At 37.9% G+C, this 288,358-nt stretch overlaps 15 protein-coding genes across 27 annotated transcripts; 9 read left to right on the top strand and 6 right to left on the bottom strand.

Annotated features, from left to right (window-relative positions):
* Window positions 1–92,203: 92,203 nt before the first annotated feature.
* cry2 (cryptochrome circadian regulator 2) lies at window positions 92,204–106,753 on the top strand. The gene is made up of 11 exons (XM_084396595.1): window positions 92,204–92,805; window positions 94,171–94,279; window positions 96,046–96,188; window positions 101,821–102,094; window positions 102,300–102,440; window positions 102,908–103,219; window positions 103,299–103,450; window positions 103,785–103,987; window positions 104,859–104,942; window positions 105,166–105,375; window positions 105,685–106,753. The coding sequence occupies exons 1-10, from the start codon at window positions 92,648–92,650 to the stop codon at window positions 105,354–105,356; spliced, it is 1,767 nt and encodes a 588-aa protein (XP_084252721.1). The 5' UTR covers window positions 92,204–92,647; the 3' UTR covers window positions 105,357–105,375; window positions 105,685–106,753.
* A 3,353-nt stretch (window positions 106,754–110,106) lies between these two features.
* mapk8ip1a (mitogen-activated protein kinase 8 interacting protein 1a) lies at window positions 110,107–128,621 on the top strand. Its single transcript, XM_084396604.1, has 12 exons — window positions 110,107–110,265; window positions 111,374–111,491; window positions 114,735–115,046; window positions 118,946–119,027; window positions 121,137–122,126; window positions 122,812–122,884; window positions 123,501–123,670; window positions 123,754–123,857; window positions 123,983–124,099; window positions 125,139–125,209; window positions 125,951–126,049; window positions 126,471–128,621. The coding sequence occupies exons 1-12, from the start codon at window positions 110,195–110,197 to the stop codon at window positions 126,541–126,543; spliced, it is 2,280 nt and encodes a 759-aa protein (XP_084252730.1). The 5' UTR covers window positions 110,107–110,194; the 3' UTR covers window positions 126,544–128,621.
* Window positions 128,622–130,354: 1,733 nt separating this feature from the next.
* cstpp1 (centriolar satellite-associated tubulin polyglutamylase complex regulator 1) lies at window positions 130,355–134,014 on the bottom strand. 2 transcript variants are annotated; one of them, XM_084396599.1, is made up of 9 exons: window positions 133,883–134,014; window positions 133,610–133,712; window positions 133,352–133,482; window positions 133,160–133,244; window positions 132,981–133,063; window positions 132,370–132,565; window positions 131,110–131,219; window positions 130,930–130,993; window positions 130,355–130,736 (listed from the first exon to the last, which is right to left on the bottom strand). In XM_084396599.1, the coding sequence occupies exons 1-9, from the start codon at window positions 133,929–133,931 to the stop codon at window positions 130,568–130,570; spliced, it is 990 nt and encodes a 329-aa protein (XP_084252725.1). In that variant the 5' UTR covers window positions 133,932–134,014; the 3' UTR covers window positions 130,355–130,567. The 2 variants fall into 2 exon arrangements, with proteins under 2 accessions (XP_084252725.1, XP_084252726.1); XM_084396600.1 differs by having other exon boundaries at window positions 130,363–130,736; window positions 130,903–130,993.
* Window positions 134,015–134,223: 209 nt separating this feature from the next.
* Window positions 134,224–158,992, top strand: ckap5 (cytoskeleton associated protein 5). Of its 7 annotated transcripts, none has more exons than XM_084396586.1 (46): window positions 134,224–135,052; window positions 136,311–136,397; window positions 137,507–137,700; window positions 138,516–138,722; window positions 138,815–138,986; window positions 139,169–139,301; window positions 140,254–140,354; window positions 140,434–140,547; window positions 140,625–140,729; window positions 140,850–140,939; window positions 141,014–141,178; window positions 141,277–141,405; window positions 141,954–142,103; window positions 142,200–142,298; window positions 142,412–142,522; window positions 142,630–142,722; window positions 142,817–143,002; window positions 143,505–143,599; window positions 143,746–143,803; window positions 144,034–144,159; window positions 144,752–144,891; window positions 145,011–145,185; window positions 145,350–145,463; window positions 145,615–145,743; window positions 146,499–146,693; window positions 147,194–147,326; window positions 147,593–147,690; window positions 147,972–148,046; window positions 148,487–148,612; window positions 148,720–148,869; window positions 148,947–149,150; window positions 149,990–150,125; window positions 150,225–150,418; window positions 151,072–151,238; window positions 151,492–151,515; window positions 152,318–152,491; window positions 152,604–152,724; window positions 152,885–153,064; window positions 153,258–153,445; window positions 153,570–153,645; window positions 154,503–154,691; window positions 154,776–154,913; window positions 154,997–155,080; window positions 155,291–155,450; window positions 155,539–155,681; window positions 158,170–158,992. In XM_084396586.1, exons 2-46 carry the CDS (start codon window positions 136,341–136,343, stop codon window positions 158,383–158,385), a joined length of 6,114 nt encoding a protein of 2,037 aa, XP_084252712.1. In that variant the 5' UTR covers window positions 134,224–135,052; window positions 136,311–136,340; the 3' UTR covers window positions 158,386–158,992. The 7 variants fall into 7 exon arrangements, with proteins under 7 accessions (XP_084252712.1, XP_084252715.1, XP_084252716.1 ...); XM_084396587.1 differs by having other exon boundaries at window positions 134,979–135,065; XM_084396584.1 differs by lacking the exon at window positions 134,224–135,052 and adding an exon at window positions 136,117–136,191.
* Window positions 158,993–159,926: 934 nt separating this feature from the next.
* ccdc135 (coiled-coil domain containing 135) lies at window positions 159,927–169,630 on the bottom strand. The gene is made up of 18 exons (XM_084396593.1): window positions 169,522–169,630; window positions 169,278–169,405; window positions 167,685–167,859; window positions 167,455–167,580; window positions 167,138–167,332; window positions 164,780–164,938; window positions 164,489–164,707; window positions 164,283–164,405; window positions 163,855–163,927; window positions 163,626–163,754; window positions 163,128–163,256; window positions 162,621–162,838; window positions 162,228–162,443; window positions 161,138–161,236; window positions 160,952–161,062; window positions 160,715–160,858; window positions 160,363–160,477; window positions 159,927–160,143 (listed from the first exon to the last, which is right to left on the bottom strand). The coding sequence occupies exons 2-17, from the start codon at window positions 169,403–169,405 to the stop codon at window positions 160,373–160,375; spliced, it is 2,349 nt and encodes a 782-aa protein (XP_084252719.1). The 5' UTR covers window positions 169,522–169,630; the 3' UTR covers window positions 159,927–160,143; window positions 160,363–160,372.
* A 412-nt stretch (window positions 169,631–170,042) lies between these two features.
* Window positions 170,043–173,858, top strand: lcat (lecithin-cholesterol acyltransferase). The gene is made up of 6 exons (XM_084396596.1): window positions 170,043–170,313; window positions 170,552–170,708; window positions 171,245–171,360; window positions 171,440–171,535; window positions 172,016–172,240; window positions 172,676–173,858. Exons 1-6 carry the CDS (start codon window positions 170,169–170,171, stop codon window positions 173,245–173,247), a joined length of 1,311 nt encoding a protein of 436 aa, XP_084252722.1. The 5' UTR covers window positions 170,043–170,168; the 3' UTR covers window positions 173,248–173,858.
* A 922-nt stretch (window positions 173,859–174,780) lies between these two features.
* On the top strand, window positions 174,781–180,989 carry pla2g15 (phospholipase A2, group XV). Its single transcript, XM_084396597.1, has 6 exons — window positions 174,781–175,122; window positions 177,256–177,412; window positions 177,771–177,889; window positions 177,960–178,058; window positions 178,170–178,394; window positions 179,770–180,989. The coding sequence occupies exons 1-6, from the start codon at window positions 174,984–174,986 to the stop codon at window positions 180,279–180,281; spliced, it is 1,251 nt and encodes a 416-aa protein (XP_084252723.1). The 5' UTR covers window positions 174,781–174,983; the 3' UTR covers window positions 180,282–180,989.
* Window positions 180,990–183,846: 2,857 nt separating this feature from the next.
* Window positions 183,847–186,030, bottom strand: usb1 (U6 snRNA biogenesis 1). 3 transcript variants are annotated; one of them, XM_084396602.1, is made up of 7 exons: window positions 185,517–186,030; window positions 185,225–185,433; window positions 184,969–185,152; window positions 184,832–184,885; window positions 184,629–184,734; window positions 184,454–184,537; window positions 183,847–184,323 (listed from the first exon to the last, which is right to left on the bottom strand). In XM_084396602.1, exons 1-7 carry the CDS (start codon window positions 185,621–185,623, stop codon window positions 184,219–184,221), a joined length of 849 nt encoding a protein of 282 aa, XP_084252728.1. In that variant the 5' UTR covers window positions 185,624–186,030; the 3' UTR covers window positions 183,847–184,218. The 3 variants fall into 3 exon arrangements, with proteins under 3 accessions (XP_084252728.1, XP_084252729.1, XP_084252727.1); XM_084396603.1 differs by having other exon boundaries at window positions 185,225–185,462; window positions 185,671–185,754; XM_084396601.1 differs by having other exon boundaries at window positions 184,629–184,743; window positions 185,517–185,746.
* A 464-nt stretch (window positions 186,031–186,494) lies between these two features.
* On the top strand, window positions 186,495–191,048 carry znf319b (zinc finger protein 319b). The gene is made up of 2 exons (XM_084396594.1): window positions 186,495–186,828; window positions 188,436–191,048. Exon 2 carries the CDS (start codon window positions 188,657–188,659, stop codon window positions 190,463–190,465), a length of 1,809 nt encoding a protein of 602 aa, XP_084252720.1. The 5' UTR covers window positions 186,495–186,828; window positions 188,436–188,656; the 3' UTR covers window positions 190,466–191,048.
* Window positions 191,049–192,880: 1,832 nt separating this feature from the next.
* Window positions 192,881–196,526, bottom strand: cfap263 (cilia and flagella associated protein 263). Its single transcript, XM_084396598.1, has 8 exons — window positions 196,382–196,526; window positions 196,038–196,131; window positions 194,728–194,883; window positions 194,486–194,641; window positions 194,170–194,406; window positions 193,616–193,723; window positions 193,244–193,399; window positions 192,881–193,118 (listed from the first exon to the last, which is right to left on the bottom strand). Exons 1-8 carry the CDS (start codon window positions 196,453–196,455, stop codon window positions 192,984–192,986), a joined length of 1,116 nt encoding a protein of 371 aa, XP_084252724.1. The 5' UTR covers window positions 196,456–196,526; the 3' UTR covers window positions 192,881–192,983.
* A 982-nt stretch (window positions 196,527–197,508) lies between these two features.
* csnk2a2b (casein kinase 2, alpha prime polypeptide b) lies at window positions 197,509–208,994 on the top strand. Of its 2 annotated transcripts, XM_084398076.1 has the most exons (12): window positions 197,509–198,464; window positions 201,014–201,125; window positions 202,373–202,474; window positions 203,084–203,134; window positions 204,635–204,694; window positions 204,778–204,861; window positions 205,089–205,199; window positions 205,401–205,502; window positions 205,624–205,724; window positions 207,445–207,593; window positions 207,668–207,750; window positions 208,495–208,994. In XM_084398076.1, exons 1-11 carry the CDS (start codon window positions 198,361–198,363, stop codon window positions 207,742–207,744), a joined length of 1,053 nt encoding a protein of 350 aa, XP_084254202.1. In that variant the 5' UTR covers window positions 197,509–198,360; the 3' UTR covers window positions 207,745–207,750; window positions 208,495–208,994. The 2 variants fall into 2 exon arrangements, with proteins under 2 accessions (XP_084254202.1, XP_084254203.1); XM_084398077.1 differs by lacking the exon at window positions 203,084–203,134 and having other exon boundaries at window positions 198,223–198,464.
* A 4,775-nt stretch (window positions 208,995–213,769) lies between these two features.
* Window positions 213,770–220,370, bottom strand: LOC311282570 (uncharacterized protein). 2 transcript variants are annotated; one of them, XM_084396391.1, is made up of 3 exons: window positions 219,811–220,370; window positions 218,844–219,061; window positions 213,770–216,341 (listed from the first exon to the last, which is right to left on the bottom strand). In XM_084396391.1, the coding sequence occupies exons 1-3, from the start codon at window positions 219,826–219,828 to the stop codon at window positions 216,281–216,283; spliced, it is 297 nt and encodes a 98-aa protein (XP_084252517.1). In that variant the 5' UTR covers window positions 219,829–220,370; the 3' UTR covers window positions 213,770–216,280. The 2 variants fall into 2 exon arrangements, with proteins under 2 accessions (XP_084252517.1, XP_084252516.1); XM_084396390.1 differs by having other exon boundaries at window positions 213,770–214,939.
* Window positions 220,371–223,130: 2,760 nt separating this feature from the next.
* Window positions 223,131–249,239, top strand: fa2h (fatty acid 2-hydroxylase). The gene is made up of 7 exons (XM_084397424.1): window positions 223,131–223,552; window positions 240,340–240,435; window positions 244,650–244,792; window positions 244,941–245,041; window positions 245,676–245,848; window positions 246,529–246,781; window positions 247,430–249,239. The coding sequence occupies exons 1-7, from the start codon at window positions 223,259–223,261 to the stop codon at window positions 247,495–247,497; spliced, it is 1,128 nt and encodes a 375-aa protein (XP_084253550.1). The 5' UTR covers window positions 223,131–223,258; the 3' UTR covers window positions 247,498–249,239.
* Window positions 249,240–253,088: 3,849 nt separating this feature from the next.
* Window positions 253,089–264,357, top strand: ano10b (anoctamin 10b). Of its 2 annotated transcripts, XM_084396724.1 has the most exons (14): window positions 253,089–253,208; window positions 253,284–253,353; window positions 254,568–254,784; window positions 255,957–256,130; window positions 256,381–256,521; window positions 257,461–257,580; window positions 259,633–260,271; window positions 260,355–260,410; window positions 260,593–260,667; window positions 261,773–261,937; window positions 262,020–262,211; window positions 262,298–262,435; window positions 263,227–263,343; window positions 263,696–264,357. In XM_084396724.1, exons 3-14 carry the CDS (start codon window positions 254,583–254,585, stop codon window positions 263,753–263,755), a joined length of 2,079 nt encoding a protein of 692 aa, XP_084252850.1. In that variant the 5' UTR covers window positions 253,089–253,208; window positions 253,284–253,353; window positions 254,568–254,582; the 3' UTR covers window positions 263,756–264,357. The 2 variants fall into 2 exon arrangements, with proteins under 2 accessions (XP_084252850.1, XP_084252849.1); XM_084396723.1 differs by lacking the exon at window positions 253,089–253,208 and having other exon boundaries at window positions 253,213–253,353.
* A 1,460-nt stretch (window positions 264,358–265,817) lies between these two features.
* Window positions 265,818–288,059, bottom strand: snrkb (SNF related kinase b). Its single transcript, XM_084396722.1, has 6 exons — window positions 287,800–288,059; window positions 278,709–279,386; window positions 270,642–270,783; window positions 268,199–268,411; window positions 267,992–268,108; window positions 265,818–267,837 (listed from the first exon to the last, which is right to left on the bottom strand). The coding sequence occupies exons 2-6, from the start codon at window positions 279,295–279,297 to the stop codon at window positions 266,655–266,657; spliced, it is 2,244 nt and encodes a 747-aa protein (XP_084252848.1). The 5' UTR covers window positions 279,298–279,386; window positions 287,800–288,059; the 3' UTR covers window positions 265,818–266,654.
* Between the last annotated feature and the right edge of the window lie 299 nt (window positions 288,060–288,358).

Genomic DNA, 288,358 nt, shown 5'->3' with positions numbered 1-288,358 from the left:
GAATTTCTCTGTGCTATTGATTGTATTCAGAGTAAATTGCATGATGTGCCATGTTATCAAAGTGCATCTGTTTTCATCTCTGCAGACATATAATGCAAGATCTGCTGTAAGAACTTAGTGACCTAATCAGATCTCTATCCTTAAATGGCTGCAAAAGAAGAACCAAGAATATTAATAGGTATACTTTCCCTATAGTCCCTTCCTGTTATGTAAGCATAGCATAATGTTTATTTTCAGAAGACTCTGGGCTTCTTTCTTGTCTCTCTTTAAATTCTGCTAATATCTTACTTCTTTTGGGCCATTCTTTCTCTATACTCTGATCTTCTCACAATATTCATCTGTTAGATACAGTACAATACTTTGGATTTTATTATAAACTATTGAATAAGATATAACTTATTTTTGTTTAAACGTATTTTCTATTACAATTTTCAAATTGACTAATTCATTTGTTTTCTTTATAATTTTACATTTTTACTTAATAAATGTGTTATTCCTTTTATAAGGAATATGCAAGGACAGACATGGTCAGCTGGTGGATTTCAGTACTGACTGACTGAATGGCCCAAAGTAATTATAGTGTAGAAAAATAGTGTTTTCCTCATTTTGAGGGTGTGTAACTTCTTCACACCTCAGTTTATACACATAATTAAGTTTGATTTTTCACCATATGATCTTATGTTAGTTTTAACTATTAGTATATTTTTGTTTGAATAAGACTTTCAATGATAGTTATATGTAGGGCAGTATACCTCAAAAATAAATTACTTTGCTCACCCTTATTGTTCCAAAATTTAGGTTGTTACATGCTGAAACTCTTGCTCTTCTGCTGTAGTTCTAAATTTAAATTTTGTGTGGTGTCATTAATGGCAAATCTGCTGCACGTTTGAGTGTATGGGAACTCAATTCAGTTGTGAAGTCATTTCATTTATGATCACGTGATATGGTGTGTATTTTTTTCTGTATATTGAAATTTCCGAATTTTGTCCAATCCCTGACTTCAAAAGACTTAGAATGTAGACTTCAAAAGACTTAGAATGTAATGCACTTAATATAACTTCATAGGCATATCATAATTGTCATTGTTTGGCACTTTCATTTTGATTTTAGCTGCAGGATGCAATTAACAAAGTGCGATGAATGATCATTTCATGTCTACATACAATCTAAAAATTTAGTTCATTTGGACCACAAATCTGCACTCCTTCCAACTCCAATTCTTCCTTTCATCTGCTGTGTTTTTCCCTTTTTATCCTTTCACCTGAAGCCAGACATTGGCATTTGAAATGGGGCTTTTCCCCCAGTTCAGTGTCTTGCAATCTCAGAAGCTGCCAAATGTGAGATTATGGTTGGCTTTTTGCGAAATCAGTTTTATCTTTGTGTGCTCAATGCAACCCCAATTTCAATCAGTGTGTGTACTCAACCATTTGAAAACGTCGGCCTGCATATTGGCGACGGCAGTACTGGGGTGAAGATGGGTGTGTGTCCCCTTTATCCACCCTGCTGAGAGCTGGTAATAAGCTTTCAAACGCAAATGATCTTCCCTGCTCTGTCCACCGAACACTGCACTGCATCAACGATTCGGCAGTTATTTTCTAGTGCTCTGAATTTACGGATCCTCTGTGACAACCGTGTCCAGAGAAATGAGGAAACCCAAAGCATGAAACGTGATTTCAATATGCGATTGTACTGTGCAAGAGGCAGAAGAAGCGAAACAAGAATAGACTTATGACAAACTCTGAAAGACCTCTTAAACTCTGGCTTGGTTTAATGGACTAGCAGAAAGGCCCAGAATTAAATGTTTTATTTGTTCACAATTTCTTTTCACATTCTACACTTTTACAAAAATAAAGGGTCCGCAATGATGCCATTTTGGGCTGCACCTTTCAGTTAACAGATCTTAAAGGATCTATTTTTGTCTTAGTTTGAAGAACATTCCAATTATCTAAAGAACCCTTTTCCACTAAAGAACCTTTTGTTCAACCTTTTGTTCTATGAATTTTAAAGTTTTTTAATGGAATCATCATGGAACCATAAATGCAAATTCTTCATGGAACTATGAATGTCAATAAAGAACCTTTATGACCTTAAGTGGTCATGAACTGCATTGTTATATAATGTTTCATGGGGAGCTTATAATGTTAGTATGATTTTTACTTACATTTTTGTCATAATTTAGAAATAAAAGGCATTTTTCCTAATTGATTTGATCAAAATGGCATTTTTCCATTCCCTGATTTTAGCCCTTTGATTTGAACGATCTGTTTGAAGGGCCGAGTCTGCTGTGAGACTTCAGTGTAAACGCCCACTGCTGTGATTGGCTAACATGTGGAACTCTCTCGAAAACTTTTAGCACGTTTTTACTATTAAGCTCTCAAAGTTAATCAATTGTGAAAAGTGTATATTAGCATTATATTTAGATCTATTGCATTATATTTAGATTGTGGCATGAAAGGTTGCAGTGATGAGCACTGAAGCCGATTATAGACATGTTGAGTGCATGAATGCAGTGATCTCGTCTCTCCAACTCCATTTCTGCACACTAACGAATGCTTTCATCATAACTAACAGTGCAAACACAATGTAAATAAGAGATTCGTTGATTATAACAGGAGTTTTGTCGCGAGTCTAGAACTCAGTCACTGATAAACTCGCGCTGTTTGATTGACGGCTCCAGCGATTGTAAAGGGAGCGTTCTTTGATGCTTTCTATGTATAATTGATTCACAGTTTAAATAACAGATTATTTTCATCCCACTAAGAGAAACAATGTGAAGTTGACCATTTAGTCACTGGTTTGATTTACTGGCACATAGACAAAGAACATCTGACAGTACATGACTGTACATATAAGAAATCACTGATCTCAGATCAGGCATTAGAATTAACACGTTACTTACATGTTGTCGCATTACTGTAGAGTCCATATCGTAAAAGTCTGTTTGCAAAGCATGCGCCGAAATTGCGACTGATTTACCAAAAAATCTACAGTGAAATGTACAGAACAAACAAATAATGCTCAACTGAGACATTCACATTGTTGAAAATAAATAACCACATTCCTAGCATTAGGATCCTTTGGAAGGTAATGTTATTTTTGGTCCAGTGATCCTGTATCGCTCTTCTCTCCATGCCAGTGGGCAGGGCCAAAGTTTCAATGATTAAGTAGGCATTGATCTTCTTCTACAGATGCGGTCTTTCACCTAGGCTATTATGTGTGGCACATTCCACAACGAGACGGAAGAAGTTTTCAGTTCTGAAACTTATATTCTTACTGTATGATGACCTCTTATATCAAAAGCTCAGCCCTTTAAGATCTTATGAAGTATAGCAAAATATTATGCTTTCCAGGCAGCCAACATGTTATATTATTGACCAGTAAAAGCTTTTCAGGCTTTCAGACAAATTTCCCCAGCTTTAAAGCCCAAACTTCACCTACACAGGCTTGTGTAGGCTACAACTGTCTCTGATGGTTCGTACGTGAGACAGGAACATTTGGGTCTCGGCCGGTCAAGGTTGTTCCTCACCCGGATTTGGATCAGTGCCTCAAGACGAGACAGCTGACTTTATTTTGTGTAATTGAAAAGAGTTTGTGGGGGAGAGAAAGGGCTGGAAAACAGTGTGCCGTCAAGTCCAACTCTAATTAAGACAGGAGCTGCCATGGTGCTTTCCATTACACCAAACGGCTCCCTGGATCTGAAAACAGAAGCTGCATATAGCAGATTAGCTGACTTAAGAACAAGCCACGATGAGAATAAACAGCGCTGACGGTCTGTCAGTAGGTGTCTTTGATTTTAGTTTTTATTTTCATTGTTTCATTGTTCATTGATTTTATTGGACAGGTGTGGAAGCGAATATGACAGTTGTTGAAAATATGTTGAAAGCACTGTGGGTAGTGTTGCATATAATTGTGTTGTTCTCTGGTAAGATTTGCAGCACAGAGCTCTGTGCTTGAGCATTTGAAAATTTGGCCTGCATGTTATTGGCAAAACAAAAAAGTAGTCATGATTAGATACTGTATTTTTCCAGACCACAAGAGGGTGTCATTTCTCCTATATGCCCTAAAGGTCAACAACAACAAAAAATCATTTTCCCAATCCATGTGTTGTCACATCCAGCAAGTTTGGATAAACAAACTTCTGTGTCTTTGCTTACGTTGTACAATCTTTACTCTTGAATAGTTTTTTTTTTTTTTTTTGGTTCTTTATGGTGCTATTTACTCTTGTGTGGATTCTATTTTTGTAATTACTTAAAACTTATGCTTACACGTTACACGCTCCCTTTGAAACTATAAAATGTGTTCTTTCATCATTTCAAAATATTCACATTCACTGTTGTCGAAGCAATGACTAACATACCTGAATATCTTTGTCATAAGTGTAGTGCTCTGTTTATTATTCAAATGATGAATAGATATCTATGCCCATGATTGCTTTTATTACAAAAAAAACGTATGAAGGTTTTGTCCTCTCAAGAGAAAGCAATGTTTTTCATCTCCTCAGGGGAGTTGACAGCTTTGTAGGCGAGCTCATCTAAAAATTGCTGACAAAACAGTTTGTGTGTAATCAACTATGTCATGAGACAATTTCAGCGTCCAGCTTGCATTGGCTGCTGAGTCCCTTTAGGTGCTGTACTTGTGCATTTTTGAACACAATCCCTTTCTCCCATATTGCCTTTGCAAAAACTGAAATGCCGTCCCCTTAATTATAACATGTCTCCTCCAGGCCTGAAGGGGATTGGCAGAAATAAAGGGCCAAGGGTCTGTGTGGCCGTCGATGCAGATGACATTTGTTGCTTATGGCACTGACCATTTCTTCCACTCGCTCAAGTCTCGAGACTGGAATATCATCCTCTTCCTACTTGAAGATTTTGGACCCTGTTGGTGAGTGGGTAAAAGTTGGACATTTTTAATGGGCTCTTGTAATATATATTGCCCTTCTTCTAGCACAGTGTGTCATGGTTTTGCTGTGCACAGAGAGCATTTTAAACAGCCCTAAGCTCTTGACGAGGGAGTAATTGCCCGATCGTGTTTTGATATGTATGTGTGGAGATTTTTGGCAGCAATAAATGACTGCACAATTTTGTAATAGGTCACCGAAAAGTACAGGGTCAAGAGCGCAGTTATGAATAATTCAGAATGTCCTTTTCAAATCCTGCTGTTGTGATGCCCCCATGTAACATTGCAAATCCCATAAAAAAATCCTAGGCTGAATAAATTCCCTTTAAATACAGTATGTCTAGACATTCTTTTTGCAACTTCATATGCCTCTTTGGTTTAAAAGCGTCTAGGTTAAAAGTATTTGTAAAAAATTATTTCATTTTGGTTAAAAAGGAGATTGAATAGTCGTTTGCACTTAAACGAGAAACCTAATTACACATCCTAGATGAGCGTAGTTGAAGGCTCTACCCTGTTGATAATTAACCCCACACAACCATCATGGCACCCAGATCACATAAATCATTGCCATTGGAAATATTATTTTTGTTCAGACGTGACCGTGATTTCAATCTGTATGACATTTATGGACCGCAAACAATGATGTATGCCAAGCAAATCGCTTTTAAGTGAGAGCAATCACTTTTTCAGCCCACTGCTCTTGTGCTTTGTTTAATTGAAAGAGAGTCATTACGAAAGCCATATCCGCCCCAATGCTACAAGAACAAGAACCGTATAATTTCACATTACATTGAAAGCATCAAGTAAACAGCCGCATGAGAAAAAGTCTTACTCAAATGCCATATTTTTTTTATTATTGGTATCAATCTGAATGTATTTTTACATGTACTTGTACAAGATTCATTTGATTTACACATATTTTAACTAAACAAAGGGGTTCACTTTGGTGGTTGTTGTTATTGAACTAAGAATCTTAACGTAATTAAAGGGATAGCCTAGTTCACCCAAAAATGAAAATTCTGTCATCATTTACTCTCCCTCAAGTTGTTCCAAACCTGTATGACTTTCTTTCTTCTGCTGAACACAAAAGAAGATATTTTGAAGAAAGTCGGTAACCAAACGACTGATGGACCCCATTGACTTCCATAGTAGGAAAAAAAAAATACTATGGATGTCAATGGGGACCAGCAACTGTTTAATTACCAACCTTCTTTAAAATATCTTCTTTTGTGTTTAGCAGAAGAAAGGAAATCATACAGGTTTGGAACAACTTGAGGGAGAGTAAATGATGACAGAATGTTCATTTTTGGGTGAACTATCCCTTTAACTTTCATTGCAGTGTCATATGTTTCAATACAACTTTAATGTTCATGACAACATTTATAAATACTGGCAAAAGTTGTTTAATTCCCATCCAAATTCCTGTTTTGGCAAGCACAGAAGCCAAACGTAAAGACAAGTTAAGCATGAATTTGTTTAAAAAAAAACATGAAGAACATGCCAGGGATGTGGGCAGGTTCAAAGTAATGAGTCGCAGGGAGTTAAGAAAACTTGAAGAGATGGGTTTTTGTAAGAAAAATTTCTACAATTTAAAACTTAAACTATAAACTATAATCACTGGCTTCTGGCAATGGCCGTACGCGCATTCACGAGAGAGCCCAGTTCTGGAAGAGTGCCCTCTGATACTATGTATTCAACTAACTTCGCTCTGTCTCGCTCACTTTGATGTACATAATTGCTTAGGAGTGCCCACTACTGGCGGAACCCTTGCAATGTGTTTAAACGGAACGCCATAAGCCTTTGATCACTGGAATCCGCAATGGAGCTGATTTATTGAATTTGTTTTACGCATAATTCTATAGGGCTGTATGTATACATGCCATGGGCTGTATGGAGAAAATATAAAAAAATACACAATACAATTGACTATAAGTCATCTTAAAGGGTCATTTCACCCATTTGAACATTGTTTTTTATTTAAAGTGGGTCATATATGTAGTCGAAATGTAAAAGAAATTTTGAATTTGGTGCCTTTGTGACCGAGAAAAGACAAAAAATAACTTCAGGACGCATTTGTATGAAAGACAACAACTCCCACAATGCACCACATTGCACAGCTCCGCAAGCCACTCCCACTAATCCAGAAAGCGCATATCTGCCTATAAGAGAAATCACTCTTCCGTCTACAAGGCTAGCTACCACCAGAGCTTGAAATTAATTTCACATTCACACAAAATGTCTAGTTAGTTGGCGAACTCATTAGTGCATTACTCCTCGTTTGTATTTCTTTCGAAAGGGTGAATTATTGCATGGTACCTGGATGTTCAGTCAGAACATATGCGGTGCGAAACTAGGATAGTTCACAACACAAACGTCCGTGTCCTCGTCTGATTCAGAGATTTCGTCCAGGAGAAATTGTCATCGTTGAAAATCTTTGCCACAGACGGACTCTATCTCTGTGTTCGTAGCGGTTCGTAGTTGCATAGTGAGATCACCGGCGCCACCAATCCGCCCTAACCCGAGCCAGTCCGGGCTCCTCGTCCGCGGCAGGCAGGTCTTCTGCCTCGGCGGCTCTTCGCTATAATGCGGCTTGTAAAGGTAGCCACAAACACCTGATTCAAGCATCAGACTTCCGAAATCCTCTTCCTCTAGTCTATATCATATTGAGTACTCTCCTCCGCTATTGTCATAACTTTACATCTGTCTCCACAGCGCCTGTTAGCTTAGCTTCAAACAAGATGGAGGATATTGCTTTCAGTTTCAGAGAGTAAAGTCCCACCCACTGATCTGTAATAGGTCTGTAGCGTGAGCGGGTCCCGCCCCCTGGGAAAGATGAGGAACTAGTGCTTGTAGTCTCAACAGAAATCCCCCCCTCTTACACTTCCTCCTACAATGACGCAAAATGACGATTTTTGCGTCATTGTAGGAGGAAGTGTAAAAGGTAAATAACGGATTTCTCCCATCTCAGGGGAAAATGAGAGAGTGTTGCACGACCATTCAATAGTATGACTGGGTTTCTAACAATGCAAAGCTTAATGCAAATGGGTGAAGTGTACCTTTAAGGTAACTACAAATATTATGCGGTTAAATGTCAAAATAACTATAACATCATGCACTAGAGTTGTGTGGGATGGGGGTAAATTAAGCTCGATTCTTGGTTTTTTCACTGCTGAGAATTGATTGGCTCTAGAAAAGTGTGCATTCCTTTCAGCCAATAATAACCAACTGAGGAACCGCAGAGCCATGCGTCACAACAGTGCCAGGCCAGCAGTCTCAGACCAGTGTTGGGGTGGAGCTAATTGCATCATTAAGGGTAGATTTAGTGGTTTGGTGAGGTTTGGCGTTCGTTAAAGGGATAGTTCACCCAAAAATGAAAATTCTGTCATTAATTACTCACCCTCATGTCTTTCCAAACCCGTAAGACCTACGTTCATCTCCGGAGCACAAATTAAGATATTTTTGATGAAATCCGAGAGCTTTCTGAACCCCCATAGACTGCAACGTTATTACTACTTTAAAGGCCCAGAAAGGTAGTAAAGACATCATTAAAATAGTCCATTTGACTACAGTTGTTCAACCTTAATGTTTTGAAGCGATGAGAATACTTTTTGTGCGCAAAATCCCACCCCCTACAAAATAACAACTTTATTCAGCAATTTCTTCTCTTCCGTGTCAGTCTCTGACGCTGTTCGCATGAGCACCACGGCGCATGCGTGTGATGCTGACGCAGGAGTCGGCCAATACTGAATAAAATTGTTATTTTTGGGGGGGTCAGAAAGCTCTTGGATGTCATGAAAAATATCTTCATTTGTGTTCCAAAGAAAGATCTCACAGGTTTGCATAAATCCATAAATAATGCTCCAATAATGACAGAAATTTAATTTTTGGGTGAACTAAGGGAGAGCTTATAGTGGCCACAGGTTTATTAGGGGTTCAAGCATGAAATGCTGAAACCCTATTGTAATTGTAAGGATTCGTAAAACGCATCGTGCAGGCCAAACCGTAAGGCCTAGAGACGTGAAACCTGGCCAGATGGTAGGCCTCAATTTGGGGACAACCTATCAGAGTATGACCCCGATTGGCCCATAGGTGGCTCTACAGCAACCAAAAGTTCAAAATCGCTCATAACTCTTAGACCGTTTGTCCCAGGATCAAGTGTTTTATATCGTTGGAATCCTTGGCTCAAGGTGGACAAAATGGTTATCTCCGATTTTGATTTAGGCAGGGAAAAATTTCTGCTATGTCGAATTTTGTCCAAAACCTACTTTTGCGAACTAGTCCCTGGTTTTTCGCCCGATCGGAACCAAACCAGTCTAGGACAATTCTCTGGACTCTCTAGATCAATAATTATCGAAAAAAAGTTGAACTTTTGCATTTGGGTGGCTGTAACAGGGTCATTTAGAAAAGGGGCGTGGCAAAATACACTCAAAAGCCTATAAATCCCAACTGAAATACCAGAACTTCACCAAAATTGATGAGCATATGTGTTAGAACATGGTGAGGAAGCATGCAGAGTTTGATGGAGATCGGACCATAGGTGGCGCTATAACTGGCAAAAAGCCCTCATTCTTATTAGGGGTTCAAGCATGAAATGCTGAAACCCTATTGTAATTGTAAGGATTCGTAAAACGCATCGTGCAGGCCAAACCGTAAGGCCTAGAGACGTGAAACCTGGCCAGATGGTAGGCCTCAATTTGGGGACAACCTATCAGAGTATGACCCCGAATGGCCCATAGGTGGCGCTACAGCAAACAAAAGTTCAAAATTGCTCATAACTCTTGGACCGTTTGTCCCAGGATCAAGTGTCTTATATCGTTGGAATCCTTGGCTCAAGGCGGACAAAATGGCTTTCTCCGATTTTGATTTAGGCAGGGAAAAATTTTTGCTATGTCGAATTTTGTCCAAAACCTACTTTTGCGAACTAGTCCCTGGTTTTTCGCCCGATCGGAACCAAACCAGTCTAGGACAATTCTCTGGACTCTCTAGATCAATAATTATCGAAAAAAAGTTAAACTTTTGCATTTGGGTGGCTGTAACAGGGTCATTTAGAAAAGGGGCGTGGCAAAATACACTAAAAAGCCTATAAATCCCAAATGAAAACTCAGAACTTCACCAAAATTGATGAGCATATGTGTTAGAACATGGTGAGGAAGCATGCAGAGTTTGATGGAGATCGGACCATAGGTGGCGCTATAACTGGCAAAAAGCCTTCATTCTTATTAGGGGTTCAAGCATGAAATGCTGAAACCCTTGTAATTGTAAGGATTCGTAAAACGCATCGTGCAGGACAAACCGTAAGGCCTAGAGACGTGAAACCTGGCCAGATGGTAGGCCTCAATTTGGGGACAACCTATCAGAGTATGACCCAGATTGGCCCATTGGTGGCGCTACAGCAAGCAAAAGTTCAAAATCGCTCATAACTCTTAGACCGTTTGTCCCAGGATCAAGTGTCTTATATCGTTGGAATCCTTGGCTCAAGGCGGACAAATGGCTATCTCCGATTTGGATGTAGGCAGGGAAAATTTTCTGCTATGTCGAATTTTGTCCAAAACCTACTTTTGCGAACTAGTCCCTGGTTTTTGGCCCGATCGGAACCAAACCAGTCTAGGACAATTCTCTGGACTCTCTAGATCAATAATTATCAAAAAAGAGTTGAACTTTGGCATTTGGGTGGCTGTAACAGGGTCATTTAGAAAAGGGGCGTGGCAAAATACACTCAAAAGCCTATAAATCCCAAAGGAAAACTCAGAACTTCACAAAAATTGATGAGCATATGTGTCAGAACATGGTGAGGAAGCATGCAGAGTTTCATGGAGATCGGACCATAGGTGGCGCTATAACTGGCAAAAAGCCTTCATTCTTATTAGGGGTTCAAGCATGAAATGCTGAAACCCTATTGTAATTGTAAGGATTCGTAAAACGCATCGTGCAGGACAAACTGTAAGGCCTAGAGACGTGAAACCTGGCCAGATGGTAGGCCTCAATTTGGGGACAACCTATCAGAGTATGACCCAGATTGGCCCATAGGTGGCGCTACAGCAAGCAAAAGTTCAAAATCGCTCATAACTCTTAGACCGTTTGTCCCAGGATCAAGTGTCTTATATCGTTGGAATCCTTGGCTCAAGGCAGACAAAATGGCTATCTCCGATTTGGATGTAGGCAGGGAAAATTTTCTGCTATGTCGAATTTTGTCCAAAACCTACTTTTGCGAACTAGTCCCTGGTTTTTGGCCCGATCGGAACCAAACCAGTCTAGGACAATTCTCTGGACTCTCTAGATCAATAATTATCAAAAAAGAGTTGAACTTTGGCATTTGGGTGGCTGTAACAGGGTCATTTAGAAAAGGGGCGTGGCAAAATACACTCAAAAGCCTATAAATCCCAAAGGAAAACTCAGAACTTCACAAAAATTGATGAGCATATGTGTCAGAACATGGTGAGGAAGCATGCAGAGTTTGATGGAGATCGGACCATAGGTGGCGCTATAACTGGCAAAAAGCCTTCATTCTTATTAGGGGTTCAAGCATGAAATGCTGAAACCCTATTGTAATTGTAAGGATTCGTAAAACGCATTGTGCAGGCCAAACCGTAAGGCCTAGAGACGTGAAACCTGGCCAGATGGTAGGCCTCAATTTGGGGACAACCTATCAGAGTATGACCCCGAATGGCCCATAGGTGGCGCTACAGCAAAAAAAAGTTCAAAATTGCTCATAACTCTTAGACCGTTTGTCCCAGGATCAAGTGTCTTATATCGTTGGAATCCTTGGCTCAAGGCGGACAAAATGGCTATCTCCGATTTTGATTTAGGCAGGGGAAAATTTCTGCTATGTCGAATTTTGTCCAAAACCTACTTTTGCGAACTAGTCCCTGGTTTTTCGCCCGATCGGAACCAAACCAGTCTAGGACAATTCTCTGGACTCTCTAGATCAATAATTATCGAAAAAAAGTCATTTAGAAAAGGGGCGTGGCAAAATACACTCAAAAGCCTATAAATCCCAAAGGAAAACTCAGAACTTCACAAAAATTGATGAGCATATGTGTCAGAACATGGTGAGGAAGCATGCAGAGTTTCATGGAGATCGGAGTATGACCCCGATTGGCCCATAGGTGGCGCTACAGCACGCAAAAGTTCAAAATCGCTCATAACTCTTAGACCGTTGGTCCCAGGATCAAGTGTCTTATATCGTTGGAATCCTTGGCTCAAGGCGGACAAAATGGCTATCTCCAATTTGCTCGCCTTTTGGCGCCAATTTCGAGTAAATTGCATTTTTTTGAAAAACTTATTTTTGCAAACTTCTCCGAGGTTTTTGGCCCGATCAGAACCAAACCACTGCAAGAATATTCTCTGGAGTCTGACAATCAATAATCATCCAAAAAATTCAAAATTTCTATTAACGGTTGATAAGGGGAACCAAAATCTTTGATGGCACCAGGGCCACTTTTACTAAAACGGTTATAAATTGTGAACGGAAAGAGATTTTTTTGTTAAACTTGGGACACATCTTCCTGAGCTCAATCTGAGATCACTTGAAAAAAATCGCAACAATTGGCCACTTGGTGGCACTATAAAACTGTTATAACTTGTGAACGGAAAGAGATATTTTCGCAAAACTTGGGACACATGTTCATGAGCTCATTCTGAGGTCACGTGAATAAAATCATGACAATTGGCCACTTGGTGGCGCTATAAAATGGTTATAACTTGTGAGCGGAAAGAGATATTTTCGCTAAACTTGGGACACATGTTCATAAGCTCAATCTGAGTTGACATGAAAAAAATCGTCACAATTGGCCACTTGGTGGCGCTATAACAGTGAAAAAATCATGAAAATAGCTATAAGCGCACCCAACCGTTAGTCTACTGAAAATTGGCACGCAGTGTCTTTGTCCAGGGTGCCATGATAGTCTATGAGAACATTGGTGTATCTAAAAAAACTCAGTATACGTCATTGGCACAATGCCTTGAAGGAGCCTTAGAAATTTCAAGCCAGTGTTTTTTCACAGGAGTGACCTCCTAAGACTCCTGAATCCTTGCTGAGTCCAACAATACCAAACATGCCAGGTTTCGCCTTATGGTTTTTGTAAGTGTCATTTAGAGCTTTAAAAAATTGTGGTTATCTTCAAAGCCGTTAGTCCGATCGAGACAACAACAAAAAAACAAAGGAAATTTGAAAACATAAGTAAATAGCTAAACAATAATGCCAAAATGTTAAAATTCTGATAGGAACTGACAAAAATAAATAAACAAATAAAAATTTAAATCATTGTCACCCATGGATCATTTTTATTCTCTCATAAACAGAAGTGTCTAAACTTCAAAACAAAATGAGATATTTACAACAAATTTGACAGACATGCATGGGCACACTTTGAGGACACTTAATAAAAGTGATGGAGATCAGGCAAGATGTGGTGCTATAACTGTCAAAAAAAAACTTTCCTCAGTAAATTGCCTGTATTGGCTGTAAATGGTATTTTCCATCAATGATCTAAGTTTATTTGTTTATTTGGATCCCCATTAGCCACTACCTAGGCAGTGGCTACTCTTCCTGGGGTCCCAACAAGTAAAACATACAAAACTACATTTAATCAACAACAATAAAAGTCACTGAAACATATTAACGCAACATTCATTCCAAATATCAAAATCAACAATTTACTATATATTTTGCCATTAAATGTTCCTTTAAATATTTTTTTTAAACTAATTTTTCTTTGTAAAAATGTGATATCAATGGTAAATGATTCCATATTTTCATTCCTCTATACATTACAGTCCGTTGTTTTCCAGTGGTTTTCGAAACAGGAAATAAAAAACATTCCTTTTATTCATGCCTGGTGTAAAAAATTATGACTAGTACTACACAAAAGTTGAGAGTACAGCACATTAGGAACTCTAGACACAGAAATATTTCTTTCTTTCTTTTTTCTTTACTTGATGCACTGGTTGCCACACCACTGGCACTGGGCGATAACACGCGATTCATCCAATCACTGATTGATTGTGCTGCAGTGACTGACACCCCTGAGAGCCAACAGTAGCGGCATATTCATAAGGCCCGCCCACTGTTCGCGCTGGCGCTGCCAGCATGATGAGAGAACAGATCAGATGAGACAGCAGCACGGAACATTTATCCAGAAACTCCTTGTACTAAATGATCATCATAATCTATCGGAAACTTTGGATGCATCAACTAGAGTGTTGTCGTCAGAGAAAGGTGAAGTGGAAATCGGAGTAAAGATTTAGTGGATCCCAGTGTGATAATCTTTATTGAATAATCTTCTTTAATTGAATATCTGATGCAATCTCGTTTTGGTGAGTGACTTTTTTTTTATCATATGTTATCTTATGCCAGATATGTCAATTTCAGAAATTATTTGATATGAGCTGAGTTGTGTAACGTTAGGCCGCAGTCACAGCGCAAGCTGAACTAGTTAGCCGTGGGCTAAAGCTACCGCGTGTAACAATGATCTTTGTATCATGAGTTGAGACAAAGAGTGATTAATGAGTGTCGATGTGTTAAATAACTTTCGTAAAGTTGGATTAATGTGTCATTTGAGCTGCGCATGTCATTTGTTACTGAAATGTTGAGTCAGAAATTAATTATTGTACGTTTTCCAAGGCTGCGTTTTCTGTGAACGTGATCGGCAAGTGTATCCTGTTTTGTGCCATAAATAATCCCGTGAAGGTGAATCGTCTGCCTAGTGGATGCAATTACATATGCACAAATGCTGACCAGTGCCCATGGACCTGTTTCCCCTTTGAACTGTAATTTGAAACCATCAACTGGTAGGATAATTACAATTTTCTTTTGTTTTTTTGGACTCAAAGGACTTTTTTTTTTTTTTTTTTTTTTTACTTCTGAAATGGAGAGACTTTGTTTTTTTGTACTTTAACTGATCGAGAGAAGTTTGAACAACTCTTTAAACTGAATCATTTGATTCACGAACTCTGATCAGCTGAGTTGTTTGATTCATGAACTTTGTTCAACTTAATCAATTCATCTCTCCAGCATTTCCAATTCATATTGTTGAACATACTATTTTTCTATAGAAAGATAAGGTGGTTTATTGGAAGGAATTATGAATCACATTGTGTTTTCAGTCAAAACCAATACTAGTGTTACTTTCGTCTACAAAAATTGACTAAATATCGTCGTCAACGAACCACGTGACGAAAACGAGACAAGACGCAATGTAAATGCTGCTCATGTGATTATAACTATAATTAAATGTATAATGCAATATTGTTGACGAATAAAAACGAGATTAAATGTGGTTAACAAAATAAAAACTATGCTAAAATGTCTGTTCATTTTCGTTGACCAAAACGAGACGAAATGTTAGGACATTATTTCGTCTCGTTTAGTCGCATTATTATTATTATTATTATTATTATTATTATTATTATTATTTTGCAGTATTTCTATTTCCCTTGTCTCACTTCAGGGGCTGCATCAGGTCTCACTGCGCAGACGCAGGCGACGTCACTTCCTCAAGCCCCACTCGTGGCATTATTTAGAAGATGCAGCTGCAGTGAGTTAGCATAAACGACAACAAACAAAGTTAAGTATGACGCCCGTTTCACACACACTCCGTGTGTATGCGGTGCAGGAACAGCACGTGCTATAGTGCTTTCACATATGCTGCGTTTGCAGTGCGTAACTGATCCACGGCTTTACCACAAACTCTCTCTGTTTATTTCAAATCCAGAAGTTATCAGCTACTTTTTTTTTTTTTTTAAGTTTGTCAGCATTGCAATTCGCTTTGTACACACATACTCTTTAATAGACGTAATTCACTGTTACGTCCCAGTTGCATCCAAAGGATGTGGGACCAACAATTAATTTATTTTCCGGGGTGGAAAGTCAAGCAAGCGACACATGAATTCAAATTTTAACAGATATTTATTATAGATCTACAGCAAACGGAGAAACGGTCTCCACCGGAGACAGTCAGAAGACAGCTAAACAACTTGCAGGAAAAATAGATAATGAAGAATAAGTGAAAACAGTAGTCAGTGAAATAACAACGAGGGACAAACTTAATACACACTAACAGGGACATGCAATAATTAGTTATCTAAGGCACACCGTCTTTCCCCGACACCCGCGGCTTCCACAGTAGATCGCGGCAGCACCACCCAGCACACACGGTGACACGCCGCCAACACGACCCGACAGTCGATCACAGCACAGCACACACTGACACGACGCCAACACGATCAGACTCCTCTCCCCCTCACTCCAGCCCTGAGGGCTTTATCACTGCAGCTGATTAGCAACAACCAGCCGCAGCTGCACGATTGATACCTGCAGCTGATTAACAATAACCAGCAGCAGCTGAGAGACTTGCTTAACGTCACAGCACCAGCACATACCTAGAGAGAGAGAGAGAGAGAGAGAGAGAGAGAGAGAAAGAAAAACAAAAAAAAACAGGGACTACAAATAATAACCCCAATACAGAACCTTACGGGACGTAACATTCACTTTTAAGCACAATTTAAACAACGTATTATTCAATGCACTACTTCTATATAGATTTATAAGCAAGTGGTAAAATATTTAGCTGTGTAGTTATATTAAAATCGCAAACATTTTAAATTAAAACTTAAAATTGACAAAAACAGCCCACAGCCGACTCTCATGCCTTTTCTTTTGCATTTAAATTTTAATACAATAAATCTTGGATGTCACAAAGAACTTGTTTTTCAACCTCCACGAATGAGACGAGTGTTAAATAGAATTACATTACTAAAAAGAGACTAAAATACAATTTTCATTGACTAAAACTAGACTAAATGTCATCAGTTTTCGTCGACTAAAACTAGACGAAAATAGTCATGGATAATTCTGATTTAAGACTAAAATGCTCAGACTTTTAGTCCACTGAAACTTAACTAGACTAAAAAGAGTATGAACGTGACTAAAACTAATAAAAACTAAAATGACAGCTTGACAGAAAGACTACACTAAAACTAAAAATAAAACAGGCAGCCAAAAACAACACTACTGATTACATTTCTTTTTGTACATTTGGGTTATAGAATGTAGGGTTGTCTCGTGAAGGAGTTTCCCATGCGGTAATGTTGAGTGGCTCAATAGCACGACATGCAGTATTATCACCATTTATATATTTGTCGTTTATTTATATTTATGTGTTGCTATATAAATAAATGTTAAGATGTGTATAGCATGCACAAAAATCAAGGACATTTTCTGTAACGAATGTAGCCGAAACTAAACAGCATCTTTGCGCATTGAAAGGCTGTCACTCAGTGCGCAGTCACATTGTTACAGCAACGGATTGTCTTTGAGTCATTAAACCGTACATGTACAAACACATTCAAAAACACTGATTCATTAAAAAGATAGATGTGATGAAACTAGGTGTTAATTATTTTTAACTTTAAGCTCCACTTTTCAAGGCTCAGCTGACCAGCAATGCGTCGCATGGGTAACGCTGAAGCTTCATAGCTTAATAGAGACATTGACAGTGGCATTGATTCACTGCATGACTCGCCGATTTATTTTCCAGCTGCTTCCTCGCACTGTGAAATGCCATTTATGGTAAATACCCTTAAACATTAAAAGGGCGATACAATATTTCACTTTCCTTGGACACAACAACCTTTTTAACATATATATGACTTGACCTCAAAGACAGACGCAGGTAATCACACATGCTCAGTCGATCTCTCGTTCTCATTCACTGTCTGATTCAAGAACTGTCTGTCTGTTACAAATCACCATGATAAACAGTCTTGTTATCATTATTAACGTATTTAACATTCAATACACACAAAGTTCAAAACAAAAACGGTACAGCCTTATGAAAACAAAACATGCGTATATCGCAGTTGCTGCAGTTACTTGCATTCCTCTGCGGTTGGCTTGTCAGTAGCGCAGTACTGCAATATTGCGGTTATCGCGATAGCCCTAATAGAATGTATTATTTTGTTTTATTATTGTAAGTTATTTGGTTCAAGGTGAAAGAAACAGATGTAGTATTGTTTTTTTTTTTTTTTTTTACACATTGTATGAAAACTGCGGAACTTCACCTAATTTAATCGAAGCTTTTAGGCTGTTGAATCATTCAAAAGAAACGAGTCGGTGATGTCTGTTTTCATTTACTAACTATCTATTGTTCTTATTTGTCACTCATCTTTCTGAAACAAACTACGAAGAGAACTTTTTAAAGAATAATTTTTCAAAGAGAATAATTTTCTCTTTGAATCACAACAAAATTGTCAACTATTTGCTCACCTGTTGCACCATTTCCTCCCTCCAGTAGATGATCCTTGCTTCTGATTTAATTAGGCCCTACCAAATACTATAACTGGGTGTAGCATGTCAAGTCAAGTTGCGCGCTACATGCTACACAGTGTTGTGGTAAAACCAACCACCGACAAGGGTGGGTGTTGTGAGGTTTTCGCGTGCAGCCGTCATAGGCAGCCATGCACGAGCGCAAAAACCTCACAACATCCACCCCTGTCGGTGATTGGTTGAAACACTATTTATTTTGGTCTTAAGTGGTGGTGAGCGCAGTTGTTTTTGTGTGCAGATCTCAGAGCCTAGGCTGCTTACAGAGACACGTTTTTTTTGACGGCCTGCTTATGGGGCGGACAGCAAGCGGATCGTTAGAAAAGATTAGATGAATGTAATAATTTATGTTTGGACCTGAAATCGCTGATACAACCTTTAATTGATGTTGCAGGTAAATATGTTTTATCATCTGTATACATGACTGTCCACACACTTTAAAACAAGAGGAAGATCATTGGTCTTAAACAACTTCCTTGAGGCACACCACATTGCAACTCTTTCACATCTGAATAACTTCCATTATAAATGCACATTGTCCCATGATACAGTTAACTTTTAAACCAATGTAGAGTATGAGAAGTAAATTTGTAAAATTTCAGTTTATCCAGCAACAATTTATAATCCAGTACATCAAAAGATGAGCTAAAATCTAACAATACTGCTCCTACGTTATTGTCATCAATCTATGCTCTCTCAATATCAATGCTAAAAATGAGAGAAAAATGTTAATTTCCGCCATGATAAATTTTCCACCATTTTGAATTTTGTCAACAACCTACTTTTACTAACTAGTCCTAGATTTTTCGCCCGATCGGAACCAAACCAGTGCAGAAATGTATAGAAAATCCTATAAATCTTAAGCAAAAATTAGTGGGCATATGTAATATAACATAGTAAAAAAGCATGCAACATTTTATGAAGATCGGAACATAGGTATTACTGTCAAAAAGCTTTGAAAACCATTTATTTCCTATGGTAAATCGCCAGTATTGGCTTTTAATGGACTTTTCCAATCATGATGTCAGTGGTTAAAAGCTTGCTAAATAAAGCTTAATGTCTTTTGATGCTTATGTGCTTAATGGCCTTAAATGCTTGAACCCCGCTAAATGCTGCTTGCAGCTTTAATTATATTAACAACAGCATTATATTAATGATTGTAACTGAAAAAAAACCTGCATTTTGGTAAAAAGTGCAGTCACATTAGTGAAATTTTGTGGGCAAAAAGGTCCTTTGTTGACTGTCAATACTAGTGTAGTGATGAAGTACAGCTCACACAGAAGTCACTTTCAAACTAAACAGCAAATAACAAATAAATTGCATGCTACAGTATGTGCGTTTGATGTCCTACACTCAGGAAAAACTGAAAACCGTTCCCCTGAATTGTAGCATTTCTCCTCCACCTGATGGAACAGGTCTGAAGGGGACCCTTTTGATTGGCAGAAATGAAGGGCCAAGGGTCTGTGTGGGTGTTGATCCAGATGGTATTCTGTTGCTTTGTGCACAGAGCATGTCAAGTCCAGTCTACCTGGAGGACAAGCTCAGGGCTCAGGACAGGAATATCATCCTGTCCCTACTAAAAGATTTTGGATCTGTCCTTGCTGTGCAGGATAAAGGAGGAACCAGACATATTTAATGGCCTCTTGTAATACATTCTGCCCTTCTTCCAGCACAGTGTGTTTTTGGGGTGCACAGAGAGCATTTTAAACAGCCCGAAGCCCTTGACGAGGGAGTAATTGCCCAATCGTGTTTGGATATGTATGTGTGGAGATTTTTGGCAGCAATAAATGACTGCACAATTTTGTAATGGGTCACTGAAAAAGTACAGGGTCAAGAGCGCAGTTATGAATAATTCAGAATGTCCTCTTCAAGATGAGGCCTGCTATTGTGATGTCTCTATGTAACATTGCAAACCCCATAAAAAATACGGGATGAATAAATTTCCCATAAATATGTCTGAGTATGTACATGCTTTTTGCAACTTCATGTGCCTCTTAGGTCCAAGAGCATCTAGGTTTAAAGTATTCATTAAATATGATTTAATTTTGGTCATGCAGAATCACTGAATATGAGATTGAAGTTTAAAAGGAGATTGAATAGTCGTTTGCACTTAAACGAAAGACTTAATTACACATCCTAGATGAGCGTAGTTGAAGGCTCATCCCTGTTGCTAATTAACCCCACACAACCATCATGACACCCAGATCACATAAATCATTGCCATTGGAAATATTATTTTTGTTCAGACGTGACCGTGATTTCAATCTCTATGACTTTTATGGACCACTAATAATGATGTATGCCAAGCAAATCGCTTTTAAGTGAGAGCAATCACTTTTTCAGCCCACTGCTCTTGTGCTTTGTTTAATTGAAAGAGAGTCATTACAAAAGCCATATCAGCCCTAATGCTACAAGAACAAGAACCGTAATGACTTCACGGCAGATAAGTGTACTGAATATAAGATCTGAGGGCGTTCAGTGGTGTTTGATCCATGGGCGGTTGAGCCATTAATGGAGATTTTGTGTTAAAAAATGAGTTTTTCTGGTGTCAGGTCATACAAGGTCATTTTTAACAATGGCATATATGAATCACGTAATTTTTTCTCATTGTTCAGTTATACTGAAAGTGACAATAAACATTACATTTCCATTAACAAAAGGAAAGGGTGTTACTGAAATGCCATAATGACTCTTGACAGTTATAGCATAATTATATTAATAAGTAAGGAAAAGGGATTTCCCAAAAACAAATTTCCTAGCCATTTTTTCAGGATCTGACTTTGCTTCAAAAACGTCACTTTAGAACTAGCAACGAAACTATTTCCAGGCGGTGCAACACACAGTAATGGTGTTCTGTTCCTGAATGATTCAGTGTTTTTAAAAGGATTGAGTAAATGATTCAATGACACAGTTTATAAAGACAGTTGTTCAGTGTTTTGAATGAATGATTCAAATAACTCACTATACTGACAAGTCACTTGTCACTACTGGCATAACGTAACCTATGGAAAGAGTGATTGCTATGTGGTTACTGGTTGTTCTTTATGGTTGCTATAGACCTTATTCACAGCAGTGCCATCTTGGATTTTTAACCTGAATGAAAGCGAGGCAGAGATAGACATATATCTCTTTAGTGGGTCGTACTGTGTTTTTGGATTGTTCTGCTGATGAAACAATGCAAAGACATCTTTCCAAGAAACTTCAGTAGACATAATAACACCATAAAATATGAACTGTGGAAAATTATAAGTGGAATAGGAGCTTTATACAGCTTTTACAGCGGATGCCATTGAAAACACGGTAAGTCTATCCCTCACAGCCTCGCTTTCTAACCTGTCATGGCGCTGCTTTGAATAAGGCATATTCTTGCAAGGATGTAATCTTCAATTCTTCAATATAAATCGGAGACTTTTATTACCAGTATTTTCCGCCAAGGAAAAGTTGTATGTATAATCATATCATAACTTTACAATGCTAATTCCACCAGGAATACATTTTCTAAGGCAATGTAGTTTAACTGTTTGGGGGTGGTTGTTATTTAATCTGGAATCTAATCTAAGATTAATTAAAATTCACTAAAACATTTGCAGCATCACTTTGTGCTATTATACTGATATTATAAAAAATTTCCCTGCACTTCAAAGCTCATGTCACCATATGATAAATACTGTCCAAGGTTGTTTCCTCATTCACTACAATTAGTCTTTATAGTGACTTTAATAAGTGAGCAATTCAACAAAGGTGCTCTAAGCGATGCTGGGTGACGTCACTTCTTGTTGACGTTCAAAGTATTGTCAAACAAAACGGAGGCTAGCTTGACCCTCCCTCATCCTCATCCCATCCCCTCCCCCTCCCTTCCGTGCTTCCTAAAACAGTCATGAACAATTTAGAAAAAACAAACTGGATTTACCCACCTGTCCAGCAAAAACAGCCCCACCTGAATGTCGGATTGGAAGCCCTTCTGCTGGTGGAGTTCTCGCCACCTTTTAAAAGCTTTACATCGGAACTTCGCGCTCCTCCTTTTCCCTATTCTTTGTTATTTGTTCATCGGAACGTCGTCTCTTTGGTCGTGTGTCGGCCATATCAAAATTCTCAAGAATATACAAATTTAACGTTAGTCGTTGTTAGGACATCTCTCCTCTAGCTAACTTCCCTCTTCATGCTTCTCTCTCCTCCCCTCCCCACACCCCCCTTCATGTGCACACGCACTAACCCCCCAACCCCCACCCCTAAATCTTTCTTGTCGGTTATTGGCTGGAACCCTGTTTGTTATGTTTCGTGGCCAAGGCTGGGCCAGTTTGTTTTTCTTGCCGTTTGTGGAGCCTGGGCTGTCTACAGAGACCACAGTTTTTTACAGTGTGTTCAGGGGACAGGCAGCTAGCGGATATGAGGAGATGTTTGCTGGATGTGACAAAAAAAAGTTTTGGCCTAAAAAATGTGTGACATCGCTTAGAGCACCTTTAATCTAACATTAATTTGCATATCACTTTAATACATGGCCATCATCATCTGTTAAAACAAATTCTTTTTTCATTATAGTGAAAAGCTAGATTTTGTTTAAAATGGACTTATGATGGAATTAAAGCTCAATTCAAACACTATATTGGATTTCCATATATACATATATATATATACCAAGAAGGCAAAGCCATGATGGTGTTTTGCGCTCCCAGAATAATGATCTTCTCTCATTTGCAGTGCCCTCACCTCTGTCTCTGTCTCTTGAGAGAGACTCTTGCATTACTCTTTCCCCCTAAAAAGCTTAACCTGCTTTACCTGCTGCTCCAAGCACCTCAGCCGCATAACAAAAATAACATTTAGAGCCACCTTAAACATTCAGGACATTTGGGGCCGAGCACATTTCCTTTCATAATGCACTTTTGAGAAACCAATGTCTTTGTGTCTTGCCGTAGCTAACTTAATTCCAGCTTTATACATGCAGGTTTTTCGGGTCTGAAAAGAAACTTGATTTTCCTTGTATGAGTCACAGTATGAACATAAAAAACCCATTTCTGACACATAATTCAAAGGCTACTGTATAGTCTAATATAAAACACAGGTTTCAAATCATATATCAGCACCTTCACGTCCACATAGCCATCATTCAATATTTCAAGCATTATTAAAATTACCTTTTTTTTCACCCCACAAAACCTCACCACTCCCATTGCTTCACATTAGAAGGATCGTTTGGTGAAAATACATCACCTTCCTCTAATTACTTTGCCCTCTATTGGAATGAACTCTTTCCATCCATTTATTAAGTGCTACAGTTTACTTAAATTACTGCCATCATTTTCTCTTTTCCTGCTCTTCCTCTATTCTCTCTTGTTCCCTAAATAGATGCATTTCTAGCTGTTAGCATAGTTTGTGGGACAGACTGAATTATGGAATCATTCGAGCTTTGGGTGCTTTAATGGTTTTTCGAAGATTACAGAAACAACACAAAAAGCCTATACTGGATTAGGGCAGATGTATTACATTGTGATGGATCGCAGAGCCAGGATTTGGCAGTCAAACCGAGCATAAAAGACGTCCATTTTTAGAAACATCCTATCAAAGCCATCCCACCTGAGAACCATCAAATTTTCTTTTAATTGGAAATCTTTCATACAGGCTCTGATGGAGTGTTTCTGACATGGCCACTGAGGATGGCTCAGTTTGAAATGTATATATTTTTTTTACTTTGAAGACAATGTGCAGGTTTCAACTGTTTTTGTATATACAATGAAAGTCAGTGGGGTCCAAAATAACTTTGTTTAATCTATCTATACCTTTCAAACTTTCATATCTTTTTTGTTTTACAAAATATTTTCTTTAGTGTTCCACAGAAGAAAATAGTCACACAGGTTTCAACATTAGGTGAGTAAATGATTACAGAATGTTCATGGGTGAGCCATCCCTTTAAAATAAAACAAATCAACTTATCTAATTCAAGTAAGTGCTATATTTTGTTGGAGCCGATAGCCTCGTGGGCAGCGCCTCCAGCGACCCAAATTCGATTTCTGGCTCAAGGTCCTTTGCCGATCCTGTTCCCCTCTCTCCACCCGTGCTTTCCTGTCTGTTCTCTGTACTATCCTATCCAATAATGGCATATAAATTGCCACAAATAAAACTTAAAAAAAAGTATGTGCTGTATTTCAGCACATAAACCTTTTAGTGGTTTAGAACTAAAAATAGCATAGGCTATATGAATTAAGTCACTGTCATTCTTCTCAGCACAAACACGCCTCCTTTATATGCAAATGAGTCTTAGAATGTGCCGCAAAAAATTGGCACTATTTGCCTGGCCAAAATAACCTTGAGCTAAAAGCACTAAGTAACATAAATTTTGTTTTAAATATGTACTTTATTATACACAGTTGTGAACTGCATTAGCTGAATGAAATGTTCAAAGCTGAAAATCACCCTCACTTTCTCCTCAGGAAAGCAAGTGACGAGTTAAACCGCCGCTCAGGAGGCCGTGAAGAGCCTAGAACAGGATGATCCCTGCTCTTGAGTGAGATGCTAATGATGATAAATGGTGTATGTGTGGATTAATGAGAACAGAGGACCAGACGGAGGGAACCGGGAGTTCCAGGAGAAAATCTCGGTGTCGTCTCGCTCTAGACGCATAGAACTCAATCGCCGGTGACAGTACTTCACTGTTTGCCCTTGAAAAGCAGGTCCAGTAATTATCTCTCCCCTGTGCTGGAAAAAGGGGGAAGGGACAGACCTGCCTGGAAGCTTCCTCATAATTACATGCTGCCTCTCCAGTAGGATCAGATGAGATGATTTTACCTGTGAACCATCTGTGTTATACTCCACAGTTATTGGTGAGAGAGGATATTAAGCAGACTCTGGATTTTTTTAGTAACAGGAACAGTCTCATGGGTGTGTGGCATCATCTCAAGGACAAGAAATAAAAGAAGAATGACTTATGAAGGCGTTTGTAAAATTCATGATTTTTCCGTGACTTTTCCAGTTGCACATGACAAGGCCCAGGTGGAATCTACTTTTTTCAGAATTTTCTTTAGGACAATTAACTTTAGGACAAAGTCTGCAGAATTTATGTTTTAAACAGGACAAAGTTATGATCTTGTGGGTCTTCAGTTTTGCTTTGTTGCTAAGTTGCGAATCTTCACCCTTGAAAAGAAGAGACTGGCTATCGGTCAGTGCTGTGAATTGGTGTCAAAGTTCTCAAAACTTTGCATTCTTTTACGAAATTCTTACTTCTTATTGCAACAGTAAACGCACATTAAGAGTTCTAGACACTTAAGCCGGGTGCGGACTGTGGAATTAATAATAGTCCTTTATGATTGTTACTTGTCAGACTGTACAAACATGATCATCGCTGTAAGTCAAGACACATTAAAAACGGACGCAAGCAAGAAAACTTGTCCGGAGTTTTCCATCATCAATCAATGATGCGTTCGGTGACAGTGAGCATTAGCCTACACGCGGGATTGAAATGGGGGCTACAAAGTTAATTTTGGTCATGGCTTGTCTTGAAAAACGAAGACAATTTGACGGTCGTCGTAGGAGAGTCACACTGCAGGAGTCAAATCTTCTGACACTGCCAGAATTTCGTCTGAGGTCAAATTTGATCGCAACGGTCATTAATCGGCTGTCGATGAACATGTCAAACTAACGATCAAAGACTTCAGATTTTAGCCTAGGATCAGAGGAATCTTTTAGGATTTGCTAAATTTGTCTCAGACGGCCAAATCGTGGCCAAAATGTGGTTAATGAGGTGATAATAGCCTCTTTCCGACCAAGTAGTTACAGGAACTTAGTTCTAGGAACTGTCCACTTCTAAACAGTTCTAAGAACTACTCTCCCCCAAACTCAGTTTTGCTGTTTGCGTTCGCACTGGCCAAGTGGCCATAGGAACTAGTAGGAGGGGTAAGGGAGTGACGCAAGCACGGTGACTTTTATTTTGACGGCGCAACGGACCTTTATTTTGGCGGCGTTGAGAACGCCAGAGCAAACAATGCTCGCATTCTCTGTTTATTAGTTAGCGATCTGTCTAACAGTACTGTTTAATATGTTATTAGATAGAACTGTTATAGAAAGTAGACAGTATATGAAAAAAAGGTTATTAGCCTACGCCGTGTGGTTGATGTCCAGTGTTGCTAGCTGGGCAGATAAACATAATCATGTTTGGCTTGCCCTCAAAAGTTGCGTTGGATTTTCTCTTCAGCATAAAGGTTTAGAGACCCATCTATCACTGTTTTCCATGTTCGTATAGATAGTTTCTGGAGTAAATATAGGCTATAATCTGTGTGTTTACATTATAGCTGTTTTAAAAATGGCGGGTGCTGGTGTTCCGCGTGCGTTCGGTCAATCAGCGTACACTAACGTCACGGGTAGTTCCTATAGTGCTGGTTTAGACCCTACTCTGAAGTAGGACCTAAATTAGTTCCTCCAAATGGAGTTCCTAGAACTAAAATCGTTCCTAGTTCCTGCGGTGCGAACACGCCAACATCCGGGTACTTTAGCCAATAGTTCTAGGAACTTTGAAAAGGTTCCTCCGGTCGGAAAGCGGCTAATAACTCTGCTGTTAACAAGCTTCACTATTACATTCAGACGCACGCAGGTAATCCCCATTTACAATCTCAGGTCGAATTCAGGTCGAATGTCTAATTGTTATTTATCTCCTCAACTCCTTCGATGGCAAAGTCATCCCTTCCATTACAAAAAAACAAAAACAGTTTTCATGAATAGCTCCCAAGTCCAAGTAACTATTACAAATCTAACAAGAGTAAGGGGTTATAGCGATCACTAAAAGGGGAACCATAGGAAAACCATATATTAGGAGTATGTTATCTCACTTTTCGGACACACTTTGGGAGCCAATTCTTGAAACTTCTTGGTGGAGTAGGTTTAGACATTCCAGGCTTATAAATAATATTAATAATCCAAATAAACAAACAAGCGAAGATGACACATGTGTATTTTCAAGCAAAAGACAGCATATTTTAGTTCTGTGAAACACAGCAAAACAAACGTTACTCAAGAAGAAATAAAGCAACCTCAGCATCTGTTTTCAGGCCTCCCGCTCCCTAAGTTCTCTGCTGCACTGGACAGCTTTTCCGGTATTAACACGGGTCTTACCTTTTGCCTGATCATAACCTTTATTTTTAAAGTTGTATTCCTAGGGCCTTTTCTTCTTTTGTATTTTCTCTGCCATCTCTCTCTTTCAATAGTCGTCTGCTAATGTCTGTCTTGTGCACTGAGCTTTCTCTCCTCCCCCCCAACATGAGTGTACACGCCCCTAACTGCTGATTGGCTACAAGTGTGTTTTGGTGCTCGGTTCTATTCACTTTCAAAAATCACTTACTGCACCATTAACTCCTTTAATTCATTCAAACAAATGAAATCATACCACGCTAATAAATTAGCAAACGAAAAATTTTGCGCTACAAACATTCATGACAGCTTTTAAATTATCCATCCTGGTAAATAATCATGGCCACTCAACGTAAATTGTAAAATAATTTGGTTACACTTTATTTGGTAACACTTTATTTTACAGTGTCCTTGTTACATACAGTATGTTACATGTACTTACCATTATAATAACAGTAAATTATGCATAATTACATGCAACTAACCCTTAACCAAATCCTAATCCTACCCTAACCCTATAGTAAGTAAGTACATGTAGTTGCTTAATATTACTCAGCTCTTAAATATATAATTACACTGTAACAATGACACCTTAAAATAAAGTGTAACCCTTTATTTTAAGGTAACGTAGTTACATTGTACTTACTCAAATAAGTACCGAGTAATATTAATTAACCACATGTACTTACTATAGAGTTATGGGTAGGGTATGGTTTAGGGTTAGTTACTTGTAATTATGCATAATTTACTGTTATTACTATAGTAAGTACATGTAGTAACGTGTACGTGACCTTAAAATAAAGTGTTACGAATAATTTTAGTACGGCTATTCAAAACTCGAGGGCCAACCATGTTGCATAGTAAAGCAATCACCAACAGAATAATTTTGGGTGGGGATTAATATAAACACAGATATCGGATACCAGTCGTGTCTAAATATACAGGTAGGACAAAAAAACAGATATGGTCAAAAGATCAGATCTGTGCATTAAGACTCTCAGTGTAAATGCAGCCTTATTGGTAGCTAAAAGCATCTTTAACAAGCCCAATTTTTTTTTTAAATAAGTAAACCAGATTCCACAATGGAAGCTTTATCCATTATAATAACCCTGAAGAGGTCATAAAAAGCTCTGTTGACACATAACGCACAAAATTATGATAAATTGTAATCATACAGATGGATTTCAGAGAGCTTCAGACTCAAATTAAAAGAAGATCAAATAAAAAAAACACAACTCTATGCAAACAGATAATCCAAACACGAGCAGCACAGTCCAATTTCGCTTCAATTAACACTTTGATAGGCCACATTAATCACGAACTGCAACAATTCAGGCCGTATCTCTTCAGCGTGTCCCTAAACAAAACACTGCAAAAGAGGAGAACAAATGAGCAGATAAAGCAAATTGGATTGGAAATTTAGTCCCCCAAATGACCACGTAAATGATTGCCCATGCACATCGCCCCACTGTTAAGCATCATAAAAGAAAGAGGATATGCTCGCCAGTCGCTATCCACCAAGGATAATTAAGTTCCAGAGTAGCCGGAGTCAATGCGGCAAATGGACAATGCAGAGCTTGCACATGCATTACTTTGAAGACGCAACAGCGACGCACGGCTGTTTATTGTTGTTGATGCGTGCCTCCAGCTCGAATACCATTTCTTGGTGTATGAACATGAAGTGAAATTCAGTAAAATCCCTCAGAGACTGGCCACGAGCCAGCGCAGCACTTTTATTGTAAACATGGCCGCAGGAGAAATGAATGGAAATGTGTTCCTAAGGCGTTTTTGAATTTGCAGTCCTGAATAAGATATAAGCAATGTGAAGTTGCAAGTAGCCTATCTCAAGAGACTCATCTTCTCTAAGCATTGAAATTGCATTCAACATTTCTATAACCACCAGGAATCTCTACTTTACTCGACCATGTGGAGGCCACTAAATGTGTTTGCTTCATTTAGAAACAGATGGGTTTTCTTTTCACTGGGCTAAATTATTATTGATTTAGAAGCCGAATCCTTTTTCACTTGAAAGGTAAAAACATACAAGAGGGAATAATTTGAGTCATTTGCAGTGCACAGTTGCACCACGTAAAAAAAAAAGAAAAAAAAAAAAGCGATACCTGATAATTGTGCTGGAGCTTTGTTGGAAGCTTTTTCAAAAGATTTTCATACATTTGCTGCACTTGAAACATGCATTTTATGAAAATGACATGCAGTCATCACATGCACTTTTTTCATTCAAATGAATCTAGTTGTGCTACTATAATACAGCTTGAAATATTTTCTATTTTTCAATGTGGACCATTTCCCCTAGTACAACGCTAATTGTAAACACTGAATCATCGAGAGAGAACTTCAGTCGTTCTGATAAAAGGTGACATTTTCCCAATATTTTTTATTTTCTCAACTCTTCCTTTTACTCAGATCGATGGCTGCAAACCTCCCATTTCCATCGTTTTCGCCGCCCCTGATGTTCAGAGTTGCTCGAGACTCATTTGAATTTCAACAAGAAGCCAGTTGATGCTTATGTCAGTCTACACAGATTAATGGAGTGGAACTTTCCTCACAGTGTGCGAGCAAACACAAGGCCTTGAATGTGTAAACAAGCGGCACAGACTCAGTACATCAGCCCAGATAAAGGTCTTCCACACAGAGAGCCAGTGTACTAAGGGATACAATCCGTGCGGCTGCCTCAGAAAATAATCATGAGGGTTGCATTTCAAGAAGCTGACTGGCTTGTCCTCGATTTCTCCTCTAGCCCTTCACATCAGAACCCTTCTAGTTCATATTCAAGTTTTGCCTTACTCTTTCCAGGAAAGGAAAGACACAACTGCAATATTAACTAGAGCTTGGGCAACTTAAGGCGAATCTCAGATTGATCATAATTTTGCTTCGCGAGCGACCTTGTTGATTTAAAATATCTTGCTCTTTGGCATGGCAAAGATCTAAGCGGCCCTGATTTTTAAATATTCTGGATCAATGAACAGTTTTAGTTCCTCTTCCTCTTATTCAACGGCTACGGGTTAGACGAGAGGAGCCTTTTTGCACCCTGTGGTTTTTCAAAGATCCGATGTCATAGAATACTGTAATCTTAAAGGGAAGTCGATGTGAGCGGAGAATGCTAAGTGCCTCTGTAGCGATTTGCCATCTGTGGAATTAATTGTCTGTAAAAAGTTGAATGCTGGGGAAAGGAGGGGTTGAATTGATTCTCATTGATTTGCTCCGAGGCTTTGATCCACGAGAAAATGCCTTGTAATCATGCTTCAGGAGCCATAAACGAGACTAAGAGCTAAGTCATTAATAGCGATGATTTTTAGAAATTGCGTTCTATAAAACCCCCCTTGGGGTGATAAAGCAGTAGCATAGCTGTACGTTTAAGCACCGTATCCCTTTACAGGGTTCTGTTTTCATAAGCCCTCAAAAATATCTTCATTTAGGAAACGGGTCCAAAATAATGCCTTATGGGATTTTGAAGGTGATACCCTTCACAGGTAATTATTTACTTAACATTTCAAATGCATTGTTATTTTTTTCATGAAACATTAATGCACTTTTTATATCACTTGTTTGTGATATTGCTTTTATACAACTATAAACAATTATAATTATTCTTAAGAAACCTATATACTTTGTCTATGTTCTCTCCGCCAAACGAACGAGATGTTTTGCATCTCCAAGCAACACAAAATGGCTGCATCCGAAATCGCATACAACAGTATGTGACAAAAGAAGTCCGAATTCACAGTACTCATAAAAGAATAGGCTAAATGTACCCCGGATGACCTACAACCTCCGGTGAAATTCTTAAGTGCACATATGATGGACACTTTACTATCCCATGAGGCCATGGGAGAGGATTTGTGAATGACAGATTTGCTTACACAACTGACGCTGGTAGGTCACATGATAATGACGGTATGTCAAATGTAGTACGTCTGTAGTAATTACATTCATACTACACACATTCATACTATATAGAACATCATTTTTTAGCGGTCGTGAAGTAATTACTTATTCAAAATAAGTACCTGCTCAAGAGAGAATGGGATTTCGGACATTCTTGCCAATCAGTGATTTTGAATGCATCATTTGAGTAAATAATTTAATGACTCACTTGTAAAAACTGTCACTTGTTTAGTTCCAGAATGAATCACCTACTTGTGTAATGATGTAACCTCGAGAAAGAGTTATTGATAAATCCACAACACTAATGCGCTATTTTTAACTGCAAGCTTGAAACAACATGTGGGTGAGTAAATACAATTTTTTATTTATTTTCACTATTCCTTAAGATGTTCAGACTTATTTATATGAAGAGTTATATAAATGTTACAAAATTATGTGTGCGCATGTTGATGAGTAGAAGCCGACAGATCCGACAGCTGGATTTGAGACATGGCGTTCATGTTTTGCTGCTTGACCTCATTCTCTAAACACTTTGCACTTGAGATTGAGATTGATGCCAGCCCTAACACAGGCTTCGAGATGTGAGGTCAGAGCTGGCAAAGGAGTGGAGAGGACGTTGTTTGTCCCAGTCGCCATTGCTTGTCTGTCTGTCAGGCACAGCTGTTTGTGTTTGCATTCGGCCAAGTGTATGCATGGCAAAGACACCTAAACAGTCCTAGCGCTGCAGAGCTGTCACTGTTTGTCACATTACCGCGGAGCGGGACTGTTTTTGAAAGGGTGCCAGGCCGGAGGACATGAGCTGGAGCAGAGGTTAAAATAACCCCCTGAAACTGACGCACGGAACAGGATGGCAGCCTGGCGGTAATTGGAGGATCGTGGCGGCTTTCTCTGCTGCTCTTTTGATGGGGAGGAAGTTGATCCACTTAATGTCAAAGCCCATGTGAACGTGCCACTGGATCCGTTACGAGTGATTAGAGAGTGATTGACAACCGCAGTTCCTGCAGACTCTAAAACAACATGTCTTGATTTTTCTAGTCTTGCATTAATTGTGTTTTACTTTCATGATGTACACATAAAATGTGTATTCAGAACATACTGGGTTTCTTTTATAAGCAATTACATGTCCAGCCAGGGTCAAATCACACGTAGCGGCATGTCAGGGCCCACGGAAACAATTTGATTGTGTTTTTTTTACAGCTGTTTTGTCAGCTCTGAACGAAAAGAAGAGAGGCCACTTAAGACCATTTTCTAAGCCTAGCCATGTAGCTGTCGGATTACAGTGATTTTCTGTCATTCTCAGTCTGGGCTGGATTATGGGTAAATCCCATGAGTGACCCAACACTGCTTTAATACAGACCCTCAACCAGCCACTATGTTTGATATTTATGTCATAACAGCCTATCCGGTCCTTGAAATAGTGTACTCTTGAGGGTTTTATCCAGAAAATAGTTGGGACAATCGGAATTGTCACAGACGAGAACCCCTTTGAGAATGATGGCCTGGTTATGGCAAGATATTGTTGAAAAAATGTATGCACACATACACAATATTGGGCGATATTGGGAACTGGGATGAGACTGGGAAGAGGCCCAAGCTGAATTTTGCAGGTGTGACACCTATTCATGTCTCCAGCCATATGTGACATCTGGATGTGGTATTTGCCATGGTTCATTAATGAGTAATGATTATTTCTCCTATTTTTGCATTTACATTGCCTTTGGGTACAGTACGTTTACACAACAATGGTATAGTAAAAACGGACTTTGCATTTTTCACATACTTTGTAAATAAACACTACACGCCTATAGACTGAACATGTAATTCGCAAGCGCATGACGTCACCATTTTCACAAATTTGTGTTTTTGTAGTTTACACAGAGACGATATCTGTAAAGTTAGCATTTTCAGGCAAAATTTGTACATTTTAAGTTGAAAATGGTGTCGTGTAAACGGCCCCTGACACTGACTAGAAGTGGATCTTTTAAAACAGGAATCATTTAATAACTAATCTCAAAATTAATATCCATTTTTCTAACTGTACATTATAATGTTGTGATGCCTACAAACTCGCTTGTATCAAATGATAAGAATGTAAATGTGTACCTTGAAATGCAATGTAAGTCGCTCTGGATAAAAGCGTCTGCCAAATGTATACATGTAAATGTAAATGTAAATGATTGATTTACTTTTAATTTATTTAGAATTTTAGTTTCTGCCATTTATCAGTTATCAGACATTTTAAGCAGATTTTCACAATTCTGTGATCGTGAAGGCCTCTTAAATAGGCTCTAGGAATAAACATAGGTAAATATTTAAATGTGCAGTATGTAAAGTGCTAACGCAGCACCACAAGGAAGTAGATTTACGTTTGGAAAAACTGCTGCTTGGGACTTCAGTGCGTTAATAGGCTAGCAGTTTAGCTTAGGATTACTGCAAGTCAATTGATTGCATAAATTCAAATCGTGTTTTCAAGCAGCAGAGAGACATCGGGACTCATGGGGTTCACCATACCCTTAAAAACTAACGAATATAAAATAGCAAGCCGCACGTTTCATTTTCGACTGTTTTCTCTTATTTCTCCTTTTAACAAGGTTCATTAGCCTCAGCATTATGCTCATTCCACACTCTCTAAAGGCCATTTATCTATTCCTGTTTTGAAATATCTTACTGTTGTTCAACATTAAACAAGCCTGCAGAGATAATTTGATAAGTAATGAGTTGTTCTCTTCACTTCTCATGTAGGGTGGTTGGACTCTTTCTGATCCTCTAACCTACATTTCTTTGTGATATGTTATCATTAACATTAACCCAGAAATGTTGCTGTATTCCTAGTTTACGGTTCTGCACTCTAAGCAGATTCTGCACTTTAAATGCTCTGTGAAGACTCATTTAGAGACATAAATCTGTATTATAAATACTATAATTAGATCATTTTAAAAATAATTCATGTGTTTCTGTTCCACCAGATGTTCTCCAGTTTGGTCACCAAAATAGCACATTATCTTTAAAGACAAGGGATATAATTTAAAATGTGTGTCTAGAATATCTGCATACTATCCAACAAAAAGCTATGTGTACCATGTAAAACATCTCTATGACAACAGCTCATCAAATCTACAGACAAAAAGCCTTGTTTTTCCAGCATTGTTCATTATTTTGATTCAAAGTTAAGTCAAAGTCATTCAAAACAATGTTTGATTATATACAGGTTTTTGTGAGGCGTTTCCCATAAAAGAGGGTTCTGAGCTCTGAATTAAGTACATAATGTGCTGTTCATACATGAAAATTCTCATCTTCAAGAACTTTTTATAGTATTAAGAATGTGTAAGAATGGCACGAAAAGACATTCTGTCTCACTAGCCACGTTTCCATTACAGACTTTGAACTTTTTGGGCCCTATCTTGCACCCAGCGCAATTGACTTTGTACACCGACGCATGTATCATTCCTATTTTGCACCCGCGCACAGCGGACTTTTCCCTCCACAGACGCACGTCGGTTAACTAAGGCTACGTTTACACGGAAACGATCTGAAGAGAAAACGCAAAAGTGATCACTTTTTATTCTGCGTTTAGACGAGCGTTATGGGGAGGAAATCTGCGTGCATATGGTGACGCAAAAGTGTGTGAAATTCAATGTAGTATGCACTCCAGGCGGCTAGGTGGCAATGTGAAGCACTGATCGGTGCCTTCACTGTCTAGCAGACTTTTGCGTTTTTACCGTTTAGACGGAAACGCGACGGTGGAGCGTTTTTAAGATGCGTGGTTTCACTTTTTTGCGTTTTTAAGCCCCAAAAACGCCGTCGCCGTCTAAACGAAAGGCACATCTGATAAAATATTTTTACGTTTTCACCCGCGAGCGTTCTCGTGTAAACAGGGCCTCAGAAATACACTTGTGCTCCCCGGGGCGCTTCAGCGCAAAGAGGAGGCGTGTTCCGGCGCAAACGTTCCCTCATGCTATTTTACAGGTTTAGAAAACAATTGCGCCACTGACCGAAAAAAAAGAGTTTAAAGTCAGTGGCGCGTTGCGCATGTTATTCATATGCTATTTTAAGGGCGCATGCTTGGCCTTAATCAATGTAGCGTGTGTTGATGACACTTGCGTTTCAGATCGTTAAAATAGGGCCCTTTAACTTTTAACCGATGCTATGCGACTAAAACGTAATTTTTTCCTATCGCGATAAGTCATTCCAAACATCATAGCAACGGATGTTGGTAAGTTTATGTAAATCCCTGCTACCGCACTAGACATTATTTTTAATCAAAGGAGACCCATTTTTAATCAAAGGGACGTGTTATCCAAGCATTAATGGCAAGGAAAGCCCCTTATACTTGGGAGTGGCACACATGAAGTGTTTTTCCTTCCTATCTGCTTCAAGGTCGTGATCAATTGTGGCATTTTTGTTGTTGTTTAGAATCCGGTATTCCCGTGATACTTTTGTCTTTTATGAGTTTAATAAAGAACTCGGTCTCGTCTTCTGTCCAAGCATGCCGCATCTTCTTTAAAACATGATCAACTTTTACGTAAGCCAGGTGATTTATGCGAAAAAAATGTTTCCATTGCAGTTTTGCGAAATATTCCTTTTTCAAATTGCCTGAAAAACCACCTCATATGGGCGTAAAAACGTTTTTGCGATATATGGGAGTTTTTGCAAGATTGACGTGTTTCCATTGGGCGTATTTTCAATTAGCAATTTTTAATTTGCGCAATTCGAAGGGTAATGGAAGTGCGGCTACTATAGTGTTCCTCAACTCACTTAGCGGCCATCTTGGTAATGCCTCCAGGCATCTATTTTCTATAGCATTTATCAAACTTTAATAAGAAAACACTCTAAAATAGTTTGTCAAGATTACATTCCCGTAACATATGTCTAATCGGAATTAGAATCAAAAAATTGTATTGACCAGAATTTTTTTATCTCAAATTGTGCTAAAATGTAACTAACATTTTAGAAAAAAGCAGGTGATCTAGCATCTATAGCAGGCATCTATAAAAAGATGATTTGCTCTTTTAAGATGAGACTTTCATTCTTATAGCAGCCATATTGAGACAATTCTCCCATTCATTTATGTATGGTCCATCTTCTGCTCCTTATACACTCTCTGGTATAGTGTGAAAGCATTTGATGGTGTATAAAAGATTTAGCTTGTTTCATAAGATAGAAAACGGCCCAGATGTCTCAGTAAGCTGGGGTATATAATTTATTTATTCAATACATTTTCTTTCTGTGCTTCAGACTTATTGGACCGTGTAAAGTGCGAGCTAAAGCTTAAGGCGAAATAAATCCACAAAAAAACGAATAGAAACATCTATGCTACGGTATATGAAATCCAAATGATTTTGATTGGCTGGTGACAAAAGAAAGTTCCAATTTGCTTTATAGGTCTTGTTGTTATTCAAGTCATTCTCGACCTTATACAGTGCAATCTTAATGCAAAAATGTAAAGTATTCAATTAATTGCTGTTCCTTTCCATTCCCCGCTCTCTCTCTCTCTGTGCCTCTCTTTTTTCTCTCTCTCTATTTAGGTCATCAGCACTGCAGAGTCTCTGTAGCGGCAGCTTATTCCCTCTCTTCAAAAAACAGGTTTGTTTCGCCAGACACGCTTCATCAACGGGATAAAGATGAGGCCATTATCGAGAAAAATAATTGAAGCGTTAAAGTTCCATAAAGGGCGATCATAGATGTCATCCGTCATTTCATCTGTCCCTAGATGCAAGTCAACACGATTGCAGTGAAACATCAGATGGCTCTAATTTAAAAAAAATAAAATAATAATAATATTTTGTTGATTGCCGAGACCAGGCCGACAGGTTGCCCACTGGGATTTTAAAGATACATAACCAAATCTCCCACAAGTGCCGGCATTAAAAAGCCCCCTCTGTTGGTTTTGCATGAATACAGTTGATTATTCACAGAGCGCCAAACCATGATTACAATCAGGATGTATTACTGTGATCAACACGGTATGACATTCAATCAGGGGTTTTAATCGAGAGAATGAATGATAGCAATCAGGTTGTTAGAGCCAAATAGTCTATTCTTGCCAGAAATCCACATTATATTTACCACAAGCTATGATAAGGAATAAAATATGACTTAATTATGGTCTGTTTCGAAAATAGCTCATTGTCCAAAAGTCAGAATTAATTAATGTCAAAAAGATTCAATATTTTTAATTGAAAGGAATTTATGACACCATCCTTGTTAAGTCCTAGAAAGCCAACAAAGTCTGATAATCTGAGGACGAAATGTGAGGATGAGAACATTTTTAGAGACCATAATGTGATTTTTTTTTTTTTTCTTAGAGGACACTAGAAAAGGTCAAATGAAATCTATTCACATACTTCCATTCACTCTATTGTCTGACCACCCCATTTACTGTACGTGTTTTTGTCTTCATCCTGGAAACACTTCTGCACTGTGAGACTCAATATGTCCCCAAGATTTAGCATTATTTTGTTATTTGCATACTGAGACCTGTCTCCCTCACTTGCCTTTTATCAAAAGTCTTCCTATGAAAAACTAATTATTTGAATGATCTTATGTGGACTCTCTTGGCAAATTTTGTAAGCTGTAATGGGCCAAGCTCTGCCTGCATTAGAAGCTAAATAACATGCCCGTAGAATGGTGACTCCACTGCATTTTAAAGCCGAGCGGTTCAAATGTTATGTTTTTTATACATTGTGACCAGTAGGTGGTGCTTTGCAAATGGATTTTTCATGACATTTTATCTGTTTGCTACGGAAGCCTATCCTGGTAATCCAGAGTTCTCGCAAGAGCACAAGTTGAATTTGCTCAGCAAGTAACGCCTGATTCACACTGGACACCGAAGCGACGCGGAAGCGGCGCGGAACGGAGGCCGCTTCCTTTCGGCGCCCATGTTAACCTATGGTGTCGTTCACACCAGACGCGGAGCGCCGGCCCGCGCCGTGAAGCGCCAGTTTCGGCGTCTGGTCTATTTTTTGCGCGACCGGGAGTGATCTGCGTCCATTCCGGCAGGAAGTCACACCAAGAAACACGAGACATCCGGTCAATTGTCAAAATATAAGCAATTTTCAAATTAAAATACCGCGAGCGACAAATGCGATCATATTTGTGTATCTAAACAGACTAGAAAGATGAAAACAAACAAAGAAAAAAACTGTCTACCATATTCTCTCTCTGGCTGCGTGTGTGTCTCGCGACAACGGATTAATAAAAGAAGTGTACAAACTTCTTGGTTACAGAAACATGCTGTATTCATTTTATGAGGTTATTTACTTACCCATGATGTAAAAAATAGCTCTGAATAAACAACAACTGAGCAGAAGCGCTTGTCGACCGCCGCGGAGAATACGCGTCTGGTGTGAACAGGCAGGCGCCGGACTGCGCGTGATTTTCCGTTCCGTGCCGCTTCGGCGTCCGGTGTGAACCAGGCGTTACTCTGGTGTCGAATAATGATGCTCATTAAATATGCCCCTCTATCTGAGCTGCACCAATCACATCGGGTTATCTGATATAGGCGGGTCAGAGGCGAGATGACGACAGCGCTGCGATGTCAAAGTCATTAGTAAACATTGTAAGATGGCTATGGATGAACACCTGTAACGTCTCAGGGTAGAAGAACATGAAGCGCCAGGCAGAGATCCAAAACACTCAATATTTATTTATTTAAACTGAAGAATTCACGGAACAGTGTGCTAACACAAACATTGACCGACAATTAAAGAGAGAGAAGGGAGAACTTAAATACACAGATGATGAGAACAGAACAGGTGATGACGATGATTACGAATGAACTGATTATATTAGACAGGTGCAGATACTGAACTGATGATGATATTGATAATTAACTAAACAGTTGAAGACAGTGATGAAGGTGAAAACAAACTGAAAATCCATGAAAAGGTGACAACACCATTTGTTTGAAACGGCTTTGGCCGCTACAATGAAATATTTAGACTTTTTCTCTAAAAGAGGAACAGAAGACGGAAAAGAAAAATCTTTTAGATTTACCCCTCTTTCACACCGCAAGCGTGAGCGGCGCATCCGCGCAACTACATCATCACTGCAGCAGCAGACTCCCGCTAGTTTTCACACTGGAAGTACAGCGTCACAGCAGCGGCTGCAAACCGTGTTTGGCAGACAATATAACCATTTCAAACAATGGGTCAGTTCTTTCAACATTTTTGTTTTTATATAATACACCTTATTTTCACCCAAAATGAATAATTAGAAAGTTTAAATGGGTAAATACATATTTGTTATACTTAATTTTCTTTTCTGGCATAATTGTTAAAACACTAGACATTGGCATTGTTGGTAAAACTCTTGACATGCTTATTCTGTGCATTTTGAGCACGTTTTGTGTTAAATCACATTTATTTTGTCCATCAAAAGCATCAAAAGTGTTCTTTCACTTTAATTGAGCGTGAGCAGCACAGCAAAAAATAGACCGGACGCCGAAACCCCCGCTGCACTGCTGTTCACGCGACACTCCTGCTTGACGCTCACGCGCTGCTCCTGCTCCCGGTGTGAATGCACTCATTGATTAACATGGACGCCGAAAAAAATACGCGCTGCTCACGCGCCGCTGACGCTTGCGGTGTGAAACCGGGGTTAAGGTCTGGATTTCCAGGCTAACGGAAGCCCTGAACCACAACGTAAAAAAAAAAAAGAAAAGAAAAAAAGAAAAAAACAATTGTAGCATTTCGAGATTAAAGTCGAAATACTTCAAGATTAAAGTTGAAACATTACGAGAATAAAGTCGTAATATTTTGAGAATAAAGTCAAAATTACTAGAATACAGTCTTCCGTAGAAGTTATTTGTGTGTGTGTGTAGGGGAGAGAGGGCACAACCTAACGCAGGGCTAGTTGTAACACCCTTGTTTTAAATAAAAAATAAATAATTAATTAAATGTCTTACTTATGTTAATTTTTCAGACAAATCTGATATTATTTTAATCTCCAATATGTTATTTAAACGTTGATATGGTTCTTAAATGCTTCGCTAACTAGCAGAAGACACTAGCAGGGTTTAAATCCCAGTTGTACAGGTGGGGCATGTTGTCACACTGCATTATATGCTATTCTATTCTAGACCTTATGTAGCCCCGCCCCTTTTTAGCGCTGCGCTCGTTGTCTTTTGACTTCCGGTCTGTATTTTCACAGCAATTTTGCATGTTTATTAATGAATGGCTCGTTTTAAAATATTCCCGGTCGACTGACATTTAAGTCATCTGCTTTAAACATTACAGTCCTCATGATAACTTTCGTTAACTTTACATTAAGTAAATCCACTTCAAAAGCTAATTACTCCTAATTACTCCTGGACAGCAGCGCCATAGAAATATACAGAGCGACCGCAAAAACGGAAGTTAAAAGACCATGTTCTAAAGATGGCGGCGCCCTCGTTTCTCTGGTGCATAAGGTCTCGAACTATGTTGTATAGCTGTGTTTTCCGGTGTGTTCGTTGTCAAACTAAAAAAAAAAATTATTTTGAATTATTAAAAAATGCCATTATTTTATATGAAAAAGTTAATAATTGTATTTTATTGTGAAAATATTTTAGTTTGTCTTGTATATATGTTTTTATTAGATCAGATAGAATTTTAAGCTGTCATTTGGTCATGTTACAATGTGCCTCTCACAAGTTACAATGTACCCCATGGGGCATGTTGTCACATTTCACTTCCATTCTTCTTCTTTCGGGCTATATCAAGAAAAAAGTACACTTTATTAATAAAAAACAAAACACATATTTGTACTAGACAAGTGGGAAATTAATGTGGGAAAAAACAAATACTCTGAACCCTAAGTAGATTTACACAAACTGAGAATGTCAAAAAGCATTAGGTTGTGCCCCGCTCTCCCCTGTCTGTCTGTGTGTGTGTGTGTGTGTGTGTGTGTGTGCGTGCGTGCGTGCGTAAAGAAATGCGTTCGTGAAGTCGAACTGCCTCGGACATGGATCTAAACACAATAGTAGCTTTTTACTTTTATCTGGGCTTTCAACAAAAGGAAATTCTACAGGTGCTAATCTACCAACATGGCATTACCATGGCATTGCCTATAGACAAGCACGAGGACTCCGCCGGAGTAGTCACCACAATCCTGGTCCACACTTTATGTGGCACGTTGACCCGAAGCCTATATGTGTCTTCGTGCTCGTCTATAGGCAACCAACGGCATCTGGGTCGAAAACACTTTACAGTAGCCGTACTGTCTCCCTCTTCACCATAAGTAGGCTACTTTCTGGATACATTTTAAGTGCATCAATGTATCCAATCATTTGGCCGGATCCCTTGATTTCCTCAGATATAAAGCCGGATAACTCCTTCCAGTCTGAAAAGTGTTTTCGCCTGTGAAGTATACAGGCGTTATTTAAAAGGTTAACTCTATTTTGATAGCTACCACATCCCTGTCTGAACTATAAACTTTCATCCCAGTACTTTTGTGATCACTTAAATGATTGTAACAGTAATATTGATACTAAAGTGTTTGAAAAGACTGTTTGTGAAGCTGTTTCGTGACAACTGCGGCAGCGCCAACGCAGATTTGAACGTTCGCTGTGATCGTATACTTGCCAGTTAAATAGACACAGACGAATCATTGTCATTTGATCACGCGAGTGTTTGAATCGAGTTCGCGATCTTTTACCGATTAATCGTGTAGCTCTATCCACCTTATTCCTACAACCCCATGACGCTTTGAGCGAATTATGGGTGTAACTTCCATTAAGCTGTAAACAATCAGTGAAACGCTCGCTCTATGAACGCAATACGTAAAAAAGAAAAGTGTCACAATGAGATGACGTTAATCTATTCTTCATCATCCATCGAACATTAAAAGGAAATGTAAAAGTGTACATGCATCAACAAGGTACTTTGAACAGATCAAATAACCCCCAAAACGCGAGTCTTTGGTTAATCACTGTAGTATGTATTATGTAACTTATGTTGCCTCAAAATCAAAAATGTTCATCAACTTCAGCATTACGTGATACTATTTCAAAGTGATTTCCGTCATTCTGACTGATAATAAATTGCATTTACCTGTGAAAACAAACCTGGAAATAGACGTGAGGATTTGAGGAGAATAACGAAAGATTCTTCATGCATTACAGTGAATTATTAATGGAATATACTGTATATCCTAAATTAAATTCGGGAGAACAGACCACAAATGTGCAGTATATGTTGTCCTTTTTCATACTTTTACAGCGGATTGCAAAGGGGGAAAAGAAAATAATCATGAGGAAAAGAAAGCAGCGACTGAAAAGAGCTCATGCCATAGATATTCTTGTTATAACATGTCACGTTAAAATACCAAGTATAACGTTATTCTCATGATGTCTGAAAATAAATCATGAAGGAAAATTGACAGCTCATCCAGTCAAACTGACGGATCAGCTTTATTTGTAGGGCAACCTTATGATTTGAAATGATTCGTTTCAGCCTTTTTGAAAGGAAGTTCCCCAAACCGCAAGTGCCACCCATAATTCAAAACGCAGTAAGGTCGTCAGGAATAAGGTGGATAATACACCAACTGTTACCAGAAGCATTACTTCCTGTTTGGAATCCGCACCATCATATTTATGAAGCCATTTGTCTAGAATGGAACCAAACATCTAATCGAAAACTTTCATGAGGATTGGTCTGAAGATCATCTAAGCCAAATTTGGTGAAGATCATTTAAAAAAATTGTGGGAGGACATACAAAAACAAAATGGTGGACAATTTGGCCAGGTGGAAACTGAAACCAGCTGGTGTGTTGAATGAATCATTAAACCATAATGAATTGCATTTGTAGACCACATGGTTAAAAAGTTACAAGCACTATCACAAGTGTAATTTTGAGCATGTTTCTCTGTAGTTCTCTGTTGATGCCTGAGGGCTTGAGATGGCCTACAAAACTTCTAATCCCCCATTCAGAGTTGGACGTCTCAAGACAAAAAGAAGAGGACTACCTGGAGACACAGGCCTACATTAAAGCCAGTCGGATTCCAGTTACGAAACCTGTTCATACCATTTGTTAATGCCTACGGGTAGGTAAAAGATTCAGTGAAGTGCCTTGAGAAAGAATCTGATTAAAAGTTATTATATGTATCTATAAAGACAACATTACATAGTGATTAGTGAGTTCCACATTAACCCACCGACCAAAACTAGCACCGGCTTCTCTGTTGGGAGCTTGCTGGTCAGACTCACCTCACTCTGAGCAGTCCTGTTTTCATTTGTGTTGTGCATTGTCTAAATTGCTGTTCTTGCAGGCCAGGTCACGCTTCCGTTCACCGGAATAGGACCGTGATCCGTGTGCCTCGCACCGGCTCAATCCGCTACTTTCTCGCCATCGTGAAGGGGCGCTCGGCAAAAAGAGAATGATGAATGGGTGTGGTGTAAGCGCGCATGTACGTGTGTGTGTGTGTGTGTGATGATGAGTCTGCAGCAGAGGACACCCTGTCCATTCCACCACACACACACCAACCCAAACAAGACTCAGGGGTCAGTCGCTCGTCCCAGCGGTGCAATCTGTCCCACCAAATTGGGTTTGATAACGGATCGACTACAGCAGCAGCGGGCATAATAGCTTCCTCATGCCCGGCGCTATTACCTGTGCCCGTCCACAGCCAGATGTCTCCCTTAAAATTTGATATATAACCGTCTCTGCTTAAGGCTGAGTCAAAAAAAGCAGATTTAAAACGCAACGTTCTTTCGGTTATTGTGGCAAAACATATGCATTATTTATTAATGTTATCGTTCAATGGCAAATATTAAGCTAGAGATTTTATGAATCAGTCTGACACTTTAATAGCGGTTTTGTAGAATTTTAATAGGATGAAAGATATTATAAGCCATATCTGTCAGCCCACACGGAAAATCTCCCACAAAAACCCACCCAGCAATGACAATCGAAGACATTATCATGGAGAAATTTGCTCCGTGAAGAGTTTTATCTCCATCAAAAGGGGTCATTAAAACTTCTTAAACTAAACGCTCTTGAATAAAACTTTCACAGAGAACAAGGTAATCCAAGTTTGATAGTACCAGTGCTTTCTCCCTATTAAATAAAGCAATGAGGGCCAGTAATAGGCCTACTTCTCTTTCTCATTTAAACACCAATCTATCATTTTGAGATTTCATGACTATTCCTCACATGCATTTTTAATTGCTTTGTATATTTATTTTTAATCTCAATACAGATCTGATCTGATTCTTTCTTTCTTTTTCTACTATATAACTATGGAACTTTCTTCTATAAGCTTGACTTGCACAACTCAACTTTGACAGATTATGATTTTTTTTATTATGCATTGCATTTTTCTTCTGAAACATAACTATTTCTTTTGGATTAAGGTTTTGTTTGATAGTATTTGCCCGTACGATTAAAGTCATTGGGGTCCAAAACAACATTGACAAAAAACACTGAGATATTTTTCAAATGTATTCTTTTGTGTTGCACAGAAGAAAGAAATGCATGTATAAAGGTTGGGTGTAAAGGTTAAAACAGGCAAACCTGGAGGAAAATTACATGGGAGACTAAAAGTTTACCTGGGGTTTTATATTGCTGGAGTTGGGCTACTTCAGCTCTGTTTGTGGAAACTTCGAATAAGCAGACATCATAATTTCACTGCATTATAAATTACAGACGCCTTTTGTTGACTGATTCAGTTAATCAATGCTCCCCTAAGATGACCACTTTAAAGAAATCAAAAGCTCATAGAAAAGAAAAAGGGCCATTAGTTGAGGTCAAGGCTCAGTCTTACAGTGCTCGCGAAATAACACACAATTTCACGATAAATTATTTGTAGATATTTTCTGAAAAAGTTCTGCAGATCAATTTGAGACGGCTTAGCTTTGCAAAGCGTCAATCTGTCCCTCAGCATCTTAAAACACTAATGCATCTATTTTGGATGAAGCACTTCTTACCCTTTGGCTGTTGATGGGCTTCAGATAAATGAGTGAGAAAGCAATCTTATTTTCTCTAAGAGAGGCTGAGAGAGGGAGGATGAAAATCGTATATACTGCAATGGGATGATGGAACCAAAAAGCTGAGGTTTGCATATTAAGGTTTTGAAAGGAATCACAGCTGTACATCATTCCTAACCTGTTTTTTTGTTGTTGTCACCCCCATAAACCATTTATATTTAATGAATTATCAGTCTTTTAACCAAACTAAAGTTAAAACTAAAACAATGCATGCAGCATGTCCAAACAAACAATGCAATCATTGTTTTTTGCTGGTACTTTCTAGAATGTTCCACCAGGGAATTATACAAGTTATATTTCATGTCTATTTAAACAGGGAGCAAAGCAACTAGAGATGTTTGAACAGCTGAAAACAGCTTTGAGTACCCCTCTACAGTCTTATTTCTAGTACAGTTTACTCTACAGTAATATTTTCAGAGAAATGAATGCGTGATACTGCTTTCTGAAATTGTTTAGTGTTCATAGTGAATTGCCCATCTGTCAGATTAAGACAAATCCTCCATTAACAAATGAAATGAAATGTCCAGATGGCATGGAAATAACACTTCAGTATGTTACCAAATGTCACAGGAGAGTGGTTAATGCTATTTAATTTTTTACTGAATTTGGATATATGATATTGTTTTTTAATAATCGTGATTTGTTTAATTCTGTTGAATCAAGGGCAACTTGTACATCTTCACGCATCAATGTTTTATTATTCATAGACTGTTTTTATGTCTTATACTCTCAAGTATCATACACTGATATGATTTAAGACTTTAAGACTATGATTTGGAACAGTAGAAGTCCTCAGAGATCAGATTTAATCCTCAGTCTTTCTTACATCAGTGTGTGCCTTCCTACAAAAGTCATAATAAAACTAATAAGAGAAAAAAATCAATGAAAGCTCTGGGGGTCTAAGTTATCGGTTTTCAGATATTAGTTCTGAAAGTTCTCCGAATGTCCATTAATAGAAGCTTGAAAGTATTTCTTCCACCCCACCCCCCTTTTTTTATTTTAGTATGTAATGAACAGCCATGGGGAAACTATTTTAAGAATACAACATATAAGTACATCTCTTTTGTAATTTAACTTAGTCATTTTATTTAATAATTATATGTAAATGTCTGTAGGCCTATAGCACTTAAAATTGACACACAAAAAAAGCCAAATTAGTTAAATATTCATTTTTAATTTTCCAAGGTTGGACATGCTTGTTGAATTTAACATGAAACAAAATTAGGTCATGTGACTATTATTTGTGGAATGATGTCTATTCACTTCACCATTGTTATCCTTGGATTTGCTTCTCAGTTCCATGCAATTTAGCGATTTTCTTGGTTCATTCCATGTTTTATAGGCAACCTCTGTCATGCTAATTCAGATTAGCACAGTTGGTTTTAATTTAATCTGGATTATTTTAGTTCAGGACTCCGTAGTCCAGGTGTAATTAATCTGTACTTAATCTGTGTCACAGAAAGACATTTTTTAACTATTCTAGATAAAGGCCTACTCCAGGCTTAATTTAAACCCTGTCCGGGAAACCGCCCCTTAAACATCCAAGTTGACATTCCTTAAAAATGTAATGCAGCAACATTTTTAGCCTAATATTTGTATGTTTAATTGTGACTGGCTTTATTCATTTAAACAGGTAATGCATAATATTTGTGTTTACAACTTGTCTACAACTTGTAACACTTTAGCACCGGTATTTCCTTCAGGAAATGCAAATTTAGTTTGTTTGGATTTTTGCATCTCTCCTACCAGACACCACAGGCAATTTTGCACCTATCCCATGCAGAAATAGACAAAGACTTTAATGTTTACAACCACCGCTCCGTTGACCGACACAAACCAGTGAACAAACATTGATATCGTTTCCTCTCCAGAGCCCTGGAGTCACACACCCTGTGCTTCAAATGGGTCATGGTCCATCGCAGCAAGCGTATAATCTGCACCCTCCGACAAAAACAAAGCCCTAGAGCCCTTCAGGATGGAGAACAATATTCCCCCTGACTCGCTACAGCTGCGAAATGAATGGTTCGCTGAAAAACAAAATCACCACCGGGGGTCTGGCGACTTATTACTGCTGACACGAGGATCAGCGATTTTCAAGACTCCAGTAATTAGCGCCTCAAAGACGGAAAGTTACCGGGAGAGGAGCTCCACATCACTGTGTGTTTTCCACTATCCTCAGCGCACACATCGTCGCCTTCGTGAACTTCTAATAGTCTGGATGTTTATTTGTACATTAAGACTCGAGAAGCCTTTTTTCAACACTCATAGCTTTTGGTTTTTCCTTTTGAAGAAACTTTGAACTTTTAAGTATGCAATAACTATATATTAGAGTGGTGGTCAGATTGCAGTAGACCTAACACATGATGCAATTCAGGCCTTAAAACTCCTGTTCAATAATAAACACCAGATATATTCGAAGCTATTTCTCAATGTACGGAAACATTGTAGGCTTATGCATTTTATGGAGAAATTATGGGCGGGGCTTACCGTACAAAACTCTCCAATGTGATGCAACAGTGGTTGTCAAGGCTTTGCTATGTGGTTGCTAAGGTGCTATGTGGCTAGCAGCCACCCAAAAAGAAAATTACTTTTATCTTTATGGGAGCATTTTTAACTATTTTAAACAGTATGCTGCCCATTTATGTAAAGTATATGAATTAGGCCTAACATTAAATCAACATCAAAAAGCTTTAGTCAAATAGCAAGTACATTACCTGGAAATAATTCACAAGATTTGGAGCTTTTGGGAGCGTTTTCTTCAAGTTCAGTTCATTCAGTCAGCAACACTCTCTAAGGCGCACTAAACTAGCCTTGAATAAAATAACAAAAAGTTTGATATAAAAAAAAAAAATCACTATGTCCCAACATTTTAGATCTGTGGTACTTTTGGCAGATTAGTTTCTGACCCTGGTTGCTAAGTTATTATTGATGTTTGCATACTGGCCCAAGTAAAAAGTGCCCAATCCCAAATCCAAAGTATTTAGGTCCCTAAATAAGCCAATCCTTATCCTTAAGTATGAGCAATAGTAATAGTGATGCTTGCCTTAAACATTCTGAAAATAAATCTTTCAGTGATCTGGTGAATTATTGATGCCTCTCGCAACATGCTCATAGCACATGTTGTGCAAGCCTGACCAGAAATGAACTGAAATCTGAATCATTAACTTGCTGGATGTTACCAGCTTTCTTTATACACCCTAGAAAACCCTGGATCATCCTGTGAGAATACTCACCGATTAATGAACACACACCATCTTCACTTTCTGGGTCATCTGCCTAACCAAGCATCATTTTTAGACACTTAGTCTGGTTTTAAATGCCTCCGCTTTTGTTTATTTTATTTGGTTCCTTATCCTGAGGAATCAATAGGATGTGGGGAGAAATAAACATGTATCGATCAGAGAAGGGAAGTTAGATGCAAGGGTGGGATTAGAGCAGACCCCATCTCTATCAGCCTGAAAATGTACCTCTAAACTGATACACACACGCACACACACACACACACACACACTGATGGCAATGCCAGAGCCGCTTATTCCATCCGATTCCACATCAGATTTGAAGATTAAAGACTCATCTGGGATTTATCCTCACAGATGCTCCTACCAGTTTTAACAAAAGTTGGAGCAGAGTGCAGGCACAGCCCAGTTAAAGGTCATGACAGGTCAACAGACAGCTGTTGGATTTTCAAGAGCCAATCACGACAGTCTGAGCCTTATAATTGTTTTCCAATTAAAAAATGACTGAAATAGACAAACATACAAACAAAACAGTCCAGTTTGATTCATATGAACTAATAGGGGTTATGCGCAACATACTTCCGGGTTCTACAAAACAGATATAACTACTTCCGGTCGTCAGCTACTGAGGTAAACACAGCGTAGGAATGGCGACCTTTTATAGCCGGTGTTTACAGGAGCTACCCATTCTATCCATTTCAGATGTACATCGTATTGCCAAACGGACGTCCAGAGCCCCGAGTACTCCGTTAGATAAAGGATTTAAGTTAAGTTTTTACGCCTCCTCATTTATTCATGATTATGAAGGTATGCAAGTTAGTATATGTAGCTTTTGCTAATGGCACCCGATGTAGAGTTAGCTAACTATCAGTAAGTTAGTTTAGACTTGTATGCTATCAGTTTAACCTTTTATATTTGCTTGCAGACAATTAAAACAATCAAATGAAGACTGCATTTTATTTTTTTATGATACTTAAGCATTCGTGACATTTTAATTAAAACAGAAATAAGAATTGTATTCTTAAAAAAGCGCAAAATAAGTTACCTCAGAGATCATCTACCGCTGCAGATGCGTACGGTAATGCAAACCGGAAATGTTTATACCTGTTTTCCGGTTCGAACGTTGGGCGTTCCGCATAACCCCTATTGGCTGGATTCAACTGAGTCATTAAAAAAAACTGATTCGAAATAGGTAGGCCTAACTGTCGTTATAATTGAGTCACTGAATTATTCAATTAACTGTTTTGTTAAAAATACAGATTAATTCAGGAACAAAACAAGCGAAAGGCTGCTCAAATTCACATGCTGAGTGAGTACTTCTTCTGAAGAAGTAACTGAACTTTGAATTGATTCATTCAAAAACACTAATTCGTTCAGAAACAAAACAAGTGACAGTTTTTGGAGTCACTGAATCTTTCAATCAAACAATTTGCTCAAAAACAATGATTGATTCAGAAACAAAACAGGTGACTCGTAATCATTCACCAAACTGTTTCATTATAAACACTCAGTGAGAAACAAAGCAAGTGACCGTCTTTATTGGTGAGTCACTCAAAAAATGCAAATTCATTCAGGAACAAAAAAGGTGACCATCTTTATGAATGACTCATTCATCAGCAGTGCTGATAGAAATATTAAAATGAATTAATATCCTAAGCTAACGATATGAGGATGAGTTAAATGATGACTGAATTTCAATTTTTGGGTGAACTATTCCTTCAGTACTCGAATCATTTGCACTTAGCTTTATAGCAAAATGAAAATGTGATATTTCGCTCATCCCTACACAACCCCACAGCATGAGGTACGGCTAATATCCAGCAGGGCTCCCTCCCCTCTCTTCTTTCCCACCAGCCACGTCCCAATCAGCCCAGCCAAGCGATTTATCATCCTCACCTGCGGCCGCTCCATTTATCATCCTTAGATCGCATCTCCAACGGACAGGAAATGTTTATTTTCGCTCATTACAGTCACCACCATTCCCCTTCCACCAACGCTAACTCAACCCCCCCAACCCTTATGTGATACTGGGCCCGTCTGATCTCATTGCATGTACCCCTGTCTCATGCAGACCATGCACCGCTGCCCTCAGCCATCAACCCCTCACAGCCTCCAGTACCACTCCATTTGCATTTAAATGGCCAAAAATACACATTTCACAGCCTGTTATTGGATTACACTCCCCCTACCCCTGATATCTCCTATTAGCAACCGGAAAGGTTAAATGGCTAATATTGTCGAGCCACACCAGGACTCGTAATAAAATTGATGTGATGCTGCACAAACTCATATGGAGGGGGTTCGAGGGAATTACCTTCCATTTTATACACCAGCGGAATCCCAATTATTCTGTCAGACCTGCGGTGATAGCATATAACATCCACTTTTCATACAAGTTAACTCACCCGGGCGAGACTGCATTAGAGCTGAATTATGAGGATCCAATAGGGATTTGTTTGCAATCTTGAATAAAACCCTTCATCCTGGAAAATATGATTAAGAGCAGAGTATTATTACAGTGACTGCTACAATCTACCCTTGATTGCACACCATGTAGTGCAGATGGTAAACAACCTTCTCCAACCACCGATAAGGGCACTTGAACCTCTTTCACACTTTGCTTCATTCAAGATAAATCATTACAATCCTCAGTGCAGGGAAAGGACCGTTTGGCGGCAGCAAGCATCCCACTTTTCCTCACAGTCTGTGCAGCATTGAAACTCTCATCTGGAAGCAAATCCCTTCAAAATCCTCCTTAACGTCAATGTATGCGAGTCTGCAAGAGTATTCTTGTCTGACGCAAATAAACAGCTCGATAACTTAGTGGTTGTACATTTTCACTGCTTGCACGTCGGTCCTCTGTGTTTTTCTGGCCTCTAATTACTAGACTTGGTTCGGCTGGTATGAACCAAAGCTCCTTTTAAAGTCAGTCTCCCTGTATTTCGCTGAAAACTGAACCTCTGCCTCCGCTCTCCCTGCTGACAGATCAATCCAGCACTTTTCTTTATGGCAGCAGGCCTGAGAGGAGAAATTACGGCATCATGTGGTTTAGTGGATTGTAATGTACTTCAGTAGTAGGGAATACAACATGTACAATACAGTAAAAACCTTCATGTCACTTGGTAAGTTACCATGCAGGCATATTTTTAGGACTTAATGGGACAATTTATGTAATTTTACTGTAAAATGCATAAAAAAATCTAAGTAGTATGAATTTTATTGTTTATTATCTATTTATTATATTAAGCTATGCAAGATATTTATTAGAGTGTTTTATGTTAAAGGGTTAGTTAGTTCACCCAAAAATTATCCCATAATTTACTCACCCTCAAGCCATAGGTGTATATGACTTTCTTCTTTCAGCCGAACACAGTCAGAGTTATTAAAAAATATCCCGGCTCTTCCAAGCTTGATAATGGAAGTGAATGGTTAATTCTCCTTAAATATTCTCCTTTTAGACTTCTAATTCATGACCGGTGTTTTGTTTTGCTCTATCCTCTGCGCTTCCGAGTTCGTCAATCCATTAAAAGTTGGGTCAGAGTCAGGGCCGGAGTGGGGCCACTTTTCAGCCCGGGAGTTTCAGGCCCAAGACCGGCCCACTTTTTCCATGGTGGAATTCCAAATTAGCACTTTTTCTAAATTGGATAAATGAAGCAACAGTTCAGCTCTTACTATTGTGTAGTTTGTATTAATACCATGGGTTAACAAATAATGTAAAGGTTAAATAATAATTCACTTAGACTTTATAAGAAGCAATTGCGACTTTATTTCACACAATTCTGACTTTATATTTCGCAATTCTGACTTTATAACGTGACTTTATATCACACAATTCTGACTCTATATCTTGCAGTTCTGACTTTATAAGCAATTGCGACTTTATTTCATGCAGTTCTGACTTTATATCTGGCAATTCTGACTTTATAAGATGCAATTGCGCCTTTATTTCACACAATTCTGAATTTATATCTCGCAATTCTCCCTGACGCGTACTGTTACGGTAGGGCCGGCCCAGCTATGGGTAGGCGCCGGCGGTGCCGCGGTAGCCTACCTGAGAAAACGTTTTGGAAAAGACGGGCTATGGACCCAACCAACTCTATAAGAGGGGAGGGGAGAACTCCCTCACATGGTACAACCCATGCAGAGGCTGCGCGCTGCGGTGTCAGAATGCAGAACGTGTGTAGCCTAATGCAACTAACGTGACATTGAAATGTGAAAAAAAGAAAAGAAAAAAAAATCCTCGACCGGCCCAAAAGTGAAGCGGCCGACCGGGAATTCGCCCGATTCTCCCGATTACCCACTCCGGGCCTGGTCAGAGTTCACTCTTCCGCCAGAACTAGACTCGCTTATGGTCATTACCGGAAGCCAGTCATTATAGTTTATAAAGTTATAAATATGGATATTTTTCTTTACAAAAACGCATTATTTCACTCCAGACTGCTTTAATAATCCCCCTGGAGTCGTATGGATTACTTTTATAATGGATGGATGCGCTTTTTTGGGCTTCAAAAAACAAGGTAGCATTCACTCCCATTATAAAGCTTGGAAGAGCCAGGATATTATTTAATATAACTCTGATTGTGTTTGGCTGAAAGAAGAAAGTGATATACACCTAGGATGACTTGATGGTGAGTAAATCATAAAAATAAAAAAAAGCATGTGTTAGTTTAAGCAATGTTTACAGTGAACCAGTTTTAACATTAGGCCTATTTTTGTGGGTGGAAAGGCTACTGAAATTACATTTAGTCAATTCAGATTTAGTCAAATCCTTGTACATTTGACTTTAATTTAATGTTCTGCTCATTTATATATATATTTTTGCAAGAAAAATAAATCTCTACCCAAAAGTCATGTATCAATGATAATGTAAAATGTGGCCTTATTTGAATCTAATTTCTCATATGAAGCGTTGAGTGGCTGGTAATTTGCAGGATACACACACAAACGATGTGTGTACGCGCATGCGTGCGAGTGCGTGTCCGTTCCCACTGGAATATATCTATCTGATGAGATTGTGTGAGATTAAATTGTCTGAAGCCTCTGCACCTGAACTAAAGTGATTCACTCTACATGCCCAAGAGACAGTTAGATTTATTTGACAATAAAACAAAAAGCAAGCACTCAACTCCTCTTGCATAAACACAGGAACAGAAGCACGGAAGGTGGAAACACAAAAAGATGTAGGCTAGTTATCATGGGCTACAAGTCCTGCAGTTTTACCTTCAATGCAAAGATCTCTCATGTATCAGAGAACTGATAATTAGATATGCTGAATGGCAGATGAATTCTCAGTAGTCCTAAAAAAGTCTGTAAGGCCATTATCTATTCAACCGTACATTAATATGAATAATGAATTTTCAAGGCCCTGCTCGAAGATAGTAATTTATGTAAAATTTGAAACCTTGAAATGTCAGGCAATGTCACCAATCCTTAAAAAAAATGTATTTGATTAATTCAAACAGTTTGCAATTGTTTTTGACACACTATGCTTTTGGCTCAATTACTTGCTCCAAAATGACAACGTGACAATTTCTATTTCCGTCCTTTTGCAATTTCTTTAGATGCAGACAGACAATATCATCTTGAGTAATGTATTCAATTAAACTCAGTTGGTCCTGAAAACGTTGAATATTTTATGCATTTGTTACATTCACGTTCGTTACCATGACAGAATACGCAATAGGCGTATGTTACAAGATAGGCTATTGTATAACCAATTTGATAGCTGACGTTAGCTCGTATTGTGCAAGAGTGCTCTTTATTAAACATTCATGATTACACATCAATCTCAAAGGTAGAGTGAAACCCTTTTATTTTGCGTGAGCAAGAAAAGAAACACATTAAATAAATTGCTACAGGAAACATCTGAGCACAAAAGAAAACAACTTGACATTATAGCAGATGAAAACCGACAGCCTAAAAACGCTGACGTAGAGCGAACGGACCTAGCGAAGCTGACCCTTTCTATGGCTAGGCCTACCACTGAATTTAATTTGATATTTCTACTCAGGAGAGAGCTTTGACTGGCAGATAAATTAAACAAAATGACATGTGTTACCCAACCGTTGTAGCATTTTACGCAAGCTATCGTGAACAACTCATTTCTGTTTGCCTCAGGTAAGAGTTCAGAGCGCGCGTGCGTTTAAAATGACAGTTTCTAAACTTCAACTTGAATACTTTGTATCCTATGTTTGCATAAGCGTTCATTCCGTTTGATATTTTGATATCTTAGCCAAAGCTGGTTAGGTAAAGAATGCTATTTTTGCATAATTGCCTCTATTGAGTGGCCAGGCGTGCTGTATACGGCTGATGAAGGGGGTGAGAACCAGCTGCCAGCTGTGGCGTAATAAAACCCTTTTATGCCTCACGCTGATTGCTGCGCTATGGAGGTAGAGATTATGACCACAGAGCTGATTTCCACCACCAGAATAGCTTTTTCGCCGAGATCTTGGCTGTGTTTGAACACTGAAAAAGTGTATATGAGAGGGATCAAGGTGCTTTCAGATTCAGTGTTTGTGCAATGTTTTGTAAATCTGGTCGGTTTAAAGGGAGAGTAGGCGATTTGTAGTTGTGCTGTTCTTTTGTTATGCTGGTTGAGAGTCTCTTCACATCGTGATAACAGTCACTGTTACCCCTTTTCCACCAAAAAAGAACTGGTTCGGAACTGGTGCTGGTTCAAAGTTGGTTCAACTTGCGAACCTTCTCAGAACCTGTTTGTTTGTCCACTGACTAGAGCCCAGCAAATGACGTCGTTACGTCACTGTGTACGTTGCCATACGTCTTAGCTTTCCCAGAAACGCTTGCGCCAACTTCAAGCATAACAATTACAATGGCGGACTACATCGTCTTTCTGCAAATGTTTCTCCTGGCTTTGCGATCCTATATCGGGGTCAGAAGAAGACGTTTAGAACACATTTGTGCTGCTCGTCTGGATTACTATAGACGGAGGTTACGAGAAGAAGTTCGACAATAACCCCGCCCCCAGCCCCCGACGTAAGCATGACGTGGTAAAAGAACGGTTCTAGTCCAGCAAAGAGTTGGTGCCGCTTTGGAACCAATTTTCCTGGCTGAGAAACGGTTCTTTAGCTGTCGAAACAAAGAACTGGTTCGCGAGTAGGCACCGGCTCCGAACCGGCACCAGCACTGCCTTGGTGGAAAAGGGGTATAAGTGGTCTAAATTAGGGCTGCAGGACATGGAAAAAAAACTGACATTGCAATATTTTTTTTTTTTTTTTCTGTGATGTAGCCTATATTGCAATATGGAAACAATTTCAACTGATTTTTTTTTTATAGCTCTGTTTGTAAAGAATGAATGATTCTAGAATGATTGGGGTAATTTTGTAGGGTAGTGCATCTGCATATAAAATAATAAACAAATTACAAGCATAGATGATACAATAGAACAAAGACACAGATGAAATAAGCAGTGCTTTGTTTTTCAGGAAAATTAACTGTAGGTACAGACCAAGGTTATTATAGTTTTGCACTTTTAAATTAGTTTTTTTTATATAATTTTTAAATTCCCTATGCATTTCAGTTTAGCTTTAGGTATAGGCTAGTTTCATTAATGGTTTTGTTAACACATTTCAATTTTTTTATATATATATATAGTTTCAGTGTTAGTTTTAGTAATTATAGTTTAGCAGAGTTAACAGAACACTTCCAGTTAAAGACATTTAATGTCAGCTAAGTTTAATGTTTGCAGTTTACAGTTAACTCTTGTGCAAATCTCTTAATAATAAAAATAAAATAACTGTTTGAGATTGAACAAAGAACCGAACAAATGCAACTTAAAGGTAAGAATGAGTCATTCATACTCATTCATATTAAAGACGAAATCTTGTTAAACTTGGCATATAAGAAAAATAAAAAAATATGGGTATGATTAATCTTTTATGGTTATTTATGATTAGCCTAATCCTTTCTAACATTATTCTTGCATTGATCCATTTATGCTTTTTGTCTATTGCATCTTTTAATATCACTCATAATCATACTCATATTCATGTATTCTATTCAGACCAGACATTTAGTTAGGCTACTTCTACTCAGACAGAAACGTCTATTTGTGGGCTACATGCTATATTTGTTTTTTCCGTTTTCTGCTCAGTGTGGTATATTGTCTAATATGTGTGGTATTTTGTTTAGTTTCACATGAGATGGTTATCTAAGGTACAGCTCTATTTGCATACGGTCTAGACATGATGGAAATATTTATTTGGCCATTTCTGCTTCTTAGGGCTGGTTCACACAGAAAGCGGTTTTGCTTTGAAAGGTCTCGAGACGCGTCTTTTAAAAGTTTAACTTATTTTAAATTTAGAGCCGCATTTTTAGAATGTCATGTCATGCACAAGACCAAGATGTGATAGGCCTACAGATGAGAGCTTATAAATTACGAAAACGATTACTTATTTTTGCTAAATTATTATTTTATTTCAGTTAGTTTTTCAGTAACTGGTTTTTTTTTTTTTTTTTTACCAATAGTTTTAGTCTTAGTTTCAGTTTTCATTTACGAAAATAACCTTGGTACAGACATTGAATTATAAAATCTAAAACTGCATAGTCTTCAATGTAAATTAAATATGATTCATATAATTAATACAGTTTATCTCGGTTAAAGCTACAAAAGTGATTTCTCTTTCTCATTTGTTGTTTGATTGACTTTGGTGACTCAAACAGTTGCGGGTTTATTGGGCTGCTGTCCCTTTAAGACGAACGCAAGTATCCAATCCCGGTAATTACAAGCATCCGTTTTCTTTCTCTGTTTACAACTCATTATCGACTGCGTTTACGAGAAAACTCGTAGAGATGGGCATTTTTTATTAATTTTCCATGCACATGTCCGAATTTGGTGTTTGTTCGAACTTCACGTGCTGCCTGCATGGCTCTGCATGTGTGTGCCTATGTGGACAAAAATAATTGCGCACATTGCGCTATCGATGCTAAAATGATACATCGTGCAGCCTTAGTCTAAATGTATTTATGTTTAAATATATTGTCTTTGGAAGGCGTAGGACCATAAAATGTTCGTCCAATCATTGCATTCGGTCCGAGTGCAATGATACAATGTCCTACCTGCCTGTCAACATATGTATTTCCATACCTCCACCCACCCTGCTCGCGCATGATCACATGTAACATATCATCAGTGCATTTCATGCTATGCAGAGTTAGACAGACATCAGTCACTGAGCTCCACAACCGAAACAGCAGCCACCTTTTACAGTTCCTCCTGAACCAAAACAACCAGCTTATGCTGCGCTCACGCCATACTGTAATTTGGAAGAGATGGAAACCCGTGACGTTATAGGCCTACTCGGAGCAGTTCGTGACTCGAATTTATGCATTTCAATGGCAACATTATCAACGCCGAAATGAATCTGCAGCAGTCAGGTGATACAGGTCAGTGCTCTTTAAGTTGTTTATGTTCATTATTATTGTGCTCTGAGACATAAGGTTTATAGTTTACATTACAGAGTTCAAGATTAATATTTTCAATACTGCTGGAGCCGCCAGTTTGCCAAGTTTCAAATAATTATTAAACAGCAAGCAAAAGCAGCAGCCCTTCCGGTGCACTCCGAATTCACGCACTCGTTTTCATTCACTCCTTTAAGTGAACTATATTAGTGGACTAATGTAGGGAATAGTGAATGAGGGTATAGGGGGTGATTTCGAACACAGCCTAGGTCAACTAAGGAAAACAGAAAATAAACACAGGAACTGGGAAACACAAAAAACATACCCAAAACTGAACATAAACCTGACATTTGGCCTGTGTATTTCGATGTATATTATCCCCAAAAATTTGATGAGCATGAATTTGTCTTAATTAGAGGCCTGCATGTTACTGTCACCTTGTTGTCAAAGATGAACTGGGTGCTATATGCTTCTCGTCTCTTACTCAAATAATGCTGATTACTCGCCAAACTTTTTTTTTTTTTTTTTAATGGGGGCATTAAGTACAGTCATGAATCTTGTTCTTTCCCCCAAATGGGAGCAACGTCAGGGGCTGCGCAGGATTAATGGTCATTCCTCCTGCCTTCTCCTTTTTCTTCTGGGCCTGGGTTCCTATTCACCCAAAGGCTAATGCAAATTAATATCCACTCTCCCAGAAAATGAGTCCTGCAGTGCTGGGCTCTCTCAGCCCCGACAGATGCCGAAAGAGAGTTACGGAGCACAAACACTTCATTAACTATTTCTTCCCACATTAATGGAAATAAAAAGCCATGGAACCTTGCCACAGACTGGATGGTGGTAATCAGTTTAATGCTTTATTGTTTGTTTGCAAAAGAGGAAGTCATCCACCCAGGGGTGCTCGCTCTGTTAGTGCCATGCATATAAATACATATTCAGGGGGATTTGAGGACATATAGAAACCCTGTTCGTAGTAATGTTGTCCTTGATAAGATTTGCCTTTATTTCACTCATCCTTTCATTCCAGCTACCAGTGTGTAAAATGACAAATGACTAAGTTTCGGAGCACTTTTGACCCTGACAAGGTGAACCGTTTGCATTATTTGGTAGCTTAGAGGACAGGTTTCATCAATATCAAACTGCACATGTAAAAGAGCCTTCAGAAGACCATTCTCATGCACAGTTTTGCAAGTCCAGATGCGACTCAATAAAGTGGCATGATTAAAGCTGTCTCTTCTATGTAAACCAGTTTTTGTCCTAACCAGCTCAAAAAAGTGACAAGCCACAGGACATTTTGTCAACAGTTCGGTATCTCAACGATTCATTTGCATCATCACTCAAAATATTTGGTTTGAAATTATGGTTCATACATTTTTTTACATAAAAACCCGCATGTTTTGAAATATTAATGATAAATTCAAGATAATTTTGTTGGCAATGTCAGATTTAAGCAACTTTAATTGAGTCGGATGCCTGCAAAACACTTTTATAAAGTGTCTCTGATTTAAACTTAATTAGCAAAATGGTAAGTTTGATTCATTTTTAATCAGTTTAAAATGACTATTGGCTACTGTAGTAAAGTTTTGGGCATGGCTACTGTAACAGAGTTTTGGGCGTGGCTACTGAAGATGAGTTTTGGGCGTGGCTACTGTAGAGTTTGGGGCGTGGCTACTGAAGAAGAGTTTTGGGCGTGGCTAGTGTAGAGTTTGGGACGTGGCTACTGAAGATGAGTTTTGGGCGTGGCTACTGTAGAGTTTGGGGCGTGGCTACTGAAGAAGAGTTTTGGGCGTGGCTACTGTAGAGTTTGGGGCGTGGCTACTGTAGCAGAGTTTGGGGCGTGGCTATTGTAGAGTTTGGCAAAGCCAGGATATACACTCACCTAAAGGATTATTAGGAACACCTGTTCAATTTCTCATTAATGCAGTTATCTAATCAACCAATCACATGGCAGTTGCTTCAATGCATTTAGGGGTGTGGTCCTGGTCAAGACAATCTCCTGAACTCCAAACTGAATGTCAGAATGGGAAAGAAAGGTGATTTAAGCAATTTTGAGCGTGGCATGGTTGTTGGTGCCAGACGGGCCGGTCTGAGTATTTCACAATCTGCTCAGTTACTGGGATTTTCACGCACAACCATTTCTAGGGTTTACAAAGAATGGTGTGAAAAGGGAAAAACATGCGGCAGTCCTGTGGGCGAAAATGCCTTGTTGATGCTAGAGGTCAGAGGAGAATGGGCCGACTGATTCAAGCTGATAGAAGAGCAACTTTGACTGAAATAACCACTCGTTACAACCGAGGTATGCAGCAAAGCATTTGTGAAGCCACAACACGCACAACCTTGAGGCGGATGGGCTACAACAGCAGAAGACCCCACTGGGTACCACTCATCTCCACTACAAATAGGAAAAAGAGGCTACAATTTGCACGAGCTCACCAAAATTGGACAGTTGAAGACTGGAAAAATGTTGCCTGGTCTGATGAGTCTCGATTTCTGTTGAGACATTCAGATGGTAGAGTCAGAATTTGGCGTAAACAGAATGAGAACATGGATCCATCATGCCTTGTTACCACTGTGCAGGCTGGTGGTGGTGGTGTAATGGTGTGGGGGATGTTTTCTTGGCACACTTTAGGCCCCTTAGTGCCAACTGGGCATCGTTTAAATGCCACGGCCTACCTGAGCATTGTTTCTGACCATGTCCATCCCTTTATGACCACCATGTACCCATCCTCTGATGGCTACTTCCAGCAGGATAATGCACCATGTCACAAAGCTCGAATCATTTCAAATTGGATTCTTGAACATGACAATGAGTTCACTGTACTAAAATGGCCCCCACAGTCACCAGATCTCAACCCAATAGAGCATCTTTGGGATGTGGTGGAACGGGAGCTTCGTGCCCTGGATGTGCATCCCACAAATCTCCATCAACTGCAAGATGCTATCCTATCAATATGGGCCAACATTTCTAAAGAATGCTTTCAGCACCTTGTTGAATCAATGCCACGTAGAATTAAGGCAGTTCTGAAGGCGAAAGGGGGTCAAACACAGTATTAGTATGGTGTTCCTAATAATCCTTTAGGTGAGTGTACAGTATATATATATATATATATATATACACATACACGTAACATATACATTATATATATATATATATATATATATATATATACTGTATATCCTGTATATCCTGCTCTTTCCTCTTGATAGGTGTTAATTGACATTTCAGTCTCTTGCATGAAGTGGGCCAGGCTTCCTATGCTCACGGCATTCAGGGTGTTGCACAGATGGAGACTTGCCTCGGGTGTATTTGTCACATTATCTGCAATTAGACATTCTGACCAACATGCTCTGCAGAGTGAGTCCAATGCCCATGATACGGTTTGTTAGCAGTAGTTTTGGGACAAGGAAGGATTTGCACATGATGGTGCTTGTTTGACAAATTAAAAGTGCATTGGTGCAAGCCTGATTTCCATAAATATGATTTTTTTTCAGATGACAGGAGACAGGAACTTCCTCAGAGAACGAAAGCTCTCCAACCTCCCCGTGTGCATGTGTGTCTCAAGAGACTAAAAGACGTAAACACATCACACTTCATGTCTGTCATTTCTTAACCTTGAACCACTTAGATGGTCTCATATGAGGTTTATAAATACAGAACTCTATTTTGATGCTGCTTTCAACAAACTCTGCTGGACCTCTAACGATAGGGGGGTGTGGGGTAAGATGTGCCACTTTTTTCATGTCCTTTTTGAAGTAAAATGAAATGAGAATTATACCACTAAATAAGCCTTATAAAGCTGTGTCATGTCAAGTGGGAAGTTGAATGAGTGCAAATTTACATTTCAAATAAAATATAAGCATAACTGACAAACAACCAACTTGATGCACATTTCATTCCAAATTCATATTTTATGCACATTATTTGCACAAAAAAATAAAACCCATGACTTTGCTACTGCTCTACTGTTAAAATAATAATTTATATATTTAAAAAATTTAAATTAAAATGAATTAAAATGATCTAAATTGAATTACAATATTGAAAACTTTCACATTTATTGTTGTAATTTTATTCAATACTCCTTTAATAACTTAAATAACTCTAAATATTTTTAGAACTGGATGCATTTTGCTTTGACATTTAGTCTCTGTCCAATACGTTTTATCAAGCAATTTCACATTGGCATGATTTATCAAGCATATGACATGGTGGCATATTCGCTTCTCGTTTTAATGACCCCTTTCCTCTTGTCAAACAGGAACGATAGAGACAGCGGCACAATTTCCTGTTGTGAGCGACTAAAAATACCTCTGACTTGCTGATCTAGACTGATTCAGTCCAAAAGAGGATCTGAAAATAACAGCGCAGCTCAAAAGGACAAGGATAGTAGCCGGCAAATGTGCGTTTGCATGAGTTACCCTACATGCATGTGTGTGTTTGCATGAGGATGTGCATATAAATGCGTGTGGCTTTTTTCACAGGTGTGAACGTAATGCAAAAGACCCAGGGAGTCGATGGTGAGCCGTCCGTTCTAATGAAAATACTCTGTTAAAGGCCAGCGTCCCGAAGAGCTGTTTGTTAGACCACTTTCTCCTAGCTTTTCTCATTTGGTGAGCTTCAAATTAGATTCAGTCTGTTACCGCCATCAGTTTTCAGCAGTCCGTCTACCTTCTTTACTCTCTGCATTCTAATTTGATTCTCTTTCATTCGCCATTCATTTTCCTCCCCCTCTCTCTCTTATTCACTCACTCTCTCTTAAACTCCTCGACATCTCTGTCTTAGCAGTCCAATTTCATTCCAATCAGCCTGGTACTGTCCAGCAAAAAAAGAAGAAAGAAAGAACAATGGAAGGCATTGTTAATCCAAGCAAGCCATTGATATTGGTGCCACATTAAAACTGAAATACTTGCTTTAGAAACTTAAGTAAACAGATTGCACTTGATTTTCCTTGTGCTGTTTCACTTGGTTTGAAAAAAGTCCAAATTAAACATTAATTGCAACGAGAGAAAGAGACACAAACAAGCCAGTATTGACCATATCGTTTAATTTACTTGAAAATAAGGGTATTTCTTGCTAGGTCTGCATGATATATTAAACATTAATGGTGTATTCAAGAGGTTTTTTCCTGATATCAAATTAAGTTTCCTGTAGTAGATCACTCCAGCTTCAGAATATGCTTACTTCCCTACTATAAACTATGAAAATGTCATTCATACAGTATGTCACATAAATAAAAGTCTGAATAAACAGTATTAAAGTCTAATAGTATTTATTTATTATAGTTTTGATAGCATCTACAGCAGCAAAAATGCCTTTAGAGATAGCAATTTTTGTTTGTTTCAGTGAATCAAAACTCTGATTCAGTGATTCATTTGAATCATCACTCAATAATTTTGATTTGAAATTATGGTTCATAAAACACAAAACACCCTCTTAGAAAATTGCCTTCATTTTCAATCAGATTCAGGATGAACAGTTATGATTTTGATTCAAAACCATTCTTTTCAGTGTATCAGTTTTAAATGGATTGAAAGATTCATTGTGTCATCACTCAAAAATTCAAAATGCAAAAAAAAAAAAAAAAAAAAACATTTGAATATCCCTATTTCTTACTAAGCTGTATTATATCTAACTATAAGCAGAGATTTTCTGGAACCAAGAGAGAGGAAGGGAGCGATTTTAAAGTGTTTCAACGGCTCATTTGCATATAGAGGAGGTTGCACAATCATGACCAGTGCGAAATGAGTTTGGTCACTGATGAGAAAATAAACAGTATTTGTTTGTTCCTGAAGTGCACTTTCTTCTCCCCGAGTTTGTTTTTGAAGGATAACCACAAAAATATAGCACATCCTGTGAATAGTTGCATGGAAACTGGAAATATAATTGAAAGGACATCCAGTAACGGATAACAATAAGAACAAATTAATCAAAATGTGTTTCTGTCCCATTTACTACTTATCTGTGATGATAGCAAGCAGTTGGGAAATGGGAAAACTCTTATCTTCAGCTTCATTAGCTGGGTTATCTTAATTACAGCCCTTATCTGTTTTAATTATTAATTTAAGTTTTAAATTACTTCTGCATCTGTACTGTTCAAATACAGTTTGGTGCTACTGCTGAAAAATATCTGAACTTGGTGCAAATTTCAATGATGAGACTACAACTACTAGGATTTTCATGCCATGAAACCTGTTAAATTAATATGAAGTTCCCATCTGGTTGACGTCTTATACTGCAAGTCATCCGTCTGAAAAAAACAGGAAAAAGTTTGATTTGAAGCTGAAATCCACATGGTGCACTCGCGTTTCATTTACTAACCCAGTAATAGTTCCAGACTGCAGTCAGATTTCAGCACCATGGAGAGCTCACAAAGCAAGCGGCATGCAGCTGAGCGCTAGTTTCGGCTAGGGAATTTTCCCTATGTGTACGTGTTTTTAGGTCTGTTTTTGGAAAGTGGCATGAAATGTAATTTCCTACCTGACTGGATGGGTTTTGTCACATTGTTACCTTATTTTCCCTCTCTCCAAATTTAAATGAAACATCAAATTGAGGCCATTTCATATCACTAAATCTTTGATTATTCAGTTATTTGTATTAATTGTGCAGCCTTCTTAACTAAAATGCACATCTTATTCATCCTGTCCAATTTTTGTGGTCAAATAATTATATAATCATAAATATCATGTTTCATTTAATATATATTTACTATCATTAATATATAATATAATATAATATATATATATATATATATATATAAATATAAAACTTTAACATTCATAACCATAATCAACAATTATTGTCATGAAGTTAAGGAGGCTGCATATATTCTGCCTTCTTAACTGCATGACAGCCCATCTCATTTTTGCAATAAATAAATAAATCTATATCTTATTTTTTCAAGTTTCATCTATTTTATATATATATAGTAATAATTATGATATAATGAATAAATGATAAATATATACTATATTAATGTATAATAGTATATATATTAATTATGACTATATATATATTAGGGATGCACCGATCCACATTTTTTCACTTCCGATCCGATCCCGATACCTGAATTTGGATATCGGCCGATACCGATACTATTCCGATACCAGAGCTGTGTTTGCTTTAATATTATTATTATCATTATTGTTTATTTTATATGACAGGAAATCCTGTTAATAGGAAAAATCCCATTCTGAAAACAAATGCAACTGTAAGGGTTTCAAATTGATTTTCATGTCAATATTTATTACATTCCCAAAATGTCAAATACTTGAGTCTTGAAATATAAGAAAAGTGCAAGTGTAAACATCTTACACACACACACTATCTGAAGGGTGATCCTCGCTCCGATGCGGCAACTCTCTCTCGATGAATGCTCGATCAACATCAGCATCGTGCAAACAGACAAGCGGATTTTGCCTCAGACGCGCGTCAATTTTGCTTCAAACTTTTACTTTTTACACGCGTCAATTTTTCTCTGGACGCGCGAATGGATTCAAAATATTCAAGCGTCCGGTAGATGCGGTAGACGCGAATTTGACGCGCTATTCGAGTTTGGTGTGAACGCACAGTAACGTGGTGCTTTTTTAAAGGGACACTAGGTAGCTTTTTAACTTTAACTGAACAGCTTCGGAGTCAGTGGAATGGTTATATTACTCATTTCGGGTTGAATGGTGGTGGTTTCGCACCCCCCTGGTGCCCGAGAGCGGAAAAAACTCACTTGCAACTTTGGGACGCGGGTCGGTGTCAGGAAGTATCGCGTGATATCAGGTCTCGCGATGTAACGAATTGCTTGACGGCACTGCACACGTACACGCCCCTATTCAAACACCGGCGGGCTAGCTATAAGCAAAGGGCAACGATAGATTGAGTTATGGCTGAGGCTGAGCCTGTAAAAAAGAAGCAGAAAGCTAGGAAATCTTTGTCGGAGGACCAACGAAAGAGGAAACGGGAGACTGACCGAGCAAGAAGTCAGACTCGAGTAAATATATCGGACCGGCTTTTTCAGAATGGTGAGAACTGAGAGAAACAGAAGCCTGCAAAACGGATGCTGATCCTGCTGTTGCACTTGTAAGTTAAGTATCTTTGGAATAAACTGTGTTTAATATTTAAATTTCAAGTAATTGCGACCTCAGGATGTTTGCTATTGTCTGTAAAGGTTTTTATTATGATCGCTGTCTGTTAGGGGCTTACTAGTAACATTACGCTAGATACTATAACTTTGATGTTAGGCATTGTCATTAGCAAACACGTTTGATTTCTGTAGTTGTGTGGCCGTTCCTCTGTCGGTTTTATTTGTGTAACTTACACTTTTATTTTATGTCACTAAGTCAACGCGTCTGATAGTAGGCAATATCAGACGCGCAAAATGTTGCACATATCATGATCGAGCTAGAAAAAACGTTCTGATGTTTTCTTAGACAAGCAAAGGTAAACCATCATTCTACCAGATGAACTTATAGACCTTGCTAATATAACTTTAGACAAATATTTTTTGATGCTCATGCCCATTCTCCCAAAAACAAACAAACAAACAAACAAACAAACACGAAAGCAGTAGTTCGCCTCGTTCATATCGTTCGTTCCCGGTAAAAATACTAGTATGCATGACAACACAATAAATAAAAAAATCGCCATCAGTTGGAAAGAAAGTATTGCTTTACTTGCCTCGGTAGACATAACTGGTTTTGAAATAGCCGGTTCCTCTGCTCAGCTAGGTTGACAGCTGATCAGCTGGGTTGCTCGTGGCGAGGGGGGAGGGACAAACAGTTCGTTTTTACGACAGAGTGTTTGAAAGCATTATACTACCAGACGCTAGGGGGAGCTCGTAGAGAAAAAACACTCAGACTTGCATAATGCCCCTTTAAATGTTTGATTGCGTTCGTTGTGTTGTACGACGCGAGGGAGCTTCAAGAGCTCTGAATTACGGCTTTACAAACATTGCATTTCGCTGTCTTGCTCTGCGGTGTTTCCAGTGTGAAGTATTTCCACAGTCCACACAGCGGACGTTGTTGGCTAGCCGCAAACTGCGGAATGGATTGCCTGAGCGGGAGCGTGTCTCATAACTCTGTGTCTCATTGATGAGCCGCGCCTCCGTTCAGGAAATCCATTCCACAGTTTGCAGCCAGCAAGCAGACTATCCGGCGGGAATCACTTTTGGAGTCATTTCAGCAGACAACGTTAAAGCGCAGACATGACTCGTGGATATCGGATATCTCGGCAGGTTGGATCGGGAAAATCCGATACGTGAATTACGCTGGTATCGGTCCCGATACCGATACTGGATCGGATCGGCCCCATCCCTAATATATATATATATATATATATATATATATATATATATATATATACAATTATATGTAATTCGATATAGGTAATGTTGAGTCATTGCTCGCGCACAATAGCACAGCTGAACGTTGATTCACAGCGAAGTTTTTTGTTGTTGTTTGTTTTGAAAAGTTTGAAATATCTTTGCAGCGATATTTAGATGAAAAATGTAAAGATGTGCTGCCCGCTTTCCTCTCAACAACAAAATAAACACACAACAAAAATGAAAGCAGCAGTTAAGTAAGCATCTGGGGTCTCATTTATAAAGCGTGCGTACGCACAAAACGGGGCTGGAAACGTACGTACGCCAGTTCCCACGCAAAGGTTGTGATCTATAAAAAACAAACTTGACGGGAGAATGTGCGCACCTTTAAGCAAACTTTGAGCCGTGCGTACGCACATTCTGGAGACAGGGAATTGGCGACACCGATGGTGAGCTGGAGTTAAGTGTCTTTTTGGTCACTTTTAGACAGACAATCTAAAGAAAATTTAACATATACAGAAAGATAATACAGATATAATTTCACTCACCAAGCCTGTCACTTGAAGCAAATATCCATCCCTTCTTAAATGTCCGCGCAAGCGAGCGCGTTGGGCCGTTTAGTGAAACTGACGCAAATAACAGTTTAAATAAATAAAATAATGATTTCAACTAGGTATGTTTTACTTCTGATATAAACATTTAGATTAAATATGCCATTCAAATTAATGGAGTTAAGCACTTAAACATGAAATCATTACTGAGAAGTTACAACATTTTTATATTCAAATTCAATCATTAGAAATATTTGTTGTGGATGCGGTGTTTTTGAACACTTTTCCTCTGGCATGCTGTGTTTTAATGTTTTAACCACAGAGATAATTGCTTATCATGATAATACCAGATTGTCTGAGAAAATAGTTTCGTGCAAATAATGCCCAAGGCCTATCAAAGATTGAGAAAAACTTTCTCTGAAATGTATTTTACACTATTTGATTTATGTATTCAAAAACAAGGCAAGGATAGGCAACTACTTGATTTTTATTAATGTAATGTGTCTTGTACCGTCAAACGTTATCACGTGGATGAATAATCATATGCAAATGATATGCAGATGAGGATATGCATAGTAAAACTAGGCGTTGTAAGCTCCATATATGGTTATTTCGGGGAGGAGACGCATGTGCGCACAATCTTCCGCTGACTGGGATTTATAAAGTGAATTCTGCGCAGGTTCTGGCGTACGAACGGTTTTATAAATCTGAATATTTTTTTGCGTACGCCATTTTTGGCTTTCGGGCGCACGTACACTTTTAATAAGGTTCCTACGCACAGTTTTATAAATGAGACCCCTGGGGTCTCATTTATAAACGTGGCGTACGCACAAAACGGGGCTGAAAATGTGCTTACGCCACTTCCGACGCATAAGTTGTTATTTATAAAAACAAACTTGACGGTAAAATTTGTGCACCTGCACGCAAACTCTGACCCATGCGTACGAACGTTTTGGAGATGGAGCAGTTTGGCGACACCGATGGTGAGCTGGAGTTAAGTGTCTTTTTAGTCACTTTTAGACAGAAAATCTAAAGAAAATTAAACATATACAGAAAGATAATTCAAATATAATTTCACTCACCAAGCCTGTCACTTGAAGCAAATATCCATCCCTTCTTAAATGTCTGCGCCAGCGAGCGCATTGGGCCGTTTAGTGAAACTGACGCAAATAACAGTTTAAATAAAGAAAATAATGATTTAAACTATGTTTTACTCCTGATATAAACATTTAGATTAAATATGCCATTCAGATTATGGAGTTAAACACTTAAACATGAAATCATTACTGAGAAGTTACAACATTTTTTTATATTCAAATTCAATCAATAGAAATATTTGTTGTGGATGCGATGTTTTTGAACACTTCCTGTGGTGTGCTGTGTTTTAATGTTTTAACCACAGAGATAATTGCTTATCATGATAATACCAGACTGTCTGAGAAAATAGTTTCGTGCAAATAATGCCCAAGGCCTATCTGTTTCCATTAAAAAATATAAATCAATTAAAAATACAATTCGGCCAGTGGAAAAGATTGAGAAAACCTTTCTCTGAAATGTATTTTACACTATTTGATTTATGTATTCAAAAACAAGGCAATTGATTTTTATTAATGTAATGTGTCTTGTACCGTTAATAAACGTTATCACGTGGATGAATAATCATATGCAAATGATATGCAGATGAAGATCTGCATAGTACAACTAGGCGTTGTAAGCTCCATATATGGTTATTTCGGGGAGGAGACGCATGTGCGCACTATCTTCCGCTGACTGGGATTTATAAAGTGAATTCTGCGCAGGTTCTGGCGTACGAACGGTTTTATAAGTCTGAATATTTTTTTGCGTACGCCATTTTTGGCTTTCGGGCGCACGTACACTTTTAGTAAGGTTCCTACGCACAGTTTTATAAATGAGACCCCTGATCTGAGCGATGCGTGTCTGCACGGTCTGCACCTATGGCTAAGCCACGCCTCCTCCACTCACTCGGACAAACAGTCAACATTCGGTAACAGGCATATGGCAGCTGTCACAGTAGGAGACATTTCACAGGAGGCAATTGATGATTTTTGGAGACAGAAAGATTATATATCATCTCGAAGTCACCAAAAGGGCCTTAACTATGCATTGGAGGGTTATATTAATCATTTTATTGTTGAGTAGGTCGAAGAAAAGCTTTAGCTCCAGACAAAGATTTACAGGTCACAGTGTAACTTAAACGTTATGGCGTGTTATTTGCGCGAGTAGATTACATACATAATCATAATCATAAACGTTTGGTGTGAACGCAGCAGAACAGGCTGCGATGTCAAGATTGCAGTGCTGGAATGTGTGTGTGTGTGTGTGTGTGTGTGTGTGTGTGTGTGTCAGAAAGAGAGAGAGGCGCGGGCGCGATCGAACAGTGGAAACATAAAAACATACTCCATAATTTTGTTCATACAGGACTGCAAAGTGTTTAGCCTACTTATATTTGTGTAAAACACAACATTGTGCTTTTGTCAAACTAAACTCGTGTCAAACTGCAACACAGCTAGAAGCTATAGGCTAACGTTAGCCTAACGTTACGTTAGAGATGTTAAAGATAACGTTCAAATACGTTGTTGACTTACCTTAGAACAGATGTAACTTAGACATCCTTGTTTAATTTATCCACGTTTAGTTGGTGTTGTGGTCTAACGTTACCGCATAACTTAATCCAGAGCAGACACTTATCTCGGTTGAGATGTGGCTTGAAGGGTAAAAAATACACACCGTCACCCAGCCTCTCAGGATCTCCAGTAGCAGTTTTAACATTAAGTGACATGGCATCTGACGCACAGAAGCCAATGGCACATGTCACTATGCGTATTGGCACATCCGGTGACACATCCGGTATTCACTGGCATATGCCAGTGGATAGTGGCATGTGTCACTGACATTATTGGCATGTGCCAGTGGCGTATTGGCACATCCGGTCTTCACTGGCATATGCCAGTGGATAGTGGCATGTGTCACTGACATTATTGGCATGTGCCAGTGGTGGATAGTGGCATGTGTCACTGACATCGCGACACACTGACACTGACATGACACCTGACTGACACCGAGTCGCGGAACATCCGTGTTGCAACTTGCGAGACACCTCCAGTAGTGATTGACAGATTAATCGTAAACGTAATTGTGGCACAAAATCCTAAATAAATAGCCTAATTTTGTGATATTTAAAATATCGATTAAACGAATTAAAGTGCATTAATATTTTTTCAAACATGTTATTTGTGTCACGTCTGTATTTGATTGGTATACGTGCCACTGAATGTTTTGTAATACCAGTGCGACTTTATGTTGTTTATCTCGCAAAGTCACAAACTGCCCATTCTATCAGATTCCCATCTGTTTCAAGTCCTTCCAAAAAGTGTAAAAAAAATTTTTTTATTAAAAATCATTTGTTTGTTAGGCTATGTATCTGAAAAGGAGTAGGCCTATACCGAGCTACTAGCAATATTCTTTATTTATACAAGTGCAAAAAAGTGCTCAGTGCATTTTAAAAATTCAACAAACGTTCGGTCGCGCAGGACCTTTCTCAGTAGGCTACCTTTAATATTTCAAAAATAATTTTATGGAATTATTCAATAAATAAAATATTTTTTTGTTGTATAAATTAACTATGTGCATATGTTACATAATCTACATTATACTCCGGCAGACAGCTGCAGGTGTCACTACTGATGGTGCCACAACATAAAGAGACATGTCAGTTTTAGTGACACAGGCCAACTGGCATACCAGTGGATATTGGCATGTGTCACTAAAACGTGAGATGTGCCAATGGATTGCGTCATGCCACTTGCATAACAATTTGCTTTATGCTGTCAAAAAATATGATTTTTAAGTTAAGTTAATGTGTAGCCTACAACGTACATAATTCGATACAATTATTTTTGAAATATTTAAGCCACAGATGAGAATCTTGCGCTGGCTTGTGTTACACTCGCTTATTCTGACACCTAGGCCTACTGGCGTGCGACTGTGCAGCATCGCGCAAAAATAAAGGTTTACACAGTAACGGACGCGACTGTTAATACGTTATTCGTAGTGACCCATGATAGATTTATTTCGTGTCTTTCCTAGAATGGGCAGTTTGTGACTTTGCGAGATAAACAACATAAAGTCGCACTGGTATTACAAAACATTCAGTGGCACGCACATACCAATCAAATACAGACGTGACACAAATAACACGTTTGAAAAAAATATTAATGCACTTTAATTCGTTTAATTGATATTTTAAATATCACAAAATTAGGCTATTTATTTAGGATTTTGTGCCACAATTACGTTTACGATTAATCTGTCAATCACTACTGGAGGTGTCGCAACACGGATGTTCCGCGACTCGGTGTCAGTCAGGTGTCATGTCAGTGTGTCAGTGTGTCGCGATGTCAGTGACACATGCCACTATCCACCACTGGCACATGGCGGCGTAACTTTCATCTAAATGTTGGGGGGGACAATTAACATAACTTTCCTCAAGATCAATTTTTGAAGGGGACACCAATAATATAGGCAAAATTTTACTTTCTATGGATATGTGTAGTACACAGAGGAAAGTCTTACTACTATTATTAGTGTAGCTAGCATGGAGACCGTGCCATTATCCTTCTTCTCAAAGTTTCTCTCTGGTTCATTGAAAAAGCTGACTAAATTGACCAAAATATTCTTCATTGGTGTGCGAAATTGACAAAAAAATATTTTTTCAGGGATTTTATCGATAACGATAGGCTAATTAGACAATATTTTGCTGCGTGTGTTATTGTGCTGGTAACTTGGCATGTTTAGGACTGCCGAGGACAGCCGATGATGCATGCATCATCATTGTGACAATTTCATACATTTAATTAAATTGAATTATAATAATAAGACACAATAGGGCTGTTACCAATCAAATTAAATAAGTATCAACAAAATCTTTGCAATGGAGAGGAAACACAGAAGCTGCATTTGAAATGGCATTTAGATGCTTTTGCACATATTAATATTGATACTATATAAAATGATTTAAAACATGAAAAGATCATTTAAATGTGAAATTAAAACCGCCAGTAGGTGGCAGCAATTCATTGTTAATGAGTGAGTCATTGCGATTAAGCTGATTCATAATTCAGTAAGGAAATACCTCGTGTGTTTCTCAGAGACGCAAATACAGTGCTATGGCTTAGTTTTCAACTATTTTCGTGCGAAATAGAGTTAAAACAGGCAATATGGTGTCTAAAAGTAAACTTTTCATTTATCAATTTATTAAATCACATTTATTATCATGTTAATATCTGGAGAAAAACTGCACTCTTTGTGTGATATTATTATTAGATTAACTATATTAAATGATATAAACTGACTAAATCACACAGTGAAAGCGTGAAAATCTAAATGCGCACCCGCACTTGTCTAACAGTTAATCTACAAGACTAACGTTACACATAGTGTATGCGTACACTTTATGGGTGTGTGTGAGGGAACGGTTTTAAACGATCGCGGTAAACGCACAGACTGTATAAATTTAAACAAGGTTATAATCGCCAACATAGCGAGGCGGACTACATCGGTGACAAAAGTAGGCTACATTGGTTATCATAAAAAAATTGTCATGATTTATTAATGACACAGCATAATCTGTATTAAAGAAAAAATAATCACTTCATCCTAGGTTTAAAGTGAATAAAATAACCTTGACTTATGGTGCGTTCAAGTCCTCCTGGGAAGTTCGTACGTACGAGGTAAGTCGTGCTTATAACGGCATGTGCGTTCAAGTCACTTTCGTCGGAGCAAAATGGCGGAGTACTTTCTCTTAATTAATTACACAAAAATACAGTAAGATTCTTAAACTCTTGTTCTAGAAAATGAAGAACAAAGAAATGTGCATCAGGTGTACTTTGTATTTTTATGTTTTTAATTAATTTATGAAGCCACTGCCAACACATCGTTACATGTTGCATTGTTATATTATAATACGATCATATTCTGTGTTGGCGATTAGCTAACTGAGCTGTTAATAGAAAAGCCTGACAATATAACAGCTAAATACCTTTACGTATTGTGTATTCCGCCATGTTAATCACTGACACGCCCCCAACTCGTAAAGATCGGAGCTAAGAGAAAATCCCGAGCTCCCCACTGGTATTTACCACATTGTGGTGGCGTTCAAGTGCGTTCAACTCGTAAATACGATCTATACGAGATGACTTGAACGCACCATTACTGGAGTTTCACAACTGAAAAAACTTGTTCTCTCCCACAGTGGACCAAAGCACTGTGAGGGAAGGGAGGGGGACTCAAAATGTAAAAACGTTTTTTGTTGTTGCCCCGTTTGCATTTTTATTGTTTTTACTACTTGAACAATTATTTTAAGTATATATCATTATATTATTTACAATACACATTTTAATTATATTTTTAGGAGGGGATAACCCTCAGTTAGGGGGGGTCCTGACCCCCCCGACCCCCCCGCGATTTCCGCCTATATCCACTGGCATATGCCAATGAAGACCGGATGTGCCACCGGATGTGCCAATACGCATAGTGACATGTGCCATTGGCTTCTACGCGTCAGATGCCATGTCACTTAATGTTAATACCGCCTCAGTGTTGCCAACTTAGCGCCTTTGTCGCTATTTTTAGCGACTTTTCAGACCCCTTTAGCGACATTTTTTCAAAAAAGCGACTAGCGACAAATCTAGCTACTTTTTGGACAAACCTCAGTAACCTCCAAATGTTGCCATCACAGTCCTGCGAGCGCGAGGTTTGCGTTCTTGCCGTTACACACCTCACTCTGCGTCTACCCTGTTCAGTGAATGGCTGAGAGAGGAGCAGCAGCACGGCAGCTGACAGACGTGAATGAGCAGTGTTGTTTCCACGGACTTATCACTTATCTTTTGTTTTATATTTAAAGAATTTAGTTTGACCATTTTATTTTATTACTTGTGCTTATCACTTGTAATACTCACTATCACAGTGCTTTAGTAGTTCACCCAGTTCCCGAACTCTCTCAATTCAGATAATTTTACACATATAAAAAATAGTCATTCAACAGCTACCCGTTCTATTGTCTGACAAAAAAAATATAGTAAATGAGATACATTTTTATTAGATATTCGGCTATATTATATTATATTAGTATGTTATATTAAAATACAGTATGTGAGCATGATTTTAACGATAAAAAACATTAGGCAAGCAGAACGCAAGTACGCCGCGATGACGTCATGAATATGCTAATTGACGTATGACGTCATCTAGCGACATTTAGCGACTTTTAGGGGAGGCGTTAGCTACTTTCCTTTGAAAATAGTTGGCAACACTGTACCGCCTCTCAGGATACCTAGTGTCGGAGTTGCATGTACCCCATGCACACCGTTTGACCATTTTAAACTTAAAATGACAAGAAAAAACATAAAAACGAATGAAAACTGACTAACTGCAATGCATTTCAATGGACGTGGAAGCAGAGAATGTCCGAGTGTATTGGGTTAGCTATGCGCACTGTGATTGGCTCATCGCGTTTGGGGGCGTGGCTTAGCCATAGGTCAATTCGCGGCATCATTTCGACAGATGAGGTAAATAAAATTATGCTATGATATTTTGATTATTAAAGTATATTTAAGACTAGTCCATTTTCTTTGCATGACACATTTACATTACACAGAACAGCTCTTTCGGCATTATATTGAATAGTTTATAAACTTTCATGTGTGATTGAATGGAAGAAAGGCTCTCGGGAGCGCGCGTAACCGTCACGTCCTTTTGAATTTCCTGGCGAAAATGTTCCGTGTCCTTCACATAAAAATCATAGATAAAAACCAGTCTACAGGCCTTCATTGACCACCTAGATTGTTGGAGAAAGTCTTGTTTTATAAGTTTGATAACAAGCTGTTCACACAGCAATTAACAATTAACATGAAAATTTAATTTTCTTGTCTTGCATTAGTATTGCAGCAAATAATGTAAAACAAATGTGAAATGCTTAATTTCTCTCTCTTTATTTCACCTTTAGTCTTTCTTTGATGCTGTTTCACTCAACCCAAGCCAAAAAAAATCCACACAGAGCTATTTTAACAACACAATGGCTTTTTTTCATACAGCAGCACAACCTTTTGGCACATTATCCACAGGGCCTATATGAGGTAATTCAAATAAGAGCATAAAGAGCAGCAGGCTTTCAAGCACCATAGGAATACATCTTCTGATTTACACAGTTTTGTTTTGTGCATCTGCATATAAATGTTTTTTTTTTTTTAACAAAAAGCATTCACAAGCACAAACCTTTATTACTGTGCCGCAAAAACACCTCCACTGTGGTGTTATTAGTAATTAGTGCCATTACCCAGCATTCTCTCTGGCTGAGCATTGATAATACGACGAATGCAAACGCTGTGTAATTGTATTCGTGGCCCTCGCTTGAAGCGGGTGTCTGCGACACATTAAAAATGAGAACAGCTCACACGCACACATACAGAACTCTGACAAACACTCCACTTGCTAATCTCCTGCCTGAGTTAGCACTTGTTATGTTGAGGGGAGAGTCAAATAGTATGGACCACTGCCTCACAGACAAATGTGCCACATTAGCATTTGAATATGTATTGTATTCTAATCTCCTTTCACTCAAGCATATTTGAATATAAACCAATTTCCTTCCTGCCCATTCAGATTAGTCACTTTACATTGCTCTGAAAGGAGTTTAATATTCAGTATCTGATTTTCATATCTTGTAGGTTCATTGTGTGATATTGATATTTTATGCTATAATACTTTTTTAGCTACTTCGACCCTGCGGTTTTATACTTGGCTTTGTTTGAAGGCCATTTTTTTCCTTCTCTCTGATATTAACCCGTCTTTGAAGCTGTCAAAAACTTAAGCAGGATGTAGAGAAAAGTTTCACTGTGCTATATTAAATCAGGGCTTTGAAGGCAGGTGTTAGCAGGCTTTTTCTGATCAAGAGCCTGGTCTCACTGTCAGTACATATAGGCTATTAATACGTAACGTGCAAAACGTACATTTTGTACATTTAAAAGATGCTAAACCATACAATATGGACGTATTGACAACTTTTAAACATGCATTTTTAATGAATTTACAGCTAAAGAAATCTAAAATATTTATGAATCTTTTATATCCTAAAGATTTTATAAAATTGCCCTTTTAATATTTTATAGATGTATGTTAGATCCGTCAACCCTACCCCAACCCTAAACATAACCATTTTATAGAGGATATGAAAAGAATATGAAACGTAATGGACAGAAATGTGTAGGAAAATTACACTTTTAGTAACAATATAGCATAACAAACTATATTTGGAGCCGATAATCCCACTCCTACCTCTAAACCTACCCATAACCATTCTAAAAATATATAGGCCTACAGTTATGAAGAAAAACATAACCGACAGACACAATAATTTATTTATTGCAAAAAGGTTGCAGTCACAGTACGGAAGCGTATTGCATTCACTTGAGGAAAAATAATCTACTCCGTTTTTCTGAATTAACGAGTTAATTATCTCAGAATTACGAGATAATTTTTCATGAATAAAAAGTTTTTGCTCTGTTTTTCTGAATTAATGACTTAATTATCTCAAAATTATGAGATCATTTTTCATGAATAAAACGTTTTTGCTCTGTTTTTCTGAATTATTGAGGTAATTATCTCAGAATTATGAGATCGTTTTTCATAAAAAAAAATGTTTTGTTCTGTTTTTCTGAATTAACGAGTTAATTATCTCAGAATTACGAGATAATTTTTAATGAATAAAAGTTTTTGCTCTGTTTTTCTGAATTAATGACTTAATTATCTCAGAATTATGAGATAATTAAGTCATTAATTCAGAAAAACAGCAAATATTTTTTATGAAAAATGATCTCATAATTCTGAGATAATTAACTCAATAATTCAGAAAAACAGCGCAAATACATTGTATTTCAAGAAAAATGTATCTCATAATTTTGAGATAATCAAGTCATTAATTCAGAAAAACAGAGCAAAAACTTTTTTTCATGAAAAATTATCTCGTAATTCTGAGATAATTAACTCGTTAATTCATAAAAACAGAGTCGATTATTTTTCCTCAAGTGAATGCAATACGCTTCCGTAGTCACAGTACTCTCTGGTGGTAGGCTAAATAATAATTTCGTATGAGGTACAGAGAAGAATTTAAATTATTAGTTGCTGAAAATCGTAACAAAACCAGCACCCTTAGTGCAATTCCGCGGGAAAACTTCGGACTTGGCAACGCTGATCCCAATCCGCATTTCTCATTCAAACGCACATCACCCGAAATATGTGATGCAGTTGGTGACAGCCAATGAGCGTTTGATATCACTGCCGTAAACATGTCGTGTGAAGCTTCCTTGTTATAGGCTACGAGCGTGGGATTAGACGTTTGCAGTCGCAGAATAAAGTTTCGAATATGGGTCTGATTCTAAATATCTGGATCACAGCGCACAAATTAAATTGATTACTTGTGAATTTATGTGCATTTTTGCCATATTTTATGGTTCTTTTGTCAATCACAGCACAGACATGGCAAACAAAATAAAAATTACATTATAAAAAAATGGTTAAACATTCGAGTTTTATTCAGCATCATTTTTAGTTCCTCCATAATTTACAGCAATATCTAAGAGAGTTTCTCTCATTTATGCAAAATGCATATTATAACCATTTATATACAAAAATTCAATTAGAATCTGAATCAAATCGAATCTAGAAATGTGCCACACAATCCCTTTGCGACTAACGGGCTTTAATAATTAGAGATTTGTCAGTCAAATTGAGAATTTCTAGACTTGTTTTATAACAGGACTGTGTTCAAAGTAAAAAGAACAGCCTCTCTCATCAGTGTCATTCTTTCTAGCAAAGGACCCAAGCAGGTGGAAATCATTAGGCTCTGGGTTTGATGTGGCGTCTGGGAATTGTCTACGTCATGTGTCTTATCAAAGAGAAATTCACAGGCTTCAGATGACCACTGCGGTGCCATTATGGATCTGTTCACCTCTAACATAATTAGAGGTTAAGAGCTTTTAAAATGGCCCTTGACTCATTTGCTTCACCAAAGCTATCATTAAAGGATTGAGTTCTGTACGGGAGAGCCCAATAACTCTCTGTTTCTCACCAAGTCGAAATAGCACAAGTACAGTCTCACACTTCACATTAAAAGACTTCGTCGTGGAACTATTACAATAGCCATTAGCTTACTGAAGCTTGAGGATTCTGGAGGCAAAAAATATAATTAGAAAGAAATTGACTTTTCGGCTGGCTGAGATAATGCTTAACATGACGTTAACATATTCAGAACATGTTCTTAGATCAGCATTCTCTTGAAGCTGGACGTTTCTGTCATCCAGTCATTGCTCTATATGTTTTAGCACTGATATTTGAATTAAGACCCTGATTAGTTGATAATAACTTTGCTTCAGGAAAAACATCAGGAACGTCTTGTTTGAGTAAATTATGTTGCGCTTCAAATATCAGAGGTCCTGCTGCATGATCATAAATGCAAACGCAAATTGTCAAGGAATGTCTATTTTTAACTTAAAAAATATTTTTACCCTTTATATAAAGGTGTCCTTTTTAATTTTACATAGATAAAATGAAACCCATTATTAGGCTTATTATTTTATTTTTACATTATTTTCATGACAATTAAGCATATTTAATCCCGCACCCGCCACTGTCAGTAATGCAAAATAATAATAATTATATATAGGCCCGTATTTCATCATCATTCATTCATTAACCATTTTAGTCGTATATTATTAGATAATTCAAGCCTATATGCTTATTATTTTATCTTTATTATTTTCATGGTAAATAAGCATATTTAAACCCTCATCCCCCAACTGCCAGTACTGTAATAAATAAATAAATTGGCATTAGTAATATTAATAATGATGATGATAATAATTGCCTTGTGATGGACTGCCCACCTGTTCAGCGTGTCCCCTGATTGTGATATGAATAATGGATGGATGAATGGATAGATAGATTTATTATTATTACAACCATTGTTGATGTGATATATAGAGCTGTAATCGAAATGATTCGATCCCCATTTCAAATCAGGTTTATTGGCAAAATTTACAGACTTTCAGCTGTTTGCAATGAACAAATCAAACAAAAGTAATTGAAATAGCTCAACCAACAAATGTTTGGTTTACCCAGATTCAACTGAAAATGCTACTTTTAATGACTTCTGCAGTCTCACAATTATTCAACCCCTTCATGGCAAGCATCTTTAGTACTTTGTAGAACATCCTTTTGCAAACAGCTGAAAGTCTGTAAATTTTGCCAATAAACCTGATTTGCAATGGGGGTTGAATAATTTTGATCACAACTGTGTGTGTGTGGGGGGGGGACCGCCTGCAGTCAGTTGCCAGCAGCAGCCTGTGACAAGTTACGTCCATGATTTGACAAAGCGCATCTTCAAAATGAATGGTGTCAGGTCGTTACAATGACATATTCAATGGGTGGATTATCCTTTGTTTGTTTGATAGGTGGCAAACAAAACAAACTGACCCTTATACATATTAAACAGTTTTATAATGTTCTGTTTGGGACACCAGGGACATCTAATTGCTGTGTTTGTTGTGATGTTGAGGCCTGTGCAAATCTGCTCCGCGCAAAAGGACAGATATCAAAGTGAACATGTGTCCAATGGCATGTGTAAGGGCGATTGTATCGATGTAAGCGCCACGCACTGAATTTCAAAGAGGGATGCGTTGAACCTGACTCCAGTCGCGGCAGGCTGACAGTGAAATGCCTCGGATGGAGAGTGGATACAATGTCAACATTCATTAGGCAAGGCCCTAAATGAAATGGAGTGCTAATGGACTAGAAAATAAATGAAACTCTGCTCTGTGTGTGTGGAAAGCAGGATAAATTCATTCATTCATCTGCTTTTAACGTGCTTTTCTAAGCAAGCTTTGCCCCAAATATTAAAATAAGAATATACGTAATGAAATTTCAAATCAAAATACACTCTAAAAAATGCTGGGTTGTTTTAACCCAATGTTGGGTCAAATATGGACTAACCCAACGTTGGGTTAAAAATGCAATTTAAAAATGGACAAACCCAGCCGTTGGGTTACATTTTTAATGTAACCAATGCAATTTGTCCATTTTTTAATTGCATTTTTGTCCATTTTTGATTTTGTCCAAAAAGCAATTTGTCCATTTTTAAACTGCATTTTTTAACCCAACGTTGGGTTAGTCCATATTTGACCCAACATTGGGTTAAAACAACCCAGCATTTTTTATGGCTCCTCTTTAAATTTCAAGAATATCTAAGCAGTACACAATATCTAAAGCGACTTGCAATGCTGAACATGTTCATGTATCTATTACATAAAGTTTATATACCCAAGAAAATCAGTTTAGTGTAAGGAAGTCATTAGCACTTCTGTGAAGGAATATCAATTGCAGAAATTAGCTTTTATAGACAAATTACCAGAAGTCGGAGAAGAATTAGAGCTCGTTAGAACAAAGAAAGTTCTAGTTATCTAACAGTTAGCCAGGCAGAGTTGGTGAATGGGTAGCCTACAATAGTCTGAACAAACGGTTGATGTTAAGAAAGGTGGAGACGTAAAGATCTTTTACAAAAGAGACTCTTGCGAAAGCCTTTTACACATTTAAAAGTAGCAAACCACAGGTATTCATTTTAAAACATGTACGCTTAATTTTTGATCACATTTTCAAAACCTAATGTTAAATATTGAACTTGTAATCCCTAAAGATAAAACCTGTCTGTGTATATATATCTAGCATTTAAATATTTTGTCTATAATGCACCGACAGGCCAGCAGCAAAAATTCCTATTCCTGAGCCCTGAATGTATATATGTTTATTTAGACAGTAATGCAAACAACACGCATGCCCGAACACACACTCATTGATTTTAGATGGTGGTGAATGAGAGAGTCTGAAAACCCGGGATTTGTATTCAGAATGCTTTGGTCCAGTTGAATAAGCTCATGTTTTGCAATGATGTTAGTAATAAGAGGCTGTGTGTTTCCATAAAGATATCCCTCGGGCCCCATTACGAACATCACACAGCTGCCGCCGCCACCTCTGTCCACCAGTTCCAGCATCTGCTACACACACACACACACCGATGCGAATAGACACCATTCACTCACCTACAAAAGCAGACTTCCTGAGGAGCCAATAGGGGCCTCAAGTTTCACTTCTCACCTTTAAAAGGTGAAACAAACCCATTCGGCCACTGGGACGTTGTACTCTTGTGCCGATAACTGCGCCAAGTGAGGTTGATTAACATTTTTTCTCATTAAAATGATAGGTCACCCAAAAAAATTTATTCTGTCATCATTTATTTACCCTAATGTTGTTTACAACCTGTATGACTTTCTTTCTTTTACAAGATATTTTGACTATATTTTCAACAGTTTTTGCATACAATGAAAGTCAATGGGGTCCAAAACAACTCTCGAACCCATTGACCCATTTTATGTTCTACAGAAATTATACATGTTTGGAATTGCATTAAAGGAAAAATAATGACAGATTTTTGGTTGAAATATTCAGATAATCTTTATTATTTAGATTTCCATTGAAATCCACATTAAAAATTGTTTAAATGGCCGTAAACAAAGAAATGTATCAAGGAAACAGTTATCATTTCAAAAAATCATGCTAACAAGGTTTATTTTACATAGTAATATTTAAATTTCTTTGGAAAACAAGAAAAAACAAACAATGACTTAGGCAATTATGCTATGAGGCTAACGATTTTCTTCCCCAAAATTGCTTACTCGTAGTCTATTTTCCTTAATGAAAAATATCAAGGAATCTGTATTCATGTAAATTCGCCTTAAAGCTCATGCCAGCAAGTTATATTTTGCCATTTTATGTCAATTTTCTAGATTGCTTCTATAAATTTGCTGACTCATTGTCTATTACTTATAATGAAATGCATTTTAAGACATTAAGTCATAGACATTAAGTCTGTTTTTTTGGTCCACAAGAGTAACATAACCACAAAAGTCACCAAAGTGATGTCAGCAAACCCCACCTGACCCAATCCATGGTTGCCAAACATTGTGCTCAGCGTTAGCCGATAGCTTCATGTGTGCCAAACACCAGCAGAAATGGGAGGGAATGTTCTTCCATGTTCACCTAAAACTGACTAATCACGAGAAACCAAGATGACCCAAGCCTGACTTCACCGATCTGTTGGGTTTTTCCTCCGAGGGCTCAAGATTAAGCCGAACAAATGGCGAGATTGTGCAAAAGAAACCCCATCTCCTTTCAAGCCAACTTTATTACATTGTGTTGTCACCTGATACGATGATTAGGACAATGACTCTCACTGTGAGACAGCGTATGGCTATACGAGACAGAAACGAATATCCCTCGTTTCCCACAAAAGCGTCCTTAAATGTTAGCAGACATCCAAACTCGACGACGAGGGACATTTCTGTTTGCCTTTCTTTCCTGATTACTCAGAGTAGATGAACCCCAACAATTTGTCTAGTGTGCAATGATCATCTCTAGTGCCCATTTAGCGAAGGAAAGAAAGAGCAGCTTGTTGATTAAAAAGCTTTTTACTTCAGACATGTCCTCCATTAATTCTATTCAAACGCTCACGTCAAATCGTCTTGTCTGGAGGCTAATCACAATGAATGATCTGCAAACTCAAGCAGCCCAAAGAGAAGCTATTCATAACCGTTAGCAGCTTTAATAATAAAACCTTCTAATGCTTTAATGACTTTAGCTGTTGTGTAGCGGGATTCATTTTCCCTTTTAAAAGCAATTACGTTCACATACTCGAACAAAGGTGCCCAGTCTCTCTCAGAGCTGTTTACCGCAACACCCATGACAATAAATCTTTTTTGGGTGGCGTATACTCATTTAAAAACAGTAGATTGATTCATATGCAAACTTTAGAGCTTTCACAAGTTCTCTGACGGATGCTAGCTCTGCTTTAGCATTACATAACAAGTTGGGGGCTTAAAACTAAGCTACGCTACTCACGAACGAGCCAGTCGAGCTGTTCGGTGGCGCCTCCGTGGTTTTTAACGAGCGCAGCCTCTCATTACTGTCAAGAACTAAGGAACGGACTTCTCTGACCTAAAGGCGCTAATTTTGCAAACAGTGCATTTTTCAACAGTCAAGACCTCGTTCCTTTATCTTTTCTGTGGCGCACAGCAGATTTAAATCCACGCTGCCGGCGCCCCTAATTAAAGGATACAGGTTAGAAACTTCCTCCCTCCCACTAGCCACATCAGCAAAGGCGTACAGTTGATAGCTTGAGTAACACGTTGCAGCAGAAGCTGAAAGTTTCGAAAAATACGTGTATGGCATGTACTGTAAGGCACTTCTAGACTCTATTACTCTTTAGTTTCTGTTACTGTCATTACGCAGCTCCTCCAGACATCTCAGGGGGAAGCATGCAGGTGCAGAGGGTCATTCATGCCAGCAATACATTCTCATCCATTCTGACAGAGAAAACGATCCTTTCTGAGAGAGATCCGGCTGATAGCAGCATCTCAGACTGAGAGGAAATGAGAAAACACTTTAAAGTGCCTTTATTGTGCTACTTTAAATGTTCTTAATGTTGTCTCCTACAATAGATTTACATGCATCAAAGGTCAAAAAACACTAATAATATACACTGCATATTACCTCATTTCTCAAAGAGTCTGAAAACGGTTCATTCGAAGATACAGTCTCTACCCTCTTTTCCGAGAGCTTTCTCTGCTCTGATTGGTCAGACGGCCGAGTCTACCGATTATAGCGGGTCGGAAACTAAACACACATTACCATATCTGAATTTCAGCTCCGAAGGCTTCCTCAGCACTTGATACAGTGACACAAACAATGGCGTAACTTTTTTTCCGTATCAATTCCAGCGCAAGTCCTTATCTGGCATTATTCAAATGTGTTACATTGTTACATAGGTGTGTAACAGGAAGTGAGACTTGCACTTTGATCTTTGAAACTTTGCAGACCTCTTACATCCAGAAACAGCTATATTACACACTGCATGAAGGGTAATATTTTAAAAAGCATAATAGGGGCACTTTAAAGGGATACTCCACCTTTTTTGGAAATAGGCTCATTTTACAACTCCCCCAGAGTTAAACAGTTGAGTTTTACCGTTTTCGAATCCATTCAGCCGAACTCTGGGTCTGGCGGTACCACTTTTAGCATAGCTTAGCATAGATCATTGAATCGGACAAGACCATTAGCATCTCTCTCAAAAAAATTATCAAAGAGTTTTGATATTTTTCCTATTTAAAACTTGACTCTTCTGTAGTTACATCGTGTACTAAGACCGACGGAAAATGAAAAGTTGCGATTTTCTAGGCTGATATGGCTAGGAACTATACTCTCACTCCTGTGTAATAATCAAGAAACTTTGCTGCCATACCATGAGTGCAGCAGGCATAATGATATGACGCAGCGCCTGAAAATAGTGCCCAGCTCGGTAGACTATAGGGTCGACTATTTTCAGGCGCTGCGTCATATCATTTCGTGTCTTAGTACACGATGTAACTACAGAAGAGTCAAGCTTTAAATAGGAAAAATATCTAAACTCTTTGATCATTTTTTTGAGAGAGATGCTAATGGTCCTGTCCGATTCAATGATATATGCTAAGCTATGCTAAATGTGGTACCGCCAGACCCGGAGATCGGCTGAATGGATTCGAAAACGGTAAAACTCAACTGTTTAACTCTGGGGGAGTTGTAAAATGAGCCTATTTCCAAAAAAAGTGGAGTATCCCTTTAACATCATAGAACCGTTATTGGTAATAAAAAAAATGCAGTTCATCATTTACTCACCCTTATGTCATTCCAAACCTGCATGATTTTATTTCTTCCGTCAAACGCAAAAGTAGATGGTTAGATGGATGTTTACGCTGCTCTTTTCCATCAAAGTGAACATGACCATGGCCTGTCATTCTCAAAAAATGACAAAGAAACACCATAAATGCAGCATAAATGTGGTTCATAATCCACTCTAGGTCTTTTCATTTACTCACATTTATGACTTTCTTCTATGGGACTCAGAGGACGTTTAGCAAATGATGACAGAATTTTTGGTTTTTAATAATGTTAATTAGATAAATATATTTTTATATAAAATATTTATTCATTCATTCATTCATCCTCCCTCTTCTCTTCAAGGTCAAACTGTGGTTACATAAATCAAAAACAAATACTACTGCTACTACTACAACAAATAATAATAATAATCATAATTATTATTATATTTTTATAATATATTATTATTACATTAACACAAATTAAAATTGGTTTAAAATAGTTACAAATATAATTTGTTGTATTGACAGTCATAGATTAATATTTTTTTCAGGTTTACACATATAACAGTACTCTTTATAATAGGTCTATATAAATACAATAAATTATGGTTTCCTTAATATTTTTGTAATTAAAAAAACTCCAAGTTAACATATTCCAGCAACTTTTTTTTAGCATTGTGATGGCAGGAAAGCATTGCTCATATCATTTTATTCCTTCATTGTGTTTTTATTTTCATGATAGACATCGAGAAGGTTTTTTTTTTTTTTTTTTGTGACAATAATGATTCAGAGCCAAAGAACAAGGCCAGTGCTTACAGATTGCAGAACGAGTGAGAGGCAAATTATCTAAACATCAGAATCCTACTAGAAGGCCATACAACTCATCGTCTCCGGCGTGTTCATTTCAGTTCATGCCTGTTGACATTTCTCAACAAGCCTTCTTGTTCCGAGGTAGATGGAGGATGAGTCACCCGAAAGCGTTCTTAAGCTCATAAATACACTCTGCTCATCATCTGCGACTGATGAAGTCATAATTACAGAGACAGCATTCAGCATCACCTCCGTTCTCAGATGTCTGCCTAACAGTCGGGCCAATGGAAAGAGATTCTGCGCAGACACAGTTATGAATCCAAGTTCACAGATGGCCACAGCCTTCAAACAGTTTGTGTAACATCAATCTTGTGGATGTGACATTTGCCCCCCTCCCAGCGCCTTACACAAAGGTTGCTTTTGAAAGATTACTTCGGAGAGCGATTTTCGGGAGAACAGAACAACCTGATGGATTTCGGCCCTGGAAAAACCTCAAAAAGATTAAAAGCAGACTGCACCTGCACCTGCTATTGACATATTTTTGTACAGCGTGATAAATGGATATCCTAGTTTTTCAGTTATTACCTGCATTAAATAGTTTCTGTACCACTGAGCAAAGATCTTGCTGCTGGTCATTAGTGGTGCTTGCTAAAGCAAAGCATCGCTATTGCTTTTGCTCATACTTGGGGGATTTGAACAAATCCCTAACACTAAGCATTAAACTTTGGTGCAGAAATTTTCCTGAATACCTAAAATCCAGGAGAAATATGCTTTTGCATTCGTCTTTTACGCTTGGGGGATGATAAAATGGATGAAAACATCCTCAGATTTACATTGAAGAAAAGACACACACATTTATATATATATATAGCCTATATATACACACACACAGTAAAAGAGGATGTAAAAAAAACAAAAAAAACATATACATATATGTCGGAATGGCACAAAAATTCGTAAAGGTTTTGGCATTTGCTATGGAAACACACACACAAAGTAAAAAAAAAATTTTTTTCAAGTCACACTTGTACAACTCCTGGGACAAAAATGACAAATTTTATCAAGTGGAAACGTTTTGTACTGCGGCAAACAAAATTTTACTGAAAGCTCATTTTTTGAGACTTCAACCTCAAATTTGCAACACAACCTGTTTAGATTTATGACTTTGATCATCAGTTTTAGAGTAAAACATGTTTGGGAAAATATAAGTTTTATAAGTATTTTTGTGCATTTTCATAACAAACTTAAAGTCCCCCTCTGGTGAAAATCAATCTTTCAATGTCGTTTATATGTCTATGTGGCGTTTTTAATATGGTTTAAGACAAACCATGTGCAAATTCACAAGTCGACGCCATTGCAGAGTATTTTCTTCTTAAAACTGCAGTGAACCAAAGACAGTCTCAAACACACGGTTTGAAATCGCTGGTGTTTCTGACATCACAAACTACCTTGTAACCAATCACGTCGACGTCTGATCGTCAATGAGTGGATCTCTGAGCTGGTGTGAGTGAGTGGAGGCGGGGCTAATTTGCATATTCATAGAACATCTTATACTAAATGAGGCAAGGGTATAGAGTTACATTCAAGCTATTTTAAGGCGTGAATACTTTTTTTTTTTTTTTTCAAGGAAAAAACTTTTAAATATGTCATTTTGGATGAGTTTTAAGGGATAAAATGATTGACTACATGCAGGGGGAATTTCACCAAATTTTTCTACATTTTATTAATATAATATATAATATTTATACTGACTTATTTTACTTAGGCTACTTACTTTATATTGACTTTTAAAGGTAAATTAAGCAAGACAAGACTGCTTTGCTGTCTTCTCACACCATGCCAGCTCTGTTAGACATCCAATAAATCACCCGTGCGTTAACTGGCATGGACACTCGTGCCTGGCAAGACATGAATTAAACCAAATACAGCATGGATCAGCACCACCTGTTCTCTCAGAACAACAACCCTCAGACCTAAAACTTATCAGTTTTCATTTCAAGAACAGCACATTACATAGAAACCCTCTTAAAAGGACCCTTGGGGACTTATTTGGTTTGCAATGAAAGATACCATTCACTGGTAATATCCGTATCAAATCTATCTTTCAAATGAAGCAATATTCAGAGATTTAACATGGTGACCCTTGCTACTCGTAGTCAAAAGCATACACTGAATATTATATGATATATGTTTTGTATGGCATATTGTAACATATAATATGTTACAATATGCCATATCTCTTTTGTAAATGTTTTATATGGTAGATTTCATACTTTAATTCCTTAAGATATCTGCTAAAACCATTTATGCCTACCATTAAAAGATTAAATATTTTTAATCCTGTACAGCTGGTAAAAAAAAGATAATGTACAGCCATACCTCATAGCTATTGTAATATCTGTAATAATAATAATAATAATAATATGAAACTACACTGTCTTAATCCTGTGTAATGGCAGATTAAGAGACTGTCCCAGCAGGAAACTATTTCTAATGAAGTCTACTTTTATAGCATTACTAAAAGAAATGAGAAGGTCATTGAAAAAGCAGGAACTTATTACTCATTTATAATGTTTACAATGTCTGTGAATATTCTTCTATTGGAAGCAAGGGACAGCTTTTAAAACATTGATGTAGTTTTTAAAAGCATTCAGTTTTATTTGTCCTTGGCTGGTTTTTGGTAATAAAACCGGATTATTCTAAGAGATATTTCTCTGATATCACTACATACACCAGGAGTTTTGAAGGCTTATTGCAGAGCAGGTTTCTGCTTGTCAGCGGCTTTGCCACCGCTTCGTCTGTGATTGAATTTGGAGCCTTTAACACCCAGAATTTTATCAGGCCATTCATAACAAACGTCTGGAATGTCCCCAAGTTCAATCTAGACTTACCATTATTGATCAAAACACATGGCACATCTGAAATTGGATTAGACGTCTCGAAAAATATATAACAAATAAGTGTGAGCCTCAGTTTTATGCGATCTGATCAGTTTTCAAGCAGACGTGAGGTATTTAAAGCCATTGTTTAAAATACAAAAATCGTAATTTTGGCAGACAAAATAATGACTCTTGTTCAGAATTTTAAGCCATATTTTAACTCAAGAAATCCATAGTGACATTGAAGGCAGATTGATGGAAAAATAGAGTGGGAGGTTAGTTTAAAATGTGAGCTTAAAGCGCCCTCTATAGGACAATGCATTATTTTATATTTTAGGAATTTATCTTTTATTGTTATTTCTACTATGATTTTAAAATATGTATATAGCATATATAGAACTAATAGCGTGTATTATCATATTATAAAAAGTTATTTTAATATAATACAAATGATTATATCATTATTTGTATATCCATATATATTATTTTATAAGTCAAAGACATTAAACACCAGAAACCAAGCATTTTTCTGAGAATTAGTTCACCTATTAGGGTGAAGCCATACTACCTTTCATTAGCAGAGACAGACTTTCTTTGTTTTTGGCCACTGTAGGATGGTGGTTCTCAACTGGGTGGCCACTAGGGGGCCTCAGTAAACTTCCAACGGGGCCACGAGATGTCTGAAAAGCATTCAAAATGTTAGATTGGAAATATATACTACAGCAAAGTGCTAAAAACATTATTTTTACAAGAAGAAATTTACAGTGCGAACACAGTAAGTGTGATTATGCAAACACTGTAGCCTGCCAATTAGAAACGCAAATAAAAAGCCCACACAGCAAGAAGTGACAGGAAGTTACGTTTTTATTTACGTTATTAAATCTGCCGTACGTCTAATATTAATTTTTCATATAAAATCAGTAAATTCACATAAACTTTCTATATTATCATAAAGAAATATATTAACTATTGTAAAATATATTTATAACAAATCATATGATGACGATGGTTATTGTATTTTATATCCATAACATACAAATTATATTATAATACTGATACTAATTTACATTATTTGGAGTCTAAAAACTGTAATATAATTTATATATAAATATATGAATTACTATACAATATTATTATGAGTATTTCCAACTATGTATTATATTAGATATTAGATTACATTGTTATACTATTGATGTACATTTATATTATTTGCTAAAAATTGTAATAGGGCTATACATTATAAATATATGAATTACTATACGCAGTGCTGGGTGGTAACTGATTACATGTAAGCTGACTTACCTAATCAGATTCCAAAAAGGTAGTTGTTATTAGATTATATTACGTTTTAATATGCTCATAATAAGATTACAGTTATTTTTTAATGGATTACATGATTATGTATTATTCACACAATGGCAGTAAATTCTTAATCATTGAATTAATCCTAATTCTTTTTACTCTTTTAAAAAATCCTATTGTGTGTCATAATGTTTAGCTTTGACTATATTCACAATATGGCATGGCCATGTAAAAACATTTGTGATGCTTCTCAATTTTGGAACCTCTCAATTACACTGTGTATGAGATGACTAATTAATGTATGCAAGTTACTAAACACAGCTGATACATAGCTGTGAAACACTGTCTTCATCATATCCAGTGACCTTCACTAATTATTGATCTGGACTGGACAAAAATATTTAAAACCTGGAAAACTTTGAATATGTAATGTCATTGCTGTTTTCATGTTTATTATTGTTTGTTTGTTCATGTTATACAGAGATTCCCAGACTTTTCTGTCAGACAAATCCCTTTGACCTAAAATATTTACTTATTTACCCTTGAGATTTTAAACGAGTAAGGTGAAAAGTAGTCAGAATACATGACCTAAAATGAGTAACCTTAGATCACGTTAGATCAATCTGCCCAGCACAGTATTATTTTGATTATTACCAATAATAATAATAATGTGTTTATCCATATTATTTTCAGAAGCACAGACAGACAGGTTAAAACACTGCGGTGATAGATATGTGAGCCAAACTTGACGTGTCTTACAGCCTCAAAATCCTTAAACGGATAGTTCGCCCAAAAATGAAAACTCTGTCATTAATTACTCACCCTCATGTCGTTCCAAACCTGTAAGACTTTCTTTCATCTTCAGAACACAAATGAAGATATTTTTGATGAAATCTGAGAGATTTCTGTCCCTCCATTGACAGCTACGCAACCACTTTGATGCTTCAAAAAGTTCATAAAGAGACCAAATATTCTGAAAAGACTCGATCGCTTTATATGATGAACAGATTAAATTTATTTATTTATTTATTTTGCATATAAACATTGATTAGCGAACAAAAACAGAAGCTCAACTGAATCTGCTTGACTCGCAACTCGCAAGAATGAACCACATTGGTTCTTGCGGAAGCTCAAACGTGCTGCGTATACGAGAATGAACCTCATTGGTTCTTGGCAAACATGTGTGTCCGTTTACCACTGATGTGTGAGTTGATGAATGTTTATGTGAATAAAAGCCTAAATTTAATCTGTTCATCATATAAAGCAATCAATTGTCTTCAGAAAATGTGGACTAAACTGTTTAAATCATATTGATTAGTTTTACGATGGCTTTAAGTTGTTTTTTTTTTTTGCGTTAAAATGGTAGCTACATAGCTGTCTATAAGAGTACAGAAAGCTCTCAGATTTAATTAAAAATAGATTTATTTTTGTTCTGAAGATTAGCGGAAGTCGTACGAGTTTGGAACGACATGGTGGTGAGTAATTAATGACAGAATTTTAACTTTTGGGTGAACTCCCTTTAAATGTTAACTGACCATAATCTGAACCTTGATTTATATAATTTCAGCAATTTGAGGAACTACCACGAGGGGGCGCGAAACACCAGAAAATGCAAACACCTCACCTCACGTGCGCTTCTTCAGCTTATGCTCATGCTTATAAAACACGTAGACAGACTCAACAAGTATCCACAACTGGGATAACTGTGTAAATTATATGTATTTCCCATCCTTGCCAAACTGCTTTCCTCAAAACAGTTTAGTGCGTGTCTTACGTCTTTTACCAGTCGCATGCCATGAGCTGATGTCATAATTTGACGATTATTTCCCAGGAACATTGGGAACAACACACGAGAGAAACGTGACTGGGTTGGATCTCCAACGTGGGGCGGAACCAATAGCCGCTCGGAAGCTCAAGTCACTCATTCTGGGTAATCATGGACACGTGTCGCCCTGTTGCCCAATGGACGCGGGAAGAGGAAAACTCACTGCGTCTACTCTGACTGCTCCTCATCTCAAACTTCACAGAGACGCGTAATGTGGACCCTGAACGACTGAAACCGGGGATTGTTTGCGCTTTTGGACTACCATTAACTTCACTGGACCTTTAGGATGGAATAAAAGTTTAACTATGGTTGTGAATTCCGTGCATTGGTTTCGTAAAGGGCTGCGGCTTCATGATAATCCGGCTTTGCAGGAAGCTCTCAATGGCGCGGATACTGTACGCTGTGTTTATATTTTGGACCCGTGGTTTGCAGGTTCTGCCAATGTGGGAGTCAACAGATGGAGGTCAGTGCCATTTATTTTTCGTGGTTTGTGGTTCTAGACAGACGTACGCTGGGTACTAGTTTTAGTGCTATTGTGAAGGGTAGGTAACTACGCAGCTCTTGTGCACAGCCGCTGTTATGTTTTGGCCCTGACATGCGCCCGTCCGAGTGTAATTGTAGCTGGTGTCTTGAAATGTAATTGTAACGCAGTACTTGTGCTAATATCTTATTTAATAACAAAAACGATCAAATACTGACTTTTTATTACCCACTAAGTTAGGTTGTAAAAAAATGTAAATTATTCACTCGCGTAAAGGGCCCCACTGCTGTTAAGCTCAGGTGAACAAACTTTACAAGTCAGCTGGACACTTCATCTCAACTTATCTTAGTGTGTTATTTCCATTTATAAAATTACGATAAATTAATGAATCTATTATTGCGTGAAAGACAGCGCTGATGCCATTAAGCTAAATGGAAGCTAACGGCTAGTCCTTTTGCTCACGCCCACTTTGGTTTTATATAACGGCTAAAATTACAATTTCATTATGGCGTCATTGAATGTGAGTGTTGGCGAAGTCAAAAGCGCGCGAGTCAGAAATAAGAGCGTGCGCGAGTGTAAAAAATAATATTCTAAATGCATTTGTGCGAGTCACGTGATTTTCACGTGTGTTTCTGACTTGCCACCATACATACATGCATGCTGAGAGATATATTGTTTGAATGAATAACCCAGCAATAAAAATATTATGATACACTGCAAGCCAGGGCGTTGTCGTGAAATATGTAAAAACGCAGACAAACTTTTGATTCCTTATTGAAGTTGGAGTATGCAAACATAAATTTTTGTTTATGTAACAGTTAATAAAAAAAATAATAAACATGCTGCATGCTGAATTAGACAGTAAGAGTTTTATTAAATGTGTGTTTAGTTAAAAGACTGTTGCTGGAAGTATTTGGGCTTTTGATTCATCGCAATGACTTGAATCTATTGAATCCATTCCGATTCCTATTTTAAGCCAGACGAGGCCTTAAATAGGATGTTAGGAGTAGATAGCTTAAATATAGAGTACCATAGATTAGAAGTATTTTGGTGCCCAGATACAATCATCCAATGCAATTTAATTGAGGATTCGTTTGATCATTGCATGATGCTATTAATATTGTAATTTGCAGTAAATGCATTTTTCCTCTAAATTGTTAATTTGTCTCAGATGTTGACTGAAAAAAATATACAGTATGTTTTTTTTTTGTGTGTCTTTGGTGTGACCTCAAGAATGCTTAAAATAACTGTTGACTTACTGGTTGTGTTTAACTTCTGAAACTAGCACTGCTTGCAAGGTCACAGCATATTAATACAAATAATCTTTCACATTTTTCTCTCCTGCAGATTTTTACTGGAATCTTTAGAAGATTTGGACACAAGTTTGAGGAAACTGAATTCAAGGCTTTTTGTGGTGCGGGGACAGCCAACAGACGTCTTTCCAAGAGTCTTCAAGGTCTGTATTTGTCAAGTTATTTGTTTTGAATCTTTTTGTCTCGCTTGGGCTAATATCTAAACATTTATGTCTGATAACTTGAAACATGGAAATAATTGCATAATGTAATTTTTTTGGTTTGTCCATAACAGAATTTTAACATCAGCTAATTTTTTATATATTCACAGTAATGTTAGTGATCGGTTGTCATTAGCACGGTCTTTTGCAAGTGTATTATTAGATAATTATTACATTGTAATATTTTAATATTACAATTACACTACCATTCCAAAGATTTTTTGAAAGAAGTCTCTTCTTCTCACCAAGGCTGCATTTATTTGATATAAACAGTAATATTGTGAAATAGTTATGTTTTCTATTTTTAATATATTTTTAAATGTAATTTATTCCTGTGATGGCAGAGCTGAGTTTTCAGCATCGTTACTCCAGTCTTCAGTGTCACATGATCTTTCAGAAATCATATTAAATTGCTGATTTGTTGCTCAAGAAACATTTCTCATTATTATCAATGTTGATTAATAAACAACAACAGCTGTGCTGCTTAATATTTTTTGTGAAAACTGACCCTTTTTTAGGATTCATTGATGAATAGAAAATATAGTTGAAAAAGAAAGTTCAAAAGAACAGCATTTTGGAAATTGTTTGTATTTAAAATTGGTGTTTGCTGAATAACACACACACACAAAATATATTTCTTTAAGTAATAAACTGTTATAGAACCCAAAACTTTGAACAATAAACATCAATGCTGTACTGTACTGTACTATTTTTTTATGTATTCTGTTTTTTCTTTTTCTTTTCTTTTCTTTGTTTTTCTTTTTCATTTTTTTTTTCAAGTTCTTTCACATAATTTTACACTTTAAAGTCTTGGGAAGTTGATATTATTTTCAGCCAATATAATCAAAGCAGTTGGTGTAAAAATCCAATTTCATGAAAATCTCTATGAAATCATTTTTAAAATCCTAATCCTTATTTTCCTCATCCAGTAATCACGAAATTCATTGCTCAAAAGGTGTGGGAACCATGAGTGAAATAAATGTTTATTAATACCGATGCTTCCTAAGGCAATCATCACTTTACTATTATGCATAGTTGTCTTTAGGGGTCTATTTAAATCCATAACCTTAATTATTAAAGTTAGGTGCTCTCCCACAGCTCCTAAATTTCTCATTTAGACGCTCCAGTAATTCCCTATTCAGCTAAAGATCCGGGTCTTGTCATTCTCATTGATTTACACCAGCACCTTATAGTTTATGAAAGATCTCATTTTCATGCACTCGGGGCAGTCTTCTCTCTCTCGAGCACGGCAGTGCTTCATTCAGACATTGGCAAGTGGGTTGTACGATTCCTTTGGCAGGTTAATCGTGCTGTTTATGCAAGGGGGTGAGGGCACCAGCACATCAGCCATCTAAAGTGAGCTTGTATAACCAAGATGTCACAGAATGAGCTACAGTTTACTTCTTCAGAACTACTGAAGAGCACAGTGTGTGAAGTTTAAATTGACCTTACATTACTGTTAAGGGCTCACCTTTTTAGGCCTTATTTGATTATCAAACACTAAATGATATGTACTCAAAAGAAGCAGCTGGTTAATGTCAACTTGAGGACATCATTGACCTCACCTAACCTTTATGTAAATCTTTTTTTCTATACTGCTTTTTACATGGCTAGAAATAAGGTGTAAAGATACTGCATGTTGATGTTGTAGTTACTTTGACCATTTTTGTCATTCTTTAACATGTATATCTGATATCTGTCTCTTTCAGGAGTGGAATGTCACACGGCTCACGTTTGAATATGATTCTGAGCCTTATGGGAAAGAAAGAGATGCAGCCATCATTAAAATGGCACATGAGTACGGTGTGGAAACCGTGGTACGAAACACTCACACGCTCTACAGTCCAGACAGGTGGGTGATGAACTGCACTCGCACACATTCCTCAGGGAAAACTGACACAAGCTCTTGTTCCTTCACAGGCTTAACAGAGTTTGGTTTTGTAAAGAAATTCATTCATAGGCTTCATTTATATTTGTCTCTAAAATTGTCAGAATATTAAATTCACTCTAGTATGTCCATTTTTGATGGGTAGTGTATTAATATTTTTATGATTATTTTATGAGCCTGTTTTACTATCTTGTATTGTAATATATATTTTTAAATGTAATTTATTCCTGATGGCAAAGCTAAATTTTCATCGTCATTACTCCAGTCTTCAGTGTCACATGATCCTTCTAATATGATTAATCGGCAAAAGCGATGAATTGGTCGACCTCTACTGATTATATCAATCAAAAGAGGGTGGAAAAAACATGTCAGTCCTGTGTTGTGAAGAAAATCTCTTTTGTGTTGAATTTAGAGCTGTTGAAGTGAAAGAGACATTAACGCATTAATGGTTAAAGCAGGCTTTACTTGACCCTATGAATTTCAAGCCAGGGTTGCAAGATCAGCGTTTCCCCCTACACCAAACGTTATTTGTAGCGCCTCTCATCCGATAATTACAGAGAGCTTTGTTACTTCTGATAAGAGGCAAAGTCTTAGTTTTTAAATTCTGTCCATTTTATCATGAAATTCAAACTATACGTGCCATTTAGTGGACAAGTGTGTGTCAATTTGCAGTTGGAATAAAGAGATATTGATATTTTTGACAACAATAGAAAAGGGGTGTGTGTGTAATATTGCATTTATAGTTGTGTAATATGCAGCTCTCATTGCACATTTTGTATGCAGAAAAGCTGAGCGTAAGTGGAAACGAGACAAGCTTTAGGTCTCTTATCTTAATGGAGTGCTTAAACTATCAGAAAGCTGTAAAGGAAGCTAAAGCCAAATTTTGACCAAAAGCTTTGTTCAATACAATTGATTCTGTTTTAAACCCAACCAAAAGTACTGTTCTAGACGTTACCAAAGAAAACTGTGAAACAGTTCCTTTACAGAATTGAGCAGATTAAATGTGGAATTGTTCCTATTCCTTTTGATCAACCATTAATTCCTCCCCTATCCAGCTCTCTGACTCATTTTGAACCAGTTACACCAGAACAACTAGCAGATGTAGTCTCCAAAATAAAGTGCTCCAGCTGTAAGCTGGATATTCTTTCTCCACGCCTTTTTAAATACGTTTTTATGACGACTCAGTTCCAGTGTGACAGCTATAATTAACAGCTCATTAGCAAGTGGAGTTGTTCCAAGCAGATTTAAACACACAATTTTACATCCTTTTTTTTTTTAAAAAGAAGAAACTTTTCTACAGACCGATCTCCAAAACTGCCTTTTATGTCAAAGATCTTGGAGAGAGTTGTTTATTCGCAGCTCTACTCCTATCTAAATACATTTAATATTTTAGATACATTTCAGTCTGGTTTCAAATGTTTGCACAGCCCTGAATCTGCATTATTGAACGTCACCAATGATATTTTACTCTCCATGGACTCACCTGTTGTCCTAGTTTTAGATCCCAGTGCCGCATTTGATACAATTGACCATGATATCCTTCTGAATCATTAAGAATGTATGATGGGCATCCAGGGGACGGCCCTCCAGAGGTTTTCCTCCTTTCAGAAAGAATAACATTCTCTGTTAATTTAGGCAAGTTCTCTTCTACATCAGCTCAGCTACAATGTGGTGTCCCTCAAGGGTCAGTTTTAGGACCCTTGTTATTTTTATTGTACATGTTTCCCCTGAGATTTACTGTTCAGAAATACAGCATATCTTACCACTGTTATGCCGACGATTCCAAATTTTATTTTCCAATGAGTATAGACTAGAATTGATCATTAGAGAATGCCTTAAATTGCTTCAAAGATATTAAACATTGGCTGGCAAATAATTTCTTACAATGAAATGAGAGCAAAACCGAAGTCTTGATCATAGGTTCCTCTTTTGTCTTGCTTACCTGGCCTAGTTGCCATGTTAGGTCCGTTGTTGTCGAACGTACGAGATCATGTGAGTAATCTTGGAGAGATTTTTGACTCTTCTTTTCAATAAGCAGATCAGTGCTGTTGACGAGCAGTTTTTATCACCTGAGATCGATCGCTAAAATAAAGCACTTTCTTTTCCATACTGACTTGGAAATTGTGATCCACTCACTTATTTCATCAAGGTTAGACTATTGCAACTCATTGTATATTAGTCTGCCCCAAACTACTTTATCCTGTCTACAGCTTGTCCAAAACGCAGTAGCCAGGCTGTTAACAGTGTTAAGAAAGAGCGATCTGTTAGGGGGTAACAATTTAGGACCCAAGGACCAGATGTTTGAAAGAAGACCCGGAGTCAAAATTATAATAAATTGAAGAAAAGTTTTACGGAAAATAGTTTGCAGTTTCATCAGCAGAAGTCAGCTTCAAGACTCACAGGGGTTTGTAGGCCGCCCCGCTTACAGTTAAAAAGATCACAGCAGTTATACCCTACACCAAGGTCTAAGATAGACTGAAGCATATCTCCATCGATTATGCAGCTGACACTCGGACCCTGAAGTTAGGCACGTCGTGACCATCCAGGTCGCAGATTTGGGTTGCTGGGCGCCAGCATGTCCAGAACAACAACTCAGTCAATCTCCAATAATGCCAGTGGTTCCTTAACCCGTAACCAAAAAGACTGACACACAGCTTTTCCAAGGTTGGATTTGGCCAGGCTCTAACTATAAACAGGAGAGTCGTCTCAAAACATCAAGATAATGCGCTCTTTCTCTCAAGGAAAGCTACACTTTAGTTTAACTGGAAAGTAAGGTTTTAACTGAGAAAGGTTCCCTTAAACTATAGACTTCATTGACCCCTGTGACCATAGCTGTCAGAGTACCCTAGGAAAACAGAAGTATGTATTGACACATGTTCAAGACCTTTCTTAACAAAACAAAACATCTTTCCATATTTCATTTCTGGAAGCCGGGCTGAATGAGCAAGCACTGTTACTGCATTCAGATATCAAATACAGACATTAAAGAATACATGAAAAGAACATTTCAGTGATCACACTGGTAACTTCTATAACAAAGTAAAATCTCCAGAGAAGTCATTCAACTCATTTGATATTTAGAAGGAAAAATATTGATGACTACCTTGATTATAATCACTCATTACATATACATTGAAGCAGCAGTGGATTCCAATCCACCCCCGTCAGATCACATTTCCCCAGTTTTAGCATCCCTACACTGGCTCCTGGTGAAATTCAGGGTTGATTTTTAGAATTCTGATTTTAGTTTACAAGGTATTATTTGGTATCGCGCCCCAATATATTAGTGACCATTTAAACCCTTACTCTCCATCCAACCAGACCACTCAGGTCTTCTGTGACCAACTGCTTATAAAGGTTCATCGTTGCCATTATAGATCTAAGGGTGACCCTGCCTTTTCTGTGATAGGTCCTAAATTATGGAATAGTCTTCCTTTCCATGTGAGGATATCTTCATCACTAGCCATTTTTAAATGTTCTTTAAAAACATATTTTTTCTGTGGCTTTCGAATAGATTACCGAAATAGGTTTTGAAGCTGTTAAAATATATTATGTTGTTTCTAAATGTTTTGATTGTTTTATATATTTAATAAATAAATAAAAAATTAGGGACAGTGAAAATTTTGTCAGTTGGACAGGTATAAATCTGAACTACTGGGCCAGAGAGGAAAACCTCGTTAGTGCACGTCATGGGGCAACATTCCCTAATCATTGACTAGATTACTCCTTAAACTTTGCCAGCCCTTAATGTGATTCACATAATGTGACATAATGATGAACTTTGCGGTACTGTGACTCAGGTCTGCTCTTGTGTTCATGTGCATCGCACAATCTCTTATGCTTTTCCTGAGAGTATTACCAAACATTGAGAGTATGTCTCTCCCCTTCTCAGATTATCGTACAGATACAACTACTCCTTATGTGTAATGTAAAACAGGTGTCCTTTTGCATAGGTTACATAAATGGTATTATATGCCTAGACTCTTTCATTAAGAGGGGAAGAGAATGAGCTTGCAAGCACAAGCGTGTGTGAATGCATGTGCGGGTGTGAGTGTGACGTCAGTCTCTCCAGTACAAACAGAAGAAATGAGACTCTCTACTGCCATCTGGTGACTGAAAGTGGCGCTGGCGGTCACACTGAGAAACATGTGCGGTGTGTGGGAGGGAGGGTGGAATAGCTCAGCATGCAAGTCACCACTGCAAACATGTGCGAGCCGAACGCCAGGCTTTTCCTAACAAACACGCGGGTGCCCCCTGATTCTGCACCGTGCCGAGAGAACCGGCCAATGGCAGGGCTCCACCCCTATTGGATATAGACAGTTGTATAAGATCAGGACTATTAATAAGGGACAGGCTGTTAATGTGTTAAGACTGTTGTTTCTCATTTAGAGGACACACTGAGACTGTTAGGTCTTTTCAGAACCAGCCAGGGACGTGTGCTTGCATTTGGAGAATGTGGGGAAGTGTGTTCCGTGTCGACACGCTGCCAGGCAATCTTTCCTATTTGATTGAATATTTCCTTACTTTAGTGACCTTGTTTCCTAAAGAAGAATAAAACCGGGCTTTTAGGAGCGCCACCTCAGGTTGTTTGAAACCAATTGGTGTAGTAGAATGAGCTATAAGTGAAATGTTTTACAAACAAGCATGGTTGTGTTAACATCAATCAGGTTTTTTCTTGTACTGATCCCACTACAAAGTTTTTTTTTTTTTTATATATTTTTTTAAATATTTTAAATAATTGGGTGCATTTATTTAATGCGTAGATAAATGCAATATTTGCATTTAATTTATACTTGCGTTCAAAAGTTTGAGGTTGGTAACATTATTTTTGTTTTTTAAAAGTTTCTTATGATCACCAAGGCTGCATATATTTGATCAAAAATACAGTAAAACACTTTATTATTAAATATAAATTATTATATATATTATTACAATTTAAAATACCTTTTTAATATATTGTACATTTGTATTTATTCCTATGATGGCAAAGCTGAATTTTCAGCATCATTACTCCAGTCTTCAGTGTCACATGATCTTTCAGAAATCATTCTAATATTTAATGCTCAAGAAACACTTCTTATTATTATTAATTATGGATACATTTTTTTTTTTTTTTAAGGATTCTTTGTTGAATAGAAATTCAAAAGAACAGCATCTGTAACATAATGAATGTCTTTTGATCAATTTAATGTGTCTTTCCTGAATAAAAGTATTCTTCTAAAAAAAACATGCTAACCCCAAACTTTCAAGCGGTCGTGTAATTTGCAACATGTTTATGCTCTTGAAGAAAATACATTTATTTTTCAGTAATTTTTTGTTGTAGTTGTGATACACTAATGTAAATCATATTGGGCCTGTGACACATCAACTGGCTCAAAACACTTTCTCACATTTATTGTTGAGCCTTGAAATTGAACTCATGATGCCGTTGAAAATTTCTGCAGTAAAACTTTTGAAAACCAGTCAACAAGATCAAATCAAACTAGTTCAAAACAAAGACCTTTCCCTTTCTAAGCTCTATTAATATTCAACCTTAGAGAGAAAATAACTGCTTTTAGACCGTGAAATCAGAGGCATGTTTTTGCTTTTCCCTCAGGATCATAGAAATGAACAACCACAGCCCCCCTCTCACTTTCAAGAGGTTTCAAGCCATTGTGAACAGGCTTGAACTTCCCAGGAAACCGCTGCCGACTGTCACTCAAGAGCAGATGGACAGGTGTCGGACGCATATCTCGGACAACCACGACGAACGCTATGGCGTGCCCTCTCTCGAGGAGCTGGGTTTTAAGACTCAGGGTGACCGCACACATGTATGGAAGGGCGGTGAGACAGAAGCCATGGAGAGATTAAATAAACACTTAGACAGAAAGGTGAGACATGGAGATACTTCATGAAGCTATACGTTTTAATTATGACTGATGACTAATTATTAACAAGAAATGCAGTTGTTGTTTTTAACTCCAGTATATTTCTAGAAAGGAATAATTAATAAATGGTTATATATCCCTTTTAAAAAATATATATTTTTTAAAATGTTTTTATATTTTTTTATTTAATCTTTTTGTTTTGATGCAGGCCTGGGTAGCGAATTTCGAGAGGCCTAGAATAACTGCTCAATCACTGTTCGCCAGCCCAACAGGACTCAGTCCTTACCTACGGTTCGGCTCTCTGTCATGTCGTGTTTTTTACTACAATCTGCGGGATCTTTATATAAAGGTAAGTAAGTGTTATTTGAACACATATGACATTGTTGGTAGTCGTCTAGAGAAGTGCAAGTTTAATAGTTTAATTATGAGTGGTCGGTGGCATAGAAATGATGAAAGTGGAAGTTCAGTTTGAATAATTAAACTTGCTAATACATGCATTTAATTTAAATAATAGAGGGCCCCAAAATCAAGCCTTGGGGGACACCACAAGATAACCTGTATTAAATATTCACCACCAGCTTAAGTTTTGGGCACATTTGACTGAATATATATTTCCCATAATCGTAAAAAACCTTTTGATCTAAAGGCTTATGTTGAAATGTTTGAATTTTTATTTCTTCACAAAACCAATTGAAAATGTGGCGGCAATAATAAAGTATGATAATTAATAATTGGTGTGTCCTGTTTGAGTATGCATGTATGGTTATAAAAGACATTATTTCACAACAATTTTCATGACCTCTTGCACTTTTCCAGCTGCGGAGACGCTCTAGTCCACCCCTCTCGCTCTTCGGCCAGCTCCTGTGGCGAGATTTTTTCTACACAGCGGGCACCAACAACCCCAACTTTGACCATATGGAGGGAAACCCCATCTGCGTACAGATTCCCTGGGATCACAACCCCGAGGCACTGGCTAAATGGGCTGAAGGTCGGACGGGGTTCCCTTGGATCGATGCCATCATGACCCAGCTAAGACAGGAGGGCTGGATCCACCACCTGGCCCGGCATGCCGTAGCCTGTTTCCTCACTCGAGGAGACCTGTGGATCAGCTGGGAAAGCGGAATGAAAGTAAATAAGATGGTGCAACTTCCCCTTTCTTCCTATTTATTTTTTGTTCTCTCTTAATCTAATTCTTTCTTTCTCTCAGGTGTTTGAGGAGTTGTTGTTGGATGCCGACTGGAGCGTGAACGCGGGCAGCTGGATGTGGCTCTCCTGCAGTGCTTTCTTTCAGCAGTTCTTTCACTGTTACTGTCCTGTGGGCTTTGGCCGCAGGACGGATCCCACCGGAGAGTACATCAGGTACACAAACCAACCCCACTAAAGCTAAACCACAGCAAGACAGCATGTCTTACATCACTGACAGGTGTTATATATTTAGAGTTTTGTAGATTTGTTGCATAAAGGCTTATGTAAATTGCCACAGGTTCAGATCCCTCCACTGTGCTTTCAAAGGAGCTGCTGTGATATTGTGAAGCTTTCTAAATATAACAGAATACAGCATAACAGATACTAAGAAATTATGAAATGCTTTTTATACTAATAATGTACTAAAAATGTGTATAATTTAGAAAGTTATTTTGCCATTATTTGTAAATGTCTGTTATAAAACCATCTAATACATTCTCACATGCAGGAGGTACATCCCGAAGTTGAAAGATTATCCTAACCGCTACATCTACGAGCCATGGAACGCTCCAGAATCAGTGCAGAAAGCGGCCAACTGCATTGTGGGTGTGGACTATCCTAAACCTATGATCAATCATGCCGAGAGCAGCCGGCTTAACATCGAACGGATGAAACAAGTTTACCAGCAGCTGTCACACTACAGAGGCCTTAGTGAGTAACACACTGTGGATCTATCAAACACAACGGTTTATGACAGCCCTCTAATGGAGGAAACAGGACATTACAGCATTTTTGTCACCAACAAGACAATTGTTCTTATGATATTAAGAGCTTGTATAAGGGGTTATTTAAGCAGTAACTTTGGTACGGTAATTTTCTCACTACATTTCTTTGACCCAGTAGATCAAAGCGCCATTTGTTTTTGACCCCCTAGAGTTTATAAATAATTTTGCTCTTGCAGTGGAGGAAAATGAGACTTTACAATCAAATGCATGTTAGGAGCTTGGTTAGGAGTGACATGTAAAATTATTGAAAATTTCCATTAAGGCCAGGATCACACAAAAAGGGAAAATTAAGCAACTGAGCAACCAAATCTCTGTGAAGAGGGCCATGCACAAGACCATTAGTGATGGTTATCATGGTATATTATATATAATGGTTCAAAACCATATAATGGTTTTGAAAATTGGACTGCATAGAGATCTGATCATGCTTGCCCACACAATATGGAACATAGTACATTTGCAGAGGTTGCATTAGCTCAAGATGGTCATTTATTGAATTTTAAATGCATGCAAATGATTCAATAATTGAAAAAGCTTTTCAAAGCTGCCATTTTTACAGATAAAACATGATATCTGGTCTATTGCACTGATTGCTAATTTTATAGGATTTTTAATGAACATTGCAATGTCAGAGTATAAAATATAAAGGTATGTCAGTAAATCTACAAGCCAGTCCATCAGAGTGATGGATGATGATTATTTCTGTATGATATTTGTTGTGCATTTGTGGATGACGACTTAATCGGCATTTGCAAAAATTTGTAACCAGGCATTTTTTCTGTCTTTTTGTGTGACAGGTTTGCTCGCCTCAGTCCCTACGATCCAGGAAGAGGCAGAGCCTCCCATGTCAGATGACTCTCAGGCCAGCAGCAGCACTGCCGGTGAGACGCGTCAATCAGGATTCACTGTGCAGCTTTCTTTTCTTTCAGCTAGGCCTTGTTTTTCTCTGTGTGATGATCGCACATAAGAATGTTTACGAAGCCAAAAAAGCAGACTTCACCCTTATTTGTTAATAACTAATCATACCATTGCTACTTTGACCAGACAAACAATTGTTCTTGTCAGGACAGTACTTTTGCTGAAGCGGCATCATGTTTTCCACAGGTCATGGCTCCACGCCTCCACCATCAACCCCACCCAACTCCGAGCCCTCCAGCCCGACAGCAGCTGTCCCCGGCACCCACATCCAGAGGAAGAGGGGTCTACCCTCTGAGCTCACGAGCAATCAGAAGTCAAAAGTCAAGCACGCCAACCAAGCCAGAGGAGTCGAGCAGAAGATTGATGAAAAGCAGTGACCACAGGTGCAGGCCAGAGGTATAAAGCCCACAGTGTGTGTACAGATTTTTAAGTTGCCAGCCTTTCTAAATCAGATTTACAAAGTCACATCTTAAGATTTAAATATGTTTTATTATTAAATCTGATTCTGAATCATTGTATTATTTCTTTATATGAAGCTTATTTATTCAAGCCACAAAAACAAACCTGTTACTGACAAATTATATTTGTCCAAAATCGTATTTTAATGGAAAACTATGTGATTGACGCGGTGATTAAGCGTATTCAGCAGAGGTAAACAAACCAGCCGACAGTGATGATGATCATTTATTGTATTTCTGTCTTCAGGTTCAGACTTTATTTGCAGTCCCATGTCCAAGGGAGTCGGACTCGGAGGAGTCTACCTTCTCGAACTATCCAACAGACAGAAACGGCAGGAGAAATGGTGCCACCTTTCGCAGAAGAACAGAAACGGCACTAATAAAAAACAACGACGACGACAAAAGATTTAACGGTTCCGTCAAGGCACGTTATACTGTAGATCCAGGGCTTCTTTCCCAAACATCCTTCATAAACAGCTGTTTTTGGCCTGCTAAACTAAACATGATTGTATGAAGATACAGATATGTTTTAGATGTTTAGTTCTCCCTTCATTGCGATCGGACTGAAACGTGATGGATATTCCCGTCGCCACTGACAGTTGAGAGTAACGAACGATTCGCCGAAATAAGTATTCATGAATATATCTAGCCAAATTTTATGCAACTCGGATTAATGGTATGTAATAAAAATTATGAGGGAACGTTTGAAGATAAAGCCTGCAGTGTTCTGACAACATGAATTGAGAATTGTAATTTTTGTATGAAGTCTGATATAGTTGAACTCTATAATTGCTTGCAAGCTACAAGCAACTAGTTCGCTCAAGCAATGAAGAGGTTTACTTCTTACTACTTCGGTTTCTGTTTCGGTAATTTCTCCCTATAAATATACGCTTTGTGTATGTAATGCAAGCATTTCATTGCCACTGGCTGCACTAAAGTTTTCTGAATTTCACAGAATCCATCCTCATATTAATTCAATAAGCTTGATTTATTTACCAAGTCATTCATTTTAATGTTTGCAGGTTTTCTAAAAGTTAACATCAAATAATTGTACATTCCACTAAATGTATTCATTCACTATAATTTAACAATTTAACATTATTTATTTTTCCTCCCCTTTTTTTTCTTTTTTGTATTGTATAAAAGAGTTTATTTTCATTAAAAGGCTGATGGGATTAAGCTGTTCTGTTTGAAGGCAGTCATTTATTTAAGCCTTTTCACTGCATGCTTCTGTCAGCGACAACTTTTCTGCGATATATTGCATCTACGATGTTTTACTGTAGACTACAATATATCAAATAAATTTCTTGAATCTATTTGAAACTCATTTGACTTTGTTTTTCTTCAACCTGAAAACTGAAAATGTTACACATCCAACAGCCTGTGTTTCACAAACATGAATGAAATCTCATGCAGCTTGTAGAAAAGAGGCGTGCTTTTACTTTTTTAAGTGATCAGACTTCTGAAGATTTTTGCCTGGTGGACGTTACAGCAGCAGACATTGAAAGAGGGAAGTGAGCCATATTTAGGTATCAGAATATCATACACACTTGTGTGAGGGATCTTTTGACTTGGGTCAGTCCACCAAGAATGCCTTAGCACCATAGCAACATACTTAAAAACACCCACAACACACCTAGCATAGTGATAGAAACTCCTTCACAGTTTTGAGAAACACTGACTTCAATCACCACTAGAGGGCGTCACACGGACCTAATTTTTGTATTTCACATTGTGCGTGTGCTTATGTGTATTATATAGTACACTGTAGTATACAATAGTGTGTGTGTGTGTGTGTATATATATATATATATATGAATATGAATATATGAATGCTGAATTGCATTTATGCAAAGGCCTGCTCATTTCCATTAGGTGATTGAAATTGATCATATTTGTGGTCATAGTTATAAATCTGTTCATTTATAAATGTTTTGTAATTGTTCAGATGTCTCTAATGACTGCCCAGTGCAAATCTTTCATTCCAACAGTATAATTAATTTTTATATTTCAGTGGTTAGTTTTATATATGTATATACAGTATCTCACGAAAGTGAGTACACCCTTCACATTTCAGCAAACATTTTAGTATATCTTCTCAAGGGACAATACTATAGAAATGAAACTTGGATATATGTTAGGGTAGTCAATGTGCTGCTTGTTTAGCAGTATATATTTACTGTCCTCTGAAAGTAACTCAACATACAGCCATTATTGTCAAAATAGCTGGCAACAAAAGTGAGTACACCCTAAGTGATAATAGCTGGACGTCGTTTAACCGTGCTGTGCGTCAGGTGCAGCAGCCGGCTTCAAAAAACAGACGCATGAGTGCTGCCAGCATTGCTTTAGAGGTTGCAGAAGCAGAAGGTCAGCTTGTCGGTGCTCAGACCGTATGCCACACACTGTCGGTTTTGCATGGCTGTCGTCCCAGAAGGAAGCCTCTTCTGAAGCTGGCTCACAAGAAAGCCCGCAAACAGTTTGCTGAAAGCAACCTGTCCAAGAGCATGAATTACTGGAACCATGTCCTGTGGTCTGATGAGACTAAGATGGGCCTAAACTTGTTTGGCTCAGATGGTGTCCAGAATGTGTGGTGGTGATGCCCTGGTTTGGAGTAGCCTACCAAGAAAATTGTGTCTTGCCTACAGTCGAGTATGGTGGTGGTAGCATCATGGTCTGGGGCTGCACGAGTGCTGCTGGTTCTGGGGAGCTGCGCTTCATTGAGGGAAACATGGATTCCAACTTGTGCTGTGACATTCTGAAGCACAACATGATGCCCTCCCTTCAGAAACTGTGCCGAACGGCATGATAACGACTCCAAACACACCGCCAAGATGACAACTGCCTTGCAGAGGAAGGTGATGGAGTGGCCAAGTATGTCTCCAGACCTGAACCCTATTGGGCACCTGCTGGGGCATCCTCAGGTGGAAGGTGGAGAAGCGCCATGTGTCTAACATCCATCAGCTCCGTGATGTCATTATGGAGGAGTGGAAGAGGATCCCAGCAACAACCTGTGCAGCTCTGGTGAACTCCATGCCCAGGAGGTTAAAGGCAGTGCTAGATAACAGTGGTGCTCACACAAAATATCGACACTTTGGACAGTTTTGACATGTTCACTTAGGGTGTACTCACTTTTGTTGCCAGCTATTTTGACAATAATGGCTGTATGTTGAGTTATTTTCAGAGGACTTTTCTCACTTTTGTGAGATACTATATATATATATATATATATATATATATATATATATATATATATATATATATATGTATGTAGTATTTAGTTCTATTTTGTATCATTTCAGTTTGTTTTCATTTTGGCTTTTTATTTATTTATTTATTTATAATATTTTGTTTTTAAATATTTTATTTTTGATTTTATTTACCTTTATTTTTGTTGTTGTTCTTGGCTTCGTTTCAGTGTTTTTTGTTTTGTTTTTTTGTGGTTTTGCTGTCCTGTTTTATGTTCGTTTTTTATGTTTTTTGTGTGTATGTGTGTTTTGTTTCTTTGGTTTGGTCTGTTTTTCTACTTTTTGTTATTTTTATGTTGTTTTATTTGTTTTGGTTTTTTTTTTCCCCTCTGTTTTTGTGTTCGGTTCATTGTTTTGTTTTTTTGGGGGTTTTTTTGGTTGTTGTTTTGTTTCTTTGTTTTGTTTCTTTTTTAAAAAGGTCACAACCTTTACATTAAACTAAAGTCACAGATACATCACCAGTATACTTGTATTATTATTATTTTCTGTGAATATCTGTGATTTTCTCATTGTTATTAAAACATGCCCCATCGGTGGACATCTGAGTGAACTGAGCAGCATCCAGCAGTGTGCTGGTGTTTATCTCAGTATCGTAGTAATGCAATGGAGCTGCTGTGTGCAGAGCTGATGTGAACGGCGTCCTGTGGGAGCTGAGCTAATGAAGGAAGAGCTCTCGGCTCCTGTCCAGGTCAGCTCATGTGCTCTTATACATCATAATAACCACAGAGAAACTCTTATCGCTGCCTCTTTCTTTCTTCGTCCTCCATCTTCTGCTGCGTCCCGCAATGAAACGGATCTCCTGCAAGTCAATAACATGTGTAATCTTCGTTTGCCCCGCCGCACAATGTAAAATAAGATGACGCATGTTTGATCCATCAATAACACTTGCTATTCAATCATTGAAACCATGAAGATCTAGATCTAATTAACAGGGTTTAGGAGGAGTTACTAATTAACTTTAATGATACAATATATATCACAGACAGCCTTCCAGATATTTTCATCTGTTATCAATGCCATCGATTCCCAGCATGCATCTCCAGTGCCGCTGTCGGCCTGCTCTTGTGTGGAGGTGGCAACTTGAGCCGCATTGATCTGGACCATCAATCACTGGGGTGGCAGACCCTTTTAGAGGAGACTACGCCTCTCTCTCTCTCTCTCTCTCTCTCTCTCTCTCTCTCTCTCTCTCTCTCTCTCTCTCTCTCTCTCTCTCTCTCTCTCTCTCTCTCTCCTCTCTCTCAGTTATCCGCCACTGACTTTAATGGCTCCATTGAAGGACACACGCAGAGCAGAGCAAGGAGTGTCAGGGGTGTGCAGTAGGATGTTTTCCAGGGGACGTGAGGACAGGCACCACAGCTTCCCGTGGCTGATGTAACCCCCCCTGAGGACCCTCGCTGAAGACGTTTCTGTGTGGAGTGCTGGACGGGAGGCTGAGAAAGAAAGTGGCATAATTGTCGGCTCCATCGATTTCCCCCTAAGAAGGGTCCAGTGACACCCCGCCCTGCCCCGCAGATGGTGCTCAGCCTGGCCATGGACTCCAGAGAGGATGGGGACAGCTGGATGGAGGAACAGTGGGAGAAATGGTACAGTAGTGATGGGGCCTTTTACGCTGCACTTAACTGACCTTGGATCAGCCTGTGTGCTCAGAAATGGGTCAGAATGTTAGTTTGCTGTGCATGCAGGACAATAAATGTAAGGGTTAAGGTTTTTGTAATTTAAAATGCGTGTATAATATTTCTAAACTTAAAATTAGGCTTGATTTGAGTGTTTTGCATGGTACAAAATCATACAAATAATACAAATAACTCTGTGGTGTGCAAAATTACATTTATAGTTCTACTACGTTTTTTCGCTTGACTGAATTTGTTATCATGAACAATTATTTTGTTCATCTTGTTATCTATCATGAAATGTGGGCGGCTGCACAAATGCAGGTATATAAAAAGGAAGTGCTGAGAAGTATAGTATGTCTAAATGCTTTTTAAAGCTTCATTTATCAGTAAATGGCTAAAAGAATTTGCTAGCTTGCAGACTGAGGTAAGGACACTTAACAACAGCTACTTTCTAAACATTATTGACTGAATAAGAAAGTAACTGTTATTGCTTAAGGAAGTTCATACGGCGTGTTAAAACAAACAGCAGAAATGTGTTTTTGCTTTCTTACAACAGATCTTCGTATGCATAACTTTTATAATTCGTATAGGCTATATATATATATATATATATATATATATATATATATATGTATGTATGTGTGTGTGTGTGTGTGTGTGTGTGTGTGTGTGCGTGTGTGTATGTTCCTGGTATTCCCTAAGTTATGGGGACCAAATGTCATCACAATACCATTAAACTTTACCTTATGGTAAAAATGTGTGGTCCCTATGAGGAAAACAGCTTATAAATCATACTAAATGAAATGTTTTGAAAACGTAAAAATGCATTAAGGGTACTGTTAGTGTGGGGGAATAGAATATACAGTTTGTACAGTATAAAAACCATTACATATCTATGGGAAGTCCCCATAAAACATGAAGACCAGTGTTTGTGTGTGTATATATAGCACTGCAGTATTCCTGAAGTTATCAGATCATCCGGTGAGCCCTGCCCTCTCTGTGATTGTCTAGCAATAGTCTCGTGGAGGAATGACGTAGTGTGTGTCACTGTGTATGTGGGTGTGCTGCCACTTTTCAGGTTAACGCATGACATCAGTCTGAATGAATACGAGGATGATGACCTGTCAGAAGTAACAGAAATCACGGATGAGAACGGAATCACTCTCAACCACCTCGACCTCGACCCTGACCCTAAAGTAAGTCTGTACACCCTCAAATAGTCTGTTTTCATACAAGCTGGCATTTTGGGGAAAACCATATACATATTAATATCATTTATTTAGGTTATTTATATTTATCAACATATATACTTTTTTTTCCTTTAATTTATGTAATATATTTATTTAAAATATAGGCTCTATAAAATATTCGCAATATAGCCTACATTTTAAATGCGTGTTTTTACTCATTTATTAAACATTTTATTTCACATTGAAGTAAGGCTTAATATTTTATGTATCTATATACATTTTATAACGCAGGCTAGGCTACATCTAGTTTGTAGAGTCAGGTTTACTCTGATTGTTGGAGGAGGTGTGCCAAAGCACCACCTGTACATGCCTATAAGGGTCATCAACATCTCTGAGTCTGAAGCTAATCTCCTTACAGCTCACTAGTAGCCTACAAGACTAGTTCTGGAATCAAAAATGGCACTTAACTTTAGACTGTGCCAGCATTAAGAAAAATATTTGTATATATCACTGCAATTGAAATGTAACCGTTTGAAATGACGTTTAACAGTAGCCTAGCCTAGGCCATACTGGGTTGAGCGATTTCCCGATTTTAATCGACACAACTGTAGCCATGCCCATCCAATACAGGGCAATAAGCTTTGTGCTTTGTTGCTTTAGACATGAAAAAGTCTCAGCTTTCAAATTCTATCAATTTGATCACGAAATTCAAACGATAAATACCGTTTTGGCGCTCTTTTATGTGGAGTGACAGATCGCTGAATCGCCTCAAGTTCCGCACGGGAACTGAACTGATAATCTTTTCTTCTTTACTAACATAACTAGTTTACAGCACAAAATAAACACGGGTGAACATCAGAAGGTATGTTGAAAGACATAGTAGGGCCTACAATTTACCGAAATACGTCATGTCTCATAATCGCTCAATCTGTGTTTCAAGACGTCAAAAAATAGCTTGTAAACATTGTCACATATATGTAGCCTACCTCAGAAAATACATTCAATGTCCATGAGCTTCTACAGCTAGACAAATAAACTCAACAGAGGAGCATTTTGCTAAATATTTGCACTATATTGCATATTCATTGTATTTTTAACTGTTCTTCAGTATTTAATGTATGTTTGAATAAATCCGTTATGTTTTTATGACAGACACCATTTAAATGTGCATATTTCAAAAACGAGTTGAAACATAATAGTCATTAAAAAGTTATGCCAACTATTATTATAACATTATTATAAAAACTTCCTTTTTGTCATGTAAATGTAAGCAGCCCATACAAATCAGTAAATATTAACCTAATACCAACTGCTTTTCTTCTATTTTTTCCCCTTGAGAATATTCAATGTACATGATACATTAATTTATATTGAATCAAATCGAAATCAGAATTAAATCTAATCGCATGCTTGTGAATATATATCGAATCCAATTTGAAATTTGTGTCAATACCCAGCCCTACCCATTTCATCTGAAATTACACTTCTGTGGTATAGCCTATATGGGCCACAATAAATGATATATCACTGGTTTAATTAGCTGAACTCTTTAAGTATTTTACATTTAAAGGATGACACATTGCATGCACAAATATTGCCTTTAAAAAAGTTAATCCAAAAATGTTTATTTGTTCACCCTCATGTCGCTTTAAAACTGTATCTTGTATTACTATTAGCTGTATTACTATGTTGAAAACAAAAGAAGGTGTTAGGCAAACATCATTAGCTTTCAGTGTATAAAAAAAGAGCAGTTTGGACATTCAGCAGAATATCTCCTTTTGTGTTCTGTAAAAAAGCAGTCTTACAGGTTTGAAAAGACATGTGGGTGAGTAAATGATGACCAAATCTCACTTTTGCATGATCTAACCCCTTTTCTTAATTAAAATGTCAAAGAATGTCTGTAACTAAAGAGTATGATTAGTGTTAGACTATAGTAATCACAGTTATCTTAATTCAAAAACAGTAGACGTCAACAGGCAGTCCCCACCGCAAAGTAAAACGTGTATGTGTGGTTTATATCTCTCCACCCTAAAACCAAACAGTCACTTATTTTCCATGAGACACAGTCATGCGGTCTCCAGCTGAATGAGGAATTATTTGAAGGTACAGAGCTTGGCGAGCAGTTTACCCAACAGCAAAAATAGATTTCTAGGTCAACGGCATAGCAGTATAAAATGCATCATGTATTGCGGTCCGAATGTGTGTCGAGATTTCAGTATTCATATGAGTATGAGTGAGTATGAGTGAGTATAAGGTCACAAGAGGCTGTTGTGTTCAGAACCAATTAGCATAGCAGTCAATTAGCATTAGACATTAACACTGAGGGGAGATGTCAAACCCAATCACATCTGACTGTTTATCATGGAAATCATCATCTAACCACTTAAACCTAAACAAAAGTCCCTGATTTAGGGTTTCACAACCTTTTTTATGCAACAATTGACGATAAAACATAAGTGTTTGTGCTAAGAATAGCTGTTTAAAGACAATAACTCAGTTTTTAGCATATGTTATAAATTCTGACTATAAATTCAATCACATCTGACTGTTTATCATGGATATTATCATATAAGCACTTAAACTTAAACAAAAATTGCTAATTTATCTTTGCACAAGCTTTTTTAATGCAATAATTAGCATCATGACAAATAATGTTTATGCTAAGGCTGCGTTTAAAGACAAGGAAATTTAGTGTTATTGAACGTTATAAATTCTTTCTGTCAAAGTCAATTACATCTGACTATGGATATCATCTAACCGCTTAAATGTCAACAAAAATCCCTCATTTATGATTTCACATATATGTGATAATTAGCATCATAACAAGTGTTTATGCTGTGTTTAAAGACAATACGATAGATTAGCGTTATTGAACGTGTTATAAGTTCTCTCTGTCAAAGCCATTCACATTTGACCATCTAATCACTTAAACTTAAAAATCCCTCATTTATGATTTCACAATCTTTTTATACAATAATTAGCATCGTAACATAAGTGTTTTTGCTGCATTCAAATGCAATGAGGCAGTTTAGTGTAACGAACATGTTATAAAATCTCATTTCTGGGTGTGTTTATTTTGCTATGTCGTGTGACACGCCTCATTGTTCTCTGGGATTGAATTAGCTTTCCTTACAGCAGCCAGGAAGGGAGCCACAGGCTGATGTCATCACAGCTCTCTGATTGGCCGGCTGCCTCTGACTGCAGCTCCTTTGCTCTTGATTCTAAAGCTCTGCTGCCTGCTCTTCCCAGGATCACATGACCCAGCCGACCAATGGTACGCCGAGGAGCGGCCGGAGGAGGGGGGTGGTGGAGCTGCAGACGGAGATGCTCCACTTGGACCTGATTGATGCAGAGGGAGGAATCCAGGAAGAAGAGGAGGAAGAGGAGGACGAGAGGCGGCCGGTTGATGCCGTCGATGACAACCACAAGGAAGAGCAGGGCGCAGGGCTGCCTGTCACTCAGCCTCAGCTAAAGGATTTCATCCCTGTCGTCGCCATGGATACCTACCGGCCCAAGAGACCCACCACCCTGAATCTTTTCCCTCAAGTGCCAAGGACTCAGGTGAGACGGACAGTTTGGGCAGCGGCCTTTGGCCTTGTGATTTGCGTCCGAGGCAGATTAACAGGGATTAGAAATTGTTTTACAGTAAGAGTGATGATTTTTTATACTGCACAAACAAGATCTCGAGCCATTCCCCTGGAGGGATGGGGTGTATTTTCAGTGTATATGCAAATCGTTGGCACGTAGCGTTTGGTTTTCTTTGATATTCCCGGCCGCTGATGCTGATGCTGATGACGTTTCATGTTTGTGAGCTCTCCCGCTCGGCCCACCTGCTATGAATCACTGCTGTCCGCCCTCCATGCGTAATGCAATCCGACAAGAAAGAGCGTGAGTGGATCATTACTGTTGACCTGTGAGGGAAAAACAGCAGGGGGCGGCACTTTAATGGGGCGATTTGAACAAAATATTACAAGGTGGGAGTAAAAAAAACGTTTTTTGGATGTCATATGTGGTCTTGAGATCCGTGTAATGTAAATTGGAATAGATTGAGCTATAGGGTTAGCAAATTGTCACTTTTTACTCCAGTATTTCTTAGTTTCATAAAATATAGTGAACATTTCTACTGTTATTGTCCAGGAACCTTGTGTGACAACATGCCCCAATAGAAATGTAACACACTCTGATCTGACATTTTGCGAAAATCTTGATGGTTTTATTATGTTCCCTTGGGAACTGCAGCAAAAATATGATGATATCAGAATTGTAGTTGGGGGAAAAATAGCCTCAATCTCCATTACAATTCCCAAGCGCTAAAATGAAGTTATTTCACTGAAATTAAGTTTTATTTTAAAAGTAAATGTAGTAAAATAACATTAAAATAAAAATGAATGTAAAAAATTTATAAATACTATAATGGACCCTTTTCACAGATTGTTTTTTCTACAGTTATCAACTTTGCAAATATAGTAGAGTTTTTTAAAAATGGAATATTACACATTTATATTGTTTATATTTGCTGTCGTCTCCTGTTCACCACTGTAGAAGTCTACCCAACTATGATGACTTCTGCATCTGAGAACATTGGAAATTTAAAAAGGGTCCAAAGTATAGATAATATAATACTAAAATAACACTGATCTAACCTTTTACCTTTTTAAAGTAAATCATTAGCAGTCATCCTTTCTCTCGCTCTATTTTGAAGTGCATTGTGGGTAATGAGGCAAAGAGAACTAAATGATTTAAGTAAAGGCGCAGCACTGCTATCTCCTGAAAGGACTTCCAACCCAGACTTACTGAACTCAAATTGACCTTTTCTGTGTTACCAAATAGTTTTTAGTTAATGTGCTTGCTGTAGTTTCTGAGTATTATAAAAAAGGCATATGATTATAAAGATTCTAGATTAATATAAATGAACATTCTGTCATTATTTACTCACCCTCATGTCAATCCAAATTTCATATCACAATATTTCGCTGAGCGTTCCAGCTGCTCATTTACATACATTGAAAGTCTCAAAAATACATTATTCCAGATTTTTTGAGTCTCATTCTTCATTTTATATAGGTCAATAATACAGGTTTGAAATGACACGAGGGTGAGTAAATGAATGCTAAACCTGCACTGAGCTGAAAATGCACATTAAACACAATGCAGTTTAATCTGTTTGGTCTGCAGTTATTGCATAACAATATTTACCATCTTATAGCATTAGTGCTGGCTAAAGTCCAATGTCCTGAATGTGTAAAACATGGATATATTAGAACTAATGTTCGTTATTAAGAATTGCAAAAGCCCACTTGTAAGATATTTGATTTATGGTTATGAGGTTGACATGAAAGTGTTGCCAGTGACTGCAGACTGTTTTACAACTAGAGAAGATGGTGGATGACTGTAAATGTGCTTCCCTGTCTGTTAATCTCGTAATCTTGGCTTGTTGAATCTCTCCACGTCTGCAGCATTGCCGCGGGGCTCAAAGGGCATTTGAGGAATTAGCAAAGAGCTTTTACACAGTTATTGGGTAATACAAGTAAAACTGTGAAAAAGTCTGCTCTAAAAATATCTTCATTGTGATGAAAATATTTCAGCTAGAAAGCTAGAGGCCTAAATGTTGGCTGAAACCCTTTGAATAGATGTGAAGCGCTATTGACAACCTATTACTTCTGTGATAGAACACATTTCTGAGCGAAATGGGATATTCAACAATTAAAAATGTTGGACAAGACTTGATTTTATCAGGAAATGATTAAATTGTTAACAGTCATGGCATACTTTGGAGGGGCTGTGATGTCAGCCAAAAGAGGATTGTAAAGATATATGCATTTTTTTACTTCGAATAAATTGCATCAATGATTTGTCCACAGTAACACCAGGAATGCACATTAAGAAACGTTAATGTCTCACGTTATTGACAAAGGAAAACAGTATGTTTTATTTTAATTTATTAATATATCTTTTTGAATTTTGTGGAAAAGTATTAAAACCGCCCTTTTTGACTATTTAAACACTTTATTAAATCAACACATATCTAAGTGTTCCCTTTTATTAAAAAAAAAAAATTCCTTTAGTTTGTCACAGATGTATAACATGATGTGCTATTTGCATATGGTTTTAGGTGCAGATACGTTCTTACTCTAGAAAGCATCTGATTGGACGAAACAATGTAGTGCAGGATGAGTCATCAATATTTTAGCTCCAATCCAAAAGTCATGTCTGGCCAAGGAAAATTGACATCTTCACCCCTCTTTCAAATATTATTAAAAATTGGTTTAATTTGTTTAAGAAATTTGTTCAAGTGCTTGGTGACAATTGTTTTATTTGAGAGAATGCAATGAAACATGCCAAATTATTATTATTTTTTTGCATAGTAAAATAAAACCTGTAGCTGTTGTTTGCCTTTTTTTGCTAAATAACTTTGTCAGACCAAGTTTAGTGTTTTGTTCTTCACTCATATTCAAAATATAAAAAATATATATATACAATTTCCTCATATTTTGATAGTTTAATTGTACTTATACAAATATACGCTCCAGACATCACTTTTGTCCACTAATGTATGTATACATATAGTATATCTTTCTCAGATTTAAATGTCATGTATTTATAAAGATTGCATAATTCTAAACCCACAGGAATATATTGAGACAGGCTTTGATTATTAAACTAGATCGCAATTTATTGTCGGGATAGAGTTTCTCCCATCTGCTTTCTTTCCTGATACCGTTTTTAGAGTCACTGGATAAGAGCCTCATTTCAGCCATCTGTGTCTTCCTCCTCCGTCACGAACACTAGTGTGTGTTCTTATCTACCCCCACACATACGCACACACTGACACTCTCTCACGCATGCCAATTCTGCATCGTTGATGGGCGCATTGCTATGGCAACATAGGAATGTCTGTGTTAAAGGTGCATTATAGAAGCGTGGTCAATTGGTGAGTCAGCGATAGGAAAGAGCGGTAAATCAATCTGTCGGGCTGCACTTCCTGTAACTCACTTGCTTTATGGATTGTACTCATACACTTTCTGGTTTCACTATGATAGAAAAGCACCTAAAATGTAGTGGCAAGTTGTAATGCTGACAAAATCAATCATTTATCCAGGATGTAGAGATGTACACATGCCTGTCTCTTTGTTTTAGTGTGAAAAATAAATACATTAGATTTATTAATTAATAAATTGCTGCCATTATTTAAAATACATTCCACTTGTTTTGATATTTTGTTATCTAATGCAATGACATTCTTATATTTTTTAAATTATTACATTTTTAAAATACCTATTTATTTGTTATTTTAAGGTTCTGTAGAGAATGTATGTATTATCTTCATGGTAGTGTCCAAAAAATGTGGTTATCATATTTATTTTTGTAAGGATTAATCTCAGCAATACTGATCTGAGCCTGTCAGCACTTTGTATATTGAAAAATCCATCCCTCATTCTTTTTCTCCATTTTATTCGCAGGACACAATAAATAACAATTCCTTTGGTGAGAAAGAACGAAGGAAAGAAAAGAAAACCCGTTCTTCATCACCACACATTAAGGGTGAGTAATGGCCACACGTACCACACAAATGAACACGTCTGATGAATCGCTGAGACTTACATTTTGTCCAAACAAGTCATTTTTCAAACTCATTTCTATGCATTAGAGGAATTACCATGAGATAAATGAAAGGAATACAATATATGTCTCATAATTGTGAGTGTTTTTGTAGTATTCGCCTCCACGGAATGAAAATGTGTTTACGTGCTGTAATTAACTTAATGGGATTTTCGTCAATCTACTTACCCAGAGAGTTCATCTGATGTCACTTGTGTCTGACTCTAACTAGAAGTATGAAAACATGTGTTTAAATGTCGTCTATGATAAAATACTTTCTCCTGTCCCAGTGTAATCCATTAAGGAGTGTAAACACAAATGTCCCAATTGTCATGCTTTTACTATATACTAAAATTGTATACTTTGCTGATGATGGTAAATTTGCATTTGGTGTGTGTAAGCGTTAGCACCGAGTCCACATACTTAAACGCATTACCTTAAAGTCAGCCTGAAATAAAAATTCATAGCTTTCTAAATGCATGTTAAACTATCTTATCAAGAACAATTCATCCATGCATGTTTCTTTATTTTTGGAAGACCATAACTAAAGCTCTATTCGCACTGTATTAGTATTATCCGGGGACCTCGTGTGATTTAGAAATAACCCGCCCCACATCTGAATTTGGTGTGACGCATTCGCACGGGATAAGCGAAGCCTGTGATTTTACTCGAATTTACTGACTTATCTCCCGGATATGATGTCAATAGGCTATTGCTTGGAAATGTCTTGTTATTATAGGTCTAGCTGTATGATATATCATAAACAGAAGAATGTTCCTTACCGCATGCTGCTATACATGTCATTCATCTCCATCTAATCATTCTTTTTGTTTTTGCTCTTCTGATGGTTTTCAGCTTTCTCTTTCTGCAAATGGTATAGTTGTATGGTGTATAGCGATATTACCCAGCACCCAAAATACTATCAAAACAATTCCTCAATTCTTCGCGAAAGTTGGATAAAAAGGCGCACAGGAAACAAAAACCTTAAAAAAATTATAAACGACCCCGCCAAATCACAGAGATGCCGATTCGCACTGGACTGATATTATCATAGGTGTTCGGTTTTTATGTAATCGGTGTTCGGCGAAATATGGTTGATCATTTGCGGGGGAATTTTTACTTTACAAATTACAGACATGGCCGATTCGCGCGGGATTAAGATCACAGACCCAGATAGCACAGGTCTATTTGATGTGATGTTTACATCTGGAAGACGTATTTTTAAGAGTGTTTGCTCATCTGCAATATGTCTATAGGACGTTTCCTGTCAGATGTCAAATAGACGTTTAGAAGATGTCAGTTTAACATACATTCTAAATCATTACATCTTAAAGACATCTTCTAAATGTCTATTTGACATCTGACAGGAAACGTCCTATAGACGTATTGCAGATGAGCAAACACTCTTAAAAATACGTCTTCCAGATGTAAACATCACATCAAATAGACGTGTGCTATCTGGGAGACAACCAATGACTAGATGTGACTAGAGGTCACCAGGTAATACTTATCCCGTGCGAATAGGGCTAATGTCTTCCAGTGAAACAACACATTTATCTCTGATGATGTATGATGGACTTCTTCAATCATATAGTCTGCTTAAACTCCGCCCTTTTTTTACAATCAACTGCAAGCTCGCATTCAGATCTGCCTCCATCCAATCAACAAGCAATGGATTGAACAAAGACCCGCCCTACATTTTCTTCTTTTTGATGATCCGTTTCACTCGAATGTACATCATAATACAGAAGAAAAGTTCTGTCGCTACTTAGTCTCACCGTTTCATTCATTATTTATTTTCTTTTAGGTTCGTATATTTAAAAATTGTTGTGATGTCGTATTTCTTGGTGAATTTCTTCAGTTGATTAACTATAATGAAACAGAATTTCTATACTGGTTTAAAAATCATCAGGATTCATTATTTCCTGTGCTGAGTTAAATGTAGCATTCTGTGTTTATGAGGCATTAACTGACATTTTTACATAACCCCCTTCAAATGTTTTCCTCCATTAGGCTTATTGCCTAATGTATAATCTTCTGTGTGTGAAACAGGAGATCCGGCGGCCAAACCTGAGCAGGTTAGCCAGACCGATGGGGACAAAGTTCAGGCCAGGGCTGACACCAAACCACGAGGCCCTGCCTCCTCCACGAATAAAGCCTCAGCCGTTCGCACCAAGCAGCAGGACAAGTTGAACAACCCCAAAGTGGTGGCGCCCCTCACACAGGCAGCCATGAGGGAAAAATCCACGGAAGTGACCCTCATAGAGGGTGTCCTTGACATCCCGATCATTTGCAAGGAAAAAGCCCGATATCACACCGTCAATGGCTATCGGGAACAAGTGCAGTATCCTGTGGAGAATGAAGATACGTGTGACCAGTCGGTCGACAAAAACAAGGACTATCGCATTTCTGAAGGAAATGCCACTGAGGAGATCCACCTCACGCCGGTTAACGGGGAGCAGGAGCGACCGTTTCTGTCCCAGAGCAGCGACAGCAATCGCATGTCCATTAGTTCGGACACAGAGATTCCTCCCCTTCACAACTACCCATCGGCGGGTTGTCCGAACCCCTCCATTAGCGAGGAGGATGAGGTGTATCCACCCACACCCCCATGCCGGACTGTCAGCCTCAGCGGCCCGGGGGATGCTAGTCAGTGGGCTGAAACCCGCAAGCCCAAAGTGGCGAAGGAGGACAAGGGAACCTTAAAGACGGTGGCGGTCAGCACGGATGCTTCGGGACTGACGTATGACTCGGTCAAGTACACCCTGGTGGTGGATGAGCATGCTAAGCTCGAGCTAGTGAGCATCAAGGACTGCTACAAAGGTTACGAAAGTGACAGTGACAATACAGTCTACGAGTCTGCCATCGACGATGATGAGGAGGATCAGGATGCGGACGAAGAGGAGGAAGAGTCGGGAGCGACGAGCATGAGGAGAGACACTTCCTGTTTGTCTGCGGAATCCACCACAGACACCACCTCAGACATGCCCCGTTCCCGCAAGTTCAAGAATGTCTTTGTGAATGGCCGGTCACGTTTCTCTGGTGAGTAGTATGAGCTTAGAAAGTAGTTTGGAATTTAGAAATTAATTCATTTAGAATTCATGTTCTTAAAAAAAAAAGGTTTTCACGCAAATGTGCACAGATCTTAAAGGAATAGTTCACCTAAAAATGAAAATGATCCCATAATTTACTCACACTGGAGCCATCCTGGGTGTATATGAGTTTCTTCTTTCAGCCAAACAAAATCTGAGTTATTTAAAAATAACATCCTGGCTCTTCCCAGCTTTGTAATGGCATTGAATAGTGCCCAAGTTTTTGAAGCTTCTCTATTATTCCTTCGAAGATGTTACAATAATTTCCTCTAAAGACCATGCACTCCCAGTAGACGACGGCTTTATGTCATAACCTGTCCTGTAGAAGGGTTGAACATGTCATATAATTCATAGAGAATAAATGGCTATGTGGAGTGGTTTTACCAAAAAATGCAAGTGCGATGTGAAAAAGCCTAGCAAGAATGGCAAAGGTCCAAGGGTTGAACCTTGTGGCACCCCTTCCATAATACATAATTCAATAATTGCAAAGATTTTCCTCATTAACAGGTTTGCTAATATCAGACCCGCCTTTCACAAGCCAGGAGCAAGACTATGAAATTCAACAAGCACTACCTGCCGAAATGTCTTTTTCCCTTGTTGTTCAAGTGACAATGAACGTTTGTTCTCCCACTTAGGGGCTGAGTTTGGATTCTTCTCCTGTGTTATTAATGGAGAGGAAAGAGAACAGAGCCACAGAGCAGTGTTCAGGTAAAGATTCAATCAAAGCCTGAGATGCACTCATTTAAAAAGCACAACAAAAAAGTGACTTAAAAGGGATATTGAAACATATACTGAGCATATTTTTTGAAGACCATTAGTTTTTTCATTTTATTATAAGAAATTGTATCATATTTAAGTTGAGAGATGAATACACTCATCAAGTTATGTACTGCATTTAATGTATGCAGTAATTACTTTTTTAATTGAATAGAATTCAAGTAATAATAATAAAAAGTTAAAAAGCATAATAATAACATGCTTTGTGTTACTGTTTCCTTACTGTATTTGTTTTATTATTGTTGTTGTTATTATTTTAAGTATCATTTTGTCATGAAAATATCACAATGCAAAGTAATTGTACTAAAAACAGGTTTATTCTTTTGATTTGTAGTGAAATTCACCCACAAACCAACTACAGCCAAACAAGATGACAGCACAAAAAAACAAAAAAACATGAGTAATAGGACAGATCTATACATACAAATTATTTTTTTGTACAAAGTCACACTCTACTCATGCGTGGTTCCCTAAACTCAATTTTTTTGGAGATCCCCTAATCACACCACATTTGACCTGAGCATTCCTAATTTTGGCTCGTTCACAGGTTTATTCCTCGCCACGATGATGAGTTGGAGTTGGAGGCGGATGACCCCTTACTGGTCGAGTTGCAGGCCGAGGATCTGTGGTGTGAGGGCTACAACATGCGCACTGGATCCAGAGGCATCTTTCCTGCATTCTACGCCGTCAAGGTGACAAAGGATGAACTTGTTAAAGGTAACAAGGCTTTGCTATGGCATTTTGAGTATTTGAATTTTTGTACATTGTGCAATAATATCCGTTTGCTGTGATTTATTCAGAGGTCAAACGTGACTGGATGGACAAATTCTGGGTGAAATTTCTTGGTTCTGTTCAAGTGCCGTATCACAAAGGGAACGATGTGCTTTGTGCCGCCATGCACAAGGTATACTAATCCATTTCTGTATTATAATTCTGCCCTGGATTTCCATATATTTACATAATAATTTCATGTTATGTTGTTGTTCATGTGTAATCTGATGTTCATACGCAATCTGATTATGTCAACAGATAGCATCAAACAGAAGAACAACAATGCAGTTCAGCCCCCCTTCGCCTTGCATTCTGGAAATCAACACACGAGGAGTGAAAATCATCGTTCAGGATGACTGTCGGACTTCTGAAAGGGTTTGTATACCTCAGAATAACTATAATATTTTTCCTAAAAATTACTCGCCAAGCATATGGTCGTTCCTGTCATGTAGTACCTTATCAAATGAATATGTTGTGTTATTATTTATGGAAGTAATTCAGTAAAGGATTTAAGGGGTCAGTGTTTTAAACTTATATTTTAAGTATTTTATATTTTTTCAATCTTTTTCAATCTTTGAAATAATCTGATATTGAAATATTCTGATATCAATTGCTATAATTTTTTCCATGGATGGAATATTTTAAACTGAGCGACACCGACTAATGCTACAAAACCTTACATAAGTCATAAAATCTATCGCAAATACTTGCTCATGTTAATTATATTGTTGTCCTACCAAAATGATGTCATTAAGGATATGCCTTTTGTTAGTAAAAGTGATATTAACTGATTAAACTTGTGAAATAATTATTAATAAAGAATAATCTCAAGAAAAGTTTTGCATTAGAAGAACCACTTTGAATAAATTCATATTACATTTAAATTATTTATAAATGTAATAATATAATATTTATTAGAAAATATTAGGAGTTGAATCTAAATATTAAAATTATTAAAAAAAACAAAAAAACAAATCAATGTGATTTCTATATTTGAAAAATTAATTATGACATGAAATAGCATAGTAGGCATAAACCACACGGCACTGTTTGAAGCGCTCTCAATATTACCTGCAGATTTGTGATTTGGAAATGGACTTTGACATTTGACCCCGTGGAGGCGGCATCTAGTTTAGTGTGACTAGATGTTGCCACCAAAAGGCTCTTCGACTCATCTGAACTCTGTGATGCAACATTTACGGCTCCACAGTTAAGCAATGAAGCGTCTTAAGAATGCGGGGGAGTCTCGCCCCCTAAGCCCCTCTGAGTGAATTTGTGAGCGCGCTCAGTGATGTTAATCGCAGGCTGAAACGACCTCACACTGCAGTGACATCATGTGCTTCCTGCTTACACTAATGTGTTCCAATCCCTGCTGCTGATCAGACCACTCAGTCTTTCTTTTCATATTTTACAGGGTGAGAAGTGCTTTCACTTTTTCCAATTGAAAAACATCTCCTTCTGCGGATGCCATCCAAAGAATAACAAGTGAGTTTGAACAAATGCATGGTTTTTCTCATCATGCTTTTATTAGAAATAAAGGGTGAATTAGGGCTTAGATAAATTAATAAAAGAATTGATAAATAATAAATAGATTTTTTGCGTACTCTACCTTTCCAAAGATTTGGGGTTGGCAATAATTTTTTTGAGAAGTCTCATGCTCACGAAGGCTGAATTTGTTTGATCAAAACTACATTAACAACAGTAATATTGTGAAATATTATTACAATTTAAAACAACTATTTTCTTTTAATGAATTGAATTTTAAGCATCATCACTCCAGTCATCACTTACATATGATCCTTCTGAAATAGTATGCATTAATTTGCATACAAGATTGCATTTTGATTTCAAGATTTGCTGCTCAAGAAACATTTCTTATCATTATCACTGTTGAAATATCAATATTTTTGTGGAAACCATTTTTCAGGATTCTTTAATAGAACATACAAAAGAGAACAGCATTTATTTGAAATAGAAATCTGTTGTAACATTATTGATAAATTTAACGCATCCTTAAAAGTATTAATTTCTTTCAAAATCTGAATGGTAGTTTAGATGCAGTGACTAATATAAGATTCTTAATCTGGGACTGAGAGCTCGTGGTCACTTATGTAAAGCTGTAAATACAATAACCCCATTTTTATCTAGCTACACCGCCCCCTACAGGAAACCAAGAGAACACACAACAATGACAATAGAGTAAATACTCTTGTGTGTTTCTTTCAGGTATTTTGGACTAATAACGAAACATCCAGCATACCAGAGATTCGCCTGTCATGTGTTCTTCTCAGATGATACAACCACAAAACTGGCTGAATCTGTAGGGTGAGTTCTCCAGTCACTTCAAGATTTCACACGATTTTCTTTCTCGACTTATTTCCTCTTGAAACACTAACTTATGTATTTGAGACATATCCCACTTATTTGATATACTGCTTTTTGCTTACTACTATATTTAGAGATACATATACAGTAGTGGCCTATACAAATGCGTGATTTGATAGTTGTTAGTTGTTTGAAGGTCGTATATTAGCCGGAGGAACATCATATTATCTAAAAATTGTGTAAAATTATACATTTTCTCAGAAAAAGATACATTTTTACATACATTTTACCTACATCGATCTGTAGTATGGCACTAACACACTTTTGTGTTGGGTTCTGTATCTGAGTAAAGCATAGGTAAAATATACAATTTACACACAATATAAATATGTATGTAAATAGTTTTTCTTTGTTTGAACAGGAAAGCTTTTCAGCAATTCTACAAAGAAAATATGGAATATTCCTGTCCGACAGAAGACATCTTCCTCGAATGACCTTCGGTCTATTTGTATTTTTGCATTATCACATACTATATGAGGTGTTGCATGATGGTGGTTTTGATCCTCTTTGTAACGTGTCATGTTGGTAATATAATGTTGACGTCTATTTCAGACAAATGTTAAAATCGAAACGGATATCGGCCACACCGCAACTACTTTCACCTCGTACATCTTGAGTATTATTGACTGGTGTAAAGCCTTACGAAGTTTAATAACTAAAAAAATGTTCGATGTAACTTGTAAAAAATCATTTCTGTGCGAAGTTTGGTTTCATTTGAATTAATTCGAAGCACAATGTCTGATGCATTAATGATGGACAGAACAGAAAAGAGATCATAAAGCTAGACTGGATCCAAAATCAAGTTTTTCTCAGAAACCAAAGCTTTACTGGGGCTCGTCCTTCTTCACTCAGAATGGATGTGAGCCATGTAATTGAATTCAGCCCAGTTTGTCCATCTGGTGTCCCTGACCTGCTTTGCACCACAGGTTAAGACCACTTTCCAACATTTCCCACATCGTATTAGCAACTCTTTGAACCCAAGGTTATGAATCCCTGATCCAGAGCATTAAAGTGCAGTCACATTTATCGTTGTTTAGCGAATTTTCATAGTCGAAATCAATAGGAATCCTACGGAAAGCTACTTGATTTCAATTCACCCGGAGCGCATTTTGGAGGGTAAAAAATGTCAGTGGAATGAAAAAAAATGCAAGGTCTAGAGACGCGTTGATTGTCTGCCGCGTTTTTAGAGAATGCAAAAGACGTGAGATGCGAGCGTAAAGGTCAAACATGATCGTTCACACACGGATTGTTCACACAGATTGTGTATTTGCTCTTAAAAATGTGAGAGACAGGTCAGTGGAACAAAAAGCGCAAGGTCTAGAGACGCATTTTTTAAAAAGCTGACAAACTTTTAACTTGAGCACCATGTTTTTAAATGCCGTGTCTACACCGCAGTACAACGTGATGCGAAAAAGCAAATAGAACTCATTATAATCAGTGATGCTGTCTACAGTGAATGCGTCGTGACAGTAAACTGATGCCCCGTTCTATTTCTGATGTACTTCATGTGTTCGCAGTTCGCACTGCTTCTGATATGAAGGACAAATGGATTTGCAATGGTTGCAGTAATGGACTGTTTCGAGCAGACAATGGTTGCATCAATGGTTAACAACATCCGTCTAGCGCTTTTACATTGAAAAACAATGGTAAAGTAGTGCAGTGGAATGGAAAAAAGGTATTCTGTGGGAACGCCCCCTAGAGCATTAAAGGGGTGGTATAATGCCCTTTTCACAAGATGTAAAATAAGTCTTTGATGTCCCCAGAGTATGTATGTGAAGTTTTAGCTCAAAATAACCAACAGATATTTTTATATAGCATGTTAAAATTGTCACTTTTTGAGGGTGAGTCTGTTCCTTTAAATGCAAATGAGCTGCTGCTCCCGGCACAGGGGGTGGAGCTTCAACAGCTTGTGTCCTTTTACCTCACATGGACATGCACTGAAAATTTCTACAACTTTTAGCCTTTTATGTTCAAACCGGAGTCCGACAATGATGGAGAGACTCAAGAAGAGGTGACAACATGTAGAATGCAACAGGACATTTCTGAATGGTTAGTTGAGGTTTATGTTGCTGATGTGGAGTTGACTATCTTCTAGTCATTGATTAGCATATTCTGTCATCATAATCTATAAATGAGTTCCCGTGGGAGGGGTTTATGGAGGGGCTTATTACCAGCCGTTTGTTGTAGTCCTTAAAAAACGATTTCTCTAAAAGCAAATATCTCCTTTGCTTTGAACTTTGAGCATTGTAACTTTACAGATGTTGTTTATGCTCAAACAGTAACATTACACACTAACTAAAATTAGAAAAGGTAAATCATAATCAACCACCCCTTTAACATAGAATTCCATTCCACATTTTTCCCTTGTCCATTCCACAGAGCTACTTTTTCATTGTTTTCCAGCGTTTACGGCCCAATGTGACAATTTCAAGTGTTCTAGGTTAAATTGGGTACTTGCTGCCGTTTATCTGCGCACTACAAAGTCTCACAAATACAATATAGCATCCATGCTTACTTCTGTGAATGCTTTTCCTTTTTGGTTCTCGTATTCAATGTTTATGTGTGCTTAGATTCCCATAAGTTGCTCTGTTAAACAGAGCATAGTCTGGGCCTTTTTGCATTCTGGTTCAATCTCAGAATCCCTGGCATATGTAGCTGTGAAAACCAAATAATTTTATTTTCTTTTTACATATTATATTAGATATCCTATTTATAACTATACAAAATGGAAAGATCTCAAAGTATATATTATTCTGGCACCTGAAATATATATAAGGAGAGGATGCAACACTGTCATAATGACAGAAAGGCCTGTATAAATGGTGCTGAGGAATACTGCTGCCTGGTAGTGAAAAATTTGTGCTTGCTCATTTTTTTGTTTTCCTGATACAAAAAAAGGAAAGGTTTTATTAAAGCCAAGGCCTAAAATGGACCCATCTTGACCAGTCCTTTCAAAATGGCACATCCTCACAGCATGCGCTTACCTAATATGCAATATTCACAAAATGAGCAGTCTTAATTGAATAATCTGCAGAAATGGTGTTCTGTAGAACAGTTTCTCACTGTGCGTGAAGATGTTTTGCTTGGTACGGCCATTTTGAAAGGTGGTGACCATTTGTGTCTGCAAAAAATATTTGCGAACCGATCCTGCAAAATCACAAGTTGTGCCTATTTCATCTGTTATCACTGTACATTGTTTTTTTGTTTTGTTTTTTTGAATGATCATAACTGTTCTGTGGAATCCATAAAATTAAATCCTATTTGTAAATGGATTGTCCTGGTGTGTTATTGCTAACAGAATGTCAGTCATGAAACTCTAGAGGGTGCAGGCTGATAGGTTTACGTGCAATCCCATCATTACCGCATGGCATACGCTGATTGGCCTTTGCTAGTCCTGCACATAGATATTATATAAAGGCTAGATGTCTTAAGGCGGAGTCACTTCCGGCATCACCGGCGGCCATCTTACCACAGGGAAGCTGTGAATTAAGGAGTGATCAGCATGCACACAAATCCTCTTATCTCGCTGAAATCTTGACGGATTTACAAACGGTTTGGTTTCTTACAAACGTTATTAACGTGGCTATAATTCCGAATGCTTGAATATGTATGTTATAACTATTCATATGTATGCAGTGTCATAGCTACATCTCTGACGTTTATAACAAACCAAACCGTTTGAAAATTTAGCAAGTTATGGTTATTTAAAAGTACATGCACCATGTTACGAGTGAGCGAGCACACTGTGGTAAGATGGCCGCCGTGTGCGGACGTCGACCTCCATTGGCCAGCAGCGTGCATGAGACATCTAGCTTTTATATGATATCTATGGTCCTGCAGCCAATGAGATTGCTTCCTCAACATTTAAATAGTCTGGTTCAGTGTTGTAAGCTAGTCCTGCAACGTGCTATCAGAGTTCCTCTGAAACCCTCCACTTCCCCCAGCTCCACCTGCCTAGATCTGCTATGGGATATGCACGTCTATTTATGCAGCAGCAGCATATCTTACATACTCAAGTCCATGCTTGCTCTGCAGCAACAGCAGCAATAATCAATAGCAGCAGCAGTTGATGTAGTCCGCCAAGACCAAATACTTACATAACATTGCCATATTCAATAACATGCTAAAACTATTTCTCGAGTTGTCATATATATATATATATATTACAGATCAATTACTATACTACAATTTCCTTTATACAACAGTTCTATAACAAGAAGTTAATATTAAGTAAGTGACATTTCAGACACAATATGGATGGCTAATTTGTTTATTTTATGGTTTCAGCAATGAAAGTAAGTGGGTTACAGTGTAACCCATAGAAAAAGAAGAGTGAGCGCAGACAGGCAGAGAGATGCATCAGCACTGCTGGAACGCCACTTGTCTAATCAAATCAGTGAACCAGCATAACCGCTGTCTAAAAAATCATAAAGATGCTAGCAAGCAGGTATGTGCGTGTTAATTCTCAGAGGAGTCTGTCTCCTCCGTGGAGCCGTCGCTCTCCATTTCGATCCTCTTGCGTTGGTGCAGGGACTTGCGTGGCGAGGCCTTCTTGGACGTCTCCTTCTGTCCCGCAGCGCTGCTGCTGCTGTTGTTGGACGTTGGGCTGATGGCAACTTGAGCTATGCTGGAAGATTCACAGAAACATAGTGTCAAATCTATTACATCTCAGATCTACCCTCTAGCATATTAGCTTTCAATAAAATGTGTTAAACATAAAAAGATTGTTATAGCACGCTCTCCGTCTTTTAATAAAAGACGTTTTAGTTAACCAGCAAGTGACTGTAATATACTCTTTGAAGCAAGTCCGTCTCTCTCACAGTCTCTCCAGCTCCTGGTCCATCTCTGGATCAATCAGCAGGTCCGATTTATTGGGAAGAGCACCTGATAATTATATGAAAGAAGATAAAGCATTCAGTTCACATGTCTAACTATCATAAGAACAAAAGTTACATGTATTCAGAAATACAAGTAAGCATTTTATATTAGCAAATACTCACTGATGTCTTGGTTTACTCCCTCATGTTTGGCCAAGGCCAACAGAAAGCTATAGAAAGACACTCGCTGACTGCTCTCTAATATCTCCTTAATGGCAACAATGGAGGGAAACCTGGGAAAAGATGAGATCAATATCATGTTCTAAAGTTAGTGGGTAACAAATTACAAGTAACGCAAATTACGTAATCGGATTACTTTTTTTAAGTAACTTGTAAAGTTGATGAACCAATTCAACCATACTAATAAGCACAAATGACTTCAGTTAAACATCACATTTGTGTTTCTTTTTTATGATTATTATTACTGAAGTAAAGAGTGTTAATAAACGTTCTTCTCCTGGGTCCTTTTCTTCTGCAATCCAGAATGGCAGCACAGCTAAAAGGTTTGTTTGAGCTGCGCCCTCTACTGTACAGGCGTGAATTTGCATTTCCTTCAACATGAGGCTTATTCATTTCACTTTTGGCTTCAAAGGGCCTTTACAGTTGCCAAAGTTTTTTATTTTGTTACAGTTTTTAAAGTTTTACAGTTTTTTTTGTTATGAAAAAACAAACAAGCAAGCCCAGCCATGGTGAGAAAAAGTAACGCTAAAATAACGTAACACATTACTTTCCATAAAACGTAACTAAGTAACGCAATTAGTTACTTTTTAAGGAGTATTACTATTAACGCAATATTGTACAATTTGTAATGCATTACTTTTAAAAGTAACTTTCCCAAACACTAGTGAGGATATAAGCTAAGTAAACTAAGTATATAAGCCTAATATTATTTTCTAATTTTATTGAAATATAGATGCAACAGCATAATACAATTATTTGGTAAATTAAATAATTTAATAATATATATTTTTTTCTTATTCATTTGTTACTTATAAGTTAAATATAGGTCCACAATAAATCTGCACACATTTTCTATACTTATTGAGAAACAAATTGCTGTAATTCTGCAGAATTAAATGGAGCTAGTGTTGAGATTGTTACCTAAAAATATTAAAGATAATTTTCTGTCATTGAAATAAAATTGCAATCAAATATAAATATTAAATTAAAACGTTTCCTTGGAAACTAATTGATATAAATAATTTTAAGTTGAAACAAAAATTTTAAATTTATTAAAAATAATAAAAGCCAAGAACATAAAAATGTCAAAACCACATAACAAAATGAATTAAACTTAAATCAAAATGATAACTGAAAATATAAAAATAAAAGCTATTATAATAAATACTATAATAGTATATAAATAATGAATGAATGTCTTACTTGTGTTTGAACCTCTCACAAAGTCCCTCTATACATTCACAAAAGATGGAGGAGTCTACGCCTTCTTGAGCGTCCGGCTCCTCGTTGGCTGCGCTGGATAACTGTTCCACCGAGGTGGAGGTCGGGACTATGACGGTGTTTGGGTTCTTCCCTGACAACAGGTCTTGGTAAATCACAGACACACTCTCTACAAACTCTGTGAAAGTGGATGAAGATTAGATCATTCTGATGAAAGGAGGAGCCTCATAGAAACGCTTACACGTGGTGATGATGTCACTGGCCTTTTGTTACACCTGTTCAAATCTCAAGGTCAAGTGCAGCTTTTGTGTTAGCAAGACCTTTAAATATCACCAGTACTTTTGCAATTGGGTGGTTAAGAAATAACACCTGAATCTAATTTCTTAACATCAAGATTTTACTTTTCATTTTATATGAATGCATAAGGAAAATGGTATGTTTTTTAATTGCTATAAGTGGTTACAATTAAACATTTTGAATTCACTTAATATGTTTACCATTAAGTAGGTTATGTGATGTACAGACATACAGACGTCATAAGCAAAGTGCAGCTTAATATTATAGTATATTATATTATATCATTAGTTAAATACCTTCATAATAGAACTGGATTTGGAATGAATAAATAAAATCAGAGAATGACAGACAGTCAGTGGCATTGTCTATCAGGACAATCCTGCGAAAGAAAGAAAACATTCAAGTTATTCAGTTAAATATCAATGTGAAAGGAGGGAGACGTCAAAGAATCATCAAACAGCATATATGAAATTACCTGGCTGTGTTCTGTACCATCTCAGTGGGAAAGTCAGGGCATAACAGCTGTAAAAGTGAACTGTATTCTGACATTGCCAACAGATCTGCAAAAAGAAACAGCTGCATTTGTTCGATGTACCACACAACAATGCAAACAACTGAAGTGAAGTGTAGTGGCATGACAACAAATGGCGTATTTGCCTCTGCTTACCCCCATTCTTTCCAATTTGTCGGAAGCATTTCCAGAAGATATGGATGAAAGACTCTCTGTTATGAGGTGTTGCTTTGATGTAACTGAATTCCCTGAAGAGCACATGATTCCCATTCTTCACACTAGCAAAACTGCAAAATTATTAGTCGATTATGTTATACTTAGGGACATGTACCACGGAAGTATCTCTATTAGCTTTAGTATCATGGAGTACCATGATAATGTGTCCTCAAATAATAATAATTTATAATAACTTACTATTCTGCAAAATATCGGACCACACCAAATTGAGTGTATTCCTCTTTATGTTCAAGTAGCTGTGTGACTGCATCATTGAGATAGAAGAGGACATTCGTTTCAGCTGGAAAGTAAAAAAGAAAAGGCGATGTCATGACAGTAGTGTGTCTGTGTTAATACTTTTTAATGCAACTGTCAATCATTCTGCAAGCAGGCATCTTGGAACCGACTGCAGCTTATCAGTCTGCGCACCAACAAAACAACCACACAAGGGACAACCGTAACATAGCCTACCTAAATACTCGTCAACAGTGAGGCTGAAACGATCCGTATTCATTTTCATGATTTTTTATGGTTTGCTGGGATGCAGATGCGGTTCATGACTCTCCTGGTAGCCCATTCAGAATGTCCTTAAAGATGCTTTAGCGGTCAGTGTGTCCACTCTGCACTGACGACACTGACTACAGGCTAGTGAGGATTCATGCGCACAGTTTCTTAGGACTCAGTGCTAAAATTGAAGGTTAACCTTTATATTACTCTATTTAAATACACTTTATTATCTCATTTAAAAAACTGGAATTCGATATTTGCGTGTTTTCCAGGGATATTTATTTCGAATTTGAGTCATTACCACAGTATCTTGGCTCAAATTCATCCAGGGATATAAAACAACCAATAGACGACGCGGTCGAGCAGCACATGACACAACACGGAAGTGAGCGCTGGGTGGAGTCTCGCCCTCGTTTTTGAAAAATGCTCGGTTGTGTTTCGTCAGTTTTTGTTGATGCAGCCGCGGCTATGGAAACCCGCGCATGCGCAGCACAGCTGTTTACTGCGCCCATATGGCTTTCCATTTAAATACTAATCCACGAGGAATGATGAGGATCTGTATTTTTGTGCTGCAACAATTCGCACACATATCAATTCCAAAAGCACTGAAATCCATATAAGAATTAAGGATCCTGATAGACATTTTACTATTTACATCTGCCACAAACTAGGAAAATATATACACAATACCTACCCAAATGCACATTTTGTTCATAAAATACCTAGATTTTATTTGTAATAGATATGTAATGTTATATATTGCAAAACTGTTAACAATTGCGCACACACACATAACTTATATTTAATTGCTTTTTATTTTGTTTGTCAATGTCCCAAAGTTTGGTTCCAAACCCAAAAGTAAATTCTACTGAAAACGTGATAATACAGTTGATTCTGTAATTGCATGCTCACTTCACTTTAACATTAAAACACTAAATATTCAATAAAACCTGTATAAACCACAAAATGCACTTTACAGCCTATAACAAATGAATAAGGACGTTTGAATGAAAACTAGGCGTCTCCTCCCTCTGTCTCTCCCCGCCCTCGGAGGCGTTTCAAAGCCCGGAGAGTAATGACCAAATATCGGTCCCAGCTGATGAAGATCGCCCTGTCTTCCCTCTCTAAAAGCAGGTAAATAAAACAGGTATATGAAATTGCGATTGGAGATTATTACACTAAAGCCTTTTGAAGCGTCTTCGGCTTCATTATACGTTGCTGCGTTTTATTTGAGGGCCTCGGTTTTAGTGACGGACTGAATTATATCAAGCCGCTTTTATATCTGTGACAAACAATAGTGTGAGTCGGGGTTTTCATTTTACTGTCACATGTCAGGTTAGATGAGATGATGAGGATAAATGTTGACATTTTAGTCGTTGTGGAAAGCTATGAAAATGGCGATATTTGTTTGAATCTCGTGATGGTTTAAGCTGTTGCAGGACTAACAGACAGTCTGTCAGGGCCGCGTATGTGCTAACAGCTAACCGGTATATTTAAATTTAGCCATATTTACACCCTGAAACTAAACAAACCATACACGGGAATTGTTTTATTAAGCCGTGAGGATTACAATTGCAGTGTCCTGTTTGAATTAAGACCATATTTGAACGTCTTAATCTGCTAAATGATACGGGCCGAGCGACAGTGGTTGCGGGTCACTAACGGCTCTGCTGCACCCCGATAGTGTTTTCACATGTGATGCGCTGCAAACCACTCTAACGTTTTTAAATGCCTCACACTTCTTTATTTGTAATTTTCTTGACTAATAAATAATTTAGACGGTTGCCATTGCTCTAAACACTCATTGTTTGCTTTTATGTTTGTTTTGGGCGGGCTGAATTGGCGGCGCTTTCTGCATGCACACGTTTCTTTGGCATAGCCTAACGTTATACGCTTTTAAATTGTGTTTTCCTCACTTAAAGCCTGGGCTTTGTATTTAAGTATTTACAATTTAGGCTTAGATCGATATATGTAATATGAAACTAGGCTCTTCTGAGAGATGCATTAGTGGATGTTGCTCTGCTTTGGCTGCAGATCTGGACGATGTGTGCATTCGCTGTGAAGTGAATGAAGGCATTTCTTCTGTCTGACTGGAGATTTTTGTTGAAATGCATGTGGATATTGCAAAGTGCACTGAACTTTATTTACTGTGACAAGCTAGTCTAGTTTCCCATGCCATATTAATTCTATTTGTTGTTAATGCTTATGGTTGAGATGATTGTTGCATGCGTCAGATGAGCTCAAACATTGTCCATTTAATATTGAACCTGAAGGTATTTGAAAATCTGGTCTTAAACTGTATCCTTATGTGTAAAAGTTGGTTTGATTGCTTTTTGTTCTGCTTTGTATGGATGGAGTGTGAGCAACCAAAGTTTCCCCTTCTTTTGTTTAGTTGAATAGATCAGACCGACAGAAAACAGCCATGGGGGATGACAGTGAATGGATGAAGTTACCCATCGACCAGAAATGTGAACACAAGGTGAGCGATCCAGGCTACTTTAAAATTTTGGCCCATCAACAATCCCCAGACAGTGTTGGAAGACCAGCTTGTGTACGAAGAACCAAACTGTCAGCACTTTGCTCGGCCTAATTGTTTAGAGATGAATGCATGCAAAGCAGTGAAATAAATGGGAACATTCTTTATGGAAATCTTATACCTTGATGCAATGAGTCTCATTTACATTTAGGTTTGCAACTACTTAGCTAAGTGGTTTAACCTAACTATATGTTTAAAAAAATCAGTGATACAATGTTTATACTCCAAACCACTGCTAAGATGTATTTAAATTTTGGATATTATAAACCCATTATTAAAAATGATTAAAAAATAACTATGGACATTGGATAACTTTCCTGAGGTGAATCGTGAATGTTATCTTAGGTGACATGTTGTTTACATATGACATCTTCCCGCAGTTTAAACTGATTGGACGATTACACAAGACTTTACACTTTTTTTTCTTTTTTTTTTTGCTGATACTTGTAGTTAAGGGGTGGGAATGGGATGATCAGGGGTGAGAGTAGTGTGTCGCACTTTTGTTTGAAACATCTACCCCTGTTTTCACAGACCAGGCTTAGCCTAGTCCTAGACTAAAATGTTTTAACTGAAAGCAACTTGCACTGACATATCCTAAAATATGTCAGTGCCACTGCTTTGTCTTAAGATGCACACCACCACTAATGTTTTTTTTCCTAAGGCACATTTATAAAAGCTTAACCCCTTAAATGCCCTACTTGAACTAAGGCCTAATCCTGGCTTAATCTAAGATCTGTCTGTGAGACTGTGCCCTTGTTTCTGACAGATTAGTAAATTGATACATTGATTGGTCACATCTTTTGCTTGGGTTTTATGATAAAATTTCAGTTTAGTAGTTGGTGCTTTGTTTTATCAACCTGAGTTTTAATGCATGTACTGCACATTGCGACATAAATGATAAAGCATGTTGTGTTGAAGAGTTCATGTCGATTATAAATAATGGCTATTAAACATGCGTCGGCCTCTAAGGAAAGTGGGCCAGTTGGTTACCTCAAGTCACGAGCTCATTTTTATTTTTTTGTCGTCATTATTCATCTTCTGGTTTCCCTTAGATTTGGAAAGCAAGATTAAATGGATACGAGGAAGCGTTGAAGCTCTTCCAGAGGATAGAAGACGAGAAGAGCCCGGAATGGGGCAAATACCTTGGACTTCTCAAGAGATTCGTAACAGATTCCAATGCCGTAGCCCAACTCAAAGGACTGGAGGCAGCACTTGCTTATATCGAGAATGCACACGTGGCTGGAAAGTAAGTAGCTTTACTTTTATGGTGCTTTTTGGACACAAAACAAGTCGCAACCGAAATCTTTGAACATGGCGCTAGTCGCTAAGTTTTAAACGAGTTTCATGGACCGCTGATTTTGTTGTCTTGGATGACTAAAGAACGTTTGCTTTTTCTCTCGATCCCTGGGCAGCTCTTTATTTTCCTCTGAAACGTTTTTTATGGGATATTATTTTGTAAGAACTTTGTTCACAACTGAGTTTTGGAACAAAGCAGAAATATGATGCCTGGTGAAAAGTCTATTTTTGGATCGAGGGAGAGTCATCAGGCAAAGTAGGAACGCAGCAGTAGCTATAGTCTTTAACCCATTTAGAAAACCATGGAAATGTATTATTTTCCTCAGTTGAGACATTTCAATCTTCATGAGGATGACAGAAATTCCTTATTTTTAAACAAGCATCTAAGAAAAGGCCTACATTTGTCCTGCTCCCTCCATCACTTTTCATTAGGCCTATTGAGTTGGTGTCTTTATGACTGTATGTCAAAAACCAGATGGAGTCATTTAGTCGTTGTTAATGGTATGATAAACTCTTTCATAGAGTATTGATTGTTTAATTCAGTTTTGATAAAGGAGTGATGTGAAAACAAGTAACTTCCCTTCCATGATGTTTGTGTTTTGGTGATTTGCTCTGTTTGCTTTAGGGATAATCCGATAACTGTAATCATCAGATAACACCTAAAAACTGCTGCTAAAAATTTTTTTGCTGCTAAATGTTGATTTGTTGGGCTTAGTATCCATTATGTCTTAATGGGATCTAATGGAAATGAGTCTTATCTTGCAGGACAACAGGGGAAGTGGTTTCTGGAGTAGTCTGCAAAGTCTTCAACCAGCCCAAAGCGCGAGCCAAGGAACTGGGGAGTGATATCTGCCTCATGTACATAGAGATTGAGAAAGCAGAAGTGGTCCAGGATGAGCTGATCAAAGGACTGGATAACAAGAACCCCAAGATTGTTGTTACTTGCCTTGAGACGCTAAGGAAGGCACTTTGGTGAGTAGGCAATTTTTAAACCTGTTAACCATCACTGTGCTTGCCGGCACTTACTCAGCACAAAACAAACTTGTTTATTTGTCCTTTTTCAGTGAATTTGGATCAAAGATCATAACGCTCAAACCTGTAGTGAAAGTGTTGCCAAAACAGTTTGAGTCTCGAGAAAAGGCAGTTCGAGACGAGGCCAAATTGCTTGCGGTGGAGATCTATAGGTGGATCCGCGATGCTCTGCGAGCTCCTCTGCAGAATATTAATTCCGTACAGGTGATGCTGCTGTTCTCCATTAAGTTTTCAAATGCAAAATTTTCACTTTAAAATATGCATCTGTAGCGGCTGTTGTACTTGGACGTTCGTAGTTCTCTTGAAATTGGCATAGTTCTTTTATTTTATTATTCCGGCTTGGTAATGCAAGTTGTAACATTACACGTTTGACCCTTTTCTTTTAGTTGAAAGATTTGGAGGAAGAATGGGTGAAACTCCCAACTACAGCTCCTAAGCAGACCAGGTTCTTGCGCTCTCAACAGGACCTGAAGGCCAAGTTTGAGCAGCAGCAAGCTGCAGGAGGAGATGAGGCGGACGGTGAGAATATAGCACTGTAGTCTATGGGTTTATCCAGAGACAAGGCAGTAGTGAAAATTCAGCATTCAATTTAAACCCTATCATCAAGACAATGTGCATGTAAACGCACTCATTCTTAAACCGATAATGCTTAAGCTGACAACGTGTGTGGTCATGTAAACGCGTTAAACCATTTACCTTTATCACCAATTGACACAGCTAGTTTTTTGCCAATTACCCTGATTTCAACCGGCATGTAAACGCCTTAACCTGCGTTCTGTCGGCTTATTGAAGTGTGCATGTGTGATATGTGACAGTAAAGAGTCCTTGTACAGCAGATTTAAGCGCATCCAGCCACAGCGAGTGTTTCGCGCTAAGGGAGGAGAAATATTTTGCAACGTCCGCCTTTTTCTCGACCCAAGAAATATAAATGTTTTCTCATCTCGTGCAACCTAAGGACAAGTGGTACAGTTGTAGAAACTTCAAATGTGAGAGAATTAGTCTCGTTGACATTTTTAAATACTCTGGGGTTTTTAATGGGATTTGCATGTAAACGGGTAAATTGGGTTTTTTCAATAAACTGATTTTGGATAGTTATCAGTGCATGTAAACATGCTTAATGTTGATATTGTTTTTCTAATTGTTCAGATTTGTTTTTCTAATTCAGTCTTTATAATTTACTGTCTGCACCACCATTTTGGATGTAATGAAATCAGATCTGTTTGTTCAGACCCTGTAGTCCGTATCTGACTGGTATATCTACATCAGTTGCCATAGTGAATTAATTAGTTGCTAGCACAAAGCCAAGAGACTTTCTTTAACAACAGGGTAGCTGTCAGTGTAGAATAGAGAGGACAAAGTACTAAAAATGTACTCTAGTTATAATATATAGTATTATAATGATACATAATTCAAATATGTATATTATATTTATTCATTTCATTTTAATATTTATTTTAATTTCTGGCCACAGGGGACAATGAGGAGACTGAAGTTGCTCAGGTGGATCCTTATGAGCTCTTGGAAGCCGTCGAGATCCTTTCAAAACTTCCTAAAGACTTCTACGAAAAAATCGTAAGTCAGAACAACAATGTTATTAATCACCATTGAATTTCGCATCAACTTAATTTGTCATTTCACCTCCTTGTCACAGGAAGCAAAAAAATGGCAGGAGAGGAAGGAAGCGTTAGAGGCAGTGGAAACTTTGACTAAGAACCCAAAACTCGAGAATGGAGACTATGGGGACCTAGTCCGAGCTTTAAAGAAGGTATAAGTTCTAGTGGAATTCTGGGTAATGGGATCATCTCTGTGAGCAAGGTCATAACCACTTCCTTTTTTATTTAGGTCATTGGGAAAGATGCCAATGTGATGCTAGTGGCCATGGCAGCCAAGTGCTTGGCTGCACTGGCAGCAGGACTGAGGAAGAAGTTTGGGACGTATGCAGGTCTTGTAAGTGCTCTTCATGACTTAAATTGTCACAAACCCTGTCACGATTCGTTTTGTCGAGGCGTTTGGCGTATACGGACTGCAGTTTCATTGGATGATTTTTTTCCTCTGAATCTTTTCAAGGTGGTGCCAACTATCTTGGAGAAGTTCAAGGAGAAGAAACCTCAGGTGGTCCAGGCCTTGCAGGAGGCCATTGATGCAGTCTTCCTTACTGTGAGTATTCAAAACGCGTGGTGGCAAATGGCAGAAGATAAGTTGATTATTAACTCTGTATAACTGTATTGCAGACAACCTTGCAGAACATCAGTGAGGATGTTCTGTCAGTGATGGACAACAAGAACCCCTCCATCAAGCAACAGGCTTCACTGTTCCTCGCCAGAAGCTTCTGTCGCTGCACCCCAAGCACTTTGCCAAAAAGCGTTCTGAAGCCCTTCTGTGCAGCGTTCCTCAAGGTACAGATTCCTCTCCTGTCAGTGCGTTAACTCTTTCTGAATGCCGGTAACTGCATTCTTGGTCTTGTTTAGTAAGTTGTCTCTCTTTTTTGGTGCAGCAAGTGAATGATTCTGCTCCGGAGGTCAGAGATGCTGCTTTTGAGGCTTTAGGGACAGCCATGAAGGTGGTAGGGGAGAAAGCAGTCAACCCATTCTTAACTGATGTGGACAAACTCAAGTTGGACAAGGTTAGAACATGTTTTAGTTTTGCATTTAGATTGAATTCTCAGTGATACACCAATATTAAATTCTGGTGGATGTCAACAACTGATAATTGTTTTCTTTACTTTCTATACATTTCTATAGATTTCTATACTAGTTTTGTCTGATATTTAAAATGGAACACAAATCTATCATCTTAAATACTACACTTAATTTAGAGTATGAAAAAATGGATATTTGTTTTGAAATTTGCTAAAGACTTTTTTAAAGATTTGTGGAGATTGGGTATATACAAAATGTTAAAATTGGGGAAATTGACATGCACATATCCAATATTGGCTGACTAAATTAATTAATCTAACTTTTTTTAATAATAATATTTTTTTTATTATTTATTGGGCATGTTTTTGTATCAACCTGTTACCCTGTAAACTTCCTGAAATTGCATAAAACAAGCCAATCGAATAACTTTCTTCCCCCGGTTTCGCATGCACTAGACAGTTGGTGAACGAACTGTGGGTGGAGCTAGTGCAGAAGTTCATGGCTCTTCCTTTCATGTTTTCTGCATAAATAGATAAAAGAATGTGCTGATAAAGTGGAGATTGTTGGCAAGAAAGGAGGGGGTGGTGGAGGAGAGAAGAAAGAGAAACCTGCTGCAAAAGCTCCTTCTGTTGAAGCACCTGCCAAACCATCCGGGCCTCCTAAGAAAGCTCCTCCAGCAAAGGTAACACTTTTTATTTTATCATTTTGTTATTTTTTTATTTTTATTTTTTTTTTAATGAGAGAAAAGATTTAAAACAGATTTTTGTTTCACAAACAGGCTGCAGGACCTCCCAAGAAGGGCAAACCTGCCTCTGCCCCAAGTGCGAAGTCCAAGAAAGGTCCAGATGCTAAGGAATTTGTCGAGACTGAGTTATCGGTATGTTTCCAATCTTGCATCGACACGTTAAATGTTTTCATTGAACTGATGGCTTGACCAAAAAATAATTGTTTTGCAAAATTGTCAAGTAATTGAATTTGTGTGTTCGTCAGCTGGAAGTGTGTGAGGAGAAGGCGGCTGTTGTGCTCCCAGCCTCCTGTATGCAGCTGCTGGACAGCGGCAACTGGAAGGAGAGACTTGCCAGCATGGAGGAGTTTCAGAGGGTAACTTGTGGATTTTTGTATCCACTTTTTGTGCCATTTTAAGCTCTTTTGTAATGATTTCAACTTGAGGAACATGTTTAAACTTAGCTTGATTGCATTCTGCTCAGGCTGTGGAGCAGATGGACAAATCTGAAATGCCATGCCAGGCTTTAGTCAGGATGCTGGCTAAGAAACCTGGATGGAAAGAGACCAATTTTCAGGTAGCCCTCTTTAGCATGTAAGGCGCTTTAGTTCTCAGGTTTTGGCATTCGATCAGGTGCTAGTTTTCAGTGTTTCAATGTTTTACTTCTGTAGGTGATGCAAATGAAGCTCCACGTTGTGGGTCTAATTGCACAAAAAGGATTGTTCTCCAAGACATCCGCTCTGGTGGTTCTGGATGGCCTGGTTGATAAGGTTGGTGACGTGAAGTGTGGAAGTAACGCTAAAGAGGCTCTCACTGCGATTGGGGAGGCCTGTTCTCTGCCGTGGATTGCTGAACAGGTTGGTGTTTGTGATTTATAGAATGGCATGCATATATATATATATATATATATATATATATATATATATATATATATATATATATATATATATATATATATATATATATATATATATATATATATACATTTTTTTTTTTTTTTTTTTTTTTTTTTTTTTTACTAGCAGAAATGAGCAAATGATTCAATTTTACTACTTTTTGGATTTTATTTTATAATAATATTACATGTTAAGTTATAAATAGTATTCTTATAGCATTTTATATTATAGTTTAGTAAACTAAACTATAGTTTAGTGCAGTAGTTAAACTTGTCTAACAATTGATTATTTGATTAAAGATTTATTTATATTATAAGTTATAAATGTCGTATGTATTTATAATAATAATAAATACAAATTATTTAAACTTGTCTAACTGTTACTAAATTGATTATTAATATTGTGACATTTTATACTAATATTTTTATTTATTTATAATTGCTCTTTGTTTTTCAATTTTCAGGTTGTCTCTCTGGCTTTCGCTCAGAAGAATCCTAAAAACCAGGCAGAGACGTTGAACTGGTTGGCCAATGCCATGAAGGAGTTTGGATTTGCAGGGTAAGTGCTATATACTTGGGCTTTTAATTTATTTTACTTTTATTTTATTTTATTTTATTTTATTATTATTATTATTGTTGTTTTTTTATTCATGCAGTTAATCTTTTCCTCCTTCCTAAATCTGAGTCTTATTCCCCATAATCCAGAATAAATGTCAAGGCGTTCATCAACAATGTCAAAACTGCTCTGGGTGCCACAAATCCTGTGAGTAATTTTGAGTCATGGTTTCAGTATACATAATCAATCATACTTTGGGCCTTTCAAGTGGAATGACATGTTTAATGTTACTTCTATGTGCAACACTTGCTAATAGTGATTAATAAACAAGTTTTCTGGAATATTACAATATTAAATTGTCCTTTGTTCATAATGATCTTCAAATCCGTTTGTCAGATGTAATTGTGTGTAATGAGCTGTGTTCATGTTAAATTCAGGCTGTGAGGACATCAGCAATCGCTCTTTTGGGAGTCATGTACCTGTACATGGGCGCTCCCCTGCGCATGTTTTTTGAAGATGAAAAACCAGCCCTCCTTCAACAAATAAATGCTGAGTTTGAGAAGGTAAATATGGCCTTTTGAAATACAGTAATTGAAGTGACCCTTTCAAAGAGTTGACTTGACCATCAGTGGGTTTTAGCTCGCATTTAAAACTGCTTTATGGACACAATCAAGTGAACCACACCTGTTTATTCATTGTTTTATTTTGGCAATGCCAGTCTCTCCCTATCTAGCTTATGCCAAGTACCTTTATAGGGGTGTGTTTTACTGCTTCATTGTTTGTAATGCCTATGTTTGCACAATACAGTAACACTGAGTTTATCAAAGCAGATAGTGTGAAAATAAGATTGTGAAACAATTGATGTATTTGCAACTAATTTTCCAAAAGCATTGATTCATTGAACATTGCAAATCAAAGAGTAAAGAAACAAGTAAAACAAGAAATAAATGTAAATTAAAAAAAATCTATTATAGTTTGTTTTATATTTAGCTTTTTCTGCTGCTCTCATTTGTTTTAAGACCATGTATAATAAATGAAATGGGACTGATTTTGAATTCATGCTGACTTTTATAGAGCACTATTGCTAATGTTTAAAAGACTTATATTAATTTTAGTTAAATCTGACTTTTCACCTTATCATGTTATCTTTCATAGATGCAGGGTCAGTCTCCTCCCGCCCCATTCCGTGGTGCCAAAAAAGCAGGAGCTGAGGAGGAGGGAGACGCGGCTGAAGAAGAGGAGGTGGACGGTGGACCCGGAGACATCATGGACCTGCTGCCCAGAACTGATATCAGGTCAGTGAGTGTGGCAGTGCTTCAAAAACCTTTTCTTTTCAAATAATGTTTCAATCAGGCATCTTTTGGATGCTAGTAGGAATAAAAAGGATTAGAGATTTGATTTTTCTCATTCGCAGTGATAAAATCACATATGACATGGTGTCAAAGATCAGTGACAAGAACTGGAAGGTCAGAAAGGAGGGCCTTGATGAGGTGGCGGCCATCATTTCTGAGGCCAAATTCATCCAGCCAAGCATCGGCGAGCTACCGATGGCACTGAAGGGCCGTCTCAATGACTCCAACAAACTACTGGTAACGTATATTTCGTTTTAAACTAATATCAGAAATGAAATATTTGAGTCTTGTTTAGCATTTATCACATGTATTTATGTTTTTGTTGCCTATTGCCACTCAGGCATTTCAGTTGTAGCATTCTATTAAAGGCATGGCTGTAATGTCATAAAATGTGTCCGTAGGTCCAGCAGACTCTCAATATTCTGCAACAAATAGCCACTGCCATGGGTCCATCACTCAAGCAGCACGTCAGGAACCTGGGAATTCCAGTCATTACAGTTCTTGGTGACAGCAAGGTATGAAACGCTGTATGCACTGATTGGGGGTCTGTTTGTTGCACTTGTGAGGTGGAATCACACAAGCTTGTGCTACTTGTCTGGCTGTTCAGATAACTATTTAATGCTCTAGTTTGAGGTTTCTAATTTGCTTGAAATTTGACTCTTTCAGGCTAACGTCCGTGCTGCTGCCATGACGACGCTGAACGCTTGGGTGGAGCAGACTGGAATGAAGGAGTGGCTTGAAGGAGAGGACCTATCAGAGGAGCTCAAGAAGGAAAACCCCTTCCTAAGACAGGAGGTACATCACTCACGTTTAACCCTGTAAAGCCTGGCATATGAAATATTTTCAGTCACATTTTTTTATTATGTGAAGTAATATGAAATTCTGATAGCTTGTAATGTAAATCAGAGAGATATTATCAGAGGCTACTTGCATGAAATGCATTTAAAAATCATCACTAACATCTCCCAATAATGTCTTTTTATAATGAATCTTATTTATGCTTAGTTTTATCAAAGTTCTGTAGCTTTTACTGTAAGGGAGCAAAACAATGCAATACAATGAAGAGGGATGTACAAATTAAATGTACAATATAAAAGTTATTCTTATATGCGTGTACTACGGCCTGAAGGAGGATGGTGTTTATACTATAATTATAGCAAAAGACCTTGTACTTGCTAAAAGAAGTATAAACTATCAATCAGATGACAGAAGTCATGTTGTAGATTGTTTTTTCATTAAAGCTTTGGTCATGTTAATAGCATAGTTCACCCAAAAAGGAAAATTGTCATTTACTCACCCTCAAGTTGTTCCAAACCTTTATGAGTTTCTTTCTTCTGTTGAACACAAAATATATTTTAAAGAATGTTGGTAATCAAACAGTTGACTGTAGCCATTGACTTCCTTAGTAGGAAAAAAAAAATACTATGGAAGTCAATGAGGAGGACCAGCAAATGGGAAAAAAAGCCACACTCAACTCTTTTTGAAAGGTTATTTTTATCTGTTTTATTTGATCAATGATCGCAAGCTAAAATCCTGCTTAAATTCTATAGTTGTTGGGCTGGCTGGCTGAGAAGCTGCCCACCCTACGTACGGTGCCCTCAGACCTCATGCTGTGTCTGCCTAACCTGTACGCCTGTCTGGAGGACCGCAGCGGCGACGTGCGCAAGAAAGCTCAGGATGCCCTTCCCACCTTCATGATGCACCTGGGCTACGAGAAGATGGTCAAGGCTACCGGCAAACTGAAGGCAAGTGGGAGATGCCCTAACCTTGGAGCTGGGCGCAGCCATTACTCCAATCTTCAGTGTCACATGATCCTTCAGAAATCATTCTAATAATGTGACCCGTTCTGGCAACATTAGTCTGAATGGGACAAATGAAAAATTTGGTCAAAATTGAGTTCATTAAGCCCTCGTTTGGTGATCCCAATGCTCCAAATAGCAATTAAACATCTAAAAGTATCTTTATTTTTATGTTTTCTGAGATGAGTACCTTTCCCTTTTTAAAAAAAGTACGTTTTTCTCTGCTCGCTTCTCAACGACTTGTAATCTTTTGTACCATTAATTATTTTACTGTCACTTTTGATCATTTTAATGTGTCCTTGTTGAATAGAAGTGTTAAATAAAAGATCTTAGTGACCCTAAACTAATGAATGATAATTTATATGGTTAATAAGACGAGCATCAACCTTTTGACCAGAGAAAAAGCAGTTGTGTAACGTCACTCTTGCCCTCTTGTCTTTCTACAGCCGGCTTCAAAGGACCAGGTGGTGGGCATGCTGGAGAAGGCCAGGGCCTTGATGCCAGCCAAGCCTGCAGCTCCTGGCAAAGCTGCAGCTTCCAAACCCGCCTCCAGTGCTCCTGCTGCCAAACAAGCTTCAGGTTCACTCTTTTTCCCTTTGACTACAGCTAACATGACCACCTCTGCCTGGCTGGTTTGAGCTATTTTAAACAGGGGTGGGCAACTTGCCCTCAAGATCCACTTTCCTGCAGAAAGGACATTGGATCTCAAGGGCCAGATTTTCCCAGCCCTGCTTTTGAAACATATTTGTGATGTAAAATCAGGAATTCTGAACATGTAAATTAGAAACTCAGATTTGAGACCTATTAAAGATGCAGGACTCAGCTTGAATGTCTTTATTTTACAGCTCCAGCCAGGAACCAAAGTCCCAGTGAAGACTTCAGTGAACCAGAACCCAAACCAGACACTAAGAAATCTAAACCAGCCGGCCCTGCAGCTAAAAAGGTGTGGCACATTTCAGTGTTTCTGTTTTGTCTGCTTTTGTAGGGAGTTGCTGCTCATGAACAATTTAAAACCTTGTCCAATCTGTGATCTGGAACACCAGGTCCATAATACAGAAGGGACTGTTCATGGGAAGACAATGATCGTGTTTATTTTTATTAATTTTTTTACACGGTTAAAAAAAAAAAGCCTCTTGAAAGTTTTCTAAAGTGTGAAGATGAATTGGGTTCTGTATTTTAGCATTTTAAATGTGTTGCTCTCTAAAGTGTCATTTTGTACACTAGAGAGAGAGCATGGAGCTCAAGATGAAAGGAGAGAAAGATAATTCTAAACAAAACAGGACACCTAGCTGTGAGAAGGTATTAGTATCTCCTATAGAGCACCAGTGGAGTTGGTGTGAGGTGGCACGTTTTGGTGGGGAAGCACTGCATGTAATTTTAACTGATTCACAATCTTCCCAATCTATGCACACCTTGGCAATAGAATCGCCATTGGCTAGTATTTTTTTTTTTATTTATTTATTTTTTTTACTCTTGAGCAGCAAAATGTGACTTGTTCACAACTTGTTTTTTTTTCCCCTCTCAAACAAAAATTTTATGTGTAGTGTATTTAACCATGCAGAAAAGTTTTCAAAATTACCAATACTATTGGTTAAACGGTTTAAAAATTTATTTTGTCAAAATTCTTACTGTCGGTTAACGGCATTATGAGCATCCCTACTATAAAACTTGTCCACATGAAGTACCAGAACTTGAGACTTTGGTGGTTCAGTTTAACAACTGTTTTCCTGGTACTTTAGGGTGTTGTGGGTAAGAAACCTCCAGTTAAAGCTGGGGCTAAAGATGAGGAGGACAGATCTGGTCCCATCTTCATCCTCGTTCCCAATGCTAAAGAGCAGAGGATCAAGGAAGAGAAGGGGTTAAAGGTGAGCAGCTTTTGAACTGTCCTCGTGAACAACATTTGTCCGCAATATTGAGTAGCGCCGTTAGGCTCGTCTGTGTGTTTGGTTACCAAATCCCAACTCTTCTCTAGATTCTGAAGTGGAACTTCATGACTCCTCGTGACGAGTATGTGGAGCAGCTGAAGACTCAAATGTCGACATGTCTGCCCAAGTGGCTCCAAGATGAACTCTTCCACTTTGACTTTCAGCGCCATGTAAAAGCTATTGGAGTCATGATCGAGGTTAGTCATGTCGTAGCAATTGGCGAGTCTGCAATCATATCAAATTGTGCTAGACTTATAACTTTTATATTTTTCAGCACATGGAGCCAGAGTGTGACGCTGTGATTAGCTGTCTGGACCTGGTGTTGAAGTGGTTTACCTTGCGGTTTTTTGACACCAACACCAGTGTGCTGATGAAAGTCCTGGAGTTCCTCAAGCTGCTCTTCACCATGCTGAGCAGGAAGAACTACCAGCTCAGCGACTACGAGGCCTCGTCCTTCATCCCCTACCTGATCCTCAAGGTGGGTCTTTATCCATTATCATTATCTTTGGACAGCGACGACATCTAATTAGTTAAAAACCGAGCGACAACCTTCCAGTCTCTCTCGTGAAGCCAATGCGGAAGTGACTTAAACTGCAATTCATCGACTGGCCGCTAGAGACAGGCTCCAAAAGAGTCAATTCCATACATCCCCATGTTAAAATGATTTGTCGAGTATCGAGAGAACAACCAGCGCTGTTTTTCAGTTGTTTTCCTCTGTGAACATGCACTCATGGATGTCTGACAATTTGGCTGCTTTTTGGAGTTTTCAAACTTAAAAACGTCTATAGATATAGAGGCAACACTCGTTCTGCGGTACCGTTGCTCTCACGGAACAGTTACGAATATGAATATTTAATTTTTCAGTGTTAAAGTTCTGTCAAATGAAATCCTGCAGGTGTCCGTGCTTTCTCCGTCCATGCAATAAATGCACATCCTTGAATGAGCGTGGATTTCCAAAGCATTTATTTCAGGTAATATCTATGGTTTGACTAATTTGAGAGGCAGCCAAAATCAGAATTTAAAAAGGACAGAATAAAGCTCTAGTCTCTATGAACTTGACGTGCGACGCCTTGCTGACTAACATGTATGCGCGTGAATCACTCACACACACGCTCAGATCAATATTTGAAGTTACTGCATAAACACATCTCACTTTTAGCTGTCTTTGAATTATTATTATTATTATTATTATTATTATAGTATTTCGAAGGGCAAAAACATGAACTTTATTTGCTCTTGAATTATTTATTTTTTATACGGTCTATGGTTGAAACGCAGCCTAACATTGTCCTTTTCGGTGTCTTGTCCTCTACGCAGGTTGGAGAATCAAAAGATGTGGTGCGCAAAGACGTCCGCGCTATTCTGACGATGCTGTGTAAAGTCTACGCAGCCAGTAAAGTCTTCCCTTTCCTTATGGATGGAACCAAATCGAAGAACTCCAAGCAGAGATCTGGTGAATGCCCATGGATTTGATTTCTCAAACATAAACATAAAAACAGCCATTTTACAGTAGAGTGTCTTCATGACTTTTTGACTTTTATTTGTTCTTCAGAATGTCTTGAGGAGCTCGGATGCCTGATTGAGAACTTTGGTATGAATGTGTGCCAGCCGACTCCGGCCAAGGCTCTTAAAGAAATCGCCATTCACATCGGAGACCGTGACACTACGGTCCGCAATGCTGCTCTCAATACGGTCGTGGCTGTCTACAACACCTGTGGAGAGCAGGTCTTCAAACTCATCGGCAATGTAAGACGCCAGTTACCCTCAGACATGATGATCAGACAATGAATAGTGGTCGACTGATATTTCCATAAGAAAAAATTGTATTATCATTTATGGGTAGCCAATGTATTTGTTGAAATTAACTAAATTACAAATAAATCATTTGAAAATGAGCAATAAGTTTGTTAGTCTTTGTTAATGTTAAAGTTTTAAAATGTTAAATTAAAAATTGTTCATTGTCAGCTCAGGTCCAAATAAAAAATATTCAGATACATCTTATTTTAATGTGTTAGTAAATGTTGAAATTAAGATTAACAAATGCTTTAGAATTTATTTTCATTGTAAGTTTAACTTATAAATTAATGTTAACAAGTGGAACCTTATTGTAAAGTGTTACCGTTTATACATTAATAGGATTACAGAATCATGAAGCTGCTATTTTAGAGTATTTTTCACAAAATTAAATTGTTAAAGAGACAGTCAGGTACTAGCTTTCTCAATGCTGTCAAAATAAAGGTCCCGTTTCTGGTGCGTCGGGGAAACGGATAAACCTATTGGCAAAAAAAAGCCAAATATCAGCTGATATATCACCTTCGCCACCTGTAATAAAAGTGAAAAGTTCATGTTGGATGTAATTTTGTGCTAAACTCAACTTTAATTGTTTTATCATTGTCAAGCTCTCCGAGAAAGAGATGAGCATGCTTGAGGAGAGAATCAAGCGTTCGGCCAAGAAGACGCCCGCGCCCTCAACCAAACAGGAGCGACCCCAGAGAGAGCAACCCACCAATCCCAATGCAACCTTCCTCCGCAAGCCTGCTCAAGAGGAAGTGCCCAACAAGCTCAAGTATGTACCGTCAGGTCTTCGTACTTTTCATCAAGTCATGCACTCTTGAAATGATCGTTTGAAATGCAATGGTATTATATGGGCAAGTTTGCTAAATTGGGAAATCTTGACCCATGTGTAATACTTTCTATGATCTAATTCTGTCTCAGTCTCATTCTTTCCTCTTGTGTCATTGCATGTAGTTTCTTAATCCTGAGCCTTTCTCCTCTTCTCTTACTATTCCTTTCTTTTCTTCGCTGCCCTCCATGGACAGAATAATGTATCGCACTTACAGGATGTAAGTACTGCCGTAATGCTGTAGCCACTGCTCACAAGGCATCTGACATCCTGGAGGTCTAGAGAACACCAAAAAAAAAACTGGACTGAAATATAAGGGATAATATTAGATTATACGGTTAATTTGTGATTTTAAAATTGTTGAATGTAAGGAGTAAAATGCAGTATTAATGCAAAGCACGTTTTCACAGTGATTCATAAAATGAATAATGAAAAATATTACACTTATGCACTATATAATTGTGAAATACTATATTTATGCACCAATATACTAGTGAAATATATTTAGTTTGGTAAAAAAAAAGGGAAGATCTCATGCTCGCATGGCTGCTTTTTATTTTATGTAAAACATTTTAAATTGTAATATTACAATTTTTACTAATTGTTTTCTATTTTATAATGTGATGCACAGCTGAATTTTAAGCAACCATTAATATTCTAAGATCCCGATTTGCTGCTCAAGAAACATTTCATGTTATCAATGTTGAAAACAGCTGTGCTGCTTTTTTCGTGATTCTTTGAATAGAAAGTTCAAATCAACAGCATTTCTGCAATGTATACATGCATATACTTATGAAATGTTTAATACAAACTTGAGCGAGGGCACAAATGAATCACTGAACCAGTTTTAAATCGTTTAATTGAAACGCAGTTTGAACTTTACAAAGGGATCAAACAAACAAAAAAATCATTGTAAGTGGATATTCGCTTTAATACTTTCTTTTTTGCTGGTATTGAATCGGAATTTGGGGGGATAATTAAAAAAATGCAGCAGAAGTGACGCTTTCCTCCATTTTCAACAGTCAAGCTCGGGCACAGAACGCTCACTTGGAGCAGTCGTCTCCATCCATCCCTAAAGAGTTTCAGCTGGATCTGGACGTGTTCGAGAACAACCACACATGTGCCAGTGATATCCCTGATCTGGTGCAGCACAAACTGGATGAAGTTCTGGAGCCGGTCATGATTCCTGAGCGCAAGTAAGAGTTCGACTCAAAACAAGACCTCTATTGTGCTAGTTAAATGCCTTCTGAAATGCAGTGGTGAATCACTCCTGTTAAATGGTTTAAATCCTATTTTTTGTGTTTTCAGGATTCGTCCGGTCTCTCCTCATTTCGACGATATTCACAATAGTACTGCCTCCACCATCAACTTCGTCATCTCACAGGTGGCCAGTGGGGACATTAACACTAGTATCCAGGCCTTGGCACAGGTGGGTGTCCTGCTTCAGTGGTTTAGATATCCCACATTCATGTTCATAGAATTGATATGCTTTTAGTTACACCATGTTATAGCCAGGGACAATGTTTCTAGAATGAAGGGATTTTGGCCAAATGAATATGCGTAAGACATTTCCCTGTGATATCCTGCAGATTGATGAGGTCTTGAGACAGGCGGACAAAGCGGAAGCCATGTCTGGACACATCGACCAGTTCCTCATCGCCACCTTCATGCAGCTGCGGCTCATTTACAACACGCACATGGCCGACGATCGGCTGGACAAGAAGGACATCTTCAAACTCTACAGCTGCATCATCGGAAACATGCTCTCTGTGAGTGCTGCTTTTAGTTTGGGAAGAGAAATTCTGCATGGAGGAATTTCTGAACACCTCGTATTGTATTGCCAGAAACAATCAGCTTTTGTTTGCAGAAAATCATTTACGCATTAAAATGCATTGAGTGTCTGCAAAGCAAACAAAAGTCACTGTTCATCGGTGTGCTGAGTCACTGTGTGTCTGTTTCCAGCTGTTCTCGATGGAGAGTCTAGCACGGGAAGCCTCCATGGGCGTCCTGAAGGACCTGATGCATGGTCTGATCACGCTGATGTTGGACTCCAGAGTGGAGGACATCGAGGACGGACAACAGCTCATTCGCTCCGTCAATCTGCTTGTGGTTCGGGTGCTGGAGAAATCCGACCAGACCAACATTTTAAGGTTAGCAGTGCGGCTCTGCTGGGACACAGGCCACCTCCAGGAACCTTCAGTGTTTTTACAGCATAGTACACAAAACAGACTGTAATCGATGGTTGTAGATTAAAGGTCATGGTTTTCTTTCCAGTGCTTTGCTGGTGCTGCTGCAGGACAGTCTTATCAGCACCGCAGGCTCCCCCATGTTCTCCGAACTTGTCATGAAGGTACAACTATCACTTTGTTTGTGCATCTGTGTATATGGAGTCATATTGTAAGCAAAACTATAGACTTTTTTCCCCCTAAATACTTCACTTTCCACACTTCAGTCAAATCATGATGGCTAAAATGATTTAATTAGCCATTACTTTTCATAGAATTTTAGTACACACCCAGAATTGGTGTCAATTAAGTGGGAAATATTTAGGTGGGACCTTAATTTTATCATTTTATTTTATTTGAATCATTAAAAGTAATTGTTTCAGTATGATTTATTCCACACACACACCCAGACAGGTCATTTCAGAGGTAGAGAAAATAACATTTAAACATGGATGCATGACGTGCACTGATGAATCCTACGCAATAATGCATCATGTCATTTCATCTTAATTGCACTTTTCTGACTAGTAAAAACCATTACCATAATATTTAAACTCATAGTTGCACCTTTATGAATGCTCCCAGTTGACTTCTGTGACATCATGTAAAAACAAAATTGGCATCAGCCTGAACAGTCAAAAAGTTACTTCAACACACATTTCATCTGCCTTTTTATTAGCTGATAGGCTTTTGTTTTTAGACGTTAAACACCAATTCACATCTATATTCATCCACAAAATAGGCAGCACTAATTATTTCTGAGTCTCCAAGTCAGTGTTCTTGTAAACGAACGTTATTATAAAAAGTAATTTGAAATAAATCAGGGTTCCCACAGGTCCTTGAAAGTTTGTGAATCTGTTGTATACATAATGCTAAAATATACTACATGCATAATACAAAAATGTTTTGGTATATTAAAAAAAAAAATTTCTTGAAATTGTTTTGCTTTCATATGTTCTTCAACCATGACCTTTCTCTGCAGTGTCTATGGAGAATGATCCGTTTCCTGCCTCAGACCATCAACAGTATTAATCTGGACCGCATCCTGCTGGACGTGCACAACTTCATGAAGGTTTTCCCCAAAGAGAAGCTCAAGCAGCTCAAGAGTGACGTTCCCCACCGGACACTGAAGACACTGCTGCACACGCTCTGCAGGCTCACCGGATCCAAGGTACGCTTGAGACCCTAATAGAGCCTGGAAGTTCTCCGTGAAACTTTGCTTTTGCTGAAAGTGATCCGTCAATGTCTCTCTCAGATATTAGATCACATGTCCATGATTGAGAACCGCAATGAGTCTGAACTGGAGGCGCACCTGAGGCGGGTGGTCAAGCATTCTGTAAACCTGTCGGGACTCAAGTCTGACAAGAACACAGAGAAGGGCGCCCTCAGATCGGTATGAGTCTCAACTGAAACATTCATCTTGTGAAAATTTCAGTGGTTCATCTGGTTTCTTCAACTGTATTTCAATTTGAATAGGATGACAAAGTGATCAAGGCCAAAGTGAGCGACATCCTGTCTGAGATCTTTAAAAAGATTGGCTCCAAGGAGAACACTAAAGAGGTAACACTGCAGCTTGGGGAAAAAATGTTGAGGGAAATAATAGGGCTGAGCATTGGCATGTACTGTATATCCAAATTAATCTTTATCATATCGAATCGTGAGCTTGTGAATCGAAATCGTGAGACGTCAATGCCCAGCCCTAGGAAATAACCAGAATCATTTGCCATTGTCTACTTGATGCGTTATTCAAACGAGCATGTTGTTTGTCAGGGTCTGACGGAGCTGTATGAATACAAGCAGAAGTACTCGGACGCAGACCTCGAGCCCTTCTTGAGGAACACGTCCCAGTTCTTCCAGAGCTACGTGGAGCGAGGACTTCGCATGATCGAGTCCGAGCGTGAAGGAAAGGGCCGAATCCAGACTTCCACAGGTGAATCACACCAACCTTTACGAAACCTCTTCAAGTTTTGTTGTTGTCATAGGCTCCGCCTCTCACTGATGTGCGTGTTGTCTCTCAGTCATCCCTCAGCACAGCACAGACTCGTATCTGCCGAGCTCCAGCGCTGTGCCCATCAGCAGTAACGGAGAAGATCTGAACGCCGCCGCTTACTACGAGAGACTGAAGATCTTACGGCAGCGCCGCGGCCTTGAGAACTCAACGGTTTGTCTCTTATTAACTTGAGTCAATAACTGTAGTCAACAGTGTCTCAACTTATTTCATCGTCATATTGCTACAATCTTTAGGTAATGAAACTGATATTATATGCAAATGAGCTGATTTATGTGAATCCAATACGAAGTTAAATTTGACTTGTGGCACCAGCTTTAGATTCTGTTTTGAAAGCATTCTTTAATGACTAATTTATCAGTAAAACAGTTTTTCTTTTATTACTTGACAATAAGACTTAATACTTAATTTTATGATTTATTGTAATGTGTTTTAATAAAAAATAATGATCAATTACAGTGAATCTAAAAATATTGATAACTTATGCATTAATTCTTTAACAATTATAGGATTTATATAATAACAGTCGTTTTAACAATTAATGTAAATCAAATATTTTTTTTTATTGTTGATAACTATTTGACATTATTTTAAATTCTAAAATTTAGTTAAGAATTTGTTAAAATAGTTAAATTATTTAGTTATTGAATTATTAAAGTACCATAATATGTTAAATTAAAAATATTTTTGTTCTTATTGGTATTTGCTTTAATTATTGGTGAGAAATATTAGTCAGTTGTTGCACGATTATTTTTATTTAGTACTAAGTCTTAAAATTTGGTAAGGCATTGTTAATCATACCTGCAAACTTGTCGCTTTTCGGCGACAATCGCCGTTTTCTTGGTCAATTGGGTCATTTACATGAATCGCGTAGAACCGGAGAGTTTTTTTTCGGGGGAAGGGGGGGGGGGGGGGTATATTGTTTCTCACAGTAACTGCCATGCAGGCTAGAATTGCGAAACATTATTGGATCATTCTTATAATTGACATTTCTCTGGGCCAATCGGAATCTTAGCACTTTTTCTCTTGGCCAATTGGAATCTTAGGGCTTGCGTCAGAATCTTGAAGTACACAGCGTCAACTGAGCTGAGCTCGCCATTTGATGAGACGGCTGGCTACCGTGCGAGTCTAATGGAAACTCGCGCATGAATTTTCCTGCATTTTAGCGCCCACCAAAATGATTTTTTGTCCCGCCAAAGTCTTATTTGATCGGTGAGTAATGTAGATGAACGGCTGCGTTTGTGACAGGGTGTATGTTTAACTGAAAGAACGAGCAAAGAGAGAGAGAGCCGGTCGCGCGCGCGCACTCTCTGTGTAAACGACTTCACCGTCTCCAAACTAGGCGCTGTGTTGCTCTCTCTCCCTCGCTCGCACATATTAATCAAAAATAAATCGACAGGGTGGTAAAAGGTCCAAAGACCTTTTTTTTTCTGAATTACTGCTGGGTGTGAATTTTGCTAAATAAGTTTCCTTATCTTCTCTGAAAAGCGTTCTGGACATTCAGCTGACTTAAACAACACTTTAATTAAACGAAATAAAACTTTACAGTGATGAAATGTTTTTATGTTGACACAAATCTTGGATGTCAGTGTCCTAACTGCTGGGATAATCACACAACGCGCACGACACGTCCAATTCGCGAACTAATGACTCCTTTGAACCGATTCATTTTAATGAATGGTTAAAACAACTAATCTTTCCAACAGTGAACTCAGGTGACGTCTGAATCGGTGTAACTAATCAGTAACACTTTACAATAAGGTTATATTTATTACATAAATTATATAAAAAAGTACAGTTTGCTAACTCAAGCTTAAACTTCAAAATAAAGAAAACCACTTGTTTTTTTAAAAAAAAGCACATGACTACATTTTTCCACACAGTGCTATCAAGAATCGATAAGAGAATCGATAAAGAATTGGATCGATAATCAGAATCGTCAGTGGCAGTATTATTGATAAAATCTTATCAATTCCCATCCCTATGTGAAGACCGTAAAATTATAATCAAACATTAAAGAACATACATGTTTTTTTTAAGAGTTTTTTTTTTTTTTAAGAGTTAAAAGATAAAAACATTTTGCTAACATGAGGTCTTATTGTGTCACTGTCAGTGTTTTTACATCAGTGCAAAACTAGGGTATGCAGATTAATTATTATTATTATTATACATTGTTCATCAGCATGCATTGATTAATCCCATGGCATGTAGCAATGCGGCCCCCCCCCCCCCCCCCCCCCCCCTTTGCAGGTCTGGTTAATGCATTACATTTAGGTTAATTTATTATTAATTAATAAAATATAAAATATTGATTTACCATTAGTCTAATGTTAAAATTACAGAAAATCAATCTTATTTTTTTTTTTCAATCAATTTATTAACAATATCTTACACATTTTAGACCTTATTCATATTTTTATTAATAAGTCCAAAAAGTATTGTTAATATATTAAATATCAGTGAGTATAAAAATGTAGATTTTTGGTAATTGTTCTTGATAAACAGTCTGTTGTTAACCAATTACAGTAAATCAGAAGTGTTTTTCTTATTGATAATTTTAATTGATTTATTTTGTAGTAGTGAATTCATTTATTTGCAAATCCTTTTTATACGTTGTAAATAAACCGGTGTTCTCCTGCAGCCGGAGGAAGAGCGACCTCCTCTCAGCTCCCTGAGACCATCGGTGGCCTCCTCCACAGACATGCTCCACAGCAAACTGTCCCAGCTGAAGGAGTCCCGTGAGCACTTCCAGCAGGAGCAGTCCCACTCCCACAGCCCCACCCGCTCGTCCTCCCCCGCCTCCAACCTGGACGACCTCAAAAAGAGGCTGGAGAGGATAAAGAGCAACCGGCAGTAGACCAGCCAGACCAGTCTTCATTTTACGCTAACGCACTAGATAGTCAGCCGACTCCCCTCTAAACTCCATCCCAACGTCTTTCAGGGTAAACGTGTGCATAGATTACGGTTATGCCAAATAGGATGAAAAATAAATAACTCGGTCTGTCTACATTGTATAATATTAAGTAAACATTTTCTGTATGTTAGTATTGTGCACAGTTGTTTTTGTACATATGTCGGCTAACCTTACCAGGCTTTTACGTGTCATTTAGGGTTTTCAGTGTACAGCTTTCTTGTGCAGAATGCTGTAATGTGTAACTGAAGCTTGTTTTGGTTTTTAAGACATTTTAGAGAAATCTAAATTAATGTCGCTTTCACTTGGTCTCAACTCCTATCCGTTCAACACTGTTTGCCATTTTTGCTGTTCTCTCTCTCTCTCTCTCTCTCTCTCTCTCTCTCTCTCTCTCTCTCTCTCTCTCTCTCTCTCTCTCTCTCTCTCTCTCTCTAAAAAACGTCTCTGAAGCTCAACTTTTGAAGGATTGATTCCTTTCTTTTAAGGAGCATGGCATGAAGTACTGGATCTTTCTTTTTATGTAAATAAAGTTTGCATTACTAAAGGTTGTTAATTCAGTTTTTCTTTGAATAATATTCCCAACATTTTGCACTCAGTAGAATGTTGGTTATTGATGCATTGTTTTTTTTTATTATCCAACTGGGATTAGTGTTGAAGTGTTGCTATTAAGTTTAAGTGTATAATCTATAGTGAAAATGGCAATAAAGATTTTTTTATATAATTTAACAAACTATACAATGATTTTCTTCTGAATTTTTTTGCAGCATATTAAAATTATTTCTTTTCTAACTTTAGTTAGTTTGTAATGTTGCTGTTTGATTATATTGTGGCATCACTAACCCTAAAATTGACACAAACCCCACCCCTGGGAACACGCAGTCCATGTTGAGAAGAGGAAGAGTTGTTGCAGTAGAGCACATCTGTGAGTCTGCTCAAGCTGTCGCATCCGTCTTTTCACATGCAATACAGTATACGTAACACAAATGCAATAGCATATCTCTCTGTAGGCATCTAACAACAGTTCCCACACAAGCGATCTTAATAGATTATCATGACAGAATATGCTAATCAAAGACTTGAAGATAGTTAAATCCACATCAGCAACATAAATTTATCAACTAACCATTCAGAAATGTCCTGTTGCATTCTACATGTTGACACTTCTTGAGTCTGTCCATCATTGTCCGACTCCAGTTTAAACATAAGACCGTTTCTGACATTTTAGTGCTTGTCTGCAAGAGGTAATCGGAACTTTATACCACCCCTTTAAATATCAAAAAATTAGTTTTTACTGTATTTTTTATCAAGTAAATGCAGCCTTGCTGAGCATAAGAGACTTATTTCAAAAACATTTAAAAAAATCTTACTGACCCCAAACCTTTCAACAGTAGTGCATAATTGTGACTTAGCCACTTGACATTGAACAACTTCTGATTGTTTATCAGTTATTGTGTCTTGACATTTGTCAAAAGGAAAATAACCTCTCAAATGATGCAACAGAACATTTTATTGAGCTCATATGTGACGGTTAGAGATATGTCCTGAAAGATAGAGTGTCCCAGATAGTAATATAATTGTGTAGATTGTGTGGTAGACCGCTAGGATGCACTTGTCTTGTGTCACAGTGAGTGACTGGCCAACTTTGGATGTCTTTTTAGATTCTCCTCCAGGGCCAGATTCTTCTGAGGTTCCCTCTCCTTGTGTCTACAAAAACAACATACAGATTTACTGTTATTAAAGCAATATGTACCAACATGCTTGTTCGCAAGCCAATGAACAAGGCGAAGATCTGCCCATACGCCTCCAAATTAATTAGCTACAATTGGTTCATTTGGATACAGTTGTTGTACTTGGAGGCCAAGATGAGATACTCCAAAAAGTTGTTGTCATAACAGAATTCGGCAAATGATTTGAGATGTGTACCGACTGAGTCTCATTTTGAGGATGTGGATCCTGAACTTGGCTTCAGAGCAGTAGGCGAGTCGTCCTCGTCCTCAGCGGTCAAGGTGAGCTGGCTCTTCTGCAACTCCTCTTCCTCCTGAACAAAGAAGTTTGAGATGATTTCAATTCACTAAGAAGTGTATTCTGGCCCGCTTAACCAGAAAGAACTGTGAACAGTGTTTCCATCCCTTTAAGTGGCGATTAATCTATTCAATCATTCAAATTCAGCCAATCAGATTAAAACGGCTAGCTAGCTGCTTTATGTTTGTATGCAATTATGAATTTATGCAGTATTTTAAGAAGGTGCTAAATCTTCTTGACTGAACTAGCTTGCCTTTTTGATTCTGCTCTGGCTACGGCTGGTTTTGTTATCAAGCAGCTGTTTAATCTCAGTCAGACAGGCTTCTGGTTGTCCCATTCGGGCCTGGAAAGGAGCCAACAGGTCCAGCTCTTTCTCTTCCTGCCGCTGCTTCTTTTCCTGAGGAACGAAAGGAACCAGAGGTAGGTGGTAGTTTGGATCAGTGCGATGAATGTGGTTGACCGTTTAGCTAATGTGCTTGACCGTATTCACCTTTTCTTCCATGTGCCGACGGGCCATCTCGTTCCTCATAGTGTTGTATATAGAGATCAGCAGATCAGTATTACTTTCCTCCTTTTTTCTCGAAGCAAGAATGGACTTTACCTGAAACACACACGCTAACGTCAATATGATCGGCTAAACAAAAACATTTGTTGTGGTGCTTGTGAACTGTAATACCGCTTTTTCCGAATCTCTGATCTGAAGTTCAACGTTCTCCTCGTCTTTCATCGCTTCCACAAGCATTTCATACAGCTGCAAGTTCGCATAACGATCCACCTGAACATGCAAAAAGAAACAAGCCGTAAACACAAAGACAATAAAATATGAACCATAATATTGATATTGACAGTCTTTCCATTTGCTGCGAAAATGCTGTGACATGACAAAATCACAGCAAATCAGAACATATGTTATGCTTAAAAAGACAGTTCCAGCCTGATCACAAGAGAAAATGTAAGTATTTTACGAAGTTCGCACAAATTCATATACTTGGATTCGTAGAAAAGCATACTATTTGTAATAAACGACACCCCTAAAACTAACCCTCAGTGACGAAATAGCTGGTCATATGAAAACATACAAACAAGATCGTATTTACGAGATCGTACATATAATTGGATTCACAGAAAAGAGTACTATTTGTAATAAACCACACCCCTAAATCTAACTCTCAGTGATAGGTCGTACGAAAACGTATAAACGAGATCATACAAAACCAGATTGTATGAATTAGATCATATGAATTCGCCACCAGTTTGTCACCAGCCAGCGTAAAATAGTTAAGATTTGTCATGAGACTGTATTGGACAGTTCACCCAAATTTACTCTTTTTTTTACTTTTTCTTCAATGAACAAAGATTTCTATACAATTCAGTTATTTAGAGTCAGATTTGGGCCAGTGAGATTTTACTGTGGGTGGAGTTATACATTGCGACTTGACAGAAATAGAAATGTCTTGTCGCTTTTCCATTTTCTACGTAACCGTTTTCTATTCGTTTCTCATTACGATTTTAGTCTCATATCGCTATGACTTACTCTCGTAATTTTAACTTTATTCTCATAAAATATTACCACTTTATTTTTGTAACGTTTTGATTTTATTCTCAAAACTCTGACTTTATCATAAAAAGGCCTATTGAGGTTTTTCTCAAAGCATTGTCTTTGTTTCTTGTATGTTTTGTATGATCTTTAAGGTGCCAATAAAACACTGTTGTTTTACTTTGATCATGCAACTGACAAAAGTAATTCTTTATGCGTGACATCAGACCTGAGAGCCAGAAACCATCTGTGGAGTAAAAGCTTGTGCTTTCTGCGAGTCTGCCGGTTCTTTGGGTTTCGTGAAGTTGAGCCAAGTTGGGATGATCCCGCCGTCCTCTAGATGATAGGTCACCTGGATCTGTCTGTCAGACATCATAAAGACCCGTTCAGCCACATCTTTACTTGCCGGCTTAGAAGGATCTCTGTGGAACCGTTCCTCCACCCTCTGTTGGAGACCCCAAACAAAATGTCCATGACCATTTTTGTTTATTGTTAGCAAGGCCACTAGAAGCAAAATATGTAGCTTTTCATATACTGTTGGTTAATGTTATACCAGCAAGATAATATAAGGTTAAACTGCTTAAAGATTAAAAGTCAGGCCTGTTTGTTGAGAGAGCATTACCCTTAGAGGCCGTTGTTCAAAAGCCTCTCCAGCCCAAATCACTTTGGCTTGCTTTCCATAAACAACATGTCGATAAAAGAGGAAGTCAGTCCGATCTTCAAAGGTTTCTGTCATTTCGAAAGGCTTCTCGATTCTTCTGGCTAGACCGTCAGTGCGAGTATGACTATAAAAGTCCATCTGACGCTCCGTCTCGGGAACTAAAGTGACGTACCTGTGGCCTAAACAAAATGAAACGTTTAAAATGCCAGGCTTGTTTTATTGTGAACTGATGTTTCAACTTATTTGGTTACCAAACCCACATAGGAAAAAATGCAATGAGATTTCATTTAAATTGAAAACAAACAAGTTTTCTAATTAATCACATTTTTGTTGAGCAGTACCCCCAACCCCAAGAGCCCTGACACAATTTGAGCAAAACTGGTATTATTGAAGTTGACGAGTCATTAGTAATGTAACGAGTCATGCTTACTGACATCAGTAATATATAGAAAATGTATGTTAGATTACATCTGAGAGCATCCCTTCTTCCAGGCCTGAAATGCTCAGATGTCACATTGCTGTCTGTGTGAAGTTCTCTCTCGTCAAGACAGTCACTTCGGTGACTGAACCATTCCTTAATGGTGCTGGGTTGTGTGCCTGATTAAAAAAAAAAGAGTGTCAACACACAAGCTAAATGCTAAAATAACATGCAAATAAATAAATAAATAATATTTATTCAGAATATTTTAATATGCATAATATTTATTTATGAAAGTGACAAAGTGAGAATGTATACTTAACTTGTCAACACACAGGTTAAAGGCTAAATGAACATGCTTAAAAATAATTATATTTTGAATTATTGTTAATTATATTTAAATTATAATTATTAATAAAAAAAATTATTTAGGCATTCTTTTTATTTTGGGTGAACTATGCCTTTAACATGATGTTTCTGTTCATTTAAATGTACATGATCAACATGACGAGATATGTTGAAAACAAAAACATCTGCAAATGTCTTACAATCAAGGTCTTTATAAATGGTGAGTTTGGTCACAAGACCATCTTTCAGAAGGTAAGGGGCAAACTTCTCCAGCTTGGCTTTCCTGTACTGGACAACCTTCATACCGCCTGGAAAACGCATTTCCATATCTATAAAGATACAAAATAAAAACAGAACATTGATGACTAATTCACCTTAAGAGATAGTGGATAAGGGATGGAAGGCTATGTGTAAGAGTGAGAATTTGACCTGGGGCTGAAATATCTATTTTAGTCACCCAAGATGGAGGCATTTCAAACACTTTCAGCTTATCCATTTCCTCCTTGAGAAGAAAAAAGAATAGGTGGTTACATCTGATGTAATAGATTCTTAGCAGGTTTAGTGTGGAATGGGCCCTTCAACAGTTCAAAAGGGATAGTTCCCCCAAAAATGAAAATCTGTCATCATTTACTTCTTTAGACTATGGAAGTCAATGGTGCATAACAACTGTTTGGTTATAAATATTCTTCAAAATATCTTCATTTGAGTTCAACAGAACAAAGAAATGTATACAGGTTTGGAACAACATGAGGGTAAGTAAATGACAGATTTTCATTTCTGGGTGAACTATCTCTTTAAATCAATAATGGGATCAAAACTAAATGAAAAATTAGAAATAAAGAACAGTTTTTCTGTACTTCTTCCTCATCTTCTGACTCTTGGAGTGTCTTTGGCTCAGAAATGTTTGACATAGATTGGCTAGTTAGGCCACACAGCATATACTCCCACTTTGATAGATCGCCCATGTCAAAGGTCATCTCCTGCAGAGACAAACAGACCCAGTGAACTTTCCAATGCTTGTCATCCTCACATTAATATCACATCCACACTAAGAGACACTGACCCTACAACCGAAAGCGCAGTCTTGCTTGTTGACCCAGTAGTTTTGATGGTTCCAGACGCTCTCTATGCCCAGAAAGTTCTCATTGGTGGTGGAGTAGCTCTTGCCTGTCAGAGGGTCAATGAAGAAGTTCTCAGGTTCCTCCCGGTTCCCTGAGAGCACCAGAACCCAGCTGTGAACTCTCAAGCCCAGAAGAGGGTCGGGTGGTGGACGTTCTTTCTCCTGTTTAAAAGGAACCAGTGAAAAATGCAAAACAGAAACTACTGAATTTCACTGAAACATTCTCTGTCCAACCTTCTGAAGTCTCTCAGCTTCCAGTTGCTCCTTCAGTGCAGCTTCTTTAGCTGCTGTGTGTCGTTTCTCCTCTTGAAGCTTTTCAAAGTTGCTGTGCAAGTTGCGTGAGGGTTTCACAGAGTATTTCCTCACTGTCTTCTCCGGTTCCTCTGTTTTCCCCTGAGCAGATCATACAAAATAATCCATCCATGACATGAATTCATCCAGTTTAGGTTTTCAGAAGTAACTGATTTCAATACGACCGCTCAAGGGAATTGGTGTTAAAGCTGTGGTCATCAACAAATGGTCTACAACCTCTAAGGTACCTGTGGACATACTTCAGAGAGCCTGCTCAAACTACACTGTAAACATTTTTACTTAAAAAAAATGTTTTATTAGAAATTGATGGTAAATTACATTAAGTAACTGCAAGTAACATTAAAGGTGCAGTAATTTCTAAGAAACGCTGTTGAAAGTCTTTATTTTTCGCAAAGCCTTATTTTGCTTAGCTTCAGCTATGATAAAGAGACATCCCCCCTTGCATTGCAGTTTCCTGCATTTCGGGGTTTGAGCAATGAAGGGTTTTTGGGATTGATTTCAAATATCAGTGTTTCTCTTTAAATAAAACGTGCAATTTTGAAGTAGGAAGACTAAAATGGTACTTCCTTGATTTATTGACAACTTAAAGGGATAGTTCACTTTGAAATTAATTTTTGATATGTTTTAGCTTACCTCAAGGGCATCCAAGATGTAGGTGTCTTTGTTTCCGCAGTAGTTTCAATTTTGATATTTTTAGGTCAAACCGTTCTTGTCTGTCAGTCTTATAATGCAGGTCTATGGTCACTGTCTCAAAACACAAGCACAGAGTCCAAATTAAAACAATTCCCCACGTCCAAATGAAACAATTCCCCATCATAAGTACACATTGATGGCCTAAGACACGAAACGAGCGGTTTGTGTGAGAAAACGAACAGTATTTATATCGTTGTTATCTCTTGAAAACAGCACACGTCCAAATGATCTGACGGCGCGGGCGGGTATAGATATATACATAGATGTCGCCTTGGCTACTGCAGTTCATTGGAACGAAACCGTAGCCAAGCGACATCTAGTGTATATATCTATACCCGCCCGCGCCGTCAGTTCATTTGGACGTGTGCTGTTTTCAAGAGATAACAACGATATAAATACTGTTCGTTTTCTCACACAAACCGCTCGTTTCGTGTCTTAGGCCATCAATGTGTACTTATGATGGGGAATTGTTTCATTTGGACGTGGGGAATTGTTTTAATTTGGACTCTGTGCTTGTGTTTTGAGACAGTGACCATAGACCTGCATTATAAGACTGACAGACAAGAACGGTTTGACCTAAAAATATCAAAATTGAAACTACTGCGGAAACAAAGACACCTACATCTTGGATGCCCTTGAGGTAAGCTAAAACATATCAAAAATTAATTTCAAAGTGAACTATCCCTTTAATTTTAGAAAACTGAAAATTACCGTGTAATTTTTGTGAAAATACATAAAAAGATGTGGAAATACAAAAATACATAAACGGAGCAATTCCAATAGGGTGCTCGGGCCCTAAATATTACCTTTAATCCCTTAATTTAAAAAAAAGCTAAAGGTTGCATTGTCCTACCATATTAAAATAAGTACGTAACAAGTAATATTAAGTAAAGTAAAATCAAGTAATGTACAAATATATGGTCATTTTATATCAATAGATTATGAAACTAACTAGGCCTACATGAATAAATGTATGATAATTTATGATTTTCTATTAACATAATTTATCATTTATATATATAACTTATTACAATTTTGCAATTTAAGCATCAGAAAGCATGTAAATACATTAATATGGACCATTTGCATGTCACAGGTCAGGCTTAAAATCAATTCTCAATTTTATTTAATTTCCTGCTCTCTATCAGTGTTATTTATTTTAGTATCATTGAGATGTTATTATATGTTTTATTAATATTTTGTATACATTTTTTATATTTTCCATTTTCATTTTAAAGTTTTAGTAATTTTGTTGGTTTTGTCATTTTGAAGTTTTTTTTTATATATAGTGTTTTTATTTGATTTGATTTTTAGTTATTTAGTACATCAAGTTAAAATAAAATAAAATGATAAATGTTGCATTGGCAACTAGCTGAAAAAATGAGTTATTTTATTTTATTTCAGTTTAGGTTTTAGTTTCTGCTCTGTATATCTATCCGCCAAGGGGCCTGAAAGAGGTTGAAAACCCATTTTAAAGTCATCGTCACATATAAACGATCAGACAAACTGACTGAGTGATGAGTTGTTTAAATGTACATGCCATAAAACTGCTTGTGATCTAGTGTATGGTTTTAACTCCGTACTTACTTGGATTTGAATCTGCAGTAAGGGACATTCTTGCCGTGACTGATCGAGCAGACACATCTCTTTAGTAGCGTACCCACTGACGCAGTAAGCGTTGTATCCTGCGCCCAACAACAGGCTACACAGCACACTGGAGAAATCAAAACACGTGCCTCTCTGAGTCTGCAGAACCCAGGTGGGCGATGACAGCTGCTTGGGCTAAATAGAACAGAAATGAAATAAAAAACATGTTTTCGAGTCCAAAAGGCGAAAACAACCCTCATAAGTCAAGTTAGATCAAGCTAAACGCAATTAATAGGGAAACAGTCGGAAATTCTCACAAGTTCAAATGGTGGATCCAAGAGCTCCAACGAGAGAAAATCAGACACAAAACTGGCACATCCCTCCCAGTTGTACAGCTCAGGATACGGCAGCAGTGTGCTTCGCAAAGTGGTGCTTACAAATTTCTGTTGATGTACAGTGAAATAAGAAAACATCATGAAAACAAAAGAGTATTTAAGTCATTTGTGGTAATGTTGCCATGTCTGGAAAGCGTATTCGCTGTACGCACCTGAACGCCGCACTCATTTACAGGGCACAGAAGAAGCGCTTTGTTATCAGGATATAAAAGAGCATACTGCTGACGGAAGTTTTCAGCCATCGCAAGCATGAGCTTCTCCTGTGAGGAGTTCTCCTTATATGAGGATGGACATTTGGAAAGGTCCACTTGAGGTCTTGGCTTTGCTCTGAAACAGTAAAGAACAAAGACCAATGAATAGAAAGATGTTTCATTGTTGTTTTACTCTTAAAATTATGAGTATCACTTGCATGTAACGTATATCATCATCTCCTAACAAGGCCACATATTAAGGTCTGGGTAGATTAGATGGTAAGCAAACAATCAGTTTTCGTAATCAGTGCTGGATGCTGGAGAAATGGAATAAAGACCTGAGTGACTTTGACATTTTTATGGCAAGGCGACTGGGTCAAAGTATCTCTGAAAAGGCAAGGCTTGTGGGTTGCTCCAGGTCAGTAGTGGTGAGTATTTACCAACAGAGGTCTGAGGAGGGACAAACCACAAACCGGCGATAGGGTGTTGGGCGCCCAAGGCTCATCCATGCATAAGGGCAACGAAGGCTATCCCGCCAGGTCTACTGTGGAATACAGTCACACTAAATTTTAATAGCGGTTATGGGAAGGATGTGTCACAACACACAGTGCATCACACCCTGCTGCGTATGGGGCTGAGTAGCTGCAGACCAATCAGAGTGCCTATGATGACCCCTGTCCACCGTCAAAAGTGCCGACAATAGAGAGTCAGAACTGGACTGTGCAGCAGTGGAAGAAGGTCACCTGGTCCTATGAGTCCCGTTTCTTTTTACATCACGTGGATGGCCGTACATGTGCGCCGTTTACCTGGGGAAGTGATGTCACCAGGATGCACTGTGGGACGAGGACAAGCCGGTGGAGAAGTGATGCTCTGGGAAATGTTCTGCTGGGATACCTTGGGTCCAGCCATTCATGTGGATGTGAAACCTAAACATTGTTCATGACAATGGTGTTCTCTGATGGAAGTGGCCTCTTGCAGTGGCCACAGCAGACATTGTTCAAGAATGGTTTGAGGAACTTGATAAAAAGTTTAAGGTGTTTTGTATTTTAGTACATCAAAAATGAAAACGAGAAATGTTGGCAACTGGCTGAAATAAAATAAGTGCAAGGTTGGTATGTTTTAAAAAATATATATATTTAATTTGAGTTAACGGTTATTTTATTTCAAGAAGCAAAAATGTTTTTATGGTTTCAGATTTAGTTAGCTATAATAACCCTGACCTGGACCTTTTCTTGACCAGCTTCATGACATTCTTCCTTATAAGGTTAATGCAGTCCACTATAGATTGAGGCCGTGGTAGGTGGGTTTTAACATCAACTTACTCTATACACTAATGTACTCTATAGTTTTGTAAAAGTAAAACATTGGAGGTGTTTGACCTTGGTCTACTACCCCACATGCATGACTCGATAATATACCACCCTTGTTTGTGGCTAATGATTAAGGCCGTTGTAAACATCCACCGTGTTCCTGTGGGAGGAACTCCTATGGAGAAACACGGCACATTGCTTTAACAAGAGTTTACCACATGTTTTTGAACTTTAGTAACCTCACATGTGTGTAACTGTGGGGGTTATTCGTATGTTGGACAGCCTGCTCTTTAATTCTCGAACACCCTCTTCATCATCTACTGCTATTATAGTAGCGTCCTCTTCACAATCTTCCTCCGGTAACACCTCCATCTAAAACAAGTCATAAAGTTAACGTTACACATACTGAGAGAAGTTATACAAACAACTTCTAAACGAAAAATGTATATTCGTTATTTTACAGTTAATGTGGATAGCAGTATACTTACAGTTAAATTAATCTCTTCCCCGTTCGTTCCTAAATTATTTTTTCAAAGCGAAGATTAAACAGCAGTGTAACGTAAAGACATGCTGCTTGTTTACGTCGCGCAATTTGGTTTCCATAGCGAGGGTTCGCTGACGTTATAATCCAGGGACAGATGTTCTTGCATTTTATAATATTAATTTTAAAATGTTATATTTCTAAATATAAGAAAGAATGATAATAAAACAGAATAACATTTTTTTTTATCTTTAAAACATATTATTCATACAATAAAACAACTTACTAAAGATCCTGCTGCATTTAAAAACAATTTCGCTGTCTTCTTTTTATTTAATTTTTTGTATGTGTCGTCTGTTTTTAAGCCCCATGTTTTATTATTGTACTGTCAGATTAAAAAAAAAAATATATATATAAAAAATGAAGACAAAATGGGGAAAAAATAGGGGAAAAATGGGGGGAAGGGGGGGTGGGGGGTTGAGAGGGGGGGTTGTTGTCATTGAAATATATCCTTGTAATGTAATCATCACACACAGTAGGGGCACACGGTCCGGTGACCTCACGTTCTGATACACTCACCGCCCCCTCGCGACGAACGCATTAATATATAGCGCTGGAGTGAGAGTCAGCCAGAAGAACACAGACACAAACACAATGGGATATTCGCCTTCCTTCCGATGCATTGCATTTCTTCTGATTGCACTGCACCAGACCTCTGGATTCTGGTTATTTAACGTTATCTTCCCTCCGACAGCCAAACCTCGCGTCGTAAACAATAGCACTCCTCCTCTTATCATAGGTAAGCGATCTTACATTCACAGTTTGGACATTTAAATTGAGGGATTTTGTTTACAATTAGCCTATACAAGTATACAATTGTGCCTACATAAGACAACCTAGACAAGATAACAGAGTGACCTCACTTTTAGACAAGTTCAAATTCATATATTGTGGAGTTTGTTGTAAGGTCCATCTTTGGTAACAAAATATGTGAAATAATAAAAAATAATAATACTTTTTTTACCCCTTTGAAACAGTACCTGGAAATTTGGGTAATCGCCTGGAGGCCAAAATAGACAAGCCCACACTGGTGCACTGGATGTGTTACAAGAAAACCGAGGACTGGTTTCCTCTCTGGATGGACCTGAACATGTTCATGCCCATTGGAATTGATTGCTGGATTGATAATATAAGGTAACCGACTATGAGAACAAACTTTAACAAGAAATCTTTTGTAACATTATAGTTTACTGTCACTTTTGAAAACTTTAATGAAGACATTTTTAATAAAGAAAATCTTACTGACCCCAAACTTTTGAGTGTAGTGTTTGTGTATATATATATATATGCTTAAAATGTAGTATCACTTAATATTTACACTGCTTGTTTAGTGCACAAATGAACAAAGCAACCCTTTCTAGGTACCTCTGATTTATTGACCACTTTCTTTCCTAATCATCCTCAGTTCTGTATTTCAGGTCATTGACCTTATGTCTATTGCTTTTGGACGGTTCACAAAGGCTGATGTCATAAGGACAGGCCAATGTATCATAATCAATATTAGTAGCAAATCTACTGTCCTAACTATTTTTATTATCAGAAGCTGTGATATATTTGAACTAAAGCCTCCCTGCTTTTGCAACCTTTTAGGAATACATTTAAAATACAACTTCTTGTTTTGCTTTGGCTCGAACTCGATGTGAATTTAACAGCTGCATCTTTTTGCGCAGAATTGTGTACAACAGGACAAGTCGCAAGACATCGAACGCACCCGGGGTGGAGGTCAGGGTCCCTGGATTTGGACAGACGCACCCTATAGAGTTTCTTGACATAAACAAGCTGACTGGTGAGTGGAACACTAAGTAATTGGACCTCTTACATCACAACATCCTCATTTTCATCTTGATGGTCTTTTTATTTTATAGGTTACCTTCATACCATGGTTCAACAGTTGGTCAGCTTTGGATATGTGCGAAATGAGACTGTCCGTGGTGCTCCGTATGACTGGAGAATCGCTCCAAGTAAGTTAAATCACAATCATTTCACCATAGCACAAAACAAATAGTTGACGGTAGCCTCTATGTCAGGACTATTCAACTGTAGAGCTCCAACTTAAATCAAATATACACAAACAAGCAAGTCAAGGTCTTCAGGATTACATGAACATGACAGGCGGGTGCGTTTGTTTAGGCTTTGAGTCAAACTGTGTAGGACAGTTGAAGAATCCTATTCTACATAATTGACATTGTATACACTACAGTAATAAATAAATAAATAATATATATACACATACAATAAAATAACAATAATTATTATTATAATAATTGATAATGTTACACATTTTGGAGGAACCAGATTCTTATCAACCACACAGAAACTACTTAGAAACCACCCCAAACACCCTGGCAACGCCATAGCAACACCCTGGCAACCATTCGCACTGTACTTTCATTCTTTGTCCCAATAACAATCTGTGAACGTTTATGTTTGGTACCACATAGATGAGCAGGAGGAGTATTTTTCACGTCTGAAAGGCTTGGTGGAAGAGATGCATGATGAGTACAAGCAGCCAGTCTACCTTCTGGGCCATAGCATGGGCAACAACTACATCCTGTACTTCCTCAACCAGCAGACTCAGGACTGGAAAGACCATTACATTAAGGGCTTCATCTCTCTGGGAGCACCCTGGGCAGGCGCTGTGAAGCCCCTCCGAGTCTTAGCATCAGGTACAGTAATTTATTTAATTAGTTTATTTGATTTATTATTTAAAGCACCCTTGCTGAATTACACATTACAACATTTTTCATTTAAATAATTCACGCTCAAGGCACACGCAAAAAAAAAAAGGGATGAGGCCAGGTTGAGTAAGTTAGCAGTGTGTTGAAACTCATGGTATGGTAATATTTCCAAAACACACTCGAAGTGGTCGACCAATCACAGCACACTAGTCCAGTCGACCAATCAGAGCACATTGGACTTTTCAGAAGGAGGGGCTTCATAGAAGCAGGAACTAAACAGAGTGTTACTGATAGACTGGGAAGAGATGTCAGATATGTGAAAAATAATGTTTTTTTTAACATCTAGTAGAGCGCAAAACCAAAATTAAGACATAATATGGACTCTTTAAATGAGTTTTGGTCTTTATTTTATGCCTTTATTAGGTGAAAATGATGGCATACCCTTCGTGTCCAATATAAAAATCCGCGAAGAACAACGGATGACGACCACAAACCCGTGGATGATCCCTTCTGAAGAGGCTTGGCCCAAAGACCACACCTTCATCTCCACCCCCTTTTTCAACTACACCAATCAGGACTACCGGAAGTTCTTTAAAGACATTGACTTTGAGGATGGCTGGTACATGTGGGAGGACACCAGAAACCTCACAGCCGGCCTGCCCACACCTGGAGTCGAGGTCTACTGCTTCTACGGGGTGGGACTCCCTACTCCCATGACCTACGTGTACGACGAGCAGTTTCCAAACGCCGACCCCGTAGATATCCTTTACGATGACGGCGATGACACCGTCGACAGCCGCAGCATGAGTCTCTGTAAGCGGTGGATAGGGAAGCAGGAACAGGCCGTGCATGTGACAGAGTTCAGAGGCATGGCTCATTTGGACATGGTCTTTAATCACAAGGTGCTGACGGCAATCCAGAGAATTCTGGAGGGAAAGTACCATGAGGAAAAGCATGTCAGCTTTGAACAGCCTCCTTCTCTTAGTTTTGTGTGACGTATTCACAACTGCATTATAAGTGCACTGCGACACTGGTATCATGTATAAAGGTATTGCTGGATTCACGCCATGTTGTAATTACCGTAATCACGAGATGGCAACCCGTGATGTTCTCAGAATTATGCATTTATATGGCAACACTCTCAACACCAAAATGAATCCGCAACAGTCACTTGATACAAGTTGTAATTACGAGTTCTACAAGGACGTGTTTTTTTTGAGTGAGTCGGAAACTCATAATTACAGGAATTCCGACATGGCGTGAACACACCGTATGTCTTAATGATCTATTTGTATTGGTTTATAATATATTAATAGGCATGATATAGTCATTTTTTTTCTTTGTTACAGTCTAGAACTGTATTTGTATTATAAAGAATGTATCAAATGTATTTAATCTGTACATTAAAGATTGCAGACACCATAGCTCTTAAAGTATAAAATGTACTGGATGTTTATGTAGCATAGCATAACTTAAACTGTCTATGCAACTGTAATATGTTAATCACAGTTCATATCTAAAAATGATGATATTTTTTAGGCTGTGATATTGTTAAACTACTAGTTAAACTGCTGCTTACTATAACTATAAAAACATGTTTAACCATATTATTGGTCCTTGTTATTTGTACATCTGTCTGTACACTGCACTGATAATATTTGTTGAACTCTGTAACCTTTGAACTGGTTTAGAAGTTCTAAGTCTGATAAACATCAACTTTTTTTGCAAACAAATTAAAATATGTTAGACAAAGGTTCAGAGTTCACGCAGAAACGGGCAGGCATTTTGCCACTCAGGAAATCTTTACTTGCTTAGTTGGAAAAAAATAATTGATCGTTTCCTTTGAAATATAGATATTTTGGCAGAATAGGATTCCTTTAATCAGTAACTCGTTTTGGTCGTATCTTTTTTTTCCTCAAATCTCTATGATCTTTGAACACCATCCTCACACAGAGTGAAGCAAAGCAACCTGGCTACATGTGCAATCTGACAATGATTCAATGATCATCCCCTCCAGCCGTGACTATAGCGAAATTTGACTTGTTTTTGATTATACTTTTTTTTTTATTAATAGATTTTAATGCTTACAACACAATAAAGACACACATTTTCATAAATAATACTAATTTAGCATGGCTGGAATTGACCAGTTAGCATCGATGATCAGGGCTGTTTTTTTTATTATTTTTATTCTAAAAAAACAGTTTATTAAATTGTTTTGAGAAAGAGATTTCCATAATTTAATACAAATTATATTATTCAGATAATCTGTAAAAGTACAACTAAATGTTGTTCAGGCAGGATCAATATGTAGGCTAATTTGGTTTGTGCTTTTTATTATGAAACTACATACAGACAGTTCTTGTTAGTTGTAATCCTTAATTAGCATCTTAGATTTTTAAAGCACACAAGGATTTCAAAACTCACATTTGAGGTATGTATGTGTAATTTTATAGTGCAGAAAATAAAATCAATTATTGCAGCCTTGCTAAAATCGAACTGTCTTTCAAAGCTCCGCCCACCGACTCGATGTGTTCTGCCATTGTTTATTCGCGTCTAGCTGCTTTAAAAACACCTATTACATGATAGCTACATTGTGTTCATCACAGTCACTGTCGCTCAAAGCCAGAAGAGACACTTCTCAGACCACTCCTAGACCTCACGATGGATAGATAAACACAAACGCGCTCTTGATCCTGTAAGCCAGCAGAGGTGTGAGCCACTGAAAGAGATGCTTCCCTGTCATCGGTTGAACCTCGCGATTCCCCAGCTGTGTTTGTTGTTGTTGGTGTCTTTTACCGACAGCAGAAGTTTGAAATGCTCACCGGGGAAAGTGTGCTCGGGCTCGGACCGACCGCCTGTTGTTCTCAGTAAGTTATTTTATTGCAGCACATCCTTTTTTATGTAATGTCCTGTTGCTTTCTGTTCTTGACACCAGACACAGTTGTTTACTTGTCTCATGATGAACTGTCATGCGTCTGTGTTTCAACCCAGTGACCCCCTACCTAGGCAACACTTACGATGTCCAGGTAGCTCACATGCTCAAATGTCGTGATGCCTAAAATGATGTGATAGCGTTTGCATGAACATTAGATTTAGTTATATAATACAACCACTAGTACAGGATGTACAGATAGTGTGTTTTAACCTCATATCCATGCTTGTTATAGTATTATATAGAGTATTCAATATATGAATGTATTTATAATCAGACCTAAATCTAGTGGCTTAACGCAGCTTGAAAGCTGTTGATATTTTGGATAATAGTTTAATGCACGTGACCAAACAGATGCGAGCGTTAGCAATGTACACTTTTCCAGGAGAGCCAAAACCTGAAACCTGGTCTAACAATATAAACACAACACAAATCCAACATGTAAAAGCGATTGACTTTTATATATTGCATTTGTGTTGTGTTTATACTGTCTTGTTATCTGCCATTTTCTTCTTTGTATCTGCTTGTTTTCTCTTTGACGGTTTCTCATATGACGCGATCATATGACTTGAGGAAAAAAAAATACTTATTCAGTGTCACTGCTTGCGAAACCGGTCGTAATTTAACAAGAAAACAACACTTCTTTGTTATCCTTTCATCCCTTATTGGCAAATTACGAAATGTATGCGCACATTTCATAAATTGTGAAAATACGTTCTTTTTCAGACTTTATTATAGAAGTATCATGGGGTTGTCGTAATACCCTTTGTGTGTGTCTGTGTATGTGTGTGATATCATAATAGTATAAAATACTTTGAAATATCTTAAAGGGATAGTTCACCCAAAAATGAAAATGCTGTCCTCATTTACTCTCCCTCATGTTGTTCCAAACCTGTATGACTTTCCTTCTTCTGCTGAACACAAAAGAAGATATTTTAAAGAAGGTTGGATATTAAACAGTTGCTGGTCCCCATTGACTTCCATAGAATATCTTTTTTTTCTACTATGGAAGTCAATGGGGTCCATCAGTCGTTTGGTTACCGACTTTCTTCAAAATATCTTCGTTCATGTTCAGCAGAAGAAGGAAAGTCATACAGGTTTGGAACAACTTGAGGGTGAGTAAATGATGACAGAATTTTCATTTTTGGGTGAACTATCCCTTTAATATGTAATGGTACATTGTATTACCATATCTTACCATCACTGTTGCTAAAGACACTAAAGTTAGTATCTGTGTTTTGGAACATGATAGCAGGATTTTAGTTGGTTTAATGTGAACCATTTTCACCTCCTTGAGCTTGTATGAGTTAGAAACCACACTGTAAAAAAATTAGTAACACTCCCAAATCAAAAATTTCAATTGACCGATAACATCTAAATTTTTCAATTGGCCCAAGTGAAAATCTGTACATTTTAATTTTAGAATTTACAGAATTTCACTTGGGCCAATTGAAAAATTTAGATGTTATCGGTCAATTGAAATTTTTGATTTGGGAGTGTTACAAATTTTTTACAGTGCATATAAAATGCTCCAAAACACACCTACCAGTGGATTTTCTTACTTACTGTGGAAAAAGGTTTGTCTTCATGTCTAAATTTACACTAGATCATTATTCAGCAATAAAAGATAGCTTAAATAATTTTTTTCTACAATAATATCTAATGCACACTTTTAAGTACACTATTTGACCAGCCGATATTTACACAGCACCTGATAGTAGGAGCATTTTGTGAATGTGGTGACTGACAATAAAGACACGCAAACTTTGCAGGAAACTACTTGGAAACATAGTGGAGGGTTAAAATGCTTCAAACTAGACCTAACTGGCAGACATTAGTGATGATAGAGATGTTTAATCAGTAGGTGATAAGTAGGTAATCTCTTTTGAATGGTGATAGTGTCAAGTCTTTTTAATCAGTGATTCTTTAATCATACCTAAAGTAGTTTGTGAAGTGCTTCTGATGGAGTTTCCCGTGAAAACATAAGTCATGATAACATTTTAAATATTTATTCTAAATGATTCTAAGTGATTTATCATTCAAAAGATTATAAATGATTTGTCCATAGTTCCAGGAGATCTTGGGAATCAGCTTGAAGCGAAACTGGACAAACCTAGTGTAGTGCACTACATCTGCTACAAGAAGACCAATGACTACTTCACGCTATGGCTCAACCTGGAGCTGCTGGTGCCGGTGGCCATTGACTGCTGGATTGATAACATGAGGTAAAGGGCAAAAGAACAACTGAAACCAGAGGTTGTGCATGTGGATGTATTGCTGGCATATGACATCCATAACATTTTGTAAAACAAGCTTCCTTCTTCTGCAACGAATTTTATTGAGTGCAACATTCAGGATTCACAATTAAAAACTCAATTCATTTTCTCCATAGAGATTAACAATCATTTATAAACCTTTAAAAACAGACCTACTGTGAGCTATATTGATTGTTTAAAAAAAAAAGTGCAGTTCCAAATGCACTCAATTGAATGGGAAATTAGAAAGCTTGCCTTTGCTTCTTTTGATTTCATGTCGCCTGGTTTAAATATGCAAATACGTCATCAGCATCTGTTTTGTTTAAAGGCTACTGTACAATCGCACAACCCACCTCACTGAAGCTCCTCCGGGGGTGGATGTCAGAGTGCCTGGGTTTGGAAAGACGTATAGTTTGGAATATCTGGATCCAAGTAAACGGAGTGTGGGTGAGTGGAAAACTGGGTGTTTATCTCATTATGTTAATTTGTCGATTGGTAACTGTTTTGTCTGTTTCAGGCATGTACTTCTTCACTATAGTACAAGCACTGGTTGATTGGGGGTATACCAGAGACGATGATGTTCGAGGTGCTCCCTATGACTGGCGTAAAGCCCCCAGTGTGTATCTTCTTCTTCTATTTATGCACCGAAACAAAGTTCTGGGAAACGTCTTGAGTCTTGTCTTGATGTCTAAATTGGACGTTTTTGTTCCCTGATCTGTACCTGCAGATGACAATAAGGAGTACTTCTTGCGTCTGCAGCTGATGATTGAGGAGATGGCTAATAAGGCTGCAGGTCCTGTGGTCCTCATCGCACACAGTATGGGGAACATGTACACGCTCTATTTCCTTAATCAACAACCACAAGCTTGGAAGGACCGGTACATCAAGGCATTTGTTTCTCTAGGGCCTCCATGGGCTGGAGTGGCCAAAACTCTTAGAGTTATGGCAACAGGTACAGGCTAAATTTGTTGTACAAGGAGATTTTCCCCCGGTTTCACAGACCAGGCTTAAGCTAGTCCCAAACTAAAATGCATGTTTGAGCTGTTTTAACTGAAAGCAACTTGCACTGGCATATCCTAAAATATATCAGTACCGTTGTTTTGTCTCAAGATGCACACCACCAGTAATGTTTTTTTCTAAGACTCGTTTATGAAAGCTAATTAAATGTCCTAATTGAACTAAGGCATAATCCTGGCTTAATCTAAGACCTTTCTGTGAAACCAAGCCTTTGCTGAATTGAAGGTTCTGTATGTAATTTTTGTTTGACTGTACTAAAGCATAAAAATATAGAATGTTTGCTGAGATTTAGGATACTTGTTTCTTCAAGAAACAATGCTACAGACATTTATTCTACTCTAAAATGTGCGTTCTGTGTCGGAATTATTATTTTGTGTAGTATTTTGTCAACCTTGGGTTGCCAGATGCTGGAAAACACTGCGTATTGTAGCCATGGAAGCCAGCAAACGAACTGGGTCAGAGATCGCAGGTTCTACCCGACTTAAAAAGCCTTGTCAGTAAAAACATTGCAAAAGAATGCATTAGCTGATCAACTTACAGTATAAGTCGCTTTCCAATTGCCAGTTGCGCTCGTTCCTGTTGCGTGTCCTCAGTCTGGCAATCTCATTTCAACCACTAACTGTCAATAATACATACTGATACTGCACCTTTAAATTTGCTATTTGTACGTTTGGCAAGCTTTTTTACGTCAATGCAGTTCACATATACAGTGGCGTGAATACACCTTTAATTTCTGAATTATGCCCTCAAGAATGTCTTAACTGTCATGGTGATATGTCATGGTGAAGTAGTTTGGCATAATCTTGTATTGCTATTTTTTGGAAATAATATTATTTAATAATTATATTATTTAATAATGATTATTTAATAACATTAACAAAACGTATTCATATTTTAAAAGCACGTGTCATGTGGTGACTCAAAAACAATCACAGTCACATTTATTTAATTCTTTATACAAAAAAGATTTTCAAAGCAGCTTTAATGATTGAAATAATATTTCATTATATTGGTTAAACTTTTTACTTTAAAAAGTATTTATAAACCTTTTTGAAACACATTTTTTTGTGAAATGAAAAAAAAAGTGGAACTTCTTTTAACTTGAGCGCTGGATTTTTAGAACAATGGGTTGATCTCATGTGAATGACAGGTTGTCCCGCCCTCACGCCAGAAAACGCATCAACAACGAAGTGAAAAGATGATGCTGCAAGAGGGAGGGGAAGTTATTTTGAATAAAAAAAACGTCCATTTTGATTTGACTTTGACCCATTTACGATCACTGGTTTGATTTGATTTTGGTTCCATCACAGGCGACAACAACCGCATTCCCGTCATCAGTCCTGTAAAAATCCGCACCCAGCAGCGAACGGCCGTCTCCACCGTCTGGCTCTTCCCCTACGCCCACTCCTGGCCCAAAGACATGGTCCTGGTTTCCACCCCAAACACCAGCTACACAGTCCAAGACTATCAGCGCTTCTTCAAAGATATTGACTATGAGGACGGCTGGGCCATGAGGAAGGACACGGAACCGCTGGTCAGTGCACTTCAGCCTCCGGGCGTTCCTGTCCACTGTCTTTATGGCAGCGGCATTCCCACTGCTCAGGGCTTCAATTACACAAACTTCCCAGATGTAGACCCCACCGTCATCAACGGGGACGGGGACGGAACAGTCAACCTGTTGAGCGCCACACAATGCAAACGCTGGAAGAACCAGCAGACACAGCCTGTCCACATGTTCGAGCTGCCCGGGAACGAGCACGTCGCCATGCTGTTGAACATAACCACGGTCAACTACATCAAGAATGTGCTGTTTACACCATGATAGCATTGAGGCTTTAAGTTTCAGGACTTGGTTCTGCTTTTTGGGTGGATGCTAGTTTCCTTATCGTAATTGGTTGTCGGAGTTCCTTTTTGTGGAGTTGAGGTTTATCAGGACATCAATGATAAATAGTCATCTATTGTTGGGCACAATCAGCATTTACAGAAATGATTCTTGAATTTTTTTTAACTCAATTCAATCTCTAAAATGTTAACATAGATTTTTACAGCACATAGTAAAATGTAATTTCCACTTGTTAAATGTAAAAATGGCAATTGTCTGCTGTTAATCCTTTTTTAAATATTGTCTGTTTCTTAACCTCTTATACCCACAACTTCTTTAATCTAGTGTTTTTTTTAAATGTTTCTATCCAAATTGTACTGACACTGCTGTATCTCTGTTGATCCTACTAACAAGCAAGTGGCTATTTATCTGGCAGTCTGTGATCAGTATTGATTTATGTATTTTTATCAGATGTTCTTGAATGTAGAATGTGCCTAACGGCTGGATCTCTCACTGTTGCTCAATATACATCAGCTTAACCTCTAGACTGTATTTGTGCCACGGCCCAGGATGGGTTAACCCATGTTACATGTGAACAAAGTCTGCTCTTGAATATAATGAACATTGATTTGTGAAGCACGTTATTTGTCGCTTTATTTTTGAGGTTGTAAGACTAAGTTCTATAATAAAAACTGTATTTTAACAGTACAGCACTAACCCCTGGTTTCACAGACAAGGTTTAAGTCAACTCCTGGACTAAAATGCATGTTTGAGCTGTTTTAACTGAAAGTAACTTGCGCTGGCATATCTTAACCCTCAGATGGTCCTCGGTCACTTCTGACCGAATAATTTTCTGTTTTGAATTTTAAAAAATCACAGCTTCATCGGAAGGTTATGATACTTGGTGACTTTTATGGCATTAGGTATGTGAATACAAAAAAAAATTGAGGTCATGATCCGAGCATGCTAAGTGGTCGTAAAAAAAATAGTCACACTCGTGGTCTTCGGTCAAAAATGACCGACCCATAGGAAATGAATGGGAAATTTACAAAAACACAAAAAATCTCTGAATTTTTGTCTGTACAATCTACAAATCGGCCACGATTCTAAAAGTACACCGCAGTAAAGGGGTGACACTCTACAACATCAAGAGTGCAAAAAATTCACACCCACCCACACACACACACACACACACACATACAAACACACTTTTATACACATACACACCAATAAATTCAGATTACAAAAAATCTGTTTTGAATTTTTTTAAATCACAGCTTCATCGGAATGTTACGAAACTTGGTGACTTTTCTGGCATTAGGTATGTGAACACACAGAGTTCATGATCCGAGCATGCTAAGTGGTCGTAAAAAAATTAGTCACGATTTTGGTCTTCGGTCAAAAATGACCCCCATAGGAAATGAATGGGAAATTGACAAAAACACAAAAATTCGCTACAAATCGGCCACGATGCAGAAAAAAAGTGCTCAGCAATGAAGGGGTGAAACTCTAAAACATCAAGAGTGAAAAACATAACATAATTAATAATTATAATTAAAATATATATATATATAATTAATATAATAATTATTAAAATAATAATTAATAAAATGTTATAAACCTTGGCAAAAAGTATTATTTGAGAATTTCAAAAAAAATACATTCAATCCACATCTTTAAAGCAAGTAATTTGGTCCAAAAACAACTAGAATTCACAAGCATCTCCATTTAGAGCTATACAGGCATCTAGTGGTAAACCCATGCAATAACATGATTTATTTAATTTTATGTTTAATAATTTTTTTTTATTTTTTTCTGAAAGCCTAGTCTCTATTTTAACCGAAAATACTGCATAGAATTTTTTTTTTTTTTAAATAAAAAAAAAAACATTATTTTCAATGACAAAAAATGGACTATAAATATTGCATAAATATTAATAAGTTCAATCAAATTGTCTCAAAATACTAAATTAAAAAGAATAAATATTATAGAACAAAAATAAATTGCATTGGTTTTTACTGGGATGGAGGAAGTTTCATTTATTTTTAGGTGTCCGGTCACTTCTGACCGGGAAGGCCCTGAGTGTGACTGCTAAACGAAGACCATCTGAGGGTTAAAATATGTCAGTGGCATTGGTTTGCCTCAAGATGCACACCACTAGTAATGTTTTTTTTTTTTTTTTTTTTTTTTAAGGCACATTTGTAAAAGCTACAAAGATGTCCTAATTGACCCTTCGCTAAGCCACGCCCGAAAACCGCCACTGGCCAATCGTGGCTTAGCAACCGTAACTAGGCGCGGGAGGTCTGGCAAGCTTTCGAGCGAGGGAAACATGCCCATGCGTTATGCGTATGGATTGTGCAAATCTGATACCCGGTATCCTAAAAGTTTGGACGGGGTGGTGGATTTTGTTATCTTCCCGAAACCTAAAACCCAAGGGGAGAAATGCCGGGCGTCATCTTTATTTATATACAGCGTTTTTAACAATGTAGATTGTTCCACAGCAGCTTTACATTGATAATAGGAAATTAAAAGTAAAGTGTTTTGGCTTTATAGCAGCTATAGAATAAAGTTATTGTCCAGCTCGTGGATCAAGCAGTGTGATTAAAGGCAAGACGGAGGCTCACTGACATAACTTAACGTTACTTAAAAATATATTTCAGCATTTTGTTAATCGACGGCTAAACTAGTACCCCAATCCGATCGCGACTCTCCCGGTGTTAGTTCTAGTATAAGTAAAAGGTAGTTAGTAAAAGGAGGGAACATCAGGGGGCTTGCCGGAGATCTCCAAGGAAAAGGTTGGTATGCAAACTTAATCAGTTCATAACAGTAACGTTAGTCACTTACGTGACCCACGACGTGTGAGCTGTAGTCCGGCGCACTAAAAATATAAGCGGGAGAATGTTATCATTGCAAAGTGGTCAGGCTAATGTCTTGTGTTTATTCCACAATACTTATGGATAAGCTGTTTGATTTATAATTGTTATATTATTTTCAAATTTCACTCACCCTGCTGTGCATGCACATAGCTGTTCCTCAATTTGTGTGTTTCCCATTTGAATGGTCAGCGTATGAGGCGCTGCTGCTTGCGCTGGGACCTAACGATCTAGGCTTTAGCTTCAATTTTGATGAAATTATTCTCTAATCGTTGCATATTATGTCGTGGATATATCCCTCGAATGCATACTGCAGTCCCTTTTGTCTTGCTCTCTCAGATTTTCACCTGTTCGCCAAAAATGACTAATTATCTCCTTGGGAATGTCTGAAACCGGTGCATACATACTGTAATAGACGTGCCAGGCGCAAAAGCTTGACAGGCGTAGCAACAGTAACTAAGGAGGGCGGGGCTTAGCGAAGGGTCAATTGAACTAAGGCCTAATCCTGGCTTAATCTAAGCCATGTTTGTGAAACCAGGCCTAGCTGTGGAAAGTGAAACTTAATCTTTGTGTGTTGCAAAAAAAAAAGAAGAAAAAAAAGTCTGATGGTGAAAATGCAATGCTAAACCAGGGTGTGACTTTTTGTTTCTCAAAAAACAGACAAGAGTTAGTGAAAAATCACCATGCTGCAGTAATGTACAATAAAATGCTCTTTACCAAAATTGTAATAACATAGAGATACTTCATGCATCATTAGTTCAAATCTTTCATTATATTCTGCAAACCTCAAAATCCACATCACTACTAAACAGTGTTTCATATGGAAGCTTATTTTACAGAATAAAAATATAAAAAAAGCTTATTGTGACTCTTGCACAATTCAGATTTTTTTTCTCATAGTTGCAAATGTAAATCTCACAATTTTGACTTTTTCTGACAATTGTGAGTTTATATCTCGTTCGAATTGAGATATAAACAAGGAAAAAAGTCAACTGTGAGAAAGTCGCAATTACCTTTTTTATATTTTTATTCTGTGGAAGAAAAAAGCTTCCATAGTTTCACGATCATTGGAGGGAGAAAAGAAAGACTTTATTTCCCGTTTTGCAACGAAGCTCTGTGCAGTTGAGCCGTATGTGAAAAGGCCCATCTTCATGAGCGTCAATAAGACTCTGTGAAAAGTAAAATCATAGGTTATTAGAATTCAGATTGCAATGCCAAAAACACACCAACTCTTCGACCTTTGCCTTTAATCAGTACTTATCCGTTTAGTTTGTGATGCAGATCCATTTGGGTTCCTACCTGCAATTCTGATAAACATGCCTTTTTTAGGCTTTCCGTGTGGTCACCCACACACCAAGCAAGGCTTATGTGGAAAGAAGGATCCTATATGAAATAGAGGAGGCTGTTACATTCAATTTTATCTAAATTTGAATCTATGTTCACAATTATGATACCAATGCCTTGTACTTTGTACCTTATAAAAGGTGCTGAGGTTGAATTCTTTCATGGTTTGATCCAGTATTTTGATGAGCTCAAGCAACTGAGTGTTTCCAGTGGAGATTTCCAAACCAAGGAATGTCCTGCATGAACTTTATGCCGTTAAAACAGTGCATTGAAATGAAGAAATAATTAATACACAGCCTAGTTAGGTAATTAACAGCGAGAGTAATGAAATACCTAGTTTTTTCAGCATTAGAATACACCATCAGTTTATCAGCCAAGCAGAAAAACCTGAGGAAACAATCTGACTTAGACACCCAGCAACTGACATATGTTATAATGAAACAATGAGGTGTTGATTATATAGCACAGACTTCTGGAAATGTGTCAAACCAGTCCGAATGGACTGGATGAACGGTTGAATCCAGTGATGCCGCAGAACCACTGTCTTTGAGAGACTGAGGTGAAACTCTTCAGATAGGGCCAGAGGGATGCCGTGAGCTGCCGCAACCACCATCATTTCATTTAGTACCTCCAGAAAGGCCTCCTCAGGATCATCTAAAAAGGGGTAAAAGTCATTCAAAGAAAAATGACAGTATCGATCTTAATACACTCAGGCAAAATGCTTACAAGGAAAGAACATGTATGTAGCCCAGTTGCCCCGCTCGTGCTGGAAGGACCGCATTCGCCCTCCATGCTCATCTCTTTTATCGGTCCACTTTTCTTCTGATTCTCCGAACATCTCCCTTACACTCTCGGGAAGAGGCAGTCGAGGTGTCAAGTGGGCTGATTTGCCTGCTTTGCTTTTAACAGATCCATGATCCAAAGGTTCACTGTTGCTATTCAGGTAAAAGAGGAATTTAGAGCCCTAGAAATGCAAATCAAAATAAAACTAAACAACATAAGATCAAACGCACCAAACCTGCTTTCATTGTCAAGTTTTCCTCTTTTCCTTGAAGGTGAGGAATCATTTTTTGAAGAGTTTTCAGTTTCATCTTCAGAACTGCTACTACTGTAATTGACAATCATGCTAAGGCAGAAAAATCTTAAAAAGTGCAACAGAGGATTCAAAATACCATCTCAGATACGTGACGACACTCTTGTTGTCATGCGCAAAGCGCTTCCGATGGTTCCGCTTCTTCACAGAGTCCCACTACAACAAACAATGGGATTCCTTAACGAATCATTCTTTTGAGTCGGATCTTTTACAATGCAACCGTTAAACCGGTTCTCATCACAACCTAGCGTGTGATTGCGTTTCTTTGTACGGCGTTAAAAGTTATGTTAGTGACCGAATATTTATTGTTGTTGTTTTTTCTCAGCCGAGAGATTACTGTGAATTTAAGTATTAAATATTTTAAATACATTTTCCTAGATGGTTTTATTCAAAGCATGGATACTTTTGTATAAGTGCGTAAGAACCGGTTCTTTGAAATGAACCGTTTGAAAGAGCCGATTCAGAGAATGATTCGGACCTCTAATCACAAGAAAACAAACGGTGCATCATCACAGCGTCCCAGTACAGCAAATATTGATTCAAATGGTTCCGACTCTTTTGCATTCCGCCCTTACAACAAAAAAAAAAAAAAAGGAAAAAAGCACAGCTGCAGTCAACATTGAATTGCAGCAATGACCATAAATTATAAGTTTATACGAACAAAATGTTGACGTTTATTGTCTTATTAAAGCTTCATACTTACTATTATCCTGTCACTACAATAATTCCCCAAAAGTGTTCTAATAAAATAACCACTCGCCCTATACCCTAAAACAGTGATAGGCACATTTTCCGTGGTAATAATGGCGTTTTTAGAACGAATATTAATATATAAATGCCGCTTTTGAATCAAATTAATAAAGTTCCGGTATGTTTTTTGAGGATGTCAATTATGTGCTATTCAGGTTCCCGTGCGGCTGTCGGGGGTTTCGGTGGTCAGCGATCTAAGCCCGAAATAAAACGCACTATGGGTCGACCATTCCTCGTCAGTCAGCTCCCCTAAATGCGCTGCAAACGCCGAACAGACTGTTCTCGGGGTTTTATGGAGCAACCCAACCGAAATCCGGAGAGTTTGCAGGGTTTTCATGCGTTTTTGCAGGCACTGGCCAGGGGTGCGGCCTAGCAGAGACCGCGGATCGATCGGAGGATTTACGGCCTTCAGAAAATACAAGCCGTTTCTTGATTGAACTTCTATCCCTGAGAATAAACATGGGTGGAATCCACTTCTGAAAAAAAGGTAATATGCATATCTTAACATATTTTACAAGGATGTGTGTTTGTGTTGCAAAACTACTGTTAGCCTGCTAGCCAGCTTGCAAATATTCGTTAGCCATTTTGCAAAGCTACATTTTTGTGTTTTCATCCAGGTGTCATAAACATCGCCTTGTTCATAAGCTATTGGTCACTGTTTTGTACATAAATATTAATTCTACTTAACGTTTAAATTCTGTCACCGGCTTTTATTCGCCGCGATGGAATTGTGTGTAAACAAATGCGCAGCGAACAGAAACGTTAGCTAGTCGTTATCTTTATGTATTATTACATTTTCTTAACCATGCATGTATGCTTTGGAACAGCTGTACCACTTTTATACACACAGGTGATTAAAAATGTGAGGCAATAGACTGTGTCTCAAAAACTAGTGTGCCACTACTTAGACAGTATTTTGGGCATCGTATGCACGTTCTGTGATGCCCCAACAATGCCAACTTTATAGGTTGGTGGGCAAGTCAGTCTCGATATCCAGCACGAAACTTGAGGTGTACCAGACAGATACTCGTACCTGTGTTATTATCACTGGGATAAAGTGGTCTGTGATCTGTCAGATTTCATTTGTCCATTTAATTTCTCCTTGGTGTATCAAGTGCTCAGATACGTTTATAGGTTTGACTTTGTATGATTTGGAGTGCATTGGTGGAAATTATGTAGATCTCCTTACAGACCAGCTAGCCAAGACTCAAATCCAGATGTTGCAGCAAAGGTTAAGGGGGCTTTCACGTTTACAATGCTTAAATTGATGGAGGTCATTCCTTATGTAACCAATTATATCAAGAAGTGGGTAACATGTGAGCGCCGCTATCTGTTTTTTTCTTTTCATAAAGCCCACTTTGATGCCTTGCCAACAGTCACTGTAACTCAGTGATGACTTCTAGTCAGGTTTATGCTGCAAGCTGCTGTTAGTTTTAGTGCTTATTGTACAATAGGGTTATTTTATTCTGTCCCAGTCGGACCAGTAGTTCAGATTTTTTCTTTGTCTTGCCAACATTTTTACTGGAAACACACATTTTAAATTTAGCAATGTATTTTATATGCCAGAAAAGTACATATTTTTCAAAGAACGTTAATCTAAGTCTTCATTGCCGTTTTAATTAACCCTTACATATTGCAAAATTATATTACTCTGCAAAGGTGGGGTAGAAGGTAGCTACTGAAGTGGCATTTAGGTGTCTTTACACCAGCTGTTTATATGCTGTCTATAGGTGGGTCAGAGCAGCCATAATTTAGCATGGCTTTTATCTGGCATTGCATCTTTACACTGAATTTTTGTCAGGCAGAGAGCAGCCTTAAGTTGGCTGCGTAAAGATGCGTTATGTCAACCAGTTAGAGAATGTTAATGTTACGGTAAAATTTAAAGCAGCACAATATGCAACAACAATATTAAATGTAATATTATTTTAAATTAAGTCATCAACAAATGTATGAGGCAAGTGATAGTTGAATTGGCCCAAAACTCTTTCACAGGCCATTCTTTTTGTGGAGCACTGCAGTGTAAATGCCCCTAAAGATGTTTGTTGGCTGTGTAAGTTTTTCATCCAGTTTTCTTGTTTTTGTTTTTTCTTATAGGGCTGTACCAAGGTGATGAAGAAGGTCAAGGTCCTTTGCACTTGATGCTCACATCCATGTCAGTTCTCTGTTTATATCAAGCCAAAACGTGTTCCTGAAAGCATTATTAGCTACTTTTTTTCCTTTCCCATCTGGGGCAGTCCAACAATCCCTTCCCCCTGAATTCATCCAGAAAGCGGTCCAACCACGGCTCAAAGCTGAATCCATACACCCGAGCACGTATGACGGAGGCGTGGCAGCAGCATGCTGTTGCCCCGCCTCCAGTCGTACACACCATCCCACCAGGGACGGACACACTGGGCTGCACCGTCTACGGCATTGTCCTCCAGCCGGACACGGCATTGCAACAAACCCAGCAACAGCAGCAGCAACAACAACAGCAGCAGCAGCATCACAGTCAGCAGCAGCATCCGGCACAAGCACAGCAGTCCTCCTTACATGTGGGGAGCGAGGGAGGACACAAGTGTGGTGCATGTGGCCATGACATCTCCCATCTGGCCAATCCACATGAGCACCAGTGCATGGTGAGCCAAGATCGTTCGTTTCAGTGCACGCAGTGTCTGAAAATCTTCCACCAAGCCACCGACCTGTTGGAGCACCAGTGTGTGCAGGTGGAGCAGAAACCTTTTGTGTGCGGAGTGTGCAAGATGGGCTTTTCGCTGCTAACTTCTCTAGCGCAGCATCACACTGCCCATAACAGCGGAAACCCCATGAAGTGCTCCATATGTGAAAAAACGTATCGACCAGGTTCTGGAAATGCCACACCAACTTCGTCAACGGCCAACCCAGGGCAACCATCCAACGACGAAGCATCGTCTAGTGGCAGCGCTGCCGTCGGGACATCAGGCCAGCCTACGTTCGAGCCTTCGCAACCTGACAGGCCGTACAAGTGTTCGGTGTGCTCCAAGGGCTTCCGTCACTTATCCGAGCTCACACGTCACGAACGCGTCCACACAGGCGAGAAGCCGTTTAAATGTGAAACATGCGACAAAAGCTTCAGCCAGTCTTCTCATCTAGCCCACCACCAGCGTACTCACAGCTCCGAACGACCATTCAAGTGTGCAGTGTGCGAGAAGAGCTTCAAGCACCGCTCCCACCTAGTCCGTCACATGTACGCCCACTCGGGTGAGCACCTTTTTAAGTGCAACCTCTGCGAGTTGCACTTCAAAGAGTCTTCGGAGCTCCTCCACCACCAGTGTCAGCCGCAAGGTGCTCGACCTTTTCGCTGCGCCACATGTGGGAAGGGCTTCAAGCGTCCGTCCGACCTGAGACAGCATGAACGCACCCACTCGGAGGAACGCCCGTTTCACTGTGAAGACTGCCAGATGAGCTTTAAACAACAGTACGCCTTGGTGCGCCACCGACGCACACACAAGGCCTCCGCCGACCGCCCCTTCAAATGCAACCTGTGCGACAAGGGCTTCCTGCAGCCGTCCCACCTGTTATACCACCAGCACGTTCATGGCATGGACAACCTCTTCAAGTGCGCCTCCTGCGGCAAGGGCTTCAGTCAGTCTGGGGAGCTGCTACGTCACAAATGTGGTGAGGCCTCCTCGACACCCACAAATCCAGACAAGCCCTACAAGTGTGACGTGTGCGGAAAGGCTTACAAGAAGGCCACCACGCTCCAGCGCCATCAGAATTCCCATTGCACCGAGAAGCCTCTCAAATGCTCGCTGTGTGACCGACGTTTCCTGTCCTCCTCAGAGTTCGTGCAGCACCGATGTGACCCATCCCGTGAGAAGCCCTTGAAGTGTCCTGACTGCGAGAAGCGCTTCAAGTACTCCTCGGAGATGCAGCGACACAGGCGCGTCCACACGGGAGAGAAGCCCTACAAGTGCGCCAGTTGCGACAAGGGTTTCAAGCAGCGTGAACACCTGGCCAAGCATCAAAGCGTGCATGCGAGAGATGCCCAGTTTAAATGTGTATGGTGCGGAGAGCGTTTCGCTGATCTAGGAGCCCTTCAAGAGCATACTGTCCAGCACACGGCTGAAGGTGGCGGGTACCCTGTGTCTTCTCTCATTCAGTAACTTGTGTCCCCGATTACATTCACAGAGGTTTTAGGAATCTCAGCAAACTACCCCAGTCAAATGAATTTTTACAAGGCCCAGTAACCTCGTAATACCTCATTTTGTTCTAAACATGCACATACTCGAGTAGTTATTCCCTTTTTGATGTCTAGAGGCATCTTTTAATTGGGTTTGATTGGCAAAAAAAGATGAATTATTGGTTGTTGGTTTATATATGAATCCTGGGAGGATGGAAACAGATCTTCGAACTCTATCCCAGAAAGCACTGTGATCCTAGGACAGTAGGACGGCATTTGCCCTGCTTCATGGCTCCTTGGCCAGACGTGGCTCACAATGCCCTTCTTCAAGATCTTTAGAGCACAAGGCAAAAAACGATTTGGTCTGCAACTATTTGTTCAGTCTTGAACCGTCATATAGAATCAGCTATCGATTTTTGGTATCACATTATAGTACCTAGTATGGTTGAGATACTGCTTACTGTTTGCCTCTACAAAAGAACTCTAGCCTTGCTCCAATTTGAGTACATTGTATGCACATTGGGAGCACCTCCTGTGCACATTTAGTTCGCCCCGCAACTGAAGACAAAAGAAAAAGGGTGAAAAAGTTGTGCTGTTATAAACTGTTGAAACTGTCTGTTTAAGTCAATGTTGACGTTCTCCTCGTGGCAACTAATGGTATGTACCAAAAACCATCATTGTACTGTACCACACCCTAAACGGGACAGATCGTTAACCAGCAGAAGTATAATGACCTCAGACGGTCTCTACATTTCACTGAGATTATACGTAAATATATAGAATCTATATAGAAATGTAAACTTGCATACAAACAGTTCATATTACCACCAGAATCAGTACAGCTGTCCTAAAAATTGCTTAAAAACCTGAAAAGGCTTCCTGTATTACTGTATGTATATAGTTAGTATGTATACAACTTGTTTAACAGTCATGTCGTTAGATATTGCATTTGTCTTTCTTAAGCTGCACCAGTTATAAGTAGCTTTTCCATGTTCTGATTCATACATTCTTTTACGTTTTGTTTCTGATTTGCCTTTTTAAAGTTAAATTTAGCCTCTTTGTAGATGTAGTTGGGATTGTAATTGGTGTATTCAAGGTTGTGTGAAAGTTTAGTCTGTTTTTATAAAGGTTTTTGCCCCTTGCCCCCCCTCCCCCCACCTTTACAGGACTTGTGTACTTGTTGTACAGTACCCTAAGTGTCATTTCATGTCTACTGTAGATTTATCCATGTGTTTGATCTTTAATCTGCCAACTCCATGTCTTGCCTATAGTCATTTGCCTTTCGCAACATGACGGTGAGTCTTTGTTTCCCTGTTATTTTCTTTTATAAAAACTATAATCAAAGACTTTCAAAATGTATTTTCGGCTTCCCCCAGGATCCAGGAGGGAAAGTAATTGTTTTGGGCCTCTAAGGCCTTGATTTAAACACACGTCATTCAGATGTTTTTGTTGTGTTGCATACTCATCCAACGATAACCAGTATGTTCTTTTGAGAATTTGTTTAAATTGACATGTATACAAAACTATGTGTATATATTTAAACATAAGACATATTTGAGTGGTACTCGTACAAGAGTAATCTATGGTTTTTTGAATCACATGCTCTCCTTGTTTTAATTTTAGAAGAATCTACCACTTTTTGTAATGGTCCACAAAGCTGAATTTTAATAGAACTGTTCAAATCTTGATTTGCCTACTTTACCCCTCCCACCCCATCGCAATTTCCCATCATCCTACATGGGGCAAAATTACATTCTTGGCTCTGTTGCTTATGCAGTATTATATGTTGATTACTGGCCCTCGAGGAACATCTCCCTCTTGCAGTTAGGTTTCGCCTGTTCCTGTACTGCGGGGTTAGAGGTGATGATGACACTTTGGCCTTAAGCAGGGGCGTCTAGTTTCTCCGCAGAGCCCTTGGCCTCCAATTTGTTTCCCCTTTATAGGATCTATTTATGCAAGGGGCTTTTTTTAAACCATAGGCATTGAGAATGAAAGAGCAGTTGGATTTCATAAGTATGTTGTTTTTTTATGTTTTCATGTTTGTATATTAATTTTTTTATTAATATTGTTTAAAATCTCTATAAATCTCTATATTCTTGGCAGACGTGTCAGGACCACAGGGGAACGTCGATCTTCGGTCGATGACCTTCCTCTATGGTTTTGAGACCTCTCCACCCCGTGCATGCCTGCTGTGTTAGTTCCTGTAATCTGTTCCAAGTATCTGCGCATCCAAGCGCACGTACTTATCCTTAGCTTTTTTTCAAATTGTAGATTGTGAATGAGCTAGTAAAAGAAGTTCATGTGGCGGTTGATGTGACATTCATGCTGAAATATCTGTATGTAGCATTTAATATACACAGCACTAACTAATAAACCTTTTCATTAATAATGCATTGTTGTGTGTCATTTTTATGTGGATTTATTTTCCTTATATTGATGCATTTTGTGTTTTAAGCAGAAGATGCTAAATGTATGGGCATCTTCTTGGGCATTGAGGTTATTTAGGACCTGGTAGCTCTTATGTCAGAACCCATATACAATCCAGAATCTGTGGCTGCATGTCTTGCAGGAACTGGTCTGGCTCCGGCAGCGATCCGAAGCTTGTTCCAGGATTTCCTGAATGTTTTTAATGCCATCTGGAAATATAAAAAAAACATACAATTAAAAACCATAAAGAGATGATTAATTCTGGAAGTGTCTTATAATGACCATGTCTTTAAAATAAAAAAAGAATAAAAAGATAAAGGATAAGAATCCTCACCTCTGCAATCTCCACCTTGCGTTCCCATTCCTTAACACTCTTCTGCAGCTGGCCGTGGGACTCCTTAACCTCGATGTATTGTAGGACGTGTGGTACATGATGGTCGGCCAACTGGCCCCTCAACTTCCTGTTCAGAGCCTCTGCATTGTTTCGTTCCTGTCAGGAAAAATAAAATCCGTATCATGGCTTTTGGCCAGTGGAGTATCATTCCAACTAGTACACATACCCCTTTAGTTGGTTTAGCCACAAAAGCGTTGATTTTTAAAGTGTAAATATGTGGTTATTAACTGTCATGATGTTCTCGAGGAGCTTTATGGTGGTCTTAGATCAGTAAGTTCAACAAGTACATAGAACGAATGTTATTATCCTGACCTCCTCCGCTTGCTTGATCTCCTCCTCAATCTTAACCAGTAACTTCCTCCGTAAAGCAATGTCACTGTTCAGCACATCTGACTCGAGTGTCAAGGTCTGAAGCTTCTTCTGCAAGAAGGGGACATTGAAAAAAATCTTTAGACACTTAAGGATGATAACTATAATGATAAAGATATAGTTCTAAACATTAAAGAATAACAGAGTCCACAGCACAGAGAAACAATCAGAATGAATTTTTCTAGCTGATAAAAACATTGACAGCCAATCAGAATCCATCCTATTTTAAAGAGCTTGAGCATTTAAAGCGACAGACGACAAAACTGCAGCGCGTGTTTAGAATAGACAGAACTATATCGTCCGCTGGTGTGGTCGCTAGTATAGTTATCGTTGTTGTGAACAGGCCTTTACAGTGCCCACACTTTTAGGTCAACACAAGGCCAACAATTCCCTATAGTAATAATGACCATTGCAAGACCTGTCCTAATACTGTGTGGCGTGTGGCTCAACAAATAGGTGATATCTTCAGATATTTTCTATTGTTAACCAAGAATCACCTTATTAGAATTCAAGGCCTGCAAGGCATTCCCTGCAAGCAGTCTGAGATCCAAATGTTCAAGGTTTTGCTCATCCAGGCGTTTACGAGTTTTGATGTTCTGTAACTTCAGCTGCTCAAAGTCCAGCGCCGTCAGTCCCTCGCCCATCTCCTTCTGTTGCTTTAGCTGGACCTGTACTTTTTTCTTCTGTGCGACGAGTGCTGTATTCTTCTGATGCAACTTCTCGATCAAGTTCTCCTGGAAAAATGGCACTTTATTGGGAATTTAAATCACAACTCTTGTCAGAATAAACCTGCGACTTGACGTTTTCTTTTACCTTGGCCCTTATTCTGTCCTCAATGTATCTGATGACCTTCTCAGCACTCATTGTCAAACACTTTTTGTCCTGCAGTGCTTTACAGATGTCGCGATAAAACTGGGAACATTCTTTTTTAACCTCCGCCAAGTGGATATCAGCTTCTTCCAGAGTTGCCTAAAGAGGGTAGAATCATTATATAAGCGTGTGTAATAGATTTGCGACAAAGCTTTATGAGCTTGTTCCCTCTCTTGACTAATGACCTTGTAATTTTCCAGCTCTCTTTCTGAATGGTCTTTCGCTCTCTTCACATCCTCAGTCATCTGTTTAAGCACGCTTTGGGCGACATCACATTTCTGTTCCAGTGTCAGGAGCTGTTGTCTCTCTGGAGTGCGAACTTTAATTTTCCTTCCTGGACTCTGGAATCAAAAAATTGACAACGAATGAATGAATGAACATCATGCGTGGACCACTCATAAAAACACTCCTGTTTTTTATGGTTAATTATTATTTATATATATGATATTATTTATATCATGTTTTGATGCACACATTTCTTGATCAAAACTTTGCTTAAAAACCTGTTGTACACAATCTAGCCTTCTGTCGTCTGATTCAGATCGTGGTGCTTGTGTCTTTTTGCAGTGAAATCTTTACTGATTTTTATAAATTAAACATAAGAATAACTTTTATATTGCTAGTAATATTTCAAGATGAACACTTCCTGAACTGAAGTAACTTAGGTTTACTTGAGTATGAAAAAATCATGTTAAAATGTATGAAATATGATGCATCAAACGTTTATTTGTAAATCTCTCAATCGTCGTCGGTCGATGTATTGCACTGCATCATATGTTTTATCCCCCACAATAAAAAACTATGGAGCTTTGATCATAAAATTTAGAATCTAAATATCATCTTACTAAGACATATTATCGGAAGATCTACCCACGGTTTCACAGACGAGGCTTAAGCTAGTCCCAGTCTAAAATGCATGTTTGAGCTATTTTAACTGAAAGCAACTTGCACTAAGATATCTTAAAATATGTCAGTCAGTGCCATTGTTTTGTCTCAAGATGCAGACTAATGTTTTTTTTTTCTAAGACTTAAATGTCCTAATTGAATTAAGGGCTAATCCTGGCTTAATCTAAGCACCGTCTTAGTTTCATAGTGACAATTTATATGCATTTTAATATGCAAGTAGTCTATACCGTTATAAAGATCTCAATGATTAATGTATTTTAATATGTCAGGCTTTACAGGATTAAAGAACACAGAAAGAACAACTTGAAACTTATTATATTACAAGATTTACATGCACAGTTATGTTTTACCCATAGACTTTCACCTCAAAACTGTTAGGTTTTACCTCAAAACTTGAGAGTGAAAGCATAACGATAGAGACGTCACGAGCACTAAACATTACATCAGAACTGTATGCACTTATTTACTTTATTAAATACAAATATATGCAATTTAAAAAGCATTATATATACAGTATATATATATATATATATATATATATATATATATATATATATATATATAATGCTTTTTAAATATATATACGTACCGTTTCCTCAGATTTAGTCTGAAGGTCCAGTCGACTAACGTTAATATATTGCTCACATATACCGATCTCTGCTTGTAGCGCTGCATTGGAGCGTCTTAAATGTAGGGAAATAAAAATGAGTTGTTCTCACATGTTAAAAATCATATAAAATGCACAATTATTTGCTGATGCAACCAGAAATAAAACGTTCAGAAATTACGTTAAAATGCGGCTGGTCCCACTGGTTATTAGCCATCTAAATAAGAGCATTGAAACGCTTTTTTTTCTTTTCTTTTTTTTTTTTGGCAGACATGACTGCAAGATTAAGTCAACATTTTAAATAGAAAAAAGCTTTTATGACTTACTTTAAGTCCTTTACAAGTCCAACAAGTTGGTTTTGATCCGTTTCAGTTTTACTGTGCTCTGTCGTAGCGGCCATTGTTGCTTGTTGCCATGGTTTCGTGCGCGCGTTTGTTTCGCCTTTAATAAATTATTGGTAGACTATAAATCAATAAACACATAAATTAATTATCCATTGTTGTGATATTCTATGAAAAACGCATATTACAAATAAGCACGTTTTTAATATGAATTTTAATTTAGGGTTAGATTGTAGCCTATCAGATAATGTCCACCATAATTATGAAAGACATTTAAATAAATACGTAAATAAATAAATAACATCAGGATTGTTATTTATAATTGAAAACAGTTATCTTATAAGGATATTTATATACAAGATTTATTTCAGTGGTAGATTTACATCTGCCGTCTACATAAATATTTGTGTTTCCCCAAAATATGCATAGTTAATAGTTTATTACTGTAAACAATTTGAACAGAAATGTATGTTTAATTTGAAATTAAACCCTCTTTATAGCAGTGAATGAAACGATGAACACAGCCACACATTTCCTCAAAATGTCTGTAAGACATCAAACGGAAGTCAAATATGGGCGCATAGCAACGGAAGGACATGCCCAGTGGCCATGACCATAGATAATACATACATACAGATGCCTCATTAGCGGCTGTAACCCGTCCGCCATATTGGAACGGTCAAAACCGGTCCGTAAACCCTCGAGAGCAAGTTGACTGTGCGTCTACAACCGTAGTTATTCACATTTACTAATATCTTTAATAGAAATATTAGAAGATGATTTTCATAAAATTTAGTTTATCATTAATGTTGCCCAATTCTGCATATGGTTATAAAAGGAGTTTAAAAACATAAACAAACACATTCTTTCCTCTGAAAGGTTAGTACATTTCGTGTGGAATGTATGTCGGCGGTTTTTACAACCATATGCTGCACAATACTGTATCTTTTTCGATGGAAATGTATTTATTTGTTAGTGCGAGTGATGAACAGCGTCATGTTGACCGTTCCAAGATGGCGGAAGCGTCGACGAGTTTGGAGCAGGCGCATGTGGTTATCTACGTATAGATATCTATGGCCATGACAAACTTGTACTTCCGGATTTTCGATGCTAATTGATAAAGCTATCTTGCGCTTCCGGCTCAAATCGTTCCAGTCCGTTTTTCCTGCAGCAGCACGGGGGGATTGGTCCGGAAAACCCGAACCCCGATCACAAGCAGAACGCTGCACGGGATTATAAGCGGTTTTCGCGATTCTTGCACAACGACTTTACGCAAGCGACGTCACGGTGACACGGTTTTTCACGGGGGTCGGGTAGAACATCGATCTGTAGTCCACCGCCTCTCCCTCTCTTTCTAACCAGTCAATATCCTGAAGCTCAGGAACTGATTAGTTATATTCTACTCAGTTACGGTGGACTGTATTTTCCAACATCCATTGCAACAGATTGAAGACTGAGAGAACACACATCTTGGCTTTTTTTCTCGGATCTTTATGCTTTGGATCTAGGGATTTGAGGCCCCTTTGGGGTGGTGGGGGGGTTTAACCCACAATAATTAGATCTAAACAAACCCCCCCGCCTAGGACTCAGTCTATTTTTAAACCAAATAACTTTTCACAAAACTTCACACATACAGGTCCAAAATAGACCTTCTAGACTTCATATTCGCATCTTTGTATGCGATATTAGCACTGCCAGAGCATTTCACACTCTATACACTATTCATTTTCACCCTCGGATCTCCAGGCGGTCTAAACACCGCCGACAAACCGGGGAACGAGTGCTGCTCAGCGGCCACCGCGCTCCATCTTTTACGCCGCTGATATCAGATATTACACGCCCGAACCGGATACCATCAGACCCCCCCGGGCTGGTCTACATCTGATCAGTGGTCGTCCGTCTGTGTGTTTTGGGTTGGATTTGGCGATCGGATTTCTCCTACACCCTGAGCCCCGTCGCGCGCCATGCCCGGCCCGGTGGCCGGTAGTAAATCTCGGGTGTATGCCGATGTCAACACTTTGAAGAGCAGGGAATATTGGGACTACGAGGCGCATGTGCCCACCTGGAGGTGAGATATTTAAAGCTATAAAAGTGCATCATCATCTGATGTTGTGTTTCAAAAAGCCTAGTGAGCTGCCTACCTAGGCGCGTTCACGTGCATCATTTTGTGCATGTATCTGCTGGTTTTCTTTGCGCAGTGGTTCACATTGTAGGCTCGGTATCGATCGTGCTGGGAAAGTCATCAATCTGCGTGATCGAGCAGCCCCTGTTTGAGAGCTGGTGATGAGAGGATGACATGAACGGATTTACAGATGCAGCGTTAGAGAGCAGTGTGTGTCCTCTTCAGCATCCACAGATTTTATGCAAATGCAACGATTCCCTCAAGTGTGCAATTCACATCCAGTAATTACCATTCTAAACCAGCGCACTAATAGAACATTTAGTGGTTTTAATGGTTAGATTCCTCTGGAGCAGTTAATGTGTTTCTGTTTTGCACAGTGCACATATATAATTGTGCTGTCGTTATTTATTTATTTATTTATTTTTGTTATTCTTTTCTGTGGAGCACAAAAGGAGAATTTGTCTTGGCAATCTTCATGCCAGCTCTTTTCCATGCAACGGAACGGGTAAATGACTGTCAAAGTCCCCAAAAACATTTTTGGACAAATATTTTTGTTTAAAGAGTCGAAATTAAGTCATTATTAAATGTGACTTCCAGTTCGAATATGCAGAATGGAACAATACATTTGAGACTTTAGCTTTTTATGCTGTTTTCATTCTTTTTTAACATTAAAACTGTTGCATGAAACAGAAAGCTGCATAAAAATGTTCCATTCGAAATTCCACAGAAAAATAACAATAAAATTTAATTAAAACCAATCCTTTAAAAAGACCTATTATGGAAAATTCACTTTTACATGGCGTTTGAACATAAATGTGTGTCGGCACAACCACCCTAGTTAAAATCCACCCACTCCTCTTTTTTTTAATCCCCTTAAATCCTTTGTGACGTCACAAATGATTAGGCCCCACCCATAATTACGTTTGACTCTGCCCTATTAGCATAGACCCAGTCCGCTATGTTTATTTCCTCACCAAAACATTTAACAGCTGCATTCAAGTAAGAAATTTATTCTTATTAAAGCTACTAAGTGATTCAATCAAGAGCAGTGAGTGATTTTCTTTTTCTTTTTCTTTTGTTGTTTGATTCGTGCTTTCACTTTAATACACAGATCCAATTATACACGTGATTTCTTGCTGTTGATGTTCAGACAAAACCGACTGTGTTTATTTGAACTTTGTGTGTTTTTGACATAACATTGTGTGTATTTGACCGTTTAAACGCAATAAGACATGAAAGAGAACTTTGTTTAATACTCACGGGATGCACCGTCTGACATCAAGCTTTCTGTGCGAGAAAACATATCAGAAGTTTAGACTGATATGGCTTTATAACGCATGCGGATAATACATTTTCATGATGAAGAACTGCAATTTCACTTGAGTGTGACCGCGATAGAGATGATAACCAAAACAAAACAATATGTTTTGTTAGTTTTTGGCAGAATATCCAAGGCACGAGGTGTACAGGCTCCGCCCTCTTCTGGAAAGGGGGGGTGGGAGCAGCAGCTCATTTGCATTTAAAGAGACATGCACGAAAACAGCATGTTTTTCTTTCCAATCAAAAATGGCCCTGGCATTTACAACATGGTATAATAAATGATCTGTGGGGTATTTTGAGCTGAAACTTCACAGACACATTCTGGGGACACCAGAGACTTATATTACATCTTGTAAAAAGGGGCATAATATGTTCCCTTTAAACCAATCAATTAGACTTTAGTGTCAGAGCGATAATGTTTTAGCTGTCTACTTCTAACTTAATGTGCCCAAGTGTCTATTATGTATGGCATTGGTGAGTTATATTGATGTTAGTATTGTTATTGTTAACTAAAACGATCAAAAAAATAAATTAATAAATATGAATTAGATTCAATTAAAAAAACTTGAATGAAAATGAAATGTTGCCTTGAGAATGAACTAAGCTGAAGTACTAAAATTACTAAAACTAAAAGTGAAATAAAAATAAAGCTAAATCGAAATTTAAAAAAATACTGAAATTTAAACTGATATTCAAATGAAAACTGAAAATATAAAAATAAAAGCTTATTCAAAATATATAAATAATACTAAAATAAAACGGACTTTTTTCTTTTAAACCTATATAGATAGTACATTGTAATGCATATGCCCAACTGTATTTGTAACATATTTCTTCATGTTAGCCATTTTGATTTGCTACACAGATAAAAATATGATTCTGAATGTACAAAGCGCTGTAAGAATAGTGGCATTTGCCTCATTATTATAGTTAAGAGTTTCATACAGCAGACCATTGCTTAAAATGTCGTCTTTGGCTCCGTCCCTCGGTAGAGACGTCAGTCAGCCCTCAGCTGACAGGGGAAATGATGGGCTTGGTCATTTTCACAGATGGTTGACTGTTTCAGCCCCCTTCTTGCTAGCAGAAGCCGTGTGTTTGCGTTCTGGGCTGGAGATGTTGGTTTCTGCTGTAGATCCTCTATCTGACTGGCATGTGAATCTGTGTACCACCTGCAGTAACCAGGAGGATTACCAGCTGGTACGGAAGCTCGGGAGGGGCAAATACAGCGAGGTCTTCGAAGCCATCAACATCAACAATAATGAGAAGGTTGTGGTCAAAATCCTCAAGGTGAGAGTTTGTGTGCATAATCAATATGACCCCTTGTCAACTACATATTTAGGGCTGCAGAATGTTGTCATTAGCTGAAATGTTGTGGTTTCTCTGTGGTAGATTTATTCCAAACTGATAGTTTGTTTAATATTTTATTAGCTTGATGAAATTTCAGTGTACATAGTTGTATGTTTTGTGATTTTTATGCTCACCAAGGCTGCATTTATTTGAACAAAAATACAGTAAAAACAGTAATATTGTGAAGTATTACTACAATTTAGTTTGCAGCCCCTCCCAGTTCACCCAAAAATGAAACTCCTGTCATCATTTACAGTCTCTCTGTAAACTCAAGTTGTTCCAAACCTGTATTTTGGGTGAACTATCCCTTTAAAATAACTCTTTTCTATTTTAATGTATTTTAAAATGTAATGTATTCCTCTGATGGCAAAGCTGAACTTTCAGCCTCATTACTCCAGTCTTCAGTGTCACATGATCCTCCAGAAATCATTCTAATATGCTGATTTGCTGCTCAAGAAACATTTGTTTTATTCAATTTCATCAAAACTGCATATTATTTTTGTGTAAACCATGATCCATTTTTTTCCCCCAGATTCTTTGCTAAATGGAAAGCTCAAAAGAACTGGATTTATTTGAATCTTTTGTAACATTATGAATGTCTTTACTCTCACTTTTGATCAACATCCATGCTAAATAAAATTAGAAATTTCTCTAAAAAAAACTTTGGAATGATAGTGTATATGCTAGCATACACTTAAAAAAAGACATACACTGTAAAAAATGTCTAACCCTCCCAAATCAAAAATTTCAAGTGACCGATAACATCTAAATTTTTCAATTGGCCCAAGTGAAAATCTGTACATTTAATTTTATAATTTACAGAATTTCACTTGGGCCAATTGAAAAATTTAGATGTTATCGGTCACTTGAAATTTTTGATTTGGGAGGGTTAGAAATTTTTTACAGTGTATGTTATAGATACGAATATGTAGACATATGCATTTAATACATATTCATTTTTCCAGTCTGAAAAAATGGTCAAAAAATATTGATGACTCATCTTGCACTCTTGGGCATGCCCAGTGTTTTGTCCAATCAAATGCTTTCTAGAATGAGAATGTCCCTTCCCTTGTTATTCTCACTAGCAATAGCAAATTGTGTGTTACGGCTTTGATATAAGCTGAAGGCTATTGGCCTTTAATGATGAGTAAGTTTGTAAATTGTTATATCATTGTTTTCTAAAATAGCCTGTCAAGAAAAAGAAGATCAAGAGGGAGATCAAGATCCTGGAGAACCTACGAGGAGGAACCAACATCATTCAACTAATGGACACAGTAAAGGACCCTGTGGTATGTTCTCCATCGTTCTGCATCTCTCTCCTCTTCCATTGGCTATACTTGTCAAATCGGGGTTCAGTTTTTCCATGGAGGACTTTGATTTTCTCTTTCTCTCTCTCTAAAAGATTGTGGGCAGACCACATTTGAGACAAATAGCTTTTTCTAGTTTACAGGACTAAATTTGGTTTTAGGCCGGAATTGGTATTAAGAAGTTTCTCTGTCTCAAAATTGTCAGTGAAATGACCAAAAAAATAATAATCTGATTGGAAATGACACAGATTCACCTTCCAGACATAAGCAACCGGTAATCGAGTGATTCTAGAAGATTATCTGGACACAAATGAGATCATACGAAAATTACTGAGAAGCGTAGTGATGATTATTGAAATATCAAATTAGATTTTACATCGGAACAAAGACTTGCTGCCAATCTTTATGCTTTTATAATCCATGTTCTTCTGTTTTACTTTTGATTGCGATCTCAATGAATGCTTGTTGCTGTCTGTTAATGCTTACTATTGTTGATTTATGGACTTCTTTATTTGAAGGACTTCCTTTTCCAAATTGTTCATCTCTCTTTTTCTGTTTATTTCTCTCGGTTTATCCCCAATCTTTCTGCAGTCTCGAACACCTGCGCTTGTCTTTGAATGCATCAATAACACAGATTTTAAGGTATATTCTAATTAAGGTTATCTATCTATCTATCTATCTATCTATCTATCTATCTATCTATCTATCTATCTATCTATCTGTCTATCTGTCTATCTGTCAATCAATCTGCCTGTCTATTTATGTTTGTGTATCTATCTATGTATTTCAATCTATCTGTCTGTCTGTCTATCTATCTGTCAATCTCTGTATGTCTGTCTGTCTATCTATCTATCTGTCTGTCTGTCTGTCTGTCTATCTATCTATCTATCTATCTGTCTGTTTATGTCTGTCTGTCTGTCTGTCTGTCTATCTATCTGTCTGTTTATGTCTGTCTATCTATCTATCTGTCAATCTCTGTATGTCTGTCTATCTATCTATCTATCTGTCTGTCTGTCTGTCTGTCTGTCTGTCTGTCTGTCTGTCTGTCTGTCTATCTATCTATCTGTCAATCTCTGTATGTCTGTCTATCTATCTATCTATCTGTCTGTCTATTTATGTTTGTGTATTTATCTATGTATTTCTGTCTATCTATCTATCTATCCATCTATCTATCTATCTGTCTGTCTGTCTATTTATGGTTTGTGTATCTATCTATGTATTTCTGTCTATCTATCTATCTATCTATCTATCTATCTATCTATCTATGTCTATCTGTCTATCTATCTATCTATCTATCTATCTATCTATCTATCTATCTATGTCTATCTGTCTGTCTGTCTGTCTATCTATCTATGTCTATCTGTCTGTCTATCTATCTATCTGTCTATCTGTCTGTCTGTCTGTCTGTCTATCTATCTATCTATGTCTATCTGTCTGCCTGTCTGTCTGTCTGTCTGTCTGTCTGTCTATCTATCTATCTATGTCTATCTGGCTGTCTGTCTGTCTGTCTGTCTGTCTGTCTATCTATCTATCTATCTATCTATCTATCTATCTATCTATCTATCTATCTATCTATCTATGTCTATCTGTCTGTCTGTCTATCTATCTATCTATCTATGTCTGTCTGTCTATCTATCTATGTCTATCTGTCTGTCTGTCTGTCTGTCTGTCTGTCTGTCTGTCTGTCTATCTATCTATGTCTATCTGTCTGTCTGTCTGTCTATCTATCTATCTATGTCTATCTGTCTGTCTGTCTGTCTGTCTATCTATCTATGTCTATCTATCTATCTATGTCTGTCTGTCTATCTATCTATCTATCTATCTATCTATCTATGTCTATCTATCTATCTGTCTATTTATGTTTGTCTATCTGTCTGTCTGTCTGTCTTTCTATCTGTCTATTTATGTTTGTCTATCTATCTATCTCTGTATGTCAATCTATCTGTCTGTCTATATCTGTATATATATTTAAGGTGATCAGCTATTTTGCAAACATATTTTACTGCCAACTGGCTAATCAGAATTCAAGGAACTGTGTAATAATAAAAATGATTTAAGAGCTTATTTGACCTTATATCGAAATTGCATTTCAAATGAAATCCTTCGCTGAAATGTAATATATTTTGTTTCCTTTCTGTTTAGGAGCTGTATCAAAAGTTAACAGATTATGATATACGTTTTTACATGTATGAACTACTAAAGGTAAGTAAGCGTGTGCTTCAGTGGCTTGTTTTGGAGGCTTCTGTGAATCTCTAAGGTTTGTTTATTTAATTTTTTACGGGCAGGCTCTGGACTACTGCCACAGTATGGGGATCATGCACCGCGATGTCAAACCCCACAATGTTATGATCGATCACCAGTTAAGGAAGGTAATGAAGCAGTTATTGTTAATTCTTCATCTTGAACTGCATCTGAGACATTCAGAATACAATTCATAGAGACTTTTAGAGAAAGAAGAGCGGTAATGTTCCCTCTGTCATGTAGTAATTGAATTATACACCAGCAGAGGGCGTCAGAGTACTGGTTTCTATTGGGAAAAACAGGGTGTTATTTCAGATATTATGTTCTGAATCATGTTTGTATGTGTTTGATCCAGCTGAGGTTGATAGACTGGGGTCTTGCTGAGTTCTACCACCCTGCACAGGAGTACAATGTCAGAGTGGCTTCACGCTATTTCAAGGGTCCAGAACTCTTGGTGGATTATCAGGTAAAATGCTCTGAATCACACGCAGTATAATAATTATGCATGTAAAAATGTGTACTTACGCATGTACTTAGTAATTTTTATGATCAGATAAATCTTAGCACAATTGAATAATAATCAATAAAGGTTTTTGTCACGTATTGCGGTTTTCTTTTTAGGTTGCGTGTTCTTATTGGGTTTAATGTGTGTATATTGTGTGAACAGATGTACGATTACAGTCTGGACATGTGGAGTCTCGGCTGCATGCTGGCCAGTATGATCTTTCAGAAAGAGCCCTTCTTCCATGGCCAAGACAACTACGATCAGGTGATTAGAGAGTTAAAAAAAAAAGAATTATGAATATATTTCAAAATATTATTATGCATTTAACCCTACTAGCTAAAAACACCATGTGATCATGATTTCATCCGACTTCCTCGTTCCCTAGTTGGTGCGGATTGCAAAAGTTCTCGGAACAGATGAGTTATTTGGCTACCTGCGCAAATACCACATTGAACTGGATCCACGATTCAAAGACCTGCTCGGCCAGTGAGTACCAGCCGAGGATGTCCAAAAAAACAAAATTCTGAAAACTTTTTAATAAACAATAACAACAACATCACAAGCATAGAAAAAAATTTATATAACTTGTTTTTATTGTATTTAATATCCTTTATTAGCAAATAAAATACTATTTGTTTATTATAATATATTATATTTATTTATTTTTTATATTAATTATAAACTTCATTTTATAATAAATTATTTTATAATAAATATTTATTTAAAGTTTATTCATAAACCAAAATTAGGTAATTCCAAGGCTTTCTACTGAGTTCAATGACTTTTTACATAAGGAAATTTGTATCATTAATAAAGCCTTTGCCAAATCCCATGCTGTTTAATTTGCCTTATTAATAAGGTTGGGTGCCGTTTGTATTTTATTCTTTTTAATATTCAGTGTGGATTCCAGTAAGGTAAAAACATTTATATCAAACATATTTATTCTGTGTCTTTTGGCAAAACGTTTTGTTGTAGCTGATTTCCAAAGAACACAAAAATTTTCCTATGGTTTTAACGAAAAATACCACAGCAAAAACAACTAATATAAATTTCAAACATTATTAAAAATAAGTAAACAGTAATAAAATAAGAACAAATAAACAAATTAGCAATAGCACATATAAATACAACTGAACAAATTTCAGGTACAAAACTGCATAGTTTTCTTTTTATAAGTAAAATATAGATTAATCCTTATTGAAGTTACAAAAGTTATTCAGTCAAGATCAGCGAGTGAATTAGTTTTTCTTTTGTTCTTTGATTAATGTTAATGAGACAGACTGCAGCAGGTTTATTAGGCTGCTGTCACTTTAAGACCTCACGCAGGATCCAATATACTATTACACATGCTTCATTCTCAACAGTTTACGTTCACTTAAAGCTACACTGTGTAATTTAAGTTGATTCTTAACAAAAAAACACTTTCTTTCAAAAATATATGTGCTCATTAATGTGTAATTACTTCTACCAACTAATCAAGTATTCTCGTAAGCGTAGAATATGCCACTTAGAATACATACGAGCGAGTCGCTCGAATGGCGGCAGCCATGTTGCGCCTCCATCTTGAAAATACATTAGCCAAAGAGGGACATACCTGGACATTCAAGCTTCGCCTTTCGCGTTTTTACACTCAGTGGCACCGTGACGAATGCGAGGGGGAGATTACTCACGACTGCCGGCAGATTTGAAATAATACGGCCACCGTAGGAGTTAAAACGCCCTCGGAATGGGAGGGGCTAGAAAGTAATATTCAGTTGGTAGTCATAAACAATTTCACCGCTAGATGGGAGAAAATCCTACACAGTGTAGCTTTAAGACAAAACCGACTGTGTTTATAGGATATTTTGACATAGTTTTGTGTGTATTTGTGCGTTCAAGCGCAAGAAGATGCGTACGAGAACTCAATTCAGTATCGCACGCTATATGAGAGGCGGTTGTCTGTGGAAAACAGCGTGTGGCGCGAGTGCCAAATTGAGTTCTCTTTGTAGTTGAGAATGGTTTGGAATCACATTAAAACGCACACGCAGGAATCGACCTTAAGTATCCGATTCCCGAATTGGAATCGATTTTCGATTCGCAACCCTAATCATTAATGATATCTGACTGAGCTTGAGTGGTCAGTACATGGATGATCAAATACCAAGTGTGATATAATCTACTGTGTTAGTTTGTCCAGTTATTGAAACTCCCCTGCCGTATCCTACAGGCAAACACGGAAGCGCTGGGAACAGTTTGTGCAGACGGAGAACCAGCATTTGGTCAGCCAAGAGGCTCTGGACCTTCTCGACAAGCTGCTACGCTACGACCATCAGCAGAGACTGACCGCCACCGAGGCCATGGAGCACCCTTATTTCTGTGAGTTTGCTTACCTCATTCCTGACACTTATATTGACACAACAAAGAGTCTAAAATTCTTTAAAATTCTTTAGATCCAGTGGTGAAGGAGCAGTCTCACACTAATACAGATGGCACCATAGTGTCAAGTGGAACCAACACACCCCGATGAGAGCAGGTGTCAATATTTCATCAGTGTATATTCAAATGTTTCTCCATAATTGTAGACATATTTTCAGTTTTTTGGATGTGCATATTCTGTTGATCAAATCTTCTCAAAAATAAATCTGAACCATATTGGTCATCAGCGGATATTAGAGCTTTACTGTAGCAGTTCAGTCGATATTTATTTCTACATGCTTATTTTTACATTTATATTACACAATTGTAAAAACAATAAAAATGTAATAACACTGATAAATGTACTCTTTAGCAACTCTCAAAATAAGTATCTATTTTCATACTGTACATCAGTTTTATTTTAGTATTATTTATATTATTATTATTTAATTTATTTTTGTTTTAGTACTTCATCTTGAAAGACCTTTATTTTTGGTTAGTTGCTATTGCAACATTTCTAAGTTTAAGTTAAAAAAATGTATCTAATATTTATATTTTATTTTATTTTATTTCAATTAACGTACATTAAATAAAAATAATTTTTAATAGTAATATATGTAATGTTGTGATGCCAACATTTTTTTTTGTTTTATTTGTAATTTAATTAGAAAAAATAGTTCAGAATTTTTAAATCTCCCATTTATCGGTTATCAGCTTATTAGTATCAATCAGAATTTTAATATCGATGCATCTAAAAAAATTATAATAATCATGAATTCCAATATCAAGTGAATTAATCCACAATTCTGATTTTTTTTAAATTGAGTCTGAAATTGAAATGTGCCTTTTTTGTTTTTTTCAGGAATCGGAAAAGGCGTTTGTTACCTCAATTTTTTATCCCTTGTGTCTGAAACCTCTTCAAGTGAAAGTTGGATCTAAGCAGCACCTGTTACACCTCGTCTCTCGGACACACACACGCACACTCGTATACACTCACACTGACACAGACATTTCAACTTTTCCGTGTCCATCAAGATTGGTCTGCCCCTCTATAACAGGTCTGTTCCTCTAGCTTGAAGATTTCAAAGCTTTCCCTCCCAAGTTTTAGATGAAAGGAATTTATCCTCGACTCCACCCCCAAGTACACTGGCCCCTCCCACCTTAATCTAGGCATGGAGAATGAAGACCAGAATGAACCCCGCCCCCTCTCTCCTTATTGGTCTGTGTGTCTGTCTGTTCAGTATTCAGACCTTGGCGCAGCCTCCACATACTGTAGTAATAAAGTGGCATGGTGGACCTTTATTTCTTTGCTCTAGGTAGATTGATTACTATATTAATGAAAATAAATGATTTTTATTTAGATTTATGTGCCTCGTTGTCTGTTGATGGGATTTGGGTTTTAATTAAATGTGTGCTTATTTGTGGTGTTTGCACTTTCTTAAAGGGATAGTCTGCCCTAAAATTAAAGTGTCATTATTTATTTTACCCACCTTCATGCCATTCAAAACTTGTATGACTTTTTTTCTTCACAAAACAAAAGATATTCTGAAGGACACTGGGGTCCAAACAACATCTGAGCCCATTGAGTTTCATTAAATTTAGAAAAAGAACACTGAAACATATTGCTAAAGATCTTCTTTTATGTTTCACAGAAGAAAGTAAGTCATGCAGGTTTGGAGCGATATGAGGGTAAATATGACAGAATTTTCATTTTTTTGAGTGAACTATCCATTTAAGATTTGTAATTTGAACAAACCACAAAAAAAAAAAAAAAGCACACCGTTGGCGAAAATATAACGAAAAAGCTAACAATACTACCAAGTATGTTGTTTCGTATTGATCTGCTTGAAAACATCGGTAAACGTCCGGGTTAATTAACAAACCGAAACACATCCCTGGTTGTATGAGATTAATCAGATATATACTTTACATAACATAAACGTAACATCACTTAGGCCTACCTCTTCCGTACATGACGTGAATGCACAAGTGAACTTCAAGTTATGTGCTAGTCAGATCGTGTAAAAGAGTCACGTTGTGAGTACGCTTTTTACATAGCAACACGCTAAAACAGCGACAATGTTATAAAAAGAATTCAAAACAATACTGTACATGTTATTCTAGGAAATCAGGTTTTCACATGTTTTTGTGAAATGTCTTAGAGTTAATCTATAAAATGTTTGAATAAATAATTAATTAATTTTGAACTTAAATAAATACAAAAATATTACATTCGACGAAAACGTTTTAGACAAGTTAAACTTACAAAAATGTAGCGATATTTTCATAAAAAGAAAACCGATATTAAAACAAAATAGGACATTTTCTTCAGGAAATAAGACATCTATTTTTAAAAGTGTACATTTCCTGTGGCACTTCGAAAGGGAAACATCGTTGTGTTAGCTTTGTAAAACAAAATCCTCATGTTCTATGGTTCAGTGTTGACTGGTGCTTGAGACCAGGTTAGCGCTTCATGTTGTGTGAAACATGATCACTTCATCTCTAATGTTTAGAAATATTTTGGCTATGTGATATGCCTTTTGCCAGCCAGGTTAATTAATTGGCTCTGGCTCCCTCCCACCCACGCCCTTCTGTGTCATTATAAAAGGTCTTTTGTAGGCTATTCAAGAGATGAATAAATTCAAGAGGGATTAAATAATTAGACGTTTTTATAGACTCTAATCTCCCAAAACACTTTGCCTTTATAAAATACAAAAGAAAGGATAGCTTTTACCAAGGTGCAATTTTATATACCAATCTTATGTGTGAGCGACTCAACACCACGTGAGTGCGCTTTGGGACGCGTCTCGATAGCGGCCCTTTGTGACACCAAGGGCTCAAGTGTCCACTGTTGGCTCATGGGATGACTCGATTTCTCCGAGACCTCCTTGGTCAGTGCAGTCCACAGCGGTCCAGCCTACCTCCACAGGTCACTGTTTACTTGTGTTTAGTTCTTTTTTTAACCCTCTACTCAGTTTCAGTGTTAAACAGAGAGACTCATCATTATTCATGTCTGGGCCTCGTGTGCTTACTTCTGCCCTCCGTGACCCTGACCTTGACCAACAGATCCCCACGCATGACTCCGACATGAATCGTGCGTCAGATTGTGGCCTAAGTCGAGTGCAAGTCAAGCACAAATCTTGCAGGACTTCAAATACATCTGCTTTTGTTTTGAAAACAAAAAATAATGAGGAGAATTACATATTTCAAGTCCAAAAACCTGTAGAGCCATTTTGGGTACCTGCTTGTCAACGTCTTGACAGAATAATTGTTGTGTTGGTTGACCAAAGTGAAATTAAAATGAGGTTTATACACATTACCTGCCACATCATTACCTTCATGTTCCAACATTTGATAAAGTGACTTGGATAATGTCCTTACGTAACTTCTGCCATACATAATGGTCATTCGGAGGTGAAAGGAACACTTGGCAATGTGGTTAACGACGTACACCACATCCACCAATTACGCTGATGAGTGGGTGGTTGGGTAAACAAATTATAAAGTCACTTAAAGGGATAGTTCACCCAAAAACCTATAATTCTGTCGTAATTTATTTACCCTCATGTTGTTCCAACACTGTAAGACTTACTTTCTTCTGCCAAAAAAATAAATATATATATATATATATTTTGAGGTCCACACAATTAAAGTCAATGGGGTCCAAAATAACATTGTGTGAATACAAAATATCTATATTCTAGGACGAAAGAAAGCAGCTTTGGAAATTTTTATAGGTTAAACTATCCCTTTAAAGGTAATAAGAGGAGTCATTTTGAGAAATTAAAGGACTGATGCCAATATTGGAGAGTTTCATATTTCATTGTGGTGTGAGGTTGAATGAACTGAGAAATGCCAGAAACGTTATCTGTTATGAAGCTGTCCAAACATACTTTTGGTCTGGTGACCACATTTTTACAAGATGACTCAGTGATAGGATATCTTGCTTGAGAAAACAGAAGGATTGATTTCCTAGTAAGAATAATTGAGATTCATCTCCAAACCTGTTTCCTGGTGTATACCTGAAGCTGCGCTATCAAAACCTTACACGGAAATACTACTGTTATAAAGCTGACAATTTGCACTTAAACTTTGTGTGTTTTCTGGAATTATTTTGTCATTAGTCTCATGCAACCAGACTTTTGATTATAGACATTGTGATCCACTTGAAAGATTATTCCGGCTAAGTACCATATGGTTAAACAGGAAGAGATCATCTGACCGACATGCAAAGCATGAAACTAACCACAGTTTATTTTTACACAGTTTGAGGTGGGTAAATCTGAAATCAGTGATGTCATCACAATAGACAGTTGATGGGGTGATGGGATTATGCAGAACCTGCTTTTACCAAGTTCAACATGCTCCTTGATCAATATTCCAATCAACCAATCAGATTTGAGGGATAAGTTTACAGTTTATGTCAAGTTTAGGCTTACGACCAGGGTTAGATGCTTCTACATCAGTGTTATTTCCTTCTGATTTTAGGACAAGTTATGGGTAGGGTTAGGTTTAGGGGTAGGGATATGGTTAGGATTATATTTCCATATAGAGAAATGTGACCTACAAAATTAGACAGCTTCTGAATATCTTTTGACCATTTGATGCTGGCACAAAGCTTGCAGAGACTGGCAAACCTAGTGATTTTTCATTTTGTGGCCCAGTACCCAGTAAACACAACTTTGTTTCCAGGAAGACTAGTAAAAAGTGTACACTGACTCTTAAAAGTTGCATGAGGCCAGCCAATCAGATCAGAGCTTGTGATTTAGGTAAGTGGTTGCCATTGTGTGCATCTTTTTAAAACTCAAACTTGGCTGTTTTTCAGATGTGTTTATTTATAGCATCAGTTTGTTTTCCTTAGACTACAGGCCAACATCTAATGTCTCAAGATACACTTCCTGCTCAAAAAGGACACCTGATCCCCGGCTTCCTGTCCTACAACCTGACTCCCCAGCAGCTCACGTTCAGAAAACATCTTCCCCATGAAATTTTCAGCACGGCCTGTTTGTACCACAGTCTGTGATGTCCAGTCAGCGGTGAATGATGATGATGATGACCTCACCTGCCCTTTGTCATTGGAAAGCCATTGGAATTCATAAGCAGCGGAGCCATGAGGTGAGCTCAACCTCTTGAAAGGAACATTTCACCTCAAAATAAAACTTCTGTCATTATTGATTCACTTTCACGTCGTTTCAAACCCAAATAGCTTTTTTTTCTTCTGTGGAATACAAAAGAAAATGTTTTGAAGAATGTTCATGTTATATTCTTTCATACCAGGTGATTTCAAGCTCCAAAAGAACTATAAATTCTTCATGGTTCATGCAACTTTTGCACTATATTACAAGTCTTCTGAAGCCATATGATAGCTTTCTGTGGGGAAAAGGCTGAAATTTAAGTTGTTTTACTCAGACCGCTGTGGTCACCGCTCACTTTCATTGTATAGAATTTAGTAAATTTTGTACATAGGTATATTTCGTTAGCTGAATAAATATACAGCTGAGTATCATCAGTGTAACAGTAAAAACGAATGCTATTATTCCTAATGATATCTCCCAATGGTAGCATGTACAGGGTGAAAAGCAACGGTCCTAGTACTGAGCCCTGCGGTACTCCATACTGAACTTGGGATCGATATGACACCTTTTCATTTACTGCTACAAATTGAGACCTGTCAGATAATTAGAACCTTGCGAATGCAATTCCACTAATGACAACATCATTGTCGAGTCTATTCAAAAGAATTTTGTGTTCAATGGTATCAAATGCAGCACTAAGATCCAGTAACACTTACAGAGAGATACAACCACGATCAGATGATAAGAGCAAATTATTTGCAACTAATGAGAGCAGTCTCAGTACTATGATACGGTCTAAATCCTGACTAGAAATCCTGAATGGATGCCATTTCTTTCTAAAAAGGAACAGTTGTGAACATTAGCTGTTGGCCAGTAGTGAATAAATAAAGGTGACTGAAATAAAGCAGCTTGGGCTTTCTGCAATAAATTTCTCCTTTTCTTTTCCACACTTTTTAATATGCCAATTTTGTTTATTTGTCTGTCCAGGTATCTTGTAATTTAGATTTAGATTGTAATTTATTCATTTCTGTTATCTAAACTATTCTTAGCAGTTCAAAAGTTCTTTTATGTGGTAGCATTGTGATTGTGTTGTTCATAAAAGACTATGCAGAAATGTTCAAACATTTGAGCATTCCCAAAAGTGTTAACAGTATAAAACTCTTTGTCTTTTCTTCTTAGCATGCAGTAATGATAAATGACGACTTGAATTCAAATAAAATGTTTACTGAAGTTTCTGAGCAGTATTACATGAGGGGTTCAATAATTTCTTCAGTGTACATCGAATCATTCATTCAGTTATTAATTCACAAACATTTCTGATGCTCTAAAATCAGTCATGATGTGCTAATTATTTGTTTAAGCGTTAAAAATAGCCCAGAAAACATTTTCAAATAAAATTTATACTGGAAACTTTAAAGCGTTTATGGCTAATCTCGAAATTTTGTGCATGTAATCTGAGGTTGAGTTAATGATTATTTGTGCTCAATCATGTGAATGTCACTCATCCTTTGAAATCATGTAGGTGTTTTATTATTGAAAGGTTAATCTAAGGCAGATAAATAGAAAAATCAGTAAATTCACAATTTTGTCACACACAAGTTGTGTACAGTGTGGCAGTTTTAGTTTCAACACAGCAATGCACACCGTTCTAAGTTTCCATCACACCTCTTTGAGATAGAACTTTGGGCCCCCTGTCCCACACAGAAACCAACAAACAGATGAATAAATAAACAAACAAATAGCTGTGTCGTATTTCAACCCTGATGAGGACTTTCCGCTGGTTTAATTACAGATAGAAGCACACTAAACTGTTTGACCCTACTGGAATTTCATAGATTTGCACAATTCGAGTTCTATGAGTGCAAACTAGTCCCAAAAAAAAAAAAAAAAAAAACTATAAAAAACTCATTATGTAAGACAGAGTTCCAGATCTGCTCGACTTCTTCCCTTTAAAACCAGATTTGCTGCATGTCAAATCCTCCCAACAAAAGAATCCAACAAGATTGTAGAACTTCTTGGTCCCTCACTTTCAGTCTTCTATGTAGAGTGAGGTCTGGCTCCATTTCCCCAATTTGTAAACTCCCACAGGGCTGAAGTTGTTGGGAGGTTTTGGAGATGCTGGACGCTTAACTCACTCTTTTGATATTGTTACTACGTCTACGTCGAAAACAGGCAGGTAAGCATCGCTTCTCCGATTTGATTGTAGGTGAGCTGGGAGGAGAGGCCTGTTTTCTGTAAAACAGAAACACAGAAGGTAAATATCAAATATATTACAATCAATTGATCCATACATTTTATTTTATTTAACAGTTTCTGATGAGAACAAACAGCACAGGGACTTTTTTGTGTTTTCATCTCTCTGCTTGTCTGTGCAAGTTCCTGACAGATTGGAAGTTACGGCAGTAGATAGCGACAGGTATCTGTCTTTATTAGGGTTCTTTATTAGGTGCGAAACCGCACCGTTCCCCATCCATGGTTTGGCACAGAACCCTGTTCAAAATCCTGCGACACCACAGAGCGCCATTTACATAGTTTTATATTAAATTGGCATTATATTTGTCTCAAATCGTCGTTAATGTACATACTGAACTCACCCTGTGCCGCAAGATACATTTAGTTTTGCATTCATTTACAGAAATCAGCATATTTGAGAAAAGAAGCATGTCCGAATTCATAGTCCTCATATAAGAGTAAGCTAAATTACCAGATGACTTACAACTGGTGAGATTCTAAAGTGTGCATACAATGGTCAGTTTACTATCCCATGAGGCCACGGGAGAGGATTTGTAAATGACAGTGAAGCGACACAACTGACGCTGGTAGGTCAACTGACAGTAACAACATGACGGATTATGTGCGGATCTATATTATACTATATAGAACATACTTTTTAGCAGTCGTGAATAATTACTTATTTTAAAATAAGTACCTACTCAAGTGAGTATGCGATTTCAGATGCAGCCTTTAAATCGTACAAAACACAGATTCATTCAGGAACTGTAACATGACTGTTTCAGTAAGGAAAGGGCGTTAGATCCAGATGCAGTTTAATATTTATTAAACAAAAAAAATTAAGTAAATCCAGGCAGAGTATAACAAGAAACCGGGTAAAGAACAAAATAATACAAACACAGGAAAATCCAGAAACTGAAACAAATATGCACGACACATCCATAGAGGACAACACCAGACAAGGAATATGAGAAACACTAGGTTATATATACACAAACGGTATTTGAAAAACAAAACACTCCTGGGAACAATCAAAGAACTACTCAACAAGAAAAACTACCAAGGACTACAAAACATGGCGCAAAACAGGAAATAACATAAAAGTCCACACAAGACAGGAATCATGACAGAACCCCCCATTTAAAGAATGGATTCCAGATGCTCTTCAACAAGACAACAAAAAGTCTAGGAGGGAGGTGGAGCGGAGGTGGAACCGGCAGGTCAGGTGGCCAGGGCGGAGCTGACGCGACTGAAGACCATCTCAGCAGAGCTGGAGGGCTCCATGGCTGAGCAGATGACCACCACAGCCAAGCAGATGGGACTAATAACCACCACGGCTGATCAGGCGGAACTGGAGACCACCACAGCAGGGCAGAAGCCCACCAAGTTGGAGCAGGCGGGACTGTAACAGAGAGCACAGAGAGGTCAGAAACGTCTCTTTGGCCATGACAGGGAACACACAGGATTCAGAAAAGGCCTCCTTTGCCAATTCAGAACAGGCAGAGAGTTCACAGATGGCATTTGTGGCCGTGTCAGGGTAGGCAGCGAGTTCAGGGGAGACCTCCATCATTGTGTTAGGGTAGACAGGAAGTTCGGGGATAAACTCCGTGGTCATGTCAGAGAAGACAGGGAGTTCAGGGACGACCTCCATGGTCATGTAAGGGCAAAAAGAGAGTTCACAAGCAGACACTGCTGCCTCTGGAGGTTCTGCCGCCTCGGGAGGAGCTGGAGTGGACACTGCCGCCAAGTGTGGGTTAGGGTTAGGTTAGGCACAAATACACAAGATGGCAACTGCCTTTACAGGGAGTGCAGCTGACGGTGGAAGAACCTCTGAGACCCCCAGACTCAGGTGTGCTGGACTTAGGGACGATGTTGGTGGGTCCCCATCAGTGGTGGGTCCCCTACACTGGAAGCTAGTTTCGAAACGCCTTGGGGCAGCCTTAGTTGCTTCAGGTACAGTGGCCGTGACGGCTGGAGAATCTGGCGTGGCGGCCGTGAGTGCTGGAGAATCTGGCGTGGCGGCCGTGAGTGCTGGAGAATCTGGCGTGGCGACCGTAAGTAGTGGAGAATCTGGCGTGGGAGCAGTGACGGCTGGAGAATCTGGCGTGGCGGCAGTGACGGCTGGAGAAACTGGCGTGGCGGCAGTAACGACTGGAGAATCTGGCGTTGCGACAGTGACGGCTGGAGAATCTGGCGTGGCAGCAGTGACAGCTGGAGAATCTGGCGTGGCGGCCGTGAGTGCTGGAGAATCTGGCGTTGCGACAGTGATGGCTGGAGAATCTTGCGTGGCAGCAGTGACAGCTGGAGAATCTTGCGTGGCGGCTGTGAGTGCCGGAGAATCTGGCGTTGCGACAGTGACGGCTGGAGAATCTTGCGTGGCAGCAGTGACGGCTGGATAATCTTGCGTGGCGGCAGTGACGGCTGGAGAATCTGGCATGGCGGCCGTGAGTGCTGGAGAATCTGCCGTTGCGACAGTGACGGCTGGAGAATCTGGCGTGGCGGCAGTGACGGTTGGAGAATCTGGTGTGGCGGCAGTGACAGCTGGAGAATCTGGCGTGACGGCCGTGAGGGCTGGAGAATCTGGCGTGGCGACAGTGACGGCTGGAGAATCTGGCGTGGGGACAATGACGGCTGGAGAATCTGGCAGTGACGGCTGGAGAATCCGGTGTGGCGGCAGTGACGGCTGGAGAATCTGGCGTGGCTGCAGTGACGGCTGGAGAATCTGGCGTAGCGAAAGTGACGGCTGGAGAATCTGGCGTGGCGGCAGTGACAGCTGGAGAATCTGGCGTGACGGCCGTGAGGGCTGGAGAATCTGGCGTGGCGACAGTGACGGCTGGAGAATCTGGCGTGGGGACAGTGACGGCTGGAGAATCTGGTGTGGCGGCAGTGACGGCTGGAGAATCAGGTGTGGCGGCAGTGACGGCTGGAGAATCTGGCATTGTAACATTTCGGCTGGAGAATCTTGTGTGGCGGCAGTGACGGCTGGAGAATCTTGTGTGGCGGCAGTGACGGCTGGAGAATCTGGCGTAGCGAAAGTGACGGCTGGAGAATCTGGCGTGGCGGCAGTGACAGCTGGAGAATCTGGCGTGGCGGCCGTGAGGGCTGGAGAATCTGGCGTGGCGACAGTGACGGCTGGAGAATCTGGCCTGGGTCTGGAGATGATGGACCTGGGACCACGAAACTTGCAAGCGCTGCAAGCACCGGACTTGAGATCATCCGACTTGGAAGTGACCCTCGAGGACCATCACGGATGAGTTTACATTGTAACGGGAGTCCATGGCGTGTCTGAATCACACAATTAGTCGATTCTTTCACAGACAAAGAACAATTCGTTCCCTTGCATTGTGTTGCTCAGAAACACACAACTGTTAACTGAAGTGGGTTCGTTTGGAACTAATTTCACAGGTGAATTAAAAATTAACAAAGTAACTGGCAAATTATGCAGCAAATTAAGTTTATTATAAATTATTGCATAAAACAAATTGAATGTATAAATTTAATAATTACCAATTAATTTTTAACAGAGCAGTTCAATGATATATATATATGCAATTATATACTAAATTAAATTATACATAACATTTGTATTGTTCACCCACAAATAAAAAGTCTTTAATCATCAATTGCAAATGCAAAAAATTTACATTATTATATTTATAAATATTTCCACTATATTATTTATTTATATATTAACATTTATGTTTAATAATTGCTGGAGCATAGTCACCGTTCACTTTACATTTTCTGCAAAACAACTCTTTTTTTGTGTGTGTTTTCCACAGATGAAAGAAGGTCATATGGGTTTGGAACTACATGAAGATAACAGAAGAGGATGATTGAATTGAGATATTTGGGTGAACTATTCTTTTGAGAGATTATGAGTGTTTGGGAATGTAAGCCTCACCTGGCTGCTGCAGCAGCGGCCGCTGCTTCTTTATTGCGCAGCTGCCGCATTATACGCAACATGCGACAAATCTGACGCAGTGTCATCTTCGGAGCGTGGCACGTCAGACTTGGGCGAGGGGCCCCTCTTGGCCCTCTGTAACTGAAAAGGGACATGTAATCGCCACCAGGCCCCCTCCCAAAGAGCTGAGCGCTGCTGCTGCCATAGCAGGATGCAAACTGAAAAACCAACAAGAACAAAGATATAGAATTATGTTGCATGAAATCGGGACTTGGAGACCTTTTCTATGAATTAACCCGTTGATAAGAAAATCATTCGACAAGGTACTGGCTTAACATCAAGGACACGATTAATTAACTACATCCTAAGAAACCAAAGCCCTGACACACACACACACACACACACACACACACACACACACACACACACGACTCTATACAATAAACTTGAAGACACACAGATTCTTTTACTTGACACCTGATCGGCCCAGAGCACAGACATGATACATCCACACCAATAGTGCTGACAGAACATGACCCAGCCAAGAACAAAGAAAACTCAAACTAACCGAACTGAGAATAAGTTAAGTGATCTAGTTCATGTCTTTTATTTCAGTGGTATCACCACCACAGACACGATTGTATTAAATAGCAATCCATTTTTAAATTCTCAACCTCTTCTAACCCTCTTCACAACAAATAAGCTGAACATGTAAGTCATAGCTGTGTCTAAAATGAAAATCTACCGTTTAAATATCACCATAACAATATCAAAATTGGTAAATAAATAAAATAATATAAACATAATATAAAATTAAAAATAAGATAAAACAAATACTTTTTGGTGTGCAACATGAGCCCTAAATTTCTCTAAGAGATTGTTTCTTCTATCTGGACCATCTGTTATTGAAGTGAATAATCAACTCATCGAAACTCGAAAAGAGCATTCTTGTTCTCCAAGTACTCACCGGTACAACAGTTGCCATGGTAACCAACTCAGATCAGGTCGTCCTAGGGATGCTGCAGAATAATGCTTAAAATGTTGCTTGCTTTGACTGAGCGTAGATCTTTTATAACTGTTCTCTTCCTAGGTGCCACAAGAAGACCAATCACAGGGGCCCTGGCGGTCCAGTTCCGCCCCCTCGGAACCTGACATCACCAAGTGATGTCACTCCGCCACTGCCCTGAACTGGACACAACAATGGGCAGAGGGTGTCTCGCGTTTCAGGTCCATGACATGCAGTTAATTATCACGCTACCTTTTGTCTCTGGTGGGTAAATTTAGAATCTCGTAGGAGGGAACAAAGAACCATTCTAAGAACAAAGGGTGTTGTGAATTGGGTGACGTGCTCCTGGGAGAGAAGCTTTGTGTAGCCCACAAACATAAATTAAAGCAGCTCATGCTTTACAGACAGTGAGGCTGCTATAAAATGACAGTGGGTCATGGATTACGTATATTACGATATAATTATAAATTATTAAATTAATTAAAATAATTAATTAAAATAAACTAGAAATATTGGAAAGCCCCCAAAAATGGAACAAACAAACAAACAAACAATAAATACATACATACATTGAAAACAATGATTTTAATCACATTTTGACAGAGTAAATAAAAGGAAAAGCAAATGTAATTAATTAAAAAAATAAATAAAAATAAATATAAATATGATAAACATATTATACATATATTTATAAATTAAAAATATTATAAAAAAAAATTGATTACATTTGAACTGACAAAAAGCAATTAAATGGAAAAGCAAATAAAAGTGAATACAATGGTAAAAGCAGGCATAAATGAATTAAAAGCTAAAAGAAAGATCTTCAGAAACTTTAAAAAATAAAAATCATTTTAATTGGGGACATTTTTTTATGCCTTTTTGAAAAGCAGGTTCACGTGCTCTGATTCTTTACATGGTATGGTGCTAAAATGAATGAGTGAGTGAATGAATGAATGAATGAATGAATGAATGAATGTATTAGATTACATAAAGCAAATACATGGAAAAGCAAATAAAAATGACAAATGGCATAAAGCAGGACTATATACAATGGCATAAAGCAGGACTATATTCATAAAAAAACATCATTAGAATCTTTTTAAAAAATGTGAATATTTTGAGCTTGTCTAATTTTTTATTTGTATGAAATTTTACAGAATTTTGGGTCATCAAGGCTTTTTGAAAAGCAGGTTCACCTGCTTACAGTGTGATTCTTTAAATTGTATTGTTTAATAAATAAATAACTTGAAAATGTGATCACATTTTGAATGACAGTCAGAAATGTATTAGTATTAGTGCATTTAGTACTTTTAAAACCATTAAAAGGACCTTAAAATCAATTCTTGTATGGCAACAAATTCAAATGTGTAATGTGGATTCATGAATACATTTCTTAACATCCAACATTGAAATAAAGAACGAAAGATCCGGACTTGCTTGTGTCTTCTTAATGAATTATTAGTTTTTTATTATGTAACAAAGCACATATAGATCACGATCAAACGTTTCGGCAATCAGCCTTCTTCAGTGAATCATACCATTACATACAGTACATCAGCATCCACCACTGAAAATGTCTTAGAAACTGTTTTTATAAGACTTAAAACTCAAACTCAGTTAATTATCTAAATTGACATCATCACAAACTCACACCAAATGTGCCGGCATACATTCGACAACCACAGCTTCAAAAAACAGATAACTTCTGTTATCTCATGAAAACCAAAAACCTCAAGACAGGCCTTATCAACTTCGCACGATGTAGCCGGTCACACAAAAACCAGAAGCAACTTTCAAGTAGCCTATTCAAAATGTATTGTTAGATCTGCAACCATCAAATGTGAGTGAAAGGTACTGTTGAATTATTCAGAACTGATCATGACAATATTTCCAACCCTACCCTAATCTTAAATAAATTCACTAGAAAAACTAATAATTGTTTGGAAAAGCAATGGACATTATTTTTTGTGCATTATTTGATCAAACAAAATGGAATAAAGTTCTCTGGACACTCCTCTTCTCTTTATCTCCTCACATGCTATAAAATTGTATGGTTCAGTGCCATAAAATATTGAGCTGCAATAAATCTCTTAGTAACCGTGCAAATTTCAAAAACCTCTAAATGTCTTTCCTGTTTTTTGCTCCTCCCATTATGATGTCACCCTACATTATGTAGACTATCACCACTGACATCTCCCTACCTTACTCCACATGTCAAATTCATGTGGAATTCATGAAGAACTTTTCGTTCCAAATATAAGCATATTATAATTTTATTTATAATTAGTCAATTTAATTGTAATTTACTATATCCTTTCTGGGAGAAAAAACAAAAAAAACATTGGGCATGTTTGTGAAACCTATTTATTTACTTTGCAATACTGCCACCCTGAGACGAAACTGTAATTCCCTACAATGAAACGTAAACTGGGCCCAAAAACTGAAGAGGTGAAATAGACAGTTTAATGAAAAAAAAAAAAAAAAAAAACATTATTATGTATGGCACTGATGGCAAAAACTAGATTATTATTCAAAATCTGAGTAGAACAGTGTGACCAGTTTGGCTTTCGTTAATCAATCACTGTTTGTATGTATGTATGTTCGTTTTTAATTTCATATTTACATAATGTCTGTGATCATTTATCTCTTATTGTTCAACTGATGTGTGCGCGTGGCGTCACAACGCTACTTAAAGTGGCTCGTGGATGCCAGTACAAATAAACAATCATATTTAAAAGACCAAAACGCATTGTATATTGTTATAGGTAAAATTACAGAAAATTAGGGGAAAAAATAGCTGGTCTTAGCTGGTTTATCTATCTGACAGCCAGATGACCAGGATGGGAAAACAGTAGCGCGTTTCGTGTGTGTGTGTGTGTGTGTCAGCTCAAGTTAAATAAAAAACGTAAAAAATGTCTCACTGTTCCAGGTCACGTCACACAATGCCCTAAAACACTATTGATTTTACAGCCTATCTGAAGTCGCGCCCTCTGTGCAAACAGAACGTACAGCAGTGTAATGGCACTAACAACGCCCACAAGGAGGAAGTCCAATGTACGAGTATCGATTGTTTACATTAGTCAACTTTTGACATAAATGTAATTTAGAATAAAATAAAACAACAACAACAAAAGAAAAACTTTCTTGTGAAAAATGCACTAGAAAAAAACGACTCAAACACAGTAATTTACAACGTGTGCCAAACTTTGCAGGACGCGCGACAGGTGCTTAGATCAGCAGTGACTGCGTCATGAATTATTCATGAGTTGCTTAATGAGCAGGCCGGCTATGAACTCTGCTCAGGCTCGAAGTCGATAGCCAGTAGTTGTTAAACACAATCGCTGGAGAAAGTCAGTGGGGGTCCCACCTGTGTGCCTACCTTTCTCTATCCTCTTGTGGACACCCCTAAATGAATAAAAAAATGTCGCCTTCGGTGTCCCCTCGCATTTTTTCTCAAAAGGAGGTAGCCAAACATTGCACTAAGGATTCGTGCTGGGTGTTGTTAGGGACGCGCGTGTACGATGTGACAGGGTTCCTCCGAATGCACCCGGGCGGAGAGGCGCTCATCCTCCGCCGGTCCGGCAAGGACATCAGCCTGGAGATCGAAGGACCCCCACACCGGCACTCGGAGAACGCCCGAAGGTGGATGGAGCAGTACTACATCGGTGAACTCGACAGAGACAGCACAGATGAAGATACGGAGGTAAGTCCCGAAATAGCAACAGAAAGAAACTCAAGCACTATTTTGAGGAAGTCTAACAAAACTGGAAGTCACTTTTTAAGATGTTCAGGAACTTTACTCCACACAAACAAGCCATTAAAAGTGACTTAAGAAGACAATTTGGTCCGTTAAGATTTTTTTATAGCGATGTCAGATGCGAGAAACTTTCTTTTGAGTCGGATCTTTTCAATGAATCTGTGGAAAAAGTTCGAACTGAATTGGAGTTCTCGAGTCATGAACTGACTGAACCGAGAAAAAAAACATAGGCTTAGACCGTTTATCATACGAAACAGGATTTATTTTTTTATTAATTTTTAAATAATATTTTATGAAAACGGGTAAAAAAATTGTTTGGGGTTTTCTTTTTTTTTTTGTGCTGGATTTTACAGTCGTGTAGTGTAAATGTAAATTAATATGTATGTTCTGAAATACCAAACAAACTAATCTGGGTCTCATAATATTACAAAACATTATTATTAATTAGGTTTAGCCGAAAAAAAAACTAATAAAAGTACTATATTTGCTACATGTCTTTATGCACATTTTAGAACAAATCGCAAGCCGTTATGCAAGAAACACGTGATGACGCAAATACCGTCAGTGCGTAAAGTAATCAGAATATAATTTTTTTTAACCTGTGCAGCAAATTTAAGGTAACAGTTTTTTTAATTGCGCGAATATAAAATGTTTGAAAACCATTGGATAAGAAGCCATCTCGATTATCATAGTCTTGATATTTGTGCGTCGTGTCAGCAGGTTGGATATTCCATTGAGGGCTCTAATTAGATAAACAAGCCTTCTGTCTCTGCTTGCCTTTCTTATGTCAATCCCTAAAGAACAAGTGGGGGTGGGTGGTAGTGGGACCAGGTAGTATCACAGCTTCCAGTTACAGGTTTATGTATTATTATTCTAATTTTCATATCTTGTCATATGAAAAAACTGTTAAGTATTGCCAATCTTTTATTGTCACTATGCCTGTAATAAAAATATTGATCTTTTTGGGATATGAAGGGTGGATATTTCAGAATGCAGGAGGTGTAAACGAATGTGTGTGTGTGACAATCAAACCGGTCTGTCTCGTCTACTCAGACATGACCCACAACACAAAAGCTGAGGAGGAAAATTTCCACGCCACTTCAGGTTTCACAGAGTACTGTCAGCATTTGAGAGGGTTCACATGAAGTATCATTGTAATTAATGGTCACTTTACTACATGCGTTTCTAAATGAAATCAAGCTTCACTTATTTTCTGGCATCTTGGACCATTTCAACTGTACATGTACATAAGGGAGTGTTACAAGTTGCGTTGTACGTTGTTGTGATTGGTTAGAAAATGCATACAGTGCATTCAAAACCTGTAAATATCCTTGCCGAAAACAAATTAAGGAATAAATAGTGAATTCCCAGGTCTGGAAAAGTCATGGCAATTACATTTTTTTTCTGAAAGTCATGGCATGTTTTGTAGTGAATATTTAGGCCTGGTTTCACAGACGGAGTTTAGATTAAGCCAGGATTAGGCCTTAGTTCAATTAGGAAATTTAAGTAGCTTTAATAAATGGGTCTTAGAAAAAAGCGGGTGGTGTGCATCTTGAGACAAATGAATGATTTGTTGCTTTCAGTTAAAACAGCTCAAATATGCATTTTAGACTGGGGCTAGGCTGAAGCCTTCTCTGTTAAACCGGGGGCTAAAGTTCTAGTTCTGCTAAGATAAAAACAGCTTTGAAACGTCATGCAATTACATTTTTTTCATAGTCTAGGAACTCGAGGATTTTTGGACGAACAGATGACGTCATCGATTATTGCTAAACCCTCATTGCTGTAATCATTTAGCATGTTTGTTGTTAAGCAGGAGTGTGTTTGTATGTGATATATTGAACGAGTGTGTGTATTTGTGAGGACTGCACGGATTTGAGCCCTTCTGACACATTGCCCACATTTGATGCTGAATTTAACTGTGTGGCTTTGTTAAAGTGCTTTCTTAGCAGCTATGATTGCAGTGTAAAGAGTCTGATCCTTTAAATAGTGTGAGGACTTGACTCCCCACCACCCAACACAAGGGCTCGGCCTGAGATATTGCTAATCTATTTCCACATAGTTTCACAAGCATGTTTTAACACCCTCAGAAGATTCTTATATTTTTAATGAGCCATAAGGAGAATTATCTCAAGGAGATTTATCTAAAAAATCAGCTAAAGGTTATTGAGTTACCAATGTACGGAAGAGGATTAGGGCCAAGCAATAATAAAAATAATAAAACCATCTCGAGATTAAAGTCATTATAATGCGAGATTAAACTCGTTAAATTTCAAGAAAAAAGTCGAAATACAATCTTGAGAATAAACTCATTACATTACGAGAATAAAGTCGTTGTGTTTCGAGAAAAAACTCGTTAAATTTCGAGAAAAAAGTCGAAATACAATCTTGAGAATAAACTCATTACATTTCGAGAATAAAGTCGTTGTGTTTCGAGAAAAAACTCGTTAAATTTCAAGAAAAAAGTCGAAATACAATCTTGAGAATAAACTCATTACATTTCGAGAATAAAGTCATTGTGTTTCGAGAAAAAACTCGTTAAATTTCAAGAAAAAAGTCGAAATACAATCTTGAGAATAAAGTCGTTGTGTTTCGAGAAAAAACTCGTTAAATTTCGAGGAAAAAACTCGAAATACAATCTTGAGAATAAACTCATTAAATTTCGAGAATAAAGTCGTTGTGTTTCGAGAAAAAAACTCGTTAAATTTCGAGAAAAAAAAATCGAAATAATCGTGAGAATAAACTCATTAAATTTCGAGAATAAAGTCGAAATGAAATGTAGAGAATAACGCATTCGATCAGTGTTCATTGCATAGCTTACTGATATCAACCTCATCGAGGTTTCGTGGTTTCCAGGATACCATTAATCGCATTATCAATCGTTGTTGGTTGTGTAGGCCTCCATCCACGGAATGTAACTAACGACTGTAACCATCTATACAGCCATATAATGGCAATGCCGTACGGTTTTAATTTATCATAGCTGTCCATATGCCAGAGTGCATTTGGGCCCGCACAAGTGTACTGGCGTCTTCTCAAGCGTCTCCTTCTTCAAAATTCCACACCTTGAGGATCAACAAGTTTAATAATGCATCTTATGGTATCCTGGGAAACCACGAAACCTCCATGAATTTCATGTTGGACAAAAGCGAGTACATCACGCAAATTGGACTGATTTTTTCTTCTAAAAAGACCTAAAGTTAGCCGACCTAGACCTAAGAATGTTCTATTCATTGTTACTGAAAGAAAGTCTAAAATATAGCTTGACTAAGTGATCCAACTCTGCCATGTCCTCTATCAGTAGGCTATGCAATGAACACTGATCGAATGCCTTATTCTGTACATTTCATTTAGCCTTTTTTTCTCGAAACACAACGACTTTATTCTCGAAATTTTATGAGTTTATTCTCACAATTACTTCGACTTTTTTTTCTCGAAATTTAACGAGTTTTTTCTCGAAACACAACGACTTTATTCTCGAAATTTAATGAGTTTATTCTCAAGATTGTATTTCGACTTTTTTTCTCGAAATTTAACGAGTTTAATCTCGCATTATAATGACTTTAATCTCGAGATTGTTTTATTTTTTTTATTATTGCTTGGCCCTAATCCTCTTCCGTACCAATGATTGTGTGATTGTGTCACAGGTTTTTTTTTTTTCTAATGCAAAATATCAAAATCTATTTTCTCCCAAGAGTAAAAGGGAGTCTGTCTGATGGGATTATCTCAGGTGATTTGCAATTTTTATTAGATCTCTGATATCTGATATCGGAGTATGACATACAAATTTAAATGCAAAATCCCCATTTTGGGGGATCTACATCTACCAGTTGCTATTGAGTATTTTTCTTTCAGTCCCAGTTATTTTTATTTTTGATTATTTCATTGCATAATATCAAAAGATAAATGCAAAAAATAAATAAAAAAATCTCAAGGCATTTCAAGGTATTCAAGGCATTCGGTATCTGATATATATATATAACTTTTTTTTTTGTTGAGAAATTAATGCTTTTACTCATCAAGTACACATTAAATAGATGAAAAGTGACAGTAAAGACATTTATAATTTTACAAGAGATTTCTATTACAAATAAATGCTGTTCTTTCGAACTTTCTATTCATCATATGATTGTGAGAAAACAGTTATTTGAAATTGAAATAATATTTCACAATATTACCGTTTTACAGTAATATAATGTACTGTCATTTTTTGATCAAATAACATTTTTTGATCCAATACACCTTGGTAAGTATAAGAAAATTATAAACACATCATGTTGACCACAAACTTTTGCATGGTTGTGTATATATTCTCTATGTTTTGACTTTGAACATGCAGCACTCACATTTATTTAATGAAATCATAGCATTTTGAACTTTAATAATCACATTAGCCTGTACCCGACTTCTCCACCCCCAAATTTAAGACCTCTTAAAATGGTTATCAATACGTTCGTTATAACATTTAAGATATTTAAGACCTTTCCCCCGGTTTCACAGACAAGGCTTAAGCTAGTCCCAGTCTAAAATGCATGTTTGAGCTGTTTTAACTGAGAGAAACTTGCACTGACAAATCTTAAAATATGGCAGTGCCATTGTTTTGTCTCAAGATACACACCAGTAATGTTTTTTCTAAGGCATGTTTAGAAAAGATACTTTAAATGTCCTAATTGAACTGAGGCCTAATCCTGGCTTAATCTGAGCCCTTTCTGTGAAACCGGACCTGAATATTTTTAGACCTTAAGTCTACATACGTGCTTCTAAATATATTTTACAGTTTGTCTACACATGTTTTTTTAGTCACAAATGCGAGTGAAATGTTTGCACTGTTGAGCCCTGGATTTCTTAATGGAACTTATGAGATTCCTATACATTTCCGCCTCACGTTTGAATCGCATTATCAAACAGAAGACAGCACTAAACCAGTGTCAATTCCTAAGGAACAAGTGGGGTTGGGTGGTAGTGGGACCAGGTAGTATCACAGCTTCCAGTTCCAGGTGTATGTATTCTCATTTTCATATCTTGTCACATGTGCGAAGTTTTATCATTCTTATCATTTTTTTTAATCATATTTATTACGCACTGCGTTTCAAACAAGCCCCTCCTTGAGATCTTGAACCCATTGATTGCTGTTTGTTCCCACTAAAAGACAAGAGTGACTCATGATATTAGTTACATATTCCTGTTTAATTCTGAAAAACTGGCTAGACCTGCTATACATTTTTAAAACTTGGAAGTATTCGTAGTATGAATGGTTATGACATTGCAAGAGCAAACTCAAAGGCCTTAGTCCAGTACCAAAAACAAACGTCCAGGAAAACTGGGGGGTCGTCTGTCTCTCTTGCTTATTGATCGCTCATGAAACCAGCTGGCCTGTTGACTAGGTGCAGGGGCTGTTGTCCATTTGCTCATATCTAGTGAGGGTATGACAAGGCGATGACCTGTTATGGGCGTGTTGCCAGTGATGTAATGACAAAATGGTACCAGGCGGTTCCACTTCTTGAGCAAGCATGAATTTGAATTAGGAGAATGAGATAAAAGGATGAATAAAGTGATGCATGAATGTCTAGGTAAATAGTTGTTAGGTTTATATATATGATTGTCCTTTATGAAACAACTGGTCTTGTGGCTGCGAGTTACCTTGTGACTAGAAAGGTAAGACCATAATGGTCATTGTAAAACATGCTATCGCTTTAACTCAACTCTGTACACAGGTGAAAGGACAAAGGCTCCTTTAGCACATTTATTTCGCACCGTTTTTTTTGTGGCACGTAGTGGTGGTGTCACACTCGCACTCTCAAATACTCTGACACATGCACATTTATATTTATGACTGAAGATTGGATTAATGGCTGGTTTTAGGCTTAAGGTTTATTTTGTTTTCCATTACAGAGATATTCCGCTTTACAGGACTAAATCATTTATATTGGATTATATTATATTTTAAGTGTTAGATGATGACAGGTTGTAAAATGCACATGCTCTTTTCCCCTATATTTTCAATTAAATATAAAATATAAAATATCGACTGATACAATAAATTACATTTCACCAATTTTTACAGCTGTTCTAGTCCAATTGAAACATCTGGTCAGCGTGAACCGGGTTAGTTGCCTGCTGATTTTTTGAGAGGAACGTACAAGGCAGAGGCATGAATCTCTGGAATGTTTCCTTTCTGAGGATATGAATCTCATTTCTCCTTCAATAGCCTTTTTGTTTTCCATGGCTTCAGCAGCATGCCAACCTTTAACAAGGGCCATCTTGGTTGTGAATGCTCAATACAGTGAAATTCCCTGAAATTCCTTTCACAAAGTCTCGTGGTTGTGATGGGACCTCATATTGGAGCAGTGTAGTTTGTGCTATATTGTAAGTACGCCAATAACCACAGGACTTTAGGATGAATAGGTATCCTCTGGTGTGAGAACTGTTTACTGCGGGCTGCTATGCCGACAGGGACGGCCTCAGTACTTAGCTCCTCCAGTGTCATCAAACCACTTCACTTTGTAACCCTCCATTCTCTTTCCCCAAGGAGACCGTATCAGACTGGTGAATTGCACCTTGGGAGCACAAGGCATTTGGGAGCCAATGGTCCAATCATAGGACATGCTCAGAAGTTCTCACTGATAAATTTATACCGTAGGTCACTGATAGATTATATACAGACGGTTCGGCCACCATCGGTCCCTAAAGTAATAAAGGTTTGCTTGCTCATTAATTGCATCAAGGTACCGGACGGGCCCCAGGAGAGGAGCATGCTGGGTACAAGAGTCATAAGCCTGGCGTCACCAGGAGACACCTGTTGCCTTGGTTCTGAGTGGATCCCTGGGACCCGGAATCTCTCAATGGCTAATGTAGCAAAACATACTATATGACTATTGGTTGGTTTTAAATGCTTCCCGAAAACCAGCGAACTCTTTTCCGTAACTTTGTCAGTTGATGTAAAAGAGGGAAATCAGTGCTTAAACTTAAAATGTATTCAGAAAGGAAGCTATCGTACGATTGCTTGACTGTGTCAAAGTTCACTCCGACTCTCCAATGAGCCGCACACATGGTTTAGTCTCATGCAGACTAATTGAACTGCTTATTACAATGCATAGAGAATCATTGTGTGAACTGAATCAGTGTGATTCATATAAACCATGTCCGAATTCGTGGCTTCGCAAAGAAAAAGGGTGTATTGTTCCAAAGCTGACACCATGGAAGTTCAGCAGAACCAACTTACACATTTTAATGTTGATTTGCTGGAAAATGTAGGCCTACGTATAATATTGATATTGTAAATAAGCATCTGAATAAACAACAGTTTCTCCATCTATATGTTGATCTTATATTTGAACTCCATCGCAACTGACAGATCTCACAGCTTGAAAGTTGAAATCTGAACAATGTGTTAAAACAAAGCTTCTTAAAGATACTAAGACACTATCTAAAACAAGTTTGACCAGTGAAGGGTATACATTTTAGAACAATCAGGTGGTATCATTCTTTTGTAGTTTCTACTTCAATGTGCTGATGAAGTTTCTAACAGGTTCAGCCAGTTGAGATAAACCTAATTTGTTCAACCTGTTGAACTCTTCAGGAGAGGTATGGAAGGAGAAATGACACATCAAAATGTTGGAAAATTGTGTTTTAGGTCATTGGTTCTGTATGATGTGCATTTCCCCACACCACTCCTCTAACTTTTCAAATGCTTTTTCCACGATATGATTATTGTTTTATAGGTCACCTTATCTCATGAGATACATAACTGGATTATATAATTGTTCTTTGTAGAGAACAGGAAGCTGAGATATATTCCTCTTTTGACTTAAAGGCAGACCCTTTTTTATATGCTTGGGGAATATTTGGTAAGGTTAAGTATTAAACTTTAAACTACAGGCATGCAGTACACACGTAGGGTACACACGTAGCAAAATGATAGTGAGTTTTGAATCTGTGAACTTCAGACGCGCTAATCCTGTTGCACATATTTCTAATCTCCTCGCTGATGCTCTTCCTGGATTGAAGGTCTTTACATGGGAGGCTGCTCTTGTTCGCTGAACTCTGTACGATAGGACAAGCTCATGTGTGCAGACCTGCAAATGATTTGTTTGAAGGGAGGGAACTGAAAAAAATTCTGTTATTGCATGTAGGGTTGGGCAAGCGGACAGCCTTCACGTTTTTTAACCTGTGCGCTATGCAAATACACACAACTGGTTTAAGTAATATTATATATATATATATCATCATCAGATGAGAATTGACTGGTATTTGAACAGATAATGCAGAATAGTCACAGCAACCTTTGCGTGACAATACCCACCCTTGTCCAGACATCTAAACTTTCTTATTCTGTATCTGCCAAATTCCGGATAATGAAGCTGACCGTTGATGTTACATTTGGCTTGGTAAACGAGGAAAGGAATTAAGGAAAAGAGAGCGAGAAAATGCTCCCAGTATCTGCCCTAGCAGGTTCCGCCAGTTCTCTGGGTGATGCAGCTTACTCACCAACAACATCCCTGTTTATGGTGAGAGTAGACGGGTCTTGACCCTGCCTACCACTTAAAATTCCAGATCCACAGGTCTGGGATCAGTTTCGACTTTGGACTGGTGTCTTTTTTGAGCAAAGATAAGCGTTTAAAAAGCAGATCCTGGACCAGCTGTAGAGTGACGCTTTAGAGAGGAAAGCACGAGGAAAGAGGCATTGATTTGAATGGCTTCAAATAACTCAGAATTCAAAATATTAAAGGGATATTCTGGGTTCAGTACATTAAGCTCAATCAACGGCATTTGTGGCTTTATGATGATTGCAAAAAAAAATATATATATATAATTCTGCTTGTCCCTCCTTTCTTTGAACAAGCATAAATTTGGGTTATTGTGAGACACTTAAAATGGAAATAAATGGGGCCGATTTGTACATTTTAAAATACTCGCTGTTACAATAGTATAGTTACAAGATGGCTTACAGTTTCACAAACTTCACATTTCTGCTTTGCAATCCTTAATAATTGCCCCCTTCACTTCCATTGTAAGTACCTCAACAAATTTCTTTTCTATTTTTAAGAGCAAGAGGTGAGTTGTAATTATTGGTTTTATTGTATGCCCAAAAGTGAAATACTACAACCAAGCTTGTTCAGGGCATTTGCATTAACATGTATTTTTGTTTAGTCATTTACATAATGTGTAAGCTTGTAGAAGCCTGCCTCTTCTGCTTGTATCACAAGACTTTCCCGTGCTTCACCTTTGACAACCTCACATCATTGCTTTCAACTGTACTTGAATTAAAACCTGAGCATCAGATTTTGCTGGAGAATCAGCAAATAGGAATTTATACAATCAACCAGTGTGTTAAGAGAGAGATGCTTTGGGAATTGGACAGGTTGTCGAGGGACTTCTGCCTGCAAATTTACATAAGTGTTCCTCTGAATAACACAAGCCAAATGTTTTACATCTGCCCTAAATCAGTGACACTTCACATGGCTGATGTTTTCGACAGCTTGGAATAGTCCATCAGTTACTGCCTCTTATCAAGATCAGTCCGTCCAACTGTGTATCCTGGCACTGATTGGATAATGGTTAATTATTAACTTAAAAGAATCCTCATGGGTCATGTGACCCTCTTGCCCTGAACACTGTTGAAACAGGTGAGGTAATACGGCATAGCTTATTTTAAGCTAGCATCATTTTTGTTTCTGAAGAACCACTAACTTTATCACTCATTTTGTACGAAATTCCAGAATGATGCCTGATAAGGTTGCATTAAGATTCTTCTGAGATTAAGTTGCATGAGCACTAGAACCAAATAATACATTTTTTTGCAGTTCAGAGGTGTCTAATCCTTCTGGAGGGCCAACGCCTCAGAGTATAGTTCCAATCTGCCCCAACATACCTGTCTGGTAGTTTAGTTATTCTGAAAAGCTTAAAGAGCTGTGTTTAATTAGGTTTGGAGCTAAACTCAGCAGGGCAGTGGTCCTCCAGGAGCAGGATCGGACAACCCTGATCTAAATAGACCCCGAAAATGTTAGTCGATGTCATTGTGAATTTTGACCCTTCTCGGGGGAAAACACAGACTTAGCCAGTCAATGATACTTAAGCAAACATCTCGTTTGTACAAGCATTAGAGGAACAATCACTCCAAAAGTAGCATTTATGCTTTTACAAAGATGATTCATACCAAACATTCTCTCTTCCAAAATGGGTGTGCTTTTTCATTAGTTGGTATGTGGTCACATTTGTTCCTATAGTACATCTCTATCTGGGGAATGTGGTGGGTTTGCAAATTGATAAGAATTACTATTGACTGGGAGTGACTCAGTACAGGGTTAAGCTAATTAGGGTTTGGCTAGGCGATTCTGATGGCCTGGGTGCCCTTTTGAATGTATGTATCTGAGGCTCTCAACCCCCAACGTGCTCTTGCAGCCGCCCCAACACCATTCCACACACTGCCACTGTTCGGATTGTGCCAGCCTGAGCCCTCTTCCTCTGTCCTTCACGCTTTTGTTCTCGTAACTCTTTCTGTATGTATGTGCGTCTCTCTCATTCAGTGTCCCGGATCCTTACTGCTCCATAAAGAAGCCTTATTGTTCTCCCAGAGGAATTCTTTTAGCCCCCATGCCAGTCTACCACGCCAGCCTCCTTCTTGCCCTTAACACGCAATTTCTGCATTTCACCACTGTCTCAAATGACTTGATTTGCAACACATCTAGTTTCGACTCTCACCAAAAAACATAGAAGGATATGGCTGCATCCATGGAATCCTGTTGATCCGTTATATCTGGATACGTTTGACTAGATTGGCTTTGACAGAACTCCATGCTCCATGGTCGGCCAAGCCCAAATAAAGGGTAACCCTGAAAACTATGTAAACTACGCTGTCACTTGATTTTGTATCTGCCAGTGCAGCTGTCGTAACTTTAGTCAATTAGATATTTGCATACCACACCGGAAAATGATACCGTCTAGGTGTAATGACTTATGTCTGTATTTTCATACATTCCACTCTGTTGGTCATCAGGCAGAGCTTCAGACATAGTCACACAGTGCTTTGACTGAATGTTGAATGTTTTTTGCTGTCTAGACATCCACATTGACCATTAAAAACCACTACAAAGGAATACTAACCTCATCCAAATATCTCTCAATGTCCCCAAAGAACAATTGGAAAGTCTCTCTTCAGTAACTAAGCACCCTTTTACAAGTAATAAGATATAATGTAGAATGGTACACACACAATAGGTGGTGGGTTGCGTTGTGTGCTTTTACCAAGAGGGGATCATGCACGCGTGATTTGATTGCAGATTTGTTTAGGTTTAATTAACTGTGAAGAAATATAACAAAGGAATAGACCATAAAAATGGAAATGAAATGGAAATAGGAAGTGGTGAAGTTTTGTGGTGATCTTTTTTTTTTTTTTGAATTTCCATGGTGATGGGAGTCTCTGTGTTGTGGTTTTGATGTATGGATAAAGTGGTCTGACTAAATATAAAGACAAAACAACCTTCTGGATACATGGATGGCCAAGTTTAGGTTTATCCATTCCAGTCCTCTGACCGTGGATCGCCTTTAACAACTTTTCCAGGCATTGCTTACTAATACTTAATACTTATCCACATGTTAAGCCATATTCACCCACTTGGACACAATGTAACCTTCTATCCAGTAAAAATGAGAAGTATGTATAAAGCATTTAGCTAATTATATTATTTATTTTATTTTCTTAATTTTAATTCATGTCACAGGACCTTTTACAATGAATTAGTAATGGAATGTTTAAAAATAGCTATAAAATATGCACACTTTTCTTAAATTTCACATACATTTCAAGCTAAAATCTTAATTTTGGTTGAAATCAACCTTGGACATGCTGTGTCAGCTACTGTGTTTATTTGGAGTCCAATGCCAACCTCATCCTTGGAAGCAGAGTTTCGCAGAATGAGCTATAGACAATCCCTTTGAAGGTTCTTTACCCTGCAGTCCTGGTGAGCTCAAACCATCTTCTGCACCACAGATCAGAGAGCTTTGATAGATCCCCCAACCAGCCATCTGAGTTAGGGGACCATTAACCTTAACCAACCCTACAGCCGCCATCTCCTCTGAACATTTGCAGCTTCCTCTAACCATATATTCCAAGTCTCATAACTTAGTAACTAGGACCTAATCGGCCTTACCCTACCCAAGCTTTTCCAGTTTCATTTTAATTTCCTTCCTCATAACCCTGATAACTCTCCATTTGTTTGCCCTTCTTAAGGACTTTAGCACTCTTCCAAAATACATCTTGCCCTGCTTTTCCTAAAGGCTTCTTTACCCGGTTCTCGCTTCAGCACCTCGACAAAAGGGCAGCACACATCTCGTATCACACCCACTAATACAAAACTGTTTTTGAGCTATAAAAGCAAATGATTTGCTGTCATTCACAGTCAATTTGCGGTGCCTCTTTGACCATGAACTCAAAAACGGCACGTAAAGTGTAAATGAGAGTCGTGTTCACAGGAAACCTACCTTAGAGTTGATAATATTGTCTTTTTGACAGTTTCTAAGTTTGGTACTTGGATGTTTATGTATTGTTCACTTGAAAGCATGTGATCAAGATGTCAACATGCATGTGCATGCCAGATTGAATCGTTTATGTGACCTGTTTTCTAATCTGGTTTGTATTGTGCGAAAGGCCTGTCGTGCAAGTTTATTCAGTGACTTCAGTGCTACGATAGTGACTGTATCTATAACAACAATTGTCTGTTTATGGATACAATCCCTTGTGTGTTGTCCTATAGGCACTGGTTAAGTGTTAATTTCTGTGTGTGTGTGTGTGAATGTTTCTTCAGGGTGTAAAACAAAATCACATAAATGTCATTTTACTTATTTGATTTCTACATGTCCCTTGATTTAGTGTCACTATGACAACTGATGGAGTTTAATCCCTCAAGTGGTAAAATTCCCCTTTCCTCTTTTTGCATTTGGTTTGTGTGTATTTCTAGACTAATGATTGGCGTGGCTCTTTGTAAACAGTAAAACACCACAGCAGGCACGTATGCACACTGTGTGCTACAGTAAGTGTGTCTATTGGGTGCCATAAAACTAAATTTCCATGTGATATGGTGCTGTATTTTTATAATATTGTTGTATAAGAGTTTTTTTAGGCTGTAAGTTAAGCATTAAAGTGAATGATGTGTGACAATAACAAAATGGACTCTTTAGCGCGTGTCAGTGTAAAAAAAAAAAGCAATGTAAGACGAGTTTACATGTTTGTTGTTTGCAATGTTTGGATCGACAGTCATCTGGAATATCTGGTCAGGCGCATCTGTTTTCAAAAGTTATGCTTTGCTCACCATGAGAAGAATGTGACTTAGTTTGTATCTGCAAGGAGCTCCCTTTCAATATGTGTGTGACACTACTGTTCAAAACTACAATTTCTTAATTTCTTAAAAATAAGTACTTTTACTTTTAAATTAAACCTTTTTTTTCAGCAAGGACACATTCATTCGTTAATCAACAGTGACAGTAAAGACATTTATAATGTTTTGAACTTTCTATTCATCAAAGAATCCTGAAAAAAAAAAAAAGTATCATGGTTTCCTCAAAAATATTAAGCAGCACAACAACGTTGATAATAATAAAAAGTGGTTTTTTTTAGCAGCAAATCAGCATATTAGAATGATTTCTGAAGGACCATGTGACATTGTAAAGACACATCACAGGAATAAATTACATTTTAAAATATATTGAAATAGAAAACAGTTAATTTGTAGTTGCAATAATATTTCCTAATATTAACGTTTTCACTGCATGTTTGGTCAAATAAATGCCCATATAAATGTTAAAAACAGCAACAAATCTTACCAACCCTAAACTTTTACTTCTAATACAAATATCATTACTTGTGCTAGTGATTCAAATCTTTACAATATTTTTAAAATATCACTTGCTGTTAGGACAAGGTGTTTTGCACAATAGAAATTCCCGAATGTCTTTGTATTTACAACATTGCCAGATAAGATTACATCAATAAAATAAGTACTGCACTGGGGAAAAACATCTCTCAAGCACATTAAACTGTACAATTACTCCATCAAAGCACCTGACCCTGTAAAGTGAAGTCACTGATGGAGATTTTCCATGCCACAGCGCTCAAATCTAACGAATCAATCATTTTCATTTTAGTGACAGAATACATTTTCAAATTTCACACCAATTTTCACATTTATTGTGACAGTTTCCAATATTAAGAATAAATCAGAATAAATTGTAATGTTCTTACTGGTAGCTGAAAACCGCATCAAAACATTAGCATATTTTATAAACGAATTGTACGAAACGTATTGAAATTTCATGCAGGTCTTGAGTACAATTGTATAAATATCCTCCAATACCATGTAACCTCTGAGTAAGTTTGTGCTGCTTAAATTGTACAAACCCAGGAGGCCTTAGTCACGCTCAATTTCACAAACAGCAACACTTCAACCATCAACTTCTATGGCATGTTGAGCACCTTCTGGTACAGTAGTATGGCAGATCATATTGCTTGGGTTAGGTGTTAGGTTGCCATGGAGATGTGTGTGTGGTCCTGGGAACCCCAATGTTCTGGGGACAAAATGTCCTTGTGGGGGAAATGTTTTTGGTCCCCATGAGAAATCAAACTAAATTATGTTTTTTGAAAAAGTGAAAATGCAGGAAGCTTTCTGTGATGGGTAGGTTTAGGGGATGGAATATACAGTTTGCACAGTATGTCTATGGGGAGTCCCCATAAAACATGGAATCCCAACGTGTGTGTGTGTGTGTGTGTGTATGGTCCAGGTCTTTTTGACGTTCTGGGGGACAAACTTTCGGTTTTCATGAGGGAAAACATCTTATAAATCATTCTAAATAGTTTTTTGAAAATGTAAAAAAATGCAGAATGTTTTCTGTAAGGGTTAGGGGATAGAATGGAAAGTTTGTACAGTATAAAATCATGTCTATGGAGAGTCCTCATAAAACGTGTGTGTGTGTGTGTGTGTGTGTAAGCAGGTGTGAAGGAGGGCAGGGTTAATCATCTCTTTAACATTAGAATGGTATGGTTCGATGCGAGACCTGTTTAATATTTCACCTGTCCCACCATCCTAGCCATCTGTGAAGGGTGTGTTCCAGTGTGTTTGTGACCCTATGGAGAAACGCGTAGCCTTTGCGTCCTGTGGGTTGAGGCATGACGTAATGTGTGCTGTGATGTGTGAACCACGTGAATAAGGCGTGGTGTACTTTTTGTGGTGGTATGATGACAGTGACAGTGCAGGTTGGTGTTTGTTTTATCTGTGAAAAAAAAAAAAAAAAAAAAACTGTCTAATCACGTCTGCCATATTGTTGAAATTCATATTGTCACATTTGAATATCTTATTGTAGTACAACGTCTCTTGATCTTTAGGTTTTAGATTATTGATTTAGTTCTCTGAAAAACAGCAGCTTTGACTTGCAAGGGACTTTTATTTTGTGTTTTATTGCTATTTTATTGAGTTTGATTTCTGAAAAATAGCAGATCCAGATTACAAGGGACTTTACTGTTGTATTGCATGTTTTATAATACTTTTTATTTATATAGCACCTTTACAACGCCCAAGGTCGCTTTACAAAGATAGGTTTAAGGAACAGAACCAAATAAACATCAGCAACAAAGTACAATACACATACCAAGGGCTGAAAAGTAATATACAGAGGTTGCTTACAAAGTTAGGTTAGAGATATATGCAAAGAGGGTTTCAAACAAGTAACATAGTTTTGGAGGCAGTGTGCAAGCGTGATTGACATAACGTGATGTCGTATTTATTTTTTAACGTGCAAAAAGTTCGGATGTGAATTTCGGACTCGGTGTGCTAGGGCCTTAACAGTGTCAAAAGCTGTGCTGAGGTCTAACAGAAGGAGAATCAGAAGCTTGGAGGAGATAGTTAAGAACCTTAACCAGGGCTGTTTCAGTACTGTGTAACGGACGAAAGCCAGACTGGAAAGGCTTTGTGCTGTTAAATAGGCCTGTAACTGAGAGGAAACAACTTTTTCTAATATCTTAGAGAGAAAAGAGAGGTTCGAAATATGCCTGTAGATACTCGGGGATGAAGGATCAAGACAGCCTGATTATAGTACGCTGTCTCTGATTGGTACATTTTATTTTATTGGTAGTATTTAATGTTTTGTTTTTGCTGGAATTCATTTTATTGATTAATATATTTCAATAACAGCAGGCCTGACTATATCATTCGTCAACTTGTACAAGAAATATTTTGCAATTTTGATACCACATTAAAAACGATTATTGCTTTTGAACTGAACACTTCATTTAAAACGTTAATTATTCATATATTTAATGATATTCAATTAAAACAATAGTATGAAGTCTTCAAGTAAGCTTTTCAAATAGTTATTCAAGTAAGTCCGTAATAATGAACAAAGAAGTAAATTAAGAGCAGTGAGAGATTTGATCACTTATTATTAACATTAAAGGTGTGCTTGGTAATTAAAGTCATATCAACAGCCTAATAAAAGTTTTCTTTTACATGAAGCAGGTCACTTTGTGGTGGCCGCCATGTTGAGATCACATGACCAGTCAAATGCCACTTCAACTCGTCATTTCCCTCTGTTTGTCAGACAGGTTGTTTTATCTCAGAGTCAGGCCATAAATCAAATATATAGGAATACAAACAAATTCCTAACAACACAAATTGAACACGGATGAATCTCATCTCATTTAACGTGATCCATTAGAGTTCATCTGAAATGTTTCTGTTCTTCTTTTCTAGACTCTGAGACTGAGGAAGAAGATCCCAGAAAGCACCACAGAAGAAGAAGAAGAAACCTCAGCCATCAATAAATGCAGCAAAGTCGACGAAGAAACGGTATTCAAAAGTGAAATGCAACCTGGCATATTACTGATTAAAGTACAAGCTCTAAGTTAAAGGGATACTCCACTTTTTTTGGAAATAGGCTCATTTTACAACTCCCCCAGAGTTAAACAATTGAGTTTTACCGTTTTCGAATCCATTCAGCCGATCTCCGGGTCTGGCGGTACCACTTTTAGCATAGCTTAGCATAGATCATTGAATCGGACAAGACCATTAGCATCTCTCTCAAAAAAATTACCAAAGAGTTTCGATGCTAATGGTCTTGTCCGATTCAATGATCTATGCTAAGCTATGCTAAAAGTGGTACCGCCAGACCCGGAGAGCGGCTGAATGGATTAAACTCAGGTAAAACTTTAACTCTGGGGGAGTTGTAAAATGAGCCTATTTCTAAAAAAAGTGGAGTATCCCTTTAAGGCACAGCTAAGCTTATCTAGATTTTTGTTTTCTTACTTTAGTTTTAGCCTAGTTAATATTTTGCACTGCAGAGCAACACATCCTGTTTGAACGGGCCATAGGAAACGGATCTGATCGATGTGTGACCGACATGATGCTAAACCAGTCTAAATGTACAGGACTTCCTTAAAACATAATGAAAGCATAGTTTTACACATTCATAGGCTCAAAATGACTTTCCGTAGTAATCAACAACATGCCACAGACACTAGTGAGTGAGCTGAACTTGTATTAAACCCAGACATTGTATTAAACAGTTGTTTAATCACTGTACCATGCACTTGTCTGCTTGACATCTGGAAGTGAAGCTTTAGATCATATGACAGGAAACCGCAAACATCCATTCCTCTTTTCACTTGCACCAACAGTGTGAAACACTAACAGAGCAGGTGACTTTCTTTTGCTCTCTTTCTTGTACAGCGATTATCCTCCTTAAAGGGATAGTTCACCAAAAAATGAAAATTATTCCATGATTTACTCACCCTCAAGCCATCCAAGGTGGATATGACTATCTTCTTTCAGACGAACACAAATCGGAGTTATATTTAAAAATATCCTGGCTCTTCCAAGCTTTATAATGGTAGTGAGATTTTGAAGGCCAAAAAATGCATCCATCCATCATAAAAAATAATCCATACGGCTCCAGGAGGTTAATAAAGGCCTTCTGAAGCGAAACGATGGGTTTTTGTATGAAGAATATCCATATTTGCAACTTTATTGGCAGAAGGCCGCACGCAGCGATTTGCGGTGGAAGAGTGAACTCTGACCTGACGCAATGGCGCAGAGGATAGAGCAAAACAAACCGGGTCACAAATTAGAAGTCTAAAACGAGACATTTTTAAAGAGAAATGTCAGAGGATTTGGATATAAGAGAAGAGGAGCTTGAGTTTGTTGCACATCCCTATTTGTTTAAACCGTGAAAGGCCGAAACTCCTCCATCCTACATCGCGTCAAGGGTTACTCTTGTTGCGGAAGTTGACTTGCGCAGTATGCATACGGTTATCTGCCGGAAGCTAGTTATTATAGCTAATAATGTTTTAAATATGGATTTTTTTTCTTACACAAACACATGGCTTCGCTTCAGAAGGCCTTGGTAAACCCCTTGGAGCCATAAAAAATTTCAACCCCCATTCACTCCCATTATAAATCTAGGAAGAGTCTAGGATATTTTTAAATATATCTCCGATTGTGTTCGTCTCAAAGAAGATGGTCATATACACCTAGAATGGCTTTAGGGTGAGTAAATCATGGGATAATTTACATTTTTTGGGTGAACTATCCCTTGATGGCTTCCTTCTTCTGTGTTTGAACGATGCTGCAAGGCGGATGAAAGCAAAAACACTTATGTACTTTGCTGACAATGAAATGATATGTGAAAACGCTAGTGTATGTACTTCCCTCACTCTCTCTGTTTGTGTGTGAATGTCCTGTGTCCTCTATCAGAGGCATGCGGGACTTTCACAAGCATCGATTGTTTGGTCCAACCCCCCTGAGTGTGACAGATGGGGTCAGCGATCTAGAGAACGCTGACCCCCTTTGCAGAACCACGCTGTACCATTCACTACAACTTGTAGTTATAAATACCTGCATATGTGTGAACAGTGCTCATGGAGGATCGTTTCCTTATTCACTGGTATTCAGAAAATCTGAAGAAGAAAAAAATATTTAGCTTAAAGAAATGAAGGAAAAGGACATATTAAAAATAAAAATAATAGAAATGTATTAAAATATATTTTATATTTATATAAAAGTTTATTTCGATATTTGTCATGACTTATACATGAGCTATATTTCACAAATGTTATTTTTTCCTCATTAATTACAGCAATGAGAATGAGATTTTATTGTTTTAAGATAATTTTTTATAATTTTATATAAATTGTATATATACATTTTTTTAAATTTTATAAATACACATACACAGTAAAATGTGACCCACCTGAACATTTCTTAGTGAGATTCACCTGTTAATTATATTGTATTGTAAGTGTATATATTCTTGCTTACTCATTCTTCAACCTCAGCTGTTACACTAACGTAGCAAACGTAACCTGTGCATCAGGCTTAGGCATAACAACCAAAACCATAATTAATGGCGTAATGAAACTTGTAAATCAGACAGGATAGGCAACCAGTCCGGACCAGATTTCTGGGTTCATTATAACAGGAATCATGTGGTTTCGGCTCAGGTTTATTGCTGCACTCTCATTCATTCCAGCGTTGCTATGAAGGAAAGGGTGTTAATTTGTCCTAACGTGTGCACCTATTGATGGTGTGACAGATAGTTCCTAGAACTAAACCTGAATATTTGTCTGTCCTCATTTCTCAAAGCAAGCAGTAGCCTAAATAGTCAGTAAATAAAGTGGGTGGTTATGTGAAGTCTTACTTGGCATTCTGTCACGCAATAACTAGAAATGACACTGACTGAACCAGAGCTATGATAAAGCTATTTTTTAAGCAGCTCCTAGATAACGTAATTGAAATGCGACGACCTTTTTGTACTTTGTGACTAGTTGTATACCTAGCGTGATCCTGTATTACACCGGAAAGTTGTTAATATGCACGTGACTACTGTATGAGTAATGTTAGCCTATACGGTTTTATAACGTACATTTATAGAAAGATGCATAAATGGGCGTCTATCACTTCAGGTTCAGTCCTTGAGTTCGAGGCCTCTGTGTCCTGTCTTTCTTTGTTTGAATCTTGGTGAGTTGCCGCTCCTATAGGTTTTCTTTGGCGAATATGGCGTTTTAGACACACTTTATAATGTTATAGGGACCCCTAGTGGAGAAAGTAGGAAAAGCATCTGGTCAAAATTTGCACCATAAACAAGCAAGTCAAATGATTCAGCAAACTTAACATACATCATTGATAGCCAACATTCCTGCTTTGCAAATACCTTCTGTATTAAGAACTCCGTTAACTTTCCAGAAAATCTTGTTTTATTTTGATTGAAGTGTGCAAAAGTGGTTATTTACATAACGGCAGACAAATTAATGAATGGTAATAAAGTCTAAAGTTAGTAATTGCTATGCTAGTTAACTTGCATAAAGATGTCAGTATGAGGTTAATTGATATGGCAAAATTATGTAATTATTATTATTAAATCAATTAAAAATGCTCAAATTTGTTGATATTCTGATTTCTGTCATTTTCACAAACCAATTAAAAACACAGATAAACATTGCAGTTAAAAAAAACTGATATTACAAATGACTAATAAGATGAAATCTAGTTCATTTATTTTAATTACCATCAATCAGTAAACAGTAGATTAGAAATGTTGCTTGGCAACTTGTAATAAATAAGCTTAAGGACTAAAATTTCTAAAAGTAAAACGGGTAAGAATGTAAAAAATTAAATTCAATCTAAATAGAAACCGATAAAAATTACAAAAGCAAAAATGTTTTTTCAAACCGAAAACTGAATATATGAAAATAAAAGCTAAAACTATAACGGTCACCGTGATTTTGCCAAGTGAGACATGTACACAAAAAGACAAAATCAGAGGGAAATCCGACGTAGAAGCATCTAACCCTGATTGTAAGCCTAAACTTGTCATAAAATGTAAACTTGTCCCTCAGTTCTGATTGGTTGATTGGAATGTTAATCCAGAATCAACAAAGATGTTGATCCAGGAACATGTTGTACTCGGTGAAATCACATTCACCATACTATAACAGTATATGAATAGTACTAATATAGAACTGTTATCAAATGAAATAATAATTGGATTTATTTCATTTTCCTTACAGGATCTGGTGGACTGGCGGAAGCCACTGGCCTGGCAGGTCGGATACCTCAGAGAGAAATATGACACATGGGTCCATCAGCCCGTGGACAGACCAATCAGACTGTTCGGAAATGACTTTTTTGAGGCCAACACAAAGACTTCATGGTAAGAGAGATCAAATAACAGGATTTATCACATCTGTCTGCTTGTTTTTGCTTAGTCAAGTTGAACATTGTAGATTAGTAACAGTATTGTGCTACGTGAGCTGCTACGCCATGTGTGTGCTGGTTACCTGACAGATGTGTGTTTGCAGGTACATGGTGCCAATTGTATGGATCCCTGTGGTTATCTATCTGAGCTGGTACTGCTACACGCTATTGGCACAAGAAACGACAAGACTGTATATTACACCAGGTGTGTGGAAAATGTGTTTTAAGACACACTTAGTTAATTTACTCACACAAGTATTATTTATATACTATTATAGAATAGTTTTTATTATAAAATATTTCTATATAGCTTTAATTAATTTAGATTTCAGTTTAAGATTTAGTGATTTTGGACCTAAAGTTTTGCCTTTGCAAATAACTGAATAAATATGATTAAGGTTTTTTTTTAATCCATTTTATTTAAGCTTTATTTCACTTACCAAAAACATTTGTCTACTTTAGACATTCTACTAACTATAAGTAACTTTACATGTAAACTTACTTTCATTAGAGTATTAGTAGGCTGTCTGATTAATATCTGCTAACTCTTTATTTTGATGGTTCTCTAACAGACAACCGTCATTCTACTAACTTTGCAGCTACGAGTCAACTATTGCACTAACCCTAACCTAACAGTCTACTAATACTCTTTGCAAAGTTATTTATAGCTAGTAGAATGTCTAAAGTTGACTATCGAAAGAAAGTGTAATCTCAATTTTGAAGAGTTCCATTTTAGTTGACATTATATTGATATATGTAACACTTTTCTCAGTGAAGGATTGTTATTTTGCCCAAAATGTCCTAATGTATGTTTTATACTTGTATTTATTATTTTTTAGACTACTCCATTCTGGTCCACAAGTACAGCTTTCCGTTCATCTTCATGATTGGCATGTTTCTGTGGTCGTTTGTCGAGTACTGCATCCATCGCTTCGTCTTCCACATGCGCCCACCCGCCCACAATTATTACCTCATCACGCTGCACTTCCTGTTGCACGGTCAGCACCACAAGGTGTGTTCATTTTTTCAATACCTGAGATTCATTTCAAATTCATTGAGCAGTAATCCCAGTAAATTACCGTTATAAAAATGACCAGAATGAATTAACCGGTAAATACACACATATCCTGTTCACACATGGCTTTTTACCGACCATTCACACACTAGCGGTAAATTCTGTGATGTCTGTCATCGGAAATGATCTTTAAACGCTGAGCCGTTGTCTTCATTCGCCTGCACGGGGAGTAGCGCTTTAGCTTCACTATCTGTTCAGTTTGACAAATGTTTTTTGACTTCTGAGTGACAGGTCTAAGATGATGATTGTACACAGAATGCTTTTTTTGCTCAAAGATGTCCATCTAGCGCATATTGACATACTGTAGAAAAACGATTAAAAAGCAGCGGAGCTTACTGTAAACAGCACGGAGTAAACGTGTCATCGCCATAAGAACTTTATGATTGGCCAAAGCAGACTGCCAGTGGATTCTGACTTCGTACTTGCTCATACTGGTAATCTTCATTCTTTTTTTTTTTACTCACAGCATCATAACGGTAATTTACTGGTAATGTTACAACTTTACTGGTATCTTCTGAAAAGGTCCTGTTCACACATTGGTAATTTACCAGTAAAGGCTGTATGTGTGAAAGGGGTTATGGATGAAACCAACCAAACTCTCTTTTCTTACCCATCAGTCTCCGTTTGACGGCTCTCGTCTGGTGTTTCCTCCGAGCCTGGCCGCCATCGCCGCTGGCGGATTTTATCTGATACTCATCCAGCTGATGTCTGAGGGATTGGGAACCTCCCTGTTTGTTGGGGGTGTGTGTGGATACGTGGTCTACGACATGATCCACTACTACCTGCACTACGGCTCGCCACGGAAAGACTCCTACTTGTATGGGCTGAAAGCGTACCATGTCAAACACCACTTTGAACACCAAAGGGCAGGTGAGGAGGACGTAATATTTTGGGGCATTAGAGCATCTCTCTACAAAATAGTGGATAAAGTGGCTGTATTTTATGCAAGTTAAGACCAGTTATATTAAATACATATTAAATATTAAAGGCCTGTTCACACCAAGGACGATAACTATAAAGATAACGACATAGATTTAGTTCTAAAAATTGTTCTCAATATTAAAGAATAGCAGAGTTCACACCACAGCTATAACGATAACGGCACAGAAAAACTATATTGTTGTCACAGAAAATGACACTTTAAAAAATAAAAAATAAACACTTGCAAGTTATATTTCCTTATAAGATATATAAGATTTCAAGGTTGTTTGTAAAAAAAGGTTCAGAAGTCCTCACGGCTATGACATTTAATATTTATAAATAGATTAACTCTTTCTCCGCCAGTGACGACTTTCCATGTTTCAACTGTTATACAGTAGGGGGCGCTATTGTGCATCTTCTGAAAGAGTATAGAATATTTTTCTTTTTTTTAAAACGCTGGCTGGTAAAGAGTTAATATTTGTTCTACAATATTTAATATTAATATATAACATTTATTTTTTTTTATTTTATTAACCTGCTTTTTTATCTGATTTATCTCCTTTTTAAAAGCTTCTATTTATTCTGAATTTTCTCCAGGTTTTGGAATCACCACCACATTCTGGGACCACCCCTTCAACACAGTCATCCCAGAGCAGACGTTTTAGAAGATCCCTTTTTTGCCACAATAACCAAATCAAAATGCCCCCAACAAACTCCCATAAGCCTCTCCCTTCTGCATTCTCCTTCTGTCACCGTGTTAGATACAGTGTCTTACCCTGCTGCTGCTACCAGCCATAGTCTTATGTTCTTCATCATCATCATCATCATCATCAATTTTCCGAGAAGGGGAAGCCTGAAACATAGAGAATCACAGATTGTCAAGCTATATAAATATTTATATAATGTGTATGAATGTACTGATGAATCAAGCGTTGGATGAGATCTGTAAATGTCTTTTATTAGAGGCACCACAATATCAAACTCCGTTTTTGCCCATCCATGTAATGTTAGGAGAGGTATAGACAGGGACCGGTAAGTGTGGGACGGTGTGTGAAGGTGCGAGTGGAAATGAATTCTTAGTCGTAGTGTTAAGACGATGAAGGCAAGCAGAAGGAAGTCCTTTAGGTGGCCACATGAGCCATTGCCATTAAGGAAAACTCAGGAAAGTCTCAGATGCTTTAATTCTTCTCAGTGTTGATGTTTCCCCCAGCTGTCTGTCAAACCTTTGGCTCCGCCCTCATTATGTTTCATGCTACTCTGGTGATCTTGCTTTTCTGTCTCGTTTCACCCACTTTGAGGTGTTTTTTTGCCAATTGACTTACTAATATTGGATCTGGAGGATGTCTCAAGTAGCTGCTCCTCGAATAATATGTTACATATCCAGTGAGATATTAAGTTATTGGAGGATTGAAGTTGGCTTTTGTTTCTCCTGACTAACACATGGGGACGATTAGGCACTTTGAACAGGTGGTGAGGGCATGAAGCGGGGTGCACGGGCCTCTCCTGTCGGTGAGGGTTGCCAGCCGTACGTAGCTGTCATAGGGTGGAGGGTCTATAGAAATCCTCTGTCGTCATTGTAGATCTAGCCGGCGCAACCATTCCATCTGGTGTGACGATCTGTTGCATCTGACCAGGCGTCAGGAGAGCGAGAACATCCTCAGCTGATCTCTCATCCGTTCACACGGCAGATTTCGCACACTTTTGTATTGTTTCCCTGCTTGTTTTAATCCCTGCCTTTGTCTCGCTACTGTTTAATGATGTTGGAATAATGGGACATTTCCCAGAAAAAACTGTTGCCACATTTAACTCATCTTCACACAGTCATTTTGAGCATAATTAATGTGTCAGTGATGGTACGTTCATCGATTTCCTAATTTCTTGGTAAGAGGCCACCTTATCCTGGTTTGTTCTTGAATTTATATATGAAGATAAAGATTAAATATATGATATATTTAAGGAAAAATGATCCCGATGTGCCTTCCCTACCTTCCTTCTCCTTCCTAACCAATTAGATCGCATAATTGGTTTGACGTTTCAGCCAAAAGTCATGGAAGGACATTTGAATAGGGCTTTTCTTCATACCGTGATTGAATGGCACTACGAAACTAATAAAATACAAATTGCCATTGTAATGAATTTGGATTTTGTAACTGTGATGCCCTCCTGAACTTACATGGACAGATCCCATGTCATAGGAGAATGCTTTCAGTTGAAGCAAGTTAGCAAAGGTATATATGTATCTGTTGACTTGTAATCACAGTGGGAGCTTTTAATTCAGACAAATTGTTTTAGAAACAAATGCCTCTAATAAATCTGTTTACTACTATGTATTTTTATTTTGGATTTTAAAATTTCTATGCAAATGCAATTGTATTTGTAAATAAACGTATGTATATTTCTGAGGAAATCTGGTGGTGTTTTTACTTGAATTTTTTTTTATTAGCCATTCGATTTTTATTTATTTATTTTATTTTATTTATTTTTTTTAGAAGAGGAAAACATGCACAAAAAACATGTCAAAGTTATGTTCAGTGTAATATCCTGAAACTAAAAATGCGTTATATTAAATGTACATACAGTACAGGTCAAAAGTTTGGAAACATTACGATTGTTTTATATTTTTGAAAGAAGTCTCTAATGCTTATCAAGGCTGCGTTTATTTGATAAAAAAAAAAAAAAAAAAAAAAAAAACCAGTAATATTGTGAAATATTATTACACCTTAAAATAATAGTTTTCTATTTGAATATACTTTAAAAAATAATTTATTCCTGTGATGCAAAGCTGAATTTTCAGCATCATTACTCCAGTCTTTAGTGTCACATGATCATTTCGAAATCATTCTAATATTCTGATTTATTATGAGTGTTGGAAACAGTTCTGCTGCCTAATATATTTGATGAATAAAAGGTTAAAAAGAACTGCATTTATTCAAAATAAAAAAATATTTTCTAATAATATAAATCTTCTTTACTATCACTTTTTATCAATTTAACACATCCTTGCTGAATAAAAGTATTGATTTATTTCACAAAAAAAAAAAAAATTATATTGTTGTTACAAAAGATTTCTATTTTTAAAACATTTGCTTCTTTACCGGTATATATATATATATATATATATATATATATATATATTTATATTTACTTTTTATTCATCAAAGTATCCTAAAAAAGTATCACAGGTTATGAAAAATATTAAGCAGCAGAACTGTTTCCAACTTTGATAATGAATCATCATATTAGAATGATTTCTAAAGGATCATGTGACAGACTGGAGTAATGAACCTGAATATTCAGCTTTGCATCACAGAAATAAATGATCATTTAAATTGAAAACCAATTATTTTAAATTGTAATAATATATCACAATATTACAATATACATTTTTTTTCCTGTATTTTTGATCAAATAAATGCAGCCTTGATGAGCGGAAGAATCTTCTTTCAAAAACCTTAAAAATAGTAATGTTTCCAAACTTTTGGCCTGTACTGTATACACTACTATTTAAAAGTTTGGAGTTGATTTGTAATGTTTTTGGAAGAAGTGTCTTCTGCTCACCAAGGGTGCATTTATTTGATCAAAAATACAGTAAAACAGTAATATAATAATCTTTTTACAATTTAAAATAGATGTTTTGTATTTTAAAGTATTGTAATTTAGAATTTTCAGCATCATTACTCCAGTCTTCAGGTGTCACATGATCCTTCAGAAATCATTCTAATATGCTGATTTGATGCTCAAGAAACATTTCCATATAATGTTGAGCTGCTTAATATATTTGCAGGAGCTGTGATCTATTTTTGAGGATTCTTTAATGAATATTAAGTTCAAAAGAACAGCATTTATTTGAAATGGAATTTTTGTAACATGGTGTTACTGTCACTTTTGATCTAATTAACCTTGCTGAACTAAAAGGCTTTTTTTAATCCCAATCTTTTGTGTGTGTGTGTGTGTGTGTGTGTGTGTATATATGGATATCTTGGTGATTCTATGGGCCATCTCACACAATACGCTGTCCATGAGGTCGCCAGGTCTTTCCCCAACCCTCCCCATTACGTGGCTTGGGACTCACACACACACATATTCACTCCTACAGACAATTTAGTGACTCCAATGCACCTACTGCATGTTTTTAGATTGTGGGGGAAACCGTAGGAAACTCAATCAGACAGGGAAGGGAGAACATGCAAACTCCACACAGAAAGGCCTCTTGGCTCAGCCGAGACTCGAACCAGTGACCTTTACCCACTGAGCACGCCCATATACAGCTTTGTTCATTCATTATATGAACAGAAAGAGTTGCCGACTGTTCGCTGTTCTGATTATTTGCATGAATCTATTTACAAAGCCAACAATCCTGTACATCCAGTCTTATGTCTCCACCCACTCTGTGGTTTTAGTGGTGTAATAACAATGAACACTGCCTGATACTTGAAACAGTCGCTACTAAATGCAAATACATTTCCAGGATAGTGTCATTTGGTTAACTTTTGCTTTGAAAAGAAAGTGAATTAATGAAGATATTAATCACCGTAGTAAAAAGGAAAATAATGATCAATTGCGCAAACAGAATTCAATTCTGCTATAAAGCAGCTCTAAAAAGACAAGTGTTATTGTTCAGCTGACGTCAGTTCAGTATTAATTTAGTTCAGTTCAATGACTGTGTAAAGTTGACCAGTTATGAAATTCAATTCAACTATAAAGCAGTTCTGGAGAAAAAAACGTGCTAGTAGTGACTAGTGTTAATGAAAACAAAAATTAAATAGAAAATGACCAAGAAAAGTACAAAATAAAGCACAGGAAACACTTCAACATAAAAGTCCAAGGACAGATGCAGAGCACATGTGACAATAATGTATATTTTAAAAACATTTAAATTATATCAGTTAAATTCATTATTTTATAATAGTTATAAAATACTAAAACAAAAAAGACTGAAAAATTTAAGTAAAATTAAATAGAAAATTACCACAAATTAATTTTAGTTTTGCTACATGGATAGTGAATTATATTATATATATACAGTACCAGTCAAAAGTTTGGAAACGTTACTATTTTTAATGTTTTTGAAAGAAGTCTCTTATGCTCATCAAGCCTGCAGTTAAAAAAAAACAAAAAAAAAAACAGTAATATTATGAAATATTATTACAATTTAAAATAATGGTTCTCTTTTTTAATATACTTTAAAATGTAATTTATTATTGTGATGCAAAGCTGAATTTTCATCAGCAAGTACTCCAGTCTTTGGTGTCTTATGATCCTTCAGAAATCATTCTAATATGCTGATTTATGATCAATGTTGGAAACAGTTGTGCTGCTTAATATTTTTTTTATAACCTGAGATACTTTTTTCAGGATTATTTGATGAATAAAAAATTAAAAAGAACTGTATTTATTTAGAATAGAAATCTTTTGTAACAATATACACTACCGTTCAAAAGTTTGGGAACAATAACTATTTTTTTTTTTTAAAGAAATTAGTACTTTAATTCAACAAGGATGCGTTAAATTGATAAAAGGTGATGGCAACGATTTATATTGTTAGAAATGTTTTTATTTTGAATAAATGCTGTTTTTATGAATAAATGCTGTTAACGTTTTACTCATCAATGAATCCTGAAAAAAGTATTCCAAAAAAATATATTAAACAGCACAACTGTTTCCATCATTGATAATAACTGAGTATCAAATCATCATATTAGAATGATTTCTGAAGGATCATAAGACACCAAAGACTGGAGTACTTGCTGATGAAAATTCAGCTTTGCATCACAAAAATAAATTACATTTTAAAGTATATTAAAAAAGAGAACCATTATTTTAAATTGTAATAATATTTCATAATATTACTGTTTTTTTTTTTGTTTTTAACTGCAGGCTTGATGAGCATAAGAGACTTCTTTCAAAAACATTAAAAATAGTAATGTTTCCAAACTTTTGACTGGTACTGTATATATATATATATATATATATATATATATATATATATATATATATATATATATATAAGTTATAATAATATCTCTAATGTATTACAAATTAGACAAATAAATTAGAAAAATTTGAAACTAAATTACTTGTAGTCCACTGCACATGCTCATATAATACACTGTGCATTGTGCGTATTGGTCATATTTTCTATGACATACTATAAATTTAAACTAGCACTAGCAACTAGCAACATGCTATTTTCAAAAACAAACATGGCAGGCAATAGGACCCAGATGTGCACACGGACAGCAGAAATGCAGTCGCCATCAGAAAAAAATGAAAATGTCCCTCCACACCCTAAAGGCTGGGAGGAGAAAGTGAGAAACGTTCTGCTGCGTTCCTGTTCTCTCCTAGTAAATCAGCGAATGGATTGGCTCTGAACAGCGTGAGTGTGGTCAACAACCCATCCTCGTAGTGTTTCAGTGTCTGCGTGTGAGTTTTCACACTTGGTTTTAAACAGGACACTGGAGGGGGGTGTGAACATCAACAACACACACAAGTGCTCCGAGAGAAGGTCCTGCCGTTGACAGGTATCCTGCAGAACTGTCTCCTTTCCATTTCCTTTTCTGTACCCTCTCTCACTCTGTATAACTTGCTGTCTTCCTGTTTATTTTTTAGTTTCACTCTCATCCGAGTTGAACGCACAACTTTTGCCATTTTGGCATTGTAAACAAAGGCTGCAGACAGAGGATATGACCTTATTTGACAGTACTTGGTGCATTCAGTCCTTAAGTAATGCTACTTTTCTCTCTATTAGTATAGAATTATGTAGTTTAGTGCATGACACTGCAAAAAGATGTTTTGTTTAGTTTAAGCTTGTCTGTTGTCTAGGCTTTCAGGAAGCCAGATATATCTGCTAGCTCATGCACTCTCACGTGTTTGCATTTACTGGAGGTGATTTGAATGAACTGTAGATGTATGCCTCTTTATTAGACTGTTATAGCCTATATAGTTTCGACTTTAATCTCTTGGCTCAGTTGTAATAATTGTTTAATCTTTATAGACGTTCTTTATAATCACTTTCCACGAATGGCTCAAGATGTTTTTAGCGACAAAACTATTAGAAATATTTTATATGATATAAATTAACATAACATGAAAAGTATCTCCTCAGGTCTTGACCTTTTTAACTATATCTAACAATTAAAATCACACAACTATGTCATCCTTTTTCAGATTATTTTATAAATATATACTTTAATATATAAAACTTTTTTTTTTTTTAAGTATTTTTATGACCCAATTTAAATTTTTTAAATATAATAAATGTATTTTTATATATTAAAATATATTATACATTTGAAATATAATTAAAAAAATACATTTAAATATAATAAATTCAAACATTATAAATGTAATGTTTATTAAATAGCAAATCCACTCAAATCAAAGTGTGTAAATAGCCTATATTTAGACCCAGTTTTTGAAAACAAACGTTCACACTCAGCAAACTGTTTTCAACAAACAAATATTTATATCTATTATATAATATATAATTTTAAAATACATATACATTGTTATATTTACTAATATAATATTTAATAATAATATTATACATTAGTTTATATAGTTTTAATAATAATATTATAATTTATTGTAATAATGAATAATAATAATAAAGTTTCAGGCTCTTTTTAGTGCTCGACTCCTGGAAAGTGCCGACTAATATACAGTAAAATGGAGAACACAGTGAGATACTTTGAAGGTAAAAATAAAAACAGACATACTCTCTCATGGGTTACAGTTCCACAGGGACACCATGACGTCCCAGAGGGAACCTCAAGGGGAATTTTCAACCCTGACCAAGGTGACAGGACCCAGCTCCTGGTCCCGGGTCAGTTGTCCCTGCTGTATCTCCAGCCACATAGAGCCTTTGGTTCTGATCCAGCTAGCTGAGAGTGTCCAGCCCATCACCAAACAGTGGATCATGTCCATGATATCTGCACCTGTGAAGGCTGGAGGTGAGAAGAACACTTTTTTTTATATTCACACACGCAAATAAACCTGTTGTCAGCGCAGCCCTGCAGTTTCACATCTGCAAAACATGATATTTCTCAGTATAGAGGTGGTAACATCACTCTTTTTGAAGCAGTTAAACTTAACTATACGTAGAGACGCTGATGCCCAACAATGTTGAGAGACACACAGACTCAATCAATCGATCGATCAATCAATCAATCTCAAATAACTGCATAACAGTGGTTCAAACCTCCGTTACAAGCTCTAAAATTACGCTTTGGAATTTGTTATGGAGGCATGGGACAAGATACTTAAGAAATTAGTCCTAAACATGAGCGTTTTAAGAAAAGAAAAAGAAAAAAAAAAGAAGAAAAAAAAACTGACAAACGATTCACAACTGCATTACCACCTCAAATATTCCGAGCACACCAAACATCATATGGAAGATTAAATTAGATTAATTTGGTCCATTATTATGTAAGATTTACTATAGGCTATTTCACGGGTAGGCTGTTACCCAGAATTTTCTTCAGCACCAAATAACAATGACTTCAACACAATCTATGTTTTTTAAAATATGAAAATATTCACAGACATTAAAAACAAATAAACAATTATTTAACTTTAATTAGGATATCAGTATTTATTTCTTACCACTGAATTGTAGGCTACAGTTTAACGGGACATATACTTCTTCGTTCCCTTCAAAATCGATAAACGACTGTGTCAGTCAGTCAGGCACTAAAACGAAACGACCGTTAAATTAGCGCGCGGTTTTCAGGGGAAAGCGCGTGCTGGAGAAGCGCGTGGATCAGAGGCGCGAAGTATAAATGAAAATAGAAAACCCCCCACAAATGTATGCGTTCTGTGCTTTTCACGCAATGCTTAAATATTTTAGCCATAACGTTGGATTTATCTGATCATTATAGCGCGTTCTGGGAAAGTTGTTTTATGGTTGCAAAAAATAAAACCTAAAAAGCATGTGCCTGGAACGTTATTATTTGGTTCTCAAAAAATAACCAAATGGGAACCTGATACTAACGTTAGGGGAACGTTCTGTGTTTGCCTGGAATTCAGCGGCCCTTCGTTGATTATTCCTCATAGGCTAGGCTACTGTAATAATACAATATATAAAAATAACTTTTATAGCTCAACCTTCTTCCTTGTTGTTTAGGGGCTCAACTGTTAGTTCACCCCGGAGAGGACATGAAAGGAGACATGATAGTTGTGGCTGCCCCTCGATGTACCCTTCTTAGGGTGACTGAGGACCTTGGCCTCTGCAAAACCTATCAAGATGGAAACATGACGGCCTTCTCCTTTGATGACCGCGACAACTTTTGCAACATTGGTGAGGAGGACACACAGCCTACACAATAAATAAAATAATACACTCAAGATTGTGCTTGCTCTGACATTGCCTCCATCTCAATTTTCTACTATGCATTAAAAGTATGTTTTTCACTGGTGAATACTTTTAACTATGTATTTTATTTTGATAACATTTTAGTGTCTGCATTGACATGTAAACATTAGCATCTGGCTAATGTTATTATAGGCCTACCAAAAATTCGTTGTTATTTCTTTCACTCTTTCTGCAGATGACATGCAGAAGTTCCTGACGCTGGCAGAGAGGCAGTACATAGTCAAATATGAATTGGATTCCATGAGAGCCATGGAGGACCAGCGAATCCCAGGAATCCCTACACCTAAGGGGAAGCTGAAAGCCAGAGTGAGCATCTGTGAGTATGTGCATGTGTATGTATATTTTCACCTTCTTGGAATGACTTAGACATTTGTGCATAAAATACGATAAAAAATGTAAAGATAATCACATTTATTTTTAACGGCGGTGTTCCGATTAGCATACTATCATAATCATTGTTGCAGCCTGCCGTATACTGTGTACAGTATGCATGTTTTCTGTAAAAGTGTGTCTGTGTAGTAGGCTATACAACATCCCACAATGCAGTGCACACAACTGCGTCTGAAATCTCATACTCTCTGTACTTATTAAGTACTTACTTGGCGAGCACTAAAAAAGTGTTATATACTGGTATAGTATGAATGTTAAATGTAAAGTAAAACAAGTTGTCATTTTCGCGTGACAGTTGCGTCGCTTCACCGTCATTCACAAATCATCTCCCGTGGCCTCATGGGATAGTAAAGAATCTTTCCGAAAATAGTAGGTCATCCGGGTAATTTTTGCCCACTCTTTTATGCAAAAAATTGCAACATTCTTACTCAAAACAGGATTGAATTAACTCTTCATATCCAGCAACAACTTCATTTGAACATTTAAGCTCGCATATTGTTTTGCACACTATACTTTTATAAAACAGCAGACATTATACAGTGTGTTTTAGTAAACATTGTGCTAGTTTTCTATTCATAACATGCAGTTCCATGAGTCGCCAGCAGGCTCCACTCTCCTATCTCTCTGAACTGCTTAGTCACTGCATGAAGCTCTATCTATCTATCTATCTGTCTGTCTGTCTGTCTGTCTGTCTGTCTGTCTGTCTGTCTGTCTGTCCGTCCGTCCGTCCGTCATCTGTCTGTCTGTCTGTCTGTCTGTCTGTCTGTCTGTCCGTCCGTCCGTCCGTCCGTCCGTCCGTCCGTCATCTATCTGTCTGTCTGTCTGTCTGTCTGTCCGTTCATCCCTTTCTCTCTCTGTGCTGCAGTACAGAAGCTGGAGAAAGCAGGCGTGATCCGTAACGTCACTCCTCTTCATGATCAGAAGCTTCTGACGGCTCTGGGGAAGCAGTGGTACTCTCAGAAGAGTCTGTGGGGGCAGCCTTTAGGTACAAACACGCACATTCACGTCACATAACTAATCATTCATTTAGTATGCATTCTTTTTCTACCCATCCAGTGTTTAAATAATACACAATTATCTTTTGTTCAGGACCATTTAATCCAATTTAATGGGCATAATAAAACTTTATGAAGTCATTTGACTGAAACTCATAAATGTATTATATAATTATATACATACCAATGAATATGAAAATATAAAAATGAAGTAATAATGTTATATGTGTGTGTGACACTGTGTGTAATATTTGCATGTATTTACATACCCTGTAATGGTGCAAAGCCATGAGATGCTTAGATTAACTTACACTTCTTAATTTTAGCTTTGGTTGTAGTTAACTTAATATTGTATTTTAATTCATATTTATATTTTAAAAATATGTTATATAATATATACTTCCTGTGTGATCAGCTATGGAAGAACATGTTTTTTATACTGTGTCTTTTGTTTGCTTCTGGGCTGCGTTCTCCGAAACTACCTTAACGCTACGTCGTTCTTAAGTTGTACCTTAAGAAGTACCTTATCGTTAATACGTGTTTTCCGAAACCTTCTTAGTTAAGTATACCTTCTGTAAGTCATACGTTCGTAAGGTTGGTCTGGAGCGCTCTTAGCTATACCTTATCGCTGCTGACGATTCATACCGCTAGTGGCCACCACTATGCAAAAAGCTTTTCTACATCGCAGTTTAATTACACATAGAAAATTTTATATGAACATTTAATATAAAATCTGATTTAGTATTAAAATTACATTTTTACTTTACTTTAAAATTTTACACATAAAATACTTAAGTTGTTATAGCCTACACCCAGTGTATGGAAGTGTTTTCATTAATAAAGTTTCCATACACTAATGGTTGTTAGCTTTTTTAATTACTATCCTAAGGCACATCAGCTGGCGAACCATTTGACAGAAAAGGCTTAGGAGTCTATATAAAGAAAGATGAGTTTACACAAACTTTATAGCTATGGCAGCGAGACAGCGAGTACTTATTTTAAATCAAAGATGGCGCCGTCCGCGGAGCCAGTTAGTGTATGTCAACTACTTTATAAGAGAACACTTTAGTCCACTGACTACCATGTCAGAAGAGACCATTGTAAAAAAAATTACTCAGCATACGTTGTGGAGAACATTAACACACTAATGGCCGTGAGGGTTTGGGATTGCACACTTGCTAAATTATAAACACATACTCATATTTATTTCTGCATGTACATATTTCAATGAGCCCCGATAAATGCAGTTTGTACTATTTCTAAAACGCTTCTTTATAAAGAACATTGTTTTCTCAATACTTTACCTATACCGCTGTGAAGGAAAGAGCGCACAATCGATCATCGAGGCATCGATATCAACCTATTCAGCACCTCCACCATGGACAGCACCTGCTAAGGTCGAACTTAAGAAGGTTTACCTTAAGCAACATCCTAAGGTATAGTTTGGAGAACACACGTAGGAAATGTATACCTGTAGTTAAGGTGTACCTTTTGAGTCTTCGTAGCGCGCTAAGAGACAACGTTATCGGAGAACGCAGCCCTGTTCTTTTTGGAAATAAGAATGAATCAGTTTTTTGTTAAGGAACATGACGATGCGTGTAGACTTTACTAACACAGACAATCACCAAACAATGGACTCTACATATATATTAGTTTATATTTATTATAATACATTTACATTTACATTTACATTTAGTCATTTAGCAGACGCTTTTATCCAAAGCGACTTACAAATCAGGACTAAATTAAGCGAGTCATCATGAAGAGGCAAAAGACAACAACAACGCAAGAAGTGTTCAGAATACGAAGTTCAGGCATTATTCAGAGTAGCATAAGCATGATAGGTGGGATTTTAAGGGAAAGGTTTTTTTTTTTTTATTTTTTTTTTATGAGTTTAGGTGCTCATGGAAGAGATGGGTTTTCAGCTGTTTTTTGAATGTTGTCAGGGATTCAGCATTCCGGATAAGGGTGGGGAGAGTGTTCCACCAGCATGGAACTATTAGTATAATAACACTAATAATTCCCTCTCTCTCTCTCTACAGACTCCATCCATGCTTACTTTGGTGGCACTATAGCCTATTATTTCAGCTTCTTGGACTACTACACTTTGTCGTTGTTCCCTCCAGCCATTCTGGGCCTCTTCATCACCTTCTTCCTCCCAAGTGCAAACTTCTCCAGTGGAAATAAATCCAACGGTGAACCGACAGCACTGAAGGACGACGATGACCACCCTTCGGTCAGCTCCTACATGGTGCAGGCAGTCTTCAGTATGCTGTGGTCCACGATATTCATGGAGCTGTGGAAGAGGAGGAGTGCGGCCTTATCCTATCGCTGGGGCACTTTCAATTTAGCCGAACAATTCCAAGAGCCCCGACCAGGTTTCCATGGAGAACTAGGCACCAATCCGGTCACAGGCAGACTGGAGCCGCTGTTTCCCGATTGGAAGAGGAGGCTTAGGATGGGTCTGGTCTCAGTTCCCGTGGTTGGGGTGTTTTTGGGTCTGGTGGTCATGGGGATGGCAGGTTTCTATTTCTGTGAGCGCCTGGTCTCAAACTGGCACAAAGGATCTGGATCATACTTCACTGCACCCTTGCTATATATCCCTTCTGTAGCCCATATAGTCTACACCAATGTGCTGGGGAATATATATCGTAACGTGGCCCTGCAGTTAACAGAATCAGGTAATCAGGATTATGGAAAAGGACAGGAAAACGGATTTTAATGTTGAGAAACACAAAACTAAACTAACTCTCTCTTCTTTCAGAAAATCATAGGGAGGAATCATCTTTTGACTATCATCATACGACCAAAGTCCTTGTGGTGAGTATAGTTCTGTCATATCCATCTGATCTTCTTTTTTCCAACTCCCCATCTTCATTTCCTTCCATCTCTGAGATGTAGTCTGTACATCATTGCAGATGTTATACCTCAAAGACCAGAATTTTCTGTAGGACTAAATGAAAATGTCCCATTTGCCTTGTCTGTCTCTCTTTCTCATTCAGTTCACCTTTTTCAATAACTTTGCTGTGTTGTTCCACATTGCCTTCTTCAAAGAGGACATGCCTCTACTGCGCAAGGTGAGAATTTCCTTACTCTCGCATATAATCTTAACAACAATCTTCTTAAAGGGGTCATATAATGCCATTTTTGTACAAGCTAATATGATTCTTTAGGGTCTAAATTAAAAGTTTGTAATATACTTTAATTAAAAATTCTCATTAGTATTGTAAGAAAACACTCATTTTACCTGGTCAAAAACAGCTCTGTTTTCAGCACGCCGTTTCAGTGCATGTGTCTTTAAATGATAATGAGCTTTGCTCACCCCGCCCCTCTGTTCTGTGGGTACACCGTATTAGACAATTCTCTGACCGTATCTAACACAATAACCACGTGTTATTCGTTATAAACGTGGGATTATGAATTATATTGAGAACGTCGTACATAGAAAACATGCCGTAATGTACCCTGAGTGTAAACCTTAGACGCATTCATCGTGAAGCCTGCAGCAAGGTTTGCAAATTTCGCAAAGATTAATATAAATACTAATATAAAGGTTAATAAAACATTACACTCACATATTCTGGAGGTTCAGCAGGAACACGTTGGTAGTTGGTACCGATACGTTTTATCTCGTTTGTGAAGCTGTCTGGTGTGAAATGATTCGCGCAAACATGAAAGCACAGACGATCGTGGGGAATCCCCGTGAGGGAATCCCCGCGTCAATCCTTTGGGCATATTGCTTCAAAAACAAAACTCAGCCACTGCTTCTTCAACGGCTCGGATTTAGGAACATCCAAATGACTGCTGTGTTCCTTATTACATCTAAGAACAGAACACCACAATCGCTTAGACGCCATTCTACTCCAGCATATCAACAATGGCGGACTACTATGACGACGGCTGTCACAGCTTGCTCAGAGCGGGTCTTGTGTTGAAACACGGCTGTCAATCACAATAGCGGGAGGGGCGTACGATCTTATGACGTCACAATATCGAACGGCTTGATTTCAGAGATGGTCAAACATATAAGGAGATTAAAACAAAACCACTGGATGGATTTTTATCATGATAGGATGGTTGTGTACAGGCACTGCCAACAGACATTTCAGTGCAATCAACTTGTAAAAGTGCATGTACCATTATATGACCCCTTTAACACGATACTCTTGATTTGGTCCACAGAGACTGGCCTCTCTTCTGATCGTGACCCAGGTAGTGAATCAGTTCACTGAGGTGGTGGTCCCTTTCCTGGTGGACCGTTTCCTCACATCTGCAGACAGGAACCTGAAGGAAGATGATCCAGAGGTGGACCATCTCCAGGCTCAAGGCAGTCTGCCAGCTTTCCCAGTGAGTAGCAATCAAATATTCTCAAATATCAAGAATACAACAATTGTATTTTTCTTAAATTCTCAATCTTGTTCCTCTTAAGGGGCTGTTTGCTGAGTACATCGAGCTGCTTGTTCAGTTTGGCTACTTGAGTCTTTTCTCTTGCGTCTATCCTCTCACTGCCCCTCTGTTACTGCTCAACAACCTCACAGAGATCCGCACAGATGCCTACAAGCTCTGCAAGCTCTTCAACAAGCCCTTCTCTGCCCCTGTGGCCAACATGGGAGTATGGCAGGTCAGAAATCTGTACTTGATATAAGGATGTTTTAAATGCGTTCATGATAATGTGAGTCCTAATGTGCGTTTTTGTCTTGTTTACAGCTGGCGTTTGAGGTGCTGAGCTTCATCTCGGTCGTGTCTAACTGCTGGCTGTTGCTTCTTTCCCCACGTGTGAAGGAACTCACACAGGAAGGCGGCCTCAGCAGCAGCCAAGTTCTAGTCATTGCCGTCATTGTGGAGGTTAGAGGACATTTTGGTACAGCCTCGGAAAGAGTCAAAGGAATAATTTATCAAAAAATTAAAATAGTGACCACTAGCTCCAAAAAGGACAAAAAAAGGTCAAATTTCTTTGACAATGTCAAAATTTGCCTTTTGTCTACCACATATGGGGTTGGAATAACCTGAGGGTTAAAAGTGACCACATTTTCATTTTTGGGTGAACTATTCCTTTAAAGGAATTTGATTAAGGGTACGTTCAAGTCATGTTGGAAAGATCGCATTTACGAGTTAGACGCACATGAACGCCAACACAAAGTCATAATTATGAGTGAGAAATTGGATTTTCTTTGAGCCCAGACTTCGAATTGGAGCTGTGCTGTGAGAAAACATGGCGGATGCTATAGATATGGATGCAGCGTCTGTAGTTTACAGTAACTTTGTTTAAATTAATTAAAAAAAATTTTTTTTCATTTACAATAAGTTGCATGTAAATAATACAACCGTAATTGTACAATTACAATATAATATTTATAAAGATTCAGTTTTACCTTCATGAATTAAATAAAAACACAAAAAAGCAAAAACGCACCTGATGTGCAAGACATAATTTTTTTATGCAGAAAAGGTACATCAACATGCTCTGATCAAAGTGATCTGACTCGTGTTTACGACTTCCCAAATTGTAAAAACGAACTTCCCAGAAGGGCTTGAAAACACTTATCTGAAGTGAATTAGCTGGCTGCTGTTTTCACAAGCTCCGTTTGTGAATGAATGTTGTGTCTTGATTGTTTTATTATGCTGTTTTGTTGTAGCATGTCCTGATTATGGTGAAGATGATTTTGGCCTTCATGATCCCTGATGAACCGGATTGGGTCCGAATCAAGAGAGAACAAATCGAGTATCACTCCATGCAAGCGTTTAAGAAACAGGTACCACTTTTGCTAACTGTTAGCATGTTAGCATTCTGCTACATTGTTTAACAATGTATATTACATTAAAGTTTTTGTCTACATACAAAGGTGAGAACAAAGTGTAGCTGTAAGTTATTACAATCATGCCTGTCATTTTCAGCAATCTTTTTCCCAGTATTAGTTAATAAAGCTGACAGAACGCTAATGTTATCTGTCTTTATTACTTTATGACTCAATTTAATCTCGTTTCTCATGGCTCATGAGGACTAAAGGCATCATGCGATTAACCAACCAATAATTTTAAAATCAAATGTATGTTATGGACTGTTTATGTAACCAAAAAAAATTTCATTCACTTTTCCTCCCTCAGAGGATCAAGAGCTCTCGTGTGGATGATAAACTTCCTCCGAAGGCCAAAATGGGAGAGTGACCATGGACTATTTCCATGGAGACAATCACAAAAAAGGAGGTGCTTGGCCATGCAGTCACATCACTTAGCCACTGTATACTTAGCTTGCTAATATACCATATGGCACAGTTTACCAAAGATAACTTCTACAGTTTACAGGGTTTAAGCCACAGGTAATAATTGTTTGCGTCAGTGGTACTTTTTTGAAAACAACTGAAAACAGATGATTAAGGTCAAGGAAGATAAAAATTATGATAGTGGGTTAACATAGACCCATAATGTGCTGTATTAATGATTTTAAAAGATTAGTTCACCACAATCACTACGGTATAGTATTTTAACGGTTGCGGTTCTTTTTGTATATTTGCTTTTACTCATTTTTTTGTACATATATTGTGACAATTTTAACTTTTTACCCTCAGTTGTGTTTTACATTTCATCAAAAAGGATTGTATTCTTACAAACGGTATAAATAACCACGCAATGCTTGCTTCACTGAATATGTCATATGAATGTATAGTGATGTAAATGGCCTTGAAGAAAACTAATAATAAATATTCAAATGGCTTTAAACTGAGAAAGCCACGTCATGTATCACTGTGGTCTTGTGCACTAATTCTTTGAAAAAAGAAAAAAAACAACGACACAAGGGCAGTTTAATCAGTTTTAATAAATAAATATAAAAATAAATTAATCTCATTGAGACAGTCATAGTTTTAGTAAGGGTCAATGGGACTATAGACAAACCAAAATCCAACTGTTGTGAAGTGATTACAGATGCTTTGAAGGATGGAGACCCATGTCAAATGAGTAACATAAAAAATAATAAGAAATAAAATGCTGATTACGAAAATATAGTGCACGTCTGGTTTTTGTATCGCTCTGCCATCCGATTGGTTCAGAAGGTTATACTTCAAAACATCGCAGGTCAGGATGGTTGTTCCTAGTTTAAACTCTGTATGGGAATGAAAATTCAATTTCACGTTACATAGATGTAATTTAACCCTCGATATCTCTCCCCAAAGCACCTTTTACATTATTACATCTATTCTTGTGCATTTGGTCAAGCTTATTCGTGGTCCAAGATATTGCAAAAAAAAACAAAAAGAAGAAGAAAGTGGATTCGACATTTGCATTAACATTGACTACAATATGACAAAAAATAAGTAATTCATTAACATTGACTACAGTATGACAAAAAAATAATTAATTCATTAATTCAGTGAAAGGTGTACTATGTATAGCACAGAAACTTACGAACATGTGAAGTGACTGAATAACTTTGACGTCCTTTAGAGTACCAAAGTAACAGTAACCACAGTCACACCTGCTATCTAAATGTTTATGTGATCGTGTTTAGGCTGTTTAGGAGGTAAAAACAACAGTAACCGCTAGCTTTACTCATGCCATTGCAACATACGAAGGCTGGATTTTCTCAATGTACATTTTAAGCTAGGCTCAGCTACGCAATTTAGCTTTATGGTAGCATACAGCTCTTCAAATGTATTTACAACTATGACACGAGAAACTATATGATCTTGTCGATCATCAAACTAGTGTCATAAAAGTCGCTACGTTCATTGGATACGATCTAAAATGGAGGGATTGAATTGTTTGTATGGATACGGTGCAAGGGTCAAAATACAACATCATACCAATAGCATAACGTTCAAAAAATATATACACACTGTACATTATGGATATTTCAAAGAGCTTATACCCATACAACATATGTTAAAAATGTACCCAAAGGCAAATGATTAAACAAAAATAGATGTTCAATGTTATGTAATTAATCTCCCTCACATATCTCCTTATGTAAAAAAAGGAAACAAAAAAGATATGATGTCTTTGTCACCATCTTTCCAAAAAACTCTTGATAACTCTCTAATATTTGATAAAAGCTTCATAATATTTCCAAGAATTAGCAGTTTTAAAACAAACTCCAAAATACAGCTCCAGGAAGACCAGTCTCCTGTTTTTGTGTAACATTATGTCCATTTCACAAAAAGTCTCTGGCTATAATCTCTCAGAATAATCTCTGTTCGAGTCGTCTCTGTTTTTTTTTGTTTTTTTTAAATATATCACAGATATACTTAGCATCTTTCCCTGGTCAGTCCCCCAGCTCACAAAATGCTAATGTTATGCTAAGCTGTTCTCATTTAGCATGCTTTCATAACCATGCTCCCAAACTGTCACTGTTCACTGTATCAATGTGGCAAACTGTTCCGCTTCCTGTCCCACTGTCTGACAGCGAAGATGCAAGCTAACATGCTAGCACGAGAATTAGCAACTTCATCAATGCCTCAGCATGCAACTTCTTCAAAGTTCTGCGAGTAAAGAACGTTGCCTCACAGTCAACGGCAAAAACAAACCCAAATGAATGACTAAAAACTTGTTAGGACTACTGTACTGACTAAGTGGCTAGTCCTTGAGCCTAAATGGCCTCTATTGTGATTGTTCACTGTATGTTCTTGTGTAGCCTTTTTCTGTGTCACTGTGAAGAATGGTCTTCAGTCACTCGTCTAGTGATATCAGTAAACTCTGTGGTACTCTTAATGTGGTTAAGATATTACAGTGCAAAATGACAAGTTATTGAATTAAAGCTTCTACGCTAGCAAGACATATGCTACTTCTAATAAAATTCTCTGAGATAGCACAGAATATAGTGAGCAGTGTCAGTAGATACACGTGTTCATATACACAGCATTGCCAAAAGGTTAACTGTCTTACAGGAAAGCAGCAATGAATGCTGGGTAGGGAAAGAAAATAATAATATACAATTAGTAGATTGTGTGGGAAAGCACCTCTGAGGTTACAGTATGAGGTGAGAACACACTTATTCTTTTAGTGTCCAGTAAGTTGCAGATATTTGAGGGCTTCTCATGCCAGTTTGTTCTTTGATCTCGGGATCCAATCTCTACAAGACATGGCAGCAGTTGTACTGTGCAAATGGTAGAAGCTTCTCTTTAGAGGTGGGCTGGATGTTGAAGGACAAGGCTTTCTCACAGAGCGGGAACTGTAGCAGACGTTCTCGTAAGTTCACGTTCTTGACCTTGCTGGGATCGGCCCGAATAGCAGAGTCAGTACTTGTGTCCCTGGTTTCCTGGAGGCCTGTCTGAGGTTTAGGTTGTACCTCCTCAGTTTTCTCGACTTCAGCCGCAGTCTTACGCATCTCCACCCCATCGGGACCCAGGTCCACACAGTGGTTCCTTGGCAGGGACCTCGGGGATCCACAAGGTGTTGACACCACCCCAACCTCGAGCAGTCGAGATTTGGCTAGGGTATTATTGTTATTTTCTAGTGTGTCCTTCGAAGGTTCTCGCTGTCCCCAGCAGCACTGTACAACATCTAATGTGGGAGCTGGTGGAGGTCCGTCTATATTTGGATCTTGAATCTGTTCTCCCTCTTGCTCATCTAAAGACAAGCTAGGTTGGGTGAAAACTTCCTTCCCCCTTCCTCTACCTGGTTGTTCTGTGTGGTTGAACTCCACATGGGCTTCAGTCTTCGAGGGCATCTCTACCTGATGTTCTACGGTGCCAGAAGAGACGTTAGAGGCTAATTCTGAAGGCTTATTTTGCTCTTCTGTTAATTCCGATCCTTCATCGAGTTCCTCCTCCTCGGTCACAGTTTCACAGTTTCCCATCACCTTACTTGACGGCATCCCTGCTCTCCTCTGAGTCTCTGATTGCAAAGATATTCTAGAAGGTTTCAATGATAGATCTGTCGAAGGAAACAGATCCAGTTTATCAGGTGCCACCTCAAGCTTCACCTCATCTTTGTTCTGCTCCTTTTCATCATCCTCATCCTCTTCTTCTTCACAGATCTGCTGTAAGGCTCCAAGGCTCTTGACAGTAGGTTGGTCTGGAGGTGGAGGGCGCAAATTAAGGCTCAAGCATGGAGCTGTGCTGCAAAAGTCACTGAATGAGTTGTCATGACGGTTGGGTTTGGGAGCCAGCAGGTCCCCAGACTCACTCACACCACGTCGCACATAGCCGGTAGACAGAGAGCCAAGAGGCACTAAGGGACCCATAGGTGCTCCTCTTAGTGTATCAGTCCGGGGAACTTGGCTCACCAAGTCCAGTGGTTCCGACATGGGTCTCCTGTAGCGGGAGGAAATAACAGTACTCAGTACAACGTATTAAGAACCTTTAGGTTCCAAGGGTTATGTGGTAAGATTAGATCCACCACATAAGAAGATAAAAGACTTTCAGAACCCAAATTATCCAAAATATGTTTAAGAATACTGGGACTTACTGTGTATGTCTTTGTTCAGGACTGACACTTGACTGCTCTTGCTTTTCTCGAAGGAGTCGCTCTCCCAGCAAGTAGTACGTGGCTGTGATGTGGTTATATTGGTCAGCCTCCAAAGCTCTATCACAAAAATGTATTTGTACGATTAACTTACATAACTGTATTCTACGACCAAAAGAAAATATCCAAGAAGAATAAAGAGATACCCACTCCTGGATGGCATCTCGGTCAGCAATGCTGCCACTGGTCATGGCCTGGAGTATGAACTCATGCTCTTCGGGTAACAAACTGCGGTGAGAGGTAAGCGGGGCGGCTGTGTATCCGGCAGGCGAAGGGTCAACACCTTGCAACCAAGGGTGGCCCTCTATCTCTGTGAGAGACGCTCGCTTAGCAGGATCCCTCTGCAGCATTCGTGAAATCAAACTGAAAGGAAAAAAAGAAAATAAGAGGGAGAGAATGATGAGAGATTGTTATCCCTTTTTTTTACCAAAGCAGAACAAGAACATCAGACATGACCTTCTGTGGGGGGGGGGGGGGGGGAACGAAATAAGAAAAATCCCATCATCTCAAATAGGCTTGATTTTGTCACCCTTCATCACACTTGCCTCCATCTCACTTCATTTCAGTCTCACTCTACTTGCAATTTTTGTACTTTCCATTTCTAGCAATCTTAATAAATATTCTCTGCCTGGCTGACAGACGATGATTGCACAGGCGCATTTTGCCATCAGAGGAGACGGAATGAAAAGAAAGTGCTTATCTTTCTGCTGATTAATATTCATGAGCACCTGCAGAGAATTGGTGCTTCAGTGAGGCGAACTGAAAGAATACGGTATTGGTTGGAACACTTGCGATCCAAGCCTGCTTGTGTATGTGTGAATGCACTGCATCCAGCTTGTTTATTCAGGGCATTTGAGTGTTTTATTTCACTGCGGTACTGGCACACGTTCCTGCATCTCACATAGCTGACCAGCAGGGGGAGATGTTTCCCCTTTCAAAGTGTTTTTTTTTGTGTCTGTTTATAATCCTACATGCTCCATTGCCCTTGAACATCAGTGGAGTCTCTTGATGTGTTTAACCTCAAGACCTTAAATAGCCGTGAGGAAGAAGGGTGGAAAAAAGCAAACTACAGATAAACAGCAAGATGAAAGTCTGCCTAAAGACACAAGCGTTCTCCTCTTCACATTAAAGGAGGCTTTTGATTGTGGTGGAGATCATGTGACCCAGTCACTATGTTTGGCTGTGCAGTCAAGCCCAGATGTCTCAACACAAACTTGTACGCACACTCTTGCACAATTGCCTGATTCAGACCTAAACTCAAGCCCGAGAGCTGTTGCTTTGGGGATGTTCTGACTACAAATAGCCTGGAATAAACCCACTTAAAAATAACTCCAACAAAGGGCAGCCTTGTGTAAAGATCTGGTCACTTTAAAGCTGCGGTGAACACACTTAAAAGCAGGCTTGTGCACCTTTCAGAAGTGAATTGAGATTGGTTTGTGATTTAGAATTAAGTTCCTGAATGTGAAATATGGTGTCTAATAGGACACAGAATTGTACATACAAATGAAATGAAAAGAAAGGTGTTTTTAATAATACATTTCATTTTGTTACAGAAAATATATTTAAAGAAACATTAGCGTGGCACCTATAGAAATATATATTTACACATTTTAAATAAAAAAATGATCATTAAAAATATATTATTATTATTATTAAGTTACAAATAGTCATAATTAGTCAAAATTAATCATGTAATTATGTATTGTTATACAACGCATTCCTGTGGCCGGTATACCGGAATATCTAGTTAAAGCCCTCATGAGACAAAATGAGGGCGTTGTCTTGACCTGTTACTCTCAGTATCCATCAGCTGGCCCAAGGATGCAATTTCTGCGTGACTGTCATAACATGCTCCTAAATCTAACCTCCAAGAACATTTGCGTCATTTAAAGAGCCACAAACTGTGATTGGCTGGTCCAAGCAGGTGTAAACAGATAAAGTACAGAATGTTCATATGGGCTTTGGTCTACACATAGGTATGAAGTTTGGCGTGAAAGTGGTACAAACTGGAGTGCGAGGGAGAGGCGTTTGAGAGGCTACATCCTGTCACTTCTCAGGGGGAAAACACAACAGAACACAACTCTGTGTTCCAGTGGCACAAAGGTGTCAATGACATCTTTAAACTCGTTATTTTAAATCAAACTTGTTTTTGTGGGCACGAGTCAGATCAGCATGGAAACTCTTATTGAACAGGGTCATGTTTTTGGTAATATTGTTTTTTCAGAAAGAGTAAACTCTTCAGCACCAGCTTGGGAAGCAAAGACTATTGATCTATGAAATCAACTGACCCTGAATAATACAAGACTTGTTACATAATGGCCTACTACTATCATGATGAGTTTCTGGAGTTGTATTTTTGTCATGGTTTCCAGTGAAATTCCCAAGATAACATTGTTCTAACTTGTTTTCGAAGAATACGTCTTACATAAAAAAATGTTCTAAGCCCATTTGGCAAATTGTTTTTTCTTGTTTTAAGCATAAATGTAGTAAGCTTTGTACAAGTACACAATAAGCTCCAGCCTTCTGGATTAAATCAGAGAAAGCTGTATACAGTATTAGTTCATGTGTGCAAGCTCAGATGACATATACGTACTCTTTGCATTCTGGAGAGACGTGGTTGGGCACAGTGTAACGACAGTCCATTATCATGATGAGGGTCTCGCTGTCGTTGGCCTCCTGAAAGGGTGGTTGTCCACAGACTAGCATATAGAGGATTACACCCAGTGACCAGATATCTGGAAGACAGACAATCACAGACTTAATCTTAAATCCATTTTCCACATTTATTGGTTTTAAATATCGCAATCTGGGAAATTCGGATCTGAATTTTTAAAAATCAAACTGTTGTCAGAGTAAATATTTACATCTCTAGAGAGAAGCGTAACTGGATTTGTGCAGGAAAGAGGAAGAAACATGTCAAGGGCTTTATCCAACAAAGAAGTGCCCACATGTGACACTATCAAAACCAACCAATACACACAAATAAAACAGAGCCTTAACCTCTCCAGCAATTCTAAATACTCTCACTGTACGTCCTCAGACAATATTGAACTAACTTAAGCTTTATGCCTATAGGCATGATGATTTTCTGACTAAAGACATTGTTTTCCCATCCAACTCTGTGCAAACTAAGGATCCCAGGAAGTCTTACAGAACCTCACGAACCAAGACCATGGTGAACGGGACATAAAAAAAGATTGAAAAGTAATAGAGAGGGCGTGTAAGTCCCACAAGAGACGTGTTTGTTTTGGTGGCGTACTTTTCCATGGTGGACTTCCAAGAAAACAAGCTTCCTCTTTTACTTTTTCACTCGTGTGCGTGTGAACACACAAAAAAAGTACAAATATGGGTGAAGGTTTAGGCCTTGCTCTGTTAAGAGAGATTATTTTTTAAATAATAGGATCAGTTTAGATTCCCTGAGTCAGATCACTCATTTTATATTCATAACATTTCATTTAACCTACGATTTCTAAAGGAAAGAGTACCGAGAATGTGCTCATTCATAGTTTTGGTCTAGTGCGCTGACCTGACTGGCAGTTAAATGCGGCTGCTGTATTCTTGGAGGTCCATTTTGGCGTATACAGAAATTCAGAAGTGGCCAGAGGACAAATACAAACATTAAGTGTTGTTGCAACATGGGACTGGAATTCTAAACTTGTTCTTGGGATTAGTGTTATTTTAATATCACTGATATACTAGCTTTTGTTAATATTTTTTATTAGATTTTTAGAGTTTTAGTAATATTATTTTGCGTTTTTGAATATATATATTAGTTTTAGTTCATCATTAATAATCATCATCATCATCAACAACATAATTAATACTACTACTACTACTACTACTACTACTAAATTATTCAAATTTAGGATTACGTTTTAGTTTTAATTTTACAAGGAGTAGGTCACCCAAAAATGCTGTTAAAGTTACATTTATTTTATGTTTATTTTTTAATCTGTGCCAACTTCTTAAACTTTCCCATTTAAACGGCAACTTCAAATCTGACATGCTGGTCTCACTGTGCTGTGTGTGTGTGTGTGTGTGTGTGTGTGTGTTCCTGGTAAACCCTATGGGAACAAAATGTCCCCACAATGATGGAAATACCAGAAATCTCTGGCCTTGTGGGGACATTTTTGGTCCCATGAGGAAAATAGCTTATAAATCATAGTAAGTGATGCTTTTTGACTATGTAAAAATGCAGAAAGTTGTTTTTTTATGATGGATAGATTTAGAGTTAAGCCATGGAATATACAATTTGTACGGTATAAAATCATTATAATCATCAGTTTTAATCAACATAAAACACTGAAACCCAACATTTGTGTGTATAAGGATGAATTCTGTGTGAAAGAGCATGTACTTTGTGAACCAGAGCAGAGAATCAGCGTGACAGACAGTCCTGAGAGACAGCATTGTCCAAACAGTGTCTTTAACTGCTCTGACAATAACTCCTCTCTTCTGCTCTCTGTACTGCGTGTTCCTCCACAGATCCAGACAAACAGACACTAGTGCTACAAATCTCGCACAGCCACACACGTGCATGCAGGAGGTTATGTAACGTATTTTATCTTTTAGCACACTCAAATGCTCTAAATATACATGTGTGTTGGACATCAGATGAGATATGACACCCAAGGTTCAAACTCCATAATAAAATCATGTATTCTTGATCAAACAAGTGCATTAATGTTATAAATGTAAAACTTAGTTTATTTTAGTTAAAGTACTCAACTTGCTTACTTAGATAAATGCTAAAGATAATTTATGATAATTATCACAAACATAACCAACAGTATGCAATGGTTTCATAGAAACTTTGTAAGAAAACATCTGCCTTAAGAAAGAGTGTGAATGTGTGGAGGTGACCAGACCACTTTATTTTTTTCAGCATCAAATGTCTCCATCATCAAAATGAACTCATTATAATGATCTAGGGTCAGTGTGACTGGTCGGTTTGAACTTGAAGCACACCTCTATGTGTGAGTGCTGTGACTGCAGTTTACACAAAACAGTGTAACTAACAAGGAGCGGGTCTGTGTTGAGTTTACATAATGTGACAACAGACTTGAGGTCTTGTAAAGATTCTAGGTTTTTAAAGATTCTAATTTTAGTTTGTAGAATAGTAGAATCTTTAGAATATTATAGAAACCTTGCACTGTTTTAAATCTTAGAATATTTATAATCTTAAGAACGTTTTTAGAAATTGTATAATTTGTTAGAATCTTAAGATTTTTTTTTAAAGTACCAGAATATTTAGAATCCTTAGAATCTTTTTTGAAATCTAAAAATGTCATAATGTTTGGAAACTCTGTACGGAAGCGTATTGCATTCACTTGAGGAAAAATAATCTACTCTGTTTTTCTGAATTAATGACTTAATTATCTCAAAATTATGAGATAATTTTTCTTGAAATAAAATGTATTTGCTCTGTTTTTCTGAATTGTTGAGTTAATTATCTCAGAATTATGAGATCATTTTTCATAAAAAAATATTTTGTTCTGTTTTTCTGAATTAACGAGTTAATTATCTCAGAATTACGAGATAATTTTTAATGAATAAAAGTTTTTGCTCTGTTTTTCTGAATTATTGAGTTAATTATTTCAGATAATTAAGTCATTAATTCAGAAAAACAGAGCAAATATTTTTTATGAAAAATGATCTCATAATTCTGAGATAATTAACTCAATAATTCAGAAAAACAGAGCAAATACATTTTATTTCAAGAAAAATGTATCTCATAATTTTGAGATAATTAAGTCATTAATTCAGAAAAACAGAGCAAAAACTTTTTATTCATGAAAAATTATCTCGTAATTCTGAGAAAATTAACTCGTTAATTCAGAAAAACAGAGTAGATTATTTTTCCTCAAGTGAATGCAATACGCTTCCGTAACTCTGAACCTCTGCCTAATATCTGAAACTCTGAAAGTCTTTATTATCTTTGAATTTTCTAATAAAATGTATTGTCCAAATTTGTTCAAAATTCTTTTCTAGTTTCTAAAATTCTAGTTTTTTTTTTTTTTGAAAAATTGAAAATAACTCTTTCCTATTTTAATATATTTAGAAATGTACTTTATTCCTGTTATGGTAAAGCTGAATTATCAGCATCATTACTCCAGTCTTCAGTGTCACATGATCCATCAGAAATCATTCAGATATGCTGAGTTGCTGCTCAAGAAACATTTCTTATTATTTTCAATTATACAGTTGTGCTGCTTAATATTTTTGCGGAAACCGTGATATTTTTTGATGAATAGAAAGTTCAAAAGAACAGAATTTAATTATTTCGCAAACATTATAAATGTCTTTACCATGACTTTTGATCAGTTTAATGTGTCCTTGTTGGATATAAGTAGTAGTTTCTTTCAAAGGAAAAGAAAAATGCACACAAAGCAGTGTAAGATAGCCAGTTTGTGAAGTTGTGTGTGATATCTTAAGAGAGAGTGAGTCAGTCTCTCCCAGCTTATCTGTCTCAGAACATCTCAGATCAGCAATGTCAACAACCTGAATCCTGATGACACTGAGCTGCTTCACACACGGTATACACGGTAAGCCAGATCATGAGGACATTGTAATGTCCATGTGAGAACAATTTGGTCCCCACAAAACCTGTACTTATATGTTGTGTGTAGAATAGAATAAAGTGGTAATTAGAGCTTAAGTGTGTGTGTGTCTGCATGTGAGCTGGCATTGAGTGACTGAACTCTTGTGAGTGGATTAGAGTCGAGCAGCTGATTACAGACTATGAATAAAACCTCTGACAGAGCTAATGGACATTCAGCCGTTCACACACAAAGGCAAAGGCTCAAGCTAAAAGAAAAACATGTGCAAAACCCCCTTCTCCAATCACGGTTAAATATCAGATTCTACACTTTCTCATCTCTCTCTCTTCTGCTACAGAGGTTAATGTCATCAGCTAAACCGGAAGATGCCAGCCCGTGCCCAGCAAACTTCAGGAGCTGAATAAACTACTAGGCAGCGGGCCACATGGTCAGCCGACAGGCACTGCCGTGTGTTTAGAGCTGCTAAAACAGACTAGCAGATGTGATGTATCCCACTGCACAATAACGTAACGTAATTCAGGTACAATGCAAGTGCAAGCCAGGTGCTTTTAATTAAGTCTGTTTTTTGTGCTAGCAAAATGTAATTAGCCGGCACTTTATCTTAAAAAAAAAAAAAAGTTGAAAGTAAGCTAACTAGCAATATAAATGTGCATTTTAATACAGAAAAATACATACGCTTATCAAAAGGGAGGAGAAAACACTTCTCATATCTATTGTTGGGGGGAAATCTAATGGAGACTTTAAACTGATTACTTTAAACAAATTAGTAAATCGTCCACACGATTTAGCAAATCGAGGGAACGAAATAGTAAATCGTGCACACGATTAAATCTTTTTTGCAAGTCATGTGCGGGGGCTCTGTAGATAATTTATTAATATGACTAGAAATGATTATTTTCAGCCTTTGTGATTTGCTAGTCGCACTAAACCATCTCATGATTTTGGTTTTATTCCTTTTGCAGCCCTACAACATGTGTCCAATTCTACAGTATTTTATGCAAATGCCCTGTGAACTGGTAAAAGCTAACCAAATTAGCCAGACGCTACCATGGACGGGCTGTGTGACATGCCCTCATCTTCAAAAACCGTAAATCATACAGAATCAGGAACCACTATGAACCTGTGTAACCTGAACTGAATGTATTCAGGCAAATATGCTAACTGCTAAGCTACAGCTATAGCAAAGCATTGCTTTTATGTCCATGTTTACTCTTCATTCTGACTGATAAAGTAAGTTAAACATCAGTAACACATGACTACTCAGTCCTTATCTGTTCTAGTTCTATCGCTTAGAGAAAGATGAGACAAGCCCTCAGGTTCACACGCCTCTAGCGTCCTAGCATGTATGTGTGTGAGTATTGCCTCCTCTGCACACTTTGTTGGGTCTCGGCGGAGGCTGACCCACTTTGTGCAGATCTAATCCTGGCACAGGCAGCCTCTGTGAGAATTACTGTCCCACAGTCACATGGCGCTCTGGCAGAAAAAAAAAAACATAAATATGATATTAATAATGTTAGAGCAGAGGGGCGGAAGGGCACACATGGCAGCTCAGCACACATCTGTGCTCTAGAAAGCCCTAGTGAACTGGAACGAGAGAAAGACAGTGAGAGAGAGACAGACAGGTTCAGTGTCTAAGCAATGTTAAGCTCAAGTGTCCTCTGAAGACTGTCTCTCTCTCTCTCTCTGTCTTCGTCGTACATTGTGTCGAGCTTTGTGACTCCCATTTTGTTCCATCTTTCATCATAAGCCTTGAGTTTTCAAGACAGTGTGTCAAGTTAAAAATAGTCCAACTTGCAAAACACGTCTCCATATCCCTACATTCTGTTCTATTCCACTGCACTCCATCCAACTATTTTTGAACACAAGAACATGAGCTGTGTGAACGCACACTAGGAAATGCATCAGATCAGGGTCAGGGGAACCCAAAACCAGTCTAAATATTCACAGTTTCCCTAAGATCAAACAGACGACTGATCATCAGGCAAACTAACTAGTAGTTCTGAAAATGTGTAGTTTTGCATGTATAACTAGAATCTAAGAATATAACCTTTAGAATGTATAGAATCTGTGAATCTATCAAACTTTGAATTTGAATCTATAAAGCTTTAAAATAATTAAAATATTTAAATCTTCAGAATCTTTGAAACTGAATATTTTCATCTTTGGAATTCTAAAATTTGAAATCTTAAAACTATGAATCCCTAGAATCATTGAATCCATGAAGCTTTAGAATCATTCGAATTTTTGGAATCTGTGAATCTGTTTGATTTACATTTGATTATTTGAAACGATTAATCGTTTTAATTTTTGCAATTTATTAATTTTCAAACCTTTAGAATCTTAACTCTTTACCCCCCGCTGCCAGCGTTTAAAAAAAAGTAAAAAGGATCAGATCATCTGGATCATTTTCAGGAAGAATGATCAAAACATAAATGGAGTAGACTGAGTCCATCAACACCCCCAAAGCTTGCTCGGTCCTGCGTTTTAATGTTGATGATCGCATTATTTTACATATACATCTTCTTACATGCTATCGCTTGTTTCTGCTTCTTTTTGCCTGTGTTTTGATCCAGAGATTCAGTACTCTTTCAGAAGATGCGTAATAGCGCCCCTTACCGTATAACAGTGAAAACATGGAAAGCCGGAAAATTTAGTCAATGGCGGGGAAGCGTTGTCTCATAAATAACGGAAAATTCCGTCAATGGCAGGGAAAGAGTTAAAAAATTATTCTAAGATTCTAAAGATTTTTTTTAGATTCTACAGATTCTTAAAAGAGCCTTAGAGCCTTCAGAATCATTAGAATCTCAGAGCAGGGGAATGTACATCTGTGCTGTAGAAAGCTCTACTTAACTGAAACAAGACAGTAACAAGAAAGAGACAGAGAGACAGAATGATTCGTTGTCATTCCAGTTACTCTTCATCCTCTTGTCTGAGTCGATGTTAAGCTCAAGTGTCCTGCTTGACCCAGTCTCTCTCTCCATACTCATCTCTCTCTCTCTTTAAATCTGCTTTCTTTTCTTTTCATTTCTCCTTGACTCTTTTTGTCATACAGTACATCTCCAGAACTTAATAAGGTGACTGGGTCTGAACAATATAATGGAAGAGTTTGCGAGTTCACAGTCAGCCACATTCATCCTCGAAACAATTTTCCAAGACAAGACACAACATTACGGCAAATATGAGAAAGTTCCAGACCAAAGCACTGCCTGACACAACAGAAAAATGTACCGTAGGCAGCAGAAACATTTTATACATCTCTGTGGTTGAACAATATGAGTTTGTTTAATGGATATTGCTAATGTAAAAATGAAACAATGTTTGTTACCAATTTCACTGTCGTTAAATTTCAGGATATTCAATGTGAATTTGGCTCTCATGCAGATTTGTTGCAGGGATTCTGAATGCGGTCAATTGAGTCATGTGTAGGTCTGACCTGACTCAAATCTCCTTGCTTGAACCCTGCCAGGGCACAGATGTGCTGTTCATTCAGTAGATTTCCGCTCGGCAAACGACAGTGATTAAACCCAGAAGTGGCACGTGAGGAGAAGAGAGGGGAAAATCAACTGCGAGAAGAGAGCGAGGCAACCCGGCGTTCTTGCAACACAAACAATGAGTTTAACGCACAAGCTTACGAACCACTACAATTTAAACCCTTGCCGGATTAGTTTGACTGCACTGCATGTAAATGAAAGAGTCCGACAGGACAGAATTTAGCATCTGCTGAGATCTAACTGACTGACTAAATATAACAACACACTTGGAAACAGATAGAAGATAAATATCCAATCTTTGAAACTATGAATCTTCGAATCTCTTATGAATCCTTAGAATGTTAAGGATGTTACAATCTTAAAATCTCTGAATCTTTGAAACAATGAATCTTACATTCTGTTATTAAAATCAACAAATCTTTCAATCTTTGGAGTGACTTTATTGAGAATTTGACTCTCATGCGAATTTGCTTCAGGGATTCTGAATATGCATTCTGATTGACTGGCTGAATAAAACAACACACTTGGAAACAGATAGAAGAAGGGAAACTGTGATACAAGAATTTGTAGGAGGTGCAATGTCCAAAAAAATAAATTTTCATCACTTACCCACTGCAGGAGCATCATACTCTTCGCCTAGCAGTATTTCTGGGGCGGAATATGCTAGTGAACCACAGCTGGTCATCAACATTGTCCCAGGCTTAAAGTGGTTACTGAAGCCAAAATCTGTTAGCTTCACGGTCCCTTGCTGCCTGAAGAACACCACATTCTCCGGCTTCAGATCTCTGTGGACAACATGCAGACGATGGCAGTAGGCTATCGCTCGTACAATCTGCGCAAAGTGCACTTTCGCCGTGACTTCGGCCACCCCGCCTTCGTGACGCAAGATGTAATCGTACATGTCACCTCCGTCGCCCAGCTCTAGGATGAGGTAGAGCTTGGTCTGTGTATCGATGACCTCATACAGTCGCACTACATTGGGGTGCTGGACGAGTTTCATGCAACGGACTTCTTGTAGCAAGTGGCCAGTTGCTAAATCGTCAAGCTTGGTCTTGTCAATGACTTTGACTGCTACTAGTTGGCCCGTGAATACATGACGGGCTAGTTTGACCACGGCGAAATGACCTTTGCCCAGTGTGCGGTCGAGATCGTATAGGCCGGCTATCTTGCCCTCGTAACCGCTTTTGATGGCAGACATTTTGGATCAAGCAGTGGAGGTACAGTTGCAGGGCTGGGCTCGTTTACGTAAGGGAGCTGAAGGAAACTGGGACTCTACTGAGACATCACCTGTGGAAACACAAAAGAGAGAAAATGACAGTGAGGAAATGACACAAAAACAACGGACCCCCTGCACATAATTGTTATAATGAATTTTATCTCAGATATGGGGAGAATGTATCTAATCAGTGATGCTTGCTTAGGAAAAAACCTAACCTTTACCCACCAAACAACCCCGAAAGGCCAAGCAATTGCAGAGCAACACGCCAGCAACCACTCAGATCACCCAAGCAACTGAAAGGCAACACCCTGGCAACCATCCACAACATTCAAGCAACTGCATAGCAATTCCCTGGCAACCATCCACAGCACTCTAGCAACATACCAGCAACCACATACCACATACCAAACAATCACTCAACATAAAGTATGTCAGTAACCACACAGCAACATACTAGAAACCACCCAATGAACTGTAGCAACTGCATAGCAACATGCCATAAACCAGAACATGCTAGCAAGAGTGGTGGTGGCGCAATGGATAAGACACATGCCTTTGGTGTGAGAGACCCGGGTTCGAATCCACTGTGAGACACCAATGTGTCCCTGAGCAAGACACTTAACCCCTAGTTGCTCCAGAGGCGTGCGACCTCTGACATATATAGCAATTGTAAGTCGCTTTGGATAAAAGCGTCAGCTAAATGAATAAATGTAAAAAATGTAAGATCAATGGCCATAGAACCATCCATAACTTTAGCAACCTAATAGCAAAACCCTAGCAGCAACAAAGCAACATGCCGACAGCCGCTCAAAAAACCTTAGTAACAGCCTAGCAACCAGAGCAGTGTTAATAATCATACAGCAACTCCCTAGAAACCATCTACAAAATCCCAGCAACCACGTAGCAACATGTCATCAACCAATCACAAATCATTGGCAACAGCTGAGCGACACCCTTGCAGCCATTCATAATTTGAGCCATCGCATAGTAACACCCTGGCAACCCCATAGCATCATGCCAAAAGCCAATCATAACAACCTTCAAACCAATATCCTAGCAAGTAGCAAACAATCAGAACACCTTAGCTACAGCATAGCAACAGCCTGGCAACCACCCATGACATCCTAGCAACTACATAGCAATGTGCCAACAGCCATTTAGAACAATCTAGCAGCTGCAAAGAACTTTAAAAGGTTCCTCTGTGGCATCAGACTGGAAAACCCTTTTAGGAATCTTTAAGTGCAGGGATGTAGTGCTCTTTGTATTGAAATAGACAGTGCTGCAAATAGAGGCAAACTCCACTTGACTTTCACATTCACAGAGGAAGATGAGCGTGTGGAGAGAGCTCAGGGTAAGCCGTCTAACAGGTATACTGTATACACTATGTATACAGGTACAGCATACTGTATGCTCAAGAGAAGAGAAATACTGTTGGTATTTGCCTGCATGAATGCCAGACACTGATCTTAAAACATTTCGAAGAAAAATATAATTGACTAATTAACTAATCGTCTCATAAGCAAACAATTATTATTATATATTATTATACCCAGACAGAGCCTACTTTGTAGTACAGCAGTTACTTAGCAACAGTAGTTACTATTACGAAGAACTCAAACAAATCCACCCAGTTACTTAACAGAGAACTCCTCTATTATCAAACTGATAGGGAGTGACAATAATGACATGTTCAAGCACGAATATGGCTGTCTATTACAAATTCAGCCATACCTAGAGGTAACATCATAATGCATGCTAAGACAAAACCCATTCAATAGTGAAATTCTATAGGAAGTGATATTGATTGTGACATCCCCCCATGGTATTAGACCAGGGGTGGGCAAACTTTTTGGCTCAAGGGCCACACTGGGTTTTAAAATTTGACAGAGGGCCGGCCCAGTAGCAGATTATGAAACACGATCTCATGAAAGTGCGTATCTATTCCACGAATTTAATTTCTCGTGCCATTTATACGCCAAAAATATATATTTTTTAGTGCATATGCTATGCACTGTAAACCCCTTGGTTAGGATTAGGGGTGCGGAGTGCAATTTTTTAAAAATATTTGAAATAATTTGAAAGATATTTTGAAAAATGTCGGTAACTAAACAGTTGATGGACCCCATTTACTTCCATAGTAGGAAAAAAAAAATACTATGGAAGTCAATGGGGTCCATCAACTGTTTGGTTACCGACATTTTTCAAAATATATTCTTTTGTGTTCAGCAGAAAAAAGAAATTCATACAGGTTTGAAACAACTTGAGGGTGAGTAAATGATGACCGAATTTAAATTTTTGGGCGAACTATCCCTTTAAGTGCGTATCATATGCACGCGAAAACTGCGTTTCATAAGAACTACAAATACAATTCGTGGTATTCGAACTTTCATGAGATCGGGCTGAGCAAACACATTTACATTGTGGCAACGTCTGCGCGAAATTCAACAACTGAGAGGACATTCTGACAATACATTTTTTTATGCTAGATATCCCCCATTTAGCATGTTATTTAATTAGTCAGATGATTGATAATTATAGCCTATACTTTTTAAATATTGTTTATCCTTATTATTATTTAATGGGCCTAACCGTAAATTAGAAACAAAACACCTAAGTGTACACTTAGAAGAGTAAAAATGACAGAAGGTTACATTAATTCAACTTTATTAAAACTGCATGGCAATCAATTTGCACGGCAATCAATTTGCACTTCCAAAAGACATACATTTGTGGAAAAAAAACGAAAAAAACGATTATACAAATTTATTTTAAGTATAATAAAATAAAACATAAAAAGCAAAGGCAGATCAGAACATTTAATGAACAAAACCGGGTTCTGTAACTTACATGGCAGACAGGGGAGCGTAACGTTAGTCGAAAGCCGGGCGATAAAGGAGGATACATCCACAAATCCAGAGTAGCAAAAATAAATAGCAGACAAATCAAAGGAAAAACTAAACATGTGTGCAAGCGGTTACCAAAAATGTTTTTCTCTGTGAGTTTTCAAAAAAAGAAAAAAACATTAATGTGCACCAAATCTATGCGCTTAAGTTGCTGTCTGTTTGGTTTCCATGGTGACGCGTCTAGCTTGTTACGTGACACACCGCAGCCACAACAGCGCTGAATGAATGATGATCTGCTTTTATGTCATTTTTCCTTTTTTTACATTTGTTAGCTATGGCATGAAATATCTGATATTCCGATTGTCAAATATTTGCAACGCAATATATATATATATATAAAACACAAAGTATTGCAAGAAAGAGGCAAAATGAATGCGATCTTTAGACAATTTTTTTAATACTCGACGGGCCGGATTAAACAGCCTAACGGGCCGTATGTGGCCCGCGGGCCGTAGTTTGCCCACCCCTGTATTAGACACATCTTTTGTAGTATCGTTGTATCACGCAGTTGCAAGACATGTGATTAAGAAAATGTATTTCAACCATTAGGTGCACATGAAAACTTAAGGGAGATTAGTTAAGACTCAAGCAAAACCAAAACAAACAAAAAACAAAACAAAACAACAAACAAAACAAACAACGTCCCTAAAAGACACATAAAACAAAACAAAAACAACCATCCCAAAGACACATAAAATCAAACAAAAACCAAAACAACAATCCCAAAAAGACACATAAAATCAAACAAAAACCAAAACAACAATCCCAAAAAGACACATAAAATCAAACAAAAACCAAAACAACAATCCCAAAAAGACACATAAAATCAAACAAAAACCAAAACAACAATCCCAAAAAGAAATATAAAACAAAACAACTGTCTCAAAAATACACACACAACAAATACCAAAACAAAACAAACAACGGCCCCAAAAAAGACACACAGCACCTCAAACAAATAAAAATAAAATAAACAAAACAAAACCACAAAAACAAACAACCCCTAAAAAGACACACAACAACACTAAAATAAAATAAAATAAAAACTACGATAAAATATCAAATAAAATACAATTCTGACATTAATCTCACATAGAAATAATTGAGGGAACCCAGATAAAACGTATAAATATGCTCTGATTGAGGGGATACAAAGAGATAAGTGGAAAAAGAGGGGAGCGTGAGGAGAGAAGTGTTTTGGGACTTGGCGTCAGAGGAGTCGGATGACAGGGGTGTAGCACAAATGGTGTAGATCAATACCTGTAATGCGATATCATTATTAGAGTGCGTGTGTGTGTGTTTGTGTGGTTTGATGAAAGGAGCTTAATATTTAATGACCAATGATAGAGGTTGAAAAGGACACTAATGCCATGATGCCCATCTAAGACTTGGTGTTAACTCATAAAAACTACAAATGTACATAAAATTACTAAAACTGAAATCTAATTCTAATTCAGTAATGATATATTCATATGTCATCTATGCAAATATTTACACTTTGTATTCGGGTATCTGAATGATATGTGAGCAAAAAAGGGAGAATTCAATCTCCATTCACTTTAAATGCAAAAGAGCAGTGTGAACATTATCCATAAAATGATATTTTGCGTTCCCCAAATGAAAAGTGAGCTGTTCCTTTAACAGAAGAGAATCAGATCTGTTTTAGTGTTTGCAAGATCATTATTTTCATTCAGAACTTCCTGCTTCTTACACCCTGGAGAGCAAAACTTTGATGTTTTGTTGCCTTTTGTGAGATGTCTTTATTTAATAGTAAGACCGAAAGAGAAACAGAGCCAGATGACAAATGAAAGTGCAAAAACAGAGCACAAGGATGTAACAAAGGCTGGGTGGCCTCTATATTGAGGAAGGATAGGGCTGTCCACCCTTTCCATGTTCCGAATCAGCTATATAAGCATGGCAGTATTTCCTACAGGCAGCACAAATGGTGCTTCCTCCTGATAGCGCTCAGGCAGACACCCAGCATCCGCAATTTGGGACGACTCTCACAGTTACACAAGACTCACACATGCTAACACACGCAGGCATGGCATTTCCTCGACTTCCTGCAAACGAGGAACTCACGTCAAGGAGAAGGGAAGCAGGCTCAGCAAGCTCAGCGTTTCTGCGAGAAAATGTCCGCTGCCTGAGCGAGAGATGCTGGGGTCTTTTGTCACCTGCTGCGTGAGAGTCAGAAGGAAAACAGACCCCGACTCATTTGTACGCCGATACGGAACACACAAACCCGTACGCGGGGCTGTCAGGAGGCACCAGGGGAGAGGTGTGAAAGGATGAGTCATCCCGCTCTCTCTTTTGAAGGGCTGATGGACGAGAGGAGTGAAGAGATGTGAAAGAGATGCAGAGTCGGGGAGAATATAATGGGGTTTTCCTTTAGATATGATCTCATCGCCCCATGTTCCCATCATGCAATATTCATAGTGATGAGGTCAGCGTGGTGCAATGGGAGCTTGCGTGCCTGCTGTGCGAAGTGCATTAACGTGTACACTCAAACACACACAGTAAAACATTTAAACCACTGGTCTATCGGTAAAATTCATCAAAATGCAAACTGTTGGTCTCATTCACTAAGTATGCGTACACACAAATTTGTGTGAAATCAGCATACAAACATCAATAACTTTAATACTAAAAAGTACTCTAAATTTACGGGAAAAAATTAAACCACGTACGTTAAAAGAAAAAAGAAAAAAATACATGTAACCACATACTCTGGGTGGCCTTAGAATCATGTTAAGATAAATTGTTTGGTATGTAGATATTTAGAGATCTTTCGAGAGCGTCAAATGTTTGCTGGGACGAAATGCTGTAAAGGATAAGGAAAGGTGGAAAGGTTGTGTGAAAAGCCCTTATATGAAGATGGTTTTGGCGTGTTTTATGCAAACTATTAACCTTGTGCACGCGGTGGGTCATTTAGAATACTCCAAATTCATTAACAACAGAATGAGGTTAAGAATAAATTCATGCGCATACGCATGTGCTGTGAATTAGGTAGAATTCCTTTTCGAAAAAAGTTCTCCTGTGCGTACAAATATGAAATAATCTATGCAAATATTCCTGAATGTACACCCAGGGTTCCAAAACCTAGTAATTGTGGAATCCACATGTACCAGATGTGGCCCGGATCTGGGCCGACACTATGTTGCTGTCTGGGTGCCTAGTGCCTACTGAGGGAAAATTTGAAGTTCACACTCCAGGTCTATCTGCCTCAGAATTTAGTTCAAATTCATAGGCAGCGTTGAATCAGGAGGCATGCAATCCCAGAATGCATTGCAATGTGTTCCAAGATGGCGGACAAAACGAGAATTGTTAACTATAAATATACTTAATATACCTTCACACAGGCACTCTTTGCATTCCACTGCACTGCTTTTCCCATTGTTTTTCTATGTAAACATGCGCTGTACGAATTTATTTGACCATTGCGCATACGTGTTTTACAGGGATAGTCATCGTTTACTCACTCTAAAGTTGTTCCAAATCTGTATAAATTTCTTTGTTCTGCTGAACACAAAGGAAGATATCGTGATGAATGTTGGTAACCAAACAGTTGATGAGCCCCATTGACTCCCATAGTATGTTTTTCCTACAATAGTAGTCAATGGGGCCTGAGATCTGTTTGGTTACCAACATTCATCACAATATCTTCCTTTTTGTTCAGCAGAACAAAGAAATGTATACAGGTTTGGAACAACTTAAGGCTGATTAAATGATGACAGAATTTTCATTTTTGGGTGAACTACACTGAAAAAAAAAATAATACAGAAAAAAAAACAATGTAATTTTCATGAAAAAGTTAGTTCAGGCAAGAAGTAAATTCTATATTGGTACTCAAATCAAGCGTGTAGAATTGAAAGCATAAATATCAATGTTATAAATCATGTATGACAGAATTTTCAATTTTGGGTGAACTATCCCTTTAAGTCCTTGTGTTTTTCCACTGATTTATAATTATTAATAAAAAATGACTTACTTTACCCAGTATTTGTGTGCAGAGAGTTGATATGCTTAAAATATCACAAGTTTAGTTCTGCAACATGCTAATGGAAAACTCAATTGAAATCAACTGCTTTTCATACTACATGTAGAACATTACAAATTCATCACTTGTGAGGTTGCATGACTAATAGGATGCTATAAGGTAGCTGCCTATGTAGACAGTAGACAGTGATGTAACTTTTTATTACTTGTCTCTTTCTTTCCACTTGGCTTTAAATTTGAAAATTAAATTGTCTCCTATATGTATATTTCCAGTGACAAGAAGTTAGCCTGTCAACATTGAGCGCAAATCTGCTGTGCGACATGACACGATCAGTCAGTCTGAGGAAATTTGGTTTCTACAATGTAGGCGAAACTTGATCTAGGTGACCTGCACTCCCCTCTTGTCCCGATTCCCTCAGGTCAGCCTTGTGATGGAGCTGATGTGTCTTAGGACACTACTGTGATAACACTTGACACACACATGCACACTTCTTCTTTTCAATCTGAGGCACAAAAGAATCGCTGTGAAACCCACAAACTTGGTAGTTTGCCAGCACACAAGCTTGCACATATGCTCACACACATACATGTGCACAAACAAACACTGCTGAGTCTAGGACTATGGCTGCAAGCTATATATATACTCACACTCAAGTATCTACAATGATGCAGAACATACAAGACCATATATATATATATGTATATATATATATATATATATATATATATATATATATATATATATATATATATATATAAAAGAAATCAGTCTAATGACTTTAGCCAGCATCCTTTGCATCGCATTGCTAAGAATCTCACTAAGTGTTCACTTTAATTGCCACAAAACCTGTCAGTTCAACAATAATAACTGCTCCTAAATGCATCTCTCTTGTTTATCAGTTTGCATTGTCACAGGATTCCTGCACTTATGGAACAGTGCATTTTGACTTTGCACCAACACAGAGCAATATGTTGTTCATTAAATATTATACATAAATCAATGTGACCCTCAATTTCTCTGTCCTTCTTTCTGTCTCTTTGCCTTGTTTTCTTTCACTTACCTGTGTGTGTCCTTCTGTTAGATGCCCCTGAATGTCTCCAGGCCTAGGATAACAAAGAGCGGACCAGAGGATATGACTACCATACTGAGTGTGTGTGTGTGTGTGTGTGTGTGTGTGTGAAGGAGAGAGAGAGAGAGAGAACCGAAATGCAGGCCAGCACAATGCCTCAGAGTCCGACCCAGTGTTTGTCCGCAAACCACATCTCTATAAGTCACCTTTAATAATTCAGTCTTTCTAATAGCAACTAGCTAATAACCTGTCAACTACATAAAATGACACGAATAAAACAATAGTACATCAGATAATTAAAATCATCATTATTAACTATAACACAAACAATAACATCAAACTATTACACTCTGACAGGCTCTCAATGATCCCAAATGAAACTCAATGGAATTAAACCCTACATATATATCCCATATCCCATAGGCCTGTATCAATCCTCACGGGCGATTTCAGCATTCAATTCAACAAATAGTTAAATACACAAAACGCATTTGTTTTCTATAATAACTTACCATATAAAGTGGTAGGCAGCGTTTCATGCGTCTATGTAAACGAGCATCCGTTGGAAATACTCTCAGCTTCCCCTTGTGTATATTTCTGGAGGCTAAACAAAATATTCGCTTCCCAATATCTTCACACGTCTGCTCGCTGTTGTTTATATCAATAAATGATGCCCACTGTCCGACCAGGACGAGGCATGTAGTGGTGCGCGCGTCGCTCCGCAGTGCTCGCGCTCACTTCTGCTCTAGCGCTCGAGCGCTCTCCCTCCTCTGACGTCAATGCATTCCAGCTTACCCGGACTTGAGTGAGTGAGGGCGAGTGAGTTGACTAGGCAGGGCCGTATGAAATGTTTCTTAAGTCTCAAGAAGACTATTATGCAACTGGCTATAATTAGGAGAAGGGACCGAATGGAACAACATCACTCGGACTGACATTCCGCTCATTTATGTGCGATTTTGGTCACTTTAATGTCACAGTATATGCAAATAAGCTGACTCACTTGTGCAATCCGAACATTCTTGCAAGGTCTGTAATGAGCATATAGGATACATGTAGGCATATGACGAGCAA

The sequence above is a fragment of the Rutilus rutilus genome (genome assembly GCF_951802725.1).
Source record: "Rutilus rutilus genome assembly, chromosome: 23".
NCBI classification, from domain to species: Eukaryota; Metazoa; Chordata; class Actinopteri; order Cypriniformes; family Leuciscidae; genus Rutilus; species Rutilus rutilus.
This window is presented reverse-complemented; position numbering and strand designations above follow the sequence as displayed.

Excerpts from the sequence above, each read along its gene's own strand:
- cry2 (XM_084396595.1), top strand. The coding sequence starts at position 92,648 with ATGGTTGTGAATTCCGTGCATTGGTTTCGTAAAGGGCTGCGGCTTCAT. Across the intron at positions 102,095-102,299 it reads ATAAACACTTAGACAGAAAG|GCCTGGGTAGCGAATTTCGA; the intron begins GTGAGACATGGA and ends GTTTTGATGCAG. Across the intron at positions 103,988-104,858 it reads GTCACACTACAGAGGCCTTA|GTTTGCTCGCCTCAGTCCCT; the intron begins GTGAGTAACACA and ends TTTGTGTGACAG.
- mapk8ip1a (XM_084396604.1), top strand. The coding sequence starts at position 110,195 with ATGGTGCTCAGCCTGGCCATGGACTCCAGAGAGGATGGGGACAGCTGG. Across the intron at positions 122,885-123,500 it reads AGCCACAGAGCAGTGTTCAG|GTTTATTCCTCGCCACGATG; the intron begins GTAAAGATTCAA and ends GCTCGTTCACAG. Across the intron at positions 124,100-125,138 it reads ACTGTCGGACTTCTGAAAGG|GGTGAGAAGTGCTTTCACTT; the intron begins GTTTGTATACCT and ends CATATTTTACAG.
- cstpp1 (XM_084396599.1), bottom strand. The coding sequence starts at position 133,931 with ATGAAAATGAATACGGATCGTTTCAGCCTCACTGTTGACGAGTATTTA. Across the intron at positions 132,566-132,980 it reads AATCCAGTTCTATTATGAAG|AGTTTGTAGAGAGTGTGTCT; the intron begins GTATTTAACTAA and ends CCACTTTCACAG. Across the intron at positions 130,994-131,109 it reads GGGAGTAAACCAAGACATCA|GTGCTCTTCCCAATAAATCG; the intron begins GTGAGTATTTGC and ends TATAATTATCAG.
- ckap5 (XM_084396584.1), top strand. The coding sequence starts at position 136,144 with ATGCGTCAGATGAGCTCAAACATTGTCCATTTAATATTGAACCTGAAG. Across the intron at positions 152,492-152,603 it reads GTCATGATTCCTGAGCGCAA|GATTCGTCCGGTCTCTCCTC; the intron begins GTAAGAGTTCGA and ends TTGTGTTTTCAG. Across the intron at positions 152,725-152,884 it reads GTATCCAGGCCTTGGCACAG|ATTGATGAGGTCTTGAGACA; the intron begins GTGGGTGTCCTG and ends GATATCCTGCAG.
- ccdc135 (XM_084396593.1), bottom strand. The coding sequence starts at position 169,405 with ATGGAGGTGTTACCGGAGGAAGATTGTGAAGAGGACGCTACTATAATA. Across the intron at positions 167,581-167,684 it reads TAAATGAGTGCGGCGTTCAG|AAATTTGTAAGCACCACTTT; the intron begins GTGCGTACAGCG and ends GTACATCAACAG. Across the intron at positions 162,444-162,620 it reads TTGAACAACGGCCTCTAAGG|AGGGTGGAGGAACGGTTCCA; the intron begins GTAATGCTCTCT and ends GGTCTCCAACAG.
- lcat (XM_084396596.1), top strand. The coding sequence starts at position 170,169 with ATGGGATATTCGCCTTCCTTCCGATGCATTGCATTTCTTCTGATTGCA. Across the intron at positions 171,536-172,015 it reads TGACTGGAGAATCGCTCCAA|ATGAGCAGGAGGAGTATTTT; the intron begins GTAAGTTAAATC and ends GGTACCACATAG. Across the intron at positions 172,241-172,675 it reads CCTCCGAGTCTTAGCATCAG|GTGAAAATGATGGCATACCC; the intron begins GTACAGTAATTT and ends TGCCTTTATTAG.
- pla2g15 (XM_084396597.1), top strand. The coding sequence starts at position 174,984 with ATGCTTCCCTGTCATCGGTTGAACCTCGCGATTCCCCAGCTGTGTTTG. Across the intron at positions 175,123-177,255 it reads CCGACCGCCTGTTGTTCTCA|TTCCAGGAGATCTTGGGAAT; the intron begins GTAAGTTATTTT and ends ATTTGTCCATAG. Across the intron at positions 178,395-179,769 it reads TCTTAGAGTTATGGCAACAG|GCGACAACAACCGCATTCCC; the intron begins GTACAGGCTAAA and ends GTTCCATCACAG.
- usb1 (XM_084396601.1), bottom strand. The coding sequence starts at position 185,623 with ATGATTGTCAATTACAGTAGTAGCAGTTCTGAAGATGAAACTGAAAAC. Across the intron at positions 184,744-184,831 it reads TCTAATGCTGAAAAAACTAG|TTCATGCAGGACATTCCTTG; the intron begins GTATTTCATTAC and ends AACGGCATAAAG. Across the intron at positions 184,324-184,453 it reads CATGTTTATCAGAATTGCAG|AGTCTTATTGACGCTCATGA; the intron begins GTAGGAACCCAA and ends TACTTTTCACAG.
- znf319b (XM_084396594.1), top strand. The coding sequence starts at position 188,657 with ATGACGGAGGCGTGGCAGCAGCATGCTGTTGCCCCGCCTCCAGTCGTA.
- cfap263 (XM_084396598.1), bottom strand. The coding sequence starts at position 196,455 with ATGGCCGCTACGACAGAGCACAGTAAAACTGAAACGGATCAAAACCAA. Across the intron at positions 194,884-196,037 it reads AGACTAAATCTGAGGAAACG|AGTCCAGGAAGGAAAATTAA; the intron begins GTACGTATATAT and ends TTTTGATTCCAG. Across the intron at positions 193,724-194,169 it reads AGGCCTTGAATTCTAATAAG|AAGAAGCTTCAGACCTTGAC; the intron begins GTGATTCTTGGT and ends CCCTTCTTGCAG.
- csnk2a2b (XM_084398076.1), top strand. The coding sequence starts at position 198,361 with ATGCCCGGCCCGGTGGCCGGTAGTAAATCTCGGGTGTATGCCGATGTC. Across the intron at positions 204,862-205,088 it reads TCGATCACCAGTTAAGGAAG|CTGAGGTTGATAGACTGGGG; the intron begins GTAATGAAGCAG and ends TGTTTGATCCAG. Across the intron at positions 205,503-205,623 it reads GCCAAGACAACTACGATCAG|TTGGTGCGGATTGCAAAAGT; the intron begins GTGATTAGAGAG and ends CTCGTTCCCTAG.
- LOC311282570 (XM_084396390.1), bottom strand. Across the intron at positions 214,940-218,843 it reads GCCGCTGCTGCAGCAGCCAG|AAAACAGGCCTCTCCTCCCA; the intron begins GTGAGGCTTACA and ends TCTGTTTTACAG.
- fa2h (XM_084397424.1), top strand. The coding sequence starts at position 223,259 with ATGAATAAAAAAATGTCGCCTTCGGTGTCCCCTCGCATTTTTTCTCAA. Across the intron at positions 223,553-240,339 it reads GCACAGATGAAGATACGGAG|ACTCTGAGACTGAGGAAGAA; the intron begins GTAAGTCCCGAA and ends CTTCTTTTCTAG. Across the intron at positions 240,436-244,649 it reads GCAAAGTCGACGAAGAAACG|GATCTGGTGGACTGGCGGAA; the intron begins GTATTCAAAAGT and ends TTTTCCTTACAG.
- ano10b (XM_084396724.1), top strand. The coding sequence starts at position 254,583 with ATGACGTCCCAGAGGGAACCTCAAGGGGAATTTTCAACCCTGACCAAG. Across the intron at positions 256,522-257,460 it reads GAAAGCCAGAGTGAGCATCT|TACAGAAGCTGGAGAAAGCA; the intron begins GTGAGTATGTGC and ends TCTGTGCTGCAG. Across the intron at positions 263,344-263,695 it reads TGCAAGCGTTTAAGAAACAG|AGGATCAAGAGCTCTCGTGT; the intron begins GTACCACTTTTG and ends TTCCTCCCTCAG.
- snrkb (XM_084396722.1), bottom strand. The coding sequence starts at position 279,297 with ATGTCTGCCATCAAAAGCGGTTACGAGGGCAAGATAGCCGGCCTATAC. Across the intron at positions 268,412-270,641 it reads GTCTCTCCAGAATGCAAAGA|TTTGATTTCACGAATGCTGC; the intron begins GTACGTATATGT and ends TTTTCCTTTCAG. Across the intron at positions 267,838-267,991 it reads CCTGAACAAAGACATACACA|GAGACCCATGTCGGAACCAC; the intron begins GTAAGTCCCAGT and ends CTCCCGCTACAG.